The sequence below is a fragment of the Mastigoproctus giganteus genome, chromosome 5 (genome assembly GCF_048544385.1).
Source record: "Mastigoproctus giganteus isolate SK-2022 chromosome 5, ASM4854438v1, whole genome shotgun sequence".
Classification (NCBI taxonomy): domain Eukaryota; kingdom Metazoa; phylum Arthropoda; class Arachnida; order Uropygi; family Thelyphonidae; genus Mastigoproctus; species Mastigoproctus giganteus.
This window is the reverse complement of record NC_143579.1, coordinates 178,222,854-178,496,582: the sequence shown is the minus strand read 5'-3', so window position 1 is coordinate 178,496,582 and position 273,729 is coordinate 178,222,854. Positions and strand designations below refer to the sequence as shown.

General features: G+C 38.2%; 1 protein-coding gene across 1 annotated transcript; it reads right to left on the bottom strand.

Moving 5' to 3' along the window:
* Window positions 1-74,824: 74,824 nt before the first annotated feature.
* On the bottom strand, window positions 74,825-243,375 carry LOC150085872 (kinesin-like protein KIF12). The gene is made up of 19 exons (XM_090373549.1): window positions 243,366-243,375; window positions 229,558-229,622; window positions 201,683-201,772; window positions 189,681-189,759; window positions 176,833-176,960; window positions 169,640-169,709; window positions 155,043-155,186; window positions 151,502-151,634; window positions 148,978-149,220; window positions 144,846-144,964; window positions 138,228-138,332; window positions 134,928-135,008; window positions 134,752-134,815; window positions 129,105-129,168; window positions 126,008-126,115; window positions 122,913-123,045; window positions 120,011-120,117; window positions 115,177-115,478; window positions 74,825-75,154 (listed from the first exon to the last, which is right to left on the bottom strand). The coding sequence occupies exons 3-19, from the start codon at window positions 201,739-201,741 to the stop codon at window positions 75,054-75,056; spliced, it is 2,040 nt and encodes a 679-aa protein (XP_090229675.1). The 5' UTR covers window positions 201,742-201,772; window positions 229,558-229,622; window positions 243,366-243,375; the 3' UTR covers window positions 74,825-75,053.
* Between the last annotated feature and the right edge of the window lie 30,354 nt (window positions 243,376-273,729).

Here is a 273,729-nt window from a genome sequence, read left to right as displayed (position 1 = left end):
AGAAAGGTAAGGCAATAAATCAAGCAGTAATCCAAGGAATTTTGTGGTAGTTACAAAAGGGTAACTACCTTTTAAATAGTAAGTTTTTTAAATTCTTTAAATAGTAAGTAAAAAAAATATTAAGTTTCTTAAGCATTGACCAATCAGAAAGTTGCTGAAGAACAGAATTTGAATTTTCTTCTAATGAATGGCGAGAATTTACATAAAAAAAAAAAAAAACTAAATCATCCATGTATGCAACTGATGAATAATTTGGAAAAACCTTTAACAACCATTGGTTGAGAACAAAATTACAAAACAAGGATCAAGAATAGACCCTTGCAGATATCCACATAAGACTTTCTAAGAAACTGTGAAATTTTGATGTAACCTTAACAGATCTATCTGAAAAATAAATCCTAGTAAGATTGTATAGGTTGGCAGGGCAGTTCAGAGTTCTAAGACATTCAAGATGACTCTCCCACCAGAGTCAAAAACACCCTTGAAGTTGATAAAAATTGCCAAGAAATATTTAGAAGATTCATTAATGAAATTCAGAAGAGTAATAAGGGAGTCTTCAACACCAACTCCAGAATGGAAATTATATTAATTACTAGAATAAATGTGTGTCCTGAAGCAAAGCCAGTATTCTATATGAGATCAAACATTCTAGGATCTTATCAAAATTAGATAACAAGGCAATAGGTGAGACTGGGGAGGATTAGGAGACTTGGCAGGGAATCTGCCATCTTAAGAATTCAACAGAATTCTTAATATGGCAGATTTCCATGAATTTTGGAAAACAGACCATTGTAGACATATATTATATAAATTTAGGACAGTAAAGAGTGAAGTTTTATCAAAAACTCCCCTTTGATAATGTCTTTGCCAGGACACCAATTAGGTTTAACCCTGGTGATGGCAGAAGATAATTCAACAGGGATAAAAGGAACAGCAACTGAGGAAGTAAAAATAATTAAGACTAAATGATCAAATATCTTTATGACAGGACAAATCTAAAAGGGGATTATCGTCGAGACAGCATCCAGAATTGAATTTACAGTATCTGCCCAAGAAAGAGATTGTGTTATTACTAATAACACTATTAGAGATAATAGGAGTACGTAGCTTTTTTCTAACAATTTTGTAAACAATGTTCCAAGGAGTTTGATTACCAGCATGATGAACAAATTTCTTTCAGCTGTCGAGTGTGACATATTGATGTTTTTTTACTAAGATTGATTGTATGGAGTTGGTTAACATCATCATCAGTGGTAACATGTATTTTAGATTTCCTGTTAGTAGAGTGAGTAATAGCTTTGAGGAGTGTTATAAACAAAAGTAGCACAGTCAGCTGGAGGCATATTTTCAGAAACTTCAGAAAAATAAGAAAATTCAGAAAACAAAACGTTACAGTATTTTTGTCAATTAGCATTTCGCAAGGAAAAACACGAGGAGATGGACTAGGAAGAATGGGTTGAATCTGAAAGAAAATTGCACAATGATCAGAAGTCCAATCAATACAAATTGTCCAACAATAGATTTTGTTTAAAATAGTGGAAGAACAGAGCAATAAATCAATATTGGACTGACCAATAGAAAAAGTACAAGGTAGATCGGGTTCGTTAACAATATTACGTCAGTGCTGCAGGATAAAATTTTCAAGAAAACAACCATGAGGGTTGGAAGAACAGGACCACTTGGCATTAAAATCACTAGCTACAGTAAAATTTGCAGGGCACAAGATTCTGAAAGCATGGTCAAGAAAATAAAGAAAGAAATCCATCCAATTCATCTTGAGGAGGACAATAAACTGAAAAGAAATAGATACTTCCAAAGAGACCAGAGGTATATCCACAAGTTACAAATTGGGAACTTACACAGCCAATCAAAGTAACATCCAAAAGCACAGTAGCAGAACGAGGATGCTGATATGGAGCATATAAGACTCTTTTGGTTGTAGAAAAACTAGTAATCATTCTACACAAATAATAGGGCTCCTGAATTAACAAAATATCAATAGATTTCTCTAAAGAGACTTGCCAAAGTTTATCTATAACAGTTTTTGATTTTTGACCATTAAACTGAAGAATTTTAACAGAAGAATTGTGTTAGAACTATAATTATGATTTGAATTTAAGGATGTATTATTCATATTGAGTATGATTCCTTACATTTTCCAAAGCTCGTATATATTCACTACCAATAATATTGGACTGAATGTTTATGATCCTTCTTTTTACACTTACAGTTGCAGCAACAAGGGGACTGATCTTTATTGGGACAGTCCTTGAAGACGTGTCCAGTATGGGCACAGTGACTGCAAGATGGAACATCCTAAGAACAGAAAGCAGTAGTGTGTCCATAAGCAAGACATGAAAAACACCTGGTAACCACTGTGGAAGGCCTGTCTATGAAAAGACCAACCAATATATAAGCATTCTAAGGAGACAGCAAGTTTATAAATTCCTGGAGAAAAGCCTTGAATCCAATTCACAGTTTGTCTAGATTTTGAGGAAGTACTAAAACAAAAGGTAACTTCCTTAGTGAAGTCGCCAAAAGAAAAACCTTGTTCGCTAAAGTTTTTATAAAAAAGATCCTCAAGTATTTCTTCCTTGGAGGAATTTCTGTCTACATCATAAATTAAAATGACTGCTTTTAAAATTTAAGGGGTCCCATCTTACTCATATCAGTCAGTAACATTAAAGTTATCTTACAAATATCTTTTGAGGTGGCTGTCTCTACAGCAATAGCGTTGTTCTTTATCATCTTTATAGATTTTATTTTAGCCTTTTTTAACAACTGTTGGAAGGTCTTGGCTACGTTATCAATATCTTTACTAGTAGAACAAGTAGTAGAATCTGTAGCTTTGCATAAGAGTATGTTGGGCTTAGGCTTTGATTGAGTTGAATCTGTAGAAATAGCAATATTCAGGTTTTGTGCTGGTAATGGTTGGACAGTTTGGTACTTGTATACAGGCCACACAGCACTGTCCTTGAATTCTTTAAGGCATCCACATAAGATGTGGTATGTAAAGCTGATTTCAAAAGATTATGAATAGTTTTTTTTGCAATTCCTCATTTCTAACTAAGTTTTTCATTGTCTATAAATAGGCTGTTAAGAGTAAATTCTAAGTCACCAAGTTTTTCATAAAGAAAATTAGTAGTTGCTTTAGTTAGTTAGTTATTTGGTTTTTAGGAGCATTAGCAACTAAGGCCATATTGCTCCAGGATATGCGGTGGTCATTCCCTGACCTTTCCACATCCTCCGTATTTGGTGGTGACGGGCTCGAACCCCGGTCTAATCAAGAAACATGTGCTACGCATTGCTGCTCCTTCCTACCTGGCTACGGAGGCACCCTTGTTGCTTTAGTAATATTGCTTTCATTAGTAAAAAGTTCAGCAACAATTTCTTTATGTATTTTATGAGCCTGAGCGCTAGCATCAACAAGAGAATCAACTATTGAAATAACAGTATTTGTTTGCTGACAGTCTTCATTTTGAGAATTATCATTAGGAGAATAATCTATTCTGAAAAGACTTGCCATAGAGGATGCATCTGGTTGATTTGATGTTATGTCCTGTGTAGGTCCCAAAGAAAGAAAATCCTCATTTGAAATGCTAGTATCAGTGACAACATTTTGTCATTCATGTTAAATTTATTAATTAATATTTTAATTAAAATTCAGTCATTAGCCTTACTTCCTTAACTGTCACTACACATGCTGTTATTCAACGGAATGCAAGAGTGAGAGATAGGAGGATAACAGAATGGCTTAGGAGCTTGCTAATGCTGGGTCAGTATCATGTTGCTATCAGACACATTGAACTCGAAAGACACTGAATGAAGGCAGGCTGAAGTGCACGTAAGAAGGAGCAGCAATGAGCATGAAGAAATTCATCCAAAACTTATCTTTTGTCTGCTCTCATTATTGATGTGAGCAAATGTTTGCTCACATCAATGAGGCCTAGATAAAAGAGGAAATTTTTATGGGTCCTCATATCAAACTGCTATTCCAAGGTGAGGAATTTGCTAAAAAATTAAATGCTACAGAAATATGAGCCTGGAAGGCATCCAAAAATATCTACCAGAACTTTTTAGGCAATGAGAAATAAGAAAATTACAGTGAAATTATGGATGACTTAATTTTAGAGTACAGCGAATTGGGATGTAACTTGTTGTTAAACCTTCATTTCCTACATTCCCATTTGGACTTTTTCCTAAAAACTTGGGAGCCGTCTCCCATGAACACGGTGAAAGGTTTCACCAAGATATTTCTCAAATGGAAAAAAGATACCAGGGAAAATGGAATGTTTGAATCTCATACTAGAGAAACCAATGGATGATTATAAAAGGCAATAAGTTTGTTATTGGATAAGCATTTTTGTAAATAGAATACGGTTAATAACCCCATTGTTCAATATTTAGTACTGTATGTAACAGTTTCTTAAAATATATGAAATCTTTTTTACTATAAACTTAATTTTTGATGTTAATCCCTTTTCCATTAAAATTGGTGAGTGTCACAGCAGTATAGTTGCCATATTTGAATTCAGCAATGTCAAATCTACAAGAATCGCCCTGAATTTTAAGTCAGAAAAAAAAAATAATTTTGCCAAATAATAAGAGGTCTCTCTCTCTCACACACACCTGAGGCGCCTCCGTAGCCAGGTGGGAAGGAGCAGCAGTGCGTAGCACACGCTTCTTGATTAGACCGGGGTTCGAGCCTGTCACCACCAAATACGGAGGATGCAGAAAGGTCAGGGAATGACCACCGCATATCCCGGAGCAATATGGCCTTAGTTGCTAATACTCCTACAAACCAAATAACAACAACACACACACCTGATAAATTGTTTGTTTCATTAGTGGCCCAATTCCATGTGCCTTGCTTTAGCAGTGGCATCTTGCTAACAGTTCTCATTGCTGTGCCATCTTTACAAACACAAAAAAATAAAATAAAATAATGCATCTACTCTCTGTTCACCTGGCTTATTAATTAAGAAAATGAACTGAAGACAGTTGCATGAGCAGGAAATATTGACATGAAACATTGGCTTATCTGCCTTTTGAATGGTTACAAAAAAAATCCCACTCCATAAGTTATTCTTCTTGGTTATCCATGCTAAAGCAAAGTATAGAGTGACTCTAGTCATGTTGTGTAATGAAAAAAGTAATTTGATGTATAGCATTAACAATCACATTACACAATAATGTGTTGACAATGACATAATTTCTTATGATGTTTGTAGGTGAAGATGCACACTGTTAATTTACCTACAGGACTTAAATCTATTTACATATGTTGCTGCACGAGCACTAACAAATTTTAATGTTTATTGCTCTCTCACTTGGAGGTGGCTATAAGCTCACTCCCATGACATCTATTAATGGCATACTTGAAAACCCAGTGGCAATTTAAGTTACAAGGTGAATATAACCAAAATACGGGAATATCCAAGTTTTGAAATAAGGACTTTTTCCTAATTCACTGTTCCAGTAAGTAAATTGGAGGAAGTGCATCAGTTTGCAAAGATAATGGGAAATGCTAGGTGGAAGAAGTTCATTAAGAAAATGACACATGCTTTAATACTGTATGTGAAAAATTCTTTGAAATATTCTATGCGTACCATCATTTGAAATGAGTCCTGGAAAAAAAAAAAGTTTTTATATGTAAAACTAATAAGTAAAACATGTTTTTCCCAGGGATACACATAAGCCGAGAGAGAGAGAGAGAAGAGAGTGTGAGCATGTCTAGTTATTATTTGTACTACAATACCATTGTATGCTTAGTATATACAGTACTTCCACCTATATTAAATGACTGATATCTTTCAGCCACGGAGAATCAACCATTCACTTCATTTGTAGTGCTACTATTAGTACAATATATATAAGAATTTTCTTTCTCCTAGGCAACTGACTATGTTAGGAGTTTGTGCCAGAATTTGATGTAATAAACAGATTTTAATAATAATATATGGATTCTGTAAAAAAGTTAATGGAAGTACCCAGTTTTCAGAATGAAAAACTGGATACTTCCACAACTGGGTCTGCTCTTTGAGTGCTTAGACAGTAGTTCGGAAAAGCAAACAAAGACCAGATGAAAACCCAGACACTCGGGGATTGAACAGCCACCATTTTTAATAAAAGAAGTATGAGAATATTTTTTAATGCTATTAGGGCAGCAATAACTATTTCAGGAAACTGCTAACTGGGGAGAGATATAGAGAACAAAAATTTTATTATGGCTCTAAAAGCATAGGTAAATTTTCTTGTACTACCTCAAACCATTCTATTTTGACATAAAATAATTTGCAAAGTAGTAAATGAAGTACTGTATAGGGTTTTCTTGGGATACTATTAACACTGACTCTGAGTGCAGTATAATGGCTGTGGAAAAGTAGTTGAGGAACTACCAAACAGTTATACAAGAGTGCTAGAACTAATGCATATTCACTTTGGAAAATTATTCACATAAATTAAGCAATTATTGGGATATGTTGGGGTTACAACAGATGTGAAAAGCGAGAGATACATGTTTGCATACTAATTGATATAGTCTATAAATTTTGAGTGCCTGTTAAATTGGCTAATGCAAATATAATAGAAATATGTGAAAACATGGTGTCATTCTAATTTACTGGATGCAGAATTTTTAATATGGTAGCTTCAGTATGATGGAAAGGAAGCAGTGCTTTTAATTGCAAAGCATATGGATTTAAGAAGAGCATATGTCAAGAATCAAGAAGAGTCAGTTTGATGTGCCAAATAAAGCAAAAAAAAAAAAAAGCAATTGAGGATGTTCTAAAGATCAAATGCTTGTGGGCAAGCAGATTGAATGTATTATCATGGGTGACTTCTGTTTTTCAGACCCTGTGTGTAGGGCATTATCACAGCAGTAGCAAGCATATTTCTTTACTGATTAGATTATATCATGTTAGAGATGCCATGTGGAAGAACAATACATTCTTTACCTCATTTTTGCCAAGGATTCATCTGATACTGAGGCTGTTCAGTGGGAACAGTCTCATAACCTAATGAGTACAAATGCTAACTGGGAACTGTTCAGAAAAGTAATTCTAGAAACTGCCCATCCTTTTATACCTATAAAGCATTATTGTCCCCTGCCAAAATTGATGACTACTGAGCTGTGGCAATCCAAAAGATAAGTTTCATGGTTTGAATATAAAAGTGAGTGTGTTAATATAAAAGCAATCACCTACCTGGTGGCTAAAGGCAAACAAACATCTATTCTACAACTGTCCTTCCTCAATTTGAATTGACACTGGACACTGTCAAGTATAAATTAATTACTCAAGGTAATGCTAGAAATGCTAAAGCAGACTTAAAAAGGGGATTGACAAAGAGCAAAAAGGGCATTAATAAAGAATTGTTTGCATATATGTACATTAAGAAAGGACTGAATCATATTGGTACACTACAGAGAATAGCTGTGGTAGCAAGGCTGATGACCTTAAATTGATAGTTGATGGGCTAAAAAAATATTTGCATCAATATTTACAAGTGTGCATTGTTTTAAGCTAATTCAAGTATTAGAGGAATATTGGAATATCCGAGTCAACAGTACCAAGAACATTTAGGTACTGTTGGTTCTGATAACAGTTCTCATGAACTGGTCTGTTATGTATTCACTGAAAATTGTATTAATTAGTATTAGCAGAATGATGCAAGGAAACAAACTTAGCATTAGTTGAAGCATATGATGCCGACCGGGCTAGCCAGGTGGGTAAAGTGCCTGCCTTGCAACCGAAACTTCGCGGGTTCGAATCCCGCCTCGGGCTTGGATCAGAGTAAAAATGCAAAAAAACTTTGGGAGGTGCATTATGGCCACAGAGGCCAATGTGCCAACAACTAACAAAAAAAAAAAAAAAAGAGGCATATGATGCAAGAAAGCAAGCAAGCTTACATAGAATCATCCAAAACAAAACCTTCCCATTTCACCCATCTGGTCACTCCAAATGTTTGTCTAGTTCAGCTTTAAATTTATTTAGGCTATCAACTTCCAAAACAACAGATGGAAGTCTGTTCCGGCAATCAACTACCCGGTGCTAAAGGCAAACTTCCACACATCTATTCTACAACTGTCCTTCCTCAATTTGAATCTATGCCTTTTCAGGTTCTAAATCTGAGCAAACGGAAGGATCCCATCAAAATTGGGCTTGCTCAAACCATTCAAGGCCTTGTACACCTCAATCAGATCACCTCGCAGGTGCCTAGTCTCCAGATGCTGCAATTTGCAGAACTGAAGCCTCTGTTTGTAAGAGTACCCCTTTGTTCCTCTCGCCAATCTTGTTGCCCTTCTCTGTACTTGTTCTAGCAACTCTACATCCTTCCTAAAATGAGGCCTCCACACCAGTACTCAAGGTGTTGCCTGACCATTGCCTTATACAGGGGATAATCACCTCCTTGTCTCTGCTAGCAAAATTCCAAGATATCACTGAGAAAACTCCATGACCTGCTCTGGCAGCCCGTCTGCACTGCTCAGAGAACTTCATATCTGACTTCACAATTATCCCCAGGCAGTGCTTTTTTTGTAAAAAAAATAGGTGCCGGTACTCATTCTTTGCTATCAGGAAAAATTGATAATTAAAAGGACATGAGAAGTACAGTACTATAAAAAATTATTTCCTGATATTGTTACTTAGTAGTAATGTTTTTGGAATCAGAACAACAAATTAAGTATATTAACACAGTTTATTAAGCATAAATTTATTATTCAAGTATATAAGTAAAAATAATTTGATAATAGAATTTTTATAGAATATTTCGAATTTTTATTGAGTTCTCATCCAACACACTATGCCGACTTCTTACTGTTTGTGTCGTGTTGCTGAATGAAGTTTCCGAAGCAGCCACAAATCAACATATTTTGCTGGATCAAAGCGGGTCAGCGGTGGACCACAATTTTGAGAAACAGTAGTGAAGAAACTTTCTGTCATCAACGAAGCTCTGGTTGGGCTGACGATCAGATTCATTTGTGAAAATTCACATTCACTCAATGAAATTGTTATCATACTCAGCGCGTTCATCAAATGCTCTTCAATTTTTCCAAAAACCGTCTTTTCGATTAGGTAATCCCGAAATGGACAAATTGTATCTTTTTCATTTAACTTAAACCTAATTGACAATTTTCTAAATTCATTCTCGCCAAATTCCAACATTTCATGTTTAGAAGGTTTAATACCTTCGTTGTCCTCATTTTCCTTCCCTCGTCATCAATATTGTCACCAGTTCTTAAATTTGAATTTTTCTTTTTCGTTTTTTTTTTTTTTTTTTGAAACTGTCCAAAATGTTGGTGTCATTTGGATATTCAGCTACTGTGACCATGTAAACATAGACGGAAAATTAACAGAAAAATGTGGATAATGCACTTCCGCGAAACAACAGATGATTATTTGTCGGGGTAAAAGAAAATCACTCTCTCCTAATTCTAGAACGGGGCATTTACAGTTGATTCCCATCAGTGTCCAACCTACGGCCTGTGCAGAAAGTGAATTAAAACAGCATTTTAAATTTTGCAAATTATCAAAAAATTCTCATTTAAAGGCAAAAGTAAGGTGTTTTTGTGAAAAACAAAAGAAAGTCATGTTTTTATAATTTTAATAAAATCTAAAAAATAAATTAGTGACATTGATTTTTTACACATAAAAGTATTGGGAATTTGCATTTTTTATATATAGCCTGAAAATAAAAAAAAACGGTAACACGAAAAGAGAAACTTCTTTTTACATGTAACAAGATGAGGAAAAAAATGTAACACTAATTTTTCTTGAATCACTCAGTGCAGCCCCGAAAGAATTCTAACTTTGAATATGCCCCTTGTACCAGAAATGGTTGGACACCACTGCAGTAGAAGGTGAACCAGAGCTCATTGGGAATACTCCTTGATCTGCTTACTGTTGACCAGCGCGACTTCTCCGTATATGGGACAGGTGGTCGGATAGGTTTTACTAAGTTACCAGGTACCACTAAGTTGTAGAATGGTAATCTCTTTAGCTCTCTCAATTCTTGCTTAGCAGCAGCACTAATTTCCTAAATTGCCCGAAGGCCAAAAGTGCAAACAGTGCGTATGCAGTTAAGTCTCTCCTAAGTCGTTCGTTATATGAAAATTTTCTTAGCTCAACTGAAACTATTTTAAAAGTAATTTCGAAGGGGATTAAAAAAAAAATCGCTCTAAAAGGCATTCGTTAAACAGAGATCCGATTGAGTAATTTAGAATTCTAAAAATGGTTATAAAGTTTTATATAGTAGATATCTTAACAATAGACTGAGATGCAAAATTTAGTTAAATAACTTTAAGCTTATTTGAAAAGTAGATAAACATGCGAAAAAATTTACGGAATATTACAAATTTCGAAATGTACTGCATCCAAATGTCACTGTTAATAAAGGTGTCGGTACGCCGTACCGTTGCGTGCCGTCTCAAAAAAAAGCACTGCCCCCAGGTCTTTTTCATTCTCCACCTTCCTCAGTGTAGTACCACACAGTTGGTACGTTTCTCTTGGGTTACTGCTGCCCATATACAGTACTTTGCATTTGTCAATGTTAAACTTTAGTTGCCACTTCTCAGCCCATCTGCCTAGATCCTGTTGCAGTAGCATACTGTCATTAACAACCCTGCCAACCTTTGTGTCATCTGCAAACTTGGACATTAAGCCTGATATACCTTCATCGATATCACTGATAAATACACAAAACAACAATGGGCCCAGCACCGAACCGTAGGTGAACCCACTAATAACATTAGTCCATGTAGAGCAATGTCCATTTATTACCACTCTCTTCAATCTCCCACTTAACCATCCCTTTATCCATTGCGGCAACTTGTCCTTAATGCCATACCACTCCAATTTGTACAGCAGTCTTCCATGTGCAACAGTATCAAATGCTTTCCTGAAATTCAAGTATATGATATCAAAATAATTTTTTGCATCCAGTTCCTTTGTGACCACATTGTAGTATCCAATCAAATTGGTCAGACAAGATTTCCCCTTAAGTCCATTCTGTGTCTGAATTATTACTGCTGTCTTGTCTAGGTGATCTTGCATCACTTCTTTAACCAGTGACTCCATTATTTTCCCCGGAACAGAAGTTAAACTAACGGGTCCATAATTATTTGTGTCACCCTTTGAACCCCGCTTTGTGAATTGGGGATACATTTGCACATCTACAGTCCATGGGGACCTCTCCTAAATCTAAGGATGCTCTCATAATTATGGCTACTTTATGTTTAACTTCAACAATTTCTCCTCCACTTTTCTCTCCGTTATTACTTAAGTAGCATTCGCCAAAAAATGAGCATAACAGATGTTGCTTTCCCTCATTTCATTTAGCTATTTCTTTCAACTGATGTATAACTTAGAATTTTGACACTTATGACGAAATATCAAAAATGTTCCTTTGTTTTCATAAAAATAATTATTATTAATTATTATTCATGAGACATTTTTATTAAAAGGAGGTTTTTTGTAATAACTGATTTAGCGGTAGTAAAGACATATTATGCAAGAAAGCAAGTTTATATAGCATCAGCCAAAAAAAAAAAAAAAACCCTTCCTATTTCACCCATCCATTCACTCCAAAAGTTTGCCCAGTTCTTCCTTGAATTTATTTAAGCTATCAACTTCCACAATGACAGATGGAAGTTAAAATTAAAATTTTAATTTTCTGTTTATTACTCCAGATGACCACACAGTCAGAGGAGTTCACAAGATCGAAAGAATACAAGAAATGGCATCAAATGTAGCAGTCATGGGCTTGAACACCAGTCACTCAAAGCATGTATACTTATGTACCCTTGTGCACTTGGCTACAGCTTGTTCCAGCAATCAATCACCCGTTGGCTAAAGGCAAATTTCCATACATCTATTCTACGACTATCTTTCCTCAATTTGAATTTGTCCCCTCAGTGTGAAACCTCAGCAAAAGGAAGAGTCCCATTGGCAATGAGCTTGCTCAAACCATTCAAGACATTATATACCTGAATCATATCACCTCTCAGGTGCCTAGTCTCTAGATGCTGCAATTTGCAAAACTAAAGCCTTTTTAAGAGCACCCCGTTGTTTCCCCTCACCAATCTCATTGCTCTTTCTCTGTACTCGTTCCAGCAGCTCTGCATCCTTCCTAAAAGAGGCTTCCAGATCTGTATGCAGTACTCAAGGTGTGGCCTGACCACTGCCTTATACAAAGGGATAATCACCTCCTTATTCCTGCTAGCAAAATTCCTATATATCATTTGACAAGACCTCATGAGCTGCTCTAGCAGCCCATCTACACTGCTCAGAAAACTTCATATTGGATTGCACAATTACCCCCAGGTCTTTTTCATTCTGCAATACCCTGAGTACTGCAAAGTTGGTACATTACTCTGGGGTTACTGCTACCCATATGTAGTACTTTGCATTTGTCAATGTTAAACTTCAGTTGCTACCCCTCCACCCATCTGCCCAATTTTTCTAGATCTGTTGCAGTAGCATTGCATTAATATTATGATAGTTATCATTATTAAGTTAAAAATTATAAAAATATCACGAAATAATCAAAGAAATTCTAATTATAATAAATTAAGTACTTCCAAAAATATCTTAAATAATAGTTTTTAATACAGAATTGCACACCAATTAAAACCAATATACACTATCAATTTTTACCACTGTTTATTGCCCTTTTAATGGCTGTAATATTAAACTCGTTTTTAAATTCCCAAAAAGGATATCCTAATGAAGATGGTATCCAAATCTTTAATATGGTTCAATTCTCCATTCAAAGTTAGATAATAACAATAGTTATTTTTAAAACAAATTATAAATCCACTTATTATAAATGTTTACGCATATTTAATGAATCAGTGCCTGTGTTGCCAGCACCTTATTCGATATTCCCTAGTCTTCCAGGTTTTATGCAACCCATCTTGGGAAAAAAAAAAAAAAAACTTTCTCTTGACAGTATTTAAATAGGTTCTACACTCTGATCACTGGTTGTCAGTGGTTCCTTTATTTGATTTTTAATATTTGACAAATCCTTACTGATAACCAGATGAAAAATTGTAACTCATCACAGCCATATTGTTTATAACATATCCCTGCTCATTTTTGTTTTCCTCACTGCTTATATCACCACTACAGACTGGCTTTAAACACACTGCTTGGACACTTTATGAGGTAGTGTGTTGGACAACCATCATCCCAAATTAGTGCAATAACATGAAAAGGCATTACGTTAACGAGGTGTTGAAAAAGTGACAAGGAATACTGGAACATTTATCTAATAAAGCTGTTCTCAATTCCTGGAGTTTGTGAACAGAGAACTGCTGATAAACATTCATTTCTGGTTCATCCTATAACCAAAGAATTACAATGTGATGATCAAATAAAAGAATTTGCAGTGCAAAAATGCAGAAGAGTTACTCTTTAATTAAATGTCTTTAATGTATTAAAAATACTTATGTTATATAACTCCTAGAATGTTTTATTTATTTTATTTTTAAGAATAAGTATTATTTTTGTTTTTTTCTTAGTCTTTATCCTTGACTTGAGAATTTGTTGTTTCGTTTTTTTGTTTGTTACTAAAAGTAATATCTAATACATTTTATTTTTTATTTATGTTTGATGTTTGTTATGTATACAAAACCTTTTTTTATTAAAACTGTATATAAAAGTTTCTATATCCAAGTGCATCAAATAAAATAAAAAAGTTCTTCAATGTCTGTTGCATATAATTTTTCCTATTTAAAAAAGGGTAAAAAAAGAGTTTTTCGACAAAATGGCGAATGAGTCGCCACAACTAACCCAAATTTGGGTTAACTGGATAGGCCCCCAAAGTTAACGGTCCACCTCTGCTTATAGACTATTGACATGAATTCTGTGTGATAGTGTGAGATGCTAAAATAAACTGTAATTGACCTTGCAGTTAATCACTGTGTGTTCCTTTGTAAACAAGATAATCTTATTGGACAATTTATGTAGTTACTTGTGACTATACTGTTATTTGTCTTCATCTCATGTTGCCTTCGTAAGATCAGTGGCTTCTTGTGTCACGTTTGGTTTTATTCATATATGGCCAGTGCCATCGTGGTATGGTAGGCATTCAGGCAAATGCCCAGGGCGCCATTTGGGTAGGAGCACTTCGCTGTCGTGCGGATTATTTAATTTTTTTGGGTAATCCGCATTCCCTAGGCGAATACTTGATTTGCCTAGGGCGCAAAAATATCTCACAACGGCACTGCATATGACTCATTTTGACATGTGCTTGTCCTGAGGTTCTTTGTGCCACAATTTATATTTCTGACTAATTGTATATGTCATATGATTTATTCTCTGGATATGTTATTATTATTATTATTATTAGCTATATGGTGCAAGGAAGCCTGAGGCTAATGCTGCACCAGCCAAAAAAAAAAAAAAAAAATTCCTGAGTTACCCTAAGAGAGAGAGAGAGAGAGAGAAGAAGGAAATCACCAAGAAAGAGAAGAATGATGATATCCAGCTCAGGACCCTGGGTGTGCCAAGCCCATACTCACCAGATGTGAGCCCTTGGGGTTAAATGTTGATTGAGACTGATTAACTGAATTCTCCCAGTTCACTTTATTACATTGCAATTCATGACTTTGAATCTATATATCATATGAATGTGTACCAGATTTGCCAGTTTCTGGCTAGGGGCTACTTGTTATAAAAATGTAAAATGTAAAAGTTATATGCAGGTGTCTAATGTGTTAATGGTAGAGCAGTGCAGACGCCTTGTTTCATAGCCTTAATTACCTGGGTGCGAAAAGAAAAATAGGCAACTACATTGTGTTGAGAAGTCTGGGTTTGAATCTCTTCAGACACTGGAAGAAATCTTTTAGCCCTCTTCATTCGCGGCAGCAATTAGCCAAGCTTAGTCGGAGGGACAAGAGTTCCCTCATTTATTTCAAGTTTTTTTTTTATGTATTACTTTTTCAACATAGTCACCAAACAAAATGACACATGTTTATTACACTCCTCTTAACACACACTTCCACAGACCAGTTTTGTAGAAGTCTTCTAACTGTCCTTCGAACCACGACTCGGCAGCAGAAATCGCCTCATCATCGGCAGCTAAGTGCTTTCCATGAAGAAAAGACTTCAAGGCAAAGAAAAAGTAACAAATCCGAGGGTGCCTGGTCGGGAGAATAGGCATGATACGGCAATATTTTAAACATACATTCATGGGCACATCTCACTGCATCATACAAAGAATGCCCAAAGGAATTATCATGGAGTGGGCACACACACACACACCTTTTGATAACTTTTCCTGTCTTTTTTCTTTTATAGCAGAACGTAGCTTTATGAGGAGGTTGAAATAACACTTTGCCATTTGTACAGCCCTTTGGAAGGTAATCTATTGTATTAATATAAAACCATGCTGATCCCAACTGACACCATAACCTTGCCAGCACTTAGTTGCACCTTTCCCTTTTTGGGATATGGTGATTCTGCATACTTCCATTGTTTTAACACTTGTTTAGTTCCGGGATCATATTAATGTACAAGTTTCATCCACGCCATGGAAAAAAAAAAAAAACTTCTAGCTTTTCCTGGCGCATTGACAACATTTCGTGTGCACATTGTGCCCTTTCTTTTTTCCAGTAAGGAGTCAGAAGTCTAGGAAACCATTTATCAGACACTTTACTCCTATGCATGCGCGCGTAGCACAGTGGTATCGTCACCTTCCTCTCCACATCGGGTGGAAAAGGCCCAGATTCGAATCCCGTCGATGACGCGAGGAACTTTAGTGGGCCTTTTTTCACTCCGTGGCTGAGTTAGTCGGTCTCAGGCGTAGATAGCAAGTTTTTTTTACCCCAGAAACCTGGGTTTGCTAGAATAGGCAAATCGACCAGATAACACACGCAATTTACACGCACAAAACGGGTTTATGTATTAAATTATGGGGAACCCTAATATAATAATATAATGATTTACTCATATGCAATTGTTGATGGATGATGTTCTCCACAGATGCCACACTACTTTCGAGCTCTTCAGATAGTTCTTTGGTGGTAATACGGCGATCTTCCAGGATTAATGCCTCAATTTTTGCAACACTCTCTTCTGTTACAGCAGTTGCTGGTCGTCCTGGGATTTCTTCATCATGCACTGAGGTTCCTCCACATTTGAATTGTTTATACCAATGTGCAGTAACACTGTAATGTTGGCAGTCTTCTCCATAAATAGTGACCATTTCTTTGTGGATTGTTTTGGGTATTTTCCTTTCAAAAAAGAGAAACCGAATCACTGATCTGTATTCCACTTTATCCATTGTGACACTTCACTTCATTCAGCGCTGCAAAGAAAAATAAAAACGGATTTTCGAATTGAAACCAAAATTTGTGTGATTGCTAGAGAGATTTCAAAGTATCAAACAAACAAAAAATTATCTTTCATCTTACTATCATAACTACTGGGTGAATACAAAATCATTTCTGAATTTCCTCGTAGATTTTCTGCAACCCCTGTGTTTTAACACCCTAAACTAAGGGCTGGAGATATAAGAATAAAATTGTGTTAATCACACTGAAAACGAAAGGTGGTTAATTTTTTTAACTAAAAATATGAACTAGAAAGAATTTGTTATAAATTCTTTCTAGTTCATATTTAGAACGCAACAATGGAAAACGGTTAACACGAATTATTGTAAGTCGCTTGTCATTTGGTTCTTAAAGTACTACAATATGAACAATGGGTTCAAAATGTTACTAGCTTCAATAATGTCTTAAACAATATAATTCCAATTAACCTTAACAACAGTTTTGATATGTTCAATGTGAGAGGACAGTCACCTCGCTCAGAAGGCGTCAAAAAACTTCCACACCATACACCACTAATGCCTTCACTTGTTTGCTTAATTGGGAGTATTAGTGTGTAAAATGGTTCCAATGTAAATGGAATTTATGACGATCTCTGAAGTCTTGAGGAAAACTGTAAAAAATATGAGTATACCGAATGAAAAAATTATTGTGGAAAGCCAGTTTATAAAGGTATGTTTGAGAACGCACTACAAAGAAATAATGTGGCAGTAAACACTATTCGTTGCCACATCGGCAACGTTCCGTGATATTAGGAGCAAAATCAAAATCTAAACAATATAAAACATCAGCAAGTACAGATTTAGCTTTTTTATCTGACACTTATGCGCAGATTTAGCACATACTTTAGCCAATTTCCCTTAGTCCTAACCTAACTGTACACAAGTGCTATTGTATCATGGTATGCTACCGAAATTTGCATAAGGAGAAGCCCACAATTCAGAAATTCACCGTACCATGCCACAAACGATTCCGCAGCGAGGTTTGCAGTGGCCACACATAGAATGCATCAACAGTGAGAATGCATTACAGACTGGCGCGGCGCAGTTTGTTTTTCCTCTTCTTGTACGTAACCGATGTCTGCGCGGGTAGCACAGTGGTATCGTCACCGTCCTCCCCACACCGGGTGGAAAAGGCCTGGGTTCGAATCTCGTCGATGACGCGAGGAACTTTAATGGGCTTTTTTCACTCCGTGGCTGAGTTAGTCGGTCTCCGGCGTAGATAGCAAGGTTTTTTTCCCCAGTAACTGGGGTTTTTTCGTCCAGCAAAACAGGCAAATCGACCATAGAACATACGCAATTTACAGACACAAATACGGGTTAAAGTATTTAATTATGGGCAACCCTAAAATAATAATTTTTTTGTACGTATTCGATCTTTCACTCCCATCACATCAATCGGCCAACTGTTCCAAAAAATTTTGAAAAAATCCCCTTCTTTCGAAAATACACGAGGCAATTTTTTTCGTATTCGCAAAATATCACCGTCGCTTAAGCACACCAAAAAAATTACCATTCCGCCAAATTTTCAAGCGAGACGCTGCAAACATTTTGTGGAATTTGACTATCTGTACTTACTAATCTGTGGGTTGCAGTAGTTATAATCACTAACCGTGCCGGCGCCTCCGTAGCCAGGTGGGAAGGAGCAGCAGTGCGTAGCACACGCTTCTTGATTAGACCGGGGTTCGAGCCCGTCACCACCAAATACGGAAAATGCGGAAAGGTCAAGGAATGACCACCGCATATCCCGCAGCAATATGGCCTTAGTTGCTAATGCTCCTAAAAACCAAATAACAACGACATCACTAACCGCCACACACCCAGTGGAAAAGGCCGGGGTTCGAATCCGGTCAATGACGCGACGAACTGTTATGAGCTTTTTCAAGCTGGTTTAGTTGGCTGGTGTGAGGCGTGGCAATTTATGAACAGACGAGTTGGCCTAATATGGCATGATTTTTTTTTTTTTTTTATCTTCCGTGGCTTTGAGTCCTCACGGTATCAATGGCTATAATCACTTACTCTCACACCATACGAAAAAGGGCTTGGTTCAAATCCAATGAATGACACGAGTAACTTTACTGGTTTTTCTTCACACTGTAGCCGAGTTAGTATGCCCCGGAGAGGGTATAATTTTCTACCGAAATTCGGCAAAACAGACAAACCGACCAGAGAATACACTCGATTTGCATACATTCACTTGGTAATCCCTAACACGGCTAAAGACCTAACTTTTCACTGTAGCAGTTTAGTTGGCATGATACATCGCCCCTTGTCACTCGTTTGGAGAGGTCCGGGTTCGATTTCCGTCAACTGGAACAATTTCTAAAAGTCTTCTTTAAGCGAGATTGTATTTGACAAATTTTAGGTGGATAGAGTATAGTTTTTCAGCGCGAGTTCCAATTCATTTTTTTTGGCTTTCACAACATCCCTTAGAAGAAGAACACATGCATGAATTGTATATATGAGATCAAGCTCTTACAGTAGCACATTTGTTACACTCGCTATACTCCCATACCGTATGGAAAAGCTTGGGTTTGCTTTCTTCAAAAACAGGAAGTATTTTTGCGGGCTTTTTCACATCGGGGCCGAATTAGTGATTTCGGCAAGAATAGTAGGATTTTCCTTGGGTTTTAACTTGGGTGTTTCGTCCAGCAAACTGACGACCAATGAACGCATGCCTACTTGTTTATACTCTTCAAAAAGCTGTTGCTCTTGTAGGATTTTAGGAGCATCAGCGATAAGGCCATATTGCTCCATGTATATTGTCTGTAAATTGCAAATATGCTGAGGTCAATTTTCTGTTTGCTGGACGAAAAATCAGAGTTTCCGGGAGGAAAAACCACATGATACCCTCACCTGAGACCGACTAACTCAGCCACGTTGTGAAAAAGGACAATAAAAATTCCGTCATCGATAAGACTTTACCACCCAGTGTGGGGAGAACGGCGATCCTACCAACTGTGCTACCCACGAGGGCCTTTCAAAAGCATATTCGTATATGATACTGCATTAACTAGACAGTGCCATTTTATTTAGAAGTTTTATAAAAATTTTGTAACCCACGCACTTTTCGGCAAGTTTTTAAGAAGTATTTCAATTTTTTTAAAAGCATTTAAAGAAAACATATGTATAATTTTCTTGTGTTCCTCTGTCCGTGACGCTCTAAAATTGAATAACTCGAAGACTAAACAAGCTTTTGATATGATTTATTTTGCAATAGGTTTTATTTATTTGTGTAGTGGAGAATGGAAGACCTGGGGGTAATTGTGCAGTCAGATATGAAGTTCTCAGCAGTGCAGAAAGTCTGCAAGAGTAGCTCATGGTGTCTTGTCAATGATATACAGTACAGGGATTTTTATAGCAAGGTTAAGGAGATGATTATCCGTTTGTATAACGTCCCCACCTTGAGTACTGTATACAGGTGTGGAAGCCTCATCTTAGGAAGGATGTAGAGCTGCTGGAACGAGTACAGAGAAGGGCAACGAGTTTGGTAAATGGAACAAAGGGTTGCCCTTACGAAGAAAGGCTTAAATTATGCAAATTGCAGTGTCTGGAGACTAGGCACCTGCGATGTGATCTGACTGAGGTGTATAAGGACTTGAATGGTTTCAGCAAGCTGAATGCTGACGGGATTCTTCCTCTTATTCAGATTACTCACCTGAGGGAACATAAATTCAAATTGAGGAAAGACAGTTGTAGAATAGATGTGCGGAAATTTGCCTTTAGTCAGCGGGTGGTTGATTGCTGTAAAAAACTTCCATCTGTCGTTGTGGAAGTTGACAACTTATATAAATTCAAGGTAGAACTAGACAAACATTTGGAATGAATGGATGGGTGAAATGAGAAGGGATTTATTTTTTTATTTTTTTATTTTTTTTGGCTGATGCTGCTAAGCTTGCTTTCTTGCATTATATGCCTCTACAAATGCCAGTGCGATTAACCTTTAGGAGTAAAATTGAAATAAAAAAAAAATATCCAAAAGATAAATTATAAAAATTTTTCTGGCCGATTATGAAATCCTGAGGATTGATTTAGTTCCCAGAGAAACTAACTTGCCATTTACTTTGGAGAGAAGACATTGTTTTAGCTTTCGTCATCACAATCAACAAATCTCAGGGTCAGACTTTCAAGGAAGTTGGCGTTTTTGCTCGTGCAACCTTACGTAGCAGTTTCCAGGTCCTGATAATTCTGGAGAAATGTAATTTTTTTTTAAAAGACGATTTAGTTAGCTTTTCCCACACCGGGTGGAAAAGGCCCGGGTTCGAATCCCGTTGATGATGCGAGCAACTTTAATGGGCTTTTTTTCACTCCGTAACTGAATTAGTCGGTCTCAGGCATAGATAGCAAGGTTTTCTCCCCCAGAAACTGGGGTTTTTCGTTAAGCAAACAGACAAATCGACCATAAAACACACGTCCAATTAACAGACATAAGACACAGTATGGCAGATGAATTTAATTATTCGGGTGGCCTAAATATAATAGTTAACCTAAACATCGTTGCTGATTAGGTACACCCTTTCATGGCAACGGTCTTCCCCTCTAGCAGTGCCGTCTTTCAACAGGATAATGCACCATGCAGGATAATGCGCCAGCAGGATAATGCCCAAGACTGGTTTGCGGAATATGAAGAAGACTTCCAGTATTGCCCTGGCCTCCCAATTCTCCAGACATCAATCCCATCGAGAATCTGTGGTTTGCGTTGGAACAGCAACTCCAATTTGTGGCATCTCAACCACAGACCTTACAGGAGTTAAAGGATCTGCTGGTTACGTGTTGGTACCAGATACCACAAGACACATTTAGAAATCTTGTAGCGTCCATGCCTCGCCGGATACGAGCTGTTTTGGCTGTACGTGGAGGACCAACATCATAAGGTCATAATGTTTTGGCTCATCGGTGTACGTTTAATATTTTAAATATTTTTCCAAAGAAATTCCGTACGGATAGAATCTGGCAGGAAACAAATCATGCCACATAAGCACCATTACATCCCACTGTAATGCCAACCATGAAATTACAACTTTTTTTATATACGGCGCAAACTTGAGAATAACCACAAACTTAAAAGTGGCCCCTGGACAACGAATGGTTAGGCAACACTTGGGACAGTAACAGTGAATAAAGAGACAGGTGCTTTTTTATTTTGTTTGGAATGATTTTGGATTAGATAAACATAGGGATGATCGGCTGGTTGGTTGTTTAGTTGTTTTCGGCGGATCGGCAACTTAGGCCGTATGGCGCTGTACATATTGTCTGTAAATTGGGTGTGTTCTGTGGTCGTTTGCTGGATGAAGAACCGGAGTTTCTGGGATGAGAAACCATGCTACCCTCGCATGAGACTGGTTAATTCAGTCACGTTGTGGAAGTTAAAAGTTTCTATTAAAATTGTTTTTATTATTACTTTATTTTTCAAGTCAAAAAACAAAATATATTTGACTTAGTTTAAATTTTTATCAAGGAATTATTATTCACAATATAAATATAAAAACCTATAGTGGTGGACAAAAGCACTGCATCACATCACCTTAAAAAAGTAAAATTTGTAGTAAAACATATAAGATATTGTTTGATTACAATCATTTTGTTTTCCGCAAAGCAAAGGTATTGTGTCAGATAAAGTTTCTATTGCATCAGACAGTAATTGCAATGTATTGCATTAGACGTTTATATAAGTACGGCGTTGGAAGGGTGTGCACGCTCATTAGTATCCTGTTTTGCGGAGGTGTAAACATGGCTCCATATGTTCAGCTGACACCAAGAAAAAAAAGTGTAGCTGTTGCTCTGTCCCAAGAAGGCCTTTCTACACGTGCTATCGCTGATAAAATAGGCTGCCACCAGTCAAGAGTATCCCGGGTGCTGAGATTAAAGCGTGAAACCGGTGATTGTGAAAGAAGGCTTGGATCAGGCTGTAAGAGAGTGACTACACCTTCCCAAGATCGATATTTGAAACGGCTATGCCTTCGTAATCGCCATGCTAGTGCTCCTGATCTAAAACTGGACTTTGAGATGGCCTCTGGTGTTGAAACAAGTGCACGAACTATCCAAAGACCGCCTTCTGAATGTGGTCTGCATGCCTATCGGCCCAAAAAGAAGCCTTTGTTGACCCAACAAATAAGGAAGAAGCGACTTACTTGGGCTAAAACGCATGTGTCATGGACAAAAGGGCAATGGGACACCGTCATCTTCTCTGAAGAATCGAAATTCAACCTGCATGGCTCGGATGGGAAGCGATATGTCAGAAGACGAAAATCGGAGACATACCATCCTGACTGCATAACACTGACTGTACAGTTCCCCGCCGGTCAGATAGTATGGGGATGCATAACAACCAAAGGGGTGGGGCGCATTAAGTTTATTAAGGAACGGTGAATGCACACACCTGCACTTCTATCTTGGAGGAGTGTCTGAAACTCATTATTAAGGTTCATCACACAGAGGTTCAAAACTGCATTTTTCAACAGGACTCAGCACGTTGCCACATAGCAAAATTGGTAAGTTTTATGCTATTTAGATTTAATGATGAGTTTGTCTTCTTATCTCACAAGGCTTAAAACATACACTAATATTTTCCCTCGTTTCTCTCCCTTAAGGTGCGGTCATACCTCAGAAATGCTGGTATTACAGGGCTGGCCTGGACCGGCAACAGTCTTGAACCCTATTGAAAATTGCTGGTACATAATGTCGTCTAAAATTGCTTGGAAGAAGCCAACAAGGAAGATTCAGCTGCAGGAGAGCATTGTAAGGGGGTGGTACCACGAAAATTTGAAAGCAAGGCAATGGGGATTTCCAGGACTGCTGGGAGTCATAGTGAAAAAAGTAAATATATGGGCTGTGTTAAGGTAACTAAGAGTAGAAAGAGGTGCATGTACACTAATGCTAGGAGTATAGTTAGTAAATTCGATGAGCTTGAAGTGCTAGTCAAGACATCAAAGGCAGATATTTTTGGGATATCAGAGACGTGGTGTCACAGACATAAGCAGTGTAGAATTGGAATTTGAGGAGTACAATGTGTACAAAAAGGACAGACAGGACAGGAAGGGAGGGGGGTTACGCTGTTCGTTAAAAAACACATAAAATCTAAGGAAGTGCATCCAATTGATGTTGGTGGACAATGCAACGTTGAGTCTGGTGTGACATAGGCACTGGGAAAGGAAAAATGAGAGTAGGTGTATGTTATAGGCCTAATGAATCTGATGAGTATAATGAGCAATTGTGCAAAGAAATAGAGTGGGCCAGTAAATCAGAGTGTCTTATAATGGGGGATTTTAATTTTCAAGAGATTGATTGGAATTTGTGAGTTGGTCACTCACACACTAGCAAGGCTTTTGTGGATTTATTGGATGATTGTTTTCTACAGCAGCATGTTCAGGAGGCAACTAGAGGGAGTAATACTCTTGATCTCATTATCAGTAGTGATTCTATATGCATTAAGAATCTGCAGATAAAGGAACCACTAGGTGGCAGTGATCACAAAGTACTCAAGTGGGATTTACTCAAAGAGGTAACAGGAAGGGTTTTTGCTTTCGTAAAGGTGACTACGGTGGTGTGAGACAGTATTTAAATTCTATACCGTGGGACCAACTGACGGTGTTACAAACAGCAAATTCAAAATGGGAAGCATTCAAAGAATCAATCTTGGAAGCTACTAGGCTTTTCATACAACTAAGAAATATTGTTCAAGATTTAGGCCTAAATGGATATCACATGAATTAATTAGAAATGTGTCAGAGAAGAAAAATGCATGGGATACATATAAATTAACATGTGACACAGAAGCCTATGATAGATATAAGCTGGTCTGTAACCAAGTTACAAAGGAGGTTAGGCAGGTGAAGGAAGATTACGAGAAAACTTTGGCAAAGAATGCAAAGAAAAACAGCAAAGAGTTCTTTACTTATGTAAACTCTAAAAGGAAGAGGATGAATCAGATTAGTAAATTTAATATTCATGGTTCAACTGTTGATGATCCTGCTCAGGTAGCTAACAAACGAAATGAATATTTTGCCTCAACATTCACACATTAGGAGTTATTCATGGACGGGAATGCCAGAGGTGTATTAAACTCTGATAATCTAGAAAAGCTAGATAATCTTGAAATAACTGAGAGTAAAGTGGAGGAGAAATTGTTGAAGATAAACATAAGAAAGGGGCATATGGAGTGGATGGATTCTATCCAGTTATATTAAAGTAGGCGACAAAGGAAGTAAGCAAACCCTTAGCCATAATTATGAGAGCTTCCCTGGACTCAGGGGAAGTACCCATGGACTGGAGATGTGCAAATGTGACCCCAATCCACAAAGGAGGATCAAAGGGAGACAGGTAATTACAGACCTGTGAGTTTAACTTCTGTTCCAGGAAAATTAATGGAGGCACTGGTTAAAGAAGAATTGCAGGATTATCTAGACAAGACTTCAGTTATAGCTCGGACACAGCATGGGTTTGTTGAGGGGAGGTCTTGTCTGACCAATTTGATTGGATATTATGATGTAGTCACAAAGGAACTGGATGCAAAGAATAACTTTGATATAATATGTTTGGATATTAGAAAGGCCTTTGATACTGTTGCACATGGAAGACTGCTGCACAAATTGGAGCAGTGTGGCATTGGAGGCAAATTGCTGCTATGGATAAAAGGATGGTTGAGTGTAAAAAGACTGAGAGTAGTAATCAATGGACACTGCTCTTCGTGGACTAATGTTATTAGTGGAGTCCCTCAGGGTTAAGTGTTGGATCCATTGTTGTTTTCTGTATTTATAAATGATATTGATGATGGTGTTTCAGGCTTATTGTCCAAGTTTGCAGACGATACGAAGGTTGGTAGGGTTGTCAATGACACTAATGATAGTACGCTGCTGCAACAGGATCTAGAAAATTTGAGCAGATGGGCTGAGAGGTGGTAAATGAAGTTTAGTACTTTACATTGACAAATGTAAAGTACTACATATGGGAAGCAGTAACCCCAGAGTAACGTATGAACTCTGTGGTACTACACTGACAGTGGTAGAGAACGAAAAGAACCTGGGGGTAATTGTGCAGTCAGATATGAAGTTTTCTGAGCAGTGCAGACAAGCTGCCAGAGCAAGTCAAGGAGGTGATTATCCCCTTGTATAAGGCAGTGGTCAAGCCACACCTTGAGTACTGTATACAGGTCTGGAGGCCTCATTTTAAGAAGGATGTAGAGCTGTTGGAAAAATACGGAGAAGGGCAACAAGATTAGTGAATGGAACAAAGGGTTTCTCTTACGAAGAAAGGCTTAAGTTTTGCAAATTACAGTATCTGGAGCATAGGCACCTGCGAGGTGATCTGATTGAGGTGTATAAAGCCTTGAATAGTTTGAGTATGCTCAATGCTGATGGGATTCTTCCTCTTGCTCAGAATAATCGCCTGAGAGAGCATAAATTCAAATTGAGGAAAGACGGTTGTAGGAGAGATGTGCGGAAGTTTGCCTTTAGCCAGCCGTATATCCAGAAGTTGATTAACTCTATGCCAGATCGTTGCAAGGTTGTAATTGCAGCTCGAGGAGAAATAACAAAATACTGAGGACTTATTTTGCTGATTTACAATACATATTACTATTACGTTAACTTGTCATTTCAGTTTGTACACGAAATGCAATAAAATGTACGTTTGGTTGTCATGATTGCTATTTGTATGATTTCTCATATTTTCGTTAATTACGCATTTTACCCTTTGGGAAGATATTTATGGCTTGGATTTATTTCACAGAGATATATATTGCATCTAACAAATGCATTTTGAACATTTCTGCAACCCAAAATGCAGCGCAAAACACATTACAATATTTGTAAAATTCACAAGTGGTGCAGTTTTTTGTCCGCCACTATATGTAGTATTTGTATTTATAAAGGGCCTCAAATTTAAATATGGCCGGAGCCCTCTTCCATCCTTAACCCGGCGCTGGACGCGAGGAATTCTTATGTCGGATTGTTAATAGGATTATTAATGTGTTTATTAACTTGATTCAAACTCAGTTCTTTTCCACTCAGTGTGGGGAGGACAAGGATTATACCAACTCTGCTACCGCGAAGGCCATATAAATGAAACAGATACATGTACAATATTCATTGTTTAACAGTGGAATAAGCAGAAACGAAAAACAAGGTAAAGAAAAGATGTGGCCTAATCACTATATAATATTAGTCACATTATCATATTTGTCACATTAACATAAGGTTATATAATTATATTTTATATGTTTGGATACCAAACATATACTTCTGGGGTTATGAGAGATATTAATGTTCTGAATCTGAATTACGCCTGTATATATGTATATATGTATATTGATGATTTTTGAGGTTATGATGAATGTTGTGGCGAGATCCAATATTCCTTACATTTCGAGGGTACAGCTCTAAAACGGTGTTCGCAGGCCGGCCGCTAGATAGTACACCGGACCAAACCTATTGGTAACTCTCTAGGAGGCTTCCGGATCAGCTAGTGTATAATCTTGCTACCTCTACTCTGCCAGATAGTGACTGGAGGGAGTCCGAGTAGTGTGTATGCGGGGAGCATTGTCGAGGCCACGTTATGTCAAGGATCTGGGTATATTCTTACCATGAGTACGCCATATCCAAAAATTTCATTACTTCATACAGCATGTCCCACCCACTTTTTCTTACTATTGAATACACCATGAATTGTCAAACTAATAGAGCAAGCTTATCTGCGAAAAGATCTAAACCTCCCAAGCACTTCCTAATTCATTTCACAAATATACATGGGATCTATTCTAATCTCAACGATGTCATTTCCACTTGCAGTCTGCCAAATTCCATGTACTTTTTTCTGACAGAATTTCAGTTATCGGTTGATTCAACTACTGCTTATCTCAGATGTCCAAATTATTTGCTGTATGATTCCTTTCGCCTCAGAGGTGGTACTTGTGCATATGTCCGTTCTGATATTCCCTGTCAGAGACTTGGCAATTTGGAATCTCCTCTCTTTGATCTTCTCTGGCTTAAAATCTCTCTACCTCATTGTGTCAAATTCATCTGTTGTCTCTATCGTTCTCCCAACTCCACTAATCACCTGGAGCTCTTTGACTTCCTCTCTTTGCAACTTGACTTTCTCCAGTCCAACTTTCCTAACAGTGAGGTAATTTTCCTTGGTGATTTTAACGTTCACAACTCCAGCTGGCTCCCATTTTCTAGTCACACCGACCCAGCAGGTCGAGATGCTGAGGCTTTTGCAATTACTAATGACCTAGCACAGATTGTTCATTTACCTACAAGAATACCGGACAATCCTAATCATACAGCCAATACGCTTGATCTTTTTCTCACAAACAACCCTTCTAAGTACAAGGTCGAAGTGAGATGTCCTTTAGACACTTCAGATCACAACTTGGTGATTGTCTCTTCTCCAATGGAACCTTTATCTCATGGCTATTCCCAACCTCGTATTGTTTGGCATTACAAGAATGCAAAATGGGATGACCTGCGAGACTTCTTTTCTTCTTTTCCTTGGTCTGATTACTGTTTCAAAACTTCTGATGTCAACGTTTGCTCAGATCGTGTCAGTGAAATTATTCTTGCAGGAATGGAATCCTTTATCCCACACTCCACTTTAAAATCTCGTCCTTTATCTAAACCTTGGTTTTCCAATAAATGTGCTAAGGCTGTCCAAGAGAAGAATGTTGCATATCGTAATTGGCTTGTTTCTAATTCTTCAGTTTCATTTTCTGCCTACACCAAAGCTCGCAACAATTGTAAAGCAGTTATTAATCAGTCCAAAATAAAGTTCGAACAGGCTAAGAGTAGAAAACTTGCTTCTTGCCCTAATGGTAGCCGAGCATTCTGGTCTCTTGCCAAAGCTATTGGCCGCAACTTTTGCCCATCTCTGCTCCCACCTCTGTCCAAACCAGATGGTTCTGTTGTCACTTCAGCCAAGGATAAAGCTGACCTGCTAGCATCCCATTTTTCTTCCAGCTCATGTATTAATGATCTTGGTAAAACACCTCCCACCATTCCTAACATGCTCCATTCAATGCCTCCTGTGGTCTTCCGTCAAAAGGATATCAGAAGGATTTTGATGAATCTTGATGCTAAGAAAGCTCGAGGTCCTGATGGTATTTCTCCACTTGTTCTCAAAACCTGTGCTCCTGAACTTACTCCTATTCTTTGCCGCCTTTTTTCACTTTCTTATTCCAAAGGTGTTTTTCCTTCTGCTTGGAAATTTGCTCATATCCAGCCAATTCCTAAAAAGGGTGACAAATCCCTCCCATCCAATTATCGTCCCATTGCAATTACTTCTACTCTTTCTAAAGTAATGGAGAAATCAATTAACCGCCAACTCTTAAACTACCTAGAAACCTTCCGTCTGATCAACGATCGCCAGTATGGATTCCGTCAGTGTCGATCCACTGGTGATGTTCTGGCTTATGTTACCCATTTATGGACTAATTCAATGGAAAGGTTCGGTGAAACACAAGTAGTTGCTCTTGACATCTCAAAGGCTTTTGATCGGGTTTGGCATAAAGGTCTTCTAAACAAGCTTCCATCTTATGGTTTGCCAACTGTTTTTAGTAATTGGTTATCCAGTTTTCTCTCTGATCGCTCACTGAGGGTGATGGTAGATGGCTGTCTGTCTTCTAACTTCTCCACTAATGCCGGTGTCCCCCAAGGTTCAGTTCTTTCCTCCACTCTTTTCCTCTTGTATATCAATGACCTTCTTCCATTGACTGGAAATCCTATCCATAGTTTTGCCGATGATAGCACATTGCATTCAACTTTCCATTTTGAGAAACCTTGTCCTGCTCAATCAGCTTCAAGTTCTCGAAAATCTGCTGCCAATTCCTTAAATGCCGATCTTCAGGTAATTCTCCAGTGGGGCAAAAACAACTTAGTTGATTTCAACCCTTCTAAAACTCAGTCTTGTCTTATATCTCGCAAAAAGGATTCTTCTGCTCCTATGCTTATCTTTAGTGACACTCCGATTTCTAGGCAAAACGATATATCTCTTTTGGGGATTACCCTGACTTCTAAACTCTCTTGGCACAAGCACATTACAAATATTGCTTCCTCTGCATCTAAAAAACTTGGTTTTCTCTTTCGCTCTCGGCGTTACTTTTCTTCCAAACAGCTGCTCACTCTGTATAAATCGCAAATCCGCCCTGCCATGGAATATTGTTCCCACATCTGGGGTGGTGCCCCCAAAACCTCTCTCAGGCTTCTTGATTCCATTCAGAAGAGGGCAGTTAGGTTAATTAATGATTCATCTCTAACAGAGTCTCTCCACTCGCTTTCTCATAGACGTACTGTTTCTGCTGCATGCCTCTTCTACAGATACTTCCATGGGCACTGTTCTTCTGAATTGGCTTCTATAATTCCTGCTCTCTCTTTCAAAACAGTCCGAACACGTGCCGCCACCAGCCAACATCCATTTATTGTCCAACTTCAAACCCACAGAACCAACTTTTCATCTTCCTCATTTATTCATTCAACTGCCGTTTTCTGGAACAACCTTCCTTCGTACGTATTTCCTGAAAATTACAGTCTACAGAAGTTCAAGTCCAATGCCAACAAATATCTTCTTTCGTCTTCTCAACCTCCAACCCAAGCACGGTACTAAGTACTATAGGTTCTAATACCTCTCGTGTTTGGGGTTCTCATAAAAAAAAATATATATATATAATGTATACTGTTTATCTTATAATTATAATATACTCTTTCTAGCTTGTCGGCTGTGTCGGTATTCCATTGTTTGAAATAAACTGGTGTTTATTATTATTTATTTATTTTAACCTATACTATACACAACAGGCATGCGCTCAGTTAGTGTATAACACAGCAGCAAAAAGATAGCAGAACAAAGATTGTACAAAACATATACAAATACATGTAAATAGTAGATTGTGTTATTCACTTTGTACAATGAAAGTTCATTCAAACGGGAAAAGTCCAGTTCTAGGAAATAAAAGAGGTATTCATGACATCAAGTCCAGTGCCATGAATAAAATCGCAGGGAGCAGGTAGCTGCAGGAGACACACACACGCGCGAATTAATGATGACATCTTTAACCGAGAACACATCCGTCAGCCAGTCAACCTAGGCAAATAATTCTGTGAAACTTTTTCCTGTTCACAGCCATATCCATATCAAACTTGTTCATGAGTGCCAATGTTCTTTTGAAGAAGGAGTTCCTGGATATCTCTAATCTAGAGTTACCGATGTAGAATGTAGTCTTCTGTCTAGTAGCCACCGCTGGAACGTGACGATCAATATGGCATAGAAGACCTGGAAGGTAGGTTGAACCAGTGAAGATATAGCACAACAGTTTAGACCGAGAACAGTTCGCCGAGTTTCCAAAGATTGAAGCTTGAAGTAGGAACAGAGATTCGGATAGAAAATTCTGTGGTAAAACATGGGATAATGTCTGGAAAGATATTGGATGAATTTCATCTGCAGCGATTCTATTTGCTGTATCAAGTATGCACAGTGTTGGTTCCATATAGGAGAAACAAACTCCAGGATAGGGAGTACAGTTGTTTTGAATAGGAGCACAGAGAATTGAGGATCTTGAAATCTGTACGTCTGTCGTTTAATGAAGCCAATTTGTTTTTTCGCTTGTTTTAATATATTTCTACCATATTTATCAAACCCACATCCAAAAGTAGCTCCCAAATTTTTAACTTTGCAACCCTGGAAATTGGCATCTCCTTGATGCCGATTTCCATTGATTAACTAAAATCTTTTTTCCTCAAAACTGCAAAGGAAATAGAGCTGCATTTCCTAGGATTAACCTCCAGACCATTCAAAGCCAATTAGCGAAAGTTGAGAGCAGCCTGAAGGTTAGCTGCATCAACTTGACTGTTGATACGTGAATATAGTTTCACATCGTCGGCAAACATTAAGATCTTAATACCACCCCTCTCAACAAATTGCAGTAGATCATTGACAAAAATCGTGAATAAAAGAGGTCCGAGAGATGATCCCTGTGGTACTCCTCTAGATGGAAAAAATTCCCTTGAGATTTCCTTCCGACGATCACCCTATGTTTTCTATATGAAATATAACTCATCAACCAGGATAGTAGAGGGTCAAGTATTCCATAGTGGCTTAGTTTTTTTAGGAAGTTGATTGTGTGGGACACTGTGAGAAGCCTTAGTAAGGTCTGTGTAGATCACATCAACCTGTCCTTCACGTTCGACGGTGTCTAGAACCTGCTGCCAGATAGTGAGAAGATTATTTATTGTAATAAATCAGTATCCCCGGAATCAGCGGCTTATAGGTGGGGAATCATTGCTTTTCTCTTTTCTTTTTTTTTTATTTTTTTTTTTGTATTATAAGTTGAAATTATTTGCAGTCGTTACTAACAATCTTTTCCCAGACAACAAACGTTTTTGCTAAACTAGAATAATTGAAAAAGTAACGAAATTTTCTTTAATGTGCATTGCATGCTTGTGATGAGTCTGATGACAGACGTTAGTTTTAACTGTGGAAATTTTATGTATGACATGACAGTGTAAATGTTTAATATTTTCGTTTAACAATTTTAGGTTTCCAAATGTGGGCGCTCTCTCTATGATGTTAATCTAGGTAAGCAGACTTGTTACAATATTACCAAGTTACAACAATAAACAGACTTTTAAATAAAGTTACAAATGCAGACTACTATATTAATTTACAACTTCAACACTAATTGGTTATGGACAACTAATAATTGGAACAAATGCGTTAAAAATTAAAACAACTTCTATACAGTGCAGGCTGGATATTTCGCGGGGACCGAGTGCAAACATTGAACGCGGGGCCTCTTCTCCTTATTATTATTATCTTTCCTTCCTGCGGCACGACAGCTAGTGGTGGGCCTCTTGAAGCGCTCAGCAGTCGCTGCTTTTCTGTACAGAAGAGCAGGACTCTCTCAACCAACACGAGGAAGTAAAATGTCTAGTGCTACGTGTATCTAATTACTATAACAGTAATACGAAATTATTTCGTATTACATATTACAATAAAAAATATTTTAGTTAATTTTTTAAAATTCGGGGTGTCTCAAAAATATTGGTACGTTTAGGGGAGATAGGTAACATCTAAAGGAATGTGAATCGCATAGGAACCCATAACCGGAAACGTCACGGGAAAGTAGTAGCAGAGGCACAAGAAGCAGAAATGACACAAGACAGTAATTAGTGGCGAACATTTATTTGACATAATATTAACAATGGAGTACGAGATGGATGCATTTCATGATGTTACAACAGATGCTCGAAGGTTCCACCATGAGACGCGATGCATGCGTGACACCGACGCAGCATGGATTGGCGGACACGGTCGAACACACCTGGAGTTTCTTTGACAGTAACAGCAGGGCAGACGAGTCTCGCCACGAGATCCATTTCCGTCTCCACAGGCAATTCATACACGATAGATTTGAGCCCCCCCCCCACAGAAAGAAATCAAGGTTCGATAAATCAGGTGAACGTAGTGGCCAGGAAACGGGTCCACCACGGCCAATCCATCGACGCCCAAAACGCCTGTTCAAATGGTCACGAACATACCTTCCACAATGGGCAGGCGCCCCATCATGTTGAAACCAAATGTTGCATCTCATATTTCCTGGAACATCGTCAAGTAACCCTGGTAGAACTTGTTCAAGAAAGATCCGATATTTAGCGGAGTTCATGCGGGATGGTAACAGGTATGGGCCGACAAGCAGTCACCGACCATACCTGCCCACACATTTATTGAGAAGCGATGTTGTGCCGCATGGGGGCGCACACCGTGTGGGCCCTCTGCTAATCCATACACTAGGTGCATGTCTGCCAGCTCACAGTTCGTATATCGATGCATGCACTTCGTGCGGCGACTACTGCTTGAATGAGTAAACCAGAAATTTTCCCTCTCGCGAACTGATGAACACCCCCGTGTACCGACTTACGGTGACGTTTCCGGTTATGGGTTCCTATGCGATTCACATTCCTTTAGATGTTACCTACCTCCCCTAAACGTTTGTACCAATATTTTTGAGGCACCCTGTATATGTGTATATATATATTTTTATATATATATATATATATATATTTTTTTTTTTTTTTTTTTTTTGTGTGCGCCTGTCCAAGCACGGGCTGAGTGCGGTCACACCCGCTTCAAGCCGGCCCTGTTTCTAAAGATGAGGTAATGGTATTACCCAGTTGGCTTTGCATTAGCAACACCTGCCTAATACTTCGTGAGGCCATCTTTTGCCCTTAACACAGCGCGTACACATCTTAGCATGAACCCCACAAGGGTGTCTGGGATAGTGCTACCCATGGGTCGCATTATGTGTCCAGTAATGCCCCAACATTGTCAGGTGGATGAACGTAGAATCGAATACCCATTTCCAGTAGGTCCCAAACATGCTCAATTGAGTTGAGATCGGCGAGTTGGGCAGCCATGGGAGGAGGGAGAGTTCATTGTCACGTTCTTGAAACCAGTTAGCTGGGTTTTGAAACTTTGTCATATTCCTGAAATCTGCTGGGCTTTGAGTCATGGCACGCTGTCTTGTTGATCTGTCATCCTGAAAGGGTGTACTCAGTCAGCGACGACAGAAAAGTAGGCATTCCCATCGAGCCTACTTAACGGTGATCAGAGGACCCAGGCCAGGCCATGAGAAGTCCCAAGAATATGACACCACCGCCTCCATCTTGTAGAACACGAACAGTGCATTCAGGGCCTCATGTTGCTTTATCCAAATGTGGATACGCCCTTCAGCATGATAGAGTTGGAGATGGGATTCATCAGATCAGGCGACAGGTGGTCCAGTTGGTGCTGATGTGCCTATGCAAGGCGCAGTTTCTTGTCTTGGAAAGTGAACATGGGTATCCGTGACAGCCGTCGAATAGCATAGTCTATACGAGCTAATATCTGGTGCATAGTTCATATGGATATTATTCTTGCTATTTCTAAGTTGTAATGGGTGGTTAGCTTGGCTACTGTGCTGAGTCGCTGCTGTGTTACAAGACAAACAACGCTCACCAAGGGGGACGACGACATGTGGCTGTCCCACGTTTGACGTTTGGCTGGTTCTTCGGCACCGCTGAGCCAGTAATAGAGAGTTTAACCATGTTGGCTGGTGCTGAGATACTGGCGCCTGCACATATTACTCCTACAATCATTCCACCTTCGAAGTCGGAAAGATTTCAACACCAAACCATTCTTTCTTGCAGATATTCAAAAACTGATCGTCACGTGTGCGCATATCAATCTTATATCAGCCCTTCCCGACTTTGAGCTTTACCGGAATGACAGACAATTGTATTGCTTTAAAAGTTATAGAATTGCACTGGACCCTATCGGGGCCCAATGAGGGGGGGGGGGAATAATTTCAACGCCCATTGCAACTTTAAGCCATGGCTGCAATGGGAGGGGAGAATTTACTTATACATTACCAAAAAAAATTTAAAAAAAATAGAAATAAATAAAATAAAAATACTTAAACAGAAAATAAAACAGGGTGGCCATATTTTGAAAATTGGTAAGCGGGACAACTTGAAACGAAATGTGTAGTATAGCATTTTTCCTTCAAAAAGTAAAAGAAAAATATGAAATTACAATTAAAATACATTTTTATATCAATCATAGTATTTATTTGTTATATGAATGTTGTTAATATGTATTTGTCTTATATAAACTATAATATTATTTATAACAGTTATTTTAAAAACAGCGAGGAAGACTACTTTTACTTTATATATTTTTCTTTAGATTTCGCTAGTTTTAAAAGTTCTTCTCCTTCCGATGATTTTAAAAAATTTTTCCATTCTGAACAGGACATGTTATAGTTTTCTTTCACGTAAGTTTTCTAATAAAGGACGGTTTCTCTCTTTCCGCCAAGCAGTTTTCATTAAGCTGAAAACTTTTTCTGATGAAGCATTTGAATGTGGAATGCTTAATATGGAGCTTACAATTTGAGACAAATTATTTGCCTCCGGAAATTTTGAGAAAAATTGCACCCATTTTTTTATCAACACGCATTTTCTTTTCTTCACTACTCAGTGACGATATAATTTAAAACAACAAATACGAAAAAGATTTCTCAATTCTCGTTTTTCTCTTGTTATTAGAATTAATTTTTAACACATCCGTTAGACTCCAATAAGAATTAATTAAAAATACGTAAAATCAATAAATTAACAGTTTTTCCCTCTCTTATTGGGACAAATTATGGTATTATCGGGAAGCGGGACTTAAAGTTCTAAATCGGGACAATCCCGGCCATATTGGGATGGTTGGCCACCGTAAAATAAAACTATACAATAAAATTTGTTCGCATACAGTATTATGATTACCTTCTGCCGTATCCAGTATTATATTTACTCAGTGTTTGATAAAGTCCATAATTAAAATGATTCCAAATAATCTAGGGCCAAAATCCTGACCAGTCGGGTCCGAGAGTGCTTAAACGGGCTCTGGAGTCAGTTGTCAATATAAAAGTTGAAAATAACGTTGATCTTAAAGACATAGAATGAACCTGATTGTAACGTCCATCTAGTTTGTGATCTTCGGCTGGGAATAGTAGTGGAAATTTCGAATTTAATAAGAGCAATTTAACGGTTATAAATTATACTACATGCTATATTTCTCTGAATTTGCCACTGTGGCAAATTCAGAGAAACTCTGAATTTGCACCATTATCACCATTTTCCTGTATACACTTTACAGAAAAATGGTGACAACGGGGTATAAAACTTGTTAGTAAATATATAGTTCTTAAGAATATATAATAAGATGTTCATATAAACTTATTTTCATTAACTATCTTTAAGTTATTTTGATGACACTATAAATCTCCTTTTTCAGGTCTGACCGATCACTACGTAATCCACATGACACTCCACCCAAGCTGCAAAATGTGTAAAATGCTGCCTTCCAGGAGGACAAAAAATTTCGCTTGTCTCTATCTGGATTTTCTCCCTCGAAGCAAATTGGTTATTAATTCGAAAAAGAAGAAGAAGAAACGCGCTCTTCATTTGAAAAAGCGAGTATGGCCACGCGGAAGAAAGCAGCACTTCAAGTTGGCAAAATCAGTAAGGGATGAAGTGTGGGAAAAGTGGCGGGAACTTCTAGCCATTCACCAGAGGTCCAGCAGCGATACTGGTCTTGAGGTTTTCCTCATTGTTCACAGTCCATCGTATAGTATTCGCGATGACCCTGGATTAAATCCTGAAGACGACGTTCGGACACCTCCTTCACAAGATAAAATAGGTACAACCCAGAATCATGATGCGATTTCTCAAGAAGAACGCCCAGCTACTGAAAAATACACAAGTGTCAAAGAGAGCCCTTCTCCAGTTAACGATTTTAAGGATTCTGATGGGAAGTTGGAAAGCTCAAAAGTAGAATCCTCAGAAGATGTAGATACATCTCTTCCTCGGGATTCCTTTAATGAAATTCCTAAGGATCAAGAAGAGAAAGTGGTAGAGATTATCCAACCTGCAGTGTCTGCACAAGCTACAAGAAATTTAATAACTCACGCTACGAATTATCACCAGAAAGAAATATCACTCTCAGGAAAGAAAAATCCGATAGCGAAAATTGACATCTGTCCAGATCCTTTACTGGAAATGAGAGGTACTTTGGCTTTTAATCGCCAGCCAGAGTATGTGTACCATGCTCGTAAGTACAATTCGCAGTGGCTACTACCAAAGAGTGACATGAGAGCGAGTCCATCGATAAGTAAAGAGTTCCCAGGAGATACAGAAAGAGGAATCCTTGTATCCAACGTATCCTATGAGAACTTCAAGCTTCCAGGGCTCAAAGGAGAGAGAAAAGTTTGCCCTCTAGCCGACACTCCGAAATTCAATCCATTTGAACACAAGCACCCAGAAAAGCAGGATTCTTTGCCTGTTCCCGTGAGCGCGACCAATTTATCTTTAGATGCTTATTGTGTTCAGCCTATACCCATTTGGTTGCACAACATATTTGGTCATGGTGAAATGGGAAATTTCACACCTCAAACATTAGGAATTGAAACAACGATGTACGACTACAAATTGGCTTTGATGAGGTTCGTATATCTGGTTCAAAATTTATAGATTTCATTATTTATTTCTCAGTATTGCATTTATATTTCTCAGTTTTGTCTTTAATGAAACAAAATATTTTAAAACAGTAGCAAAACAAATGCAAAACCAAGTTTGCATCCATTGAAAATGTTTAAAAAATGGGACTACAGTTGCACTGATAAATAAACAAAGGAACTAATAGATACCAGTTCATTTGTTCGGCACCTAACCATTTTTCGCCTATTTTCTTAAAAGTGGACGAATTTAGCAACTCACCAGACTCATTTAGACACAACCGTCACATTTAGTTCTCCAGTTGGTCACTCGCTGAAGCGGCGAGCTGGAGCTTCCTTTTGATTAGTACTAATATTTACACGTTAAAGTTACATGTTAAAGAAACAAGACTTCGATGAAGCAATACAGTGTTGTCAAACTTCACGTTGGATCATCAACTGCGTATGACATGATAATAGCAATGATTAAATCCTGTACATAATGATAAAATGAAAGGAATGACAAATCATACTACATATTAGTTTTATTTTTATGTAAAATGCACACAGTACACAGTACTCTATAGTGCTATGTACAATAAATTAGTGATTAGAAATGCAGCATTTTGATTTTTTAAACTTATGTATGACTATAAGATGACCACACAAAATCAGGCATATTCTAATATCTGACATATTTGAGGTCCCAGTGATATTCGCTCTCGTGGGTAGCACAGTTATTGTTATCACCGTTCCTCCTCATATCGGATAGAAAAAAGCTGAGTTCGAATCCTATCAATGATGCCAGGAATTTTCATGGGTCTTTTTCACAACGTGGCTGAGTTAATCGGTTGCAGTCGTGAGTAGCATGCTTTTTTCTCCCTGAAATTCGGGTGGTTCATTCAGCAAACAGAAAATCGACCACAGAACACGCAATTTACAGACATAATATATACGGTGCAATATGGCCTGAGTTGCTGATACGCCTAAAATCCCTACAACAACAATGTTATCCAATTTCCAAGGTTCGACTGTATAAATGAGATAAATTTACCGGCATAAATACAAGTATGTCAGTTAAAATTGTAAATGACATCAGATACTTGTATGTCACTGCAAGCATCACACAGTAGTGCAGGGTTCTAGATACAGAACAAAATGAAAATACATAAAGCCCGATAAACATTCTATATGGGAACTTCAAACACTAAAGGTTATTATAACTATAGAATCTAATACCACGCATGAGCAGAAAATTGAGAAGACAGAGGCCATTTCTTGAAGCTGGACTTGAATTTCTGTACCTTTCTATAATTTTAAGGAAATACATAAAAATTCGTGGTGGTGGTGGTGGTGGTGGTGGTGGAGGGAGGGTGTATTAAGAGCAAAGCAATTAAGGATATGAGGCGTTATCGTACTTGCTTCTGTAACAGCATGTATTCTTCGATCGGTATGGGTGATTGCGGGACAGATAACCCAGGTATGCTGGAGATAAAACCATGCAACCCTCGTCCGAGACAGACTAACGTGGGGAAGTGAAAAACGGCAATTAAAAGTTCCTCCCGTCGAGAGGAGATTCGAGCTCAGGCTTTATACGCACAATACGGATAATGGTAATCGTTACCGCTGTGCTGAGATTATTTGTGAGGGCGTGAGAAGAAAGGCTGTTCTAAATGAATAAATGAAAAAGAAAAGTTAGTTTGATGAATTTTGAAATTAATCTATGAATAGATGTTGATTAGTTGATGCACGTGTTCGGACTATTTTTGAAAAAGGCAGAATTACAGATGCTAATTCAGAATACCAGTGCCCACAAGAATATTCTCCTAAAGACCTGCGACCAATATCCATCAGTTGTTCTTTACTCAAAATTTTTGAAAAAGTAATTCAGCCAACAATTGCCCAGCATTGCTTTGCACACAGGCCCGAGTACCTGCATACCGTTCTACAAAGGAGATCGACAACTACCAATCTTCTTGATACCCTCTTCAGAATTCAGCGCACCCTTAACAACAAATCACAGATTGATATCATATTCCTCGACATAAAATCGGCTTATGACAGAATACACCTCCCAGCTCTTTTTACCATTCTGAAACACTACTTCGGCCTGGCAGATCCCTTACTTCAAATTTTGAAGTCTATTTTACTTCCTAGACATCTGTCTGTGACCCACAATGACTTTCAAGTAACTATTGACGTCTCAAGAGGCATCCCACAAGGAAGTGTACTGTCAGCTATCCTGTTTGCAGCAGTTTTGGAACCTTTCCTTGCTCAGAATCCGAACTTTGTCTCTTATGCCGACGATCTGAAGTTCTACGTGAGCTCAGATCATAGTCATCAGATTCAACATATCAACGAACAAGCTTCTAGGCAGATATTAAGCTTGGAAAGTTATCTTGCCACAATTGGGCTGCATCTGAGCCCTTCCAAATCAGCGCAACTGACGATAACCAAGAAGAAAGTCAAAAATGATATCCAAATCTTTGTTAGTGGGGAACCGGTGCAAAAGGTGACCTCTCATACTGATCTTGGCCTCACCTGGGATGTTGGTCTCACTTTTCAGCCTCACTTTGCCAGGATGAGGCAGAAGACGTACGCTGCTCTTTGGGCAGTGCGTCAAGAACTCGTTGGTGTGCATCAGCCAGCGCTGCTTGTTCGGCACATCCTGAGGTGTATTTCGCCGATTCCTCTCTATGCTTCAGAAATTTGGTCATCTGCCCCTGCCTCATGCCTTCAAAAGTATCTCAGTTTAGAGTACTGGTTGCTTAGATGGATGAACAGGGTGGTAGGCCACCCCCTAACTATCTCCAGATCTATCCTACAAGCAAATCTGGGCACCACTCCCTGGAGACATATCATCATGACAAAAAATGTCTTCACGCTCGCACGGCTTCTAACGAGGCGAATTGATGCTCCATCGGTATCCACATTAATCTCTGGCCCGAGGAGAGCAAGGGGGGAGCACCCCGACTCCTGTCTTCCTCTACGTCTTACGCTGTCAAACATTGATTCCCTGAGGAACATGTTTCCAGCCAATTGTCTTCGGATCTTCAATAAATTTAGGATCCACCCTGATAGGTTCTGTGAAGACAAGCCCTACAGGAAGGAAATCCTGAAGAACTGCTACCAGATTATGAAATTATAATACTCACCTGCTCCTGGATATGACAGACTGTTGGTTTTTTTTTTTTTTTTTTATTTTTATTTTATTTTTTTTTTATATTACTGTATATCTTGTATATTATTGTATATTTAATCCTGTAAATGTCTCGGGTCGAGCACGCATGTACTCTTGTTTATTGTGCATGTGTTCCTCGCACCTTAGTCTGTAAATATTTACACATTTCTGGCACAGAGCCGTCCCAGGGTGACCCAAGGTTTTTTGGGAAATAAACTGATTTAATAAATAAATATTTATACGAAAAAAAAAAAAAAAAAAAAAAAGGAGTGTGAGTGAAACTAAACATCGGTGTGACGGAATGGAATGGTTGGCTGTTGTACACTGGGCCCTTCGCTCACCACGAACATCCACCTTTCGTAATCCTTCACAGTTCTGTCGGCGGAGGTGGTTTGACCAGTTCAACACCATTCATGGTGAGGGGCATTTTCTACAAGTATCTGGTATGTGGAGACGAATCTTGTTCTACTCCTTCCGTGGGTCCAAGGCTAATTCTTTGTTTAAAGCCACCATAAGCAGGCTCCTCCCAATACTGACGACAAGCAGTGGGCCGTGAACAACTGACAAGACGTGCAATTTCCGATATGGAATCACCCGACGCACGAGCCCCCACAATCAAGCCCTTTCGAAACTCAGTGATATCTTTACTACGTCTCATAACTGTTACTTTATCACGCTGATTTTCACGACCAGATGCAAATTACTACTGCTCTTAGGAGTACGAAACTTTTCGGCTTTTTATACTGCGAGCTATGCGGCATAGCCCATTACAGATTGGGGGAGTCACAATTCAGTATTCACTGAGTGTATATATGTGTGATCATCCGTGACAGTACAGTGGTTTTGTCATTTATCACTCGTTTGGAGAGGTTTGGGTTCAAATCCCGTCGGAGACTGGAAAAATTCCTAAAGGCTTTGTTAGTCGGGGCCGTACTTCGCTGCTCTGAGGTGTATTTCTCCCGGGAACTATTCCCAGTTTTTTTCAGTCCACATGACATTCAAATCGATCCTTCAGACATAACACACTGGCACAATTTGGCTTGAGACGCTGTTAAAACCAATGGCAACACTATAAATATAACCTCCAAGAATAATTGAGACACCAAATGAAAAAAATATATATATATCGTGTATGAGTTCCATTGGCTCTAATAACATCCATAACCTCTCTTAGGGGAGGGGCATTTTCTACAAGTATCTAGTATTATTATTATTATTATTATTATCAGTTTATTTAACAAACACCCCTGTATAGAAATTTCCTAGGAGGGTGGCGCATACATACATCACCATCACTTATTACAGTGTAACATAGGATTAAATATCAGGAAATACATAAGATATATACACATAGAGGAAGAATTACATACAGACATCATGCATTCACAGGAAAATTACAAAACAATATATGTACATAGAAAAATGACATCGTCATTTACACTATGAATTGGTCCTCATTTTTTATTCTCTGAACAAAAGGAATACCTTCAGTCCTATAAGAATCTTTTGGAATATAATATATCGTTCATTTAAGATTTTTATCAGTTCGAGGGCACTTGAAGTCTCTCTTCAATTACGTTCTTCATCATATCTGTAGTTTCGTATACAGATCCGCTGCAATGAGCTTCCTGTAAGTTTTCTCGTGGCAGTACCTGTCCGGGTCTATTTTGAGGTCTCTAACCAGCTCCAGAGTATTGGCAGGAAACATCCGCTTTAATCCGTCCGTGTGGTGGAGAGCGCTTCGGAGACTATGAGGGTTGTGGAGGCGGGCTCCAGGGCGGGGCCTAACTACAAGATTTTCAATTTGAGGGGCATCTAAACTCCCAGTGAGAAGTTGTGCTAGAGTGCAGATGTTTCGTATTGTGATCATCTGAATCCACGGAGCTGTGTTCAAGTTTGCGTACAGTATGGATTTCGAAATTGTGAAGGGCTTCCCGGCGATACTATTTAACCACCGGAGCAACCAGTATTCCAGGCTGAGAAATTTCCTGATATAAGTATTTGGAGCAGAGGACCAAATTGTCGAAGCATATAAGGATACAGGAACGATACATCTTTGGATATATTGGGTCACTAGCTGCTGGTTTCGAATCCCAGTTATTTCCTGTCTTACAGCCCATATGGCAGCGAGAGTTTTTGTTCTCGTGTTCTGAAAGTGCCTTTGGAAGGTAAGGCCCTCGTCCCACGTCACTCCTAGGTCGGTGTATGAGTTGACTTTCTTAATCTGTACTCCATTAATAGATAATTTGATTTCATTTTTTATCTTCTTATTAGTTATTGTCAGTTGTGCTGGCTTGTCTGAGTTTAGCCACAAACCGATTTTGAGTAGGTTTGTCTCCAGTTCATACAGCTTAGCGTTGGCATTGAAATTGACGTCGGACACCTGAGATCCTTCGTTAGAAACAACAAAATACTTAATATCATCGGCGTAGGAAATAAAATTCTGATTTCGCGCCAGAAAAGGCTCTAGGGCGGCAGCAAACAGCAAAGCTGATAAAACTCCTCCCTGAGGGATGCCCCAAGTGAGGGTGTATTCTGCACGGAATTCTTGGTGTTCTACAATGAGGTGCCTTGGCTTCAAAATGGTCTTGATGATCTGCAATAGTTTGCCCTCAATGCGGAAATATACTTTCAATATGTTTTCAAGTGCAGGTAGTGACACATTATCGAAAGCTGCCTTTATGTCAAGGAATATGATGTCAATTTGGGCTTTTTCATTTAATGCGTGCTGCATTCTGAAGAGAGTCTCCAACAGATTAGTAGTAGTGGATCGTCTCGGTACTACGGTATGGAGGTGGGGTGGCCTGTGCGCGAAACACTGTTGGGTTAAAGCAGGAAGGATGACTTTCTAAAAGCTTTAAAAGAGAACAACTGATGGATATAGGCCGAAAGTCTGAAGAAGCCTTAGGATTCTTCTTTTTTGGCACCGGTCGCACAAAGTAGTGATTCCATCTCTCGGGGAGGATTCCATCTCTCAAGATGTTTTGGAAAATGTGCAACAGCACATCAACAATATAGGCACTGCATATTTTTAAAATAAAGATAGGAAACCTGTCGGGGCCAATCGTAGATTTGGTAGGCAAGGAATTGATGGCATTGATGAGATCTTCTCTAGAAATCGTGACTGTGGATAAAGCATTCTCACAAACGCCTCCTCTCACTAAAATATGTTGTGCCATATTCTCCAGCTAATATCCTTGGATATTTTTTGCTTTACCTTCAACTGGCATCCTTTCAAAGCACCCCTTAGCCCAGTGTCCGAATGTGGTTTCATCCATTTCAAATTTAGCGGCCTTTTTGCTCACGATTCTTTTCGAATGTCGAAGCTTTCTAATAACCTCTTCGTAGCGTGAATGTCGTTTCTTTTTCAAGAAAATGGCTCTTTTATTCTTGTAGTCCGTGAAGTCTTCATTCAATCCTGATTTTTTCCATTTCCTATAAGCCTTTTGCTTGGCCACAAACGCCTGTTTTAAATATTCGTTGAACCACGGTTTAGTTTTGTCAGTGACCCTTACCTCTTTTGAGGCACCGAGGTCAGCAATAAATAGGAGCTCTTTCTCTATCAAGTTGGCAGCTTCTTCCACCGGTTTATTGTATAAAGCATTCCAGTTGTAGGTCTTAAGATGTTTTAAAATAATCTCAGGTCTAATGAACTTAAGAGAGTAAATCTTCTTGGTTTGACGAGTTTGCTCATCGATGCGCTGCTCACCTGCACTATTGGATAGGGGAATTTCACAACATATTGGGTTGTGATCTGACTGGAATTTAGTTTGAGGGGTGACATTTTTGATGTTTATCATATTATGATATAATAAATCCAAATGCTGCTCTCCCCTAGTCGGAAGCGTATCAAGTAGGGTCAGTCCTAAGGTCTGGAGGGTTGCATCAGTATGTGGAGACGAATCTTGTTCTACTTCTTCCGTAGGTCCAAGGCTAATTCTTTGTTTAAGGCCACCATAAGCAGGCTCCTTCCTATACTGACAACAAGCAGTGGACCAAGTGCAAACATAAAACAGATCCATACTATCACAATCGAACTTCATTATTAATGAAATATAAAGTGTGTGAAACTATCATTTGGGCATACGCTACACCCAGATAAATGGGTCTGATATCTGGACCGTTTTGAGCGATTGTTGTAATATGCTTGTATTGCTTGAGCGACAAATTCGGCTTAGGGACAACTACACGACCATGGCCTAACCCATTTTATAAGATGTTTTTCTGATGGCGTCGCTCTTACACTTATCTCGGTTCTGCAACTGTATGGCGTATCTCGTATGGTACATTACAGATCTTCAGCAGTTAAATATTACACAAGAATATTTTCAAAAAGAAAAATTTAATTCTATTTGCTTTTCAACTATTTAAGGAATATGTGAACAAATTCTTAATACTAATTCCAGGTTTAACAAACTATATTATCTTTTCTCATTAGAAAAATCATGTTTAGAATACGAGTAATAATACTTTACAGTTCTAATCGAAATTTTGTACAAACAATGAACATTGCTAATTTACGGTAAAAAATTCCTTAATGATTCGATCCTTCTGGTATAATAAACTGTCCTTCATTTTCAGACCCCGACAGCCAAAATTACTATCGTTTTATCCTTCAACCACCCAAGTTACAGAAGAACTTAAACTTATCCTTGAGAAAATACCTTCAAGTAAGAGTTCTTTTAATGTGATTCGAAGCTAGTTATCCGCCCACTTCAAGTGGAGAGTAACTTGTTCATTAAGTGAAGTAGAACTTTTCACTTGAAGTGAAAAGTAAAGTTAGCTTCTAGCTGATAAGTCATATTTTATTTTAGGAATAATTTATTTTCAGATATGTGTACAAATATTGAAAGCAATTTTTTTTTTGTGATCCTTAATGGGTAAACAATTCGTCTAATTGAGTATATTTTTATACACATAATACAAAATTTAAATACAAAATACAAATGAAATAATATACATATTATTCATATTATATATTTTTTGTGCTTTCATATCCATTTAATTAAAAAGATACACTTTAAATCACAAAATAGATACTCAATTTAAATTCTTTCCTATGATGTAGTGCAAATATTATTATTATTATTATTATTATTATTATTATTATTATTATTAGCCATGTAGTGCAAAAGCCTGAGGCTTATGCTGCACCAGCTAAAAAAAAATTCCAAGTTACCCTGAGAGAGAGAGATAGAGAGAGAGAGAAAGTCGGAAGTAGAAGGGAATCACCAAGAAAGAGAAGAATGATGATATCCAGCTCAGGACCCTGAGTGTGCCCAGCCCATACTCACCAGATATGAGCCCCTGGGGTTAATATATGTCAAAACAGTATTTCATTGTAAATATCGTAAATCCTTCCTTGTAAATAGTAAATATTTTCTTGAAGATATTGTAATTTTTCTGTTTACTGTCATTCTCCACTTAATTATATTTTTGAATTTACTTTCATCCTTTAAAAGCTTTTAACTTTTTAACTTAATAAAAAAACATAAATAAAATCATTCAGTTTTCGTTTGTTAACTGAATGATTTTATTTATTTGTTTTATTTTTATTTACTTAATAAATGAATGAATGAATTTATTTATTTGTGATTTTATTATTTATTTATTTTTATTATTTTTTCTAAATTTATTTTATTATTATTTGTTTTAATTTATTTTTATTTATTATTATTATATATATATATATTTTTTTGTTTTGTTTTGTTTGTTTTTTTATACACAGTAAATGTTCCCTGTCATGTATACTTCTGTTCAAATAATTTTTTTGGTTAATTTGGCTATAAAATCATTAATAGCAAAACCGCAATGTAACTATTTCATTTTCAATGGATATTACTGACAATGATAAGAAGTACTCTTGTGACATCGATCTTAAATAATTTGTAATTTTTAAGTTTCGTAGGCTAGTTAACGATAGCAGGACTGGTCAACAAATACTTTAAAAGCTATAATTGCATTTGGATAGAACTCCTATATATTATTATTACAAATAAACGTTACAGCTTCTAATCGTCATTTTAATATCACATGTTGCGCGACGGACGGTTTCCAAAATTACCTGCTATATACTATAATTGAATAATTCGTTTTCTACGCATTAGAGTCCTAGCATTCTATACAAGGATAACAATATAAACATAAAAATTCAACTGTACCCTAGCACTGAAAATATCAGTCCTTTTGATTATATATAAAGTGAAATTCCGTTACTGTGAATACCGTTTTAACGAAAATTTCCCTATCATGAAAATATTTCTAGATCTTGGCCTACTTCCCTTATTAGCACTTTGTCAGTCTCGTTTGAACGAGATAGTTTGAAAGAAAAATTCAGTGCAACGAAAATCCATCTACGCCTAAAATGTGTCCGCGTGTAGCAGTGATTATAATCCCCACAGCAAGCAAAAAAGTCCCGGGTTCGAATCCTTCCAGCGACATGAGGAACTTTTATGGGCATTTTTCACTTCGTGGCTCAGTTAGTAGGTCTCAGGCGTGGATAACAAAGTTTTTCTACCGAAAGCTCGGGTTTTTCTTCCAGCAAAACAGGCAGCCCGACCAGAGTATTCACGGAATTTATGGACATATATACACTAATATGACACTTTTTTTTAAGTCTAAATTTATTGGGTGGAAAAGGCCTAAGTTCGATTTCCGTCAACGGCACGAAGAATTTTTATGGACTTTTTTTCACAATGTGGCTGAATTAGTCGGTTTCAAGAGATGGTTGTATGAGTTTTGCCCCCAGGAGATCCGGTTTTTAGTTCTGCAAACAGCAAACAGACCGAAGAATGGCAATTACGGGCACAACATACTGACGCATATTTACCTTACATGTCTACCTAACCTTAATACACACACTTAACCATCACGTTTACTTATTTAGCCAACTACTCATTACTATTGATTTACTGTTTAAAATCTTTTACAATTTAATTATTTCATTTGGAACTGCAGGGAAAACTCCAAGTAGAGATTTTTCTCAAACACGCATCTCTGCTCGATCTTCAAGGAGCAACGATTACCCACGACGAGCAGGTGATTCGATGGAAGTCAAACCATCTGCTCTGTTTGCTGAAGACCAGGAACCTCACATGGAGTTAGGAAATGACGAAAGCAGCAGTTGCATACAAGAGCCAAGAGTCTCACAAGGTGGTTCATTAGAAACTGACAGTATACTGCGTCACTGTTGCCCTCAGAGTCTGGCGAAAGAAATTACCCTCATTGATCGAGAGTTGTTTTTAGCTGTGGAAGCTGCCGAATTGGTTCGTCTTCTACTGAAACCTGAAACTGTCACGGTAGTAAGTATGGCAAATTTGCATAATCTACTTGCCTGCACATAATGTATGGGGTAAATATAGCTTTCTGCTTTTTATTTAACTCAAAAATATTAAAAACGAAACTGATGATTTCTATTTTCTGCTATTGAGAAATCCAAATATGCAAATACTTCATCATTTTTGTTTTCGATCATTAAAGAATAACCAATTCAAATATTAAAGAGATAACGAACGTTCGCTTAAATCCTTCTTAAATCAATGTAACGAATATGTACAATCGTAAATTAAAAGGACTGTCAGATTTGTCAACTGCAGAATGGAACGATCAGTCTCCATGGGCCATGACATCGAGAAGCACCTCCTTTAATGAACCCCTAATGTCGATGAAGGCTTTACACTGCCTGTCCATACTTAGAACAATGTTGTTGATAAGTTCTTGGGGTAACATCGTCCATTCCTCTGTTAGCGCCATCTTCAGCTGGTGAACATTTTCCGGTGGGTGTGGACGTGCCGCTAGGCGTCTCCCCCAGAGCGTCCTATATGTGTTCTATGGGATTTAGATCGGTGGAGAATGGGCAGGCCAATTCATATGAAAAATGTCCTCACTTTCCAAAAGCATATCAACAGCTGCAGTGCGAGGGGTGCGTTATCATCCATAAACACGAACTCGGGGCCAATGGCACCTCGAAACATACGCACATGGGGAAGGATTACCTCAGTACAGTAGCGTGCACCGGTTACAGTACCGCCTTCCAGTATCTGGAGTTGTGTACGTCCATCCACAATAACGCCTCCACAGACGAGAACACCTCGACCGCCATATCGATCCCTTTCAGTGATGTTTGCGGGGTAATACCGTGTGCCAACCTCTCACCAGATTAGCTGACGTCCAAAATCGCTGCTGAGACTGAATCTACTCTCATCATTAAAGAGTACCTTAAGTAAAGATTTTGTGGTTGTAACCTTTAGAAATAGTGTTGGTCCTTAAGTTTTGCACACCAGTGTATGTCTGTAAATTGCGTGTGTTCTGCGGTCGGTTTGCTGATTGAGGAATATAAAGCTCTGAGAGGAGATAGTTGTTATGTTATTTTGGTTTTTAGGAGCATTAGCAACTAAGGCCATATTGCTCCGGGGATATGCGGTGGTCATTTCCTGACCTTTCCGCATTCTCCGTATATGGTGGTCACGGGCTCGAACCCCGGTCTAATCAAGAAGCGTGTGCTACGCACTGCTGCTCCTGCCCGCCTGTCTACGGAGGCTCCGAGAGGAGATAGTAAACTGAACGAGGGCGACATTTACAGTTATAAATGCTTCCAGAACTAGAGGCCATTAAATTCAAATGTAAGCTCAAGAACAGGGGTTCTCAACCAGGGGGGAAATTCTCTCCTAGGGGGTTTAGGGTTTCAGGGAGAAATTGGGACCACAGATTGACAGACTCAAACTGTTGGAATATTATCTTTCTACAAACTACAGTTCTACAGATTGTACATAATCTACACGACATCACACTTTATTGGATGTCACATATTAAATTAAAAATAAAGATACTATTTCACTATTTTATCTTTTTGGAATGCACATTTTCAGTCAGACAATCTTGGAAAGGAGGGAAATGACATTAATATTGGAAAGGGGGAATGACATTCTGATAGATGGTGAAAAGGGTGAATGGGACAAAAATGGTTGAGAACACTGCTCTAGAAGGAAGAGAATGAATCAGATCGGTCCACTCGATATCGATGGTTCAATTGTTGAGGATTCTGCTCAGGTAGCTGACAAACTGAATGAATATTTTGCATCTGCATTGGGCGCCTCTGTAGCCAGGTGGACAGGAGCAGTAGTGCTTAGCACACACTTCTTGAGTAGACTGGGGTACGAGCCCGTGACCACCAAATACGGAGGATGCGGAAAGGTCAGAGAATGACCACCGCATATCCCCGGAGCAATATGTCCTAAAAACCAAATAACACACACACAAACAAGCATCTGCATTCACACATGAAGAATTCTGTAGGGAAGTGGAAGCCAGTAGCTTATTAAACTCTAACAGGGAGTTAAACAATTTTGTAATAACTGAGAGCAAAGTGGAAGAGAAATTGCTGGAAGTTAAACATAAGAATGGCACCTGGGGCGGATGGGATTTATAAAGTTAAATTAAAGGAAGCCGCAAAGGAAGTAAGCAGGCCCTTAGCCATGATTATGCGGGCATCCTTGAACTCAGGGGTGGACTCCGCGGACTGGAGATGTGGAAATTGATCTCTAATTCACAAAGGGAGGATCGAAAGGTGACACGGATAATTATAGACCTGTTAGTTTAACTTCTGTTCAGGTAAAAATAATGGAGTCACTGATTAAAGAAGCACTGCAGGATCATCTAAACAAGATTGCAGTTATACTTCAAACAGAGAACGGGTTTGTTTGTTAAGGGGAAGTCTTGTCTGACCAATTTGATTGGATACTATGATGAGGCCACAAAGAAACTGGATGCAAAAATTAAATTTTGACATCATATACTTGGATTTTAGGAAAGCTTTTGATACTGTTGCACATGACTATTATATAAGTTGGAGCAGTATGGCATTAATGAGAAGTTCCTACAATGGATAAACAGATGGTTAAGTGGGAGAAGGCAGAGAGTGGTAATCAATGGACATTGCTCTTCATGGACAAATGTTATTAGTGGAGTTCCCCAATGGTCCGTGTTGGGCCCGTTGTTGTTTTCTGTATTTATCAATGATACTGATGAAGATGTATCAGGCTTAATGTTCAAGTTTGCAGACGATACGAAGGTTGGTAGGGTTGTTAATAACAGTAAGGACGGTACGCTACTGCAACAGGATCTAGAAAAGTTAAGCAGATGGGCCGAGAAGTGGCAACTGAAGTTTAACCTTGACAAATGCAAAGTACAGCATATGGGTAGCAGTAAGCCCAGAGTAACATACCAATTGTGCGGTTCTACACTCAGAGTAGTGGAGAATGAAAAACACCTGGGGGTAATTTTGCAGTCAGATATGAAGTTTTCTGACAGTGCAGACTGGCTGCTAGCTCATGGGGCCTTCTCAATGATATATAGGAATTTTGCCAGCAGGGATAAGGACGTGATTATCCCCTTGTATAAGGCAATGGTTAAGCCACACCTTGTGCACTGCATGCAGGTCTGGAGGCCTCATTTTAGGAAAGATGTTGAGCTACTTGAACGAGTACAGAGAAGGGCAACGAGATTAGTGACTTGAACAAAGGCTTGCTGTTACGAATGTATGCTTAAGTTCTGCAAAAAAAAAAAAGCGGCTGGAGACTAGGCACCTGCGAGATGATCTGATTGAAGTGTATAAGGCTTTGAATGGTTTGAGCAAGCTCAATGCTGATGGGATTCCTCCTCTTGCTCAGATTACAAACCTGAGGGGGCACAGATTCATATTGGGGAAAGACAGTTGTAGAATAGATGTGCGGAAAGTTGCCTTTGGCCAGCGGGTGGTTGATTGCGGGAACAAACTTCCATCTGTCGTTGTGGAAGTTGATAGCTTAAATAAATTCAAGGCTGATCTAAACAAACTTTTGGAGTGAATGGATTGGTGAAACGGGAAGGTTTTTATTTTTTATTATTATTTTTTTTTTGGCTGATGCTATATAAGCTTGCTTTCTTGCATCATATGCCTTTACTAATGCTATTGCTAATGCTAATTACGGGAATAGAGTTTTAGAGTTGATTTTCTTTTAGTCAGCAAGTTGTTGATTGCTGGAAAAGCTACTTCCACAAATACTGACGATGACAATTTGAGGCCGACTGGGCTAGCCGGGTGGGTAAAGTGCTTGCCTCGTAACCCAAAGGTCGCGGGTTCGAATCCCGCCTCGGGATTGGATTAAAGTACTGCAAAAACTTTGGGAGGTGTAGTATGGCCACAGAAGCCGATGCGCCAACAACTACCAAAAAAAAAAAAAAAAAAAAACCAATTTGAAGAAATTCAAAGGTCAACGGAACAGTTACTTACGTGAGGACGGAATTACATAATTAGTCTATTTTCTTATCTATATATATATATAATCCTTTATAGTTTTATTATTGTCAGTTATTATTATTCTTTTTATTTCATTATTATCATTTATTTATTTTCTTTGGCCAGTGCAGTGCCAAAACCCTTTGGCTTACTTGCATTATAAGGCTAATATTAATACTATAAATATCTGATTATTAAATTAGGAATCCGGTACCAGTATAAAATGACCACTGTCTAATGTCAAAAAATATTATCTATACCCATAAATTTATTGTTTCTTAAATATAACTCTATGTATTTACTCATGTTCCCTGTTATAAATTTTGAATACAAGATTTTCTTAAAATATACATGAAAAATAATTTAGGGACAAGTATACATACACATATTTTAAATACGTTGTTCATAATTAAGGTTTTGTTCATAGTGAATAATCATGGTTGCCTCCACTGGGTTCAAGTTCCTAATAACCTTTACACTCAGAATCTAAAGGAATATATAAGGCCATACCTTTTTATATCCTGCGAGAGTAGACAAACTTACTTCCGTTGAAAGCTGTGTAAACATGTATCGCTGAAGCGATATCACAACATGGAACAGGTACCGCAAAGTGTAGGCGACCGATAATCCTTGTGCGATATGCGATGAGTAGAATAAATCATCTTCTAATGTTCTTGAAAATATCACTTGCTAAAGCAATTCTTCCATGGAATTAATTTTGCACTAGTCATTCCCAGAAAACAGCAAACGCGGCTGCTGCACATACGTATTTTGTTATTTTGTCATAGTAGCAAATAGCACATAATCGTGCTCACTAGTGAACTTCGTTTTATCGCCTGCGCAAGTGACAAGCATTTCTGTAGATAAAATGCAAAAACCAACATTCAGTTACTAACTCAATATCGAAATAAACTGCTTAGTATTTATTATGGGATTTACCAAATCAGTCTAGAATAATATCTCGGACTTCTATCTCCAGACAGGCGCTTTTTATAAAGCCAAAATGATATTTCTTTCAGTGGCATATAACAAAATTGCTAAATCAGCGCTACCTAACCGACATCGTAAGTCTACTTTTCTGCCTTGCTGTCCAAGATCGTCTGCTCCTTTTCAAAGGCTTTGACTGGATATTTAGTAAAATTCTTAAAAGCTTGTCAATAAATAGCGATATTTAATGATACGCTTTCAAGAATTTTTTTTTACCACTTTAGTAACAAATTTATTAACTCACCAGAAATTACAGCAGATATGTAAATATCATTATAACTATAGCATGTACGTCTCAAAATTCTATGTTAAAAAATTCGTAAAGTAAAAAAAGATAAAAGTGCAAATCTTTTTAATATGATTTCATTTAATATGATCGTTGGGCTATTTAAAATTGTATCTTTATTTAATATTAGCCATATATGGTAAGGAAGCCACAAACTTTCGATGCACCAGCAAAAAAACAAAAAGTAATAAATAAAAGAAAATATATATCGATCGGTCTGTCAATTTGAAAGGTGAAAACCGGAGTTTCATTAAAGTAAAAACATGCAAATCCTGCCCTAACCAACTGGCTTAGCTACACGGCATAAAACAAACAAACAAAAAAAAAAAAAAAAAAAGGCAAAAAACTCACAGACGTGAATTTTGGTTATCGTGTTATGATGGAACAATTTCATACAATTTGCAAATACAGTCCTACACAAAACAATAAATATTTTGAATGGGACTATAAATTATTTCATCAATGAACCATGTACACATAGCACTTATGAGCTTCCTGAGTAAATTTCAAAAATTTTTAGTATACAGTATACACAAAATTGTATTGTTTCATGTGTAGTTGAATCAGCAGTCATTAATTACTATAAAAAAGAAAAAACTCACGTTTTATTTTCTTTTGCTACATTAAAAATTGTTATTTATTAAACCCCTAGGATACCTCTCCGAATTTGTGGAGCTTTTTAGCCTTTTACCAGAGAACGTCAAACCTCGTAATCACAGAAATTTTGGAAGGCGAGACGCCATGCTTGAGAGCACGAAATATGGCAATGTTTACGGAGGTTAGTAACAGCAAGACTTTTTTTTTTTTTTATTTCTAGAACCATAAATGAAATACTGTATAGTATTTTATGATCAATTGGTAAACAAAGAGAAAAAAAAACCCAAAGACATAATTTTATTTTATTTATTTATTTAAATAATAATAATAATTTAAATTAATCATTTATATTATATCATTAATAATAATTAATATCATTGTATAGCTTTTTTATCCAGTAAGTGAAACCATTGGTTCAGAAGCACCTGCATAGCTAGAATTTTTGGGAACCCCTCTCTCTATTTTTATTAACATGGAACGCCAATGCCTTTCTTGTAGAAATATTATTTATAATGTTTAAATAATATATACTAGGGGGCTTCACCCCCTGCTCTCTTTGCTCGCCCACCTTCTACATAAAATGTAGTAAAACATTTTATGTAGAAGGTAATACATTTCCTGATTAGATATCGATACGTACTGATCGATATCTAATCAGGAAATGACCTATGTAATTATATACCTGTGCATTTGTAGTGCCTGGCATTCTCAAAGTCGAATAAATATCACTATGTAATTATTTACCTGCGTTTACATAATTAACTTAGGAAAAGGCTTTTGCTTTGGGCTCCATAATGCATGAGGAATATTATTGCATCCGAAAGAGCAGGACTAGAATATATAATTGTAATATTTACAAACTATACAAATATTTCAAATATTTAAAAAAATACTAAACTATTTAACTATTTACTTCCCTGTCTAACATTTTATGTTAGACAGGGAAGCACGTGCAAGAGGTTGGTGAACGTTATGGAGGCAGTTGTCAATGATTAATTGCATTTGTAGTGACATAATTGCCTCTCCCTCTTCTACCATTGGCTCGGATAAATATCACTAGGAGGAAAACCTTTTTAATGTATAGAGAGATTTATAAATTATAATATAATTTACAAATATTTATAGATTATTTTTACATTTTAAGTAATATTCAACAAATCTAAACAAATAAAAAACTGTTAATGTTTTAATAAACAAAATAATTATATTACTTATTTTGTTACCTCAAAATAAGTAATATAATTATCTAAAATGTTATAATTTGGTTATTTTATAAATTTGGCTCATATTTAAATATTCATCTTCCCTGCCTTTATGTTTGCAAACTAAATAATTAGCTCTTTAAGGTCCATTTTGGTGACTTATTTTGTGATCTGTAACTGGTATAAGTGAAGTGTAAAGTGTTTTTGGGTCAGACGGCACCAGGGGTTTCCCCCATCTCCGCGTAGTATACATTGTCGCGTGATACAGTACACTGTAAAGGCCAGAGATTTAAAAGTGTGTGGATCTTGTATATGTGTAATGTTTTATACCATTGTTCATCTGGCCTTTTAGCCGTTGGGCCCCTAATGGGACCCACCGTTGCCCACACTTGACCATACAAAGATATACCCGATATAGTTATATTTACTCTGGCAGGCCCTGCCACCTAATTTCCTGAGATTTCAGGGTCTAGGACATTAAAAAAAAAAAAAAAAGTTACTATATTTTATGCTGAAAGGGGGTAGGCCGAATGGTAATAGGGTTGTTGCACGGTTGACTTAATTTTTTGAGTGTGGGTTTGGAAAACTTTGGTTTCATTAGACACAGTCGCAAAATTAGAGAGGGGGAGTAAGACAGAGGTGGGTTCAATAGAGAAGGCGATCCCAGATGGTCAGTGAGGCATGCCCATGCCCCACCAGATGGAAGAAAATGGGGTGGCGAGGAGGGGAGGAAACAATTTACTTCCCCCCAGAAAGTAGGAAGAAAGTACCATGCAAGAGTGCACTGGTATGGGGAGGCCAATGGCCTTAGCAGCAAGCTGCAGCAATAGTCATGTCCGGTGAGTTTGTTTCAGAGGTCACAGCCGCTGGTGTCAAGTTCAGGAGATATGTAGAGTCAAGTCTGGCTTGGTCATCACTGGTGTCTTCCGTCGCAGAGGGATCTCGAGACAGGTGAGCAGTGGACTGCGTCAGTTTCGTGTCCGGACCAGGTTCTGTTGCAAAAAGTCCTTAGTGTGGTTAGCTCAATCTTTCCGTTTGAATGTTTCTGTTCAATTAGGTTGAGTTTTTTCATCCAGTTACTGGCTTTAGTTGTGATGAATAGCAATAAGTGTCCTCCGCCTAGAAAACACCTCTTGCGCAAGCCTCGTGAAGGCCAGGAACTCCTCCCTCGAGTCTCGAAGGTGATGCTCCAGTCCTGCTGTTAGATATGTGAGTTACATCATAAGTCGACAACGGAGGTCCTCATAATGGTCGCAGCTGTACATAATGTGGGACCATGTTTCTGTCTCTCCACATGTGTGGAGAGGAGGAGTCTTCTGTTATTCGAAATTAAGTTAACTTGGAGTTGAAGGCACCATGGCCCGTCAGGAGAAACGTTGTAAATAGATCTGGGTGGAACCAACAGGGAACTCTAGTATACACGCGTCTGACTGTAGGCAGGAACTTCCTGGTAATTTCCCCTTTTGTTGAAGCAGACCACCTTTCCTGCCATGCCTACTGCACATGATTCTCAAGTGTAGTCCTTTCTTCTCTTCTATTCCCTGCTACGTTGATGGTGTATTCCCCCAGAGTGTAGGTTAATCCTTTGGTCAGGTGGTATGTCATTCCGCAGCGTATAATTTCTAGGTCGAGGGGCAGGACCCCTGCCAGGACTTGGAGGGCATGTGTAATAACAGTATGCAGGCACGGGCGATGACAAGGAGAACAGAGCGTTGTATAATGTCCAAAATCTTTTTGTTAACCACCTTTATGGCTCTATGGAACCACACGGAGGAAGCATATGTAATCGCCGGAGTGAAGAAGGCTTTATAGTACAGTGTTAGTGCGTTTTTTGAGTCCCCAGTCCTTTCTTGTTATTCTGGCTATTAATCCGGCATATCTTCTTATTTTTTCTCTCAAGTATTTGAGATGAGGGTGGAAGGACAGGTTGGTGTCTAGAATGATACCTAGATACTTCAGTTCGGCGACTAGTTTGATTGTCTGGCTATGGATTTTTTTTTTTTTTTTTGGGGGGGGGGGTCTTATTAAGTTTAGGCTGCCTTTCAACAGTATAGATTTAGTTTTTGTAGTTGATATTTTTAAGACGTTGACAGTGGCCCAGTCTTGAAGGAGTTTAAGAGCTTGGTTTTCTTGGACTTCCATTTGTGCTCGGCTTTCAGCAGCGACTGTCAGTATTAGATCGTCTGCGAAGGCAGAGTATCTGGTATAGTGAGATCATTTAATTTGATTTGCCCAATTGAATTTCTTTTGTAGTCTTATTTTTAATTTACTAAGCTTTCAACGCCAGCCACCCTTAGCGTAAGAAACCGTTAAAGTATAGTGGCTCTCTACTATTATATATAATACTATTATTTGATATAATTTTATTTCAATAATATTTATTTTTTATCGGGACATCCCCTTGCCTCCCCCTTGTATTCATAGGTCCTTACGCTTTGCTAATTCTTGCACCATGGTCGTAACGTTCGGAAAGTCTCATGTATGTTAATACCAGTGATTGAAAGCTTCTTCTTATGTGTGATTTATAATAGATAGTGCTGAGTTCTATGGTCAACTGGTTTGCTTCCATGTAAAATCAAGTTTAACGGTTAAAAACCTGTTTCTATTGAACTCCACTACTCAGATTCATTTGAAAAGGCTTGGGTAAACGTTTTCCCACTGCAGTACGGATTGAATGCCGACCTTTCAAATGGGTAACGTGAAAAATTCTCTATGCCACAAAAATGAGAACCACTTCTGAGGGTGAACTAAAAAAATACTCAATAAATATCTAGAACTTTCGTAGTAAGGCCGATATATTGCTTAATCCCCCAAAAGATGTAAGTTCAAATCCCACAGCTGAAAGGAAATTTTCTTGGGTTTCATTCTGGTGAAACCGAGCTAGTCAGTGAGACGGACTGCATGATTTCTTCTGCCCTTAGAAACCTCTGCCCATATGGAGCGTGATGGAAATAAATTTAACATGCAGTGAATCCTATTCCATCTGCTATGATAAAAGAATGCCGCGTCCGACGTTACACAATTTTACCTACACTATAATTAAATTAAGATAAGCTTTTCAACAGTTATTTATCTTTATAAATTTAATCTACAGGTAGCAGCACGCTGTGTCAGAATGAAGAACTACCATTCCACTCGAGCGATACTGACAGGGGTTATCAGTCCACCAATTATACGGCTCCATAGAACGTGGTCTAGATTTTCTGACATATATCCGGACCACTATAGGTAATTGGGTTCTACTTCTTTTTTTTTTTTTTTTTTCGTGATTTTATCTTGTAACTATTTAGAAAAGGAACGGTGTCCACTCCTTTTAGATTTATAATGAAAAGAATTCATACCTCTCACTAAGTCTGCCTTTTACTAGACAGTTAGTCAATGAAAAGCCAAATAAACCTTACGGTTAGAACAACTTGCTTTTATTTACTAAGGGTGTTATATTCTTGTAGATTCTTCTTCACACAGGAAAACAAGAATAATATTGCTATTGTTTTCTTTTCTTTCTTTTTTTTCCCCATTTTGCTATTTTTATTATTTTTTTTTAAATTTTAATGAATTAATTTATTTATTTGTTTTAATAAATATAATTTATTATTTACTTATTTTTATAATGAAGATGTAAAATCAGAGATACGTAAATAAGAATATACACACACGAGACAGCAATCTGATGCAAGCTGAAGAAGGGATAACATAAATTCCAAAAAAAAAACTTTTTGTTAAATTTTATATAATTATTGTTGGCGATTCTATTCAAGTTTTAAATCTCATTCGCGATTATTAAAGAATGGGTATATTCAGCTATGTAGACTATATGGTTCTTACTACCTAAACAGTGGCTATTTATTTCTTACTTCCTAAATAGTGGCTATCTTAACCATTTTGACTCATTTTCCTCAGAAAAGGAATTCTTTTGTTTGGCCCACAGAATCCTACTTCAGCATTTGGGTCTCCACCTGGTTTACTTGGAAGATCTGCCACAGCTGACCAATATGACCTCACACATTTGCTCTTTGTAAGTTTATCTGTCTAATACCTACCCTTTTTTAGTTTCCTCCTACTTTAGAACTCCTATATTCTGGCTCGCCTTGGGGATGCCTCTTCTAATATCTTTTTTTTTTTTTTTCGCCTTCACCTTTTCTTCAAATTCTTCTTCTAGTCTGTATCTTCATCTTGATATGGGCTTCCTGCACACTCTCCTCTGAAAGAGCTTAGGGGTGCTCACCAGAGTCCATATCTACTAATCCTGGCCTGGCTCCCATTGCCATGAACGGACGCTGGAAGGCTGCCTTCTTGGTGATCTCGCCTCCCAGTAACTAAGAGACCAGTCAAACAACACTACTCGCATAATCCACACTACTCACACCGACTAGTTTTGTAGAGTTTTTTTTTAACATCGCAAGAGTACTCTTTGCAGATTTGTGGGAACCACTGGATCCATAGGTGGTAGATGACTTTCATCAACCGGTGAAATGCCACCACTTTGCTTATTGGAGGCTTGAAGTGGTGAAACCCATGTTTAGTCTCTAGAGCAAAGTTTCCGGTATCCCCCCCATACTTCTCCTTCAACCCATGCACGGTACTAAGTACTATAGGTTTTGATACCTTTCGTGTTTGGGGTTTTCATAAAAAAAAAAAAAAAAAAAAAACTGCATTACAGATGAGCATGTCCATATCCACATTGTCCTAAATAGTGGATGGAAGCTGGTCCATGGGCTTCACAGTAGTTTCGCTTCACCCCAGAAGTGCCGTGTTAGATCCATCAACTAAAAGCTCAAGAAGCAGGAATCGGCCATTATCACGCTACTGGAACTACTCGGTGGAACAGACCTGATGGTATGACTATTGTAAGTGGCTATTGTTGTGATGGGGTTGAGGGAGAAAGCCTCCATTATAGACTGCACTTTCCCTTCTCTGCAAAGATATAGAATCTGTTGTCCAGGTGTTGGAGTACTAATCTGTTAGTACTGTATTTTCCAACGAATTCTGTCCCACACCCTAACAGTGATTTGCATCGTCTACACGTAGCGTGACGAGACCACAGATTTGCGGTTTGCTATATTTGTATTGCTATCTCCACTATGCTATCAGAACAAGGATTGATTGTACTAGACCCGTCTTCATATCTTCTACATTCAGTTCTAGTGATTTTTAGTTTACTGGAGGCATTTTTTTCTGTTTCGTTGCATCACTTCTCTGTTATATCACTCTGATTTCATAAACAGTCACATTGTTGGTTGGTTTTTTTTTTTTTTTTTTTTTAGGTGCATCAGCAACGTAGGCCATATTGCGCCGTAGATAGTATGTCTATAAATTGCGTATTCTGTGGTCGATTTGCTGTTTGCTGGACGAAAAACCAGTTTCCGGGAGAAAAATTCATGTTACCCTCTTGAGACCGACTAACTCAGAGTCAAGTTGTGAAAAAGACCTATAAAAATTCTTCTCGTCATTTACTGATTCGAACTCAGGTCTTTTCCACGCGATGTAGAAAGGACGGTGATTATACTAACTGTGCTACCCACGAGGGCACCTGCTCCGTTATATGACGCTGGCATGCATGTACAAGCAATGCTCATGCATGTTACAAATGCCACTGTTGCTATAACAATTGCACCTGTTTTCCAGACATAATTCCAATTTTAAAATATGTTGGATTATGTGGTTTGTCCATATGCTACCGGAATTGCCTGTCCGAAATGTTGCTGGCAGTTGCATACAGAGTAATAGTTTAAAAAACCCCAGAGCCCCAGTGCAAATTTAGATTTTGGGTCCCAGGATTTGAATTCTTTCGACATAATTTCAGGAGAACCTGAGGGCCCATTTGGCTAGTGATCCTCTTTGCTTCATGTATAACATGGTTATACAACCGTAGACACACCGCCATGTTATGTACTTTTGTTTTCTTGTGGACAGTGGCGTGCCTAATTAGTTATCCACTGAGTATAGTTTTTTAATTTCGAATAATTTTGACCTGAACATTAGTTAATTAGCAAAATATCTGTTTTTTTTGCAGCGTCCTTGAAGAACTTCAGAATGAATGTTTATTGGTGAGTTCTCCTAATGATGATCCATCCTTTATATTCTTTGGAAACCTCGTAAAGAATCTCCGTGTTCGCATCACAGGAAGTAAGTACTTGCATGCTGCCTGTGATTGGTAAATATAATATAACTGTTTGTTTATTTTTTTCTACAGATATCAATTCTTTCCTCTTTTCAATGGTTCTGTGTTGAGTTTATTGAATTCTATAATTTAAGCCCATAATCTGCTAAATACAGTGCTATTTTTTGTATTCTGTCTGTATTTTGAAATCCTCTGACGTGTGGTCGTCCCGGAGCATAAACAGAGAATTTATTTATTTATTTTAAATCGTTAAAGGAGTATATCACGAGCTAAGATAGTTGAAAATTTGGCAAACGCTCGAATAACTGTGATTGTTATTGTAAAGGTGAAAGAATTGTTCAATAACCACTCTTCCAAACTCTCCCCTTCTACCAATCGCTATGCAGTATGCCAGCAAGGGCACATACGACGAGAGGGCTGAGGGAGTTTGCGTGGCTTCATTGATAACGACTTCGCCTGTTCATTTGAAATTTCTAAATTGAATCAAGTAAATGATGGAGAGAAATATTTGTAAGGTTTTCATTGATTGTTTAATTGGCAGGAAGAGGTTGGAAATACTAGTTCCTCTTCCTGCTCCTCTCTAGAATGACTCGCACAATTTACAGAAACAATACACTGATCCTTTACGGCTTGTGTTAGCTTCGCACTAATTTAAGCACGCATCTTATTACAGTTACCTTCGCTTTTGCTGGCACAGCGCGTGGTAAAGGCCGGGGTTCGAATCCCGTCAGTGATGGGAGGAATTTTTATGGGCGTTTTTCGCCGCGGTCGAGGTAGTCGGCCTCAGGCGAAGGTCGCATGGCTTTTCTCGAAGAAACTCAGATTTTTCGACCTGCAAACAAGCAAATCGACCACAAAAACTCTCCAAAACCCTACAATTTATTCTATTTACTAATGTATAATTACTGCGCACAGCGTGCCGGCTGTGTGCATTGATTTTACGCTACTAGATATGCAGTTGCCCTACAGCTGATGAAAAACAAAAATATTTTGTTACTTTTATTGATATTATATGTACTGAACATTATAAAAAAAAAAAAAAACTGTAGCTATTATCAACCCACTGCGGGATGGAAGCCTCCTCAACAATTCACGTTGAGGGAAATGGACCATAATCTGCCACGCTGATCCAGTGGGGGTTGACAGATCGACCGTATTTAGTAGTCAGAGGCTTGAACCCCGGTCTACTCAAGGAGCGTGTGCTACTTCACTCCCGCTCCTGACCACTCGGGAGCAGGAGTGAAGCGGGAAGATTGCTTATAATGTTCAGGCTACGGAGGGCCTGAACATTATAAGCAATCCTAAATATTATGCACAACCGTTAGTTTCTAGACGCGTCTTAAGCGCCAAAACAATTGTGGCTATGAGACGTCAGTATAGTGTCGATAAATGCATATAGCCTTCGGTCGATTGGCTAGACGAAAAATCCTTGTTTCTGGGAGACAATATCATGCAACTAAAAAATGTCAAAGAAATTTCCTTGCGTCACTGGCTAGATTCGAACTCAGGCATTTCCCACCTTATGTGTGGGGGGACGGTAATTATAACCACTGTGCTATCCCCATGGGACGTATTATGCACATCATAAAAATTACAAAAATTAATGTTTCTGCCAAAAATATATGGCGATTATCCTCTTAATTAATTAAGAAAAAATATATAAAGGCAGAAGAAAGGAACATAAAATGGCTAATACTCTCTGTATCCTTACAGAGCAGACTAGAGTCTGCGCGGTAGCACAGACTCTAGTCTGCACCGGGTGGAAAAGGCCCGGGTTCGAATCCCGTCGATGACGCGAGGAACTTTAATGGGCTTTTTTCACCCCGTGGCTGAGTTAGTCGGTCTCAGGCGTAGGTAGCAAGGTTTTTTCCCGGGGTTTTTCGTCCAGCAAACAGACAAATCGATCATAGAACACACGCAATTAACAGACATAAGACACAGCACGACAGATGAATTTAATTATTCGGGTGGCCTAAATATAATAATTAGATCAGACTCTAGAGCACTCCTGGAAATCTATGTAAACCATGCTCTGGCAAAATTGTAGGATTGGGCCTCTCACAACCAGCTAAATATCTCACCTGCCAAGACCTGTTCTGTGCTGCTGAAAGGCACGTTCAAAGAAAGGAGACCTGAAATATCTAGGAGTAGTCGTAGATAAAAATCTATCCTTCCTATCACGTTTGAACCATATTCATAAGATTACCAACTACACTGCCCTTGTGGCCAGAGTGACCCGGCTGGACTGCGATCTTAAGAAGCGTACCATGGCGCTCTTCTATAAGACAGTCTTCATCCCCGTCGTCACCTATGCCTCCGGGGTATGGTTCTCCAAAACAGTCTGTGTGGGTAGTACAGTGGTATCGTCACCGTCCTCCCCACACCAGGTGGAAAATGTCCCAGTTCGAATCCCGTCGATGACGCGAGGATGACATCGATTTCTTAATATTAATGGGCTTTATTCACTCCATGGCTGAGTTAGTCGGTCTTAGGCATAGATAGCAAGGTTTTTCCCGCTCGGCAACTCGGGTTTTACGTTCAGCAAATCGACCAGAGAGCACACGCAATTTACTAACATAACACACAGTGCACGGCAGATGAATTTAATTATTCGGGTGGCCTAAAAATAATAGTTTTTTTTTTTTTTTTTGGTTCTCCAAGACAGTCTGCGTGCGTAGCACAGTGGTATTATCACCGTCCTCCCCACGCCGGGTGGAAAAGGTCCTGGTTCGAATCCCGTCGATGACGCGACGAACTTTAATGGGCTTTTTTCACTCCGTGACTGAGTTAATCGGTCTCAGGTGTAGATAGCAAAGTTTTCCCCTCAGAAACTGGAGGTTTTTAGTCCAGCAAAACAGGCAAATCGACCAAAGAACACACGCAATTTACAGACACAAATACGGGTTTATGTAATTAATTACGGGTTTATGTAATTAATTACGGGTAACCCTAATATAATAATTTGAATTATTTATTTATTTTTTTTTTTTTTAGTTCTCCAAAACGCAGACGGTTGTTAATAGACTTAAAATTGAAACCATACAGCGCTCTATCCTTCTAATGATAGCCAGAGCATGCCGTATAGTCTCAACTCATGCCCTGCAGGTCCTGGCCGGCTTCCATTAGACTTCGAAATTGTACTTGCTGGCCTTCTCCACCAACTCTCCAATGGGAAAACGGACATATAGATGGGTTGATTCCACGAAGGGCGCCATAGCACGCAAATATATCCCGGATGTCCAAACAGTGTATCCTAAATGCCCAACCTGGTTCTCTCTGGACCTTCAAACTACGTTTCTCCTGACGGAATATGGCTCCATTATAGCAAAACTGGCTGCCTTTCACATAACGGATAACACACTCTGCAATTGTGGATCTCAAGAAACATGGGATCATTTGATGTACGAGTGCCCACACTATGAGAGCCTTAGACGCATCTTAATTACCCAGATCCATTATCTCCAGCAAAGGACAAGAAAGACACCTATTGGAGAATGAAGGGCATTACTGTGCCTTTTCCACTTTCGCCCAGGAACTCTTCACCAGGCAAAGAACCCTTCCTCGACCATAGAAACTACGAGTGGCAACCCCATCCTCGACCCTTCCTCGACCATAGCCCTACGAGTGGCAACCCCATCAACATGAACAGACAGCACAGGAGATCCAAGCAATCTTAGAATATGTTGACCATAATTTAAACTGGATAACATGGCCAAACTCCGAAGCCCGTGCAACTACTAAACTGAAAGCCTGAAAATTCCTTTTGAACCCAGCAGTGGCATCTGACGACACCGTTGCAACTGGACTTCTCCCTAGGACGGAATCTGCATCTCTTGCGTGTCTGTGTCATCGAGCTTGAAGCCATTAAATTGAACCTGGATGGGATCCCACTTAATACTGCACCATTGATCTTGACACTATCCATTAGATTGAGTAAGCATACCTTGGACGGGATCCTGTCCCATGTATGGAAATTTTGGACCTGATCTGACCAATTGGAAAATACTCATTTCTGTGACTGAGACCTGGAGCTCCTCAGCGTCCTGCTGTGTTTTTGCTGACCTCTTCTCTGGACCTGATGTCTTCTGGGTCTGGACTGCGACCACAGGATTTGTCAATTTGCAGCTCTGCTGCCTAACGCCTTTTTGGCGATCTAAATCGGGTGCCCTACCCCGATCCATCTCTTCTTCCCCTTCTCCTCTGGTAGGGGGAGGGAACGACTTCTTTCCCCTCCCCTGCTTCCCTTCTTTCTTCTGGTGGGGCCTGTCCTCACTAATCTTTTGGGGTCGCCTTCCTTATCGTCCCCATACTTCTGTCTATTCCCCCAGTCTTCCCTCTCTCCCCTAGCCTAACTTGAACGACAGTGTAATACCCTAGTTAAAATGTAAATTCCAAAACGCAAAATTCTCTGACTTATTTACCGCGATCTAAATCTTGGTTACAACGTCTCCATGACCTCTTTTTACTTTTTTAGGCCCTTGCCACTGAAATCTTTGGAAATTAGGTAGCAGGGCCTACCTGAGTACTATAAAAATTATATTGAGTGCCTGACCTGCCTCCTCGTGGCAAAGTGTGGGCAACGGTGGGTCCCACTAGGGGTCCAACGACTAAATGGTCAGAGGTACAACGGTACAAAACACTACTCGGCATTCCATTCCCCATGCACTTTTAAATCTCTGGCCTCCACAGAGTTCTGTGTCACAAAACAAAGTACGTATACAACGCGGAGATGGGGAAATCTCTAGTGCCGTCAGAAAACTAACACACTTTACTGAGCAGAACATTTGTACTTGTAGTTATTCCTTACTGGTCTTTCTTGAGGTTTTCTGACGTTTTATCATGAATCTATTATTATTCAAATAGTCGCCGTACCTTTTTGGGTAATAATGCCATGAACAGGGATATGTCCAGTTTCAGAATCGATAGTTCTTTGCTGTTGATGAGTACTGGTGTTATAGACAAATCTTGAGAACCTTTTCATAACAGTGGGCTGGCTGCCAGCATATTAGGCGAGCGAATATGGCGGGTATTGGTGATTTAAGGAAAATTATGTATTTTAATTGTGTATTTTTATCCGTTTATTTTTTATCACTTTCATGTAACATATCTAAAGTTTTATTTATTTTATTATTATTATTTTATTTTATTTTTTTTTTTTTGGCCTTGCAGTTTTCATTTCACACTCAATTTATTTTAATGCTACTGTATTTATTATTATTTTGATCTGACCCGAGGTTTCCAACCCCCCCCCCCCCCCCGGACGAGATGCTGAATGGCATCCCTAGAATTGATTTTTTTTTTTTTTTTTTTTTTTTAATTTGTGAAAGCAGGGCATTTACCGGCAGGATATTGCTTTTTAAATTTTCACAATTTGCAAAAAATGTTAAAGTTTTACAAAAATATATTTGGTACTATTGATTTGAGCGTTTTAGGCTTTTAATTCCATATATATCTTTGGAAATAAAGAAAAAATATCTGCATTGAAAAAAAGTCATTGGTGAACCGAAAACTGAAAATAGTGGCACTTGTATGAAATACGTCCTTTCGATAACAGTGTCCCAGGCGTTTGTCTAAGCTGCTTGCACCTTAAGCTTGTTTGGGGGAGGAAAGCTTTCTGTCTTAGTTTTAAATTATAACTTTCTTAGAAATTAAGTTATAAATTAAAATTTAAAAAAAAAACCCGAATTACCATCAATTTCCGATAGTAGAGAAGTTGTCATAGCTGTCAGCAACGAATTTTCACAATTTCCTTTGCAATTATAAAAGTAAGCAACAGTACCCTTAGATTACTGCCTGTGCAAAAGTGATGTGAAAAATAATTTTTCATAAAGAATGTCGCTGACATTTTTGGTATGTAATGATGGTTATTTTTTAGACCAGTGGGTTTCAACCTTTTTTTAATAACGTCCCCCTAAGTAATTTATTTTATTTTCAATTTTCTGCCTGTTAGATCCGATTCTCTCTCTGTATATATATATATAAAATATTAAATATATATATATATATATGTTATATGATATTTATTACAATAATATAATTATACAAATTACATTTCATAATACAAATTATATATATACAGTACATAATAATTTTATTCTTTATATAGAGGTACTAAGTAAACATCAAGTATAGATCACCACAAAATTAAAAAGATACTGTACACCTTTTTATAATGAAATAAACATATAAATTTTAAAAAAATAGTAAGTTTTGTAACTTAAACCCAAATTACGTGGCACCTCTGGAATGTTGTTGCGGCAGCCTAAGATGCCGCGGTACCCCATTGAAAACCAATTCTTTACAACCACGAATCTTTGCGACTGGAAGTGATCAGCGCGTCTAGCTCCGCCAACTGCTTCGCTATGATTGGCTGCTAATCACTGCGACTTTGCCATTGAGTGAATGGCATTCTCCAAGCGCGTAGAACCGGCAAGAACACAGAGTAGTAAGATAATACAAAGTACAGTACAATGGGCAATGGGCAAGAATACGCTGGACAGGCCTCGAAAGCTGACCTTCGTTTTTAGTAGAAGTTTTTTTTAATATATTTTCATTTCGACTAATGTTGGTTTACGCTACCAGCTAGGTATGGATTCATGCGAAAAACCAGTGTCCGCAATCTTCAGTGTATGGTATTAGTTAAAAACTGTTAGATTAGTTTACGCATTGAGTACTGCGTACGGGTGTGGAGGCAGTGCCGGATTTGCTAAACAAGCTACAGCATAGGGCCTCACGTTCCAAGGGGCCTCGCTCCATCTTAAAAAAATCATTAAGATTTACTATTGTTACAGGTGAACAGTAAGGGAGAAGGGCCTCATACATGTTATAGCTTAGGGCCACAACAAGTTTAAATCCGGCCATGTCTGGAGGCCTCATTTTAGGAAGGATGTCGAGTTGCTTGAGCGTGTACAGAGAAGTGCAAGTTGGTGAGGGGAACGAAGGAGTCCTCTTACCAAGGACGGCTAAGTTCTGCAAATTGCAGCGGCTGGAGACTAGGCACCTGCGAGGTGATATGATTGAGGTGTATAAGGCTTTGAATGAGTTGAGCACCTGAATTCTGATGGGATTCTTCAGCTTGCTCAGATTACGAACCTGAGGGGGCTTAAATGCAAATTGAGGAAAGACTGTTGTAGAATAGATGTGCGAAAATTTGCCTTTAGCCAGCCGGTGGTTGATTGCCGGAACAAACTTCCATTTATCGTTGTAGAAGTTGATAGCTTAAATAAATTCAAGGAGGAACTAGACAAACTTTTAGAGGGAATGGATGTGTGAAATTGGTTTTTTTTTTTTTTTTTTTTTTGGCTGATGCACATAAGCTCATACGCTTGCTTTCTTGCATCACATGCCTCCATTACTACTACTACTACCTACTATTACGCACCAATTTCGGACCGATCCAAGCGAAAAACGACAATGTTCGTAGATTATCGACACTGTTTATCGCCTGAATCCGTCTCGAATTGGTGGAGTAAACTAACGTAACCTTTTTTCACTAGTCGAAATGAAAGTCTACTGAAAAAAACTGTACGGTACTAGTGAAAAAAGGTTAGTTATGCTACCAATTCGGGACGGTGTCGAGAGAAAAACCGTATCCGTAATCTTGAGTATACGGTACTGCAAACTGAAGATTACGGATACCGTTAATTATGTGAATTCGTCCCGAATTAGTGGCGTGACATAACATAACCTTTTCCCAATAGTCGAAAATGAAAGTCTATCACACAGTACATCGTATTTCTGCCAATCATAGGGGAAGCAGTAGGCGAAATTAGATGTGCAGATCACTTCTAGTCGCAAAGATCCATGGGTAAGCCCCATATTCGAAATTAACCGTAATGATTTTTAATTAATAGAAAAAGTAAATTGTGTAATTAATCTATGTTTATTTTGATTTCATATTTTCTCTAAACTGCCATTTCTAAATCATTTTTACAAGCTTGTGATTAACTTCCTTTCTGTATCACAAAAATTTCCTAACCTACGCTGACGATATAAAGTTCTTTGCACACACCAATCAAATTAATCAATTTCAAAAATTACGTAATTGCATTGGCCTTGAAATTAATCCCAGAAAATCAGTCCGATTAACGTTTACTAAAAAGAAAATTAAGTCGAACCATGAATAGTGATACCGAAGTCACTCAATGCCTAAATCACCAGTGCTCAAATTTTTTTATCCATCTTATGCCATTTTACTAGCGCTACGCTGTCAATGTATCAAACACCAAATTTTCCTGCTTATAAAATATATCCATAAAAATTCATAACATGAATCAAAATTTTAAAGGAAAAGCATCGCCATTTCCAAATATTTGTTGTATAAAACGCAGCATGTATTAATAAAACCGTTATTATTTTGACACTTTGTGCAGTAATTAATTAATGTCACAATTTTTATTATATTTTTACTTCGTTTGGTTGTCATTCTCTTGAAAAATATTTTCAATAATACTGTATTTAAAAAGTTGAAAGTCGCTTGCTTTTTCTTCATTTCACTGGTAATACATCGGTGTAGGTTGGATAAAATGTAAAGGCTAAATCCTTTGTTAGTACAGTATTTTGTTTTAATAGACTATTTAAATTGACGGCAAATTTGTAACTCACTGTATAACTAGGGAAATTTTTTTTTTTTTTTTTGGCTGGTGCAGCATAAGTTTCAGGCTTCCTTGCACTATAATATAGCTAATAATAATAATGTAATAATAATAATAATATATATTTATTTATTTATTATTTTTTTGTGCATTTCATTAGGCGGCGTGCTTGGTATAAAATATCTTTAATTTAAAAGAATCCGCATTGTTGGAAAAAAAAAATTTTTTTCAGTCTAAGACTTGAGAATTGAATAATATTAAGTTCAGTATGTTTCTGTGAATAGTATTAAGTTTAGTATTATCTCCATGATACCCACAAACCGTGTTTTCGCACATGTAGCTGCGCCATTCCTGGCGCAATCAAATTTATACTCCATATACTTGCTACCATGTTTTTGCTATCTTTAAGAAGATATCATGTCCACAGTTATCAAAAGTTCTGTCCAACTTCAGTAAATTATATATATTTTTATTATAATTATTATTATTATTTTATTTTTCATTTTTAGCTGGTACCACTGATCTAAAAATATATATTTTTAGGCCATTCTATTTTGTTGGTATGGCCTGGTGCGGTATGATTTTTATTTATTGCTATAATAATAATAATAATTTTTATATATGTATTTTATCTGTTTATTTTTTATTTTATTATTATTAATTATTTATTATTTTATTTTATTTTTTAATATTAATTAATTTAATTGTTATTTATTTTTATTTAATTATTTATTTATTTATTTTTGCTGGCACTTGAGTCTAGGCAGCCCAAATGCGGGATGCTTGGCACCCACATGTATTGCACTACCTCAGGTGTGCTGGATTAGTATTTTCACATACACAGTTAGCTGAATTAAGGCCCGCCTTCTCGTGGCCAGGGGCAGGCACCAGGCAGCAGTTGGCCATTGCTGACTGCTCCCTGGTGGCTATGGGGTCTGAACCAACACACAATTTGCTACATAGACATAACAAAACATATATTCAGGCCTTTTACATAGTTTGTAAATAAGACAGTATCACAGGTGGAGATGGATGTTAGTCTAGGACCCACCCAACCGCAATTATACGTATACATATACAACTCCAATAAGATCAGAACAAGTGAGTGACAGCCACAGTGCTAACAATTTTTCAAAATTTGTTCTATCATTTCTTAGACTCCAACATTTTTATATAAAATAAATTGTATTCGTTAAGACAATTTGACTTAACCTAGTAATTAAGTATTCTTGATTTACATTGTATTCTGGCGTACCTTGAAGTCTATGTTTGATGATTCATCTCGATTAATATTTCCTATTTAATCTCTTTCATTTTTAGGTGGGCGTAGAGAACAAGACAATGAAATGACACTCTCTAATGTGTCAGCGACCTGTCGATCTTCGAATAGCGGGGAGGATAAAACAGTTAGAGACGTTGTTGCTGTGAATGATAAACACAAATTATCTTGGTATAGCAATGTAATTCATCGACTCTTCAGATCTGTTAAAGACAAGACAACATACCTACTCCAGAAGGAAGAGCAAACGTTATCATTTGAAAGGCAAAAAATTTTAGAGAAAACAGAGAATAAAAATGTTAAAATTTGTTCTAAATCTCTAACTTCTTCACCTGTTTCTAAAGTACGCATATCGCACCATCTGGAAGAGGAAATTCCACTAGAAGAAACAGTGTCCAAGGTACTGCGCACGGCCCAATCAGCAACACTAGGATACAGATTCGTATCCCACTGGATGGCTCGTTTTTACTTTACTACTGCTCCATACAAGATTGCATGTACTAACTTCTCCCGTTCTCGTAAAATAGAAACACCGTAAGTGTGTTAGACGTGCTAGCGATTCGGAATTTCTGTGTCGACACTCATCGCATATATGAATTCATTAAATTATGCTAATAAAGAACGGTGTGGTTCTTCTGTAGTATCTTTTTGTTCATGAACTGAGCACACTTTGAATAGAACAGAATTTCCTTATTCCGCTTACAATAGTACAATAGGATATATTCAGTCTACCATTTGTTTTTTCAGAAATTCAAACTGTATTTTATTATAAGCATGCAAATTACGTGTTCGCTGGATGTGAATCATTACAGTTCTAAAGAAGGTACAATGACAATGGTACTGAATTTATGTTTGAATTTCTAATATTTTTATTTATTTAATAGGCCTGACGTAGCCGAGTGGTCAGGAGCGAGAGTGCATAGCACGCGTTCCTTGAGTAGACCGGGGTTCAAACCCGGGACCACTAAATACGATAAATATTTGTATTGACGATTTATTGTAAACTCTACTGGCTTGGTTGTCGTGCCGGAGTATAAACAGAAAATTTATTCACTATACTTTAGTATAGTACGACATATTCAAGTCATCACTAGTATGTAGTTTTTGGTTTTAAAGATACATAAAGCGATTCTTCCCCGGCATGTTGGCTGTTGCTAATGGTGATCACATGTCTTGTCGACTGTTTGTGATGATCCAGGTTCGATGAATTGGTTGTGAAGTAGTTTTAGGCGGGATATTGATATTTATTACATAAAGCGGCCCCAGCCAACCAATGGCAACCCCGCTGTCAGTTTCACATAATTTAGCAGTACTCTTATATACTCCCTCTCCTCCTGTTTGCCCAAGTACAAGGAGGGAAAAAACCTGCCATGACCAAAAAAGATTGATATGAACAAATTGAAAAATAATCAAATTACATAAAAAATAAAATATACATATAATTAAATTTCAGACAAAGTCCAAACTTCATTGGAAAGATCTGCATCTGTTCACAGTCTGTTGGAAAGCTAGGAGCTGCCGAGAAGAGAAATACCAGCTCCAGGAGCTGCCGAGAGCAGAAATTCCAGCACAAGAAGCTGCGGAGAACAGAAATGTCAGCACAAGGAACTGGAATTGAAGTGGTTTGTTTGTTTGTTATTTGGTTTTTTAGGAGCATTAGCAACTAAGGCCATATTGCTCCGGGATATGCGGTGGTCATTCCCTGACCTTTCCGCATCTTCCGTATTTGGTGGTGACGGGCTCGAACCCCGGTCTAATCAAGAAGCGTGTGCTACGCACTGCTGCTCCTTCCCACCTGGCTACGGAGGCAATTGAAGTGGATATAGCAGACTCAAGCCTCCATGATTTCACAGAATTCTAGGTAATTCGGCATACACCATACCGCATTACAAATCCAAGGCTTCCAGATGCAGAAGAGTCTTCCTCCTAAGAAATATTGCAGTTGCAAAGGCTTGGAAAGCCAAGAAGTTCTCCTGTTTATCAACTAGAATTGTCTCGCAGCCTTCTGCCATAAGATTGAGATTACTAACCCGAGATACCAATTCAATTCGTAGATCGCAGTACTCCTCACAATTGCACACAATATGTTCCCATGATTCTCTTTCGCCACAATGGCAACTAGATCTTTCATTAATTCCTAAATCATGCAACTTTGCATTAATTTAACCATGGCCAGTTAATAAGAACATAGCTTGTAAGTTTGGGGCAAACTATTTGAATTTTATTGAGGCGGAAAAGATAAAAATCGCAATTTATTGTTCTAATTATGTTTAAAAACAAAGTAAAGAAAGGTCGATTGTGATTTTGTATAAAACTCCTTGCGCGGTCTAATAAATAAAAAAATAATGTAAATTAAGACAAAGCAACACCGATAGTAACGCTCCTAACTCAGAAATGGATAAATTCAGAATTAGAAAAAATAAATTTACACTTTAAGCTTGAATTATGGTTGATTCGTCAAGTGGTATGAAACAAGAAAGAAAGTAAGTATAAATATATTATAATCTGGAAACATAATTATTTCTGATGTACATCTGTCAATCATCCATAGCCACAAGTAGTGTCTCCTGGTAGTTACAACCTCATAAATGGAATATTTTTCGAAAGTAAATTATCGCTTGTATTTTTAAGACAATGTACTGAATACTGGAGTTTGTCCGTTTTGTTTAGTGCTAATTACTTATGAAAGTTAATAGTCCAATAAAATTTATTTATTGGGAAAATGGGAAAATTTCCCATCCAGATTTTCTGGATTGGAAAAACAGTTTCAAATTTTGAAAATGATGATGAATATCAAAGAAACTGAAGATTATGTAAAATTAATTTCAGTTCACTTCATATGGATAAGAAAATAATAATAATAAATATGTATTTATTATTATATACACTTTATATAAATTAAAAGAAAAGTTTTTATAAATTTGATTATATAGAGAAGACAGGTTTACTATCGTTTTATCTAGAGAGAAAAAAAAAAAAAAAAAAAAAAACAGAACATTTTTTTTTTATTTATATATACATGTATACACATATGCACACACTGGCCAAAACCTTAGAAACCTCTATCACAGTGAATTGCATCATGGTGTTCAGAATAGTAGCTATTTGCGATGTCACATGAGGCCAATACAAACACTGCTAGGTAAAGAGTAACCAATTAGCTGCAGGTCTACACATTTCAAAAATCATTGTGTTATAGCTAATCATATTGATGAATAATCAACCAGACCGGCAGGGCGTGGTTAATCTTTGGTTTGTGACTATTTGATAATTTTGCGAATCATGACAGTTACTGGAATGTCCTAGATCATCTTAAAGGTATATAATGTCTATAAAACCAAAGAAGGCACATACAAGCGGAGCTCATGGTACGGCTAAGACTGGCTGATTATTTTACCTGGCAGAAAAAGTGTGGGAATTACTTGTATTGCGAAAGATAATGTGTATTCCACCACATACACTTTTTTTTTTTTTTTTTTTTTTTTTACGGACAACGATGGATACCTTCAAGAAGACAGCTTCATTACTCATCGTTTATTCCTTACCGTAATAGCGAGATATGATATTCCACACCATAATAATGAGGAGATGTGGCATATTTTCAATGGCTTCCTAGTCACCGAATTTCAACTTTATAGAAAATTTATGTTATTTCATATATTATCATATCTCGAAATCTCTAATTACTTTCGACCACAGCAGAACTGTAAACAGTAGTATAACATCTGCCTGCCGTCTTCCAGAAGCCATTGGAACTTATGCCACGAGTGTATTAGATATCATTAGCACAGAAAATCGATGGGACATACTGAAGCAAGGTTTCTAAAATTTGGGTCAGTATGATATCATATGTGACTATTATATTCTTTAACAACTATAAGGCAGAAAGTATGAAAATTCGATGACTGAAGGAAAATGAAACATTTGGTTTGGTCTTTAGTGATTATATCCGTATTGTAAATTAATATTTTTTGAAGCTTAGATCAGTCCAGGATCCCAGTCATTTCAACAACAATACACAAACTTCCATAACCTTCACAGACTGCAGATATGTTGGCTGGCTGTCAATTAATAAACATCCGGGAGATCATGTCTGTGGATAAATACGTTCTCCTTATCTTATCACCCTAAAATTGCACTAATGTGGGCCGACTCGAAGTCATATCATCAGCTGTTTTCTTTAAGATCGATGTCATTTCCGCTATCTTGTCGGTTGTTCAGAAACTTGGCTCTCTCCTCTGATGGCTCGTTGAACTTGCTCCAGGTCCCTAGCTAGACTCTCTGTGTCCTCATCCATCGCTTCTGGAAATAAATTGGAGGCCTCTTAAATCATGCTCCAACCTAGGTAATAATGGTAAGATGTTCAACGTCCATCACCGCTTATATTACAAAGTGCTTTTTTTTCTGGAAATTTCTAGAATAAAATGATAAAGAAATATGAAGTAAATGGTACTTTTAAACACAGGAATTATACAACTCGTAATAAGTACGACGGAAATCAGCTGGGGAAGTACAGTTAATGGACTTGTTTGCTTCTCATTTTCCAGTAACAAAATCACATTAAAAAATTGTGTTAAAAGAAAAAAAATCTGTCTAATCAATAATGTATATATATATATACATACTCAACAACATACATACAGCGTAATATCTAACAACACTAGAAAAAGATAGAAATAGAAATACATACTCATATACTATCATACCAAAAGTCAGGGACATTGTAGTTTGATGAGCTAACTTGATGCAGTTAGCATCAAGTTAGCTCATCTTTGACTTTAATAACTGCTTTAATGGGTCGTTGAAGATTTGTGCCAATTTCTGTTGGAAAACTAGCGCTATTGCATTTCACTTGTTTAAAGTACTAGTGATCACCAGTAATGAAGAGGAGTATCTTAGCCTGATTCTGCCTTCCATTTCATCCTAGAGATGTTCACGCAAGTTAAGGTCGAGGTCTGGGCTGACCACTCCAATTTTTCAATTTGTTCTCTTCGGACCAGGCATCCACAATCCTTAATTTCTGGCATGGAGCGTTGTCGTGTTGAAAGGTAGAGGTGCTGCTTCCATAACATTGCCACAATATAAGGAATAGAACTGTCCAGGACATCAGTGTAGGATGCAACATTTATGATTTATGGACTGCAACCAGTATACCTAATTCAAAAATACTCACAGGCCATAATACCTCCTCCCAACTTCATAGCTGAAACAATACTTAAGTAGTAAACTTCTTCAGGGACAGCCTCCACACTCAATCACTTCCAGCAGACTGGAAGAGCGTGTAGCGCCACTTGTCACTACACAGGACCAATTTTCATTAATCCACAGTAGAGGATTAATGAAAATTTGGCGTACCTCGCACCATGCCAATCGATGGTGTGCATTTGTCATCAAAGGCTTCTGGGATGCAACTCTTCCTTGAAAATTCATGGTATGCAGCTTTCTCTATTTCGCGAACACACTTACAGGTTTGCGAGTGGTTGCTCGTAGCTCCAAACTCAGACTTTCTAGGCTCTGATGGCTAATTGACATAACCAGTTGTCTCAAGGCGCGCTAGCTCCTGTAAAATCAGTATCTTTCGCCTATGTAATGGTTTCTTGGACTCAGCGTTACCTCCGGACTTCCATTGCTTTAGCATGTTGCGAATTGTCGACTTGCGAATATTCACTTCCTGAGCAGTAGCATGTATAGACAAGTTTAATTGGCTTTTAATTATTATTCTTCCTGTGAAATACTGTTAGCATTTTTCGTGTGCTCATCGTTCATCGATCGTTATACACGTTTGAAATGAATTCCCACCTAACCAATGATCATCTTTCCAAGGCCACTTAGGTTTGCGATATTTGCATATTTCGTAGTCACGCGATTTCTTTCAATTAGAGGGACATCCTATGATTTTTGTAGACAGTGTATTTACTTAATTTTGATAAAAATACTGGTGCGTATGGGCTTGGCACACCCAGGGTCTTGAGCTGGATATCATCATTCTTCTCTTTCTTGGTGATTCCCTTCTACTTTTGACACACTCTCTCTTTCTCTCTCTCTCTCTCTTTCTCTCTCAGGGTAACTCGGGAATTTTTTTTTTTTTTTTTTTTTGCTGGTGCGGCATAAGCTTCAGGCTTCCTTCACCATATAGCTAATAATAATAATAATAATAATAATTAAACAACCAGATGAAATGACTAACTCGGTCTCACGTGACAGCTTATCTATTTTAGTCGATGTAAGTTCTTAAGTAGACCGCTATCTGTGTTAGTTTTTTTTTGGGGGGGGAGGTTGTTATTTATAAGGTGTTCGATATATTTTTTGATATATTAAAATCATCATTCTATTGGTCATCTTATTTTTTTTTATTTAATGATCCCTTATTTATTTATTGTATTTATTTATTTTACTGTATTTGTTTAACCAACTACCTGACACTTGTAATTTTACTTCAATTATTTATAATGTATGTGGCGCCTCTACTTGAAAATTTTCAGTTTAAGTCGGTGTGGATTATCGTCGTCTGCTTCATAATGCTAATTTTAGTTAAAAGATGCATAACGTTCAGAATGTGCTTTCTGTTGATCTTTTGCCTGCAAAATATCGATTCTGGCTTAAATTTAACATTAGATATACAATGTAAGTGAATATTTGCTGCTATACAGGTTCTATATAATCTTATCATATCATTTTTATAATGATCAAAGAAATGTTTGTAGCAGAAAAGAGATATGCTGTGCTGCCTTCCGTTCAATAGCAATTCAGTTCTTTACTCCCTTCAGGTAGTGACATATTCTATTTTCTCTCTGGAATTTTCGCAGTTTCTACAGAAAAATAAGGGAGTTACGCGCTCAGCAGAAAGGTAGGTAGATATCTTTTTTAGCCACTTTTCATAATTTATAAACAGCGTCATGCTTTACAAAATTTAATGGCCTTCGTATTAAGAGAATTAAAAAAAAAAAAAAAAAAATGGCCTGTCTGTTCAAAAGAAAGGCATATATTACGAGGAAATATTTTATGGTACTACAATTGTAAAACTAATATTACAATTTAAATGTAGGTTAAATAAAACACTGTTAAAATCCGGGAATATTATTCCGTATTCATAAGTTATCGTTACTGTAAAGTAATGATAATATTGCCAAGCAGTGTGCACGAGTTTTGAAAGCAACGTTTACGGCTTGAACCAAAACAGAGATCGTTAGTGCAATATTCCATGGTTTGGCACCCTTTGTTCATCCGCATGCCAGCGGAATAAAATTTATATTAATTTCCGTTAGCCTTAGTTATATACATTACTATAGTCCCATTTTTTATATTAATTTTACATAGATTTTAGTATAAAATCAAAATATAACGTTATTACTAAAACTTTTCTTAGGAATGGCATAATAGAAACATTATCAACAGAAATGGAATTAAAATACAACAAATCATGTTATGCGGAATTAGTCCCTAATAATACAAGAAGACAACATTTTAATGTGATTTTTTGACTTGAAAATTTTTCACGGGAGTGTCAATGTTTGGCGAAATTCTGGTTGCGGCTGTTCGCTGTTGTTTTGAGGGTTATGGTCTGTCAGCTTCGAGTTTTTTTATTTTATTTTTATTTTAAATAATTCAATTTGGGAAAACAGCTGCTTACGTGTATAGGAACTTTCACATAGCTACATTTTAGAAATGGTTGATCGAGAGGATTACATGAGAAGATAATCAAATCAAAAAATTCAGGGAAATGACAATCAACAAAAAAAAAAAAAAAAACCAGACATCACTTTAGTCACGATGGACGGAATTGGAGTGTGTGTGTGTGTGTTTGTTAAGCGGTTCCTTTGGTTCCCCACAAATGCGCGTTGAGAACTCTGTGATGCATGCACAACATTGCAAGGCCAGTCAGTGTGGGTTATGTGTGAGTAGTGTGTTGTTTGACTGGCCTCTTAGTTACTGGGAGGCTCGATCACCATGGAAGGAGCCTTTCAGCATCCATCCACTGGCACGAGGAGCCGGGCCAGGAAGCTAGAAGGAACGCCTGGCGGGCTCTCTCCCCACTTGCGAAGCAAGGGAGGAGGGAGGCCATGTTAGAGGAACGGAGCGAGTTGGATAGGAAAGATAAGAAAAGGGGAAGGAAGCAAGGATAGGCAGAGCGGGAGGCTACCCCCAGCAGAAGGCCAAACGGTAAGGTGATCCCATGCCTGTCAGTTGACCAGCGTCAGCAGAACCCCTTCGATGAGGACTCATTGAGGATGGTTAAAATCCTGCCAGGGGAGTCACCTAGGCCAGCAAAAGAGCCCGAAAGTATCTAATCCCACGCCAAGAGAGGCGGCGTCAGCAAAGGAATTTCAAGGAGAAGTGAGGGCAGGAATCCCCTTGGTTTATTTCCTGCAGAGAGAAGTGTCGGCGTTGGCAAGAATCTCTGGTGGAAGCTTAGTCAAGAGAAGTTGAAAATCACCCGGTGAAGTCTTCTAGGAGCAGCAGAGAACATGTTGGAGCATTGCAGGAGAAGATGAAGTTACTGTGGATGGACACGGAAAAATTAGAGGCGGCTCTCGAGTGGCCACATAATAGAGACTTGGTGATGTGATTGCAATGGTGCATCCTGTGGAGCACAGAATCATTACTGGGATTGGTATACCCCTTATGGCTGACAAGTTATTTAATTTCTGGCGTGACTGGCAGTGGGGAAGCTAGTCGACAGAATGGGCTGTGGTATATATAAGTGTGCCAGTTGGCGGTTGTGAGTGATAGCGGCATCTGTTGAAGACCGCGGTGCCATAGGTCGAGAATACTTTGTAGGCTTCTTCTGATTCCAATACCCTAGCCTCTGGATGGATTTTTGGTGCATTGAGGGCCAGAAGAAGCTGGTTGTGAAGGTCAAGATAGATCGGATAGGAGTGCATCACGTGGGTCCGGTCCTCTGGCTCTCCACAGATGCAAAAAGCATCGTCAGCTAGACCAAAGTCGAGAGGACACCTTTTAAATGATCCATGGCCAGTCAAAAGAAAGGACGTGTAGACATTAAGATAGAACCAGTTGTAACGTTGTTTTTTGAGGAAGGTGACATCCAAAATGGTTAAAGAAGCACTGCAGGATCATCTAGACAAGAATTCAGTTATAGCTCAGACGCAGCATGGTTTTGTTAAGGGCAGGTCTTGCCTGACCAATTTGATTGGATACTATGATGTAGTCACAAAAGAACTGGATGCAGGGAATAACTTTGATATTATATATTTGGATCTTAGAGCAGTGTGGCATTGGAGGCAAATTGCTGCTATGGATAAGGGGATGGTTGAGTGGCAGAAGACAGAGAGTGGTAATCAATAGACACTGCTCAACGTGGACTAATGTTATTAGTGGAGTTCCTCAGGGTTCAGTGTTGGGTCCGTTGTTGTTTTCGGTGTTTATGAATGATATTGATGATGGTATATCAAGTTTAATGTCCAAGTTTGCAGATGATACAAAGGTTGGCAGGGTTGTTAAGGACACTACTGACGCTGTGCTGCTGCAACAGGATCTGGAAAGGTTGAACAGATGGGCTAAGAGGTGGCAAATGAAGTTTAACATTGACAAATGTAAAGTATTACATATGGGAAACACCAACCCCAGAGCAACGTATCAACTCTGCAGTACTACACTGACAGTGGTGGAGTATGAAAAGGACCTGGGGGTAATTGTGCAGGCAGATATGAAGTTCTCTGAGCAGTGCAGACGAGCTGCAAGAGTAGCTCATGGTGTCTTGTCAATGATATACAGGAATTTTTCTAGCAGGGATAAGGAGGTGATTATTCCCTTGTATAAGGCAATGGTTAGGCCACATCTTGAGTACTGTATACAGGTCTGGAAGCCTCATTTCAAGAAGGATGTAGAGCTGCTGGAACGGGTACAGAGAAGGGCAATAAGATTAGTGAATGGAACAAAGAGTTGCTCTTACGAAGAAAGGCTTAAGTTTTGCAAATTACAGAGTCTGGAGACTAGGCACCGGCGAGGTGATCTGATAGAGGTGTATAAGGCTTTGAATGGTTTGAGTATGCTCAATGCCAATGGGATTCTTCCTCTTGCTCAGAATAATCACCTCAGAGGGCATAAATTCAAATTGAGGAAGGACGGATGTCGGATAAATGTGCGGAAATTTGCCTTTGGCCAGCGGGTGGTTGGTTGGTGGAACCGACTTCCATCACTTGTTGTTGAAGTTGATAGCCTATACAAATTTAAGGCTCAACTGGACAGGTATTTCGAGCGAACGGAGGGGTGAAATGGGAGTGGTGTGTTTTTTTTTTTGGTTGATGCTGAATAAGCTTGCTTTCTTGCATCATATGCCTCTACTAATGCTAATGCTAAAATAAAGAGTTTATTTAGCAGAACTTCACCGGATAATTTCACCTGTTGATGGGCTATTCCATCGTGTCTGTCATAGGTAAACAGTTCAGTCCACACACGGGTCATCTCATTTTTGATGTTAGTGTCTGTACGCGTTTTAATGGCGAGTATTTCAACCTCTTTATTCTTCTTAATGGCATGAGAGAGGCCGAAGTATATGACATGGAGATCTAGAGGTAGGCATCCAGTAAGAACTTGCAGTGCAGCGGTTGATGTGGTCCAACACGCACGAGTCATTTGCAGCATCATAAGCCGCTGGACCTGAAGGATCAGGCATTGCATTCTTACTAGCGGCATCCTGTTATACCACACTGCGGCGTCATGTGTGACAATGGGAATAAATACAGTTGTGTAAAGATGTAAAAGCCCGGCTTTTGAGGCCTCAGTCTTTGCGGGTTAAGCGTGCCAGCATGGTAATATACGCTTTAATTTTCTCTTTGATGAAACATAGGTGGGGAATGAAAGTTCCTCGGTCATCCAGTGTAATACCGGATTTGACAGGGCATTGCTTTTTGAGTGATTGCCCTTTATAACGGATGGTGGGAGGCCTCCTCACATCCAACTTTCCTTTCAGTAGAAGGATTTTGCTCTTTTCAGTAGAGACTGAAAGTTTGGTTTTCGCAGCCCACTCGGAAAGGGCAGACATTACTGCACTGGCTCTAGTTTCTATTGTAGCTCTTGTAGGTCCTTCAACGACGATGACAAGGTCGTCGACATAACGAAGTTTGTGTGCGTTGGGATATATCCCCAGAAGCCATTCATCCATGATCATATTCCACACTGCTGGAAGAAGGATGGAGCCTTGCGGACAGCCTCTGGTAAGTTGTCGGGTGATGGAATGGAACTGTGTTTTGGTGGTGAGACGTCGTTTAGAGAAGTAGCTCTTGAGGCAGTTGAACAGATTCTGAGAGCAATTAGTGGCCTTTACCCTCTGTAGGATGGCCAGCCACCAAACAATGTCAAAGGCGCCATTAAAATCAATAAAAATTGTAAAGACATAGTTGGCCTCAGAATCTTTTGCAAGTTTCAGAGAATCGTGGTCAGAGCATCAATTGTTCAACAACTCGGCTTGAACCCGAACTGGAGGGGAGCTGCAAGGCCTTTAGCTTCGTATGCAGGCTGGAGGCGAAATACCAGGAGTCTCTCAAACACTTTACCCAGTATTGATAAAGGTGCTATAGGACGATAAGCTGATGTCCTGCCATTGGGATCCTTTGGTAGAAGTCTCAGATTTTCAAGCTTCCAGAGTGATGGAAATATGCCATCTTTCAGGCAGGTGTAGGAAAAGCTGAATGAGGATAGCAGGAGAGACAGTCCAAAGACGTTTGACAGATTCACCCTCGATGAGGTCCAGAACAGGAGCCTTGCCATTCTTCATCTTGTTGATAGCCATGGCCACTTCCTCTTCAGTAAAAGGATCTTCAATAACGGTAGGTTGGAAGTTTTGGTTGTCGGTAGTGCAGTAGCGTAGCTACCCTTTCTCGGGCCCGGAGGCAAAGAACATGTTCGGGGCCACTACTTAATGAAAATTCCAAAAACAGGAGACGGCCAAAGATGCCGGCCTCCAGAGGAAATTGTCCTGCCTGCCTACATGGTAGCTACGCCACTGCAATAGTGGCTTGATTATGGAAGTCTGTGTTTAGGACAGCATCATCTTGGTAAATCAATTCATCCAGAATTTTGTTCATTGAGTCCAGCCAATTTGTTGTCTTACGAGAGGCATTATTGCGTTTTTTTTTTTTTTTTTGATTTGGTAGTTGTTGGCGCATCGGCTTCTGTGGCCATATTGCACCTCCCAAGGTTTTTGCAGTACTTTGATCCAAGCCCGAGGCGGGAATCGAACCCGCGACCTTTGGGTTACCGGGCAGGTACTTTACCCACTCGGCTAGCCCGGTCGGCATTATTATTGCATATGGAATTGATGATGTCTGTAGACATGATTTTGTTCCTGACAAGTTTATGCACCAGGCTCCAAGAGTTACTCTTCTCTTCTGCCTCTACCAGTGTGTGCCATGAGTTTTGTTTGGCCTGGTAAATCCTATTGCAATATTCTCTGCGAAGGGCTCTGAACCTTTTTTTTGTATTGATCAGCAATGTGGGGAGGCTCAGTTCTGCTTTTACGCTGGTATGCTCTACGTGCATGCTTGAGATCATTTCGTAGGTTAGTAAGATCCTGTGCCCACCAGGGGACGGACCTTGGACTTTTAGAACATTTCTTCATCGATGTTTGTGGGGCTTTCAGGAGCAACGAGTGAACAAAATCTGTTTTCTGGGTACTGCTCATGGAGCGATACCTATTGAGGGCAGAGGGGCTGCAGGTGGGTTCCCAGATGGTCTCATCAAAGCTCTTCCAAGAGCTCTTCCTTCTGGAGTGAGACGTCAGCATCGAAGATGATAATGCTCGGCCCTCTAAGTTTCAGGGTTATAAAGGTGAGGCTCAAGTTTTCAGCTTTTCCACATGTTTGTAATTGCTCCAGATCTGATTTGGAGGCTACGTCCAGGATTATACCCCTGTTGCGGATCGTTCGGACACTTTTGATTTTTATGTTTTCCAACTTTGATTTTAAGATTTTCAAGACTTTGTCTTTTACGCCATCGCTGTCCACGATATCAACCCTCTGCTGCCTTGATAATGAGCATTTGCTTCTGTTCTGGGGCAGTAATCTTGGGCATCCTGACGATGGCTGCATATGACAAAGTCTGAGGGATCCCTTCAAAAGGGCCTGGGCCCGCGTGGTAGAGGCAGTGGTGTTGAAGGCCTCAGAAGCCGGGTTAGTTATAGTCATCATGAGGGCCGTATTCGTGTGTTGCAACTGCTCGTTCGTTGATTTCAGTTGCTTGTTTTCAATTATCACTTCATACAACATCTTTTCTAATGAGCCCCAGCAGTGTGTAATATGCAAACAAGCAGCACTGAAAACTCCACTATTATCGCTGTAAAGACAGCTCCCCATTTTACCCCACAGGGTCTGAATAATTCTTAGGTTTGGAATTTCCTTGCTTAATAAGCTAGGTGGATCCTCTCCATCATTATCCTCCCTCAGCTTAGAAGGGGGAGCAGAGGTTTCTGACTTCTTTAACCCCCTTTTCTTGACAAGTGCTTTCTTTCTGGATGTGGACGGGAGGCACCGCTCTCCATTTCCCTTGCAGTCGTCATCATCTTGGCCTGGAGAGTTATTAATCGCGATGGCATCCTGGTCGTTTTGTGTGAGTGTAGACTGTCTAGTTGTCCAAAGTCTGTTTCTGATCATGGGGACAGAAGGGGGGAACCCCTCTGAGTCTTTGTCACCTGTTAACTGGCAAATCTGTTTATGTGAAAGAAGCATAACCTTCTGGTTAATGATATCCTCTTCAGCCATTGGTTAAAGTAGCAATAGCACTATATTGATGTTGGGGCAAAAGAGGTCGACTGAAAGTTTTCAATCCAGATAAATATATGGTCCAAAAATCTGCTCTTTGAGACAAGCAAAATCACAAAAATACATCCAGCAGAATCCGAGAACTGGACATAGCACTATGGGGGAAGCAGTGGGAAATAGCCCGGATATAAAACAGTTTTCTGCTGAGTAAAATCCTTTTTGAAGGTTACAGAAGGGTGTTAAAGAGGATGGTGACTTTATTTCTGACTAAACATCAGCCAAAAGAAGTGTGTAGGGAAACGGGATTAAGTAAAATATTTTAGAGCCCTCTCACATTCCGTTTTCACATTTGCTCCTAATTGCAACTACTGTATCTGCAATTAGGCCGCTTCTTTCAAAAGCTCATGGTTAGTCTCTGGGGATATAGTCTGTTTTCGATCAACAAACTACGTTAATTCCCACGTGGAGGGAGGACCTGGGAACAGCAACTAAACAAAGCTTACGTTGACCTTGGCCGCCAGACATTGTTCGCATTCACAGCTATGCTGCATTGTAAATTATGAAAAAGAAATATATATATATATTTACTGGATAACAAGATAAGCATGCATTTGGTATCAGTCAATAGCAATCATCTTAAGGAATCTTCTGATATCACATAGTCATTATTATTAACTTTGTAATCACTGATTAAATGCTTATAATCCGGGAACACAATTATACACACCCGCATGCTACCATATATCTATCGGCTCTCGGTTAAAATTGGAGTTTAATCGGTGGGCAGGTAGGCATTGTGAAGACTTGAGTTTACTGTGACGAGATATATCCACATATGTGAGACGTGAGGTGATGCACTAAGTGAAGTAGACAGAGTTAAGTCTAGGACAAAAGCCTCAACTATGAAAGCTATATGGAGTCGATACCTGGGTCTGGATAGTAGTAATGGCAAATGATGCAAGAAAGCAAGCTTATATAACATCAGCAAAAAAAAAAAGAAATAAAATAAATAAATAATAAATAATTAAAAAACCCAGTTCACCCACAAGAAAGCAAGCTTATATTATATCAGCAAAAAAAAACTAAAACAAAAACAGTTTACCCATCTGTACCCTTCAAGAATTTGTCTAATTCTCCCTTGAATTTATTCAACCCATCCACTTCCACAACAACAGATGGAAGCCTGTTCCAACAATCAACCACTAGCTGGCTGAAGGCAACTTCCGCAAATCTATTCTGCAACCATCCTTCCTCTGCTTTAATTTATATCCTCTCATGTGTGTAGTCTCATCAAGTGGAAGAATACCATTAACATTCAGCTTACTCAATCCATTCAAGGCTTTAAACACCACAATCAGATCTCCTTGCAGGTGCCTAGTCTCAAGACGCTGCAATTTGCAGAACTGAAACCTTCCTAGGTAAGAGCATCCTTTTGTTCCCTTCACCTGTCCAGCAGATCTACATCCTTCTTAAAATGAGGCCTCCAAACCTGTATACAGTACATATACTAGATAGTGGCATACACTTTAGATAAAAAACAATATACTTCTCCATTGGAGCAATGCCTTTTATTTATAATAGTGCAATATGAAGCTAACTCGTGGTAAAGTGCCTACACAATATGAGACCAATACACTAAGTAGCAAACCTAGTTTGCCCATAGTTATGTATGGAAAGTGGCTGTCTGACATGTACAGTGACTTATTATCATTAAACTTGAATAGAGTTTTGGGACGCTGCCGAACTGCAAGTTTTTTTCTCTTATACCTATGCTGAAGAATGAAGTGTCTCTGAAAATCACCTACTCAGCCATCCAATCAGTTTGGTGCCAATTTTTCCGTTGCCGAAAGATGTATGGCAGAGGACATGGCTTAGCAGCAGTGTGAAGTGGACAAATTTCGACTGTCCCCCACCTCTCAAGACATCTTGCCCGATTTCATCCTGCCTGGAGACAGGCACTAGGCGCCAGCTGCCCAGGTGTTTGCTGCTCCCTGGTGGCGAAGTGGCCTAGAGTTTCTACACCAACACAGAGAACAAAGGTGGAGATGGGCTACTGCCTTGGAGCCACCATGATACACACACACACACACACCCCTCAAGACACGGGCATTGTCGAATTAGGAGTTGCAATGCAGAGGCTTGTTGAAATAAAAATGAGTATTTGGATATTATCATATCTTATTTATTCTCCAACATTTGCAGATTTGCATTAATGGAAGCTTATCTGACTGATTATGCATGTTTTTTTTTTTTTTTTTTAACAGATATTTAGTTGCAACTAGATTTTGGCGAACTTATTGAACAGTCATTGTGAACAAAAGTTCAAAGAGGAATATGTGACATGCTACTTTCTGTTATTTTAATAAATATAAAAAAATGCTTTTTTGAAATATAAATTGCTAGTATTTGTGTTGACAAATTAATCTATCATTATACCCTATCCTAATAGACTACGGTATTTCCTACGGAACATGGGCCTCTCCTAGTTTGGTTTACAGACTGGACTCTATTTCTTAGATCTGCTACTGCCCAGCAGCTATTTGTTTCATCTTTTGGTACCAGCCATACAACATGCAAATCGGTCCGTGAATACATACTTGTACAGGCATAATACACAATGGTGCAATGTGACTTAAGTCGCTGATGGCCTAAAATCCCACAGCAAACCATCTCCCTCTCCCCTCCCTTTTTTTGGAAGAATATAATTTTCCATTACCACACTGACACACCATCATTATACTTATCATTATACCAAAATGTCGCTTTACTACTAAATGCACAAACACTGAACGAACTACTTGATAACCTTAGTGGACTTCCCAGGGCAGCAATGGCAAACCTTTTCTGTCAATGTACTAAATATTAGCCAGAACAAAAAAATAACAATTTCAATTTTCACTTGCCAGAATTAGTAAATACAGTATAGTAGACTTTCAGAATAACAGCACCTTTGGGGAATCAAGGTGCAGTTATTTCGATTTTTCCATTATCTAGAAAGTTTTATTTTTAATATATTTAATGCAGAAATAATGAGGCTAAATAAGAAATAGAGAGATTAAGAATGCAATTTTATTAACTGCACATAAAAAACAAACACATTAACGATCCAATGTTATATTCTGCCATTATTTATTATAGAGTGACCAGATCCTTAGTATTCCAATGTGGGATATCTGGGGTAGGGGGGAATTTTACAACTCCCCTATAAACAATATACACATATTTTTTTTATTTTATTTTTTTTATTTATAAAAAATTCACATAGAAAATATCAATTTAACACATATACTTCTTTGAACTAAACTTATAAAATAAAATATCACACATCTTAAAAAAAACAAATATAGCATTTATAATGTAAGGTAGTATATATGATGTGTGTGTAATACTTCTTAAAAAAAAAACCAAATATAGCCTATATAATTTTTTTTTTTCATAGAAAGTTTTTTGGCTAAAGCCTAAGAGTATGAAGTTGTTTACTTAAGCATGGGTTAATGCACACACATCATTTATACTACCAAAGTAGTTTTAATGCATCATTTTAATTATATCTCATATTGTGAATACTTTCACAATGAGTTGCCACAATATTGCACTACGTCAAATAAGAAGACTATTGTTACTTATTCTCGGTGGATACCACCACCCAGGCCTGCACCATTTTAAGGCTTTTTGGCCTCTGTTCGGTGGGTGTGTAGGTACTCTGGTATTGCAATGGTGACAACCCAGTTAGGAAGTATAATTCCACAATATTAGAGATGCCTGATGGTGTGAAATGGTTTAGTCTAAAATTCATTTGTTGGCTAAAGCCTCAGGGTATGAAGGAGTTTACTTAAGCATGGGTTAATGCACACACGTAATTTATACTACCAAGGTAGTATAAATCTTCGATAAAACTTTGAGGTAGTGCAATACCATGGCAACTTGTTGTGAAGATATTCATAATATGAGATATAATTAAAACAATGCATTAAAACTACCTTGGTAGTATAAATGACAGGGGCGAGCAATCCCGAGGGTGCACTGCACCTGGGCGGCAGTGTTCAAAGGGCACCTGAGAACCTGAAACTTATATACACATATGAAGAAAATTTTAAAGCAGTGCCAAATTGTGATTGGCATCTGGGTGCCACATACCTTAGGGACACCCTGATAAATTATGTGTGTGCGTTATTTAACCCATGCTTAAGTAAACTCCTTCATACTGAGAGGCTTTAGCCAACAAATATGTTTTAGACTAAACCATTGCACACCATCAGGTAGTCTCTTATACTGTGGAGTTATACTTCATAATTGGGTTGTCACTATTGCAACACCAGGGTACCCACCCACACACTGAAGAGAGGCCAGAAAATCTGGAAACGGTACCTGTCTGGAGTTTCCGAGAATAGGTAACGATAGTCTTCCCAACTGGGGAAACGTTGCATATTCAAGGAGTTATGAGTTTATGAGTGGTGCAAGTTGAAGGAGTTACTGCCCCTTTCATTCTCCTACACTGTTTCTTTTCTTCTTCTTCCTCTCCTACTGTTACTTTACTCTACTTTTTGCTTTCTAAGTCTAATAGGGACAAGTGAATAATAGAGCTATTTTATCCCACACAAATACAAAAAACCCTTGAAACAGTGCCATCTGCATCATGGTATCCACCAAGAATAAGTAACAATAGTCTTCTCCATAGGTGAAGCATTACTTATTCAAGGTAGTGCATACCATGGAAACTCACTGTGAAGGTATTCACAATATGAGATATAATTAAAACTATGCATCAAAACTACCTTGGTAGTATATATGATGTGTGTGCATTAACTCATGCTTAAGTAAACTCCTTCATACTTTGAGGCTTTAGCTAACAAGTGTCTTTTAGACTAAACCAGGCATCTCTCATATTGTGGAGTTATACTTCATAACTGGGTTGTCGCTATTGCAACATCAGGGTACCTACCCACCCACTGAAGAGGAGTCAGTAAGCTCCGAAACGGTAACCAGGGGAGCCTTATGCTGCCCAGAGTTTTCCAAGAACAGGTAACAACAGTTCTTCCCTACCGGGGAAGCGTTGCCTATTCGAGGAGTTACTGTCCCTTTCATTCTTCTACACCGTTTCTTTTCGTTTTCCTCTCCTGCTATTACTTCCCTCTACTTTTTTGCTTTCTAAGTCTAATAGGGACAAGTGGATAATAGAGCTATTATCCCACACAAATATATAAAAAGCCTTGAAACGGTGCCATCTGGTGGTGGTGGTAGTATCCACTGAGAATAAGTAACTTCTCCATAGGTGAGGCGTTACTTATTCGAGGTAGTGCAATACCATGGCAGCTCAATATGAAGGTATTCACAATATTAGATATAATTAAAATGATGCATTAAAACTACCTTGGTGGCATAAATGATGTGTGTGCCCATGCTTAAGTAAACTCCTTCAAGTTGGTTAATATATGCAATGCATTACATTTCGGGTGCATTCAATTTTTTTCCTTAAATTAATATTTGTTTTCTTTTTCTGTGATTAATAAAAGTAAATATAATTATCTCCTTATCAATTAATTACTTAGATTATAACTTTGTAGAACGATTAATAAAGCTCAATAATTTTATATTCTCTAAACTTGGCCATTCAATTTAATTGCAACTGTATAATTCTACTCTTCTCCCATATACTTTGAAGTCTCATTGATATCAGTGTAACAACATAGAACATGGTGTTTAAGATCAAGTGGTGCTGGTGGTTTCCACAATTTTGCAATCAACTCTTTTGTGTTGTAAAGACCGGATAGTGTGAGTGATATGTGGTTTGTGTAGCATTAGCATTAGTAGAGGCATTTGATGCAAGAAAGCAAGCTTATGCAGCATCAGCCAAAAAAAAAAAAAAAAAAAAACCCCACTTCCACTTCACCCCTCTGTTCGTTCAAAATACCTGTCCAGCTGAGCCTTAAACTTATTTAGGCTATCAACCTCCACTACAAGGGATGGAAGTCTGTTCCACCAACCAACCAACCACCCGCTGGCTAAAGGCAAATTTCTGCACGTCTATCCTACATCTGTCTTTCCTCAATTTGAATTTATGCCCTCTCAGGTGATTTTTCTGAGCTAGAGGAAGAATCCCATCAGCATTGAGCATGCTTAAACCATTCAAGGCTTTATACACCTTTATCAGATCACCTCGCTGGTGCCTAGTCTCCAGACACTGTAATTTGCAAAACTTAAGCCTTTCTTCATAAGAGCACCCCTTTGTTCCATTCACTAATCTTGTTGCCCTTCTCTGTACTCGTTACAGCACCTCTACATCCTTCTTGAAATGAGGCCTCCAGACCTGTATACAGTACTCCAGGTGTGGCCACACCATTGCCTTATACAAGGGAATAATCACCTCCTTATCCCTGCTGGAAAAATTCCTGTATATCATTGACAATACTCCATGAGCTACTCTTGCAGCCCGTCTGCACTGCTCAGAGAACTTCATATCTGCCTGCACAACCACCCCCAAGTCCCTTTCATTCTCTACCACTGTCAGTGTAGTACCACAGAGTTGATACGTTGCTCTGGGGTTACTGTTTCCCATGTGTAGTACTTTACATTTGTCAATGTTAAACTTCATTTGCCACCTCTCAGCCCATCTGCTCAACCTTTCCAGATCCTGTTGCAGCAGCATAGTGTCAGTAGTGTCCTTGACAACCCTGCCAACCTTTGTATCGTCTGCAAACTTGGACATTAAGCTTGATATACCATCATCAATATCATTTATAAATACAGAAAACAATAATGGACCCAACACTGAGCCCTGAGGGACTCCACTAATAACATTAGTCCACGATGAGCAGTGTCCATTGATTACATTGTAGTGTAGTGTAGGGTGTGTTATTCATCTGGCTTCTTAGCTTAGGGGCCATGGAACACCACTGACCCCTAGTTATTATACCAGCTGTGGGGAGCTAGGCCAGGTGGTAGGGATTAAGTTCTCTGGCTTGGTGAACCCTATTTTCGCCTGAACTTACTAGGGTGGGATCCCCCCCCCCCAAAGAAAAAAAGTTTTTATTTGAAAGGGAGCATTGGGGAGGCGGTTGGAGTTGTGAAAAATACATGAAGGCAAAGAGAGTGGATGGTAGGAAGACTTCCACCAGGACTTCAAAATTAAAAGGACAGGCTCTTCTGTAGAGACAACTTTTCCTCCATGGGAGGGCAGCTGTTAAGAGCAATAGAAAGTATTTAGGGTGCCAGAAAATTTTGGGGTAGGGAAGTGGGAGGGATGGGCATTGCACTCAGGATAGGAGGGGATTAAAGTCTTAGGGCCAGAGTGCTCTAAGTGGGGTGTTCTAGTCACCAACTTGGGCTCTCAGTCAGGTGTGAGATCCCATATTGGACAGACCAGCTGAAACCAATATTAACATCCCATGCCACACTGCCAGAAAAGAAGCAACAGATGCAGGCAAGACAGTGGGGACAGTGTCCAATGTTGCCTCCTCGCTGTAGTCCTAATTGGGGATGAGGTGATCTGTTTACCACAACAACACATCATATCCACTCCATCTTTTCATAACTACAGACAAAACACTTTTTTTATTATTATTAAAGACACATTCCAGTGCACAATATTTAAAAACAAAACACATGGTCATTCACCCATTACTATAATTTTTATAAAACTTTCTTTCTTTTTTTTTTTAAGTATCACATTGTGTTCACCTGGCCACTACAAAGTTTAAGCATGTATCCAACTTACTCATTCTGAAGATACAAATCTTATCCTGCAGTTGGAATTATTTTATTTATTTTTTGTGAAAGGGCATGTACTCAAAGAGCACATATAATTTAAACATTTAGTTGGACATTCAATTTCATTAATTCAATATTCACTTACACTCATGACAGAACTCCAAATATGACTTTGCAAAACTTTTTTTTTTTTTTTTTTTTTGTGCAGGCTAAGGGTAATAAGTTACAGCCGTACATGGAGGTTTTCTTGGGGTGAGGCCATCCAAACATATACAAGATATCCACAAAAGGCTGGGAATCATCCCAAGATACTAGTCTTAGAATATTACCCCCCCTATTTTATCCTGGCAACTATCAACTCCTGGCAACTATCCAGGGATGATTCCCAGTCCTATAACACATTTCTGTTAGGGTATTTATATTTGTAATTCATGTGTATTATGTGTGTTGTGTGTGCGTTGTGTGTGTGCGTTGTGTGTGTGTGTGTGTGTGTGCTGTAAAAATAAAATAAATAAAATAACAAGTAGATAAGAAAATACAACCTCCTCACATAGGTAACTGTTTAGTTGACTTTTGAATTTATTCAAACTGTCAGCCTCAACTACCTGTGAAAGCAATCTCTTCCAGCAATGATGACACTCTGTCTAAAAGAAAACTTCCTACAATCTAGTCTAAACCTCTATAACAGTGAAAATTTTGTCTTCACTCATTTTACTAACTCCTCTCAGAACCTTATAAACCTCAATCAGGTCACCTCTGAGGTGCCTGGTTGCCAAGCTCTGTAGCACACATATTTGAAGTCTTTCCTCATATGGTCAACCTTTTGCCTATCTGAACACGAGAGTTGGCTGTCTTTTGATCCTTTCAAGAAGCTCAACATCCTTTCAGATGAAGTCTCTATATTTGGACACAGTATTCCAAATGTGGTCTTACAATTGCGTTATACAGTGACCTCCATATCTCTAGAAGATAATGCTCAATAAATCATTAATAGGATACTGTGGGCTTTTGTGGCTGCTTGTTTACACTGCTCAGAAACCTTATATCTGCCTGTATTATAATTGCCAGATCTCTTTCCTCCTCTACTATTTTTAATTCAACTCCACCAAGTGTATAATTTATTTTGGGGGTTACTATTCCCCAAGTTTAAGACCTTCCATTTTGCTGCATTAAAACATAGTTGCCACTTTTGTGACCATTCTTGTGCAGCCTGTTCAGGTCATCCTGAAGGAGCATTGCTTGATACTGATCATTAACTACACTACCAATCTTTATGTTATCTGCAAATTTTGACATCAAGCCTTCTATCCCGATATTGATGTTCTTTATGAAAATCAGAAACAACAGTAGTCCAAGAACCGATCCTTGGGGGACTCCACTATTGACTTTAGATCAATCAGAAGAATATCCATTAATCACAACCCCCCTGCCATCTGCCCAGCAGCCACTCAGCAGTCCATCTTAGAATTTTTCCAGTAATCCCAGCAAGTAACCCCAGAGGCTCACATCTGGTGAGTATGGACTTGACACACCCAGAGTCCTGAGCTGGATATCATCATTCTTCTCTTTCTTGGCGATTCCCTTCTACTTTTCTCTCTCTCTCTCTCTCTCTCTCTGGGTGACTCGGGATTTTTTTTTTTTTTTTTCTTTTGGCTGGTGCAGCATAAGCCTCGGGCTTCCTTGTACCATGTAGCTAATAATAATGTTCCAGCTTATCAAATAGCCTCTTATGGGGGGACTGAGTCAAATCCTTTCTAAAATCCAAATAAACTATGTCAAAATTGTTTCCTAGATCCAGTACATGAATAACTGTGTCAAAATAGCTTACTAAGTTAGTTAAACATGATTTTCCCTTAAAAAAACCAGAATGCCATATCTATCTAAATGTTCCTGGATTGCAGGCTTAATCATTGCTTCTAAGATTTTCCCTACCACTGAAGTCAGACTAGTCTGTAGTTACCAACTCTTATGACTTCCTTTATGTGTTGGTGATATGTTGAGACTTCTCCAATTCAAAGTAATCTCTCCTGAGTCTAAAAATGTCCTCATAATTAACTTAAATGGTTCAATACACTCCTTGTGGGCCTCCCTCATCAAAATTACTGGTATATGCCATCAACTCCAGGAGCCTTACTTGTCTTTATGTTCGAAAGTTTTTCTAATAAAGAGTCATCTGCAATTTCAAAATCACTAATTTCATATGACTTAGCCCCACTTGCAAATCCTCTCCTCAACATGAAAGATCTTTCTTCAGTAAAGACAGATTCAAAGTACCTATTCAATTCATCCACAACATCAGCTGGATTATCTAAAACTTTCCCCCACCCAGTGTACAAGGATCCAATCTGACATACATGAAAAATTCCCTGTCTCTGTTCTTTACACTCTTAGCCAGTGCTTTCTCATATTCAGCCTTGGCCTCTCTAACGTTATCTGTGGTACTATTACAAATAAACTTGTAGCCATTATGTTTCAGTATTTTCATCGCCCTACAACTGTCCAGTGCTTTCTTTTTCTGTTTTACGTGACTGACCAGCTTTGCATTAATCCATTTCAGCATCCTCCTGCAATATTCTCCTAATGGTATGTATGCATTTGTGGCTTCTGTGATTTTTGCTTTAAAGGTATTCCATAATTCAAGTGTATTTGCCTTCACTCTGCAGTCTGCCTAATTAATAGATGCCACATAGCATCTCAAACTGTCCAAGTCCCCTCTTCTGAAATTAACCTGCACCTTTACCTTTAACTACTGCAACATCTTTCTTCATCCTCCAACTCACCATTGCACGATCACTGCCTGCTAATGGTTTTCGTATTTTAAGCCCTCTGATGTCATCTAATTCATGAGTAATGAGGTCAAGAATATTCTCACTCCTAGTATTATGTCTAACATGCTGGTACAAATAATAATCATCTAGTTTATTTAGAAAAAAATTTCCCCGGGGTGAGTTCCTTCCCACTTATTCCAGTCAATCTGGGACAGATCGAAGTCACCCATAATAAGACATTCGTGCTTGCTTGCCCATTCCATCTGCATGTAAAGACCCTTGTCATCTTCTTTAAAACCTTCTGGTCTGTAGGTTACTTCCACTCTTATTATACCATTTCTTTCAATTAACTCACACCATACAGATTCTACGCTGACAGACATAACTTCAGACTCGGCAAAAGCTGTTTTCATGTTCAGGCTGCTTTTGATAAGAAGCATGACACCACCATCCCTCCTGTCTTTCCTAAATACATTATACATACCGTATTGGAACCCGTCATCTCCAATTTCTGGGTGGCACCACGTTTCTATTAGCCCATTTATATTGCATTAGTTGTCCTAACCAGAAGTTCAAATTCAGCCATTTTATTGACAATACTACTGTAGACATAGTTAAGACTAAATATTCCTCCATATTTTTTACTGCCCTGACACACCTCATGAAATTATTTAGGCTTGTTTCCCTATTTCATCCCACTCGTTTGTTTCCCTATTTCATCCCACTCAGAAAATCTTGCCAACATCTGCTGTTGTATCAACAAACAAGAATTTTTTAGGTGAATGCAAGTATTGCACTTTGACCTGTATCATCAGATAAATGCAGATTTATATTACCCTTCTCCCTTCTAACTAGCAGTTTCCCTGAACCCTTAAGGCATCAATGATACTAGAAAAGATCTTTGCATCACCTTTGTTCAAATGAATATTATCTCTACAAAATAGATTCTTTCTATCTGTAAGTGTGGGTCATGCTGATAAAAAAAAAAATTCTCCCCTAGGGTCTTGCAGGTTCCCTCAAGTCTCAAGTTAATCCACAAGGCTTTGAGCATATAATCCCTCTTATCATGTCTGCGCAGAATTGCAGATACATACACATTCTAAACTATCTCATGGAATTATTTTAGCATGGGCCTATATTTATCCACAAATGATCAGGTTGTGTTTGTTTAATATCATTAGGTCCTATATGAATAATAATAAATATGATCTTTATCGTAAGGTGCACAGGTACACGCAAGTACCACGACTTTACAATACCCTTCACAGCACCATGCCAGGGTTTGCTCTCATTAACCTCTTAAAATCTGACAATCTGTTGGTAATATCATCAATTGTTGCTCCCGGCAAACACACCCTGGTTCTGGCCCACCTATCTTTACAAAAAATATTACCAGTTTCCCTGACAATAGTCCCTCAATAAAACTAGATCACTTTCAACCAGATTGGTATGCACTTGACTGTTCTTATCGTGGACTCGAATCTTGGATGCATCACTTGACAGGGCACGAGATACTTGCATCCCTGATGAGCTCCCAGTAGGGCAAGTACTCGTTTCTTCCATGACTCAAATTCTTCTCATAATGCACCAAGTTCTAATTTGAGATCTGTCTACTCCTTACATTGAGTGCAAAGAAAAGAATTGTTGGTTGAGCTAGGTTTATTAACTAGACTATCATTAGAATACATGCTGCAGGCTATACAAATGACAAACTCATGGCTCATACTGGAAATGCCCACAGTCATTTCTGTCTGGGTCGCAATATCCTTGGACTTTGCATTGTAAGTGGATCTTGTAGCATTCATTATTACAGTAAAATTTGAACTTTAGAAAGATTACAAAATATAAATTTACAATATATTACAGAATTTAAATTACCAAAATATTACAGAAGTTAAATTACTGAAATATGACAGAAATGAAATTGTTGACAAAACTTTAACCACTAGAGAAGTTAAATTTAAGTTACCGAACGAAAGTTACCAAGTTCCCGTCAAAATATCGATAACAAATGCCTTCTGAATTTAGTATTTAGATATTTGTATTTAGTTAAGTATTTATAGAGGTGTAGCTCTATAAATACTTAACTAAATACAAAAAGAAACTAACTTACATAACTATATGGATTCAAACTATATATATTAACTACAGTTTAGTATATTAAATAAAAATAACCCACAAAATTATTCCAAAAACTAACCTGCTATGGAGTTCTGATATGCACAGCCACCATATACAATCAAGTGCAGCAATGTGCTATACGTGTGCACTGATTAACGTTCAACCAACAAAGATAGCCCTTTCAACAGGATTGTTTTGGTTTTTTTCTGGGGAGATCTTGAAGTTGTGGAGTAGTGTCCATTGTTGAAGTTTTTGCAAGGTGAGATTTGACTGGGGTCCTAGGTCTGCTCGAGTGTCTGCCCTCACAGTGTCAACAAGATTATCTGCAAAGGCTAAAGCATCTGCAGGGGGTAACATCAATGTTTAGGATGCCGTCTAGTATTATGGTCCAAAAGAATGGACCTAGCACTCAGATGCATCCCTAGGGTTTTTGGCACCCCTAGGCAGAAATTTATTTGACACCCTTGAGATACTTTTATTAAATATTATTATTAGCATTAGCATTAGTAGAGGCATATGATGCAAGAAAGCAAGCTTATTCAGCATCAGCCAAAAAAAAAAAAAAAAAAACACACACACCACTCCCATTTCACCCCTCCGTTCATTCGAAATACCTGTCCAGTTGAGCTTTAAATTTGTTTAGGCTATCAACTTCAACAACAAGTGATGGAAGTCGGTTCCACCAACCAACCACCCGCTGGCCAAAGGCAAATTTCTGCACATCTATCCGACATCCGTCCTTCCTTAATTTGAATTTATGCCCTCTGAGGTGATTATTCTGAGCAAATGAAGAATCCCATTGGCATTGAGCATGCTCAAACCATTCAAAGCCTTATACACCTCTATCAGATCACCTCGCCGGTGCCTAGTCTCCAGACTCTGTAATTTGCAAAACTTAAGCCTTTCTTCATAAGAGCAACCCTTTGTTCCATTCACTAATCTTGTTGCCCTTCTCTGTACCCGTTCCAGCAGCTCTACATCCTTCTTGAAATGAGGCCTCCAGACTTGTATACAGTACTCAAGATGTGGCCTAACCATTGCCTTATACAAGGGAATAATCACCTCCTTATCCCTGCTAGAAAAATTCCTGTATATCATTGACAAGACACCATGAGCTACTCTTGCAGCTCGTCTGCACTGCTCAGAGAACTTCATATCTGCCTGCACAATTACCCCCAGGTCCTTTTCATTCTCCACCACTGTCAGTGTAGTACCGCAGAGTTGATACGTTGCTCTGGGGTTACTGTTTCCCATATGTAGTACTTTACATTTGTCAATGTTAAACTTCATTTGCCACCTCTCAGCCCATCTGTTCAACCTTTCCAGATCCTGTTGCAGCAGCACAGCGTCAGTAGTGTCCTTAACAACCCTGCCAACCTTTGTATCATCTGCAAACTTGGACATTAAACTTGATATCCCATCATCAATATCATTCATAAACACCGAAAACAACAACGGACCCAACACTGAACCCTGAGGAACTCCACTAATAACATTAGTCCACGTTGAGCAGTGTCCATTGATTACCACTCTCTGTCTTCTGCCACTCAACCATCCCCTTATCCATAGCAGCAATTTTCCTCCAATGCCACACTGCTCCAATTTGTGCAGCAGTCTTCCATGTGCAACAGTATCAAAAGCCTTTCTAAGATCCAAATATATAATATCAAAGTTATTCCCTGCATCCAGTTCTTTTGTGACTACATCATAGTATCCAATCAAATTGGTCAGGCAAGACCTGCCCTTAACAAAACCATGCTGCGTCTGAGCTATAACTGAATTCTTGTCTAGATGATCCTGCAGTGCTTCTTTAACCAGTGCCTCCATTAATTTACCTGGAACAGAAGTTAAACTAACAGGTCTATAATTACTTGTGTCAGCCTTTGATCCTCCTTTGTGAATTGGGGTTACATTTGCACATCTCCAGTCTATGGGTACCTCCCCTGAGTCCAAAGAAGCTCTCATAATTATGGCTAGGGGTTTGCTTACTTCCTTTGCTGCCTCCTTTAATATAACTGGATAGATCCCATCCACCCCAGGTGCCTTTTTTATGTTTATCCTCAACAATCTCTCCTCCACTTTCCTCTTAGTTATTACAAAATCATCCAGCTCACTGCCAATGTTTACTTTACTTACATCATTCTCCTTCCTGAATAACTCCTCATGCGTGAATGTAGATGCAAAATACTCGTTTAGATTGTCAGCCACCTGAGCAGGATCCTCAACTGTTGAACCATCAATATCCAGTGGACCAATCTGATTCATCTTTTTCCTTCTTGAGTTTAATATATATATAATATTATAATAAACATTTTTAATTTCGGTGCCCAAATGCTCTGCTTATCAGGCTTTCTGTGTTCCACTTGCCCTGCCAGCACTGACCCTTGTGGGTATCCTTTCTTTACTGTTCTGTTTCTTTCTTGGAATCTGGTTTGGGTTATCATTTTTCTGTTTCCAGGCAGCTATGGATGATTAGGTTCTGGGGCATATTGGCCAAGCATACTTCTGAGAATACTGGACCTCCACAGGGTGTCAAAGACACCAGCAAGGTCAATAGAGATGGCTAGCATATATATTTCTGTTCTGTATTAGCTGCATTTAGCATTTGTTGCATACCATCTTCAGTGCAGTTATTATTATTATTATTATTATTATTATTATGGTACAATTAGCTATATGGTACAAGGAAGCCTGAGGCTTATGCTGCACCAGCCAAAAAAAAAAATTCCTGAGTTAACCTAAGAGAGAGAGGGGGGGAATCACCAAGAAAGAGAAAAATGATGATATCCAGCTCAGGACCCTGGGTGTGCCAAGCCCATACTCACCGGATGTGAGCTCCTGGGGTTGTGGCCTGGCTTAATCCAAACTGTTTACCTGATTATAGAACTGCTATCTGGTAATGGTCTAATAGCCAGCTTAGTAATAGCCCCTCCAAAAGCTTACCCAGCACAGGAAGCAGTGCTGCGCACCAGTAAGATCTGGGCTCGGTGGGTAGCTTTTCAGGATTTTTTAAGATAAGCCTCAGAAGTGCCTGCTTCCTATGGGAAGAAGAATACCCCTTGGGGACGGCAGTGGTTCAATAGCTGCAATAGATTGTCTGGGTAGACTGTAGTAAATTTTTTTTAACAGCCTCCACTTCTAAGTCAAGTCCTGGGCACTTGTTCTTTTTTGCATGATCTAATGCAGCCATTAATTCATACTGGAAGAAGGGGAATTCTATCTCAGTGGAGTGATTGGCCTGATTATTATTGACTGTTTTTAGTTGATCTGGGTCAGGGCTATGTTGTCTCGAGGGAATAGTGCATTTGAGATGTTATTAATGGTGTCCTTTGAAGTTAGGACAGGGGGTACAAGCTGTAGTAGTGGTGGTATTTACCACTACACCTGAAGGGAGCTTGTTAGTGACAATAAGGTGAATGACTCCCAAGGGTCAGCATTCCCCATTATCCTTAACATCTGTTGCCAGGATTCCCTTTTCTTGTGCCTTATAAGGGATGTATAGTTATTCCTGAGGATCCAGGTATCTTGAAGGGTATTTACCTCATTTTCGGGACAGGTTAGCTCTTGCTCTTTGAATATTTTTTTACCATCCTGTGGATCCTTCGCTGAAGGGATTCCAGCTTGTAGGACTAAGAGGGTCTGCATTTCTATTTAGTTTCTTTTTGTGAATAGATGCACTGCTTGATTTTAACATAACCTGGGTAATTTTTTCAGAATGATCCGGGGTAAAAAAAAAAAGGTGAACTGCAGGCATTATCAACCCACTGCAGGATGGAAGCCTCCTCAACAATTCATGTTGAGGGAAATGGACTATAATCTGCCATGCTGGTCCAGTGCGGGTTGGCAGATCGACCGTATTTAGCAGACAGGAGCTTGAACCCCCAGTCTATTCAAGGAGTGTGTGCTACTGCACTCCTGCCCCTGACCATTCGGCTACGGAGGCAGGGGATGGGAGATTAAATGGTTAAATGAATCTTTGGGGAGAATTCTCTGCATTAATTCTCTTATTGTATCTATATTAGCCAGAGAGTCCCCTGGTTTTGTTTGAAGAAATATCTCCTGCTTTGCTGAAAAATGTCCTTAACTCAATTCTTACACCACTGAAGTATATTTACAATCTCTCCTTTCAATCTGGTAAACTCCCTACTCAATTCAAAAAAGCAGTCCTTGCTTCTATTCCAAAGGGAAAACACTGCAACTCTATTAACAACTTGTAAAATAGCTCTACACAGTTTTTGCAAAATTATTTAAAAAAATTCTTCATAGCAGACTCGTGTGGCTTCCTGGAAGTCAATCAGTGTATTCATCAACTTGTAGGACTAAGAGGGTCCTACAAGTTGATGAATATGCTTTTGAACAGCTTATGTTTTTGAACAGTATGCCTATTGTTCAAAAGGTTTGATCCACTGACCTGGCAATCGTTGAATTCTGCTCTAAATTCTACTCATTAGTAGTATCATGTGTTGGAAGAAAGCAAACTTATACAGCATCAGCCAGAAAAAAAGGGGGGGGGGAAGACCCACGTTCCATTCACCTCTCCATCTGCTCCAAAAGTTTGTCCAGTCCTTCCTTGAATTTATTTGAGCTATTAGCTTCCACAATGTTAGGGGTGGCTGAGGGGGAGAAGACAGAGAGTGGTAATCAATGGACACTGCTCGTCGTGGACTAATGTTATTAGTGGAGTCCCTCAGGGCTCAGTGTTGGGTCCATTATTGTTTTCTGTATTTATAAATGATATTGATGATGGTATATCAAGCTTAATGTCGAAGTTTGCAGACAATACAAAGGTAGGCAGGGTTGTCAAGGACACTACTGACACTATGCTGCTGCAACAGGATCTGGAAAGGTTGAGCAGATGGGCTGAGAGGTGGCAAATGAAGTTTAACATTGACAAATGTAAAGTACTACACATGGGAAACAGCAACCCCAGAGCAACGTATCAACTCTGTGGTACTACACTGACAGTGGTAGAGAATGAAAGGGACCTGGGGGTGGTTGTGCAGGCAGATATGAAGTTCTCTGAGCAGTGCAGATGGGCTGCAAGAGTAGCTCATGGTGTATTGTCAATGATATATAGGAATTTTTCTAGCAGGGATGAGGAGGTGATTATTCCCTTGTATAAGGCAATGGTCAGGCCACACCTAGAGTATTGTATACAGGTCTGGAGGCCTCATTTCAAGAAGGATGTAGAGGTGCTGTAACGAGTACAGAGAAGGGCAACAAGATTAGTGAATGGAACAAAGGGGTGCTCTTATGAAGAAAGGCTTAAGTTTTGCAAATTACAGTATCTGGAGACTAGGCACCAGTGAGGTGATCTGATAGAGGTGTATAAAGCCTTGAATGGTTTGAGCATGCTTAATGCTGATGGGATTCTTCCTCTCTCTCAGAATAATCACCTGAGAGGGCATAAATTCAAATTGAGGAAAGACAGATGCGGAAATTTGCCTTTAGCCAGAGGGTGGTTGGTTGGTGGAACAGACTTCCATCCCTTGTCGTGGAAGTTGATAGCCTAAATAAGTTTAAGGCTCAGCTGGACAGGTATTTTGAATGAACAGAGTGGTGAAGTGGAAGTGGTTTTTTTTTTTTTTTTTTTTTTTTTGGCCAATGCTGCATAAGCTTGCTTTCTTGCATCCAATGCCTCTACTAATGCTAATGCTAATGACAGATCAAAGATTGTTTCAGCAATCAATCACCCGCTGGCTAAAGGCAAATTTCCACACATCTATATCTATTCTGCAACTGCCTTTCCTCAATTTGAATCTATGCCCCTTCAAGTTCTTAATCTGAGCAAGAGGAAGAATCCCATCAGCATTGAGCTTGCTGAAACCATTTAAAGCTTTAAACACCTCATTCGGATCACCTCGCAGGTGCCTAGTCTCTAGACGCTGCAATTTGCAGAACTTAAGCCTTTCTTGGTAAGAGCACCCCCTTTGTTCCCCTCACCACTCTCATTGTCCTTCTCTGTACCTGTCCCAGCAGCTCTATGTCAATCCTAAAATGAGCTGCCCAGACTTGTATATAGTACTCAATGTGTGCCCTGACCATTGCCTTATACAAAGGGATAATCACCTCCTTATCCCTGATAGCAAAGTTCCCTCTGTAATTACTCATGTCACCCTTTGATCCTCTTTGTGAATTGGAGATACATTTGCACTTGTCCAGTCCATGGGGACCTTCCCTGATTACCTTACTGATCGGCATTTGTTGTATCAACAAATCAGTCTTATTCGGACATTTGTTATTTCTCCAAGGGAGTACCTCAAGGCTCACTTCTCGGACCTATCCTATTTGTTCTTTACATCAATGAATTTCTGTCTCTTCTTTCATCTTCCCACCTAGTAAAGTGTAAAGTATTTGATGTCTAATGGCCCCAGGGGCTTCCCCGATTTCCACATTGTGTACTCTGTTCGTGAAACACAAACTCTGTTTAGGCCATAGGCTTTTCAAAAAGTGTAAGGGGAATGGTTATGTCGTGTAATGTCATTATATTGTTCCTCTGACCTTTTAGCTGTTGGGCTCCTAGTGGGACCCACCATTACCCACACTTTGCCCCAAGAAGGCAGGTCAGGCAATAGAGGGTTCAATCACATTTTACTCTGGCAGGCCCTGCGACCTAGTTTCTTAAGATTTCATTGGCTAGGGCCTATAAAAAAAAAAAAAAAAAAAAAAAAAAATCCGATTTAGCATTAGGGTTAAATTAGGCCGAATTAGTTTATGTTAAGGTGTGGAGTTAAGAAATTTGGATGCTAGTAAAGTTAGGTTATGTTTAGGTTATGGGCATACATGGTAGGTTTGGTAAGTCAGAGTAGGGGAAAGGCTGGGGGGAAAAGATAGAAATATGGGGGCGATAGCAAAGGCAACCCCCAGAATATCAGTGAGGACAGACCCAACTAGAGGAAAGAGGGAGGGGAAGGGAGGAGACAGAAGCCTGTCTCTTTCCCCTCCCTACCTTGGGGTGGGGATTTAAAGTGTACCCGATGAGGGTACCCAGTACAGATGGCCAATGGTGCAGTCAAGTCAGGTTAGTTATCCAATTTGCATGTTGTCTCTATATTGGTGCATCAATGTCCAGTTTGAGGTCAAGTCCAGTGTTGTCATGTTTGTGGAGTGTGGATCTGTTCAGTAGGGGTAGCCCTGCTCAGGTTGAAGTTCCAGGATACAGGGTTTTAGTTCAAGTAATCCTTGGCTCTTGATATTTCCTCATCCCTTCTTGTCATGATGTTTAGTGATTGACTTGGGCATTGTTCCCTTGCATTTGTCTGCCTTTGTTGTGTGGGAATGATCTTGTGAAGAGTTCAGTTATGAAGAGTGACAGAGCTTCATATTCCTCCTTGCTATCTAAAAGGTGGGATTCTTGCCCTTTTGGTAGGTATGCTATTGTAATGATGAGTCTATTGCATAGGTCGTGCATGATGTGGCCCCAGGATTTCAGGTCACCAAAGGCACACATGTGATCATCGATGATGCCGAGTGAGGTTAGCTTCCCATTTATTGGTCCGTGATCAGTGAGAAGGTAGGTAAGCGAGAGTCCAGGGGAGAACCATGGGGGGGGAGGTTTGGGGAAGATCCTGTCGATGCTAGGCAGGAATCTTTGCAGTTCCTTTTGAGGAGTGGTATAGGAGGCTGCACCTGACAACCTCAAGGTCCAGTGGCACTGCTCCAACTAGAATCTGTAAGAGGTGCATACTGGTCGTGCAGTTTGTTCGGGTGATGGTTAGCAAGACTGTTTTTTGTATGGCTTCAAAGAGTCTTCTTCCCGTAACTATGGTGGCCTTTGAGTACCACACCCCGGCAGTGTAGGCAATAATTGGAAGGAAGACTGCCTTGAAGAACAGGGATAAAGTGTGCCTATTAAGGCCCCAGTCCCATTTTGAGAGCCTAGCAATAAGAGAGCAGTGTATCTTCGGATTTTACCTTTGATATATTTTAGGTGTAGCTGAAAGTTCAGTTTGTTGTCCAGAATTAATCCTAGATATTTGAGTTCCTGTGAAAACTTTGTCCTGTCGATTTTACTCTGTGGCGGTCTAGCCGCATTACAGGTTTCCCTAAGCAGGATGGAGTCTGTTTTTGTTTGTGAGATTTGAAGGAAGTGGTGATTTGACCACTTTAGGAGCTTGTATAGGGCACTGTTTTCCAAGGTCTCAAGGCGTGCCCAAGAGTCCCCAGCCACTGTGATGATCAGGTCGTCCACGAACGCCTGTGATGGGGGCCTCCCCCAGGTTGGTGGAGAGGAAGTCATCCAAGATGAGGGTCCAGAAGAAGGGACCCAGGACAGAGTCCCATGGGTAACCCCTGTAGACCTGTCTTGTTATACTTTGGTAGGGAACATTTACTGTTATGAACCTGTTGGAGGGATAACTTTAATGACCTTGTAGAAGTTTGCAGGTAGCTTGGTTCTATGGAGCCTATTGTGTTGGCCTCTCCACTCTCCAGATCTTATTCCAGTAAAAAAAAAAAGTGTAAAGTGTATTCGTGTCTAGCGGAACCGGGGGTTTCCCCCAACTCCGCATTGCTTTCATTGTAGATGTAACAGTTCACTGTAAAGGCCAGAGATTTAAAAGTGTATGGATTTTGTAAGTGTAGTGTTGTGTATCGTTGTTCTTCTGGCCATTTAGCCGCTAGACCCCTGCTGGGGGCCAACGTTGTCCACACTTAGCCTTGTGGAGGCAGACGGTACCCAGTAGTTGATATTTTACTCTGGCAGGCACTGCCACATAGTTTTCTGAGATTTCAGTGGCTAGGGCCTAAAAAAAATAGATATATATTACAAAAAAATAAATAAATAAAAAAATAATAAAATAAAATAATCACTGAAAAAGGTTTAAGCCGAAAGAGTTTTGCGTGCGCGGTTTGAATTTGGACATATTTTAATTTTTAACGTTGTGTGGGACATGCGCTGGTGTATAGACAGAGTAGGAGAGAGAGAGAGAGGCTAAATACTGGGGGGGAAAGCCAGAAGTATGGGGACAATAGAGTAGGTGTCCCCAAAAGCAGTGGGGCAGGCCTGTGCCCCACCAGGAGTAGAGAAGCGGGGAGTGGCAGGGGAGGGAACAGGAAACCGTTTCCTCTTGCCTGGGGATTGATAATTAAAGGTGAATAGGACTAGGGAGTCCTATTCAGACCGCCATATGGTGTACTGCAAGTAGTTTCTGCATTTATTTCCAGTCCGGGTTTTTTGTCACTTGGTTTGTTTGCATGTACTCATCTTCGTCAGATAGTTCCTGTGGCTGTGTCTGACCAGATTCCTTGTCACTTTGTTATTTTCTTGATCTTTGTAGAGTTCTGTGGGGTCCTTTGATCCGTTTGTGGCCTCACTTTGGTCGGGGTTGTCTTCTTCCATGCTCATTTTGATTTCCTCTTGCTCTTTGCAGTCTTGTGGGGTGGTCAATTTTCTTCGAGTATGTAATTTACTTTCATTCATTGTGGATGGCAATTTCCGTTCTTCTTCGGTCGAAGACTTCTTGTGCAAATTGGCTGAAAGCCGTGTAGTCATCTTCTGTGTCCAAGAGATGGTGTTCTTTGTTTTTTGGTATGTACTGTATTTTAGTTATTAGCACGCTTCTGTGTTCCTCATAGCACTCACAGTCGTTCATTATATGATGCCATGTTTCAGGCTCACCACAGGTGCAAGTTAGCTCCTCCATTATACCCAGCATGTTCAATTTTGCCTTGAATGGGCCATGGCCCATTAGTAAGTAGGTTGCAATTAACCCCGGGTTAAACCATGGGGGGGGGGTCTTTTGGATACGTCTTGGCAACCAGTGGTATGAATCTCTTCGTCACGTTGCCTTTGTTTGATGCTGTCCATCAGTCCTGCCATAGCTGTATCAGGTGAGCCACGATTCTATGCTTTTCTGCTTTGCGGTTGTTGTTTGGTTCTAGGGTAAGTCCATAGATTGTAGTGAGTGTTCTCTTAGGCAGGTGGTACATCAGCCTGCAGTGAGTCACCTCCAGGTCCAGTGGGAGGACTCCTATCAAGACCTGGACGGCATGCGTGCTTACTGTTCTGCATGCATGAGATGTGATAAGCATAATGCTACGCTGGATTGTGTCCAGGTGTCTTTTATTTACTGCTGTTCCTGCTTTATTGTACCATATCGGGGATCCGTAGGTAATGGCTGGGATGAAAATTGCTTAGTAGTACAGGGACAGTGTTTTTCTGTTTAATCCCCAGTCCCTGTGTGAGACTCTTGCTATTAATGCTGCGTAGTTCCTTAGTTTTTCTTTCAGGTGGATGATATGAGGTGTGAAAGATAAATTACTGTCGATTGTAATTCCTAAGTATCGTATTTGTTTTGCAAGTTTGATGGTTGCTCCTGCTGTCTTTATTTGTGGTGGTCTGTGGATGTCGAGCACTCCTTTCAATAGAACAGAGTTCGTCTTCGTGGGTGATATCTTCAACATGTGTAGCTTTGCTCAATCCTGTAACACCTGTATTGCCTGGTTTCATGAGTCTCCAGGCCCGATCTGGAGTCCACCTCAACCATCAGGACCAAATTGTCAGCAAAGGCCTGGCAGCTCACTTCGCCCAAGTCCTGAGCCAGGAAGGCGTCAAAGACAATGTTCCACATGAGCGGCCCCAGGACCGAGCCCTGGGGCAGCTCCTGCAGATCCATCGAGCCACTTTTCGAAAAGGTTTTACCATCCCAATTCTTCGGTCAGTTAGGTAATCCTTTATACACTTGTTGAGGTTTGTTGGGAGTGCTGCCTCCCGGATGCTGTGCCACCAAAGGGTGTCGAACGTCCCGGCGAAGCCCACTGTGATGACTAGGAAGTACTTCCTGTCGCATTGGGTTGCTTTGAATATAAGGTTTTGGACTGCTTCTATGGTTGATAATCCCAGTTTGAATCCATATTGTTTTGGTGATTCTAGGTTTGCAGCTTTGTAGTGGCTCATAATTTTTTTATGCAACAGCCTTTCGTATAGTTTACTCAGGGTAGTCAGTAAAGCTATCGGTCGGTAGGAATCCGGTTGTTCTGGTGGCTTGTTAGGGTTCTTCAGGATGAGTTTCAGATTTGCGGTTTTCCAGGAGGTCGGAAATTTCCCTGCTTGCAGGCAGCAGTTTAGAAGTTTGAGCAGGAGGTCAGGTATGTGTTCCGCGGCCTTTTTTGATCAGCTCCGGCTCTAGGAGGTCCGGTCCCGGGCATTTCCTATTTCGCATCTGTGCCGCAGCATTTTGTAGCTCCTCCATGGTGAAGGGCGGCTCCATTTGTTGCGATGTGTATGCCTCTTTTGCTTGGGCGATTTCTTCTTGCTTGTCACTGAGGTTGTCTGGGGGGTTCTAGAATGATTGTATTTAGAATGTTATTAATTGAATCATCCCATGTTTTAGTGAGGGATCCTTGAGGCGTTTTTGTTACCATCGTTATTTCTCCCCTGGGGAGCTTATTTGTGGTTATTTTGTATATAACCCCCTCCGCAGAGGACCTCATTTCCTGTAGCAGAGACTAGTTGCTCCCATGAGGCTTTCTTATTTTTCTTTATTTTTTCGGTGTAGGCATTGCGTAGCTGTTGGTATTGATGTCTTAGATAGGCTACCTCTGTTGGTGGCTAGGTTCTCCGCACCTTCTGGTATTCTTTTCTCTTTATTTGAACTTGCTTTCGTAATCTTTGTAACTCTGGGGTCCACCATGGCATGGCTCCTACGGAGGGTGTCTTCCTTTTCATCGCCATTTCCGCTGCAGTGGTTATAATGTGGGTGACTTTCTCCTGCATCCTGTCTACGTTTTCCATCCTGTCACTCTCCCATCCGGTCACTTCCTCTTGTGCTTTGCGGATCAGTTGTTCTCGAAAGAGCTCCCAGTTTGCCTTTTTTATGGCGAACCTGCTCGCCATGTATTTGCCATTTGTTGGTCTTGGCATCGTTCTCTTGATATTGAAGATGATTGTGTGGTGATCCGATGTGGTCCAGGCGTTTTGCACAGTCCAATGGCGCCTCCGTAGCCAGGTGGGAAGGAGCAACAGTGCATAGCACACGCTTCTTGATTAGACCGGGGTTCGAGCCCGTCACCACCAAATACGGAGGATGTGGAAAGGTCAGGGAATGACCACTGCATATTACCGGAGCAATATGGCCTTAGTTGCTAATGCTCCTAAAAACCAAACAACAAACAAACACAGTCCAATCGGTCACATGAGCTTCTATGTTTCTTGTGGTTAGCGTGATGTCTATGGTTGATTCCCATAGGGTGTTGCAGTATGTCGGTAGATTGAATGGTTGATTCTTTACAGTGAAGATAGAATTTGCTAGGAACTCTCAAGCCTCTGTCCATTCCTGGTACCTCGTCGGTCCGGCATAGTGCTGTGCCAAACAGGGGAGCGGCAGTTTACATCGGCGCCGATTACGACTCATTGTCCTGTTGGGTTTCTTGCGCCGTTTGTAGATAAGTGATAGCGAAATCTATTTCTATTCCGGGTCTGCAGTACAGCGAGATCATATACAGGCTGCCAACAGAGCTAATAATATGGGCACATGATGCCCATGGCGTGCAGAGTCGTGGTATTTTTGTCTTGGTTATCTCCGGGTTCCGTACTACCACCGCTGCCCTCGGAGTGTCTTCGTTGCATTGTACAATTTTATATCGGAGCGGATAGCCCCTGACCCTGACTTGCCCTTTGTGAGTGTAGGGCTCCTGTATCAGGATAACATGTGCGTTAGCCTCATCAGCGCTTTGCCGTACTTGGTCGCCACTGCTCTGGCCCGCTGCGTGTTTATTTGGTGCACCGCAAAGATTCCATTATTAAATTTCTTATGGTGTATCCCCATAATTGATTCGTGACTGGTATGAACTCTTAGCTTTCTGGTAGGTTGGGCAGTTCGTGTGTGGAATGGGCATGATCTAACCACAGGGATTTGCAGTTGGTGCAGATGGGATCTTTTTCTTTCTTTGGGCAGCTGCTGTAATTGTGGCCCATTTCAGAGCAGTGGCCACATGTTGCTTCTTTTTGGGCACAGGTGTGTGTGTTGTGTGGCCGTACTTTCAGCATCGGAAGCACCTTGGTACATCCACACGTTCTTTAATCTATGACTGCCACTCTATGTATATGGTGTTTTGCATTCGTAGGATCTGCCATGCTTCGGGGGCCAGCTCTACCACCCAGTTGCAGTTTACCAGTATTGTTCTGTACTTGGGTATAATCAGCTGTTTTTCATCCTTGTCAGGTAATTGGATTTGGAGGTTTTTCCTGTATATCTCTTCCCTTACACTTCCAGATGTCATATCCTGGTCAATATCAAAAATGATTACAGATGGCCCTTTTCTTTTGGGGGCCTCTGCGGTAAGGCCTAGGGTGAAGATCTTGGGGTTTGTTATTATCTGCTGTGCTTCTTCTTTGGTTGCTGTTTCAATAACTATTCCGGGGTTCCTGGTTTTTCGGATAGCTTTGATTCTAGTAGCGCCGAAGTCCTCTTTCAAGTTCTCTGTGACTTTCTTCTTTATTTCCTCACTGGTGGATTTTTCTAGTAGCGCCGAAGTCCTCTTTCAAGTTCTCTGTGACTTTCTTCTTTATTTCCTCACTGGTGGATTTTTCTAGTAGCGCCGAAGTCCTCTTTCAAGTTCTCTGTGACTTTCTTCTTTATTTCCTCACTGGTGGATTTTTCATTCCCTACTGGTCGTACTACCACTATGTTGGGTGTGGGCCGAAGGGTTTTTCTTTTGACCGATTGACTTTTGGTCTGTACATTTGTAGGTTTCCTCAGCGTTTCTGCGTAAGTGGGTGCCCGGTGTGGCATTTGTTTTTCCCCACATTCCATGTGTAGGCCTCCAGTTTGGCCTTATTTGTTATTGCTTCTACGTGGACCTTCTGTAGAACTGTTTCCAGCTTGGTGCAGATGGTCACAATTTCTCCTCTGAAGGCAGTGGTTATTCTGCCAGAGGATTCCTTCAACTTGTTTTCGAGCTGCACACGGAGGACCAGCATCTGGTCCAGAACAGATGCTGGTCCTCCGTGTTTTCCGGGGATTCCGCATTTTTTGGTGCGTCATTGGCGTCCCGTTTGTCCTCTGTAATTGTCATTCTGTGTGGCAGCTACTTCATTTGTCTCCTTTTGCTCGGATTGCGAGCATGTTTTCCTTTCTGATTTCGGAGCAGTCATTTTCCAATTTTTTTCCTTTGGTCGGGGGGCTCCTGAGCGGGGGTTCTCCGTCTCTTCTTGGTTTTCTATCAATATCGAGTCATTATTTTGATCTTGTTCTGCAGCGACGGTAGTTCTGTCCGATTTTCTCTCCATTTTGTTGATATTCCGGATTTAAGAGGTTTTCCGGATTATCGGGTTTTGGGCGTGCTAGTTGAAAGTAGGGCTCCAAGAGCTGTCGATGGATCCTAACCACAAGTCCGTAGGTTTATTACGTGTCTTACAACTGTTAATCGCAAATTTAAGTTCTCCCCTTGGTCACGTGGTGGGGGAGGGAACAGCAAAGTGCACCCAGAGCGATGGGATTAGTTCCCTGTGGTATTTTCGGGGACCGCCGAAGACGATGGTGACATCACGATTTAAATGTGTCGCACGAGTAAGAAGTTCATGCGTCACCATGAAAGTTTATGGGAGGGGGGGGGGAAGCACAAAGGTAATGATTTTCTCTATAATTGCTTTAAACATAGTCCAGAAATATTGGAACGTTGTTTCTGTACAAGTTAATGCAGGAGGCAATCACTATGAGGACAACACCCCCAGTCAACGGCCAGATACCAGCGTGCCAGCCACGTTATATTGGTCGGCTCTCTATTTCCCTGCCGTTAGCCACATGGTGATCAGTGCGGTCTGGCAACAAAGGAAACAGATAAATTACGCTGGGATCTAACTTAATATCCGGTAGAGTGCAAAACGTTTCTCACCAAGGGACTCCTGTACTGTATATCTTCTTGAGAGAACACACTATAGAACATAAACTGTAGTTTAAACACATTTTTTACATAAAAATCACGGAGCGATATATCGTATGTCCGAACACAACGGCGGCCATATTGACGTCCCTATCTTATTCCAGTAACACCTTTCTTCTTCTTCTTCTTTGGTCCTTAGCTGGCAGCTGGGGGAGGCGGTTGGCCACGCAACCAGTATGCTGCTGTAGGTGCCGCAGGGTTTCGGACTTGCTCTGTGATGTTCTTCCATACCTTATGATCCATGGCTTCAGTCCTGGCCTGGTTAAGGTCGAGACGTCGGCTCTTCAAGTCATCTTCCACTTGCTTGGCCCACGTTTTCCTAGGCGCGGTCCGTTGGATGCTCCATTGGGTGGGTCGTTGTCTCCAAAGGAGTGTGGATGGTATTCTGTTCGTGCCCATTCTACATACGTGGCCAAACCATCTGAGCCTTCGCTTCTGGATTTGGTCGGCAATGGTTGGTTGCTGTTGGCATCTGGCGCGGATGGTATCATTAGTGATGCGGTCGCGAAGAGAGATGCCCAAGATCTGCCGCAGGCATCGCATTTGGAATACCTCAAGTTTGTTCAAATCTAACTTGAGACAAATCCATGTTTCTGATCCGTAAAGAAGAACGGGCAGGATCAAAGTCCGGAAGAGTCGGATTTTAGTCTTTGTGGAAATGTTGGTCCTCTTCCACAGACACCATTTGAGCGAGGCGAACGCAGTGGCCGCCTGTCCAATTCTGCTGTGGATTTCCATGGTGGATGCAACTTTCTTCTCCTGGACCAGCGACCGAAGGTATTTAAAGTCCTGCACTTGCTCGATCTGGACGCCTTCGAGATAGATGGTGGCTTGCGACCCATCTGTTGTCAGGGCCTTTGTCTTACCAGCATTGATCTTCAAACCGTATGGCCGGGCAATGCGGGCAATGTCGTAGAGGATGTCCGTGGCTTCAGCGTCGTTACCGGCAAGGATAGCACTATCATCAGCAAACATCAGGTCAGTCACATAGTGATCCTTGTCATATTGTATGCCCTGTCTGTTTCTGAATGCTTGCCTCATAATGGCGTCGACCACGATGTTGAAAAGCAACGGGGAGGCTACATCCCCTTGGCGGACTCCAGTTTGGATGGTAAATTCCTTTAGGATGAGGAAGTATGAGATCTTCTAAGTAGAGATCCATAGCCATCCGGTTTGCAATGACAATTGAGCCATGTACCGCCTCCCTGTAGTTGCAAAGGTGGTGGGTTTAACTATAACCTTTGAAACCACATCGACTGCACGCTGTTCATCTTGTATCTTATTTCGGTCGAGCACTTTTTCCATCAAGAATCATGAATGTTGTTTTATTACTTTGCCAAACTTAGGCTACCTTTTGAAATGATAACTTTAAAATTTCTAGTTGGAACTTTGACGGCCATGGAACTCTTCTGCAGCCTTCTGATTACTTAGTGGTAGTTGCCCAATCATTAGGTGTTCAGCTTGTTATTGTTGGAATGATTTATGGGGGAAAAAAGTATAAATGAGATTTTTAGGCAAATTGTTTTTTAATTTTCGCATATTCAACTAATTTTTGTAGCACACTGTTTTCTAATGCGTTTGAAAAATACGTGCATTTCAAAACATTGAAACACCAAATCTCGAATGAATATCTACTTGAACTTTACATGGCCTGAAGGTTTAACTAATTAATAAAGAATTTTTTTGTCGTCTTTTCTGGAAATATTTTAGTTCATTTGTTTTAATTATTAATTTGACTGTCATATAAGTTAGTACAGTAGCATTATTTCAATACATAGTAAACCAACCTAAGTTGTGCAGTAGCATCATTACATAAACATCTCATATGAATTATTTCACAATGAGAGTTGCCCATCTCATTACACCTTGAATAAATAACGCTTCCCCAGTAGTGAAGACTATTGTTACTTATTCTCAGTGGATACTACCACCACTACCCAAACGGCAGTTTTGGGGCTATTTAGCCCCCTCGTAGATGAGTGGGTCGGTACCCCAATAACAGCTGACAACCCAGTGGTGAATTAATTTCACAATTCTATTGTGAAATTAATTCACAACTGGGGTGCCAAGTGGGGTGTAGTTTGATGCATATAGGATTTAGGGCTAAAACGCCTCAGACTGCGAGGAGACTTTACTGTCAGCATCATTTCTATACACAGTAACCCAACCGAAATCGTACAGTGGCATCATTACCCATGTCATATTGTGAATTCCTTCACAACGAGTTGTCTATCTCATTATATCTCGAATAAGAACGCTTCCCCAGCTATTGTTACTTATTTGCAGTGGGTACTACCACCACCCAGACAGCTGTTATACCAACGAGGTACTTATTCACTCACCGATGCGGGGCAAAATTGCCTTGAAACTGCTGTCTAAGTGGTGGTACCCATGAGAATAAGTAACAATAGTTTCTATACCGGATAAGCATTACTTATTCGAGGTATAATGAGATAGGCTACTCGTTGTAAAGGAATTTACAATATTACGTGCTATGTAATAATGCCACTGCATAACTTTGGTTGGTTTACTATGTATAGAAATGATGTTATTGCACTAACTTGTGTCAGTAAACCCTCCTCGTAATCTGACGCTTTTTAGCCCTAAATTTTATATTTTTTAATTTGGTTAACTGTGCCCATATCACATTTATCTTATCTTTGGTGAAAGGGCATGTTCTCCAGTCAAAACAGCACCAATTTCTTATATAATACAATCATATTTGTAATAAATACAGATTTGATCTCAAATAGCCTTACATTTCAATTTCTGACACTACTAAAAGTGGAATAAAGCACAGCTTTCTTGAGTTGCGAGAGATTAATTTTTCTTTTTCATTTTATTTTGTTAATATTTTTATATGAATTTTATATCTTGAAGAGATGGTGATTTTTATTTCGAAGGAGATGATCTTTTAATAATGTTAACTGACAGGCTAAAGAGAATCAGGTTAAACATCTTAAGAAAGTAAAACAGAACATTTATTTCTTAAAGTTGTTTTATACACCTGACGAAATATTTTTGAATTTTAAATCGCTTACAGGATTTTTATACAGTTTATAAATTGCAAAGAAATGTATTTACTTTCTCAGCATCTATCAGTATCAGAATTCCAGCATTTACTCACCTTTCGCTATTTTGGATTTTCCAGAACCTTTTCTAGTTTGTTTCCTTGGCATCAGCATGGACATCAGTGGAGGTAGTTTTTGAGGGGGAGTACGCAGTGGCTGACCGTTTGGAGTTCCATTGGTAGACGATTCTTCATTAGACGACGGTGATGGTAAAGGCAACGGAACGTTGTTGGGAGGAGATTTTTGACCTCTTTGCATTCTGTCAACACGGAGAGGAATTCCGCTACCCCACGAATTTCTTCTCTGAAGTTTTTCTCTTCTAGGAGCTTCTTCTTTCTTCTCCGAAATATCTGTCATGCTGGAAATAAAAGATGTTATTGAACGGGTGAAATAAAAGTTTTTACTTATTGTTATCGGTACCATTAGGAATGTGATGGTTAACTGAGAGATAACATGAGACAATGTTGGATAGATTCATAGCTCTATTTTGTTATTCTCTCAGTGCTGTCAACAAATGAAACCAGACTTTCTGAAACTTGAATGGTATCATGAATATTTTCTGCTCGTTCTATTTCTTTTCAGTTTCAACCAGAAGTTTGCTAATTTTCGTATTGTGAAACTGTAAACGGATGATAGCACACTCTCAGAACAAGAATTTCTAATGAATAGTTAGACAAAACACCATTTTAATTTATGATATTTATTTTATTTATTTGGGAGTTTCAGGATCCACTGAGTAACACATTACGTTATAGGATTCTGGATATAAAGAACAATAAAAATATATTATGCCAGGCCAATGTGTGCATAAACAAATATGGGGGAAAATTCAAAGTTTATAAAAAATAGCACTAATATTGGCTTTAAATTCAGTTTTAGAGGTAAAATGTCAGTGCCGTGTATGTTAATCAGTTGTATGAATCGAAGTAGGAGTGGAGGCAGAGTTCGGATGGCAAACATGGGAGGAAAACCAAATTATACAGGGTCATCGAAAAAGGTGTCCGTGATTTCCCTTTTAATTATCTTCGGAAATATTTGATCGATTGCTGTGATCGTAGCAGCAAACAGTGTGGTAACTCACTAAGTTTTATTTGACACCTCAACAATGATCTTGGCTGCGTCATTAGTGTGCGCAGAATAACTCCTACGCGCACTGCAAAAGTCAGTGTCAGTAGTAGTAGAAGTGGCATGTGATGCAAGAAAGCAAGTGTGTGAGCTTATGCAGCATCAGCTAAAAAAACCAAACACACCATTCCCTCCCAATGCCTGTCCAGTTCCTCCTTAAATTTATTTAACCTATCAACTTCCACAACGACAGATGGAAGTTTGTTCCAGCAATTAACCACCCGCTGGCTAAAGGCAAATTTCCGCACATCTATTCTACATCTGTCTTTTCTTAATTTGAATTTATGCCCCCTTAGGTTCGTAATCCGAACAAGTGGAAGCATCCCATCAGAATTCAGCGTGCTCAATCCATTCAAGGCCTTATACACCTCAATCAGATCACCGCGCAGGTGTCTAGTCTCCAGCCACTGCAATTTGCATAACTTAAGCCTCTTTTGGTAAGACGATCCCTTCATTCCCCTCACCAATCTTGTTGCCCTTCTCTGTAGACGCTCAACCATATCTACATCCTTCTTAAAATGAGGCCTCCAGACCTGTACGCAGTACTTAAGGCGTGGCCTGACCATTGCCTTATACAGGGGGACAATCACCTCCTTTTCCCTGCTAGCAATATTCCTATATATTATTGACAAAACCCCATGACCTGCCCTGGCAGCCTGTCTGCATTGCTCAGAAAACTTCATATCTGAATGCACAATTACTCCCAGGTCTATTTCATTTTCTACCACCTTAAGTGTAGTACCACACAGTTAGTACATTTCTCTGTGGTTACTTCTACCCATATGCAGTACTTTGCATTTGTCAAGGTTAAACTTCAGTTGCAACTTCTTAGCCCACTGCCCAAATTATCTAGATCCTGTTGCAGTAGCACACTGCCATTACTGTCATTAACAACCCTGCCAACCTTTGTATCATCTTCAAACTTCGACACTAAGCCTGATATACCTTCATCAATATCATTGATAAATATACAAAACGACACAGGCACATTATAGCCTTAGCAGCTTATGTGCCAGTAAACCTCCATAACAACAACAACAAAACGACAGAGGACCCAACACCGAACCCTGTGGGACTCCACTAATAACATTAGTCCACGAAGAGCAGCACCCATTAATTACCACCCTCTGTCTTCTCCCACTCAACCATCCTTTTATCCATTGTAGCAACTTACCCTTAATACCATTCTGGTCCAATTTGTACAATGTACAATTTGTCTTCCATGCGCAACAGTGTCAAAAGCTTTCCTGAAATCCAAGTATATGATATCAAAATTATTTTTTGCATCCAGTTCCTTTGTAACCACATCATAATATCCTGTCAGATTTGTCAGACAAGACTTTCCCTTAACAAACCCATGCTGTGTCTGAATTATTGCTGCAGTCTTGTCTAGATGATCCTGCAATGCATCTTTAACCAGTGACTCCATTATTTTACCCGGAACAGAAGTTAAACTAACTGGTCTGTAATTACTTGTGTCACCCTTCGATCCCCCTTTGTGAATTGGGGATACATTTGCACACCTCCAGTCCGTGGGGACCTCCCCTGAGTCCAAGGATGCTCTCATAATTATGGCTAAGGTTTTGCTTAGTTGCTTTGCCGCCTCCTTTAATATAACTGGATAGATCCCATCCACACCAGGTGCCTTTCTCATGTTCAACTTCAACAATTTCTCCTCCACTTTGCTCTCAGTTATTACAAAACATTAAGTATCCTGCTACAATTTGATAACCTTCTGCCATTTTCAAACCTTAATAATTCCTCATGTGTGAATATAGATGCAAAATACTCATTCAGTTTGTTTGCTATCTGAGCAGGATCATCAACAGTCGAACCATCGATATCAAATGGACCAAGCTGATTCATCCCCTTCCTTTTAGAGTTTATATAAGTAAAGAAATCCTTGCTGTTTTTCTTAGCATCTTTTGCCAAAGATTTCTCGTAATCTGCCTTTGCCTGCCTAACCTCCTTTGTGACCTGATTACAGACTAGCTTATATCTGCCATAGACTTATGAGTCGCTTGATAATTTATATGCATCGCATGCACTTTTCTTGTCTGTCACGAGTCTCATTAGTTCATTTGATAACCATTTAGGCCTAAACCTTAAACAATATTTCTTAATAGGTATGAAACTTTTAGTAGCATCCATGACTAATTCCTTGAATGCTTCCCACTTACAATTTACTGAATTTCAGTAAATTGTAAGTGGGAAGCATTTCAGTAAATTCAGTAAATTTACTGAAATTTCGGTACGCTGAATTTCAATACCGACGTTGCACTGTTATGACAGATTTAAATTCAGCGTATGACAACACACACACTGTGCTTTCTGTTGCACGGCCGTGTTACTGATATTGACTGAGGCAGTGCGCATAGGAGTCATTCTGCGCACACTCATGACGCAGCCAAGGGTATCGTTGAGGTGTCAAATAAAACTTAGTGAGTTACCACACCGTTTACTGCTACGATCACAGCAATCGGTCAAATATTTCCGAAGATAATTAAAAGGGAAATCACGGACACCTTTTACGATGACCCTGTATTACAGTATTCAACTATTCTAAGAATTGTTAATTTTTATGAAGTAAAAAGAGAGATGGAGCGCTTGGTAAGTCCCAGCAGTCTGAAAACCAAGGAAATATTGATGGCTGAGTAAAAAATCAAAGAAATCTGTGTCATGATTTCTTTCATTTTTCGTAAGTACCAAAGTTCCTAAATTGGTCATTGGCTTCATTCCAATTGAGACCAACAATAATGTTAAATAAAACAAATGATTTGCAATCTCTGATAAATGAAATCTGCATTTAAGTGCATTTGCAGTGATTCGGTGAAATTATTATTATTTTATTTATTTATTATTTTTTTTATTTTATTTTTATTTATTTATTTTTTTTTTTTTTGCAGCCAAGACCACACGTGGTCCTGACAAGAGTGAAGAGCAACTGCACGAGAAACAGTCACCTTAATAAAAAACAACAACAACAAAAAAAAAACCCCAGTAATGACGTTTTGATAAATCCTGTTTACCTTATTTTTCCTAATGGGTAGCAGTAGGTATTACTGGATTTGACATTCTTATTCTCTTCCTAATTGTGACACCTTCAGTGGTACGCTGATCTTCCATTTGGAAAGGGCTGGGTTCGATTTCTTTCTCCAGCTGAGCTTTATTTTGCTAGGGATGACAGCAACTTTTGATTAACTATTAAAGTTTTGGCAAAGTTAGTTTGTCTAGGCCTCTAGGGTGAACAATGGAGGCCTAGGGTTTGTCTAGGCCTCTAGGGTGAACAATATCTTCTAGCAAGAACCCAATAGCACAGTGGTTAAAATCACTGTTTTTCATACAGTGTAAAAAAGGCCTCGATTTGAATTCCATGAAGACAGGAGAAATTGTTATGGGCTTTGTTTCCACGGTGACCGAGTTTGTCACGATCGAGGGTTTCACAGTTTATTCTCAGACACCTGAGTCTTTCATGCAGCGAAATAGGCATACTAGCATTGAATGAATACATATTGGAGATACAATATACCTAACTCTCATGGGGTTAGATATATTTATTTATTTGTTTATTTTAGGTTAGATATATTTATTTTATTTATTCAAAATAATCTGACCTAACTGAATTAGACGATGATATCCGCATGTAGTGTACCTGCTTAGCATGAATTATTATATCTTCCAAAAGAATTTAACAAGCAGTGCTAAATTCTTTTAGGATTTCATTTCAGCCCTTTCACATATACTAATAATGAACTGACAGCTTACCTCTTACCCACTTTTATCTTGGATGTGTACATATTTTGTTGGCGGGACGGTTTACGGGTACCAGAAGGCATAGTAGTTTTATGAAACTCTGTTGGTCTGCTTTCAAGCTGAAAAGACAAATTATAAGAAATTAGAAAATTCTTTTTTTGCAGCCTTGGGTATACGACATACTTTTGAGAGGTAGCTTTGGCTACTGATTTTACATCATGTTAACGTTATTTTCATAAAAGGAAACTTGCTTAATAACATATAGCTTGAATTCATAAAGTATTTTGTAATATTAATCAGGCATACGATAAAATAAGATAATAAGGCACAAAATACTGAGACTTATATGAACAAGTTCTTGAAAAACGATCTTCACTCTTGTATCAGAATCAAGGCTGAGGTTCCTTCAGTCCGGATTTCTGTCTATTTTCTGTCTATGTCATATCTAAGCCCACTCGAGTCATCTCTTTCACATTTTCCATTTAATAACGATCTAACCAAATTCAGCCTCCTCTATAGCAAACTTTGTGAATATCGATTTCTTTCTTTAATCCTCTCGGTACAGTTTTATCCAAACAACTTTGTGATATTGTTCCATGTCCCACTGATATACTGCAAGACTACAAAGTGTTTCTCCTGTTTATTATTGTATTCTTTTACTTAATCTTTTTTTTTTTTTACTTTTCAGTTTCCAAGTTTTTTATTTATTAAACATTAAATTACTTTTTATTAACCATCTAACAATATTTCCAGTTATAGCCCTACTGCCCCCAAAGGGGCTAGATGAGTTCCCAATTTTATCGTAACCTTTTTCCTTTTCTTTTTTTTTTTGTAAATGATGAACCTGCAGAAGTTAACAATAGGCTTACATTTTTGTGGCATAGATAGCGGTTCCCAAACTACGAGCCACGGTTATTTTAAAATTTCGAAGGAAACACAGCGATACTCGACATCTGTCGGACACTGCGCGAACTACTAACTCGAGGTAGTTCACAGTGTCAACTTATCGCAATTTCAACTTTTACTACTTAATAAACGGAACTGTTGAGTATTTCTTTTGGCGTAAGGGCGCCGTGAAAAAATTACTGAGACACTAGGGACGCCGTAAACCGAGAAAGTTTGGGAACCTCTGGCATAGATCTTTCAATGTACGTAACGCTATCAGTGAACATTATCCAAAACCCCACAGCCTAAATGTTATTATCGTTAACAATCTCTAAATTTTATCACCCTAACTAACTAAATTAATTAAAGTTTATCACTTTTAAACCGTAAACTATTATTGGGAGTACTGTAGTGTATGCTGCTCCAATGAAAATTTATTTTGTAATCATTTCACAGTGCTCAAACTGATGTTGTATTTGTGATACAAAATATATATTGCTGATACAGTATCATATTGTCTGCTGGGCGAAAGAATTCTGATGATCATAGGCAAAGTGATTTTTTAAATATATGTAATTGATAAAGAAATAATTAATGTATTGATATTATTTTCTTTTTTGAAGATGTACTTTTGAAAACTCCTGTGTTTATATTAGTGATCCTCTTCTTTGGGCATGTTTCAACTGCAAGATTTCCAGGTCTACCGGATATGTATGGAAATATGGCAAAAGGCAGCCGTAAATTACTGCCTGTCGGGAGCTCACGCACTTTGATATAACTGGTTACCTCAGCTCATCATCAGACTCTAGAGAATGAGTTTGGATATGCGAGCAGTCACAGGCATATCTGTAAGTGTTACCACGACATGCGGATGAGAGCTGCATACCATGAAGTTTCACGGAAAAGCCGCAGCCACAAGCCTTTGATAGCAAACACAAATGCACACCGTCGATTGACATAAAGCAAGGCATACAGAACCTGGACTGTGAATCAATGCAGAACGGTCCCTTGGAGGGACGAATCGCACTACACGCTTTTCCAGTGTTATGTACATGTTTGGAAAGGGAAGATGCCTGAAATGGGTTTACTTCCTGAGTGTGTTGTCTCTGCTGTGAAATTAAGAGAAAGAAGTGTCACTCATGGTGGGGGAGTGTTTCTGTGATACAGACTAAATCTATTGGTCACAGTGCATGGAACCTTGCATGTTGCGTTCCACATTGATATTCTTACGACCTTTCCATAACGCTCTATGTCATGGAGGTTTGAAGAGAATATCTAAGTATTGCAGTTTGAAGAGAATGTCCAAATATTACACTGTATTGTTTAGGCCATGAAGTCACCGGCAGAATTAAGGTAAATCGAAGACTTTTCTCCTTATTAGCAGAGATCACGAATGCTTTAGGGTTTTAAAAGGAGCACAGTATTACTTACTAGTGCCAGAAACAGCTCATTGAAGCAGTCATTTAGGCCAAAGGTGGGCCAACACGCTTTTTTTTCATAACTACAAGTATCCCATGACTTTTGGTAAGATACTATTTACAACCTTTTTAAGGGTTGTTGTTATTTGTTTTTTTTAGCAGCATTAGCAACTAAGGCCATATTGTTCAGGGGATATGCAGTGGTCATTATCTGACCTTTCCGAATCGTCCGTATTTGGTGGTCACGGGCTCGAACCCCGGTCTAATCAAGAAGCGTGTGCTACGCACTGCTGCTCCTGCCCACCTGGCTACGGAGGCGCCCCTTTTTAGGGGTTTCATTGTGTAATCATAAAACCTGTTAACAGATATTTTACATAATACAATACGACATTAAGAAGTGAAAATCCTATTCTCCAAAATAAGTTTGCATCTCTTCGCTATATTGACTCAGTCTGCTAATTTTTGGCTGAGGTACATAAATGCGGAATTTATTTAAAACTTTTTTGGTCGGTTTGTATATTTCTATATTTGAGTGTTCCACGTACGAATAATGTAATTAATGAACACTTTTCTTTTAGTAGTACTGACTAAAGGTGTGGAGTTTCACTCACCTCCTTTTCTGCATCCATCAGGGATTTCCAGGACCCCGAAGTCCAAGCAGTAGTCGTATCCATTAAAGAGTCAGAGGAACCAAGTAGAGATCGCAGAGCTGGGGAATCTCCTCTCCTAACTGGATAGCCCATCCTAAAGGACACATAGAGGTTTAGGAAAGCAGGAGTTAGAAAAAGAGTTAAAAATAGAGGTAGGAAAGAAATTTTAAATACAAAGAAAATTAAATTTCTGTTATCAAATTTTAAAATATTAATTAAAAGGGGAAAGAAAACAGATTGCTATAATTTAAGAGGAATAAAATAGCTTTATTGCTGTAATAATAATAATAATAACTAGTGGGCTATGCCCCCTGCTCGCTTTGCTCGCCCACCCATGCGTACGCTTTTCTACGTAAAATGTAGAGGTATACAGAGTAAGTCAAAGTCAAATATTTTCTACGTAAAAGACACATCTGTTGAAATGCACTGGTCGATATCTAATCAGGAAATGACATGTAATTATTGACTTGTGCATTTTTAGTGCGCGGCGTTCTCAAGTTAGAATAAATATCACGGTAAACTCCAGAACGGTGTACACCCTCCAACATGGCAGCAGGCAAAAGAGTGGGAAAGCAGTGATCGACAAGTTGTGATTCCCATATTTCGACAAACGGACAGGAACAAAGCAGTGATTGGCAGATGCCACTGCTTTCCCTGCCAACTGTCCTCTGTATTTGGTGGACAGTGGGCAGGTTGATATGCCCAGTGTGTTTTTCTCCACATTTGCCGCTGTTTTTAAATCGGGAACCCTTTTTCCCATTTTTAAACAGCGGGATGGAGGGATAGACACCCTACCTAAGCACAACCCCCCCTCTCCTTGACGACACAAAACAATCAGAAAAGGGAGGTGCCTTCACCTGTCAATTATTGCCGTCTTCCTCGCTTTCATCGAAGTACCTTCCTGATGTATACTATACTGGACATCAGCTAATATCACTATGTAATTATTTACCTGCGTTTATATAGGTCACTTAGGAAAAGGCCTTTTGCTTCGGGTACCATACTACATGAGGAATATTGTTGCATCTGAAAGAGCAGGACTAAAATATTTAACTGAAATATTTATAACCTATACAAATCTTTAAAATATTTACAAAATACTAAACTACAATATTTACAAATTACAATATTCATTAATATACAAAAAACGTTACAATGGAACATCAAATATTAGACAGTGAACACGTGCAGGAGGTTGATGAACGTTATGGAGGCAGTTGTCAATAATTCATTTGTAGTGACGTATTGCCTCGCCCTCTTCTCCCATTGGCCCGAATAAATATCACTAGGAGGATAACTTTTTTAATGTATAGATAGATAATAAAAATACAGCGGAGAAAAATACACTTGTTTCTTGGAGAATCAATCAATCAGAATACTTAGTTAAAAGATGCTCCTAAAGCATAATAGTCGTTCTTTTTTATAGTATCTGACATAATGATAATTCAATATTAGTTTTGAAGCTGACTTGAATATCTCCAATTGTTTATAAGCAAATCAGCGATTGTTTACATTCATAATTTGTGTTACACTCACAAGAAAAGGCGCCTCCGTAGCAAGGTGGGTAGGAGCATACGCTGCTTGATTATACCGGGGTTCGATCCCGTGACCACCAAATACGGAGGATGCGGAAAGGTCAGGGAATGACCACCACATATCCCCGGAGCAATATGGCCTTAGTTGCTAATGCTCCAAATAACAACAAATACAACATCACAAGAAAAAGCAAGTGTTCCTAATTAACTATTTATTAAACTTCCGCTTAGCATGCTTTCAAATGTTGTTCTCAGTGCACCAATAGTGTTTTTAGACCTTATTTAATTTCACTTGTCGACAATTGAAATCGAAGATTTAGTTTATTCTTGTAGTGATTTCTTCCATTTAGAATTAATTGTAGACACAATTTGCCTTCTGGTTTACAAAATTATTCGCACAGGAACTGAGTTGTCTTCCCAAAATGGTGGGAAAAAATAAATAACTCTCCAACAGGTTTATTCTGCGAAATTTCATATTTCTTTTGCAAAGTTTTTGTATTGGAACCACTAGCGTAGCTACCCTTTTTCGGGCCCGGAGGCAAAGAACATGCTTGGCCCCTACTTAATTAATGAAAATTGCAAAAACAGGAGACAGCCAAAAACGCCGGGCCCTTAAAGGGCACGGACCCGGAGGAAGTTTCCTTGCCTGCGTACATGGTAGTTACGCCACTGATTGGAACATAAGTTAAGTCAAAGGAGTTTCTTAGCGAAATAAATAAATACTGTATTTTCTCGAATGCCCCGCGCAATTTTTTTCTAAAAAAAAATTAATCAATAATTTAGGTATGCAGCTTTTAGGTATCGCGAATCTAATCTGAAACTTCAGCTTTCTTCTAAGCATTATATCTCCAGACGAGCGAATTTTTATTAATTATGGTCTGTCTGACCGTAGCCTGAAATAAATATTTCTGTTTATTACTGATATTTATTAAAATGAGACCTGGAATGTTACGTTGCATAAAAGTTTGATTTTCTCTTTCGAAAATGAACGTTCTTGTTTGTTAGCATCTCGCAAGATATAGTCAAATATCTTGATGGAACTGAAACAGATAACTGCGATATCGTTTACCGTTCCATGGGAATGAAAGATAGTGGGCAATATAGCTCCTTCATTTGTCATCTTCCATTGCCCACGAGAGAAATTTCCAGCCCACTTCGTACAGCTCGAGTTTATTTCGAAGTTTGGAGCATTTTACTAGTGAACATAATCTGTAAGGATAGTGTGTAAGTTCTGCTAAACATATCCGGTTACGATTTTTGAGGGTTTGTGAAAAACAGATAATTCAAGAGGCAGAAAAAAAAAATCAGATATCGTGTTGCTGCTATAAAATAAATTCAGATGATTTTTTTTTTTTTTTTTTCCATGTTTTAAAAAGGTAGTGCGTGGCTTGTCATGGTATTCGGGATAATACGGTAAATAATACAAGAGTTGCTATTACGGAACGCTTCAGTAGGAAAATAAGTGGAAGTTTCGTTGAGAAAAAATATGCGAAACTATCATTTTTCCGAAGAAAAACCTACCTTTCCAATTCTCCCAATTTACGAAGAAGTCGTTCATTATCTCTGCAGACAAGTTCGTGGTCTCGAGTTAGAATTTCCCTCATTTCATGCAGTTGAGCATTTTCTGCTCTATGGAAAGAAAGAAGATGAAACATTTCGGTAGTTATGTTAAGGCTAATACTTTGATTATTTTTATATTAATTTAATTTATGAATAAAATATATTACAATGAAGGCGTACAAGTTAGTGCAATTGCATCATTTCTGTACGTAGCCAACTACTTAAGTAGTTATAAATTGGCATCATTAAGTATATCTCATATTGTGAATACCTTCACAACGAGTTGCATGATATTGCACTACTTCGAATAAGCAACGCTTCACCATATGAAAAGACTATTGTTACTTATTCTGAGCGGATACCATCACCCATACGGCACCGTTTGAAATATGGTATGGGATAAAGATCTGTGTTATCCTCATACTATCCCTATTAGACTTAGGAATGCAAAAAAGATGTAGGAAGGTGATAGGAGGAGAGGAAGAAAGGAACAGTTACTCCAACTCTCAAAACTCAAAAATGCATAAATTCATCGAATAGGCAACGATTCTCCAGTAGAGAAGATTATTACCTATTCTCGGAAACTCCGTGGCCATCACCCCTCCCCAAACGGCACCGTTTCGGAGCTTATTGGCTCCTCGTCAGTGGGTGGGAAGGTACCCTGGTGTTGCAATGATGACAACCCAGTTGCGATTTATAACTCCACAATATGAAAGATGCTTGATGGTGCGGAGTAATTTTAGAGTATAGATTAGTTTAGGACTAAAGCCTCAGGTTACGTTGAGAGTTAACTGATGAGGAGCCGGTAAACTCCAAAACGGTGCCGTATGGGTGATAGGCGCCTCCGTAGCCAGGTGGGAAGGAGCAGCAGTGCGTAGCACACACGCTTCTTGATTAGACCGAGGTTCGAGCCCGTCACCACCAAATATGGAGGATGCAGAAAGGTCAGGGAATGACCACCCCATATCCCCGGAGCAATATGGCCTTAGTTGCTAATGCTCCTAAAAACCAAAAATAACAAAAAATAACAATGTATGGGTGATGGTATCCACTGAGAATAAGAAACAATAGTCTTCTCCTACGATGAAGCGTTGCTTATTCGAGGTAGTGCAATACCATGAAAATTAGTTGTGAAGGTATTCACAATATGAGATATACTTAATGATGCCAATTTATAACTACTTAAGTAGTTGGCTACGTACAAAAATGATGAAATTGCATTAACTTGTAAGTCAGTTAACTTCCTACGTAACCTGAGGCTTTAGCCCTAAAGTAATCTGTAATTTCAGGGAAGGATATAATTCAACAAAGTTAACATAATGATGAGAAGAACAGTGCGTTTATTATTTTAAATATGCAAACAATTATTAGCAGGAGCTTAAAGTTTCGAAGTTGTAACATTCCTATAGGCTTAATTTCTGTCGAAACTTATCTCCCATAACGTGAAAAATCATTAGTGGAGAAATTAGAATATAAGATTATTAAAACTTAACATACTTTAAAATGATATATATATTTTTTTCTTTAATTCGTCGATGTTTGAAATAAAAACATAGGCTAGTTTGATATTTGGGGGAATTGGTTTAAAATGCAATCTTATATGCCAGCTAAGTATATCTGTGAAAGGGAGGATGACACCCTGCTTATTTTAATAATGATAAAGCTATTGTGACTATGAAATTAAATTAGTAATTGTAAACCGAGGACTATTTTATCCCTCTGTTTTGTGGCCAGCAGGATTTCAGTTGCCGTTAAGTATATGCTGTGATCTTAATACTGACAGAACAAACTTACTTTGCCACGAGTTGGCTAGAGAAGTACTTTTAAACAGAAAACATCACAAAAACTATCCTATTATTTGTTTAAAATATAAGGTCCATTTTGACAGCCTGTTTTAGACTAACTGGTCTCTCATCCTCTGGTCTCAATTAGCGAATCTTTGATGACTTATGAAGGATGAATAGTTCTATCTGATTTGCCAAGCTGCATAAAGAAACTCAGATTTCTATTGTTTAAATATAGGAAAAGCTATGTGGCCCATGATTGAACTGATTCATTATTCACAAGTTGTTAAAGCTTCGCTAATCCAAGTTATCTGTTGAGAGACCAGTAATCTTCAAACAGGCAGTCAAAGTAGTGTGTCTTATTTTAACCAAATAACGGATTACCTTCTGGCGATGTTTACTTAAAATAGTGCTTCTCGAGGCAACCTGGTTTAAGGAATTTTCTCTGTCTTGAACTCTAAAATAATAGAGTGTACTTATGATAGTTGAAATCCTGCTGGTCACAATACACAGGAGGACAATAAAGTACTTTCACAATAACTGGTGGCTTATAAATCATCAGTTGTGAAATTTGGCGTGGAAATATACATTGTTTTGATGCAAAAGTTATGGTGTGTGAACTTAAGAGTAAACAATTCTATTTCTTAAATGCGCAAATTAGCTCGTGCATTTCTGAAAATAAAACAACTTCTTCCAGCAGAAGAGGTTGTAGACAATAAAAGAGAATATGATTATCCTTGATATCCAGAGTGGCAAATGGGCCTCATGTTCTTAATGAGAGTGTCTAAGAGTGGTTTCATCGAGCACGCTCTTCCAGGAGAGCAGTTTGAATTCATGTAAGATTCTGGGGGATAGCTGAGGATTCGAAATTTCTTTTCAGAGAAACCCATATATGCTCGATGGGATTCAAGTCTAGAGATTTCGAGGTCACACCATTCATGAAATATATTCTCCACAAAGTTCCCTCTCTGTGGGGTGAGAGGAGTATTATCAACGAGTATAAGGAACGGGTGGCCTACTGCACTCCCAAAACGTCTGACTTGGGGTTCATGAATTTTGTCATAATTGACTGTAGACACGATTTCTTGCTGTAAAATGTGGAACTCATTTGGACGTGATGACTGCCAAGACCGCGAAACCACTCCTCTTCTGTATTCACCCCCCCCGTGTTCATGCTGATGCTTAAATTTTATGACAGTGCAAATTTATTACAAATGAAATACAGCGGTACGCTGTATATTAAAAGAGAAGTATTATTCGGATTGAATTCATACCTGATAGCTTCGTTTTCTTGCATATATTGGTGAAGCATAGCCTTCACGTCGTCTTCATTCATATCTGCTCGAAAGACGAAAAGAAAGAAAAGTATTTGTAGCTTGATAATGTGAAATATCCGAAAATGCATGTAACATTAATTATCCATTAAACTCTAAAACATTTACTGGAAGACAGCAGGAATACTAGCAACTTCCAAATATGGGAAAGTGTGCTGTGACTGAATGAGTGGGAATATCATTTCTGTACAACAAACTTAATTATTGCAGAATCGGTTTGTTAAGGATCCCAACGAAAAATCGCATCCTATCGACTGACTTGAATGACAAACAAATATGTTGATAACCGTTTATTGTTAAAATTAGAAAATTTTAATTATATTTTACATTCATCAGAATGTTTGGTTACAAGAAAGATGATTTTTTTCTTATTATTGACTATTGACTGGTTATGATTTCGCTGTACATATTTTTATCAATCGACAATATTTAAACGTTAGCGATTATAGCAATTACAGTTAACAAAAATATGTTTTTGTTTAGCTGTTTCTTTCGTGTGTTTTTTCTGTATTGAATCCTAGGTTTAATTGTTTTCTCTAGTGTCAATATTTTGGCGGGATGCAAGGTTTTATGTTTTTGCTGTTTACATTGTACTGCATAAGTGCCTACAAAATTTGTGATATACACTGTGCTGCCACTTTATTAGATACACCTACCTAGTAGCGTGTTGAGCCTCCTTTAGCCTTCAAAACAGCCTGAATTCGTCTAGGCATGGATTGAACAAGATGTTGAAACGTTGTGCAGGAATGGAGTACCATGCAGACACGAACGTCACGCAGTTCCTTGAGATTCGACGGAGGTGTAGGCCTGCAGCGAACAGCCCTTTCCAGCTCATCCCAAAGATGTTCAATAGGATTGACATCCGCGGACTGAGCGGGCCACTGCAGCAAAGAAAAGTCATTGTCATGTTCCTGGAACCATTCCATAGTGATTCGCGCTTTGTGCACCGGCGAATTATCCTGCTGAACGTAACCATCTGACAGAGGATAAACTGTCAACATGAACGGATGCGCTTGGTCAGCAACGATGTGGCATTCAGACGTGAATCTATGTGTATCAGTGGACCCAACGTGTGCCAAGAAAACATTGCCCCCCCCACCTTGCACAGTAGTCGTCAGACATGACGGGTCCATAGATTCATGTTGTTTTCGCCAAATTCTGAGCTTTCCATCAACATGATGCACCAGGAACTTCGACTCGTCAGACCAAGCAACTGTTTTCCAAACCTCGATAGTCCAGTGCTGGTGTTGCTGTGCCCCCAGGAGGCGTGCTCTCTTGTTCTTCATTGATAACAAAGGTACGCGTTGTGGCCGTCGGCTGTTGTAGCCCATTCGCGACAAAGTGCGACTAGTGGTCCGTTGCGATATTTTCTTCTGCGCACCAAGGTTGTATTCTGACGTGATGTGCGACATTGTGGCCGTCTGTTTGCTTGCACAGTTCTAGCCATCTTCCTCTGACCTCTCTCATCAACAAGCGATTTTCTTCCATAGGAGTGCCGTTGAGAGGATATTTTCTGTTCGTTGCACCATTCTCGATAAACCCTTGAAATTGTGGTGCGTGAAAAGTTCAGGAGAACTGCAGTTTCAGAGATGCTTTGTCCAGCACGTCTTACACCTACTACCATGCCACGTTCGAAGTCCGTTATATTACTCCTTTTCGCAATTCTTGCTACGGTTTGTACGCTTAATTGATACTAGAAAGGTTGTTCTGCTGCATTTATATCTACAACTGTCGTCATGTGACTTGCAGTGTTGTGGGACAAACCATTTGTGTGCACAGCAGGGGTGTACCTAATAAAGTGACAGCACAATGTATAAGAACAGTATTATCATATATCTTATTTTTCTTCTTTGGTTACCAAATGAAGGCGATTTTGCGCATTATTGCACTAGATGTCAATGCGCCATAAAACAACAAATAACGACAACAACTAAATTAAAGTGTAAGTTTATCTCCAGGCTCTTTCTGCTATGTTTGTGGGGATTATAGGTCTGAAGCAGATAAACATAACATCGTTGGTGCCCAAGTTTTGCGGTTCATATGAAGCGTATTTTTGAATGCGTATGACGTATCTACGATCGAAACGAATCGTAGATACTTCGAGTCTACTGGTACTGTATGTGTCTTTTGCTATACTTCACACGTGGAGAAAGCCCAGAAACCATTATTATGACGATATATCAAAGTTCAATAAGCTTGCTGATCGAAAAGCTGTAATGTAACCCAATATACCATTCTCTGTTGCTTTGGTTCCACATAAGGAAGTTTTTCCAATTCCCACTACACCTTCCAGAGAAGAGTCCTTCAGGATTAGATGTAATATCTGCTGGATAACTGGGTAAGTGAATAAATAGGTGAATAGAATAATTGGGATTACAACTCAGAAGCCTGTAAAAGTAAAGCACCCTAATATTTCCCTAATCAACAAGCACCCATTTCCCTAATCGTTAAGAATTAAATGACTTAATGAGGGACTTGGGCTAAACTGGATGCAGGGTTCCTGACGTCGCGTTTAAAAGAGTGTAATCTATTGGATCTCAGCTGCAATACTACGTATTTAAAATTACTTGTCACTTATGGACGTTTTTACACTGTTTCAGAATGTCTGTTAGTTGTAGGGTATTAGGAGGCCTCCGTAGCCGAGTGGGCAAGAGCGGGAGTGCAGTAGCACACGCTCTTTGAGTAGACCAGGGTTCAAGCCCCTGACTGCTGAATACGGTCAATCTGCCAACCCGCACTGGACCAGCGTGGCAGATTATGGTCCATTTCCCTCAGCATGAATTGTTGAGGAGGCTTCCATCCTGCAGTGGGTTGATAATGGCTGCACTTTACTTTACTTTTTACTTTAGGAGCATCAGCAATATGCCATATTGCACCGGGTAAATTGCGTATGCTCTGTGGTCGATTTTCCTGTTTGCTGGACGAAAAACCCCAGTTTCCGGGAGGGAAAAAACCATGATACTCTCTCCTGAGACTGAAGCTCAGCCACATTGTGAAAAATCCCCATAAAAATTCCTCGCGTCATTGACGGAATTCAAACTCGGATGTTTTCCACCCTGTGTGGGGAGGATGGTGATTCCACCACTGTGCTACCTACGAACGCATAATTTCTGTGTTACTGTTTTGATTTAATTGGTGTTTATGAAGAAATTGGCATTAGATACAAGCTATTCATAGACATTTAAAGTAAAACTTCGGAGGCTATGTTGCTTCACAATGGAAATGCACATCAATCGATTCCTTCTGCATACTCTGTTCATATTTGAAGAAGTGAAAATGTGAAGCATGTGTTAGAAAAGATCAAGTGTTACCGGTATAAATGGGATGTCTGTGGAGACTTCAAAACACTGGGTCTCCTTCTGCATTTGAAAGGTGGTTTTAGTAAGTTCCCTTGTTCTCTCTGACACTGGGGCAGCGGAATAGTGAATGAACTACATGAGAAGATAAGTCTGCAGAAAATTTAATTGCAGTAAACGATCCCTTGGTTCCAAGAAACAGTTTCAAAATTGAGGATCCAGTGCTTTAACAATTTGTTAAAGCATTAGAGCAAATGGGCCTTTTTCAAAACTAACTTTGAGGAAATCATCTCCAAGAAAGAATGCTTAAACTACTGTACAATTGAAGTTGAAATTTTAAAGTCAAATTTATCTGTGTTCAGTAAACTGTATAATTCAAGAGCCAACTGTCCTAATGTTTGGGAAGTAATTAGGTGGCAAATTCCCTGCAGATCGCGTAAATTGAAGCCTCACATGATTCCTCTACTCAAGATACTTCATCCAATTCATGTCCACTTTCCACTCTGCCTAATTTCAAGCATTAATTCCTTAAACATCGATCCCATCCTTCTCGCTTCTTATCACAGTTATTTTAATCTGACGTGTAAAGAATTGCCATAATGTATTATTGTGTAAGGTAGTCTTAATATATAGAATCATTTACGCTATCTCTTTGTCGACGAAAACTGTTAGATAGACTATTGCAGTATATTTTGTTCTATTTGACACTGACTCTTTCACTATACAGTTTTTTTTGTGACAACACTCACTGTTTGTCATTATAGTGTTATTAGTTTTATACTACTATATATATATATATTTTTTTTTTTTTTTCTTTTTTTGTCGTTAATGTGTATCCTCGTTATTTTTATTTTATTTTTTGTTAATTTTAATAATGTATGCCATGTAATCAGGCCGCCGTGGTCAGGCGCGCGGGTGCATAAGTACACGTGCCTTGAGTGACCGTGGTTCAAGCCCGTGACTACTGAATACGGTGCTGTTTCTTGTATTCTATCTATCTTGTGAACTCCTCTGACCGTTTGGTCGTCCCGGAGTATAAACAGAAAATTTATTTATTATTATGTATGCCCTTCTGCTCTCTCGGCTGTTTTTGGGAGTGCCATTTGTTAACCGGTTATGGTACCCATCCAATTGTACTTGTGACTTGTTCCAGCACTGTTAGTTGTGCGTGCGTGCGTGTCACCGTACTTGTGTTCTGAGTCTTTACAATAAATTGATATTGATACAAGAGATAAATTGACAAACAGAATCTTTCTGAAAATTTTATGTAGAGAGTTATCCAATTAAAATGCAACCCAGTTTGCAATACCTCCTTCCTGATGATATGGTGGTTTCACCACTTCTCACTCCTTTGGAGAGGTCTGGGTTCGATTCCTGTCATATACTAGAGGAATTTCTAAAAGTCTCTTCAATCGGGAATATAGTTAGCCATCTCGTGTAGAGTTTACCTCACATGCTATTCCTGGTTTTTTTAGCCGCACAAAATGCAAATTGGCCCTTGACACATGATGGCACAATATGTTGTTGTTTGTTATTTGGTTTTTAGGAGCATTAGCAACTAAGGCCATATTGCTCCGGGATATGCGGTGGTCATTCCCTGACCTTTCCGCATCCTCCGTATTTGGTGGTGACGGGCTCGAACCCCGGGCTAATCAAGAGGCGTGTGCTACGCAACGCTGCTCCTTCCCACCTGGCTACGGAGGCGCCGGCACAATATGGTCTACGTTGCTGATGTGCTTAAAACATAACAGCTCAAAGGGTGAAAGCCAAAACTTCGTTCTCGTGGTTTTGACAACTGCAGGCTTCCATTTAGTATGTTGTGGTTATGCAGGAGTATTATACATGTGTAATGATTATGCTAGGAGATGTGAATCATTTACCGCCTAGTATTAAAAGAATTTTTACTTAAATACATTTTCTTTTATAGTTTTATGAAGCTGCAATAGATCATTTGTTTTGATGAAGCTGTATTAGATCAGCGTTGACATAGATTCTAAGTAATTTAATTCAGTTGGAATTAAATACATTATTCTTGAATTTCCGCAAGAAAGTTTAAAATTAAAAACGTTACAAGGATGCGAGGCTGTTTCTTCAGTTAGCTTAACCGGTACTTTAATGTTTTGTTGTTGTGGCTTCTGGAGCACTGTAAAATTAGTATATGTTAGTTGATTTTTTTATACACCAAAGATAGTGATATATTCTTATTTTTCTAAAGGTTTGATTTACATTCAATGCGAATAACTAGAAACAGTTTTCGTTTAAATGCTTTCGTATATCTTCTCAAGGCTTACCTTCCAAAGAAATACTTCCTCTTGTGTGGGGATTGCTGATGGTAATACCATTATTCATATTTAGCTGTGGACAGAAAATATACTGTATAATACTCGATTAAATGTTATGAATAAAAACTTAACTAACTCAGACAATAAGAAATTGAAATAGTTTTTAATCGATTGTCACTGTATACCTGAGTCCTGAGAAAGTTGTTTTCCATACGTAAAAGCCTGACCTCCCTCTTAAGGCTAATGATCAACTGTTCACGAGGATCCTGTATGACAAAAAAAAAAATAACTTCTAATAAATGAATTTTGTATTCAGTGTAAGCTTTTTTACTGTAAAATAGTTAACGTTGGCTAATTTTTGTACATAGAAGGATGCGATCTACTAAACTGTTTTCCTTTGTTCAGAGGGTTTTTTACTACAGTTGCCATTTCACGAAATAAATTTGTAACATGACAACAGTAGCAAAAAAGCTTGTTCAGTTATTTCGGGTTTTCCAGCCCACACAACATGAAAATCAGGCTGTGGACACACACCTCTACAGACAAGTAGGTATTATGCGGGTATAAGCGACAAGCAATTGTCATTAATAATGCATTTGTAGGCCAACCACTTGATTATTCATGCCTAATGATAGACGTGCAACCAGTATGATGTTGTTTTGCAGATAAATTTTTTAAAAAAAAATTAAAATTTACTTTGTTTCATCGGTAGTTAACTTAACTTGTGTATCGTTTACTTAACTTGTGTATTTTGTTACCTAAGTATTGTACTGTACGTTGAAAGTCTTTTAGTTATTGTGCGACTATAACAGCCATCATCACGTGGTTAACTTTATGGGCTGCAGTGTGCCTATTTGGTTCTATTTCCAAGGATGCTGTTCTGTCTAAAGTCTGTTGAGTTGGCTTGTTCTGAGTTGATATGTTATTATGCTTGAATATTTTCAGTTTCCATTACCTTTATATTCCACTTAGTATCACTTAACGTTTCATTTGTATTTTTGCTTTCAGGTGGTTTGTACACATTGATCCTGAGGCCATTTTCTATTTTTATTGCTCTAACTGGGAACATTCGTTCTGACTTTTTGAGTATATTAGAATTACTTATGTTTGTAATTTTGTAGCTCCTTTTGTAATATGGAAACTATTCCTTTTCTGGTATTGAAATAAAGTCTAATATTTTCGAAGTATCTATTTGCTTGGCTATTATATTGTTATCTAGAGTGGGTAAGGTACTGCTATAAACCATTTATTCCTAAGACTATCTTAAAGTTAGTGTGGAGTAGTGCTTCTGAGATTGTGTATGACTTGGGTATTTGTTTATCCATCTTATCAGTCGATTTTCTGTTTACATTTATTTTTATTGGATTGTTGCCTTAGCTATCCGAACTGCTATATTTTTTCATCCTAAATTTGTACATTTGACTTCTTTAGTAGCGTGATACAATCTGAATCTTTTTTTCGAGAGCATGATGCATCATAGCGTACATTCAGTTTCTGAATGTATGGGAAGGTGTATTCACTGTTCAGATATCTGTCTTTACGGAATTATGTATTCAGTAAAGAAAACAACGGAAGAAAACCATTTCCTCCAAGCAACTCTTCTAAGCCGTTCTAATAGAAGAAGAAAAAATAAACAGTTCGTTAATTTAAATTTTATTAACAAGGTATTTTTATGAACCTAGTCGTCCCTCTGTGGTGACCCCGAGATCGCTTTCTTGGGGCAGTTTAGTACGTTTCTGTAATTTTTTTAACATATACAATCTCACGCTTTATCACTTTGAGTCAATGTTTGAGTGCCAGTGAGGGACTGTCCTATAAGGAAAGCTTATACCTCTCCTAAAAGCAAATTTAATTTTGAAACAAGTTTCTTGCCTTAAGACAGACAAATTTGTGTCTGTTCTTGTTTATACGAATGTGTGCTACTGCACTCTTGCTAATGACCACCCAGCTACGTGGCACTTTGATGACTAGACAACGATAAGTAGTAATATTAGAGAGGATATCGAAGTATTCGAAGTCCCTTGATCACAGCGAACTGATGAACTACGGGTGAATCTAGCAGAGCACACAGCAGGTTGAAGTTGTTCTTATGAAGCAGTTCGATTAATTGCTTTAATTCTTTATAAGTGTAATAGCATACACTCTCGCAATATTATGTCCGCAAATTCTGTTTGGGATAGAAATCTTGACAATCTAGTCATATTGACCTGTTTATGTAGAAAATGAAATATGATGCTGTAGTTACTTAGCTATATTAATGCAGTTTCTTCAGTTTAACCTTATTAATGGTAATACATTAAGACCACCGTAGCCGAGTGGTCATGCACGCGGTGCATAAGTACACGTGCCTTGAGTGACCGGGGTTCATGCTGCTGAATACAGTGTTATTTCTTGTGATCTCCTGTCCGGAGTATAAACAGAAAATTTATTTTATTTATATATTTACATTAGAGGTTGCAGTGCACAAGCTATTCCTAATAAACACGCCTGTATTTAATAGGTGATAATTTTAGAAAGTTTGAATAAAATAGGCAACTTACAAGCTATTGGCTTAATTGTGTTTCTAAGGCAAGTATAATCTTCTTACTTGAAGGTAGCACTTAGGTATTTACTCATCTAGTCCCACAGTAAACGTCGCTTCCTGATCAAAAGCATCAAACGATAGGCCATCATAGCGCGAAGGTACAAAAGTACACGCGTTTTAAGTGACCGTGGTTCAAGCCCACATGACTAAGAAATATGGTAATGGTCTTGTATATTTCTATCTTGTGAACTTCTATGACATTATATGGTCGCCCTGTAGTATCACAGAATTTTTTTTTATTTATTAATTTGCGAGCGAACAAGGCTAAACCAACTTAGTTCTTCATAAAACTAATGGAAAGCTCCAAACTTACAGTGCCGGTAAGTTTGGAGCTTTTCATTGAACAACGAATAGACGCCGGCTGACTTCAGTACTCAGTTAAACTCTGACTTGAACTATCTAATGAATTGTATCTTTTTAGTTTATTTTTGAACCTTTTCACAATATCAAGTTCGTCATTAATGTACAACTGCTGTGTTTTCCCTTATCTTATTCCAAATCCGCTTCACATAATAGTGTTTAGCGCAGTAACAAAATCTCCGTTTAATGGGGTGCACAACTATTGTTTCATTTAACAGATACCGTTCAATATGAACGAACTTCTAAAAGAATGCATAAATAGATGTAAAATTATTAATAATTAATATTCCAATGGCTTTTATTTTTTTGCATGAAATTGTATTCAAATATTTGCACGCTGTTTTCATTTAATATTTATTTACAATCACATGGATCATGTTGGAGAGATTTATACCTTTCATGATTTATTGATCAAAGAAAAAAAAAAAACCAGAATGCTGTTGATCGCAATAAAATTAAATACTGTGCAGCGATTATATAACAATAATCGCTGCACATTATTACATAATCGTGTAAAGTCAAGCCTTGACAATTTACTTACCATTCTCACTATTGGTTTTGTTCGGATTCGCTTTGCTCTTGAGGCGTACCTAAGTGTATTTAATGTTTCTGCAGTATTACCTCTACTTGGTGATACACAGGCAATCTGGAAAAAAAGAAGAAGAGAAAAAAATAATACTTATTCTTTGCTGTTTATGCATTATAAAACTTTAACAAATTAACTTTTAACACGATTAATTTCAAAAAGATTAACGCAGTCAGAAAAATAAACTTTTTTTGTTTTTTAATGTACAGATGGTACATTTAGAAATAGTAATTACAGTATTGAAGTTTCATTTTCACAACCTTGGTACCAAAAAATTCCAAGTCTGGCCGTATAAAAAAATCAGGCCGCATAAATAAGTATCTTGAAAGGTACTTAAAACTAATGGTGCGCTTCCCTTCTCACCCTTCGCCAGTGCAATGTTGACAACGTCACTGGAGGTGGTTGAAACAACTTTGGAAGCAATTTTGAGGAATATTGTTCATATAGTCAATGGCGATGGCTTTTCATGATTCTTTTGAGCTGTGGCAACAGAAAGAAGTCCGGTGATCACAAATCCGATGAACACGGTAGACGAGGTAAGACAGTGACGTCTTTTCTAGACAAAAACTGTTGGATATAGAGTACTTACGTTATCACGCAAGAGGAACCAATTTCCCAATTCCCACATATCTGGGATGCGGCGAAAAATAATTATGAGTAAGCTCAGTGGAGTGAAACCCTTGATTAAGAGTTACATTGCTGTTGTTGTTTGTTTGTTTATAGGAGCATTAGCAACTAAGGCCATATTGCTCCAGGATATGCTGTGGTCATTCCCTGACCTTTCCGCATCCTCCGTATTTGGTGGTGACGGGCTCGAACCCCGGTCTAATCAAGAAGCGTGTGCCTACGGAGGCGCCTTTACGAGTTGCACTTGAAGGGACAAACACATTACGTATAATCCCTTTTGCATAAAAAAACCAATCAAAGGGGATTTCGCTTTATATTTCTGAGCACGAGCTTTTTTTTTTTTTTTGCTTTTTTTTTTATTGAAGGAAGTAATAGGGCTCCCCGCTTTTGACTGTGTCGTTCCTTTGAGTTGGAAACGCCAATTTTCATCTCTAGTGACAATGGGCGTAATGAAAGAAGGTCGGCACAAATCGAAGACCAGGTTTCTTTGTATGTCTGGCTGTGCGGAACCAGCCTTGCACACAGTTCTCTTTCCCCCAAAGCCTCACTCAAAATTCCGTGACAACAATTACTGTTTTTGCATGTGTTCTAGTAAAACTCGTCTACTAGACTGGAAAAAAAAAAAGAAAAAAAAAGCAAATGTTCCTAATGTTCATATGTTGCTAAAGGTGGTAATTGCTAAATCTTTACTTTCTAATCGTTATATTTCAGGTCGCAATGAACAGAAATAACTAATCAATAAGTTGATTAATTGGTAATTGTAGTGTAATAAAATTAGGGCTGAAAAGATCGCCGAAGATGACAAAGTTAAAATGTAATCATCATTTTTTTTAAAAAAACAGTGGAAAAAAGAAATCGAAGAGAAGAGCACGATTTCTACTTCATTAAAATTGCTTCAAGTCAGATCAGTAGTTGAATTAATACGCCTCATACTTTGTCTGTTTTGACAAGTATGACTGGTATAGTAGCATTTAATAAAACTGCATCGGCTCTAATAAACTAATTTCTGCTGTGGGTGTGTATCAAGATCCAAAGCAACAAGAAGATATTATATTGCATCTGTAAACTGCGTGTATATTGTGCTCGATTTTCTGTTTTCTGGACGAAAAATCCGAGTTTCCGGGAGAAAAACCATAAAACCCTCGCCCTGAGATAGACTCACTTAGCCACACTGTGGAAAAAAAAAAAAAAAAAAACTCATAAAATTCCTCCCGTCATTGATGGGATTCGCGCTCGAGCCTTTATCACCTGATTTGGGCTGGACGGTGATTATATCCGCTGTGCGACCGGCGAGGGCTAGGTTTCTGCTGCTACATTTCATCATGCAATAAAATTACGCTTTTAGTTGTAATACATACATCAGACATTTCTCACACGTGTATTGATGCATATGATGCCGTTTCATTAGTTATTGCAATAACTGCCGACCGGGTTAGCCAGGTGGGTAAAGTGCCTGCCTGGCAACCCAAAAGTCGCGAGTTCGAATCCCGCCTCGGGCTTGGATCAGTGTAAAATGCAAAAACTTTGGGAGATGCATTATGGTCACAGAAGCCAATGCGCGAACAACTAACAAAAAAAAAAAAAAAAAAAAAAAATTGCAATAACTGATGCAAGGGCAGCTATAGGAAGGGGTAATTGGGGTTATTATCTCCCTAGATTATCTGTAAGCTTTGTTTTGCTTCTGCGTTGTAGTAGTAATGGCAAATGATGCAAGAAAACAAGCTTATATACATCAGCAAAAAAAAAAAAAAAAAAAAAGTTAACCCATTCATACCCTCCAAGAAGTTGTCTAGTTCTACCTTGAATTTATTCAACCCATCCACTTCCACGACAACAGATGGAAGCCTATTCTAACAATCAACCAACCGCTGGCTGAAGGCAAACTTTCGCAAATCTATCCTGAAACCATCCTTCCTCAACTTGAATTTATGCCCTCTGATGTGTGTAGTCTCAGCAAGTGGAAGAATACTATTTAATATTCAGCTTACTCGATCCATTGAAGGCTTTAAACAGCTCAATAAGATCTCTCCGCAGGTTCCTGGTCTCGAGACGCTGCAATTTGCAGAACTGAAGCCTTTTTAAGTAAGATCACCATTTTGTTCCCTTCACCAATCTAGTTATCCTTCTGAGCACCTGTTCCAGCAGATCTACATCCTTCCTGAAGTGAGGCTTGCAGGCCTGTATACAGAACTGAAGATGCGGCCCAACCATGGCCTTAAACAAAGGGATAATTACCTCCTTATCCCTATTAGCAAAGTTTCTGTATATTATTGACAAATCTCGTGAGCAGTCTTGGCAGCATGTTTGCACTGCTCAGAGAATTTCATGTCTGACTGCACAATTACCCCCAGGTCTTTTTCATTCTCCACTACCCTGAATGTAGTACCACATACTTGATACTTACTTTGGTGTTACTGCTACTCATGTGCAGTACCTTGCATCTGTCAATGTTAAACTTCAGCTGCAATTTCTCACCCCATCGAATCGTTTGTCTTCGGACAGAAATATTTTATTGTGCTGTCCTCCCCCATAGCATGAGTGCGATCCGCCCTTTCCCTGCATTGGGAAGGTATTTTCAGTTAACACACCACTCATAAAGTCTGGTTTTTGGTAAAAGAAAAAGAAAAAAAATGAATTTTCTTCGTGTGAACTAGCTTTTCGTGTGCACTGTAATCAATCTTTAATAACCTTTCCAAAACAGATTTTGCTGACAGGAGTAAAGGAAGTATACGTAGCTACAGCATCCAAAGACAAAGCATTAAAGCGTTTGTGCTTCAGAAGAAACCCGACTGAAGGGCTTCTATAAGTCTAAAAACAACATCGAAAGATCATACTGCAGTAACGACAAGTTCAATGAGTGTTAGAAGACTATTATTCCAAAGAAAATTGTAGGTTGTCGTCTTTGAAAAAAAAAAAAAGAAAAAAAAAGCCAATCTTGACTAACAGAATGAGAAATCAACCTTTAAACTGGGTTAAAGGCCATGCAAAATAGCCTTCAGAACGGTGGACGTCTGTTATTTTCTCTGACTAGAGAAAAATTCTTATATAACTGATTAGTAGCATTTTGTAAGGAGGAGAAAGGTGAAGAAATTTATGCAGACTATCTAGCGTCCAAAGTGTAGTTTTGCACATGTCAGATGATGTTGGCTGTATTTCGAACAAAGGTAGTGATCGCCTACGATGACTTTGCCCCTTGCCTAATAATTTTTATGGTTTGTTTATGTTTTCGTTATATTTTCTCCCCAATAGGTACAATGTTGGTTGTTGAAAGTATAAGTTCCTGATCTTAACTCAATCGAAAAATTTGTGCCGTAAGATAATGCTGTTGCAGAAAAACTCCAGAAACTCTTTGACCATTCAGAAAGTTTTGATTTGTGTAACAAAAATCATGAAATGTCAAGAGATTAAGTAACCAGAATTTTATTTTATCAATGGCATGTAGTTGTACTTCAGTATTCAAGGAAAGATGGGGGTGTGGAAAAAATACACGAGTATTAATGAACTATGATAATCATAATTATCTTACATTAGTAAAACATGGCTTAAATTGTCTTTACTTAATAATACTATGTGATTTATTTCACACTCTTGTAATAATTTGCCTTTTATTGTTTTTTTGTATTCCGGAAAAAAGTTTACTTACTAAAATAAACGAGAAAAAGAATATTTAAATATATGGCTTTATATACTACTCTGAAAAGTATCCGGACGCAGGTTGGTTTCATATTGACGTCATTTCCACTCATTCAATAGCATATCGTTTCCTTTGGCTGCTATGACACACTTCATACTCCCGTATAGACATTCCCACCGACGATCGATAGACTGCAGTTGGTATATTCCTCCCTCAGAACAGTGACTAGTTGAGCTACCGATGTGGAACTTGTTGGTCTGGCCTTCACTCGACGTACCAGTTTCATAGGAATTCACATCAAAACTCGATGCTGTTCATTCAGCTTTTGTACATCGATATCTGTGAATCATTCTCGGACAGTACCGTCGGGATGGCATAGACATTGTTCTCTTGAAAAAAACATGGTTCTGTATCAAATAACTGCCACATCGTAGGGAGCACGGAATTGTCCAAAATGTTAAGATAGGCACCGTTCATGGTTACCTGTCCACTTACTAAAAGTCCTGGACCATACAATGAGAAACATTCCTACACCATAATCCGCCCTTCTCCTCTGAACTTCATTATTGGCGCAATGCACTGTGGCAGTAGAATTTTCCAAGCATCTTTTATACCTGCTCATCTGATCGGAAGAGGGATGTAGCGAGGTTCCTTATTCCATAGAACCGATTTCTGCTTCTCTATGGATCATTCTTGCAAGGTGAGAACTGCTGATTTCGTTTGGTAAGGTTTGGCTTATTCCCTACAGCTCTTCCTTAAAAACCGAGGTTTTGGAGCTCAGTATGTAGTGTTTGCACCGACCTCAATGCCTGTCGATGTTTTGTGAAGATATATGACATAATTTTCATGTAACTCTTCTGAGTTCCTTCTAGACACGTGGAGTGAGTTGCCATGGTTTTGTGCGTTGTTGAACGAGAGTGGTACCGCCATGATTCCACTTCTTGATAACATCACTGACAATCGACTTTAAATGATGTCGGCTATAAACAATTGCACGAATCAACAAGTCAGCAATATGATATCCAACAAGAATTTCTAGAATACCCTCCTTCTCGAAATCAATGAGCTCGGCTCTATGTGCTATGATGAGAACAACTAACTTGTGTGGCTCATACACTTTCCTTATATACCTGTCTGGGTCATTGATTATTAGGAAAGGCCCAATGGACTATGAGCCATTGTGGGTAGCACAGTTGGTAGGATCGCCGTTCTCCCCACAACGGGTGGAAACGACCTGAATTCGAATCCCGTCGATGACGGGAGGAATTTTTATGGGTCTTTTTTCACAACGTGGCTGAGTTAGTCGATCTCAGGCGAGGGTAGCATGGTTTTTCTTTCCGGAAACTCAGATTTTTCGTCCATAAAACAGAAAATCGACCTCAGAACACATGCAATTTACAGACAATATACATGGAGCAACATGGCCTTAGTCGCCGATGCTCCTAAAACCCAACAACAACCAACGGACTGTGAAAACAGATGCATCTGGATACCTTTTTGGATGGTAGTGTAATACTTTGTATTTTCTAAATACTTTGTGTTTAGCATAATAACATAATAATTATTAATACCAATTTTAGTTAAGAAAATAGCTTAAAATATCAAACACATTAAAAAATCTGGTTGATGATTTCATTGAACGCTATACATGTTATTGTATTGTTTTTTGATTCTACTCAAGACGGTTACGGAATTAAATTTTACATTAGTGAACAAAACGAAATAAGTACGTACTTTTAGAACTTACTTATTTCGCAAATAACCTTAAATATGATTTGTTGTATTTTATCATGAAATACAATTGTGTTTCTTAATGAAATGGTTTGTTTGACTGTGAATTTAAATTTATTTTTGACGATACTTGTCATTTGATTCAAATTGCAATATACAGCAATCAAAATACAAGAAGCCATCGTGATGTTTGTCCTACCTAACCATTGGTAAATTCACATTTTGTGAACGTTGGCAGCTCTTAAATACTTTCTTCAGGAGTGGAAGGGAATGGACCATAACTAGCCAGTAGTTTTCTTCGTAGATCTACAAACTACACTTTAAAAAAAAAACTGCCAAAACATTTAAATTATGAAACAAACTACTGAAAAGAAAAAAGACACAGTCCCTTTAAAGAAATCTACAGTTCAGTGGATTATAAAGATGGCTTTGTAGAATGTGCTTTTTATGTACTTTTTATGTACATTCTACGTATTTATGTGTAATGTGCATAATTAATTGCAAAACCAATGTATTGTGGTTGCACTACTACAAGTTTATATACGAATTAGAGTATATCTGTTATATGACGAAGATCTTACCATTAAGGCCATACCACCACCTCCTAGGCTGTCTGCTAATAGCTTGGTCAGAGTACTATCTCTGAATGGAATGTGCCCATTTCTCTTCCTGGGATCAGCCAATGCTGAAATACAGTTTCCTGAAAGGAGAAACAGTCTTATTACACAAAATGATCTGAATTATGAAATGGAAACTGTATACCATTGTTCAACTGTAGTGTGCACTCATTATTATCAAATCTAGAATTCCAATGGAAAAGCTTTAGGATTGATCATATCATTAGATAGACCTTGAAATGACGAAAACATGGCGCATCTGGATTTGACCAGGGAGTTTAAGATTTCAGGAAAATCCAATCAGCATGATTATTTCTATCAAGTGAATTAACTTTTTAGCAAGCAGGAGGAAAGAAGTGACAGAAAAACGAAGCGATAGGAAGGAGTATTTACATAGGAAAGAGAGATTGCTTTGAAGTACAGTATAATAGTAAGTTTAGTGCATACAAATAGCTGTGAAGTCGCATTAATATCAGAACACCAGTATTGCTTAATGTTGATATTCTCATCTTATTTTATTAATTTATTTATATCAGTTTAAATGAGTGATGATGCCACCCATAAATATCCACTTCTATGTTTATGGCATTTCAATCCAAGGCTCATGCAAAATAATTTGCCCTGATTGCCTAATTTTAGTTTCCAGTAAACAGATTGCAATTCAGAATTAAATTTTTTGTGATGCTTAAGAAAGATAGCTGACTTTCATTTACCCTCAAAGTTTTTGAGATGAAAAAATAAATAAATAAAAATAAAAAAATATAAAAGAAGGTGATAAAGGTACGCCAAGGTTGAATCTGCAATTTTAGAATGGCAATATTAATAAGTGCTTATTGTACAGGGTGTCCCAAAAAAAGAAAAGAAAAGAAAAGATGGATAATTTCATGAATTCATTACAAAAAGAAAAATAAGTTAAAAAAAAAAAAACAGTTTGCAGATATCGATAGAACAACTCAAAAGTTTTCTACTGTATTACAGTTTATTGTAGGTGAAGCTTGTGTCACACGAGAATAATATAAGTGAAAACGGTGTCTCGTCAACAGAAGGTTCAATGTGTGGCATGGCTCATAGAGACGAAATTTGGCGTTCAAAGTCAAAGAAGAAATTATTGAACAAAGTACAGATAACAACCAGCATCTTGTGCCAGCACTCGTGAGTGGCATCGAGAGTTTATGGAAATAGGAAATGTCGATCACAAAAAAGGGCATGAGCGTCCTAACACAAGTCCCGATGATGTAAAACGAGTGCGGGGAACGTTTGCCAGGAACCCTTACAAATTAATCAGAACTGCCGCTAGGGAGCTTCAGGTATCCAGATTACACGTACACAGAGTTCTGCACAAACGTTTAAAACTCTGTGTGTACAAAGTGGAGCTGGTGGAGGCGTTAAACATGATAAACCGAAGCGTTTTGAATTTGCATTGAATATACTTCACTGTATGGATGTCGACGAAAATTTCCATAAGCAGGCTGTACACATTCCACATTTCCGGAACGGTGAATAGGCATAACCTTCGAATCGAGGACTCGGAAAACCCGGTCGTTTTATGGGAATTGGAACGGAGGATTGAAAAGGCGAATGGTGTGGGCTTCTTCATGATCGCGTAACTGGCCCTTTCTTTTCCATGTGTGACTGTGAATGCGAACACTTACTTGGATATGCTTGAGATTTACGCCTTCCCACAGCTGGAAGAATTTCATACATAACGTCTTTTTCCAACAAGATGGCGTGCCTCCACGTTGTGCCTTGATGGTGCGCAGTTCACTTGATACGCATTTTCCAAGCCGTTGGATTGGTCGCGATAGTCCCATACCATAGCCAGTCTGAACACCACCTTCCTCCTGACGGGCCATGGGCCCTTTAACGCAAAACTGAATGCACTCGGACTGACCGAGGACCCAACTTGCACCTGTGGCAATATGGAGACGTGGCAACATATCATGCACAAATGTGAATGCTATGAGGAACAAAGATCAGTACTCATCATCAGTATAAAGTTCGTACCAAAAGACAACGAGCATCGTCTCCTGGATTCGGAAGACGAGTACACCGCGTTCAGCCACTACGCCCAGGACATCTTTAACAGACGGAGAACGGAAATCGCTATCCGTAACAATACGGAAACATCTGAATAGAAGAACTCCATTGAAACTAACCAAGGAGGAGACATTCAAGATTACAGCATGGACATATCGCATGACTACAACCGATCAGTGGAAATTACCAACAAAGAAAAGGACAAGACTGATGCTCTCAACGAATATGACTACCTGAATTGACATTAAAGCAGTACTACAAACTGACCAGAGTCATCAGTCCTCTTCCTGACCCCATAAGACGAACAGGAGACTAGTGAGACACTGAACCTACCTGAAGTGACACTGAACTGGACATCCAAAAACTATGACTGTGACCGCAGTAACCCACCTGAAGTGATTCTGAACTGGCAATCAAAAACCACGACTGTGACCGCAGCTACGCTGTCGCCTCGCCTTTTGGCGATCTGGGTTGGATACCTAGTCTGGCCCACTTTCTCTCCCTATCCTGGCAGGGGGAGGGGACGATCCCGTCCCCTCCCCTCCCCGCCGTCCCCCCGTTTACTTCTCCTGGTGCGGCATGGGCATGCCGCACTGATATTTGGGATCGTCTTCCCTATTGGCCCCATACTTCTGTCTTTCCCCTCCAGTCTTCAGTCTTTCCCTCCACTCTCTCTATACATCAGTGTACGTCCCACACGACAAAAACTTAAATAAACTTCCAAATTATAACAGCCAAATCGCGCATCAATTCCGACATTTAACCTCATTAGCGAACCACCCCTTAAAATCGCGTTATTATTATTATTTTTTTAATTTTTTTTTAGGCCCTAGCCCCTACAATCTCAGGAAATTAGGTGGCAGGCCTACCAGAGTAAATAACTATAATACTGGTGTACCTGGTCTGCCTCCACGGGGCTGAGTGTGGGCAACGTTGGGCCCCAGCAGGGGTCTAGCGGCTAAATGGCCAGAGGAACAACGATACACAACACAATACTTCCAAATCCCATACATTTTTAAATCCTTAACAGTGATCTGTTACACCCACAAAGAAAACCATGCGGAGATGGGGGAAACCCCTGGTGCCGTTTGACACGAACACACTTTACACTTATACATTTACCAGTACGTTCATCGAATATTAGCCCACCAGACTTTATGAAAGATATGATGTACAGAACAAAGGTACATAACGTTGTGGAACTTCCAACGAGAATGGAACCACTATAGTGACTATTGATCCCAGCATGCTGGCACGTACTCGGATGGAGATCGAGTATCAGCTAGACATTGTTCTGCTACAAAGGGGTCTAATATGGAAATTTCTGAATATGGTAAAAAAATAATTTTTTTGAGTTGGTCTGTCGATGGCTATATATTTTTTAAAAAATAAACTTGTTTTTCTTTTTGTAATGAATTTATAAAGTTGTCCAGGTCTTTTTGGGACACCCTGTATGTGATCACATTTGATTTCTTGGGATGATGGAATATATGCTGTTCATTTATGGATAGTGATATTAAATTGTTTTCATTAGAATACCACGTTTTGACTCAGCCATTCAACTCGAAAGAGCTCCTTGCATGTCCAAGCAATCCAAATTATCCTTGATGGTTTTGAAAAGTTTTATCATCAGCATAGGACAGAAATCCCACACTAAAATTTCTATTATAGTGATATCTGAGTGATAATAGCATCCAGTGCTGACCTTCGAGGCTCTCCGGAGGTAGTGTGAAGCTGAGTAATGAAGACTGGGGTTATTATTGCTTTTAAATTTTTATATGTGAGAAAACTAGTAGACCATTTTAATTATGAAATTGGTTCTTCTTCTTCCAGTCACATAGTTCCCTGAGGAGCTGTTGTGGTCACCAACAAAATCCTCCAACTGCATCGATTATATGCTATACGAGCGGCATCGCAAAATGTCACGCCCAAAAGTTCACTGATCCCATCCTTCCACCTAGTTGCAGGTGGAAGGATAGTTGCAAAATAAAGGAAAAATGATAAAACTTTCTTTCGTGGTTTTATTGTGACTATTACGAATCATCAAATACTTTCTTACCTAACACTAGAAGAGACTTATTAATATTGTTGGCTTCTTTAAGCGTTTCCCCTCGGCTGTTGGTTTTCTTGGTTTTCTCAGATCCTGCAAGATCAACTAAAAATAACTTTCCATAGCGACGGATGAAATTTGTTGGATCTTCAGAGTCACGAGATTCAGAAGTTAACGTTAAGATTAAGATCGTGTGGCTCCGACTTGAATGCTCGTTCATATTATGTGCTCGAACCTGTCGATTTTTGCGTCCTGAAAAAAAGAAAGGTCTTGAATAACACCTCATTAATGAATTATGAACTTAATGCACTTTTAAAGCAAAATTAGGCAAAACAACAAAATATTTACTTATACTTTACAACAAAATTGTCTTCGCAATTCAATTAATGTAAATCGGACAAAAATGTACAACTCTTGCATTAGCATAGTGGTTGTGATCGCTGTCTTTCCACCCGTGAGGAAAAGGCCTAGGTTCGAATCTTGTCTAGTAGGAAGGAATTTTATGAGTTTAACACCATGATAATTATTCGGGCTGGGGAAAGGGATTCTCCGCCCCTTCCCCCAATATTCGAGTTTTTATCCAGTAAAACGGCAGACCAGGTCAACTGTAGAATTTTCAGTTTTCTCGTATAAACCTAATACACTGATTCTTTAATGTTACTTTGTGAAAAAAAAAAAAAACAACAACAAAAACATGAATTGCTGGCTAAATACAGCATAAATGTTCATCTTCTTTGCCGTTTATAATGAATTTAATTATAGTGCAATAAAGTCATCGACAGTCCCTCTTTTCTCAAACGTCCAAATATCATAAAGTTGATAATCATTGTGTTCATGATTAACAAATTTATAATAGCGGGCTGTATTCTGCTTGTTTGACTATACTGTATTTACAAAATGCACAGAAAATATGTATAACGTTTTCGATCTGCTTCTTTTTGTTAAATACCTTAAGAATGAAAGACACTCAAAAACTTAAAATTGGAATTCTGGCTAGAGCTTGATATATCCAACTAGTCTATTATAGGTTTATAATACTGGAACTACGGTAACCGGATTTGGATTGATTCTTCGTAATGTCCACCGTTGCCAGAGAGGCAGTGCGGATTATAGGTTTCTTAAAATTTTGTAGATCGAGGCTACTGCTTTTGGCCTTGTATTTTTCTGAATGGTGATATGATGCTGTTCCATTCTTTATGGTTTTGTGTTTTGGTTGAAATGGCAATACTGGACAAGAAGACCTTGTCTACTACGGCGTCTCACCGAAGCAGCTGTACGGGAAAGCATAAAACGCGTAAAATGAGTTTAAATCTTTCGGCTGTACGAGAGCGAGCGAGGACCCATAGAAAGCGCATTTTGTGATATTCAGAGGTCGTCTAAACTTCTGTACTGTATAGTATCCTATTCAGAGAAGTGCTGTGGTATCCTTAACTGTTATCCTTTGATCTTTCTCATTGAGAATCTTGTAAATGATATGGATAGTGTTACTGCTTTCTTCCACCGTGTAGAGAATACGAGTTCATTCCGGTCTCTAGCAGAAGCTGACAGCATTTCATTCGCGATGGGAGAAAAAATTGTGTGCTTTATTCACACCGTGGCAGAGTTAGTCGGTTTTTCAGGTGAGGATTGCATGCATCCTCAAAATAGGCATATCGATCATGTCGATATTGTTTCGAAGGTCTTAATTGCTTCTGCGATGACATCGACTTCTTGCTGGTTGCTAAATGTCATTGGGGCTATCGGCATGGCAGTTTCCTTCTTTAAAGCATTTAACCCGCATTCCTACAAATGTATTGCTAGAATCGAAGCAGGTGCCTTACTCTTGGCATTATTCACCCGTGAATGTCTGCCGCTGAAATACCTTCCTTCACAAGAAAATCAGTAAATGCGCGTTGGCGATAGCAGAACTGCCCTGAGACATACGTTTTCTCACGATACTGCATGTGCAACGCTAGTGTTCGTATTTGTGAGGATAGATGGAGCCAGCAGTCTAGCAACTCTTTTGCCAATGCCTTTGGTAGCATGCATGAAATCGTAAGATAAATAATTTTCGTTTATTCTCGAAATGGTGAGGCCACGAGAATTTACAGCTTCATCGTAACTGGATGCGCATTGAATTAAGGGCAGCCATTTTTTTTTTTTTTTTTTTTTTTGGCGCCGCAGTTCTCAATAGTCCGTATACGTTTTTCGCGGCAGCGTACAGACTCGAATCAGCAACTGCCCTACTTGCGATATTGCACACTAACTACAGGCTCGCAGCCGTAAATTTCGTAGCTACAAAGCAGTGTTCATTTGAAGACAACGTAGATTCGGATCGTGTGGGTTTTGAGCTGAACGACCAGGTGGAGAACTTGAGCGTTGCAATATTTCTAAGCACTCCGGATTACAATAGTATTTATGTATTCGCATAAAAGCGTCTAGAAATTGATATTATAATAAAATAGCATTTTAGCATTAAATGGATATTTTGTAATAAAAGTACCAAAGATTTCGAAAACAACCAAGTGATAAAATTAATTTCAGCAATGCCTACCTTCGTCCAGAACTCCCTCCAGATCCCCGGCATCTTCGCATTCAACGACAAATAAGTTTTCTGCATAGAATCCCTTATCCTTAGACCACCGAACAGCGAGACTTTTGGTTGAAGGATTAAGTAAGTCGAGAACCTGCAAGAGAAACAGTATACAGCATAAGAGTAATTGCTTGTTTCTCTGATTCCATATTCAGGATTTTGGAAGTTAAATTGTTATAACATGGTTTATAGGTATCGTCATATATCGAATTCCCTTGATCGACTCGGCGTGAATATCTTTTCCACAGGTCTTGAATAACATGTATTCTACGTCAGGTTACTCGTGACACTTCAAACAGGTGACGACTATTTAATCTTGATTGCGCAGTAGCTTTCCTGGGATTCCTTAATATATGCGGAGATAAAAAGAAAAGCACCTGCAATAGAACTCCTAAGTAATGGCTCTGCACAAAACACGTAGTTTAAATCACCTGCTAGCATGATTTATAGCTTTCTGGGAGACTAGCCAGGTGTTTTCGCTAGTGACATTCAGAAACTGAATATTACTTTCAATAATGATGAATATCTCAAATGGTTAGTAGCCATGGCATAAACCTTGAAAGTTAGCAAAAATATAACAGTTTGTGATTGGTTTTTTTTTTTTTTTTTTGTTAGTTGTTGGCGCATCGTCTTCTGTGGCCATAATGCACCTCCCAAAGTGTTTGAATTTTACTCTGACCCAAGCCCGAGGCGATGGTTTTGTAAAACATAACAAGGAGAACCCCCCATCCTTGTGTGCATCTTAGACACAAAATACATAATAGTTGCAAGGAAAGTGGTGTAATAGAAAAATATGTGAATACTAGTGTAGTAGTAAGCCATTAAACGTAGTACTTAAAATTTAAGAATAAATTAAACAAAGATGAAATCAATGTTCAATGTTCAATGCTAAAAAAGCAAGTAAAAAATGTGCGTAATTAAAATATTGTGTGGATCCCTCACGCGGACTCGGCTAGTATATTGATTTGATTCGGGTACATGTACTAGTTATCTCTACAAGAAATGTAAAACTGCAAAAGACTGCTTTTCGCAGTGACTTATCCTCGTAGTTAGCACAGTAGATCATCGCCCTTCTAGCTCGTGGGGGAAAAGATAAGGTGCAGATTCCGTCTCGACGGGACGAATCTTTATAGGCTTTTTTCATAACGTGGCCGAGCTGTTGGGTGATGTTTACATGGTTCTCCCAGAAACTCGGATTTTTCGTCCTGCAGACAGACAAACCCACTAAAGGATACACGCAGGTACACATAGAATATGCTGAAACTTTATAGCCTTAGTTTTTTCGGTGCTTCACTCACGCTAAAAACTAAGGTTTTTGCAAGATCTTTCAGATATTTCCTCTTTTTTTTTTTATTAATTAAAACCCCAAACACGAGAGGTATTAGAACCTATAGTATTTAGTAACGTGCTTGGGTTGGAGGTTGAGAAGACGAAAAAAGATATTTGTTGACATTAGACTTGAACTTCTGTACAGTACACTGTAATTTTCAGGAAATACGTATGAAGGAAGGTTGTTTCAGAAAACGGCAGTTGAATGAATAAACGAGGAAGATGAAAAGTTGGTTCTGTGAGTTTGAAGTTGGACAGTAAATGGATGGTGGCGGCACGTGTTCGGACTGTTTTGAAAGAGAGAGCGGGAATTATAGAAGCCAATTCAGAAGAACAGTGCCCATGGAAGTATCTGTAGAAAAGGCATGCAGCAGAAACAGTACGTCTATGAGTCAGAGAGTGGAGAGACTCTGTTAGAGATGAGCCATTAATTAACTTAACTGCTCTCTTCTGAATGAAATCTAGAAGCCTGAGAGAGGTTTTGGGGGCCGCCCGCCCCAGTTTTGTGGGAACAATATTCCATGGTAAGGTGGATTCAAGTTCAGTTTAAGTTATTTCGGTAATAATCAAGGAATAATTAATTAAGCATTCCTTCACGTGGAAAGGTTTAAGAATAGCTTCTTAGACAGCTTGACTTATAAATCAATTCATTCAAATTATTAGAAACTGAATCAAGATAATTAATAGGACCCAATGAATTACTGCTTGAATTTGAGGCGTGGGCTCAGCTACAGCTGAAAGGTATCGTATGTAAGTTTAAGCTATTACTAAAGCAATAGCTTAAAATCACATGAGATTACCTTTCGGCTATTTCCTTGTCAGTGATGGTGGTAGCCGACAGTATAGCATCCCATATACCACTTTGTAATGTGTCCCGCAGATTTTCATTGAGGCTTCAGATCCAGAGACTGTGGAATTTGATTGAATTCATCATGATGTTCCCCGAACTACTCAGAAACAGTTCTGGCTGTAGCGATGGTGGCATTATTATGTTGAAAGTGGCCATCTATTTCAAGATTAAAATTAAGCATTTGCAGGTATTTCATTAAAATTCAGTGATAAATTTCTTGAATATTGGCAGTCTTTGATCGTTCTTTCCTCTGGCCATGCCACGAGAAAAGCATTCCTCACAATTATTGTACCTCCTAAAGCTTGTACAGAGGGGCGATACATGATGGATCCATCGAATCGTGCTGGTGCCTCCATACTCTAGCCCTGTAGTCTTTACAAAACAATGTAAATCGAGATTCATTCATGCCAAAAATAAGTAAAGGTCAGTCTTTACTTATTTTTGGCTGAAACGAAACAAGTGGTTACTGATAGGGTTATTGATGCCAAACCAGCAATAATCCTATCCCAGTATAGGAGAAATCTGGTTTTTCCTGAACCTTATTTTATGATGATTCCATGGAGAGGAAACCATATTTATATCAACTTGACAACGATCCGTGTCACAAAGCATGATCAGTACAATAGTAGTTTGAGGAGAATAATGTTGACTCGCCACTTGCATCCCAGAGAACAAATATGAATGCAACTGAATACCTTTGGGATGATTTGAAGCTACAGTTGCCAAAATAAGACATTCTAATTCAAGCAGAGAGATAATTGCAGCCTTACGAGAGCAGTGGAACAAGCTTCCATTCTCCACACACAGAAAACTTGTAGCAGGTGCTTTTCACAGGCAGATTGATATTATTAAAGCCTATTTGGTCATAGTCAATTTTTTTTTTAACCATATGAGATAATTTTTGGTATAGTCACTTGCCAGTTAATAGAATCGAGCAAACGTGTACCTTGGACTTAATTGCAAAGAACATGTATATATTTAAACCTTCTGACATGTGATCGACATACAAAAGTTACGAAAAGATAGAATTCCTTCTCTGATTATCATCAGAGAAGGAATTCGAAACTTTTTTTTTTTCAACGGTGTGACCTTAAAATATAATGCGTGTAGTTTCTTACTATTAGAAAAATTTCAAAGTTTTCTGCGTAGGAATAATTTAATTTTAATTCGAAATTTTAAAGGTACTGGATTATAATATAGAACGACTAGAACACTAACCGAAATAGACACCACTGTCTCTTATGTACCATAACATTTATTCTTTAGATAGATATTCTTATATTATTAAGAACACACATCAGATTTAAAAAGAAGTGAAATTACTTGTTCTTTGTAAACCTCTAGGTAGGATGCTTGTACTATATATTCTTGGTTTGATCTTTGCTGAATCTGGTTGAAGAGATAGGCAAATGCTAAATGTATAATACCTGGAGCTTGCTTGTCTCCGGGAGCAGAACAGTCATCTCCCTGCGGAAAAAAACAAATTTTCAGAATTTTTTTTTTGCAATAATTTGATCATTGAATGATATGCAGATACTATTTATTTATAGAAACGAATCGTTATTATTGTCCTAAAGTTAAGTAAAAAATCGATTTTCATTCACAACTCTATAATAAGCAGGAATAAATTTTGTGCAGATTGATATTGCGAATTCATATAACCAATATAGAATGAAAGTGATTTCCAGGAACGGAGACAATCGTAACCTATATGATTGTGGAACAGCTATTTCCGTCCTGGCAGTGGCTTGTGGCTACAACCAGTGATTTGTCATATCGTACTGAAAAAAATTTACATTCATTTCTCCCATTCGAGATGAAAGTGATATTATTGTATTTATTTATTTATTTTTTTTTTTTACAAGTTTCACTAATTATCGATCTTGAGAGAGGAATGCACGGTTTATTAAAAGAAGGATTTGAAGTGAAGTACTTTTAACTTATATGAGATATAAATATCTGTTTCCAGTTGGAAATTATATACGGATTAAAATCAGATGTTTCGTGGTATGTTCTTAGAACTCCAGTGATTGCTGTCGTTTTCTACTCCGTTACAAGGACAGTAATCACTGATGAGGTTTAGGGACATGCCACAAATCTTCTGATTTCTATTTGTAATTTCCAACCGGAAATAAGAAAATATTTAGATCTCATGTAGGTTAAAAATACTTCATCCTCTTTATATCTCCATTATCTACGTGCCACACCGCTCAAACAGTATTAAAATGCATTGTTTTTCATCCGAGAAACTAGTTTTTCAACTGGAAAAAGACAACCGGAATTTAGAAAATCAAACAGTATATTTTGTTTTTAAATATGCGATTTCTCACGAGATTAGCACACTGTGCTTATTCTAAATAACCAACCAATTATAAATAGGATTGTTTGCATGGAGTGTTATATCACAAACCGTTCGTCGAGATTCAATTACATAAACTGCACTGGTCAAAACACTTAGGGATCACAGCATGTGAAAATGATATTTGTATAAATATGATAACAACATATGTGTCTCATAATGTAGTTGAAATTAAGTTCTGATTAGTGTATGCCGAAAACGTTCCAAGCAACTTCAGAGCGAACAGTAATTGCGGATTTATTGGAACATAACAACAGACTCAAAGTAGGCTCCTATCAGCTTATAGGAACAGTTTGTTACCATTGTGGAAAGCATGTAGCACGGACAACGACTTTAGTGTGGTTATTTCTTTATTAACAAAACAACAAGCGGCCCCTAGCCAGAAACTGGCAAATCCACTATATACATACACCAATGAGCCAAAATATTATGACCAGCGAGTCGTTATGCAAATCGAAGCAACTGCAGGTGAACTACGGTGCGAGCGCAGGTCGGGATAGGGTATATAAAACACCTGATACTGAGCTCCATTAATCAGTGTTACTCTTGTTCTTCAGATGGGAAAGGCAGAGGACTTAAGCGAGTTTGACAAAGGCCAAATTGTAATGGCCAGACGACTGGGTCAGAGCATATCCGAAACGGCACGGCTGGTGGGATGCTCACAGTCAGCCGTGGTTAGTACCTACCGAAAGTGGTCCGAAGAGGGGAAACCCACAAACCGCCAGCGAAATGTTGGACCACGGCTCATCGATGCTCGAGGTGAGCGAAGGCTCTCCCGGATGGTACGTGGCAACAGAAGGGTGACTGTGACGAAAGTAGCCGGTAATTGAAATGCTGGTGACGGGAGTAATGTGTCACAACGCACAGTACATCGAACCCTGCTGAAAATGGGGCTGCGTAGCCGCAGGCCGCTCCGAGTGCCCATGCTAACCACGATCCACTGGCGACAGCGCCTACAATGGGCACGCGAGCATCGAAGCTGCACCTCGAGTGATTGTAAGAAGGTCGTCTGATCCGATGAATCACGTTTCCTGTTGCACCACGTGGACGGCCGGTTACGTGTGCGTTATTTACCTAGGGAAGTGATGGTGTCTGGCACCGTGGAACGAAAACAAGCAGGTGGTGACGGTGTCATGCTTGGGCGATGTTCTGCTGGGATCCCTGGGTCCATTGGCATAGCTAAGTTTTTTGGGCCCTTAGGCAAGAAATCATTTTGGGCCTCTTATTTTTATTAAAAGAAATTTTAATTAGGTTTAATATAAAAAAAATGTTGAATCATTTTAATAACATAAATATGTATTTTATATACGATTTCTTTATAATTTTACAAACATCAAAAACATGAAAATTAATATTACAATATGATACTACTTATTAAATACAATTTGATAAACATAAAAAATTATACTACAACTAATAAATTTACGAAAAAATTTAAAATTTTACTTTTAGCGCTTTTACATTTACGAAATCATTAATAAAATCCATTTTATTGGCATATTTATGCTCAATAGCCAGAATTGCACAGTCTACTTTGACCAATAGCATTTCTTTTATAATCTTTTATTATTCGTAATTTACTAAATGAACCTTTTTCGGCAGAGGCAGCTGGCAGGTTAAAAAATAACATAAATAAAGTAAAAATTTCTGAAAAGTCAAATAAAAAATAGTCTGATAGACACGTCTGCTGATAAATTTTGTTAAACAAGTGTGATTAAATTACAATATTGAATCGGCAGTTGGGGAGAGAGTACAGATGAGTACTTTTTTTATGAGATTTTCACACTCACTATATCAGCATTTGGCATATTATTTTTTTCGGTTCTAGTATTGCAAAATAATTTTATACTAACTTCATACGTTTGAAACGATTTTTAATTTGTATTATAATTTTGTTCAAACAGTAAAAAACATTGATTTAAAAAAAAAACTGATCTCTTTTGTCAAACAAAAAATCTGAAGCTAATTCATCTTACTGTCTTTTAGTTCTACGTTGTCGTTTGTCTTCAAATTTGGGATCAACCCCGAACTCCTTGGCAATTTGCTCAGATTCGTATTGAATTTGTTCGTATGAAGGTCGAATGTTTTTTAAATTTTTACTGACTCGATCCAATTCAGAAGTACATTCATCAAGGTCCTCCTAGAGTTTTTGAAGCATAATTAATTTCTCACATCACGTTCTTCAAAAATATACAAATGAAAATAAAATCAAATGCCATCATTTGCTTCATTATTCTAGTCTCGGTCTCCTTTTTTTAGTTGATTTAAGATTCATTTCTGTCAAAGCTTTTATAATATCCACAAAACGAACTTTCACAGCTGTTATAGACTGTAATCCACCAGACCAGCGAGTAGGGTTCAGTTTTTTTAATGTAACTTCAGATTCTCCAGTAAATTTAGAAAGAAGATCCCATCCCATCTTTTTGTACCATTTCCAAAAAAATTATACAAAATTTGAAGAATGTCGAAAAATGATGAAACGTTATTACAACAATTTACGCTATCATTAATAACTAAATTTAAATTGTGACTGTAATCTACCAGACCAGCGAGTAGGGTTCGATTTTTTTAATGTAACTTCAGATTCCGCAGTAAATTTAGAAAGAAGATCCCATCTTTTTGTACCATTTCCAAAAAAATTATACAAAATTTGAAGAATGTCGAAAAATGATGAAACGTTATTACACAATTTATGCTATCATTAATAACTAAATTTAAATTGTGACTTGCAGAATGAATGTACTCTGCATTTGGTTGGATCCTTTTAATATGTGACTGCACACCATTATAAACCCCACTCATGGCATTAGCCCCATCATATCCCTGACCATTTTTCAATGGGAATATTTAGTTTGTGTAATATTTTCATTATATTATCCGTCATCATTTTTGCCGAATGATCATTCATGTCAGAGAATCCTAAAAACGTTTCACTAATTTCAAAATCTTTGGATTTTTCATTTTCTTCGCGAATTATGTGAACATGTCGTACAATAACAGTTAATTGATCTTTTTTGTGAGATCTTGAGTAGTATCCCAAATTAGTGAATAGAATGGAGCTGAATTAATTTTGAGTGTAACACTTTTCTTTTGTTAATTTGATACCTAAACATTCTATTAACTCATTTTGGATAAAGTGTAAAGTGTGTTTGGTGTCAAGCGGCACCAGGGGTTTCCCCCATCCCCGCGTTTCTTGCGTTGTGATGAGTATGCCAATTTACTGAAAATGCGAGAGATTTAAAAGTGTATGGATATTGTACATGTGTAGTGTCGTGTACCGTTGTTCATCTGGTCAGTTAGCCGCTGGATCCCTACTGAGGCCCAACGTTGCCCCACTTTCGCCCCGTGGAGGCAGACCAGGAAACACCAGTAGACTAAGATTTACTCTGGCAGGTCCTGCCACTTAATTTCCTGAGATTTCAGTGGCTAGGACCTTAAAAAAAAAAAAAAAGATATATACAGGGTGTCTCAAAAATATTGGTACAAACGTTTAGGGGAGGTAGGTAACATCTAAAGGAATGTGAATCGCATAGGAACCCATAACCGGAAACGTCACCGTAAGTCGGTACACGGCGCTGTTCATCAGTTCGCGAGAGGGAAAATTTCTAGTTTACTCATTCAAGCAGTAGTCGCCGCACGAAGAGCATGCATCGATATACGAACTGTGAGCTGGCAGACATGCACCTAGTGTATGGATTAGCAGAGGGCAATGGACGAGCCGCTCAACGAATTAATGGAGAACGCTTCCCAGACAGACATGTACCGGACCACCCCTTGTTTGCGCGTGTGCATCAAAATTTGTGCGATTATGGGTCATTTAGAGGTAACAGGAGTAGTGCGGGCAGACCACGTTCAACGTGAACTTCCGCCTTGGAAGAAAGTGTGTTGAATGCCGTCCAGAATAATCCTACTACCAGCACACGTGCCGTTGCCTCTGCCTTAGGAGTGTCTCGTTGCAGTGTACAGCGTGTCTGGCACGACGATTCCTTACACCCCTTTCATCTCCAAAGGGTTCAGTTACTGCTCCCCCAAGATCATCCTGCACGTGCGGCTTTTGCGCAGTGTTTCTCCAAGAAAGTGTTCAAGACTTGAATTTTCCAGCCTATGTTTTGTTCACGGATGAGGCTTATTTCACTCGGGAAGGCTTATTCAATCAGCACAATGCTCATGTGTGGCTCACGACAACCTACACGGTGTGCGCCCCCATGCGGCACAACATCGCTTCGCAATAAATGTGTGGGCAGGTATCGTCGGTGACTGCTTAGTCAGCCCATACCTGTTACCATCCCGCATGAACTCCGCTAAAAATCGGATCTTTCTTGAACAAGTTCTACCAGGATTACTTGACGATGTTCTAGCAAATGTGAGACGCAACATTTGGTTTCAACATGACGGGGCGCCTGTCCATTATGGAAGGTGTGTTCGTGACCATTTGAACAGGAGTTTTGGGCATCGATGGATTGGTCGTGGTGGACCCGTTGTCTGGCCTCACGCTCACCTGATTTATCGAGCCTTGATTTCTTTCTGGCGGGACCCCTCAGATCTATTGTGTATGAATCGCCTGTGGAGACGGAAATGGATCTCGTGGCGAGACTCGTCTGCGCTGCTGCTACTGTCAAAGAAACTCCAGGTGTGCTCGACCGTGTCCGCCAATCCATGCTGCGTCGGTGTCACGCATGCATCGCGTCTCATGGTGGAACCTTCGAGCATCTGTTGTAACATCATGAAATGCATCCATGTCGTACTCCATTGTTAATATTATGTCAAATAAATGTTTGCCACTAATTACTGTCTTTTGTCATTTCTGCTTCTTGTGCCCCTGCTAGTACTTTCCCGTGACGTTTCCGGTTATGGGTTCCTATGAGATTCGCGTTCCTTTAGATGTTACCTACCTCCCCTAAATGTTTGCACCAATATTTTTGAGACACCCTGTATAATGATATACATAGAATCATGTTAATTACAATGTCATAAGTGAAACGAACATGTAACATGTCCACACAGCAAATCACATCACGCAGCTAATCAAAAGTATAAATTATAAATTGTGGCACCAGGAACCACAAGACAGCAGCCTTTTTCTGTCCTAGGAAGAACGAAAAACCGCACCCACTGGAGTTAGTGCTATACCAGTGGGTGCTAGCTAATCCCGTACCCACAGCTGCCCAAACTGGGGTACCAACTAAAAAAAAAAAAAAAGTAGATGGCAGGTGATATCAGTTTTTAGAGTTATCAATAGTCATTGCAGGTGTTGGGTTGGTTCCTTGTTGTTGAGATGATGATAGACTCGAGAAGAGTTGCTTTCTTTTGGTGAAAACAGCAGAGCAGAATTTTTGTAAAGCTGAGAACGATTGGGAATTTTCAGTCAGTGCCACTTCATTTCCTTCAGAAAAGTTGCTGACAGCAGTTTGCAGTGTAGATCTGTCGTCGTGGTACAGGTTGCAGCGATACAGAATGTGCGTCCAGGTTACCTCAGCACACATAAGCATAGATTGGTGTCAGACAAGCCAAATTGAAATAATTTGGAGTTGATGGAGCCGTGCCCAGTAAGTATATATGATGTTGTTAAGCTGTGAGAAAACCATTGGCGGACGTTTTTGTTGAGGGGGAAGGTAACTGCAGGAACAAACGAGCGGGTGACTGGGCAGTAGTACTGGAATCCTATTGTAATTGCCACACATTGATAAGTTCATTCCAAATTCTCCGTTTCTCGTCTTTGATGTTAGCAGTTAGGTTGCATGAGATGCTGAGAATCTCGCCAGGAACTCTGTGCTTTAGACGATAGCATAATCCTTTGAAGATGACATGCAGGTCTAGTGGTAAGACTCCAGCAACAAGGACCTGCAGAGCAGCAGAGCACACTGTCCTGCAGGCCCGGAGCATGCCAAGCAGCATAATCCGTTGAATGGAGATGAGTTTGGAACGGAGTTTAACATTAATGGCTCTATGGAACCAGACTCCCGAATCATATGTTGTTATTGGTACGAATACTGCTGTATAATATAGTAATGGAGTCTTCCTATTTAGTCCCCAGTCCGATCTGGAAATGCGGATAACTGCTGCAGTGAACTTCTTAATCTTCGAGGCGATGTTATTAATATGAGAGGAGAAGGTTAACCTGTCATCTAAAATTACGCCAAGATGTTTTAATTCAGGTACAAAAGGGATTTGCTTATCGTCTACCTTTGTATTAGGAGGTCTTCTGTAATTTGCCCTTAAAACCATCAGTTTTGTTTTTGTGGCAGATATTCGCAGTTTATTTAGTATTAGTATTAGTATTAGTAACGGCCGCTTGGTGCAAGAAAGCCTATGGCTTATGCTGCACCAGCCAAAAAAAAAAAAAAAAAAAAATCCGAACAAAACAATGATAAAAACTAAAAAAAAAAAAAAATAAATAAATAAATAACTAAATAATAATAATTAATAAATAAAAAAAAATAAAATAAAAAATAAATAAAAAGGAAATTAAACCTATCACCCTATGTGCTTCCCTTACCCGAAAGTACTATCCAGATGCCCTTTGAATTTCCCCAAACTGTCGGCCTCTACCACTCATGAAGGCAACTTATTCCAGTAATTTATAACTCGCTGGCTAAAATAGAACTTCCTGCAATCCAATCTAAACATTTCCCCCCGTAACTTGAATTTATGTCCCCTAGTTCTAGCATCATGTATAATCTTGAAAATTTTGTCCTCATTCATTTTACTGATGCCTCTCAGAGCCTTAAACACCTCAATCAAATCTCCTCTAAGGTGTCTAGTTTCCAAACTCTGCAACCCACATATTCGAAGTCTTTCTTCATAAGGCCGCCCTTTTGCCGATCTCACCAGGCGAGTTACCCTTCTTTGCACCCTTTCAAGAAGCTCGATGTCTTTCTTCAGGTGCGGTCTCCATACTTGAACACAGTATTCCAAGTGTGGTCTAACATAAGCCTTATATAATGGGATTATCACGTCCCTATCTCTACTTGCAAAAGTTCGATAGATCATCGATAGGACACCATGGGCCTTCCTTGCAACCTGTTTACAATGCTCAGAGAATTTCATGTCTGACCGTATCGTAACACCCAAGTCCCTTTCCTCCAGTACTGGCTTTAGTTGAACTCCACCAAGTGAATAAGTTTTTTTGGGATTACTGTTTCCCAGGTGTAATACCTTACACTTTGTTGGATTAAAGCACAGCTGCCATTTTTCTGACCATTCCTGAAGTCTATCTAGGTCTCTCTGAAGAAGCCCAGCTTGACAGTGATCATTAACTACTCTCCCAATTTTAACATCATCTGCAAATTTAGACATCACGCCCTCTATCCCTTCATCAATGTCGTTTATGAAAATTAAAAACAACAGTGGTCCTAATACTGATCCTTGGGGAACCCCACTTCTTACATCAACCCAATCTGAGGAATAGCCATTTATCACAACCCTCTGCCTCCTGCCCTGAAGCCATCCTTCTATCCATCTAAGGATTTTCCCAGTGATTCCAACCTGTTCCAGCTTATAAAGCAACCGCTCATGTGGGACTGAGTCAAAAGCTTTGCTGAAATCTAAATAAACAATGTCGAAATTATTCCCTAAATCCAGCTCGTGAGTGACCCTTTCGAAATAGCGAACCAGATTTGTTAAACATGATTTTCCCTTTACGAAACCATGCTGAGTATCCTTGAGAATTTCAATTCGATCCAAATGATCCTGAATTCCACCCTTGATCATTGCCTCCATGATTTTCCCTACTACTGAAGTCAGACTGACAGGTCGATAATTTCCAACTTCACTTTTAGAGCCACCCTTATGTATGGGAGATACATTTGCACTTTTCCAATCCAAGGGAATCTCCCCAGAGTCTAATGATGCTCGCATAATTAGCCTCAATGGTTCAATGCACTCGCTTGCCGCCTCTCTTAAGATTATAGGGTATATTCCATCAACTCCAGGAGCCTTACTGGTCTGTAGGCTCGAAAGTTTTTTCATTAAATAATCTTGCGAAATTTCAATATCATTAATTACATATTTTTTAACTTCGCTCCCACAATTTCCCTTTGCCACAAAAGGCTTTTCATTTGTAAATATCGATGCAAAATAACTGTTGAGTTCATCTGCAACGGCAGCTGGTGTATTTATTACTATCCCCTTTCCCTTACATAAAGGTCCGATCTGGTTTGTCCTGCTCTTCTTGGCATTTATATATGTGAAGAATTCTTTATCCCCCCTCTTTGCTCTGTTTGCTAGTGATTTCTCATAAACTGCCTTTGCCTGTCGAACCTTTTCTGTGGCTCTATTACACATCACCTTGTAGCTGTTATAGGCTTCAGTACTTTTTATTGTTCTGTAACCTTTCCATGCCACCTTTTTCTGCTCAAGTAATGCGGTAACTTCACTAGTCATCCAACTTGGAACCCTCCTCGTGGAGTATTTTTTTAATGGTATATACGCATTCAAGGCATCTGTGATTAATGTTTTAAAAGCGTACCACAGTTCAATTGTATTCATTCTCGGCGCGATATCTACCCAGTTAATAGAGGCCATGTAGTACCTTAAGGCATCGTAATTTCCTTTTCTGAAATTAAAACCCATTCCTTTGCCTTTTACTTCTGCTACCTCTCTCGTCATCATCCACCGTAGAACTCCGTGATCACTTCCTGCTACTGGTTCCTCTACTGTCAGCCCTGTTATGTCATCTGATTCATGTGTGATGATGAGGTCTAGGATATTCTTTTCTCTAGTATTTTCCCTGACATGTTGATACAAATAACAGTCATCTAGTTGATTTAAAAATTTTGTTCCCCATGTCGAGTTTCCTTCCCATTTACTCCAATCAATTAGAGGCAGATTGAAATCACCCATAATAAGGCATTGACGCTTACTTGCCCATTCCATTTGCATGTAGAGGCTTTTGTCATAATCTTCACAATCACCTGGTCTGTAGATTACTCCTACTCGCATTATACCTTTGTTTCCAACTATCTCACACCATACAGACTCTATACTAGCATGTGAAACGTCTGAATCCGGGAAAGCTATCGTCGCACTCAGGCTGCTTCTGATAAGAAGCATTACCCCACCACCCCTTCTGTCTAACCTATCCTTCCTAAATACATTATACAAGCCGTACTGAAACTCATCATCCCCAATTTCCGGGTGGCACCACGTCTCTGTAAGCCCTATTATGTCCGCGTTACTTGTTTTAACCAGCAGTTCGAATTCGCTCATTTTATTGACGACACTTCTAACGTTACTGTATAAACAATTAAGATTTACTGTTCTTGTATATTTAACAACCCTAACACAACCCTTGAAGTTTTTTAGGCTCTCTTCCCTGGCATTAGCTACCCGCCCACGTGAAACGTTTGTGCCCCCAGAACATCTAGATAATACGTCCAGTTGGGGTAACAGATAAGAACTCTTGAGGTATGTGCAAGAGTTACTTTGACCAATATTATCAGATAAACGCGTGTCAGTATTACCCACATCCCCCCTAACTAGCAGTTTCCCTGAACCTTTAAGGTATCCTCAATAATACTGGCAAAAACTTTTGCGCCACCTTTGTTTAAGTGTATCCCGTCTCTACAAAACAAATTCCTTCTACCTACAAGTGTGGGCCATGCTGATAGAAATTTCCCCCCTAAAGCCTTGCAGATTCCTTCAAGTCTTGAGTTAATCCACAAGGCTCTTAACATATAATCCCTCCTATCGTGTCTGGGCAGAATTGCAGACACATAGACATTATGGCCTAGCTCGCGACATTTCCTCAGCATGGTCCTGTATTTTTCCAACAAATCGTCAGATCGTGTACGTTTAATATCGTTTGTCCCCACATGAATTATAATATTTTCTTTACCCCCTTTAAAATCTGACAGTCTGTTGGTGACATCATCAATAGTTGCTCCCGGCAGACATACCCTGGTTCTCCTCCACCTATCTTTATTACAAAAAATATTCCCCGTTTCCCTGAATTTGTACTAGACCACTTGATTAGCTCAGAAAGAGTTATATTGACTGATTGTTTTAGTTGAAGACGCAATCGACCTGGAATCAGAAGAACCAAATCATCGGCGTAGGCGAAGGCAGAGAGATATTGTCAGGTTTTTGCATGAGCCAACTGTCCAAAACTATGTTCCAGAAGAGGGGTCCTAGAACTGATCCCTGGGGACATCCTCTTGAGATGGTCCTTGAGAGAGACTGCTGTTTCGAGATTACTTGTATGAGTCTATTTTGGAAGTAGCTTCTAATAACTTGGAATATTTGCTGAGAGCACCTGCACCTGGCTTTGGTAAGACAATTGAGAACGTTCTCCCACCAGAGGGAATCGAAAGCTCCCTCGAAGTCAATGAATATGGCCAGTTCATATTTAACCCTGGAAGCTGATATGTGGTTAACTAAAGAGACCAAGGCGTCTTCACAGGATTTTCCTTTCTTGAAGCCAACTTGGACTGGAGACATTAAGTTTTGACCCTCAGTTAAATCTGCTACTATGGGTGCTAACAATCTTTCAAATAGTTTGCCAAGGTTGGCCAAAAGAGAGAGGGGTCTGTATGCTTTGGGATCAGATTTATTTTTGTCAGGCTTGTGAATAATTTTGATCAAAGCTACCTTCCAGAGATTAGGAAAATTCCCCTCAGTAAAACAAATGTTGTACGGGCCGACCGGGCTAGCCGGGTGGGCAAAGTGCCTGCTTTGCAACCCAAAAGTTGCGGGTTCGAATCTCGCCTCGGGCTTGGATCAGAGTAGAAAATGCAAAAACTTTGGGAGGTGCAATATGGCCACAGAAGCCGATGCGCCAACAACTAACAAAAAAAAAAAAAAAAAAAAAAAAAATCTGTTGTACATAGAAGTATTTCTGGAAAGATTTCAGCAAATTTGAGAATTACATCATTTTCCACAATCTCTAACCCTGGATATTTGTGGATTTTTATTTTGCTTAGGGCCAACTTTAGCTCGGGAAGAGTGAAGAGATCCGTTTCATATGAGGAGTGGTAGGTTGAGTTGCTATTCCTAATATATATTTGTTCTGGAGTTTCTGTGGTGAGATCGTCTAGGGGAAGCAAGCGATCCAGGATGGCATTAACCGAGTCATTCCAGTTAGTGGTTTCTGTATCGTTGTTCACTGCAGTGTTGTACACTTCATGAGAATGAAACTTGTTTTTGCTAATTTTATATAATAGACCCCAGGGATCAGAATTTCCTGTGGAGTGAACTAAGTATAGCCAGGAGGCAAGTTTTTGTTTTGCAATTGTATTTACATATCCTTTCTGTTGGCCTTTATAAATATTTTTTAGTCTGGTGACTTCTGGTTCAGGCCAGGACCTTCTCCGTTGAAAGTGTCTGCATGGTTTGTGTACTTTTTTGCGCAGAGTGGAAAATTCAGCTGTCGACCATGGAACTGTAGTATGCTTGCTAATTTTCTTCTTAGCGGAGTGTTCTGTATCACGAAGTAAAGCAGCCTGTACATAGAATGAATATTCTGAGGCATTGAACTGGTTCAAAAAGCGGCGAGTGTCAACGGTAAAATTGAAGACATAAATAAAGGCCATTTGATGGTTTGGACAGAAAATCTTTAGTGTGGTTATGGCCTCCCAGCACCCTCTAGACATGTTTCGTACTGCGGTACATCGATAAAATAAAGTTATCGTTATGTAGCTGGGGAATCAGTCCCCACTCTTGCGTAAGTGCACAAACAGCACTTATACTTTCGTGTAACTGCTGTTTTTACATGATTAAGTGTCTCTGGACAGTCTGGACCAGCTGGAGTACATTTTCTTCGGTAGTCCCAAACGCGCTTGTTGGGATTCAGGATGGACACCGGTAGAACGATCCGAACAGACGATGCCTCCATTTTACAACATATTGAAACTATTCGCGTACGGAACCTGCATATGGAAAGATCATAGCGCGCAAGATTTTACCTCAACTGACTCTTCATATATGTGCACTCGTTTGTTTTTGGTTTTTAATTACGCCACACTTGGACCCGACCGGAATCCAACTGCATATTGTACTTGGACTCATATATGAAGAGTGCATGGCGTTTTTTCTTATCAGCCCAATTGCGATGTTCGAGTGCCCACATTCCTCTGGCCCTACGATGTCAGGCACTCGGTGAAATACGCACACCAGGCATAAAGGCAATTTCTGTGCAGACGATTTCGGATGGTTTGGGTTGACACCCATGTCCATGTCACTACTGCGAGTAAGTGGGCTGGCGTTTTAAGCGTCGTTTTGGAGGTGGAGAGAGAGAGAGAGAGAGAGAGAGAGAGAGAGAGAGAGAGAGAGAGAGAGAGAGACCTTGCATCGGTGTTGTTGACGGTCTACGACTGTGACCTGCTTTACCTACTGATGATGCTTTGTGACACACCAAGGCATGCTATAACTTAGCCTTAGCGTTGTAGTAGTCTGAGAGAGAGAGAGAGAGAGAGAGAGAGAGAGAGAGAGAGAGAGAGAGATAATCTGTATTGCCCTTCACTGCCATAAAGCCAGAGGTTTACAGCCTCCTGATACTTCCGGGATAATCGAACAATTATTTACAAAAAAAGGTAATTTGTATATTTAACGAAAACATATTTTAATACAAAGGACAGAACTCCTCACGAGAGTTAGGTCTGATCGAGCTGGCTTAACATCGAGATAAGAGCACCAGCTCAATCAGACAGGAACAGATGCAAGGTACACATCATTCACTGCTGATTAGTCCTGCTAGTCATAATTTTTTTTCCGGTAAGTCCGGTCAACAGCGAATTTGTTCAGGTCGGTGTCAAGTGCCTGGGTTTGCTTGAGCATTTGCTGAGGAAGGAACCTGTCCTAGAAATCGCTTTCAGCATTTCCCTTCTCGATGACTGTCCAAGAGGTAGACTCGGACAAATCTTCCTGAGATATCGGATTTGTTCGAGTAGTGAAGCAACTGATTTTCAGATGCTTCTATACGATAATCGACAGATCAATTCTGTTTATCAGTGACTGTTGTTGCTTGCATCAAAAGAAGAAATGTTGACACTTTTCTGATGATGATGCAGTGATGACGAAGATTGTGGTACTGCAAAAGGAGGTTTAACTGATTCCGAACATGCTGAAGATACTGTCGGATACTGGGGATTTGGATTAGTCATCCAGGATCCATGACCCAAACTATGTCTAGAACCTGGGCCCACTGTTGATAATATCTGTGAAAATGATGGAGGATATAAGCCAGGAACAGCCACAGGAATGGCATGTTTCGACAGATGTGTTATCTTTTACAGATATAGTTCACGAATGAGATGTGTCTGTGAAACGGTCGGGTATACGACCGTATAACGAAATGATGTTACGCCGCCTGAATGCCACCTGAATGTGAATGTTCTCGTGTTCTCCTGTATCTATTGAATAATTTGATAAGTTACATCTGCACTTAACTCCGTGAACGTTTGCTGTCATTGCGAACACAATGGATATCGATACACTGGGCAGTGATCCCATAATTGTTTTGGTCAATGTATTTGGTTTACAAGTCACTACTGAGACTGTTATTTAGATCGTGCAGTGGACTGATTATCATAATTAATTTAAACCAATTAATCAGATTATGTCTAACCTGTAAACCTGTTAGTGTGAAGGTTTTTCCTGCTCCTGTCTGTCCGTAAGCAAACACTGTACAGGCAAACCTGGGGGAGAAAAATAGATCTATTAAATTGCATAAATATTTGTTGAAGTAGTTGCATGCGTTCATCATATTATCATAACGATCATCGGCTAAACACACAGTATATCTTTTTTATCTCCAACATGGATCATTTATTTTATAATTGCGAATATGTGGAGACTTATTTGAATATCGCCATATTAGAGGAGTTCGTTTTATAGGAGAGAGGGGAGGTATAGATTAACGATCATTATAATAAATTTAATAAATGCAAATCTACAGTCACACGATGGTTACAGTATATTACCATACAGTAAGTGGGCTAATTATACACTTAGTGAATATTATTGCTATTTTCACACTTTCCACTTTCTTTTGTAAACTGCTGTCTCTCCCCATACCTATACAGGGTTAGCCCAATAAAGTTCAACCTAGTTTGTAAACAATAAATTTTTATAGAAAGTTTGTTGTATACAATAACACCCATAACATGCCAGGGGTTTAACAAACCAAAACCATTTAATTAATCTAATGTCAGAAACAAGAGCTTCTAGCTGCATGGGGAATGTGCGGACACACGCTTTATAACCTCTACATATATAGCAAAGGCGCAATTTGAAATAACCGAACAGAACATTGACTTCTTACATTAAAATTACACAATGAGAAATCACATTACTTAGATGACGACGAGATATACAAAACTCCATTTAAGTGTGTTACTTATTCCATATAACAAACAGATAAGTTGTGATCAGAAGACACTTTACCATAATATTTCTATATTCAATTTTCTGAGGATTTCTCGGTGATAATTCTTGTCATTTGAAAACCTTAGGAAATCTGCAGCTGCATATAAGATGATCTCAGCTGCATATAACATTTGAGAAAACATCATTGCTTGAACATATTTTCGGGGTGCAGCTATATCTCTGACGTTCTGCTTCGTTATCCATCTTGACTTACAGATTTTGATTTGCATATTTGGAACCTTAACTTTGAATCAAACAGCACCGCTAAATCAGTATGTTTTCCAGAAAGAGGGATGGAAATACTTTGAAGCATTTGTTGAATACGCGTAGGTGAATTTTTCAGGGAAAAGATCATTTAGATGGATTTAGTGGGATATCTCCTGGGGCTAAACTGTCTGATGTATTGTGCTATTTAGTGGAGGGTTATATTGATTTGGTTTTGTGACAGACACAGTGGCGCGTTATACCTTCAAGGGGCACAAGGCAAAATGGAATTTGGGGGCCCCTCTAAAGAAAAAACTAATAAAGAACATTTTCAATTTCATTTTATTTTGACAACAAAAATTATATGACATAAGAACTAAATATAAAATTACATCAAAATCGGTGAAACAATTTTTGGAAAAAACTAATTTTCCAATTAATCTTCAAGTAAGTAAAATTCATTGACCTTGGCAGGTAGAAAGTTCAACTTCCGATAAAAATTACTTAAAAATATTAGTAAAAACAGCAGTGAGTTTTTGAAACATTAATTTTGAGGCCCTCCTCTGATTGGGGCCCTAGGCAGATGTCTTTTTTTCCCTATAGGATAACGCGCCACTGGACAGACAGAGCATTGTCTCTAATGAGCTGTTTTGGAGTAAGGATTTTCAGATCATCGGCATAAGCTAGTATGTCATTCCTGTTCCTAGTGAATGGGTGTTAGAGCTCGGTGAAGTTCTATTTTCCAAGAGAGCCTTCAAGAATTGAAGTACATCTCCTTTGATGCAATAGAATTGACTACATACATCCAAGAGTGCACTAACATTAATGGTGTCAAACGCTGTTTGGAGATCGACATACATTATGGCTAATTCAGTGTTGGTTACAAAAAGAATATCCAGTGTTGTGGCAAGGAGACTGGTCATAGTGAATCTGTTCCGCATAGAGTAGTGGATTTCCGGCGGCGATTTTGTGAGATCCATCTAAATGATCTTTTCAATATTGGTGGAATGGCATTCTCCTTCGCTTTAAGTAGGCATGAGGCTCTTGCGATGGGTTGGCAGTTCTTCGAGTCTGTTGGGGTGGGATTTTTGACAATGGGTTGAAAAGATAGCTCTTTCACTCAGGTGAAAGGAATTGTTGACTCAAAACAGAGTTGTAAATGAAGTAGAGGATCCAGTATATAGGGGCTGAGATATTTTGTAATAAATTGAGGGACATCATCGGCTCCTCTAGTATTCGTTGGTGGACGAGCGTTAGTAGCCCTAATGAGCCAAGTTTTTACCTTGATATATTCATATTGCTCATTATTATTAAATTATAGTTGCTCAGAGCGAAACGGATACAAAAATATAGATTGTGACAAGTTTAATAATAGGAAATAATAACTTGTGACAATCTATATTTTTTTTATCCGTTTCGCTCTGAGCAACTGTAATTTAATAATAATAATGAATCCAGAGCGCACAGGCCTCTTTAATCATATTCATATTGCTCATTTAGAACGCGTTCACTCATTTTAGTTTGTTTCATGAGCTCTACTTATACTTTCATTAATATCCTGAGTGCATTTCTCAATACCTCGATACCTTTAGTCTTATTTGGTTGAGGCCTTTGGACATTCAGAAATAATTCAATAATATGAATGTAAAGTAATGCTTAAAAATAAACACACGTTATTGGTAGAAAAATGTCGTTTTTCTCACTGCGTTAGTAAATGCTGTATACTGCTCCTCAAATACCACTGCTATCACAGTGAAACTGGCTTTTTGTGACTTCCCTAAAAATATAACTCACTCTATAAAAAATTACATCATGTGCTCTGTTCCCATAGTTACCTCGATACACAAATTTTACCATTGGGTTCGATAATTGGATAATCCTGCACGTCTAGAGAGACGTTTAAGTAGGGAAAAGTCATTTATTTCAGCTACTATAGAATTAAAGCGAAACATCACATATACATACAGTATAATAAAACGAAAAAAAATAAAAATTAAAATATATTAATTTATTTAAAATGGGGCTCCCAAATCGAGCTTTGTACCCGGGCTCCCAGATACCTTGCATGACCCTGGGTGCTGATCTTCTACTTTAGTAGGAGTGCCATGAGTGACTCTGTAAATAGTGTTAATACCTCCCTATAAATAGCGCGAATTCCTACTTGTTTGTTCTCTTGACTAGTCTGTTCAGTTATATTATAATTTTTATTCTTGGGATGCTTGTACCATAAATGGCTTCATTTGAATGTGTATTTTGATAGAAAAAAATTGATGCGGCCTTGTTGTACACCTAATAGAGCGAATTCAGACTGTGCGTAAATTTGACCCGACAGTGAAAGGTTTGTCCTATCATAAAGAGGTGGATGAATAAAGAAGCAAAAGAGAAGATAACCGATCATAATCAGATTTTGTAACTTTCAATGTGGTTTTCGAAAGAGAAAGAACAGCTGAAACTGTCCATCTATAGGGATGTGCTGCATACTGGACGTGGATTGCACAAAAAGATTTGCGCATGAACATGAACGATGTCTCCTCAATCCAAAAAGAAAATCATTGTCCCAGACAAACGTTATAGACGCTACGACGTTATCATAATTTTTGGTTCATTCTTTGGGAATAAATACTTCTATTCTATTATATTGAATTATAATGAATCATTTATAAATTCCTTCTTTGGTCGTTTGGGAATAAATACAGTTTTCTGATACGTTATTTTAAATTCAGAGTTGTAAATACGTAGAGTTGATCACATTAAGTTTTATTATTAGTAGATATTTCTCGTAAGGAACACTAAATATATGAAATAATTTGCATGAATCAATTTATGGATAATGGTATTAATAATACGTGGATTTTAATATTAATAGGGTAGACCAACGAGAATCGATAACTTTTTTTTTTTCAAAGAGCAATATTAATTTCAAAATGAACGAAAACAAAATTGTAACTACAGATATATTAAGGTTATTCTTTTAAGTAAGCGATTATATATGAAATTCTAAAATTATTATTAATTCAAAAATAGCAGAATTACTGATTGTAAGTTATTCTATTCGCCTGAAGCCACAGGTCGAAGAGGATCAAAATTGAGGAGAATTGGATATCTAATTAAACGAGGTATTTTCCTCACGTATTGCCATGAGAATTAACACATATTTCATGATATCGGGTTCTGCACTATAGACATTGAATCTAATCTCCAATTTTCAGGCATTTTATTTTGGATGAGTGTAGTTTAATTTATAAATCCCCAGTAATTTGACTGTTTTTTCTCAGAATCAATCTCCTCAGCATCTGTGATATTCATGGATTTATCGAGAAGAAGTTTTAATCTTGTTTTCTTTTAATTAAAGCAATTTTTAGGAGATTTATCTGTAACATTTATAATGCAGTTTCCTTTTTTCTTGATAGTTATTGCTTAAAAGAATCTAGAACTCATTCCACGACTTTCTAAGTATAGGACTATCTTCTTCATAGATTTTATTAACTTGAGATTTACTAGTCGTCCTCAAAGTGTAATTTGAACTAGGTTACTTGTCAAGGCCACCACTTCGTTATTTTGATTTAGCTCCAAGCTTTCGAACTGCACTATGATTCAGTGAATTTATGAACATCTCTCATTTTTCGAAATCTTTGATACATTTTTGCCAACTGCCACAGTTTTTCGACCTCCAAATACGAGTTTTTCCATATTTCTATGTGCATTAGAACGTTTTCAAGAAGTTTCGTGTTGGATAAAGTAGTATTTCATGATCTGCGTCTACAAGAAAGTCAACAATTTAACAACCATTGAAAGAAGAGCGTTATTAGATCTGAAGAAAGATAAAACCATCCACAAATCGAAAGCAGATAAAGGAAAAGCCAGTCATTATGGACATGAAGGACTACATCGATAAAGTTCAAGACCTACTGAAAGACTATAGACCTTAACACTTACAAAGGAATGAAAACAGACCCCACTAACTAGATAGAAAAGAAAGTAAAACAGAAACTAAAATTGATGCTTGACCTTAAGTATATAGATGAAAATCTTCATAAAAAAAACTGAATTCCAACTACTCAGAAGCACCATACCTCTTTACAAGCATAAACATCCACAAACCAGGTTTTCCAGTTAAGCCTATTATTAGCGACAAACTTCACTCTGGGCAGAAGATCTCAAAGTAACTAGTACAACACCTCTCACAAATCATACCAAAAAAAACTACAGTACCTTAAAAAACAACCAGGATCTAATTACCGGATTGAAAGGCGTGAAAACAAAGAAAACGACATTTTCGTATCATTTGACGTAGACTTTTTTATCATTTGTATGTTTCGTATCATTTGACGTTCACCGCAATACCTAGAAGAAACAAAAGCAAGGCTTCTAGAAAACCTGGATAGCCACATCTTTCTCGAATACCCAAGACTGTTACCAGTCTCAGCATTAATAGAACTCATCGACCTATAAATAGGCAAACCATACTCCTTCAGCAGTTCGTTCTACATTCAACTCAGAGGCCTAAGCATGGGAAATTCCATGCTTAGGCCTGTGTGAATCAGCACTTTCCTCAAGGATTCGGCCTCCATAAAACAGATTCTAAAACATCAGTTCAACAGCCCCAGCAAATCCTAGAGGCCCTATTTATCAAATAGACTGTGATTGTGGGTGGAGGCGCCTGACGTAGCCGAGTGGTCAGGGGCGCGAGTGCAGTAGTACACGCTCTTTGAGTGGACTGGGGTTCAAGCCCGTGACTGCTAAATACGATTAACATTTGTATTAATTGATTTATTGTAAACTCCACTGACCTGGTCGTCGTGCCGGACTATAAACAAGAACATTTAATAAAACATACATAGTAGAGTCTTAAAGAAGACTCAATTCTAGAATTCAGGAACACAAAAAGACAAAAAAGATGTATAGTACAGAAGAATATAAAATCTGATATGACACCTTCCTGCATGCGTTCCAATGTGGCAATTCAACAATACTAGAAGACTCAATTCCAGAATTAAGGAACTCAAAAAAGATGTACAATACAGAAGAATATAAAATCTGACATGACGCCTTCCTGCATGCGTTCCAATGTGGGGATATATGGCAATTCAACAATACTAGAAGACTCAATTCGAGAATTAAGGAACTCAAAAAGGATGTACAGTACAGAAGAATATAAAATCTGACATGACGCCTTTCTGCATGCGTTCCAATGTGGGGATATATGGCAATTCAACAATAACAGAGTTCTTTCCACCGACCAACAATACAACAGGAGAAAACTCAGGGAAGCAGTCTACATAAAATTATACGAAGGCACATCGGTTAACAGAAAACAAGGAATTGAATTTACCCACAATACTTCAACTTATTTAAAAAAGACAGTAGAATATGACCTTAAAAACAGGAAAGAAATCTTCAAAAATCAGAAGAACAACCAATTACCAATTCCCTCCGGAAACTAGCCAACCAAACAACCTCCAAAGATCTGAGAACGAAGTTAGGCCATCCACCTCCAGGCTATAATCCAACAAGAATCACTGGATCCAGAATGACCTACCTAGCACTCTAATATTGGACGATTGATTGAAATCATCCCGTATGAATAACCTGTTGCATAGAAGGGGCCGAGACATTCGGCAAGCACAGGGCTGACAACAGATAAGACTACATGTTATAATTCTGTTTAACCTTAATTACATTGTAACTTTAATTTTAAAAAAAAATTAACCTGGTACTTTTTACTTCCCATTTGTATAGATAATTCTTATTAATTTTTAAATTAATAGTAATGTATGATATAAACTATAATGAGTAACAGTTATATGTGAAGTTTTTAATTTCGACCGCAAATATGTCATGTCAATTTTTCCCCTGTTTAACAGCCAATATAAGGGCTGATGATGGGTACTGGTGGGGTTTCCGAAAAGTCACCGTAATGTATAGGAATTTAGTTATTAACTGAATAAACCTGAACTATCTTAATAATCACGTGGTATAAGAGTTGTCTTTACTAAAAGTATAAATCTATGGAAAATCACCACGTTACGTCCTTCCCTTCGATCATTGTGATAACTCCATCGCACGAGTAAAAAAAAAATTACAATTTTATTTTGTGCTTTTCTAAAAAAATATTTATTTTGGTCCGATTAGAGTAATTAAATTTATGGATTTTAATAATATGTATGGAACAGACATATAATTGTATACCCATCAAGAGCCATGTCAATAAGTCGCTTGATTCCACAGTATTCAAACACATCTTCCTGGGTAGCTTCCGGCTCGAATACAACGTTAAAGGTGAATATTCTTGATTGTGTTGTAGCATTATCTTCCACCTGGAAAGAAAGAAAGAAGATAATGTACCAATGATAAATTTTAAGAAGATGTGATGTACTCTATCCTACCAAAATTTAAGGGACACCAGATGGTTTTAGGAAATTATTTGTGACAACGAAATATACAAATATTTTGCCCTATTAAGGTTATTAGGGGTTAAACATGAACAAAAGGAAAGCAAACACTGTACAGGCAAACCTGGGGGAGAAAAATAGATCTATTAAATTGCATAAATATTTGTTGAAGTAGTTGCATGCGTTCATCATATTATCATAACGATCATCGGCTAAACACACAGTATATCTTTTTTTATCTCCAACATGGATCATTTATTTTATAATTGCGAATATGTGGAGACTTATTTGAATATCGCCATTAGAGCTAAGAGAGTTTCAGAGGGAAATGACACTGGATGTCCTGAAGAAAATTTTAGTGTTTGCTACTACTCAGGAATTAAATTTCCAAGTCGATAATTAGAAAAAAAATTCTGAAGAAGTGTAAGTCCAGAGGTGACATTGAGCCAAAGAACTAGGTAGGCGTAAAATACTGACTAACAGGTACCAGCGCAGCTTCAGACGACCGATTACTTCATTTTGCCATCAGGCCCCAATGAATCGGAAATTACAGCTACGAGCTCCCCCACCCAAACCTGAAAGTGTATCAGAGACGTAGAGAGCAACATGACATGTATTTTAACAGAATATCTGCAGCTCTTCTGTGAAGCCCACAAGCCTTTGATAAAAACAAATGCGCATTATCGATTGACATAGTGCAGTGCATACTGAACCTGGACTGTTAATCTATAGAAATCAGTCCTAGAGCGACAAATCATGCTACACGCTCTCCTAGTCTTATGGATGCGGTTGGCTGTGGAGTATGCCTGGAAAACGTTTACTACTTATGTGTTGTCCCAGTTGTACAGTTGAGATGAAGAGATATTATGGTCTAGGGATGTTTCTCGTGGTATGGATAGGTCTGTTAGTTGTAGTGCATGGAACAATGAAAGCTGCGTCCTGCCTTGGTGTTAGGGACAATTGTTTGTGTGTGTCCTACTTGTGGCTGTTTTGTCGAAGCAGCGCTTACTTTCCAAGACAAAAACGCTCTGTGTCACAAAGAAAATATTGAGACGCGTGGTTTTTGAAGAAAATAACATCTACACATTGCGGTAGCAATGTGCCAATGTTATTCCTGGTTTACACATTTCGGCATATTCTCTTCAAAAACCAAATAACCCTTGAGATGAAACCAATTTAACATTTTAGTGTGAAATGGAGTGAAGAATGAGTGCAAGGTCAAGATGACTCTCTTCGTTACTAAAGCCAACGAATGCTTTAAAGGAGGAGTGGAGCACGATACTACCATCTTTCTATTAGAAATTAGAAAGGCTTCTGTGATTCATTGAAGAGTTATTGCGAAAGATGGGTCAAATGGAATCAATTTCTTTGAATAAATGCGTGTTTTATAATTACAGGAGCCCCATGACTTTTAGTTTTTTGCCAACTATTTTTTTGTAATTGGTTATCTAGTTTTCTCTCTGATCACTCACTGAGGGTGATGGTAGATGGCTGTCTTCTAACTTCTCCACTAATGTTGGTGTCCCCCACGGTTCAGTTCTTTTCCCCACTCTTTTCCTCTTGTATATCAATGACCTTCTTTCATTGACTGGAAATCATATCCATAGTTTTGCCGATGATAGCGCATTGCATTCCACTTTCCATTTTGAGAAACCTTGCCCTGCTCAATCACCTTCAACTTCTCGAATATCCGCTACCAATTCTTTAAATGCCGATCTCCAGGTAATTCTCCAGTGGGTCAAAGACAACTTAGTTCATTTCAATCCTTCTAAAACTCAGTCTTGTCTTATATCTCGCAAAAAGAATATCTCTCTCGGCACAAACACATCACAAATATTGCTTCCTCTGCATCTAAAAAACTTGGTTTTCTCTTTCGCTCTCGGCGTTACTTTTCTTCCAAACAGCTGTTCACTCTGCAAATCGCATATCCGCCCTACCATGGAATATTGTTCCCACATCTGGGGCGGTGCCCCCAAAACCTCTCTCAGGCTTCTTGATTCCATTCAGAAGAGGACAGTTAGGTTAATTAATGATTCATCTCTAACAGAGTCTCTCCGCTCTCTGGCTCATAGACGTACTGTTTCTGCTGCATGCCTTTTCTACAAATACTTCCATGGGCACTGTTCTTCTGAATTGGCTTCTATAATTCCCGCTCTCTCTTTCAAAATAGTCCGAACATGTGCCGCCACCAGCCAACATCAATTTACTATCCATCTTCAAACTCACAGAATCAACTTTTCATCTTCCTCGTTTATTCATTCAGCTGCCGTTTTTTGGAATAACCTTCCTTCATACGTATTTCCTGAAAATTAGTCTACAGAAGTTCAAATCTAATGTCAACAAATATCTTCTTTCGTCTTCTCAACCTCCAACCCAAATATAGGTTCTAATACCTCTCGTGTTTGGGGTTTTCATAAAAAATAAATAAATAAAAAAAACACGTACGGCAAATAATAATAGTATCCAATCCAGCTGTTTCTTACGGCACACTACCATCGCCATTCTTACCACAACGTAGTACTCCTGCAGTGGTCGGTGTGCACATATCTATGAGGATCCGTCACAAGCTGGCGTGCACATTTTTAGAGCTGATAAACTTTACCGAGTCCTGCTAACTACAACACCTGCAGTTAATTTTTGTGTTTTTCAATGCAAAGTAAAATGTGCTTTTACATTTGAACACTTCTATTATTTTGCAAAGTTGTGTAAGATACAACACAAAACACTATCATAAACAAACAAAATTTGTACGTATCAATCAGGCTATCGGTAGAATTATCTGATTTAAGAAAAGATAAAACATACAGGGTAATTTAAAAACATGATAAAAAGAAAAATGGAGGCTGTCAATTAGCTTCTCATGTTCAAGGGGATGTTAGCGTTCTCGGTATCGTAAGGAGTGTTCAGATAATACCAGGAAATCTGTAATTGATCCTACAAGTAAGCGTGTATGAAGACACATCACGCAGTCTAAATAAAGGAAGCCTCTTTTGTTTGTATAGTGACCTAGATACGAAGACATAATAATTAAAAGATCGCACACGTAGTTATGAAGATAAAAATAATTTCTTCGTGTTTGTTATCACGAGATAACAATGAGGCAAAGAAATGTGAACTCAAAATTTTTCTGTAATAAATAAGTTCACATTTAAGGTTGGTATGTTTCCATATTTATATGTGAAAGCGGAAAAAAATTGTATAAAACAGAATAAGAAAAGTAATGATTTTGATATAAAAATGCCATAGCCTTTGTTGAAGAGGGCACTAAACCATTCAAGTGTCCTTCTCAAGCATATTTAATAAGATCATCAGAAATGTTATTTATAGGCAGAAGAAGAGTGTTTTGCTTGTTAGAATCCCACACGATCTGAAAATATTGTCAAAAAATGAGCATCATTCCTGAGAGTTGTAAACTTTTCTGGTGCAATTAGGTTGACCTAGAATATAAACAGTTGTCACCTATGTTGATTGGTTGCTTGAATTTTTATTATTCCTCTATTTCCGTCATATAGAGGGGGAAGTGGAATTATGAGAACTGCTGTTAGCATACCAAAGTAATAGAACGTTATTTCACTGAGAAAAATGTGAGTAGATGTCACTAGATAAACAACCCTCTTCTGGTAATATCCGCTTCATGCACCGCTTCACCTGTGATGTATAATGTTTTGATGAACAAATTCATTAATTACCAGTAAAAAAAAAAAAAAAAAAACAACAACAACGACACATGCAAACCAAACATCATAGCATATTATTCTGCACAGTATCAACTTGCCTGATGCCCAGCCATTGTAATTTGTCGCGGGAATTTGGAATGCTACTCGTATATTATACAGGGTGTTTCAAAAATGATGGTCAATAATTTTAAGGTGAAAAGTACAAACTAAAATAAGCAAAAAAAGTCCCAGTGTGAACATCGGGCCGCAAATTAACTATTTTCGAGATAATGCACATTTTCTGTTAAGATCCGCCACTGACTATGGAAGCACTAATTTATCAAAAACCTGTGAATCCTTTGCTAAGAGTGGTTTTGTTAAACATAAGATAGTACATTTTTAATTTTTGGTTTCAACACCACAGGATTTTACACATGTTACAGGATGTTACAAAAGGTGTTCAAAATGCTGTCCGTGCATCCGTACGCAGCTTTATAGTGTTCTCTGCATTGAGTTGCGAATCCTCTCAGGCATTCCTGAGTCATTTCTGATTTGCTGACAACCCGACGCTGCAATTCCTCGACTGTGTTAATGTCAGAAGTGTACACCGAGCTTTTTACATGACCCCAGATACAAAAATCCATAGGATTTAAGTCTGGTGATCTGGGAGGCCACATTACAGGTCCACCTCTACTTATCCACCGTTGACCATACCTTCTAGTTAGATACCGAGTCACAACTCGAGCAAAATGTGCCGGTGCACCATCATGCATAAACCACATGTTCTGGCGTTGCTGAAGTGGAACATTGTCATTATCAAGGAGGTCTGGAAGAGCTTTCTGCAGGAACTGAAGGTACAACTCTCCTGTTAACCTGTTTGGCAGAAAGTGTGGTCCAATTAGACGGTCTCCTAGAAGTCCTGCGCAGACATTCAACGAGAAACGTTAGCATTAGCATTAGCATTAGTAGAGGCATATGATGCAAGAAAGCAAGCTTATGCAGCATCAGCCAAAAAAAAAAAAAAAACCCTTTCACTTCACCCCTCCGTTCGTTGAAATACCTGTCCAGCTGAGCCTTAAATTTATTTAGGCTATCAACTTCCACAACAAGGGATGGAAGTCTGTTCCACCAACCAACTATCCGCTGGCTAAAGGCAAATTTCCGCACATCTATCCTACATCTGTCTTTCTTCAATTTGAATTTATGCCCTGTGAGGTGATTATTCTGAGCAAGAGGCAGTATCCCATCAGCATTGAGTATGCTCAAACCATTCAAGGCTTTGTACACCTCTATCAGATCACCTCGCCGGTACCTAGTCTCCAGACACTGTAATTTGCAAAACGTAAGCCGTTCTTCGTAAGAGCAATCCTTCGTTCCGTTCACTAACCTTGTTGCCCTTCTCTGTACTCGTTCCAGCAGCTCTACATCGTTCTTGAAATGAGGCCTCCAAACCTGTATACAGTACTCAAGGTGCGGCATTTTGCCTTATACAAGGGAATAATCACCTCCCGATCCCTGCTAGAAAAATTCCTGTATATCATTGATAAGACACCATGAGCTACTCTTGCAGCCCGTCTGGAATGTCAGAGAACTTCATATCTGCCTGGACAATTACCCCCAGGTCCTTTTCATTCTCTACCACTGTCAGTGTAGGACCACAGAGTTGATACGTTGCTCTGGGGTTGCTGTTTCCCATATGTAGTACTTTACATTTGTCAATGTTAAACTTGATTTTCCACCTCTCAGCCCATCTGCTCAACCTTTCCAGATCCTGTTGCAGCGGCATAGCGTCAGTAGCGTCCTTAATGCCAACCTTTGTATCGTCTGCAAACATGGACATTAAGTTTGATATACCATCATCAATATTATTTATAAATACAGAAAACAACAATGGACCCAACACTGAACCCTGAGGGACTCCACTAATAACATTAGTCCACGATGAGCTGTCCATTAATTACCACTCTCTGTCTTCTGCCACTCAACCATCCCTTTATCCATAGCAACGATTTGCCACCAATGCCACACTGCTCCAATTTGTGCAGCAGTCTTCCATGTGCAACAGTATCAAAAAGCCTTTCTAAGATCCAAATATATAATATCAAAGTTATTTCCTGCATCCAGTTCTTTTGTGACTACATCATAGTATCCAATCAAATTGGTCAGGCAAGACTTCCCCTTAACAAAACTATGCTGTGTCTGAGCTATAACTGAATTCTTGTCAAGATGATCCTGCAGTGCTTCTTTAACCAGTGCTTCCATTAATTTTCCTGGAAAAGAAGTTAAACTCATAGGTCTATAATTACTTGTGTCAGCCTTTGATCCTCCTTTGTGAATTGGGGTTACATTTGCAAATCTCCAATCTGTGGGTACCTCTCCTGAGTCCAAGGAAGCTCTCATAATTATGGCTAACGGATTGCTTACTTCCTTTGCTGCTTCCTTTAATATAACTGGATAGATCCTTCCACCCCAGGTGCCTTTCTTGTATTTTTCTTCAACGATTTCTCCTCCACTTTACTCTCAATTATTACAAGATCATCTAGCTCACTGCCAGTGTTTACTTCATCTATGGCATTTCCCTTCCTGAATAACTCCTCACGTGTGAATGTAGATGCAAAATATTGGTTTAGTTTGTTATCTATCTGAGCAGGATCACGAACAGTTGAATCATCGATATCAAGTGGACCAATCTGATTCATCCTCCTCCTTCTAGCGTTCACATAAGTAAAGAACTCCTTGCTGCTCTTCTTTGCATCCCTTGCCAAAGACTTCTCGTAATCTGCCTTCGCCTGCCTAACCTCCTTTGTGACTTGGTTACAGATCAACTTATATCTATCATAGGCTTCTGTGTCACGTGTTAATTTATACGTATCCCATGCATTTTTCTTCTCTCCCATATGTCTCATTAGTTCATCTGACATCCATTTAGGCCTGAACCTTGAACAATATTTCTTAGTTGGTATGTAAAGCCTAGTAGCTTCCAAGATAAGTTCTTTGAATGCTTCCCATTTTGAGTTTGCTGTTGGAACATCATCAGTTGGTCCCACTGTATAGAATTTAAATACTGTAGTAGCAATAACCCTTCCCTTTACCCCTGATGGTAGTTACCTCCTTGAGTAAATCCTACTTCAGCACACTGCGATCACTGCCACCTAGTGGTTCCTGTATCTGCAGATTCTTAATGCATGAAGAATCACTACTGATAATCAAATCAAGACTATTGCTCCCTCTAGTTGCTAGTTGCTTCCCGAACATGCTGATTTTGAAAACAGTCATCCAATAAATCCACAAAAGCCTTGCTAGTGTGTGAGTGACCAACTCACAAATTCCAGTAGTCAGTATCTGGGAAATTAAAATCCCCCATTATAAGACTCTCTGACTTACTGGCCCACTCTATTTCCCTGTACAGTTTCTTATTATACTCATCAGAGTCATTAGGCCTATAGCACACTCCTACTCTCAATTTTGATCTCCCAATGCTTATGTCACACCAAACTGACTCGACGCTGCACTGTCCAGCGATGTCGATTGGCTTCACTTCCTTGGATTTTATGTGTTTCTTAACTAATAGCATAACCCCTCCTCCCTTCCTATCCTGTCTATACTTTCTGTAGACGTTGTACTCCCCAAATTCCAGTTCTGCATTACTTATATCTGTGTGACACCACGTCTCTGATATCTCAACAATATCCACCTTTGATGCTTTGAGCAATACCTCAAATTCATCAAATCTATTTACCAAACTCCTAGCATTGGTGTACACGCAAGTATACATGCACCTGTTCTTTTTCTTAGTTACCCTAACACAACCCATGTGTTTACTTGTACCCCAATGACTCCCAGCAGTCTCTGAAATATCCTGCATCTTATTTTCCAAGCTGCTGCTGCTGCTCATTCCAATAGAAGCAGTGCAAGAATCACTTTCACCTCTGCCAGTGGCTACTGTTAATGTATTAGTCCTTGTATCCCCCCAATATAGCAGTTTTCCGACACACCTAACACTGCCTCGATAGCATCAGCAAACATTCTTGCACCTGAAAAAAATTCTATCCCTTGAGCCTTGCACAATCTTTCCAGGGCCGAATTGATCGACAGGGCTCTCATCATATACTCCCTCCTATCGTGTCTGGGCAGAATTGCAGACACTTTCAAATTTAACTCTAATTCACGGCTTTTTTTTTCAACGTTGCTGATGTCGTGACTCGTGAATTGCATTAGGATTTTCGTTGGACCAAATGTGACAATTATGAAAATTAAAAATACCATCACGAGTAAACCCAACTTCGTCCGTGAACAAAATGTTGTTTAAAAATTGGGGGTTCAGGACACACTGTCGTTGCATCCACTGGCAGAAGTTCACTCTGGGAGGGTAGTCTGTATTGCCGAGACCTTGTACACGCTGGATATGGTAGGGGTACAGTAATTGGCGATGTAAAATTTTCCCCACACACTGCTATGACTCAGTACACGCTCTTGCAGAGCAACTCTCCTTGTCGAAATTCCTGGATTTTATTCTATTCTTTCTAACACCCTTTCCTCAACATCGGGTGTTGTGCTTCTGGGCCTACCTGCTCGTATTCCATGTGCAAAGCTCCCATCTTCTCGTACAGTACAGGCACTGGTGCATCAAATGTTGCCAGCTCTCGCGTCTATTCTTTCTAACACCCTTTCCTTAACATCGGGTGTTGTGCTTTTGGGCCTACCTGCTCGTATTCCATGTGCGAAGCTCCCATGTTCTCTAAGGCGTTGTGTACCCTGATGAATGTGCGCCTGTTGGGTTGCCTTCGGCGGGGAAATGCTTCTCGGTACAAACGTGTAGCCTCGAGTGCACTGCCGTTGGCTTTACCATACGTGAAGTGCATGTTCGCATACTCTTCGTTGCTGTAACTATTTTATATGTTGCCTATCCTTTTCCAAGTGCTAGTATGCCTGCTACGTCTCAGAGCATTGAGAGAGGGAAAAGGGAGAGAATGAGCTTAACTTAACCTAAACAAACAAGTCAGTGGTGGATCCCAACTCTGTACAGTTCACCTTGTCAGTGGTGGATCCCAACTAGAAATGTGCAATATCTCGAAAACGATTCACTTAAGGACCCATGTTTACTAGGCTTTTTTTTTTGCATATTATAGTCTGTACAGTTCACCTTTAAATTATTGACCATCACTTTAGAAACACCCTATACAGTGACGAATTTACGCAGTTTTTCGATCTGATGATCGCGTTCTGGTAGTTGCCCGGAAAACGCTGTTTACCATAGTGTCGTCCCATCTGTGAAGTTTGGCGGAGATTATTATTATTATCAGATTATTCATCAAACACCCCTGTAAAGAAAATATCTAGGGGGGTGGCTCATGCATACATCCAACAAAATAAATTAGATAGTGACATAGAATAAAATATCAGAAAATATAAAAGTAAATAACAAGAAAATATTACACAGATACAGTCATTAGCAGAGTGAATTGAGTCTCATAGTAATTCTGTTGAACGGTATTCCTCAGTCCTTTTAGAATCTTTTTAAGACACTATTTAGTGTTCTATACAGATTATTGAGAGTTCATGAGCGCTCAAAGTCTCTTGTTATGATAACTCTTCATTCCTGAATGTCTTCATTAAATTTGTAGTTTGGTATACATTTCCGCTGCAGTGAGCTTCCTGTACGTTTTGCCATGGCGGAACCTGTTCGTGTCGATTTTGAAGTCCCTAAAGAGTTGTCACGGAGTATTAGCGGGAAATAGCTGACTTAATCTGTCCATGTTATGGAGGACGCTACGAAGACTATGAGGGTAGTCGAGCCTAGCACCAGGGCGAGGCCTGACCACAAGGTTTTCAATTTGAGGAACATCCAAAGTCAGAATTTGTGCCAGAGTGGAGATATTAAATAAGGTGACCATCTGAATCCACGGAGTTACGCCCAAGTTTGCATATAGTATGACTTTAGGTATGGTAACGGGCTTCCCGGCAATCCTATTCAACCACCGGAGCACCTAGTGTTCCAAGCTAAGAAACTTCCTAATATTTGGGGCAGAGGACCAAATAATTGAGGCATAGAGGGAAACAGGAACGATACATCTTTGGATGTACTGGGTCACTAGTTGCTGGTTTCGAATCCCCGTTATCTCTTGATAACTGGGATTCGAAGACTTGATAACTGGGAAAAAAGACTCTAGTTGCCCAAATGACAGCTAGAGTCTTTATTCTGGTGGTCTGAAAGTGCCTTTGAAAGGTGAGAGACCCCCGTCATTCTGTCACCGTCTGAGGTTTTTTCATGGTTTTGTTGTGGTTAATTGTTCCTGGAACAGTGAAGTGAATGCCATGGTACATCGACATTTTGGACAGTTTCTATACTTTGGCAGCAATATGGGAAGGGCTATATTCTGTTTTAGTCCATATCATATTTCACAGCCTGCAATGCTGCGGTTTGAGGATGCTGGTGTTAAATCAACATTGCCCAGCTCCGATCTCGGACTCTATTAGGATGAAGTGGATCGAACTAAACGCTTTTAGGGTGCTGGACCAAACTATTGCCTTCCTTCTATCAATAATTGACTCAGAAGTCTATTGAATCAAATGCTTTGAATTTATGTACAGTATTACTGGCATTGCTATATAAACAAATTAAGTTTTCTGTTTTTTTTTTTTTTTTTTTTTTTTGTTTTTTTACATCTCTGATGCATCCCTTATAGTTGTTTCAGCACGTTTTGTCCGATGGTGTTTAACTCCTCTGACACCGTAGGGAAGTCCGGAGTATAAACAGAAAATTTATTTATTTTTGTTATTATTGACAGTTACTGTTAAAGTTACTGTTATCAACAGATTAGGCCATATTGCGCCGTATATCAGTTGCTTGTTCTGTGGTCGATTTGCCGTTTTCTGGAAGAAAAACCATAATTTCCGTGAGAAAACACCATGCCATCCTCGTCTGAGACCAACTAACTTAGCCACATTGTGAAACAAGTCCATAGCACTTCATCTCATCGTTGATTGGATTCGAACTCGGGTCTTTTCCACCCGGTGTGGGGAGTACTGTGGTTATACCAACTGTGCAACTGTGGCTTTTGTATCTAGCTTCTATAAACAGAAAATTTATTTATTTTTGTTATTATTGACAGTTACTGTTAAAGGGTTTTAGACGTATATATCAATAGATTAGGCCATATTACGCAGTATATCAGTTGCCTGTTCTGTGGTCGATTTGTCGTTTTCTGGAAGAAAAACCATAATTTCCGCGAGAAAACACCATGCCATCCTCGTCTGAGACCAACTAACTTAGCCACGTGTAAAAAAAGTCCATAACACTTCATCTCATCGTTAATTGGATTCGAACTCTGGTCTTTTCCACCCGGTGTGGGGAGTACTGTGGTTATACCAACTGTAGCTTTGGTATCTAGCTTCTTTCCAATCTAAATAGATTACAGATCGAACATAATTATTCACAGCGAGGGTACAAATGTGATTTTGGCCTCTGTCACTAACTTGTGTCAATCCAGTGACACACTGTTGTTATTGTTATTTGGTTTTTAAGAGCATTAGCAACTAAGGCCATATTGCTCCGGAATATGCGGTGGTCATTCCCTGACCTTTCCGCATTCTCCGTATTTGGTGGTGACGGGCTCGAACCCCGGTCTAATCAAGAAGCGTGTGCTACGCACTGCTGCTCCTTCCCACCTGGCTACGGAGGAGTGACACACTGAATCAGCAGTGTGTTACTGCTGATTCAATAACCACTTGAATCAGCAGTTTCCCTAAACCCTCAAGGCGTTCTCAATGACACTAGAAAAAATTCTTGGACCTCCTTTGTATAATGAATTCCATCTTTAAACAACAAATTTATTCTATTAACTACGGCAGGCCACACTGAGAAAATTTTTTTTCCCTGACGTTTAGTCTTGTATCTAGGGTTTCCCCCATTCGCTGAAGTCTAGTGTTAATTCACAAGGCTTTCATCATATATTTCCTCCGATCATATCTGGGCACAACTTCTGAAACAAGAATGTTTAGTCCTTTCTCGTGACATTTTTTCTGGCATGTTCTTGTATTTTTCTGGTTTTCCTGCCCATATTTAATAATATGTCTATAAATTGCTTGTGTTCTCTGGTCGATTTGCCTGTTTTGTCGGACTAAAAGCTCGACTTTCCGTGGGGGGGGGGGGGGAGGAAAGAAACCTTGCTGTCCACGCTTCCGACCGACTAACTCAGCCATAGAATGAAAATGGCCGATAAAAATTCCTCTCGTCATTGACGAGATTCGAACCCGGGGCTTTTCCATCTGATGTGCGGAGGATGATTATAACCACTGTGCTACTCGCACGAACAGCCTGCAGGAGACCAACCTGTCATATTAGGCCCACCTGAGAACTAACACATCTGCACATGTGTTAACAATAAATAATTACGTGTATTCTCTGGTTGATTTGGCTGTTTTTTGGTGGACGAAAAACCCGAATTTCCGGGAAGGGGTCCGTCCTTGCTATCCACGCCTCAGCCACGGAGTGAAAGTAGCTGATAAAAATTCCTTGCGTCATTGACAGATTCGAACCCAGGTATTTTCCACCCAATGTGAAAAGGAGAGTGATTATATCTACTACGCTCTCTACAAGGGCATTTTTCTGATGTTTTTTGCAGATGTTTTAAACGTGAATTGCAAGATGGTAGTTTTAAAAACGAAGCAAATGTGATCTGCCAGCGAGTGTAAACATAAAACCTTATTTCGTTGTAGTGTGATGAATTGAGAAAAAGGTGCTCTGAATTATTAAATGTACACAGAAATTGAAATTCTGTGTTAAATTTTCTCAAGGATCTCAGATATCAAATTTCATCAAAATCATCCAGCCAAAAGAGCACTCTCAATGTGTACAGATAGACGGACGAAGCCAAGCGAGTAGACGTTCTCTCATTATTACGATATTCATATAAAATGTACTACTGCGGGCCTAAAAGTTTTTGATTGAAGATATTTTAATAGTAAACAGATGTTTAGATTTACTTACCAAAATCTGTCCGTCAGCTGGGAATTGAGTAGCTTGGTTGTCTTTTCTGTGCTGTTCTTGGTTGGTTAGTGGCCGAACTCTGTGAAAATTGAAGAAATCATAATGCATATTCAGTTTAAAAGATTTTGAACAAATAAACTCCATAAAAAGTACATTTCAGCAGATATATTCATTCTCTTTATTAATTTTAATATTTACTGTAAACCCTCGAAAGACAGTAATAATTAAGGGTGGTGTGAAATGGATGTGTGAAGGATGATCAGGAGCCATTACAGTGCCTTTATTTTTAGGGCACGATGTGCATCTGTAATGTACTTTCCGAAAAGTATTTCGACAGCCTCTATTGAACTTTATACGCTCTAAATCCTTGTGATGCCTTTTTTTTATGATGGGCTGGTATTGCATGTGTAACATACACTGAGTGATCACTGAATTATGACCACCTACCTAATACTTCGTAGGTCCTCCTTTTGCCCTCAGTACAGCAACTATCTGTCGTGGCATTGATTCAACAAGATATCGGAAGCGTTCGGGAGGTGTGGCCAACCAAACTGTGTAATGCGGTCAGCAATGCAGGTATGGAGATGATTGGTGTATCCAGACGCCTGATATGCCTTTCCATAGTGTCCCGCAAGTGCTGTATGGGATTGATATCGGAGGATTTCGGAAGCCAATCGATATGCTGGAAGTCAGAACTGTGTTCCTCAAACCATTCCTGCACAACAAGTGCCCGATGGCTCGGCGCATTGTCATCTTGGAGGAAGACACCATCGCCATTCGGGAAAAAGTGTACGTAGCGGGGTGTACACAGTTAGCAAGCAGTTGACGATAGTGGAGCCCACTGATACGCTGTTCCACATGCACCAGGGGTCCACGTTCTTGCCAGTGAAACATGCCCCACACCATACAACCGCCTCCACCGGCCTGCACTTTTGATACCATGCATGATGGATCAAGAGCCTCATGTTGTTGACGCCAAATTCGTACACGACCATCCACGGTGTGGAGTAAATAACGTGACTCATCCGACCAGCACACCTTCTTCCAGTCTTCCAATGTCCAGCTTGCATGCTCTTTGCACCAGGCCAGTCTTTTACGCAGATGAACCGTGGTTAGGAGAGAATGCCGTAGGGGTCGTCTGCTGTATAGCCCATGCGTGCAACGCATGGTTATGCCAGATATTATTCCGGGTTGGCCTATGTTGTATTGGGTAGTCAACTCTTCAACAGTGGTGCGCCTGTACGATTCGTCGGACCCGGCGCTCACCTCTAACACCAACCTTTTGCTGACGTTTGCAGTTTTGCCGTCGGGTCGTGGTTTGACCATTTTGACGCCAGTCCTGGTACACTTTAATCAGTGGGGTGGGATGTTCGAGAGCCGCCGTAAGTATACGGCGGCTCTCGAACATCCCACAAGTTCAGTCGTTTGGGAAATCGAAGCACCAGCTCGTCGAGCACCCACAATCTGTCCTTTACCAAAGTCCGATAAATTCTTCGTTTTACCCATCGCGCTCGGAATTTTACTACCTACTGAACCACTGACACCTTATCTATGCTACGTAGATCGACTAACTGCGCACTCTCGTACCTCACGTGGTCAACGGGTAGCATTCAGTTTTCATAACGGTTGTCATAATTCAGTGATCACTCAGTATATATCGTAAACATACAGGAAGCGTGATCTAAATTTTAGTGCTCTGTTGTATTGGAAATAATTTCTGATTGGAGAAAAGCATGAGAAATCAGCGACTGTCATCCTTCATTTCCATGACATGCTTTTTAGGTACAATTTAGTCAATTAAAAGGCCATTTTGATAATCTAACGCGTCGCCAAGGTTTTTTAAATTTAGCGAATGGTACTAATGCTTCTACTTAATGTATGCGCGAGGAGTGATGCGCAACAGCAGAAACAGTGTAGTATTCACAGTGACGGGTTTGTTGAAGCTAGAACAACGAAGTTTTGTTATTCAGTAACTTACAGCGAAAGGCGTCTCTCCCCAACAGAAATTCTCTGGCATATGGAAAAGTGCACATCGATAACTGTCTGTCACACTCACTAGTGCAAATGTGCAAATCACTACCGTGAAGGAAGAAAACTCTGGTTGATGAGCCTTAACCAGAAGAAGGTTCATACTATTCTCGCATAAAAAGTTCTGACGATACACAGTATCATCAGAGCAGATCCGTATACGACACTCAATAATTGGGCCAGGGAGCTGGATATCCGTCACGGGTGTGAAGGCTTATTTTAGTACAAAAGAAGTATTTCTTCTTTTGTACTAAAATAAGTACAAAAGAAGTATTTCTTCTTTTGTACTTATTTTATTATTATTTAACCATATAATTATCCTTTCTAATACCCCTATATTTTGAAACCCAAACTGGTAGTTGTTTTAATTTTCAAAAGGTGAATAACTACACTGGTGTGCAAAACTTAAAGACCAGTCCGGTTTTCATGGCTACTCCTGTAGCTTCTCATAGGAGTGACCTGGATATGGGAAAAGCATACCAAAGGAACCTGGTGAGGTGCAGAAATGATGAAGGAAACAACACCGACGAAACAACTGAAACGAAACGGTACAGAGGGACTTTATTCAAAAATGGCAACATAGCACTGGCTGCCATGATACAGATGCATCACTGCCAAAGTTGGAACAAAGGGAAGAGGTGGTCTTCTCCTACTGAAGAAGGGAAGAGGTGGTCTTCAGTAGGAGATATGGCCACCTCTAATGTCGATGCAGGCTTTGCACCGCATGTCCATACCGAGAACAATGTTGTTGATAAGTTCTTGCGGTAACATCGTCCATTCCTCTGTCAGCGCCCTCTTCAGCTGGTGAACATTTTCTGGTGGGTGTGGACGTGCCGCTAGGCGTCTTCGCAGAGCTTCCCATGTGTGTCCGATGGGATTTAGATCGACGGAACGGGCAGACCAATCCATATGAACAATGACCTCGCTTTTCAAAAGCTGCAGTGCGATGGCGTGTGGCGTTATCATCCATAAACATGAACTCGGGGCCAATGGCACCTCGAAACAGACATGGGGAAGGATTACCTCAGTACAGTAGCGTGCACCGGTTATAGTACCGCTTTCCAGTATCTGGAGTTGTGTACGTCCATCCAAGATAACGGCTCCCCAAACGAGAACACCTCGACCGCCATATCGATCCCTTTCAGTGATGTTTGCGGGGTGATACCTGTGCCAACCACACTCCAGAACAGCTGACGTCCAGAATCGCTGCTGAGACTGAATCTGCTCTCGTCAGTAAAGAGTACCTTACCCCATTGCGCTGCTGTCCAGTCTTTGTGTTCGATGCACCACTATAAACGGTGTCTCCGATGGGCGGGTGTTAAAGGGACACAGCGTACTGGCCGTCGGGCAAACAGTCCACCTTTGTGGAGTCGCCTGGCCACAGTAAACCGCGATATCCTGCGTCCTGTGCAGCTGGTTTGCAATGGATTCCGCTGCCTGGTGTCGGTCCCTCTTGGCTTGTAGGAGTATATAGCGGTCATCATTGAGTGTTGTTTTTCGTGGACGACCACCGCTGGTCCTTCTAACAGCTGTACCTGTCATTCTGAAGGCCGACCACGCACGTGAGATAATGCTATGGGCGATACCGAACTCTGCAGCTACACTCCTCGCACTTCGACCTTCCAATTCTCTCAATTATTCGACCGCCGGGTAAAGTCATCCAGATGTTGTCTACTGGCCATTACGTTGTCTGTAGCACTGTATGAAACCAATCGAACGTCTGTAACAATCGTGCTCACCTTTCGGTAATTTGCACGTAACTGCTGCTTTTATTTGTTTATGTGAGCCCTCTCATCAGGATTCAAATTTTTGCATGTGCGTCAGATTTCTACTGAACGACCACAGTTATGCAAATCGCCACAGCTGTTTCGTTTGATTTTGGGGTTGTAATGTTTATAAATAGTGTTGGTCCTTAAGTTTTGCACACCAGTGTAGTATCTCAATCTTCCAAAGCCCATAAGCTATCTGACTGCGCAACAATTTTATTTTATTTAGCTTTTCTTGTCTCAGAAGATTCTCGAATATAAGGTTTTCTTTTATTTTCCTCACCCAGGATAAGCTCAGTGGTTTTTTATATGGCTGTGTATTTCTCATGAATAAAGAGAACCATAACAGCGATTTTTTTTAATACCAAAATTTACACACATAGGATTACAACACTTTTAAATGATATGTACAAATGTATTTACCACTTTCCTTTACAAAACATGTATGCATAAATCGCTACTTCAAGTAAAAAGGTTATGGCTCCTGTATCAAATATCTCTTCAATTCTTCAACACACATTTGATAATTAATATACATAACCGTTGTTGCTTTACCGGCCTTCTCAGGCTAACTGCCAACTCTTTGGCTGCTATTTCCTTAGCCAAAGAACCAATTATCTTTCTCTTGCTCAGCAATACAAAATTTAATCAGCACTTATGATGTATATTCTCTTTATACATTCTTTCAGACCTCAGCGTACTATCCTCATGTACTCTGACGTCTCTCCTTAAACAATGAACAATACAATATTAATTAAGCATGCACATATATTTGCATAACTTTGACCCCATCAATACTAGCTAGAATATAAATCGTACTCTTTACCAAAGATTCCTTTCTGTAAACATAGAATTACAAAACCTTCGTTCTAACAATGTTTTTGAATCATAGAAGGATTACTCTCTCTCTCTCTCTCTCTCTCTCTCTCTCTCTCTCTCTCTCTTCCCTATTAATTAACAAGGTTTCCCCACTTTTATTTCTATTAGTTATTTCTACAATACTACCTAATTCAATACAATCCCTAGATGCAGTAAAGTCCGACGGTCCTTTTCATACTTTAATTTCTAAACAATAAATACTAGGGGACTTACTTCCACTGCCTTTCTCCTTATTTTTCTTCCCACTGCCTTGTTAAGGTTCCTGGCTCCCGATTTCTGTCTTCCTTTGTCTGGCTTACTGGTCCACTAGGCGTACATCTCTGGAGTCGCTCGTGGACTACATTCCTTGCTGGTTCTCTCCATAAAACAAGGCTCTTGCTTCTGGAACACTCCTCTGGCCATCCATTTAGATTTTCTAGCAACTATCTTCGCTTCTCCATACTTTACACCGAAGTTTTCAACCGCACTTGCACTTCTCACAACATTTTCTTTCTTAACCTTTTCCATCACTTTACTTCTATTACCCAGTGAACTGCGCCGACCCTGATCTCACGCCCCTTTCAAAATCTGTCTCCATCCTCCAAAAATCTCTCACACACCTCTTCCCTCTCCATGTTTCTCCCTTTTGTTCCTCCCTCTCCCTCCTTTCCTTGACTACTCACCATTAATTTTTCTTTTTCTGCATCTTTATTCTTATTCGCTAGGGCCTCTCTTCTTTATCTTGGAAACTTTCTGTATGGACACGCCATCCTTCCCAGAAGTTCACGTGTTGTTTTTGGAGCTGCCTCCATCGGCTACTTTACTTAATTGCCACTCTCTTTTAATCCCTTAATCCTTTTTTCTACGCTCTTCGCCAGCCCTAGCCGCCCTTCAGTTTTCAACAGCGTCACAAAGTCAGTTTTCAACCGCATCACTTTGTATCTACCGAAACTTAAGGTGTCTTTCATTACAGGATTCTCGGCTCATTTTCTCCCCTGAAGTATAGACCGTTTCTGGCAGGGCTTTTTTCCTCTGCGGTCAATTCTTAAACTATCCATCCTTTTATCTGTGCGTACCACAATTTATTCTAAGACTTGTTTGCCTAACTTCGGTTCCGGGAAAATTAATGGAGTCACTGCTTAAAGATGTAATGTAGGACCATCTAGACAAGAGTGTAGTTATACTTCAATCACAGCATGGGTTTGTTAATTGGATACTGTGATGCAGTGACAAAGGAACTGGATGCAAAAATAGTTTTGGTATTATATATTGAGATTCCAGGAAAGCTTTGATGCTGTTGCACATAAGAGACTACTGTTGGAGCAGTGTGGCATTAAGGGAAAGTTGCTGCTCTGGATAAAGGGATGGTTTAGTGGGAGAAGACAGAGTGGTTATCAATTGACACTGGTCTTCGTGGACTAATATTGTTAGTGGAGTCCACAGGGTTCATTTCTAGGCCCATTGTTGTTTTCTGTATTTATTAATGATAGTGATGAGGGTATATCGTGCTAAATGTCTAAGTTTTCAAAGGTTGGCAAGGTAGTTACCGATTGTAATGAAGGTATGCTGCTGCTGCAGCAACAAGATCTAGAAAAATTAGGCAAACGGGCTGAGAAATGGCAATTGAACTTTAACATTGACAAATGCAAGGTACTGCATATGTGTAGCAGTAATCGCAGAATAACGTATTAACTGTGTGGTACTACATTCAAGGTAGTGGAAAATGAAGAAGTCCCCGAGGTAATTGTGCAGTCAGATATGAAGTTCTCTGAGGAATGCTCACATACTGCCAGGACAGCTCATGGGCGTTGTCGATAATATACATGAATTTTGTTAGCAGGGATTAGAAAAAAAGGGTGCTCTTAAAGAAAGGCTTCAGTTCTGCAAATTGCAGTGTTTGGAGACTAGGCACCTGCGAGGTGATCTTATTGAGGTGTTTGTTTAAAGTTTTGAATGGCTTGAGCAAACTAAGTGCTAATGGAATTCTTCCTCTTTCTCAGAATATGCACATAAGGGGGGCGTTAATTCAAATTGAGGAAGGATGGTTGCAGAATAGGCGTGCCACAGTTTGTCTTAAAAAAAAATCAAATTATTATATTAGGGTTACCCGTAAACGATTACACATTGACCCGTATTCGTGTCTGTAAATTGCGTGTGTTCTCTGGTCGATTTGCCTGTTTTACTGGACGAAAAAACCCCAGTTTCTGGGGGGGGAAACCTTGCTATCTACGCCTGAGACCGACTAATTCAGCCGAGGAGTGAAAAAAGCCCATTCAAGTTCCTCGCGTCATCGACGGGAATCGAACCCGGGCCTTTTCTACCCGGTGTGGGGAGGACGGTGATGATACCACTGTGTTACCCACGCAGACTGGAAGTTTGTCTTCTGCCAACGGTTGGTTGATTGTTAGGAGAAGCTTCTATCCCTGTTTGTGGAAGTGTGTAGTTTGAATTTAAAAAAATCCCATGTCGCCGATCCGTCCCCTCCTCCAACAGTTTGTTTAGTTCTTCCTTGAACTGGAAAACTATTGGAAGGGATAGGTCACATGGGATTTTTTTTTTTTTGACTGATCCTGTATAAGCTTACTTTCTTGCATCATTTGCTGCTATTAAGACTAATACTAAAATTCTTATGAGCAAAAAAATAAAAAATAAATAAATTATCATATTAGGCCACCCGAATACTTTTATTCATCTGCATTGCATTGTGTATTATGTCCGTAAATTGCGTGTGTTTTATGGTCGATTTGTCTATTTTGCTGGACGATAAACCCGAGTTGCCGGGGGAAAATACCTTTCTATCTACGCTGGAGCCCGACTAACTCAGCCACCGAGTGAAAAAATCCTATAAAAGTAGTTCCTCGCGTCAGTGACGGGATTCGAACCCGGACCTTTTCCACCCAGTGTGGGGAGAACGAAAGACTTATGAGCAGGTTAAAAATTCTGATGTGCACACAGGATAGCTGCCTAAACTGCGAGTGGTCATGGATAGCATGGTGCTTAAAACCGCTGTCAACCAAAATGCTGTGGAAAAGCAGAGTTTAAATCCCATTAGTGACGTAACGAATTTTTATGGGCTTTTTGTGCAGTGTGGCGAGGGTTGCATGTTTTTTTTTTTTTTTTTTTCTCTTCTTCCCGGAAACAGGTGTTCCATCCAGAAAACCACGAAACTACCAAAGAATATATGCAATTACAAATATACTGTCGCCTCATAGCCTTAGTTGGCTATTTACATACATCTAACCTAGCCTAAACTATGGTGGAGTTGTTTTTAAATAAAATACCAGTTGTTGGTAAAATAATTCTCGATTTCATATGACTCGCCCTCGTATTTGTGCCACTATACTTCATTGAAACTGCAAATTTGTGATGCTAATTTGTTTCGATTAGGAAGTATGGTATCATTTTCTATGGAATGAAAAAGGCGTGATTTCCAATATCAATATGTGTGAGAGAATTATATCAATAAATCAGTCTCCATCAGAAGTAATAAGTTTAACTGCTATATGGCATGTCCTTGGCTTATTAATGTATTTAATTACGGGCAACCCTAAAATAATAATTTTAATTTTTTAATGTCCTTGGCTTAGTAAATTTATACTATTGATATGCTGTACGATATCTGCTTTCAAATATGGTCTATATTTATTTTCATCGTTATTGTATACATGCTCCTTCAAATAACTACATAACCAAAAGTTATTGAAATTTAGTTAGGTAAATGAAGTGGCCAAGGTTTGTGAAATTTTTGAAATGGGTAATAAGTGGTAAATATCTCCTTGAAGAGTTCAAAGTGTTGATCGATATGGCACTATGATGTGGTTCACCACATGAATGAAGGAAGTGTTCCCTAATCTATTACAATTATATACTGTATTTTTAACACTCTTAACCATTGCATTTTATTTGATTTTATATCACATATGCTTTTAATTATAGTTATCATTTTAACTTTTATATTTTGTCATAATACATTTTCTTCTGAATCGGTTTGCTGCTTGAAAGAAAGTATTTATGTACCCAATTCCGAACCTCAGAGGGTTCTTCACGCATGCTCCCTGGCCATTTATGCTATTACAGTGAAGGTTTTACTTGGTTGTAGAGAAGATCTAATTTTAAGGGTCATTGTAATTCAAGAATCAGGCAGCCCGAATTAATTTAGTATATGTGAACTTAAGGTGAACTTTAACCTATACGTGGAAATTTAATATAAAATTTAAGTTAAAAATAAACACTTTTTTCCACATACTAGTCAAAATTCTTGATTTATTAGTTCTAAGTAATAATTAAAGAAGTCTAAATAATCCTATAAAATTGTAACACAGCTTCGAAACCGCTTTGGTATTAGGTTTTTTTTTTTTTTTTTTTTTTTTTTCCAAGCCTAAGAGAAAAGAAGAGAAAGTATTCTAAACAGATTATATAAAGTAATACAAAAATTATTTTAGCGATAATTTTGAAATAAGTTTTACTGGTTACTAATAAGAATATAAAGTACTGTATTACATTTTGAGAAGATAACACTACCGTGAATTAGTTTTTCTGTCTTTAATGTCTGGGCTCGACTGGTGTAGAAACGCAGCTGTTTCTAAAGCACCTAAGTCCGGGCTCAGCCAGTGTCACAGAGGAAATGTTATGTTCCACTCCGTGACAGTGACAGAACTTGGACTTAGCTCTTTAACAATGACTGCGTTTATCCACCAGACCACCTAAAAGTAACTAACATCGTTTTTAATCGGATAACGTCATCTAGTAGGCGAACTCGTTATTCATTAAACACTCGAAGGTATTTTTGTGACCGTGAAGTATAACACTCTAGTATGAAGAGAAAATTCCTACCCTACCCAGAAAGTGGAGTAGTGTAAGGAAGATGTTTCCTGAATTTTCTAGGTGGGGATGATTTATTTAGTCATTTATTTATTGTACAGTACTTTATATTTTTATTAGCAACTAGCGAAAACTTAGCAACGATTGTTACTCACTCGACCGCTGGGAATAAAGCACTTCGCCTTCCGCGCGGCTTTATTCTTCCTAATCAACTAGAGACGAGTCAGTTTGTAAAATTTATTACTTAAAAATGTTCCCACACCAACCGACTTGATTTGTTAAAAGTAAATCTACGGTAATTTGGAAAACGATTGATGGATTGATTCTGGTTAAACAGGGCTAGATGTGGCACAAAAAATTCGTGTAGAGCCAGTGTCATCAATAAACTGGTGGCGATTTTTTTGAAAAATAAAGTTCTAGTATTAATAAAAAAACATAATTTTCGTTTTCACTTAAGTTTCCGTCAGGAGTCAAATTTTTACTGCTCTTCGGCTTTTCCCCCACCGACCAGTGGTTTTGCATCACATTGAATGAATATGACTCTAGGATTCACTGGGCTAGAACATCGTGATCGATCTAGTGACCAGCGAGTGGACTAATGTTTTCATCAGTTTCAGCGGCCGTACTCATTTCTATATGTCACCAAGAATCAGTCAGTTGGATATTGATTCATTTTCTTCGATAATAATTCATACACTCGTAAGGTAGGACTTACAGGACACGCCTTGATTCCCTTCTTATCGGGATTACAAGCCGAATGAGAAGGATATCGAGCGCATGCATCGGCCACCTTGCCCCCATGAATTAAACTCGATTGAATGTGCATAGGACACACAGAAGACAGAACAGGATTATCCAAACACGGCACCACCTCTGTTACTCTAGTAACTGGAAAATGTCATTAATGGCGGACGGTAAAGAATCTTCGCATCTTTTGGATAATGTGGTTGATTCGGTACCACAGATGCGCACACCTGTCTTACAGTTGTATGAGGTCATGCTCATACTGGAGATTGATGTTTATGAAAGCACGTTTTTATCCGGCGAAATATCAAACCGATCATGTAATACATGACATTTATAGAGACGTTACACCAACTCTTTATGGCGTCTGCGAAAATTCTAAACAAACCTACCTTTTATTTTCTTAGGTCTCTTATTCAGATCTTATCTTCATCCCACCTGTCACGTCGATCGTATAATAGTTCACACTTCCAAACTTCACAGTTTAATTAAGCATTTTTCCTCAACTTTTCATAGTGACAAAGTTATAATTATTTTCTATAAGCAGCTTATACTTCTGGTAGTAGTAGTAGTAGTAGTGATAGGGTTTTAGGAGCATCAGTGACCAAGTTCATATTGCTCCATGTATATTGTCAGTAAATTGCATGTGTTCTGCGGTCGAGTTTCTGTTTTCTGGATGAAAAACCCGTTATACTTCCGGTTTTGACTATTATGATATCAATTGGTTCCGGAAAAAAAAAAAAGACTACAGTTATTTAAATTCAAATTCAAATTCTTATGCTTTCGAAATCATATTTCCACCAGCGAAACTATGGATCACTTTGCTTTGTAGAATCGTTCCTCACTACTCTAGATGTAAACTCCATGGGTTTCATTTCTGTTCATAAACTATTATTGATTCTCCAACCCTTCTTTAGCCAATACTTTTCAATATATTCCCGTCAGAATTCTCGTTATGAGAATTGAAACGTGTGGGTCTAATCCTTATTCAAACTGATTATGCGCTTAACCCATCTTGTGTATATGAAATTACTCTGTTTTATTAAGCCTGCAGAACTTTTATAAATCTTAATAATTCTCAATGTAATTTAATTTAAGACCTGCTTACTTTGGTGTTGAGATATATATAAATAAATAAATCCCCGTGTAAGTTACTACGATTTCACAATTTCTCTTCTCCACTTTCTTCATTCGCTATTAATATGCTTTGATTTTCATCACTGGAGTGTTGAAAAAACCCAGAGAAAGTTGCTGCCTCTTTTACCTTCAGTAAACTGAAAATTTGACTCATTTAATGTTTGAGAATTAAAATATTAATTATATTTAAGATCAATAACTCCATAATATCTTCTCCTTCACGGGTAGAGTAGTGAATAGTATTCGATACTCTCCAATCGGTTCAATTCCTGTTGCCTGCCGAGGCTCAAAAATACTTCCTTCCACACATGAAGAACTTTTAGGATTCTAATATTTCATCACCATTTCAAGTAATTTTTATATTCCAAAGGAGATAGCTTTGCCTTTTTTAGTTTTATTTATTTTTCTTAACTAAAAGAACTGATTCCTCCGATTTTCTATATGAAAATGTAGGAGTTTTAAAACTGATACTATTTGTTTAAAATGAAAGATTAAAGGAAGTTATTAACAGTTTGAAAAACTCTATATTCCGATAGTTTCTTAATCCTTTTTATGTTTTATAAGTGCCGTTCAGGATATTCAGTTAAATGAACTCGCCTTTTAAATGTTATCTATATCGTTAATGTCAGGTTTGAACTTGACACTTACCTGACGACTACATTGATGTTGTCATAATTACTGTAGGAGTCCTCAGGACCGAAAGACATCACCGAGTCCTCCGAAGCTGCAGAGCTGGGCCTAGCAAAACAAAATAAACTAACTTTATAAACTGCCAAATTTCCGTCAATGATGTGAAGATAGAGAAAGATTGTCAGATTGAGCAGATAAAAAAAAAAAAGATAGGCTAGAAAACTCGATGGTTGCCAAGACCATTTAGAACCTCGTTCTTCAAGGAAATCCTCCCATTCGCTGGTTTCCCTTGAAACTGAAAGCGTTACTTATTCTCGATAAGGACCATTTGCGTCGTCGCACGCCACACGTGTATTTTAGAGGTCGTTTCGATGTTTGTCACTAGCTTGATAGTCGCTCTGCACACAGAAATGGGAAAAATGCAGGTGTAGGCGAACAGCAGTGAAACGGTGGCAGTGTGGGTCTGCTATAAACATGATTGCCTTTTCTTAGTAATTCAATCTAAATATCTTAATATAATTGAAATTTAAAAATGAAACACCAATTTTTAATTAAAACCACTATATTTCTTGAATTAAATGTAATAATAAATATATAAAGGGTGTTACAGTCTTTTTAAAAATTGCACAGAATAAATGTACGAGCATATTCTACAGCTAAAAATAAGAAAAAAGTTCGTATAAACATATGTCTCAAAGATCTTTATTTCAGAGATATTAAACACATTAACCACAAAACATAAGAAGAAGAAGCTGAAAGAAAGCTCTAAAAGGAAAACATCTAAAAAGTGTTCAAAGTGACTTCCATTTTGTTCAATACAGCATTCAGCACAATAAATCCACGATTCCATGGTGTGTACGGTGAAATGGACACTGTTGCTATTCCTATATTGTCCGCCATATAGGATATTTCATATCCTATATGGCGTATGAAATATTTACACGACCTGGTACTTGTGGTAGAAGACATTGGGACAGCACGAAATATTTGCTCTGTAACATTTTCAGTTCATCGAAATCTCTCTGTCTCTCTACCAGCGTTCACAAGTAAAGGTTTCAATGTACATGTTTTTTTAAGTCATCTCTCCACAGCAGTAAATGTTTTACGATTTGGTACTAGTCGAGTGGGGTATTTTTCGGTGTACTGTATCTGAAAACAGCAGTTACAGAATTCTTATGGACCTTGCCATCAATTCAAATCAGTTAACACGACAAAAGGAAACAGATTTGCAGATTCTCCCATAATATCACTTTAACAATGTCATACTGAAAATAACTGGATAGCTTTGGAACCTGAAACTCAAGTAATAGACACGTTGACACTGCTAGTGTGTACTGTGTTACACTGTTACTCGTAACTAAGTAATCGGTATGATTCATGTTGGTGCTGATAGCATGTTATGTACTGTTAAAAGTCGTTTTACACTATCATATTTTTATCACATAAATTTGAACATAATGTTTTGCTGTTTTTCACGGTTTTGTAATTCATGATTAATGTGTAATATTCCAGAAATAGACTTTTTATTCGTATCTGTATAGGAATTATTTTCTTGTTTTTACCTCTAGAATATGCTCCTACATTTGTTACGGGCAAATTTGAAACACAGAAATGACGCAGAAAATCTCCAAATATAGCAGCACACTAGAGTTGCTTTTTTCAAAGTCCTGAATGTGGAATTTTGGAAGGAGATTTGATAAGAGCTAGATAACCACCTAGATCTTATCAAAGCACGGTGAAAAAAAATATATATGAAATGGAATACAGTACGAAGCAAGCAGCTGGTAGATACGGTTGCTACTTTCATAACGAAGCATAGCAACACTATTTGTTTACCATGTACTCCTTACTATATGGGGTGGAGCTATGCGGATGTGTTGTCCCACGATTCTCAATTGCCTCTTTGAAGCGGAATTTTGGTTGTGACAGTTTGTCTTGAAATGAGGAATGATTGAGGAATCTATCAATTCCTTAATCATGAGACCTCTTCCATGGGAGAATCCTACACTGTTACCCGAGAATTGATTTGATCCCCCACCCGTGTCATAACAGATATCAGGCGACTTCGTAGCAAGGTGGGAAGGAGCAGCAGTGCGTAGCACACGCTTCTTGATCAGACCGGGGTTCGAGCCCGTCACCACCAAATACGGAGGATGCGGAGAGGTCAGGGAATGACCACCGCATATCCCGGAGCAATATGGCCTTAGTTGCTAATGCTCCTAAAAGTCAAAAAAAATAACAGATATCGGCTTCATCGCACAGCCGTGTTCATTCCAAGTTAGTTACTGAACCTGGGCTAACAGCTTCACGTTGATCTTTTTTAATTTGGCAAAAGCGTCCTTGATCAACTGAATCTAAAAAAACAGTCTTGAACTTCTGTCCATCAGTCTAATTGTGCTCATACATAGCCATTGTTCAGCACAATGAAACTGTACATATTTTTAATTGTGTACTTTTTTATAAATAGTTTTATATATACTGTATATGCGTATAAGATGTACGTATTCGTTTGTGAGGAAGTCAGAGTTGTTTCCACTGACGGCTAGTGATTTTAAAATCGGCAAAACCGACAAAGACATTGATAATCCGCTTAAAAGTACTATAATATATAGGAATGTGTTTATAATAACTAATAAATAACTAAATAACTAACCTAATATTACACTCCCATGTGACTCATTCACTTTTGGATTATGTGACTCATTCCCTCTTTGTTTGTGATGAAAACTTATCACTACATAGAGAGATAAACATTGTTATTATTATTATGTTCAGTTTTTTTTTTTTTTTTTTTTTTTTTTTCACATTTCGAAGAAGGAAAATGTAATGGAATCTCCAAAACAGTGCAGTTTACAATATTTTTACAACTCTGAAGCAGTTTTATGCATTCAAATATCTTGAATCTAAGAATAAATAATATTATATAAACTGGCCTTATCATAAAACAACAGACATTGAATATGTATGCAAGGGACGAGAAAATAAACATTTTTGGCTTTTGTCTTTACCAGGTCACTCTCAAAATTATACATTTTTATATTTTTTTCCATTTTTTTGAAAAGCTCTCTCATGCTTCTTTCCATTAGCATTGTCGTCTAGCACTTTTGGCGTAGCCGGTCCTTTGTCCACTCAGCCTATCGTGTATTTTATCCTTTGGGTGTTGCCCTTTCGGCACAGACCCGGTTACGATCAAACTCTGAAAGAGGCTGCTCGATTCCAAGAAGACAGAATTTTTATGGTTTTTTTTTACACTGTGGCCAAGGCCAAGTTAGTCATTCTCGGGCGAAGTTTTTACGGTCCCATCCCCGAAAAGAGCGAACCATCGGTTGTTTGTATCCAGTAAAACAGGGGGTGTGGTGGTGTTGATTGTTAAGGCCATGAGACGTTAGTAATTTGTGCTTGAAATAAGGAGTATTCTTCGATTGATCAGTTTGTTGGACGAAAAACTGAACTTTTTTTGGGAGATAAGATCATGTAACCCTTCTCCGATACAACAGCGCTTTGTAAAAAAAGTCAATTAAAGTTTCTCTTTTCTGAATGGGATTCGAATCCAGACCTTTTCCATATTGTATGGAAGAGTCAATAACCAGTGTACTGCATGTGAGACACCGATACATGGTGCGTCGTAGCCTTTAGTTGTTCTGGCAAAACGAAATATATGCAACCATGCATAATTACACACTTCCTCGCGGATACCAACTGTCTGATGATCATTCTGTTTCACAGTAATCGTTTGTTAGATACGTTACACTAAGCATTATCCCTTCTTGATCCATTATGTATTTTTTATTTATTAAATGCATATACATTTTTCAAATACTCTCTGTATATCGGATATTCTTGATTATCCAATAATTTTTATTCCGCAGGAAACGTGTGTAATATACCTCATTCATACGATATAAGGATATCTGAATTTTTTTTTGCCATTTCTGAAATGTACGTAATTTAAAGCTCTGTATTTTCAAATCATTTTAAGGTTGCTTGCAGAGCTTTCAATTCGCAAATGTTTGTGTTTTTCTGTCCTGAAATAGATTTGTAATTTTAACCAGTTATTAATTTATCCTAGCGCAATAGTGTTAATGCATTTTATGTTTTTTAAGTTGGAAATGAATAGCAGATATTTAATTTTAGTACGAATTTACTGCCGCCAACTAAATCCATTTAGTTTAGAGTATCAGAACATGCATCGCTACTTTCGTCCCCTTTGCTATAGGATAGGCACGTCGTGGCCGTGAAACAACTCATTGGACCATGAACTGTATATCTTGCGGAGAATGGTTGATTATCATAATGGATGATATCTCCACCTCTTTCATCTGTATAGGCATCGACCTGACCAGAACGTTAATTGGAATCAGACATGACGAGAATGAGAAAAATCTACTTGAGAGAATTCTCTCGATATTTCCACCAGGGGAAGAGAATCTCAGGAACGCAGAACGATTACATTTCAGTAATTAGAATTTTTCATGATACTGTGTTTTCTTTGTGAGTATCCTGGCTAATGGTATGGTAATTTTAACAAGTATGACTCATCCATTATCTAGGGATAATGTCATTGTTCCAGGGTTTCCTAAATGAGTGATACGTGAAACCATATACTCGGAACATTGTCAACAGCCGCTTGTGATATAAAAGCCACAGCCTTAGAAAGTGATTATGCAACCCGTAAATTCCAAAAATGAGTGAAAATGTAAGAAATATCTTTTGCGAAGAAACAAATTATAATTTGTAAGTAAATTGCCCTCGCATCATTAATAGATTTAATCAGTGACAATTTCAAGAAATACACTAGTTTCGAATGGTTGAAACTACTGCTGTTGTGTTGTGGTGTGGTGTGGACAGTGGCGGCTCGTGACTCTGATGTATGGTAGTGCTGCTTCTTACAAGTTATATTAAATTGCCTTTGTTATCAGTGCCGGATTAAGGCACGGGCTAGCAGCACCCTTGCCCGGAGCGCCATTCTTTAAGGGGCGCCAAACACAGAAGAAGAATGAGGCAAGAAATATATATATATATATCCTTAGTAAGAGGGCGCCGAAATGCCATTCTGCCCGGGGCGCGGAAATACCTTGGTCCGGCTCTGTTGGTTACACGACATAAGCAAGTTAAAAATACTACAAAACATTAACTGGACACTTACCAATAACAGACTTGGTAATCTTGAAATTTTATTTAAAAATAAAATCCATTCTTCTGTTTTTATTTGTTGAAAATAGATTAATAACTTTTTCATTCAAGTTCACTGTTGGCCAAGCTTTTCTCTATTGAACGCATTGCTTGAGAATTTAGCTTTTCCTGATTCATAGTGCTCCTTAGAAATATTTTAATTCTTTTTAATGTCGAATGGCAGCGTTCGGGCTTTGAAGTAGTCATCGGAATGGTCAAAAAAACTTTTATGAGTTTTATAAGTTCACCAAAAACTTCAGCTAGATTATTTTCTGAGAAAAATTTCAGCAGGTCAGTTAATTTGCAATAATTTGTGTAGTTCATGTTTTCTATAGAAAACTTGTAATTCCGTCAGAAGTGTTTCTCTTTCAATCATGGGACATGCCTCAGTAGTGTCTCTTACTCCTTCCATGGGCATTTTCGCACGAAAAATAACAATTCTCCTTATTAAACAATTTAGCAGCAATTAATTGCTTTATAAAAGAATATCTTTCACCTATGTCAACATTTACATAGTCGCATTCTTCCTTCGCTTCAGTCATGGGCGTTTTTGATCAAATCGGTACTGCTCGCTCCACAGTTCCTTTGACTTGTTTTGTCACCTCTAAAAATGCGTACTGGTAACCCACAGGCCAGGCATTGACTCAACCATTAAGAGCTAAATGTGGAACTGCCTACCCCACAGTACTAGTAATAGTAAAATAGTGTTCAGTAATAGTAAAATTTTCTATTACTGAACAACTCCATCATGGAATACGAGTAATACTACTTTATTTATAAAGTGGCCTTGCTGCTGTTATACAACGAACTGATAAAATACGAGAATTCGTAGAAGTCCACACTGCAATTAAACTAATGGTGGATGGATGGGTAAGTGGAGCTGGAGCCCAAACATTGCGGTGGACTTTTTCTAATGTGCTCTTAGAAACCTAAAAAAAAATCAGAAAATGTACATTTAATATTTTATCCAAAAGAAAAAAAAAAACTTCGGTTAAGTTATATATATATATATATATATATATATATAATAATTAATACTGTTGTCTGCACGTTAAATGCTTGGATTATTGAACAGGAACAGGCCCGTGGTGTTAGTTTCAATCCATTATCTAAACAATATTTATGAGATATGATGAGCATCGGTGAAATGCTAAAAGTAGTCATCCATATCCCCGTGATTTCATCATAGCGGATAGTGCGTACTTCCTTGCATAGCTCACCTGAGTGCAGGAAAGCAACTTTGCGATTTACATTTTAGAATGATTGAGTTTTAAGCAGTGTAGAGGAGCTGTCATCGAAGAAGAGATTTCTGGAGCATTTGCTGTTTTGGACTGATTATAATCAGTCCAAAACAACGAATTCGTTTTTATTAACAACTAGAAGTTTGTTAGAGTTTTCAATCTGTCTATCGGTCAGATTTTATATAAGACTACTGTAGTAGATGATTTACTTAATACTGTCGATTTTTTTTTTTGTCCTCGCCTTTTCCCATTATTATTATATGGGGTCAGCGTTTTTTAATGTTTTGGCATGCAATTTTTACGGTCGGATGCCCTTCCTGACGCCAACCCTCACCCTTTATCCGGGCTGGGAATATGCGGTGGTCATTCCCTGACCTACCACATCCTCCGTATTTGGTGGGTACGGGCTCGAACCCCGGTCTAATCAAGAAGCGTGTGCTATGCACTACTGCTCCTGCCCATAGGCGCCTCCGTAGCCAGGTGGGAAGGAGCAGCAGTGCGTAGTACACTCTTCTTGATTAGACCGGGGTTCGAGCCCGTCACCACCAAATACGGAGGATGCGGAAATGTCAGGGAATGACCACAGCATATCCTGGAGCAATATGGCCTTAGTTGCTAATGCTCCTAAAAAAAAAAAACGAAATAACAAGCTCCTGCCCACCTGGCTACGGAGGCGCCATCTACTTAATACTGTCGATTACTTTTATTAATTTGGTTAAAAAATCTCTACCTAGAAAATTTATATATTATAATTAGGTATTAAATAACTTTATATATTATAACTGCATATTAAATAAAGCGCTTTTATTATTCATTAATCGATCATATTTTAAATTAGTTTTATTGACAACTAGAAGTTTGTTAGAGTTTTCGATATGTTTATCGGTCAGATTTTTGTCTACTGGCTGCCCAGTTTAGGAACTACAATTCACTGGAATATACAGATTTATTATATACTTTACGATCCCCCTAACCAAAGGATGACTCCATATAGTCAAATAGGGCGAATATATATTTAGTTTTCGGGCCTATAGGAAAGTAAGACGTTGATGGCATCAACTTCAAGCGTTGATTCTAAACTTTATGGCATATGCCTATTTTAGGGGAGCAGTGAGAGAGTTGGACTCGAGAAAGGGATTCTTTAATGTCTTAGTGTAATACTTCAGTCTTAGTGTATCACCTTTATGCCAATGCATAAAGGTGATACTAAGACTGAAGTGGGTAACTACAGGCTGGCCAGTCTGACTTTAGTGGTATTCTTGTAGTAGGGTTTTTTAGGAGCAACAGCGACTAAGGCCATATTGCTCCGTATATACTTACTATCTGTAAAAATTGCGCTTCTTCTGTGGTCGATTTTCTGTTTGCTGGACGAAAAATCCGAGTTTCTTTCCGGGAGAAAAAAACCTTTTTCTACATGCTACCCTCTCCTGAGACCAACTAACTCAGCCACGTTGTGAAAAAGCTCATAAAAATTCCTAACGTCATCGACGGGACTCGAACTCAGATCTTTTCCACCCGATGTGGGGAGGACGGATTCTGCCAACACTGTGCTATCCACTAGGGCTACTTCGGTGGTATGGAGACAATCATAGAATAAATTATTATTATTATTATTATTGCAGCTCTAATATTATTTCTCCCTGATTGGGGATTCCACCTCGTGACGGGTATTGCTACCAAGTACACAGGGTGCTTGTTGTTATGTCTGATGTTACTGTTGGTCGAGGAACTCTCTGACAATCCTACAGGTGTTCAGGATTGCGACTTTCTGGAGTTCCTTGTAGGTATTCGCTGGGAGACCTATTGCTGCTAGGCTGTTATGTAGGGTCTTTGGCACCATACCTGTGGTTGACATGATGATCGGGATGGTCGTTACTTGTTGCATATGTTACATCTCTTTGATCTCCTGTCGTAGGTCCGTGTACTTCCTGATTTTTCCCCATGTGTTTTCTGCAGGTTGCCAGTGTTGGATACCGCTATGTCAATCAGATATGTAGCCTTTTCCTTCTTGTCCACGAGGGTTATGTCCGTCTGTTGTGCGGGATTGTCCTATCCGTTATTATGGCGCGGTCCCAGTACAGCTTGTGGGTTGGGGTCTCTAGTACTGCCTGGGGTTCGTACTTGTAGTACGGTACACTTTCTTCGATCAACTGGTATTTCCTTGCTAGCTTCTGATGTATTATCCTGGCTACCTGGTCGTGTCTATGAGTGTACTCAGTCTGGGTGATAACCTTGCATCCCGCGGTGATGTGTTGGATCGTTTCTGAGGCCAGGTGGCATCGTCGACATGTGTCATCTAACACTCCGGGCTCCTTGGCGATGTATTTTCTATAGTTCCTGGTGTTGATTACCTGGTCTTGGATGGCGAGCATGAATCCTTCAGTCTCGGGGAAGAGCGTCCCGCTCTTGAGCCATGCATTGGAAGCAATTTTATCTATGTGACCCTGATGGAGATCATTGTAGTGTCTGCTTTGTCCATCTTTCTAGCTTCGTTTGTACCTCCTGGTTGGGGGGGGGGGACTCCTCGCTTAGGTTGAGTGGGGTATACCGCTTGTCTGTCTTCCTTATAGCCTGGTGGAGTGCTGCTGTGTGTTTCTGGAAGCAATCCTTCCAGTTAACTATCGCTGTCTTCTGTAGCTCAATGAAGTCTATCAGGCCCCTTCCTCCTCCTTCCCGGGCAATTGTCAGTCTCTCCATGGCAGCTCTCGGGTGGTGTTGGCGGCTCTTGGTCATCATTGTCCTTTTCTTTCTCATGATATCCTCCAGCTCGGTGTTAATACAATCTATAACCCCGAAGGAGTATGTTAGCACTGGGACTGCATAGGTGTTTATGGCTTTAACTGTGTTCCCTCCGTTCAGCTTTGATTTCAGCAGGCTTCTGAGTCTCTGATAGTATTTTTCGGTCAGGCAGGCCTTAATTTCCTTGTGCTGTAACTGCTGAGCCTGTATCATCCCCAAGTATTTGTAGGCCTCTCCCTCTGCCATGGCTTCGATCTCTTTACAACTCTGCAGCTGGTAGTTTCGGTTGACTAATTTTCCCTGACGCAATCCGTGGGTCTTGCATTTGTCTAAACCAAATTCCATCCTAATATCCTTGCCTATTATTATTATTATTATTATTATTATTATTAGCCATATAATGCAAGGAAGCCTGAGGCTTATACTGCACCAGCTAAAAAAAAATTCCGAATTACCCGGGGGGGGGGAGAGAGAGAGAGAAGGGAATCACCAAGAAAGAGAAGAATGATGATATCCAGCTCAGGACCCTGGGTGTTCTAAGCCCATACTCACCAGATGTGGGCTCCCGGAGTATAGAAATGAGATGTCATTAGATAGAACTTAAATTCAAGTGGAGTTTAAATAGAATAATTCTGAAGGATACACAACACGGTTTTGTTAAAGGAAAAGGAAAATCATGTTTAACTAACCTTCCTAGCTATTGTGACACAATTACTAGGAAATAATTTTGTCATTGTTTATCTGGATTTTAGCAAGGCATTTGACTCAGTCCCTCCTGAGAGGTTACTGTTTGATCTGCAACATGGGATTATGGATAAGATTCTAAGTTGGATCAGTGGGTAGCTCCAAGGCAGAAGATACAAGGTTGTGATTAATTAACTCTTCGGTTTAAGCTAATGTAAGAAATGGGGTGATTTCCCCCAAGGTTGCTGATTTTATTAAACAACATCGACGATAGATTGACGTCGTTACGTCAAAAATTGTAGATTTGTAGATAATGATTAGCTCCAAATATAGTTATAACGATAAGCTCTAATTACAATTTTTTAACTGATTAGCTCCAAGCAACGCTCCCTCAGGATGACTTCCATAGGCTTAAAGTCAGAAAAATCAAGGAGTCAATGAAAAGATCTTACTCTTGGGAATAACAACCCCAAAATAGCTTATACTCTTGGTTGGGTTTAATCAAAAACAGTAGAGGAAGAAAGAGGTTTGAGAGTTACTATACGAGCCGACATGAACTTTTACGAGCAATGTAGCCAGGGCAAGGAAATCTCATTATCTCCTATCAATGATTTATAGAACATGCGCTTGTAGAATTTATCGAGTATGTGCTTACATCACGAATAGACATTCTAATAGAATAAACTTATCGGCAAAACATGTAAACTTCCCAAACACTTCCTCATTTATTTCACTCGTATACGTGGCCTCCATTCCAGTCTCAATGATGTTCATTTTCACTTACAGTCTGTCTGTCAAGCCTCACTTTCTTTTTCTGACAGAATTCTAGTTATCGGTTGTTTTACCCACTGCTCATCTTAGTGTCTTAATTATTCGTGCGCGATTCCTTTCGCTTCAAAGGTGGTACTTGTGCATATGTCCGCTCTGATATTGCCGGTCAGAGATATTAAACCAGAGAAGACCGTAAACAAGAGATTCCAAATTACTAAGTCTCTGACCGGGAATATCGGAGTCTAACCCATTCTGTCAAACTAATCTGTTGCTTCTATCCATCTCTGCTGCTGTCTTTCTGGCCACCACCATATCAGAACAGATTCTTCCTAAATGCAGCATATTTACTGCAGAGCTGCACGCTATAGAGTTAGCCTTGGATCACATTAATAAATGTCAGTAGCAACGGTTCATTCTATATTGTGATTCTTTGGGTGTCGTTCAGGCTTAATTGTCGGTGAGATACAACCCTCACCCAATTCTGTCTCAAATTCAGCAGAAGATCTATTCTCTCCAGGCGCCTCCATAGCCAGGTGGGCAGGAGCAGCTGTGCGTAGCACACGCTTCTTGATTAGACTGGAGTTCGAGCCCGTAACCACCAAATATGGAGGATGCGGAAAGGTCAGGGCATGACTACCGCATATCCCCGGAGCAATATGGCCTTAGTTGCTAATGCTCTTAAAAACCAAATAACAAACAAAAAATAACAATAACACACTATTCTCTCCATGAACGTGAATATGACATCCGCTTTTGCTGGATTCCCAGCCACATTGGGATTAGAGGAAATGGGCTGACACTGTAGCCAAATCAACAATTTTCAGTAATAATTGTTGCCTGTCAGTCCGCTGTACAGACTACAGGCAAATAATACACGAAAAGATTCACTCCTCGTGGCAGGATTCATGGAATAGACAAACTACAAACAAACAGACTGCCAATTGAACCGTGGCAGTCTAGTCTGCGCAGGAATCGAAAAGAGAAAGTTGTTCTTCCCCGGATCCATATAGGACACAGACATATTTGTATTTGCTGAGGGCTGATGACCCTCCTATGTGTGAGTCCTGTGACACAGTTTTATCCGTAAAACATATATTAATAGAATACCCAGATTTTAATGATACGCTTGTTATCGCTTTTAGCCATCTACGTGTCAGATATTTTTAATGATTACGTGTGAGATATTTTTAAATTTTTACAAACTATTAATATTTACCGATATATATATATAGTATTAAGCATTTATTTTTAGTCACTGTGTTTTACTCGATTTTATGTATACACCGTTTTTGAGTTGTAACCTTTCTGTAAGGTTACAGTATACAGTATCTTTTATTCATTTGTATTTTATGGCGTAGTCGTGGCGCACCATAGCCTTAGCCACTTTTGAGCCAATAAAATCGAAATCCAACCAGCTTCTATCCATCTCCATATAACTTCGAATTCTTTGAACTCTTTTCTTTAAAACTGGGCTTTCTCCAATCCAACATTCCTAACAACAAGGTAATTTTCATTGGCGCTTTTAATGATCACAACCCCAGCTGGCTTGAGTTTTCTACTCTTTTTTTTTTTTTTTACTTGGTTGGATTACTATTTCAAATCTTCTGATTTCAATGTTTGCTCAGATCGATCCACTGATATATTTCCTCATGTCTCTCATCTATGGACAAAATTCAATGGAAAAGTTTGGTGAAACCAAAGCAGTTGCTCTTGACATTTCAAAGGCATTGATCAATGTCTTTGGACTAAAGGTTTTCTGAATAATCTTCCATCTTATAGATTGTTGAATATTTTTTAATTGAGTATCCAGTTAGTTTTCTTTCTGACCGCTCACTGCGAGGGATGGCTCTCTGTCTTCTAAATTCTACACTAATTCTGGTGTTCCCTAGGTTCAGTTCTTTCTCATACTCATTTCCTCTTGTATATTAATGGCCTTCTTCCATTAACTGGAAATCCTGCCCACAGTTTTGCTGTTGATAGTACATTGCATTTTACCTTCCAGTTTGAGAAACCTTGTCCTGCACAAACAGCCTCAACTTCTCGAATATTCGCTACCAATTCCATATATGCTGAAATCTAGATAATTCTCTAGTGGGGCAAAGATAACCTAGTTGATTTCAATCCTTGTAAAACTCAGTATTATCTTATGTCTCTCAAAAATGTTTCTTCTACTGCTATGCATATCGTCGATGACACTCAGATTTCTTTTGAAGATCACATAAAGCTGTTAGGGATTGCCCTGACTTCTAATCTGTCTTAGCATGCACATCACACATATTGTTTCCTCTGCATCTAAAAAACTGGGTTTTCTCTCGCTTTCGACATTACTTTTCTTCTAAACAACTACTCATTCTGTACAAATCTCAAATCCGACCTACCATATAATACCGTTCCCACATCCAAGAGCTGTCTCTATAGCCTCTCTCAGGCTTCTAGACTTCATTCAAAAGAGGACACTTAGGTTAATTAATGACCCATCTCTTACAAAGTCTCTCCTCTCATATACCTTCTGTTTCTGCTGCACGCGTTTTCTATGGATTTCCGTTGGCACTGTTCTTCTGAATTGGCTTCTGTAATTCCAACTCTTCCAAACCAGTCCGAACACGTGCCGCAACCAGTCAACATCCTTTTATTGTCAACTTAATACCTACTGAACCAACTTTTCTTCTTTCTCATTTATTCCTTCATTTTTCGTTTTCTGGAACAATGTCTCTTCACGCTTATTTCCTGAACATTGCAATCTACAGAAATTCAAGTCCAATGTCAATAAGTATCAAATTTCAACCCAACCTTCAATCTACGCACGATATCAAGTACTGTAGGTTCTAATACTTTTCGTGTTTGGGATTTTCATAAAAAAAAGAGATTGGGGTGATAATCTCACTGTATAAGGCAATTGTAAGATTGCACTTGGAATACTGTATACAAGTATGAAGACCACACCTAAAAAAAAGACATTGAACTTCTTGAAAGGGTCTAAAAAGGTACAACCGCTTACTGAGATGTGCAAAAGAATGATCGTATATACTGCAACGCTTGGCATCTAGGCACTCTAGAGGGGACATGATTGAGTCTGTAAGGTACTGAATGGGTGTTACTGTTATTATTGTAGGGTTTTAGGAGCATCAGCGACTAAGACCATGTTGCTCCATATTGTATATTGTCTGTAAATTTATTGTGTTCTGAGGTTGATTTTCTGTTTGCGGGACGAAAAACCCGAGTTTCCGAGAGAAAAAAAAAAACATGCTACCATTGCCTGAGACCGACTAACTCAGCTACGTTGTGAAAACGGCCCATAAAAATTCCTCACTTCATCGACGGGACTCGAGCTCAGTTCTTTTCCATCCGGTGTGGGGAGAATGGCGATCATACGAACTGTGCTACCCACGAGAGCCTGAGAGGGAGTAAAATGATGATGATATGAATAAAGAGATGGGATAAATTGAATGAAAACGAAAATTTCACTGTTATAAATGATTCTAGAACTAGTGGTCATATATCCAAATTAGTGGGGAAAGAAATTTAGACTGGACTGTTAGAAGTTTTCTTTTTAGTCAGTGAGCTGTTACTGAAATAATAAATAAATTACGGTACTTTCATATGGTAGTTGAGACTGACAGCTTTGACTAACTGGATAGTTGACTAGGTGAGGAGGGAATCACATAGATTGTTTATTTTCCTTTTTGTGTATTTATGTATTTTTTTTTATTTTTTTTATTTATTTATTCGGTTGTAAAGCAAAAGCGTGTGGCTTCCTTGCCTATGTGGTTAATACCTAATACTGTTGATAAAGGTGATTAGTGTTACTTTTGGTTCTTTTACGCAAATTAGTTCTTCTTTATTGTGGTCATAATCAACTTTATTCTGCTATCTTGAATACTTTTGTAAAATTTATAACGCGAGTCAAATATAATTAACTCAAGTTGCAAATCACCCAGATGTGATCAACTCCCGCTTCTACTATAAATTTACAGCAACCAGCTTGAAATATCTACATAGTATTTATTTATATATTAAACATAATAGTTAGATAAGATCCTCTGTACGTATTTATTATTGTTTTGTAAAATATCTTTGCTTATCATTATGAAATCGCTGATTTTTAAATATATTGACCAGCTTCAGCTCTTCATCATATTTTGTCTGCATGAAGTGAAATTTCTTCTCACTGTTGTAACCACTAGTATTGTTTCGCTTTACTAGCTTACCGAGAAAAGATTAAAAATTAATATTAATATAATGAATTACGTGTATTGCGTTTAGTATACTTTTGTATCTGTCATGCACGAGGACTTTTTGAAACGAAAAGTCTGTTTACTGTAATTAACTTTTTCGGAAGTCTGTGCGACCCTTACTATATCACCTCCGGTGTCATATAAATATGTGTTATTTTATAGGAAGGTCTGCCATTATGGACTGTTCCAAATGACAATGAGAGTATAACAAGTATTATGTTATGTTATTCATCTTCATGTCCATTATATTAATTAGCAAAGAGGCTGTTTTAAAATAATGTCCTCATTCACCATGCATTCAAACGACCCATGCCCTATATCAGACTGCATAACTCATAACTTTTTTTTTCTCAGTTTTGCTAAAAGATAAACGTTGGTTCATTTTCCGCTCTGGTAGACGCTCGAAATTCCATTTTTATCAGTTGTACTTGCCATTTCGCGTTTCATATAGCTGATTTGTTTTCCTAGTTTAAGTAAAAGCAACACACACAGCTTGGGCTGAGATCAATACTTCCTGACCTGTCAATACTCGTTGGCTAGTATACCTACGTTAGTTCGATGTCATTACCTATTGCATTCTCTAAACGGTTGCTACGAAATACATAATGGGGAGAACGTACTGGCATTTACGTCATAGTGACGTCAACTTTGAATGCGCAAGTCAAGTCTTTGTTTTTGTAAGAAGTCCAAAATCTGTTTACTATAATTAACACTAAAATACTAAGTTGTTTCTAAGAAACAATTTATTGTACTCAGTAATGATACAAAAAGTAATCAATTGTACAGTACAGTAGAAATGAAAAATACAATAAATTATAAGTATTTCTCCTTATAAAATATATCGCATAAAGTTCATGAAATAACGCAAAAAAGAAGTTTCATACAGTCCCTTCATGGTAGTTCCATAGATAATTGCTGGATTTGCGGTTCGCTAATCCTTTATTACCACATGCCCTTGCTTATTGGTCTGGTCTATTTCAGCACGGTTTCGGTGTCTATCGGTTGGTCCTCTGTATATTTGGGTTGAGAACCAGGCCACTTGCCTTTCTTAGACGGCATGTTTAAGGGTAGTTGCAGGCTAAATATGCAGTGACTTCTCGAACTGCGAACTTCCACTACAAATCTCCGTAAGATATTTTAGCGTCAGCTAAAACCGTACACATTTCTCCAAGAACTAGAGCTTGGTGGACCAAAGATCTAGCGTGCAGTTTCCACAATAAACAGTATCTTCACAGGCAGTGGAAAATCTCTGGCACAACCCAAGATCGAATCCTATACTCCAGAGCAAGAGCTATGTTCAACAGACTCAAGGCATCAGCATTAAAGAGATACACTGATGCTACCTTGTCTAAAGGAAAAGCGCCATATTCATCAAGACACAGTCGCATTAATTCAAATCTTGATCTAGATAACTGGATGGACTACATTTCAAGATTCAATACCAATTCCGCCTCTGCTGAAATTCCTCTCCCAAACTTCCAATTTGCACCTACTGATGACCTTTCCATAATTTCCATCACAAGACAGCAACTGATATATGCTATTAACTCCCTGCGACCATCTAGTACCGCAGGCCGTGATAAGATACCTCATTTCATAATTAAATGCCTTAGCCCCTATATTCTAGATGCATTACTCTCAATCTACAACTCTATTCTTTCCACACGAGTTTTCCCTGCTCAGTGGAATGAATACTCTGTGAGGCCACTGCCTAAGGTTAAAGCACCAACAAGCCTAAAAGATTTCAGACCAATCTCAACTTCTTCCACCCTCCTCAAACTTCTAGAAAAGGTACTCCTTCCGGCATTAAACAAACAGTTGATGCCACAGAAGCCGAAACAATTCCATTTCGCAGTTGAAAATAGATACACCATAACAAACCTCATGGCCGCACAGACATCAATTCTTCAAGCCTTTGAAACTAAATCTGAATTAGCTATAGTGTACGCTGACATTGAAGCTGCTTTTGACAGCCTAGACGTCACAGCCCTTCTCAGACTCCTGCAATTCTTCTTCAGGATTAATGGAGACCTACTAGCTTTCCTCACCGCCTTATTGAAAAATAGAAGTGTCCACCTCACTTTGAAGAAAACCCACTTTACAAGAAAAATTAATGCAGGAGTCCCTCAAGGTGGTGTCCTGTCTGGCCTTCTCTTCTCAGCGATTCTGATTCCTTTCATGAGTCATCGTGATGATGTTCTAATATATGCCGACGATATAAAGTTTCTTACCTTAATCCCACCGTCTGCAAACCCAATGGAAATTACGTCTTCCATCACAGAGAACTTGACCACTCTTTCAACTTACTTGAAGATGTTTGGATTAAACCTTAACCCGTCAAAATCTGCAATAATGACTTACTCATTGAAACAGCAACCAACAATAATTCAACCTTCAGTTTTAGGTACTCTAATTCCAGTGGTTACCTGCCATAAAGATCTCGGGGTATATTTTGATCCGAAGCTGAAATTTAATGATCACACAGAATACCTCCGGAAGCGTTTTAACACCCTACGCTGGAGCGCGAAACAACACTTACTTCATTCCAACGATGCCGCAACCACTACCAGATATCTTCAAGCCACTGTTTATCCGGCTATTTTATATGCTGCTGAAATTTGGGCATCTGCGTCGCCTTCACTTCAAAAACCGGTGTTCTCGTGTGAATACTGGACCCTGAAATGGGCCACAAATAAGCATCGCCGACCCCCTCAATTGAGAACAACTGACATGGCTGAGCAGCTAAATGTACCCAGGATCCCGAGGTTAATTGACAGCAGGCGTTTAATGACTTCAGTAAAAATGTACACAGGAGTAATAAACGCCCCAAACATCTGGGATTTCTGTCAGTGGCACAATCCTACGCCATCCTTGAGGTCAGAGCCCACACTAATCCTCAAATACAACCGGTTGAAACTGTGTAGTCGGTTCCTACCTGCCTAGGCACTCCCCAAAATTCAGGCACTACTCCGTCTTGGAGTCGACCTTCAGAAATTAGCTACCGACTACAAATACCGTCACATGCTCCTCGAGTGGATTCCATCTGTGGAACTGGGATAATTTCCTCCATATGACGTTTAGTCCTCATTTTTCATTATTACAATTTACATGTTTGTAACTCATAATTTACTAACTCATAATTTACATGTTTGTAACTCATAATTTACTAACTCATAATTTACATGTTTGTAACTCTTAATTTCCATGTAACGGTAATTTTTTTCCTTTTTGCCAATTAATTTCATTTATAATTTCATTTATAATGTAAAACTCCTGGCCATGTCGCCGTGTTGAGTATTATTGTCTCTAGTACATGTCCTGTACTTATTAGCAATAAACAATAAACAAACAATTTATTTTATTACAGAATATCCTTGAAATAACGCACAATGAAGTGTCTTTGAATGCTCTCTCTTTTCTGATTAAATAATGTATGGAGGCGAACGTCTGACCTTATAGAAGGTGCCAGGGTTAATGAACTACAAATACTGGATGGAACACTAATGGCTATACAGATTATTCACTGTCCTGTAAAAGTGATTCCATTATTCGTATCACGTGTGACGAGATATGCTACACTGCATACTTCGCTGCACTAGCAATCTCAAGTTCCCTTGTCAAATAAAAGGTGATAAATTATAATTGCTGGATTGGAAATATTTGAGAGCTTTTTAGACAAAAATTACAAGTAAACATATACGATCAAGCGAATGAAGTAGGAAGAATACTGAATGTTTTAAAGAAACAGCACTAAGCCGAAAATGTACGATAATATATATGTGATATCCTACCAAAACGTATTCGGACAGTATCACTTTTGGAAAAACACAAATGAATAAACTAATAAAGCGACCTTTGGCCCTAGTGATAATATTAATCCGCCGTGGAACACATTTTCAACCAGTTTCTTTGTAGCAGGAATTTGTGTCCATTTCTCATTCAGTGCAATTTCTAGTTTATCTGTAGAAGAGGGACTTGGTGGAAATGCCCTGATCTGGCGTTCCAGTTCATCTCATAGGTGTTCGAGCGGATTTATGTTTAGACTCTGGGTCTACCAGGTGATATGTACTCCATTTTCCTGAAACGAAGTTTTCACACAGCGCCCTGTACTATATAAGATTAAGAATTATCGTGGTGGAACACAGAGGGATCATTTCCAAAGAACTGCCAGCGTTTGCACATCACAGGTTGTACAAGATCAGTGTACCACTCGGCTTTGATATTTTTGGAACTCAAACGAAAGATTCGAGTCCGAACCATCAGAAGCAGGCCAAAACTATGAACCTGTCTCCTCCGGACTACGTTGTGAGCACACTGCGTTAGATGACACAGATAAAAACCTGACTTTAAAATGTAATAAATAATATAAATAGTACATTAAGGATAAATATTTAAAAACTTTTGCGAGATATTCGTTAAAATTATGATATTAAAAAAAAAAAACCATAACAGTTGCAGTTAATTAGACAACCTTACTACTTTATTGGAGAAGTAATGATATAAATATTAGATTTAACTGTTATGTAATTTGATAAATCAATTTTCCTGTTAATTTCTTAGGTGAGTTACATTACCTAATTGCAGTAAAGCTCTTTTGTAAAATCGAGAATTAATGCTAGTTTAAAGGGAAGAAGTTAAATGGATTCAAAATGCACTAGGAAAACGAATACTGTCATTTCAAATAACTGAAGAATTGAATCGTTGTTAGAGGAATAATGATAATATACACCTTCTCTTTATGTATTTTGTTTGGATGGCTTATTTTTTTATAATCCTAGCCAATCGATTGATGTGTAACTCATGATTGTGTAAGAAGAAAAAGTTGAATACCTGTTTAAATACATAAATTCTTTCAGAAATTCGAAGTACAAATTTTGTTACTGTACATGGAGGGACTTGTAAATGTATTTTATCCGAGACAGGGCGTCAACTGTTCCTGGTAAAAATTACCAGTATTAGTCACGCTAAGATTGCAGGCATAGTAGCCTGCTTAAACCGTGGTATTAGAATAACTAATAATGGCTTGCTTACCATCTTAAGTTCTGCGCATACGCGCTTGTGCACTTCTATTAATTTTGTCTTAACATCTTTTCCTGCGCTAAAGTGGTATGTTTTCGCATTTCTGTGAATCGGAAGCAAATAAAAATCCTGGCAGGAAATTATGGAATTCCGAAGCAGATCAAACTTCTTCCTAATGTTGCCATTGTGTGACATAACCTCCTGGATTTTGTAAATATTGCCCACAGTTAATAATAATGTATTAGAAAATTAGATGGTTTCGTATTTTATTGAAAAAAATCCAAGATTTCGTGCAGTGTTTTAAGCGTAATGAACAGTTTAGCTTAGCGTGCAGCAAGGATACCACAGCGCACGTTATATAAGTATTTGCGATGAGTTCCATTGCAGCAGATATTGCTAGAGTAGCAGTTCTGTGGTTTGTGTGTGTGTGTGTGTGTGTGTGTGTGTGTGTGTGTGTGTGTGTGTGTGTGTGTGTTCACGACATCTTTCAGACGTCCCAATGACAAGAATGTATAGTATTAGTGACCTTTCTCCATAGCTTTGCCATTTTTATAGACAAAATAATCGGGTGATTCTTTTTTGTGAATGAAAATATAATTCCTTCAAAATTAAGTTTAAACTTTTTACTTTCCGTTTTATGAAGTCTTCATCTGACGAAGGAACTGTTAAAGGTAATAAAAGGTGTTGTGGAGGTGGATAGTTTGAATAAATTCGAGGAAGAACTAGATAAACTGTTAGCGGGGATCGACAGGTTTTGAAATGGGAAGCGTTAGCTTTTTTTTTTTTTTTTTTTTTTTTTTTTTTTTTGCTGATACTATTTAAGATTGCTTTTTTTTGGCATCACTTGCTGCTGCTACTAATAATAACAATACTGTTTTCTGCAGTATTAAAACAGTCCATAAAAATTTCAAGCTTTAAATAGGTTCTGAAGCTGTGTATATTAGTAGACAAAATTCAGGTAACAATTACAGAAACCAAAATATTCCTTTTCATTCTGACAGGTGCATAAATGAAAGCCTCTACCAAGAGGCAGCTTGCCATCGCCAATAGTAGTGAAGTAGATAGCTTTGTTTTCTCGCAATATGCATATAACCTAAGTTCGGTTTCCCTTCGCCGCCCGAAGTTGAAGTATATATATTTATTTTTTTATTTTTTTTTTACCCTCGAAAGTTGTTTTTAACTCCAGAAACAGGCAGATTAACCACTGAATACATACTGATAGACAAAAATGCATTTTGGAGATTGCACACTAAGCCCAGTTGTGTCCTGAGTGTTAGTGTTCCCTTGCGGGATACTTCTTAGTCCCACACCCAATCTGCGCTGTAGCACAATGGTTATAAACATTGCCCTTTATGGGTTTTTATGGGCTTCTTTTTTCACAGTGGTTGAGTTAATCCGTCTCAAGCGAAGGTTGCATGGTTTTCCCCTCTAGGAAAACTGTTTTTCATCCAGCAAACAAGCAAATCCACCAGAAACCACACGCAGGTTATGGACATAATGAACCTGGGTAGATGGGAGCGTTCTTGGGTGGTCCTAATATGATAGGTTGTATCGTATTAGGACCATAAAGATAAAACTACTTCTATTCTTCAATTCTATACAGCTTTTCAGTCTTTCTGATTAGGTCTAATCAGGAAAGATTTAAATTAATCCATGACAGGATTCAACGTGGAATCCAGAAACGCCGCCAATTATTAAGCTGTTCTGTTTTGTGTGCGAGTTCAAGTTACTTATAATATTTTTTACACAATAAAATTCACTTAATAACAATTCGCGTGGTTTAATTTCACATTTGATAGTGCAATAGCTTTAAGTTTTGTTATATCTTTTAAAACTGTGAGAATTTGCTTTCTGTGGAAACAATTTCTCATAGCTTTGAGAAATTGCTTCCATAGAAATACTTTATAATATAGCTTTTCTATTATAAATAATATAATGCTTGTGTAATATTCAATTCCAAGATGGTTGTAGCAAAAATAAATTGTTTATATGTTTCTTTGCTTATGCGTGTAAAATATGGTAGATTAAGTTTTAATGGCTTATTCGTATAAACGAATTAAGCGCGCGTGCGCGAATGAAACCATTTTTTGTCTACTAGAAGTTCTAATTGAAATTTTAAATTTTTTTGCATGTAAACCTACAGTAAGTATATATATCTTTAGCTATTAGATGTTTAAAATCCAAAGCTAATGATTACTTAAATTCCGCAACCCTTCCCTTCAAATGTAAAGAAAACAATAACTTTAGTCTCCCCCAAATTCCCCTGTGTAGGTAAATGTATTAGCAGTTGGCTGGAATGTAGTATATACCCTTTCGAATGTGTTACAACAGTGTAATAGCAGTCTTGCTATCGAAGCCGAATGACTGAACTCCGACATATTAATTTCTTCATCAAAAATTGTTACATTCTAATTAAGATCAGAGGACCTGGGGGACACCCACGGTTGATTCGCTTCAATCAGAGAACGTTCTCGAACACTGCGGCTGACAGGGATTTTCAATAGATGAAATCCATTTACAATCCAAGAACACAGCAGTGTTACGAAAGACAAGAAACCATTCTAATCAGTCTGAAGACTAGTTATCCAATTTTGGTCCCACTGAATGTGTGGATTTTATAAGTGATTCTCAGCGAATATCAAGCTTTTGAACTAGCATTACCATAATATGATACCCAATTTCTCCGAGCTGTGTTTTATTCATATTGATATAAATAAATTACAGCTGATTGACGCAGTCAACTCAATCGGGGCAACATGGTGCCACACTTTATACTGAAATGTCTCAGCTCTTTTTTTATCAGTTGTTTCATATTTGTAACGCAATTCTTTTTAATTACATTAAAGCAGTGATCTATCATAGGCAAATGATCAGCGTGAAAGTAGATTGATCTGTGAGATGCCACAAAATGCTATAACCTTCTTGCTCCACACGCCCACTGCGATTCTCCACAATTCTGCTGTTTTTTTCTTTAATTCGGATATTCGTAATACATATGACGATGAGGGTATTGCGCTCTCTCTCTCTCTCTCTCTCTCTCTCTCTCTCTCTCTCTCCAGAAAGGTTCTGCTACTCTACTCGGTGAGTGACCAATCCACAAGTTGGAATCTGGATTTAATGGGACATCCTTATTTGTCGTACAGTTGTTCATTATACACATCACAGTCATTTGGTCTATAACATACTCTTGCTTTCATTTTTGTTTTTCCAGAGCTTATATCACTCTTGCATGTAACACAGTGGATATAATCACCATCCTCCCCACACTGGGTGAAAAGTACTAAATTAAATCTTTATTTTTCTTACCAAATATAAAATATAGGTATACATTCGTAAGTGACAAATTCCCTTCACGGCAGAAAATGCCAGGGGATTACCATAAAAGAATGGCTAAAATATACAAGAAAGGTTAAATATACACGAAAAGATGAAATATAAACTGCATTACACATCACTGTATTTCTGAGTAGAGTCCTGGCAATTGTAATTCAAAAGTTCATCTTAACATCACATCCACTGAATCAACTTGTGAAATATACACTATTGAATTGCGTACGCACAGTTCTTGACAGAAATTCACACAACTATTAGGCAACAGTAGCCTCAGCGAACCACACTGCGGTTTGTTTCCTATATTTCGGATCTTCTATGAGCCTTAGTAGGTCAATTCCGATATGTGTGAGGCACTGAATTGATTCTAACCCACTGGCGGGTATAAACCTGTCGGCCATCTTCAGTCTGTTGGTCTTCATTCTCAAGGATTTGGTGCCTCTTAATGCAGATGGCGGGATGTGCCACTCACAAAGCTGCCAGAAGCATGGTGATGATATTGTGCCAGTCATCATTTTGATTGTGGTTATTAATCGTTTCCAGGCAATGATGCCTGATAAACGCCGCAGTTTAAGCTGTTCAGAAAGCTGCGTGGTCCTTATCGGAGTTCGAATCAAGTCAGTGAAAAGAGCAATTCGTATGGGCTTCTTTCACTGCGTTGCTGACTTACCATTAGGTGACATGGTTTATTCTCCCGGAAACTCTGGTTTACAGCAAACAGGCAAATCGACCACAGAATACCGCAATTTACAGATACGACATGCTGTCGCTTCACGGCCTTAGTTGATTTGGCGCTTAACACACACTCATTCAGGTTATATCATACCAAATTAACTGCACATTACTGCCACCAACGTCAACCAGATGCACTCCTTTATATTTAGTGTTTCTTGTGTAACATTCTCAGCAAAGTCCAAATAATCATAATCCACTCCTCTTTTGAAAGGCTAATTACATTTTCCTGCTAGAACGATAATATGTGCAATTGTAATTCTCATCATTTTACATATCTTAATTTACATTAAAGTAAACATTTCAATGTACATTGAAATTTTTGAATTTAATTTATTATTATTCTATATTTATACTGTTGTATTCTTATCCTATTTTATCTTGTTTTGTTCAGTTTTTAACCTTTAAGAACCATTCTATTTCATGGAAGTTAAATTCTTAGCTCCTCATTTTGTTTTAGGTAATGATATAACCTTATCTTGTAGACTGTAGTAGGAGGTGTCGGATTTAGGCATAAGACATGGCTTGTGGCCTCGCTGTCCTAGAATGTCTTACCGTTTCATTTTGTTAAGATAAAAATCTACAGGGTGTTTCAGTTAAACGTTTCAGAACTTCTATGAGGGGTAGTGTACATCCTGACAACTCGAAATCATATAGCAATGTGGGGTCGGAAATGCTTTCCTGAAGCGGTGTTGTACACAGAAGCACCATAAAGAAAAGAGACCGTAAGTGAGAAATCGTTTTAATAATACATGAAAAGAAGCAAAAGGTACATGGATTAAAGTAAGTGTTCGAAGTTTCTTCCACGGGCTACAATGCACGCCTCACATCTCCGACGCATGGACATCCGAACATTCTGGAATACTCCAGGCGAATTTCGAATTTCTTGAACAAGAACGCCAAGTTAGTAGGATGGATGATTACACGAACGCAGAGTTAGCCGATATGCATTTGGCGTACGGGGCTGCAAATTGTAGTGGGCCAGCCGCACAGCGTTTGTACGCGGAACGATATCCGACGAGGCGTATTCCCAGTCATAATTTCTTTGCAAGACTGCACCAGAGGTTAGCTGAGAGAGAGGTTCATTTGAAAGAGCTGACAGGGACAGGGTAAGAACAGCACGGACTCCAGCCGTCGAACAGAATGTGCTGCAGCATGTACAGGGGAATCCAAGAACGAGTACACGAAGTCTAGCAAACGCAGTCGGGGTTTCCCATTGCAGCGTCTGGAGGATTCGCCGAGAACAAGACATGCATCTGTTTCACGTGCAGCGTGTCCAGACACAGCAACCGGAGGATTATGCACCTCGTATTGCTTTCGCACAGTGGTACCTTGGAAAATGTGCTACAAATCCCCTTTTTCCTGCTGAAGTGTTGTTTTCCGATGAGGCATCCTTCACAAGGGAAGGAATTTCAACACGCATAACGACCATATCTGGGCGGTCGAGAACCCGCATGCAATACGATCGTGCAGCACAGATTCGAATTTCGGTCAATGTATGGGCCGGTATTATGGGAGATCACCTCATCGGACCTTACCTGTTACCGTGTCGTCTAACCGGACCTATCTACTTGATCTTTCTGCAGCAAGTATTGCCACAACTTTTGAGAGATGAACAGATTTCTGAATCGACGCAACAGACAATGTGGTTCCAACACGATGGAGCCCCTGCCCATTATAGCGGAGATGTTCGTAACTACCTGGATGTCACATTTGGTCAACAGTGGATCGGACGTGGTGGTCCCGTGCGTTGGTCTGCTCGGTCACCCGACCTATCATGTCTTGATTTTTATTTCTGGGGTCATATGAAATCGCTAGTTTATGACACCCCTGTTGACAATGCTGAGGAGCTGGTTGAAAGAATCGCAGTAGCTGCCGAAGAAATTCGAAATTCGCCTGGAGTATTCCAGAATGTTCGGATGTCCATGCGTCGGAGATGTGAGGCGTGCATTGTAGCCCGTGGAAGAAACTTCGAACACTTACTTTAATCCATGTACCTTTTGCTTCTTTTCATGTATTATTAAAACGATTTCTCACTTACGGTCTCTTTTCTTTATGGTGCTTCTGTGTACAACACCGCTTCAGGAAAGCATTTCCGACCCCACATTGCTATATGATTTCGAGTTGTCAGGATGTACCCTACCCCTCTTAGAAGTTCTGAAACGTTTAACTGAAACACCCTGTATAATTATATATTTTGGAGATTCTTCACTTGCTTTGGTTAAGGCCTCATCATGTCTAAATCTGTCGTTGGTGGTGGGTTCCATTGCCCTGCTATATTCTTATAAGTCAAAAGAGATTTCTCCTTTTAATGCCAAAGTTCAATTAATAAATACGCATTTTGTTATATCACATCTCTAATTTTTTTTGAACTATCACCGTTTTCACAAAATAGGAGGGAACTTAATAACACCCTGTATTTCACAATAAACAAGCCTAAAAAGTTTTAAACCTAGAAAACCTTTAAAAACATTAAATGACCTTTAGCCATTCTTACATTAATAAATTAATATTATCAGTTGTTTTTAGTAAAAATAAATGTAACTAGTTATAATGAACTTTTGTAATTGAAATACTGTATGTGGATTTTAAAATTACTTATAGGCCTGCATTGGTTTTGATTTCTTTATTTCACTATTGGCAAAGTTGAAATTGCTGAATTTTTAATTTCTGCTTTGAAATGGTTGACTCGCATTTATTTTAAAATTAATGTTAGGAACCGGATCATATCAATGTTCAGTTGTTAGAGTGGAGCATAATTTTTGACTATTCGCAACTTGTTAAAGTTAGAACTGACAGACAATCCAATTGATCAAAATTGTTTACCTCTCTGGAGGTCGTTTTCTTCTATGGTGGCGTATTCTACTACAGATACATTACTTATATAACTGAAGCCATGGTTATCAACGCCATTGGAAAGTCATGCAGTCTTATATTAGCTCATGCTCTAGGTTGATTAACATCGTTGTTTCGTGTCACGCACGGTGGCGCTTCGTTCTGCTAAAGTGAAACGGTTAGCAATATTGATAACCTGTACATCAGGTTAAACCGTACAAAAGCTTTTTTTAAGTTACGAGTTCTTACGCTTTATTCATGTCTACTTATCACGCAATACTTCTTAAACACACTCTTCTTAAGTAGACTGTAACATCATTCATCACTCCATGCAGGGATCCCAGAAGTTATGATTTTAGTGGCACCACTGTATGACGGATTATATGTACTGATCACTTCGTTATGAAGTGTCTATTTTTAGCTTTACCGAGACATACTCAATAAATTTTAGCAGTCGTATTAGAAAACAACACGAACCACGAAACTGACTGTATGGTAGATAACAACAATCGTTTTTTATTCTTGAGTGATAACTTTATTTTAGAAAACTCGACCTTAACCATGCAATGTAATAGTGTTTAATAGCCTGCATAATTAAGTGAAATACAGAATATGGCGAACTTTTTCAGTAACTGTCATTCGAATGGTTATGCGAACGAATGGTTATGTGTATGATTTAGATGGTTATGACTATTGAGTTGCACAGTAATCTAAGATGGACGTGTAATCTATCTAATCCTGTGCTGTGTAGTCCAGTTATGTGGTGTTAATCTTGTGCAAGCATTATTTTCCCAAAGAGCACTGTCACAGTTGTCCTGATACTTTCTAAGATCACAAATAAAAAAAAATATATTATAATAATAATAAAAATAAAATAAATAAATAAAATAAATAATAAATAAATAAAATTAATAAATTAATAAATGAATAAAAATAATAATAAATAAATAAATGAATAAAAATAAGAATAAATAAAATAAAATAAATAAATGAATAAAAATAAGAATAAATAAAATAAAATAAATAAATGAATAAAAATAAGAAGAAATAAAATAAATAAATGAATAAAATAATAAGAAGAAAATTAATACAAATAAAACGTAATCATGATTGGCAAAAGATTGTACAGAAATACCTGTTTATATCGAATTCTTCCACAGGCTGTTTGGGAAGGCAATATAACAAATCTCCAAGGCTTTCCTTAAGAAAAATTTAAAACATAACTAATATAACAGATTTAGTTCCATAGCATGACCATATGTGAGAGGCAAGATATATAATATGTTATGCAAACAAATAAGAAAACAAAAAGCCGAAGCTTTGGATCCATTCTTCAGTCATCATCGAATGTCACAGATTTATTAGTATTTACAACCTAGAACGCGAATACAGCTCTTTAGCTTACTGCTGTACACAGAATATAACAGTTCCTTAGTTTTAAGAGTTATTTTTATTTATATTTTTTATTTTTTTTTTTATTTCCGTCGGTTCTTTGAAATTTCTTCATTAGGCTATGTACACGAGAATTGCATATGCAACTGTATAACTACCTTCATTTACGATATGGGCTTAAGAAACCAAGTATACGAGCATATCATACCTTGCCTAATATGGAGTGGAAAAATGAGCCACGAATAAAAGGCCCAGCGACACCAATGTAATGGTTGAGGGACAACGACCGCCAGTGGTTAGTCGTTGTCATTATCTGTCCAATAGAATCGAAGCACAGAATGACATTACAGATACAGAAGATTTTAAATTATAAAAAGGCGTTTGATCGATTAAAAAAAACTTATCCTATTTATGATGAGGAAAAAATCTCTGATGATTATCCCTTTCTGATTAAAATTATATTATATATTAAGCTTTTTTTTTAAATTGATCTTACGTCAAAACCGACGTGGCACAGACCGTCTTAAAGCGGGGATGGCTATAATCCACCAGCAGCAAATACTCAGATGCCCAGAAGATTGATGCAAACACCTTGCAATTGAAGGAGAATCAGTTTTGCTTTCGTTGGGATGGGAAGTTATGATGGTGTTTCTATATCTTAAACTCTTTCCCCTCCAGTTGGAAGTAATAGATTGCTGTCTCATCTGTTATCACAAATCTAACTATGCCATAAAATCCTTTGGATCTATCTCAAAATGCCGAAGGTGCAAAATGCCACCGAGAGCTTGTGTCGCGACCGTTTTTGATAAGTTGTTCGAAGTGTGGGGAACTAATGCACACGGGTGAAGAAACTTTTTTCATTCCTAGAACACTACTGATAACGTATAGGACATTTCAATTAAAAGGCACGGGATGTGTCTCATTTATTTTTAGGTTTCAGCTGTTAAAATGTGGAAACAGTAGAATTTTTTAGTCAAGTTAGTTAGTTAGTTATTTGGTTTTTAGGAGCATTAGCAACTAAGGCCATATTGCTCCGGGGATATGCGGTGGTCATTCCCTGACCTTTCCGCATCCTCCGTATTTGGTGGTGACGGGCTCGAACCCCGGTCTAATCAAGAAGCGGGTGCTACGCACTGCTGCTCCTTAACACCTGGCTACGGAGGCACCTTTTTTTTAGTCAAATAGAGACGTAAAAAAGTGTGATGAGTACTGTAATAGGTAAGTTAAGATGGGAGAAATTAGAATAAAAATAAATAATAAATAAGTAAATTACTTCTTGATTTGAATTATAAATTAAGAAGTAATACAAAACTGATGTCACTATTGGTTCGGCTTTATTCTGATACAGTAGAGAACAACTTCCCCCTCCCCCAGGATGTTTCAAGCTCAAGGTCTTGCTGTACTGTTTTTTTTTTTATTTACTTATATTCATTTTTCCTCAATAAGAGTTCAGTTGAATAATCAGCAATAGGTCTCAACATTCTTAGTACTTCACTACTTACACTCAGTTTTACGTATACTGTACTGTTTATCATTTCAAATTATAGCTGTTAAGTGCTCTTAGCCTGTCTGTAGATAATAGTACTTCTATTTCAGTAATAGTACTCACGTTCATTTTAATTGAAAAAGCAAACTGAAAGGCAGGTCTTTTCAAAAATGCTGTTATAAAGTTATATATGCATGTACAATAAGTAGATAAAATATAAGATCAGTAAATCCGCGGATATAAAGTCGATTAATTGGCGTTCTTACACTCTCTTTCTGTATTTTTAATTTTGTCATTGTGTAATGAAGTCTGTACCTGTACAGAAATGTTAGGAAAAAAATATCACGATCAGAATAGTTTCAGTACTTCAGATTATTCCTAGGAAAAAGGTTTGCAATAGAAGGAAAATTTTTTTCGTATTTTAATTATATCTAGAGTTATTCTCTCTCTCTCTCTCTCTCTCTCTCTCTCTCTCTCTCTCTCTCACACACACACACACACACAAACCGTACCATTTTGTTTTTAAAATCTCAGCGTATTATGATAACGTCATACGTACCTGTTAGAGGTAAGCGATTATGCCAGAACTTGCTGTACAAATTTCGACATATCAAGGATCCACCATTTGATGAACCAAATGTTTTATGCTTCATATTTAGCTACCCACAGTGGTTATATATATTTTACTCCTCGTCAAATACTAATGAATATTGAAAGATGTCTTCAGTTATTTTTTCCGTCTTTTTATGCTAGAGCTTTAGATAGACACTAAGGCAGGAGTACTCACCCCTGTTCTACTGAAGAAAGTCAACTGGCATCTTAAGCTCTTAGATATACGTAGGTCTGGTAGGAATGCGGTTAGTCTAGCGAGCTCTATAAGAAGGCGCCCGTTTCTACATAACTCTAGCTTTGCACTAGCAGAACCTTGTAAGTACTTCTCTAAAGGTCGTATTAATCTATCACTTTCCGCATCTATGCTACCTTCTACCTGCTTTCGGAATTATCTTCCCTCGAGTATCAGCCCTAAAGTTATAATGGCGCGTGCGCATCTGCAAAACCTAGTGCCAGTTTTCAGGTTCCTCAATTTTTCTGTAATTACTTTATGTCCTGGTTTCATTCGCTTTACAAGTCTCTAGAGAGAGGTGCTAATGGAATGAGGATTCTCTCTCTGGCCTTCCCATTAGTGTATTAAGTTTTCCAAGTACGGTATCCACCCTGGTCCACTTGGTGACTGCGGTGTATCGTGTGATTAACAAAGACACACTGGAATTTTCATAGAAAACTGTTGTCTAGGTATTTTACAGAGAACTCTCTCTGCAGGGATGTGCTGCTGTCAACACGATCAGGTAATGAAGGCAAATGAACTTTTTAATACGTGGAACACATAGAAATCGTAATTGGCAAGTAGTTTTGATCGAGATGTATTCTGTATAAAAGTGACAAGTAATATGCTGATGTTAAGATATTTCACTTTGGTTCAATGAACTGGCAAATCTGTATTAGTGGAGAGGAGATACTACAGGAGCATATTGGGCCAGAGTTGAGAGGATTTTCATTTAATAATATTATTGAAAAGATAACGTCCTCGTGTGAAGATGTTTTGCAAAATGTGCTGGTCATGTGAATCGATGGATTTAATTTCAGACTTAAAGCAGGACTTGGTTGATGAAGAGTACCCTCTATATCCGCGTTGTTTGTCCCGGTTAGGAGTCAGCAACAAGGTTGGTATGCTTGTTGTTCCACCATGTTGATATGCCGAGCCGAATTTTCACAAGCCGACTGGCCAGGCCTGATGCTCTTGGTTTTATTTTGGTGTTTCCTTCACGTCAGTGCAAACGGTTATCCTATTTAGTAGTCACTGGCTTGAACACCGGTCCACTTAAAGAGCGCATGCCAGTGCACTCTCTTTCTCCTGACCACTCGGCTACGTCGTAGCCTTCATAAAGAGTACTTAATATGATTTTGCAAATTCTTTTACGTTGTTAAGAAGCACAAAATAAATAAATTTTCTGTTTATTCTCAAGGATGGTCACATTGATGGACGTTTACAAAACAGTCACAAAAATATTACCGTATTTTGTGGTATCATGTTGATTCTAAAATGCGTGATTTTCACTAACTATTTTCTGTATTTTCACTAACTATTCAGCTGTAGTCATAGAAAGTGCATCCAGGCTTTACATAAATTAGACAGACTAAAGAAAGTTTCGATCTCTCACCTGAGCAGTTAACTAATTTAGATGATAGCGAAGACCACTGCTACATCCAGACATACTAGTGATATAAAACTACATTTTTTTTTTTTAAATATCTGTTTGACTTGACCTAGTTCTTCATTTTCGTGAATCCAATTCTCTCATCTTATTGTGTGTCATTATCGTCTCTTTTATCTTGAAGGTAAATATTATTGAATATTAAACCATTCCCGGTACCAGAAGTCAAATCATCTTTAGTCTGATAACCTACATACTCAAATAGCAAATGTCTCCTAGAATACTAAACGTGGGGCCATTAAATCCCAGATTAAGAGATGGGAGGTTAATGATGATGACAGTTCCCCCCCCCCTCTTATCCATCATTTAAATAATATCGGTGCATTGATAAAACTCAGATGAACGTAACAAATTATTATTTATTCATTGTATACATGTAAAGGCATAGATACTGCAATTCACGCGTATTGTAAAGACAGATCATACATGCTTAGTTTTAACATACATATTTGTTAAAATTAAATAGATGTTAGTGAATTATTTTCAGTTTCTTAAATGCAGAAAATATAGCAAAGAAATTGAAAGTATTCTTGGAATTAAATGTACAAATGTGCTTCGTGTATTTAAAGAAACGGCTCGGGATATTATGAGAATTAATATAATTTGAGTAGGTCTAACTGTACTACTATTATTTTTTTTTTTTTAGTTGCCTGTCTTGCGATTTGAATACGGATTTCTTCTTCACTGTTATATTTAACTTACTAAGAATTTAAGTAATAACTTTTTATCCGATCGAGTTCTTATTCATGCTCCACTTAGAGGAGACGACAGGACAAGATATAATATTAATCTTCCTAATCTGTTTTGATAATCAGTCAAAGGCCTTTGTCCGATATACGGACAAAGCACACGGAAAAAGTTATCTTCTATATATCATTTCACAAGGGTCACGCGAAGTCGCTTTGCAAAAAAATTGGTGAAGGTCATTGCCACTGCACCACGTTTCAAAAAACTATTATTGAACGGATATCCGCTGAGAGAAGAACAGAGGTTTGAGGTTCCGCAGGAAATAACATTACCTGGTGTAGGAGGACGTGGCGGTCAGATGAAGACAAACGACAGGAGAAAGTCCCCATATCGCCTAGTTTCCTGGAATATGACATTATTACAAGAAATACGATTACGCAATTTTTGGCTGTCCAGTACTTCTACGAATCATTCCTAATAAATACACATTGCGTGATAGACTAAATAAAATTATCTTCACCTTCGTTAATGCATCAGAATGGAAGAAACTAGTTTCTTTTCTTTTTGTTTTCTATTTCTCTCCGCTTTCTTTTTATTTTCGGCTGTCAAGTTAGGGTTCGATTTGAAATTCTTGAACATAATTAGAGGCCGCGATTCCTTTAATAAATCCAAAAATTAAAACCTTCAGTTAATGATAAAACGTCCCATTAAAATAACAACTACAAAAAAAAAAATGTTTTATGGAAAACCTAAAGCGTACTCCACACAGTTTTAGGCGTGTTGCGCATATATATATATATACAGGCAACTCTCGGTTTACGAACGAGTTCCGTTCCAAGACGTTGTTCGTTATGTGTATCTTGCATTCCTGAGCTTTTACCATACATACAAATATTGTATATGTTAGCAGTCATTTTAAAGCATTAAAACCATGAACTAAACATCGAATGGTCTATACAATACGTTTTATTATAATTTGATAATAGAGAGCTATTAAGTGCTCGATAGTTCCTATATTCTATTATATTATGAAACAACAGGGATTACCTTTATTTTAGATATAGGAGGCTTCTTTTCCAACCAACTCTCCTAGTCCAACGCGCTAACAATTCTTTGGGAAGGCGATATCAATTTTACAAAACATGTGGGACATCTTCCCCCCTGTCAGAACTGTAGTGTTCAGACCTCTCGGTCTCAACATTGAGCGCTCAAGACTTCTGTCTTCAAACACCATACCTCTGGCAGCAATGAAATCATTACGTGGATTGACATAAAATTAAATTAAATTTTAATTCAAAAGTTTAATTTAGTCTAATTTAGACCTTCAAAAATTTAATTTTATGTCAATCCACGTAATGGTTTCCTTGCTGCCAGAGGTATGGTGTTTGAAGACAGAAATCTTGAGCGCTCAATGTTGAGACCGAGGGGTTTGAACACTACGGTTCTGACAGCGGGGAAGATGTCCCACATGTTTTGTAAAAATTGATATCGCCTTCCCAAAGAATTATTAGTGCGTTGGATTAGGAGAGTTGGTTGGAAAAGAAGCCTCCTATATCTAAAATAAAGGTAATCCCTGTTGTTTCATAATAGTTTTATTATAATGTATGTATGCGTTATGGTTTATCATATACGATACGTAACTTAAAATAAGAAAAGAATAAAAAAACAAGATATCGTAGTTGTTAATTTTAATTAAAAACATAGAGTTATAAAATAGAAATAAATAAAACGAGTACAGTACTAACATAATATATGTATTGTACATATGTATTCAACTTTTACTCGTTAATATCTTCATCAGAGTTCAACATTCTGCGCAGCATGGCATGTAAACCAACGTATTTTTACTGGCTAGATTAGTTTTATTAACCAAGAACAGTTCAGTATAATTATCGTATAATTAATTTTATGAAAATTATTGTAATAAATACATATTTTTAAGTTTATTTATATAAATCTTACAATTATGTTCACTATACGTTTGGCATTTCGTTTTATAAGGAACGGATATGCGGTGGTCATTCCCTGATCTTTCTGCATCCTCCGTATTTGGTGGTGACGGGCTCGAACCCCGGTTTAATCAAGAAGCATGTGCTACGCACTGCTGCTCCTTCCCACCTGGCTACGGAGGTGCCTGATATATAAGGAACGCTAACTATTGGCAACTTTAAGAAATTTTGAATTAATTGTGACGTATAGCGATTGTTCGTAAATCGAACGTTCGTAAACTGAGAATTGTCTGTAATATATTGCATATGCATAAGAGCCTGTTGTCGTCACTATGTCCGTCCGCCCACCCACATGCAACAACTGGACTCCCAGTGGACAGATTTTCATGAAATTTTTGATTTAATTCTTTTAGAAACAATTGGAGCCATTCCAAATTTCATTAAAATCGGGCAACTAGAAATCCAGCAATTATTATTATTTATTTATTTTCTTTTTTCAATTTGTAGGGAAAAAGAAATTCATAGATTAAATGTTCTTTTAATTCAGTATTTTTATGTGAGACTCATGAACGTGGTGTCGATCGTGAAGAGATATCTGTAGGGAGATAAAAGAGCCGTAATTAAATTAAACGGTTAAATTTAGAGAACGTACAACTTTGAGTTTTATTAAGTGTGCTATATAAAGTTACAATCTTAATAATTAATTGATAAGGTGATAAGCTATATTTCCTTTTCATGTCTATTAATTAAAAATAAAAATATATCAAGTAATTTAAGAAATATGTTAAAAAAATTCTGTACCAGGTATGTAATGTATCCTGCCGCTAGCATATTTAACTTGTTTTACATTTAAGAGTCATCGGCAGGCGTTAAAAACGTTTTAATTTTCATTTATTAATAAAATTCATGGATAATAATATAGCAATATTTTTATTTTATTAATAATAATTACATATCGGTTACTGAAAGTATTGGTCTGTGATGACTAAAGTAGGATATATAATTTTGACATTGAAGGGATTTTAGTTCACTATTAAACAGGGCCGTTTTAAGAACCCTCGGGCCCCCCGGCGAATTTCCAAATGTGGCCCCTATTCAGTTTAAATTTTGTTTTAATTTTTTTCTGGGTCTTTCTTAGTCACATTCCTAACATTATAATACATAATTATATATATATATATATATATATTAATAATTTATAATCATAAACTAGAATTAAATTTGTTAATTATTTTTCTAAATATTAATATTTTCAGCATTTTAAACTATTTAAAGAAAGCCAAAAACATTATTCGTATATCATTATATTCCGTGTTTGCGGTGCTTTCGATCGCAACGTAACATATGGGACAGACAGTCTTTTTTTTTTCTTTTTCTTTTTTAATTATTTAAGACCCCGAGTAGGCCGAGGCCTCTGGCGTCCGCCGGGTGCACCCATGCGTTAAAACGACCCAGCGACTAAATACACAATCTGTAGTTGTTCCATTACGTGTAGTATTTATCGAAAGATCTGATGACATGTCCAAGTTGAAGAATGTTTTGATAAATGTGCAGAACTCTTTTCCAGCCTCAGAATGTAAAGAAAAAAATTTATATTCAATCCGAAAACGCATCTGGTTTCAAGTCACTAGGTGACTTGAAACCAGATGCGTTTTCGAATTAATGTATTTCCCAGTTTCCGAAAGCTTTTTGTATCTTAAAACCTTAATATTTCTGTTTCTAAATTCCTTAGCTTTCCAACGATAAGCTATACGTCCACGTCATTTATTATTCCGTTTATTACGTGAAAAAATTTCCTTGATCACATATTCATATTTTTCACTATCCTGGAAAAACTACTGCAATTTTCAGAGGTTTGAAAGTTCTTCCTCTAGTATAGAGCTAAAATAAAGCTCCGTGAAAAATTTCATTAAATTTGGTCAAGTAGAAGATAAATTATCGTTGCCATCATACAAGGATGATTGCAACAATACAAGTTACAATAATTTGCTTCTGGCGGCAGCTGAAGATGACGTCACTTCCGTAACGCTTCTCCCATGACGGTTTTTCGTTACAAAATTTTTGGAATAACGCCAGTAAAAACGTTTTTAACGTCAAAAAAAAAAAAAAAAAAGAAAAGAAAACGAATACTCCTGAAATGTAAAGCACTGCCTACATTAACTTTTTACGTTATATGAACAGATGTACTGTCCTACCAAAAGTATCTTGAAATTATATATTTGGATATTTTAACTCCTTTATAATTTTCTTTGAATGTCTTATTTTTCCTTTTTCACTCATCTAGTATTCTGATTTTGGTAAAGATGCTCATACCACGCGAATTAGCTTGTCTGTTATGTGCTTAAGAAACTACAGAATATTTATGTAAGACTTACTGAGGCCATAAAAGCAAAAATAGTTGCAAGGAATTAGTCATTGTGGCCGTAATTTCTGTCCTTTATTTTTCCTTTTATATAAGATGTTTCTGGAAAGTAAGATACTAATGTATGTGGCAAGAAATGGTTGCTCAGGATCAGTGGCGCGTAGCTACCATGTAGGCAGGCAAGGCAATTGCCTCAGGACCCGGCGTCTTTGGCTGCCTCCTGTTTTGCAATTTTTATTAATTAAGTAGGGGCCCGAACATGTTCTTTGCCTCCGGGCCCAAAAAAGGGTAGCTACGCTAGTGCGCAGGATCAATTCGATGAAAGCAACCAGGACTGCTGAGGAATTGTGTTCTCCTACTTGGGCCATGGTAACCTACCATGTGCTTTTGCTCCATGATACATCACCAGCATAACCATGCATACCCAGCAGTGATTAGAGTTGTATGGGTGAGCAATTTTTGTACCATCCACAACATAATACAAAGTTAGTCGTCTCTTTGGGCTACTGAAATTAAAGTGGTCTCTTCGCAGTCTGAACAAAAATAATGTTATGATTATGATTACACTTATGTTCGCTATTTTATCTCTGTCAATAATGAATCAACATAGCCTTATACTCCTTATTTTCTGGATACTACTCATAATTTTTTAAATTCTTATTAAGCAAGTCGTTTTCCTTTCTTTTCCCTGATTTCTCTTATTTAATTATTTTATTAACTTAATTATACTTCGTTCAAGTTTAAAATATGCCTTACGTCAGAGTCTAGCTTTTGAAATTTTAGTTATTTGCCGGTCTCGTTACTTTTATCATATGTTACCTATTTTTAGGCTTCTAAAAGTTGTAGAGCATGGTTTCCACGTCTCTCTCCGGTCTTCTGTGATTTATGATCATCTAAACTACATATAATGATTTCTTGATTATTCTTGAATTCATCTATTATTTAACTAGATACCGGCTTCAGCATGTAGGTTTAGCTGTGTGTTTCACTCCATTTATCTTTATTTCGATACCATTTTCATTGGAATACAGGTAAAACTAATTTTAAATAGCAGCTTGCTCTTATTTTTTAATCCCATCCAACTTAAACTGCCCTTGTGGCATATGCAGTTTCGGAACGCAAAACGCTGATTCCTTATAAGCTGAATAGCCTTAGTTTAATTTACCTGTGCTTATATCCTATGGATTCCAAAAAAATAATAAATAAATAAATAAAATAATAAAATAATAATAATTAATATTAATAATAAATAAATAATTTATAAAAAGAACAGTTATATGCCGATATCTTTAATTAACTTATTTATGTTTTACAAAGCAGAATTCCGGTCATTAATATTTATGAGCTCCATCCAACTGTCTATTCAGAACAAACCGCTGTATTTTGGTAGGCATTATTAATAATAAGGATTAAGCAAATGGCTTAAGTATATCGTGCGATAATCCCAGCTTATTTAATTAGAAGCGTGCTAACTCATTATGAGCTGTTAGTTCTGCAATTTCTAATAAAAGCAAAGATACGCATAGGACAACTAAAAGCGGTGGTGTTTCGAGTACGGCAAATGTACCCTCACTCTAAAGTAGCGGTTCCCAACCTTTTTTGTTTCGCGAACCTCTTTCTACATCAACTTTATATCGGAAACACCCTAGGCGGATTAATATTCTCTAAAGTAGTTTTAGAATTATACTATTAAACGCTTAAAATATATTAGACTGGGTTTCGAGCCCGTCACCACCAAATACGGAGGATGCGGAAAGGTCAGGGAATGACCACAGCATATTCCCGGAGCAATATGGCCTTAGTTGCTAATGCTCCTAAAAACCAAAATAACAACAACAACAACTTAAAATAACTAAGGTTTCTTTCCGAAAAATTGCTTCTGTTTTATTGCTAAAATCCAGAACATTAATATCTAATAATAAAATATTGATTACCAATACGTAACAGTGGGTCTTTTGTAATAATTAAAAATAAACATATGGAAAAAAATATTTATTTCGCAAATTTATAATATTACATATAAACTATAATCTATATACACTATAATGAAAGAAGCTACAATAATTGTGAAGAATGCATAACATAATATTAATAGCTAAAAATCAAATAAATAATGAACTTAATAACGCTTCTGGGATTTGTAAATTGAACAAAGTGTAAGGATATTTGGTTCAACAGAAAATAAACAAAGTCTTAAATCTTGTTCTGCATCAAGTTTGTTATGGTATTTCGATTTTAAGAAGGTATGAGTTGTAAACGCTCTCTCGCACATGGATAACGTGGAAAATGGCAAGAGGATTTTACAAGTTTTTGGTCGTTAAGTGCTGGATATTCATTTTTTATCCAAGCCAAAAATTGATAAGATTTTTATTCCTGAATAATGTTGCATTTCAAAATCGGAAATATCAATAAGATTTTGTTTTCCTTCCATAGTGAAGTCGTCATCCAACTACTTGTGCTCATGGAATGGATTACGAACCCAGTTTAATTTATTAGAAATTTGAGAAAAATATTCCCTAAAAGTTACTTCTAAAATTTTGAAATGATTATTGATATATTTCTTGACAATTTAGTCCAAAGTTAGTGCATTTTCTCTCAAAAAATTATACTCGTTATACACGATTATACTCGTGTAATGTGCTGAAGCACTTGCTATTTATCTCAATTGTATTGTTCTAAAATTTTAATTTCTTTATTATACTTTCAAACCTGTCTCCAACATTGAAAATGGTTGATTTGAACCTTCTAATGATAGATTTAGTTCGTTTATTTTTTAAAAGATATCTGATAAATATGCTAATCTTCGTAGCCACGTGTTATCTGTTGTACACCCATTAAGGTGAAAAGGATGATCGGTGAAGGAAACTACTAATTCTTCTCTCAACTCGGATAAACCAATAATTACTTTGCCACCTTTTATTACTTTACTTTATCTGTGTGTGTGTGTGTTAAAAGCATAATGTGCTCGCTGCCCATTTCTTTACATAAAGTAGTAAATAGTGAAGAGTTAGTTGGTCTTGATTTTATGAAATTAACTATTTTGACAGCATTATCTGACACGCTTTTCGGTTGTTGAAGCATTCATCTCGATGCCTAAGAATCCCTATGTTGGTGCAATGTCTCCATAATATATTTGCAGTGCTATTTTTTATGCGAGTAACTAAGCCTACAAATTTTCCAAACAAAAGAACCAATTTATTTGTTTTTCTTCAAAATACGAATTAATTAGATTAAAAATATCTCCACCAGTGGTACATTCTGTTAAGGGGCGAATGCAGTTCGATCCGATTTTTGAATCGGACGTATTCACCATCATGCATTACATTATGGTCTTTAACAACATTGACTAATTGGTCATCTGGATTCACATGGAGTATACATTTTTTCAACTATTTTGTTAAATAAAAAATGTTCTATAAAAATTGAAGGTGACATCATAGATGTTTAGCGCGAGTCCCATGGATCATCGTCGCGAACCACCAAATGGGAATGACTGCATAGTATAAAGGATCCCGAAATCTAACTGTCAAATAGTCAGTTTTCCAAACAGGCAGATTTGGGGTGGAAACTCGACAACTCTTCCTAAAATCGACTAAAGAAATTATCCGAGTCCAACTAGATTTCATGTCTGTACAGATTTAATATTTAGTGTCGGAAGAATAGTGAATGTATGGTGAGTACATGGTGAAAGAGTTACGCAGCAAGTCACTGTCCTGTTTGTAAAGATAACGTTTTGATACTCATCATGCTTTTGAAGAGACCTAGATTTTAGATTTTTGCACGGTTCAAAATCTCTGAGGGAATAAAGAAGGCAGTTCAGTTCTGAGTATTCCGAAAGTATATTCCTTGCATCACAGAAGTTAGGGATCGCTATCTAATCTCCAGTTGTGTGATTTAAAAAAAAAAGCCCGATTTATATAATATAATCATTTAATAAGTTCATCGAAGATGACATTTAAAATAACTGGTATCTTTTAGTTGATATTTACTATCTCCGTGGCCGATAGAATTTATCAATTGTTACCCTTTGGGAAAAGGTGAGGTTCAAATCCCGTTCACGAACTTATGGAGATTTTTTTTTTTTAAGTTGCCAGCTAGTTCTTCCTAGTTTTTGCATATTGTAAATAGACAGTTCGGCTTAGACCACTTATCTTTACAGGAGTACGAAGTCCAGGCCGGACCTATGGCAACCTTCAAAATGCCATGAAATAAAGAGGGGGGGGGGGAGTGAACGTCAATTTTGGCCTGCAGTTAATATTTCTTATACTGGATGGTAATAAACCGGTAAATGGGAGGTACGATTCAGTAGAGAAATCGATAAACGAAACAAATCATTCGTTTGGTTCACTGAAAACAAAACAATTCACCAAAGGATGTGTATCTAATTAATTATAATATGTTTACCAGTGTGAATGCCTATGGGTGCTTTTTTTACAGCCGAACTTTGGCATAAAATCAGTCATTTTATCAAAATGTAAACAACTTTTTTTGTCATAAAAACGGAGAAAAATACAAAACGAAAAGTGGAGTATCACTCATTAATTTGATTCCAATTGCCTGTTGCTTAAACAATTACAAGATTAGTAAACTTTTGGCAAACCAAATAGTGTTCGTTTAGTATATTATCACTCTGGAACGCGCGGCGAGACAAGCTGATTTCTAACGAACAACCAACACAGTAGCTCCCATGGCAACGCGGTTGAAGTGCACGTGGAAAACAGCAGTTTAACTCACAAAAGTGTAAATGGATTTTAATCCATGGAAATTGTATAAACACACAAGAGACATACTTACAGACTGCCGATCATCATAGTTGCTCGTGGGAGACTATGTTTTCATTGTATTTAAGTGGGTATTCATAACAGCTTATTCCCCTCGCACTGATCGCAAAAGCATGTTGTGATCTACCGCCCTCTTGCGGGTAGAATGTCACGCAGGAATTTTTAAAAATTCTGAAACAATCAATGATTTCTTCAGGAGCTGTTTTGTTTATGCGGGTGATAACTTTTTTGTTGGTAAACAGACCACCTCATATGATTATATCAAATGTATCAGAAATAGTTCAGTCAGTGTTATGTTGAGTTCAGTAACCTTGTGTTACTTTAGTCTGTCTTCCCAATTAGTCGTCGAAGTTAGACAGGTCGCCGCAATTAGCGTTCTTCCTTGTCGTGTGGAAGCGGTTTAGATTTCATTTTTCATCGGGCTGGAGAGAACTTTTATGGACTTCTTTTCACACCGTTGAAATGTTAGTCGGTCATGTGCGACCCAATGCGGTTTTTCATCCCTGAAACAAACAACCCAGCGTAGAATACGCAATTTATAGACACTCATATATTGACATCTCGTGGTCTTAAGTCCTCCGAGTGGCAGCTTAGTCGACATGATACATCGCTAGCTCCCACTCTTTTGAATAGGTCGGAGTTCGATTTACGTCCATGACTAGAGGAATTTCTGAAGTTCTTTTCAATTCAATCTTCAGTTAGCTGATTTCAGGTGGAGGGAGCACGGTTTCTCCCAGTGAGTTAGGCCGTTTTTTTTTTGTTTTTTTTTTATTCCGCACAACATACAATACATGATGGAGGATAATGTGTACACATTATCCTCCATCATGTATCGAACACCTCACAACTGGGAAGTAATGGCGACATCATATGTATTAGTATTGTGGTGGCTAAATTACGCAAGGAAGCGGACTTCTGCATCTGCCAAAAAATAATAAAAACAGGAAAACATAGTGTAAATAGTAGATTTTTCAAATTGAAATAGAAATACAGTATTTCTTTTGCTAAAATAAATCCAGGAAGGGCGATGGAAAGTGAGAATTAGCATTAATGCCCGAGTATTAAGTTAAAGATAGTAAGTATTAAGATTGGATATTTAGTTTTAATGTAAATAAGGTTAAATTTGGAAGAACACTGGATTTAGTGATGGACAGTTTTAGGCGTGTGAATTAAAATAGCAGTTAAAGGTAAACAAGTAATTTAAATAATACAAGAGAACAAACAGAGACAGCACAATGACTAGAGAATGGGGGGCCATTTTGTGAGCAGGCGAGAAAAGGGTTGCTGAGAGCAAGAACAATAGTACTGTGAAACGGGATTACGAAGCGTCTCTTTTGATCTAAGCCACCGTTAAGAAGTAAACAGGAAATTAGTGGACGTCCAGTGTTCGCATCAAAAGAAAATGGCGTCAGGGTGAGTGAATTTTGGATAAGTTGTCTATATTTAGCAGAGGTGTGAACACGAAAATGAGTGTTTTGGAGGTTACAGGCAAACATGAAAAGTCATACTGTCGTGCGAAAAAAAATAAGAAATTTCTAGAGAAGGGTTGGTTTGTGCACTCGGCAGACAGCTGGGGTGAGTTGTTTTGGCAAATAGGAAGGAATGAAAAAATTAAACAGTATGGGAATTGGTTGGAGTCCTTGGGGGAGGTTCCAAACTTGAGGGAAAGACTAAAGTTCGGGGTGAGTATTTTGAGCAAGTGTCCACTCTGTATCTGTCTTCTCTGTGGTCAAGGGGAGCAAGATCGTGAGTTGCCGGTTGAAGTGGTGGTAGACCTTTTGGTGGTCGGAGTTCACATCTCGTGGTAGCAAGATGAAGAAGAAGAAAAAAAAAAAAAAAACGTGAGAAAAAGAAAGCCTTGTTCGGCATCGGAAGGCAGTGATAATGACCAGTTGTGTAGATAAGTGAGCCAAGAAGAGAAAGAAAGCCTGGTCCGGCATCAGAAGGCAGTGATAATGGCCAGTTGTTCAGATATGTGAGCCAAGGAAACAATGAAAGCCTGTCTGCCACTAAGGAGAGCAGAGTGCCCAAGAAATGGAAGAAAGCCTGTCCGCCACTAAGGAAAGCAGAGTGCCCAAGAAATGGAAGAAAGCCTGTCTGCCACGAAAGAAGCCTGAGCGCAAGGGAATTGGAAATAGCGGTCATTTCGGAACGTAAGTCTGTTCCTGTTTTTTTATTGAACCCTGAACTCAAGGACTCATAATCTAGCTCTGTAAAGAATTGAGTGATAGTCCTTTTACAAAAGGAACATTCGCGTTGTATGAGGCAAGTTAGTTACTAAGGTTGGGATAATTTGTTATGAATGTTAATTATTATGAAATAACGTAAGGGTGGTACAGGGGTAATAAAAAGAAAGTAATGGTATAAAGGAATGAGTAAAGAAATTATATTTATAGGGGTAGTATTGTAAGGATGTGTTAACCTATATCATTAATTTAGGCCAGGCCAACACAAAATAACATACCAGTTGAGGTGTAAAGAGAAAGAAATTTTATTAATAGAGAAACCTCATAAAGTAAAGAGGGATGACTAAGATGGTAACTAAGGTAGGATGAGTGATTTATCCTGAACATTATTGAGGTAAGAGAATGCCAGTTGTAATAACCTTCGTGTGTTAAAGGCTAGAAACAAATACTGTATATAGAAAGAGTAATAATAGTTGAAATGAGTTTTACTGATGTACGTGATAAAAATTGGTAATGTAAGAGAATGATTGAGTAATCATCGAGGATTCATATTTAGTAAGATACAACTGAAAGAAACTGATGTTAATAATTCGTAAATTGAGAATAGTTGATGAGAGAGAGAGATAGTGTAGCTTACTGTAGTATGGTTCAAATATATGGAAATTGATATGCCTGTATGTAATTATTTTTTTTTATGTAAATACTGTATATAATGTTCATTAAGGGTTGTACATTTTTTGTAAATAAATGTGTCTTTAATGTTCTGCTAACACCCGCTTTACACACGCTAGAATCTAGAATTTTCTGTGAATTGGTCAGATTTGCGAAATGTGGGGTGGGTTAAGACCTCAGTAGGGTTCAAATTCAAATAAATTAAATTTAAAAAATCAAACAAAGTTAAAACAAAATAAACTCAACAAAAACAAGACAAGTAAATAACATTTATATTTCCCGCCTTACAATATCAATCATTCATACTCTCCCTGCTGCCATTAAGTGGCTATCCATTTCCGCTCTGAGCTTTGCCTAACTGTCTGCCTTAACCACCGTTAATTGCCTGCCTTAAAAAGAAGGGGATCGGACTGGGGTTAAGTTGATTCGAGAAACAGTTGATAGACCTGAAATAAGTGTGGGATCACGACCATCAGAAAATAACTTTAGAAATTGGGTCTCCATAGTTGCGGTGTGCGTCGCCCCCAATCCTGATGCAGAGACCAGAAACATTGGACATATACAGCAGTGGCAGAACAAGCAACATGGAATTATGAATTACGTTACAAGGTCCAGGCATCAAGATGGATGCACGTGGATATAGCCTATGTCCAAAGAACGGTTTCACTCAGGATGTGTCGCACCAAGAATGAAGTTGGGGTAGTGATAGTGTGATAATATGGCCCTGTTTTATGTGGTCCACTGGTGGTCATCGATGGAACCATGAACATGTAGACATAGAGAAACATACTTCCCGATTGACTTCTTTCGCGCTTCATTTCTCGCTTGGTCACCGTTAGCGAGAATTTTACGTGTGTTTTGACTAGCTGAACAATTCTGCTTTACCTGCATTTTGGCAATTTTTTCGAGGGGGACTGTATTTGTTATCAGCATGATTGCTCTATATCACGAAGCAACAGTTATTTAAGCAGAATAAGTGGTGAATCTACATTTTCAAAATCAGCTGTAGACGGTTACTCATATCTCCATATAAATTTTTTTTTTTTCTAACATAGTCTTTTTTTTTTTTTTTTTTTTTTTTCATTTTGTATCTTAATACATGTTGGAGGATAGTACATATAGGTACTTCACGTTTATAGTTTTTCTTGTCCCATGTTAAGCATAAGATTAACTACCAAACTATGATATCGTTGGCTGATACTTTGACGGTCCATATGCTAATTTATCGTGTGATAACCACACCTAGTCAATGAATATTTCATGCTTCCTCTTTGCTATTTTACCTTGTGTCGTGACTTGCACCTCAGACAACATTATACTACGAATGTGTAATTTCATTTCATGGAGATAAATATCAAAGGTTTTCATATTTTATAACTAAAAATATCTTTGATAGCAGTAATTCAAATCCTTTTTGTAATTGGCATAAACTCTGCATAGGGAAACGGTTTCTGCTTCCTGTTATAAATTGAATTTTCAACGCCGTTCTGTATTTAAGCAGCATTTTAATTAATGACAGCTTATTTTCATTATTGCGTCTGTAGACACCCCTGTGACGTTATTAATAGTGAAATATACCTTAAGGTCAGCATTAATTTTTAGTTTCTTGCGTGATTTTATTTTAACTAAATGCTATTAGATGAATAGAAGATAAATTCGTAAACATAACATAGTGTCTTTATATGCTATTCAAGTTCACCTCACGCCTTCGTAGCCAGGTGGGCAGGGGCAGCAGTGTGTAGCATACGCTTCTTGATTAAAACCGGCGTTCGAGTCCGTGACCACCAAATATTGAGGATGCGGAAAGGTTAGGGAATGACTACTGCATATCCCCGGAGCAATATGGCCTTAGTTGCTAATGCTACAAATAACAACCCCCCCCCTTTTTTTTTTTACTTTTAAAAAAGTAGAATATGAGGGTTAAAAATGCAGTTTTGTTATGTGGAGGAGAAGGTGAAACAAATATTGCCGACTAGGTTCTCGGTGATAACAGTGACACAGTATTTACGAATCTATTTTTAAATTGCGTCCTATACATGAACTTTTTTTCTCTCGAGATTAGGGGTTGATTAGTAGTGTAATAAATTAAACTTGAATTTTTTTAACATTCGTTGTTTGAATGTTAAGTGCAAGTCTATACTGCACGTGTTTTATAATTTTTCCTGGAGATAAGGGTATAGTGGATAGAGCTGCAATAAAATCCATAGAAAATGTATTTCCATCTCCAGCTGAAATCGAAAAATACTTCCTGTCAGTACAGGGTGGAACGTTTATTGGTTCTTTTGACATCGTGGCCGAATTAGTCTTGGACTGAGGTTGTATAGCTCTATTCTAGTTGTATAGTTATATTTTTATGAACTTATTAAACAATGTTTGGGACACAAAGATCATTTATTCTCCACCTTTGGTTGGAGGACCGCTGTGTCTGTGAACTGTTTTCAGTACAGTAAGCTATAATGATTTATGGATTACCCGTGCATTATTTTCAATTTGTTTCAATTTCTGTTGACGACATTTGGAGTTTTGATGGTGAAAAATGGGAAAAGGAGTTATTACTTAATAAAATTAGTTTTATGAGCAAACGGAATTGGGGTGGGGGAAGTGAGGGATCCTAGAGGAGAAGATACAGTAATTATGAAAGAGAGTTCTTTGTTATGAGCAGGTTGGGAGCTACTGCTCTAGACCAGTGGTTCTCAAGTGCGGCCACCAGACAGTTTTCATAAATATCAAAATGTTTTATTTATTAAATTCCAACATTAAAAAAATTAATTTATATACAATAAAATATCATATGGACTTTTATAAAAGCGATATTCAACGGTATGAGACATGATTGTTCATCCAGAGTACCAGACTGCTAGATTTATTACGTTTTATGCGGCTACTAGCTAAATCTCGTGGCCATTTTTGCGGCCACCAGAAAACAACTCTTAACTAATGCTCTAGACTGACGTAGAACAGGAGTGCCAAACAGTGGCACTGGCATGTGCGCAATCCAATCCAAGTGTTATTAAATCTTACAGTTTTATGATGCTATACCTACACTGCTTGTCACTGAAACTTCCCACCTAAAAGGGGGCCTGATCTGAGCTCAAATAACTGGGTGACATAGATCAATGAAAACATAAATGAGTATCAGTTCACAGTGTTTACTTACGAAACTGCGATACAGATCAATGTGAAGTATGACCATGAGCAGCGATACAACTGGCCGAACGTTGATGCCGGGAGTCAGAAAGGTGTTGAATGTTTTTTGAACAATGAGCTATGCTTCTTTCACTGTGACTGTGAGTTGGGCAACAGTGGTAGGAGGCTCAGATGTGGAGGTTAGGGAATATTACATCATATCCCAAATGTGTTTAATGGGCGAAAGATCTGCCAAATGTGCAGGCCAAGGAGGTACGTCCACATTACAATCGCATTGTCGGGATATGAGAGCGGTACGTGAGTGGTCATTGTCCTGGTGAGAAATAGCATTTAGGATGGAGCGTAGAAGAGGAAAAACACTGGTCTTAGCAATGGTTTCAGCATGTTATAAATAACGACCAGATGTAACTGATTCTGGGGGTTGGCTCGACATGGCGCTCTGTAATGCAGGCCGGATTACCTTTGTACCTGGTGTGTATCTTCAGATGCGCATATGATCGTAAACACAAAAAATATATATATAAATAAAATAGAAATATGTATGTTTGTATTCCAGCGTGACAACAAATATCTCAGGAATTTACAACTAGCCATTTTACAAGAATATATTATCATTAACAGTATTTTGTGGTCACACGGATTAGAACCACTTTCAACTGAAATCCATGGTTCTATACCAGTGCTTCTCAAAGTGGGCGATATCGCCCCCTGGGGGCGTTCGAATTATCCATGGGGGCGTTAGGCATGAAAGGGGGCGACAGGGGGCGGATGGAGCACCATCAATGATTGGTCATTACAAGGGTTTTATAGCTTATTTAAAAAAATGCTATGTCAAATATTATTACTGTTCATTTTGTCATTCACCGTCACCGAAAAACTTGGTGATCATCTGCACAATTCTCTACAAACTGTTATTACTGCTATAAACAAAATTAAAGCACATTCTTTGATTAATCTTATATTTCGAAAGCTTTGTGATCAAAACAGTGAAGATTTTGAACGATTGCTACTTCACTCCGAGGTTCGGTGGCTGTCAAAAGGCAACTGTCTCAACAGATTTCATGAACTCTTTGATACTGTTGTCGAGTTTTTTGAAGATAGGAACAACGACCTTAGTAATGACCTCAAGAAAATGAAAACTGATATTGCTTATCTTGCAGATTTATTTACTAGATTCAACTCAATGAACTTACATTTACAAGGACAAGATGTAACTCTTATTAAGGCGAAAACTCAAATTTCAGCATTTATTTCAAAATTAAACCTTTTTTATGCGCAACGTAGGACGACGTGAATTGTATCAATTTCCAAATCTGTTGGAAATAGAGAGAAAAGAAAAAATTGCTGATGAAACTCTACTAACTTTTTGTAATCGTCTAGAAATATTGCACAGAGATATGCAGGAAAGGTTCGAAGATCTCCTTAATTTGAAAATTCCAGATTGGGTTATAAATCCTTTTTTAAATAATGACGATGGTGAGCGTTTTGTAGAAGAAGAATTGATTAAGTTACAAAATGAAGTTGAACTGAAGCCAAAATTTCAAAATTCATATCAGGAATTTTGGTTACAAAAGAAAATCCCTGACCATTATCCTGCATTGTGGGGAATTGTAAAAAAATTACTTATTTCTTTCCATCATCATATCTAGTCGAAACCGATTTCAGTGCTGTATCTCAATTGCTGACAAAACAAAGAAATTGTCTGGATGTTGTTAAACGTGGCGATTTACTTCTACTTACAGATATTAAACCTAATATTGATAAGCTAATAAATCTCCACCAAGCTGATCCATCGCATTAAATATTAAAATATAATTAACTATTTCCATTAATATCATGACTTATTTATGTAATTAACTTTAATTTTTACGACTTACCGTAATTTAAGTGACTAAAACTGACTTTATTTATGTAGTTGTAATTTTTTACGAAGAAGGAATAAAGTGCAGTAAACAGTTTTCTTTATAATTCACACATATCATGCAGGGCTGCATTTACGTTTTTGAAGGCAAACAGACAAATATTCCTTTCAGTTATTTAGCTTCACTTTATATTGGTGGGCTAAAAAAAAGGCCCTGGCGAAGGCTTTTTTTTAGGGGGGGCGGTGATCCAAAAAGGTTTGAGAAGCCCTGTTCTATACTATTGTACTTCTGCGTTCAGTACTTGGCTAGGTTAAATATAAACAACCAAATTTATAAAATTCTAATAAAAATAGCATTCAGTTCTGGCATAGTTTTTTTTATGAGCATAGATGTGTTAAAGGACAGTCTTGTCTAACCACTCTGATAGGTTACTATAATGCAGTGACCAAGGAACTGGATGCAAAAAATTATTTTTATATCATATACAATACAGTACTTGATTTCAGGAGGGCTTTTGATACTGTTGCACATAAAACACTGCTGTCCCAGAGTAAATTATCAGCTGTGTGGTTTCCACTCAAGGCGGTGTAAAATAAATAAAGACCTGAGGTTAATTGTGCAGTCAAATATGAAATTCTCTGAATAGTGTAGACATGCTGCCAGGACAGCTCTCGGGATGTTTTCAATGATATACAGAAACTTTGCCAGCAGAGATAAGGAAGTGATTATCCTTTTGTACAAGGCCATCGTTTGGCTGCATCTTGAGTGTTGTATACAAGTCTGGAGGCCTCATTTTAGGAAGGATGTAGATCTGCTGGAACGCGTGCAGAGAAGGGCAACCAGATTGATGAAGAGGTGTTCTTTGGCCGCGAAGGGATCTCTCTCTTACCTAGAAAGGCTCCAGTTCTGCAAATTGCAGCTTCTGGAGACTAGGCACCTGCGGGGTGACCTGATTGAGGCGTTTAAGGCATTGAATGGATTGAGTAAGCTGAATGTAAATGGCATTCTTTCTCTTGTTGAGATTATACACATGAGGGGGGGATAAATTTAAGTTGAAGAATTATTGCTGGATAGATGTGTGGAAGTCAGCCAGCGGGTGATTGATTGATTGTTGGGAACAGACTTCCACCTGCTGTTGTGGAAGTGGATGGTTTGAATAAATTCAAGGAAGAACTAGAAAATTCTTGAAGGGTATGGATGGGTGAAGTGTGTATTTTTTTTTTTTTTTTTTGGTTGATGCTATATAAACTTGCTTTTTTCCATCACTTGCCACTACTGCTTCTACTACCATCATTTCTACTACAATCTCACAAGATGGCGCCACAATATAAAGTCTGTATACTTTCTGGAAAGATTTTTGAAAATGTTTATTGTTATCATTTATATAGTTTCATCGCATGAAGCAAAATAAATTGTAGCTGTTAATCTAGTACAACCAGCTTGTAAGAAACATTGATTATATTACTACAATAATTTTAACAAAATCAAACCAATATAACAACTGATTGCTTAAAAAAGTTAATATGTGTATTGTTTAGTTCGTGTCCTTTAATAAATATAAATGATCTCATAGTTTGTTAATTTTTATATGAAGATTATCATTTATTTATTTATTGTTTTTAGACTTAACTGTAAATCTTACCTTTCGAGTCTTTCTGCATTAATTTCTTCTAACAATTAATTTTAAAGGTTGATTAGCTAGTTCTATAGCTACTTACAATAATTACTAATACTTCATAAAAGGTGGTGGTATTCACTGAGAATAAGTAATTATAGTCTTCTCAATTGGGGAAGCGTTCCTTTAGTTGAAGTGTAACCGAATAGGCATCTCGTTGTGAAGGCATTCAATTCACAATATAAGATGTAATGAAACGATGCCACTATAATAACTTCAGTTAATTTACTGCGTATTTGTACTTATATATAATTATTAATTTATTAATAATTATATTAGTTATTAATAATTATTAATTTTTATATCAATAATTGTTAATTTATATATCAATAAGTACAATAAGTCAATAATTATTAATCTATAATGTTGGGATTTTTAAGTCTTTTCAGCTAATCATTAAAGCTTTTTAATAGACTTGAAAGTCCAGAAGACTAAATAGCATATCGTAAGGATTGTCAGAAATTACAATCAGTCTTTTGCGAGATCTTTTAATTTGTTTAGAACTGGATAATTGTTAACACCTTATTATAATTGCCTCGTTTGAAAGATTATAATGTATTCTAGCAAAATTAAAATTTTTACTTGTAAGTGATTGCGAGTAGTAAATATAAGAATCAGTCAGAGAAATAAATAATGATTAAACTCTTTTAATGACGCAGAGATACACATGGAATCGCAGAAATCTAATTTCTCCCAGTAGTTTATTTGTTTTCTTTTTCTTTCTTTTTTTTTTTTTTTTTTGTTTTCGTTTTTTTAAGAGGTGTTCGTTGAATTCCCGTCAGAGTGGAAGAATTCTTTGAGGCCTTTTCAGTCGAGGTTGTAGTTAGCTCATATTAGACGGAGGATGGGGAGGAAGGAAGTATCTTTTCCTCCTTGAGTTGTTTCTGATTTTTCAGCCCTTAAAATGTAAATTGGCCTGTTTAAAACACATCTGTATAAACATAATAAAACCATTAAGCGGGTTCATCATGTGTACTGGAGGTTGAGTTTAACGTAAACTATGTGAAAGCAAAGTACACTATCAAAAGCAAAATAAATAAATAATAATTATTAATAAATAAATAAAGTAATATAATATAATTAAAGTAAACGACCAATCAATCAACTGTAAAAGGGTGAGATATTAGGAAGTGTTCAAAGGATTACATATCAAGCTTAATTTACCGCATATAGTTAACAAGGCAGAAGTTTAACCACTGGCCACAGGTTCGAAGAAATCATTCTGAAACTATGATAGGTGGTGACTAGTAGAGACCTTCACAGGAACAAATAGGAAAGTTGATTCAAAACTCACTGTTTCTCAAGAGGTTTAACAGATGATAATGTTATCACACCTCTTCGAACCCCACGAACACTGGACAAATTGCCAAGAAGAAATTAATATACAGCCACTTTGAAATATTTCAATTTATTACAGAATAAATTTGCAATGTTTTTGCACTATTTGATCGCTTCTGTGCTGCCATCTATTGACATTAACAGAAACTAAACTTTGTAATTACTGCGGTATTATAGGGGTAAACAAATATAAAGATGAGCTGACATAAGGATAAGAAAACTACAGATCACTATGATTTTTTTTTTCTCTTGCCCATTAAGTAAGTAATAATTTTAATTATGTGCTTACTTTTCAAAGCCTATTAAATAGATCGTTTAAAGTCTCCTATTTCAAGACTCACTCAGTGTATTATGAATCGCGGTGTGATTACTTTCATCTGAGGCCTCTGTGCACTAGAAGAGTTATTGCTGACATCAACCTTCTAGCCAAAGTAATCACTGGAACTTATGAAGCATCTGATATCCTCACTAAAATCAACTTCAATGCTCCTTGTAGACAAGTCAGGAACCTTACACCCAGTGGCGTAGCTACCTTGTAGGCAGGCAAGGCAATTGCCTCCGGGCCCGGGCCCTTTAGGAGCCCGGCGTCTTTGGCTGTCTCCTGGTTTTACAATTTTCATTAATTAAGTAGGGGCCCGAACATGTTCTTTGCCTCCAGGCGCGAAAAAGGGTAGGTACGCTAGTGCTTACCGTTCCGCCTTGACTCTGCCACCACTGACTTTATGAAATTCAGTCCACTGAACAGAATCAGCAAATGACTCTCTCGTTGACTTCTTTGACAACTCCCAATCACTGATGAACTCCATCCACAAGTTTGCCTCTTCTCTTAAACTGCAACGTGACTAGCTCTGTTCTAATTATTGTAGTTTATTATTATGTGTTTTATTATTTTTCTGTTCTCTAGCTGATTAATTATTACTTGTTTTACCGGTAATTTAATGCAATCCTCTTTTGTCCATATGATTTTAATGTTTGAATCTATATCAATGTTTAACTTCCTGTTGGATTTCATATTATTGTTATTATGTTTATTGTTCTGATCTCAGATACTGTTAATGGTTACCTGTTGTGTATCTTATTATTAATAAAAAAAATAAAAAAAATAAATTTTAAATAAGATCAGGAGAACTAGTGAAGTTATGGTGGGGGGGAGCGAATTTCCGTTTTTACTTCGACATAACAAGAACTCGGCATAACGGATCATACAGGAAAGCCATTTTGTTTCGTCAGTACGCATTGGTAATGTCATGCACATACTCGATCACTAAAAATAAGATATTTTATTAAAAAGCGCCTTGTTTCGTAGATTTTTCTGTTACCCTGGCAACAACCGTATAGTCAGAGTTTACAACTATCATTTTGATAAGAATACAATCGTTAACCGTATTTAGAAGTAACGTCAGTTCAAACCACGACCAACTGAAGAGTGTGCTCCTGCGCTTTAACTTGACCACTTGGCTACTAGATAAGCGCCTGCAGCATATTTAGTGACCGATACGAAAGTGACCAATAGTATGGTCACTCGATTTTCTTCAAATAACAAGTTTGAAGCAAATCGAGAGTGAAATTCGCTTATGAACATGGACTTCATTAGTTATTTGCATAATGCAGTGGAAGACTGTGTTCTAAAAATGTCCCATGCTCAGTTTTGAATTAATAGTCAATCGTTAATTGTGTATTAATTCAAAACTTTAGAAGTTTTAATTCGCAGTAAGTGTAATCGCTACTGCTTGTATGTTCGCTGCATGTAATTAAATAGCACGTGCAGTCTATCGAAGTAAATGGGAAAAGCACTTTCGGATTGGCTCATCCATTTCGAATCATCACGCTACCAGTTTCGGATAATATTATTATCGTGGACACGCTGTCACTTTTTACTCAATTATGTGTTACCGAAACGCTCTGTATGAAACCTTAGTGTCGGTTAATCTGAGAAGACACGTTTATTACTTCTCATGTTTGAAATTCAAAATCTATAAAAATGCTAGTATTTGTAAATCGCACGTTAATACTGGGAATTTTTGGGTAAATATAGCAATTCGCCTTTATATCTCGTCCTCATCACTAGTTTTCTTGATAAATGTTATCGAAAATGTTTCTACTTGCCTTTGAGGCTAGTCCTGTTTAGAAGTTTTAGTTAATTGGTGAAAATTTTGACACTTCGTGCGCCTTTTCTATTTTGCATCTGAATTACTGAACCAATTTTAATTTTATTACTATTTAATTTTATTTATTCGACCATACTCTGCATCACATCGGATCATGTATATCTTGATCAGTTGACGCTCTTAAATTAATTTTAATTTTATTTGACACACTATTTTTTTTTCTGTGCCAATTTTTTAAATTTCTTCAAAATTTTAATCTGTTACTTTTTGTAAGAGGTGCCCTGTAATAATAATAGAAAAGATATACGCTTTTCACAACCGAATGCAATCTGAAATATAACATGTGTACATTGTACATTTTTTTTTAGTGGATACTAGTGCTTTTTAAAACATGCCTAATTTTTTTTATAAAATTTTCGTAAAATACGCAGAACTGGAATAATTGACCCTGCATGCTGAATATTTTGAGTAAATATTGTATTAAAATGATAACTGTCGAAAGATGAGTAAATATCGTATTAAAATGATAACAAATTACAAAACCAAAAATTTTTTAATATTTATTTAGAACGTCACAGAAATGTACTTTAGGCCATACGAACACCTTTCTGTCGTGACCAGTGTTAACAATAAGAAAAAAAAAAAAAATAAATAAATAAAATAATAATAAATAATAATGCCAGTAAACGTAAGGTTATTGCATAAGTGTCTGTAGGTCTTTTACAAAATAGCATTTCGTTGCTCCACCCCGATCTTTAATTAAAGTCTTGCACCTGTCTGGCATGGAGTGTGTCAAATTCTTGATGTAATCGTTGCCTAGTTTATGGTACCAGACATGAATGATGGTTTCTTGCAGTGTTATCTTATTAATGGCTTCTTGGCAGCAGTTTTCAATGCAGTCAAGAAATAACATGCCAGCAGTTTTCTATGGGATTTGAATCTGAGCTACTTTCCCGCAATGATAAGCATTTATGGAAGCCTTCTTTGAAAAATTTCACCTAAAGATAAAACAGTACAGCCTTTGATACAAATTAATCATTAACCAGTGGAAACTGCATGAAATTATTGTGTGATGTACTTACATTGCCTCAGTGTGGCAGGAGGCAGTGTCATGCTGAAAAATAGTTTTACAGTTTAAGATATGCTCAATGAGTCTGATTTTTTGCACGACGCCCTTCCTTTTCTTATCAATGTTTAATCCAGACATATTCATCTAGAGCGTGTGTAGACTTCCAGGATGGATTTATATACTTGAGGAGAGTTTTCCTAATGTGTAGATGTTTATGTTAATTAACGAGTTTTGTTAATTAATTTCTCAATTTCTCAATGGATGGAGAGAGATTTCTCCGAGGGGGAGTATTTTGCCATAGTTATGTTCTCCTTCGATACGGCAGTGGTTCTAATAACTGAACAATCAATAAAAGTTAATCATAGATAGAATCCTCTATGATCAAAATCCTTCATGGAATACACATGCAACTACCTTGCATGTGTATTTCAGTCAAAAAAATATTAAACTTATAGCACAAACTACATTCACGTTAAATAAATGAATAAATTTCCTATTTATACTTCGGGAGACGGTCTCATAGGATCAGAAATACGGTGGACTTTCTAAAAATATTTTATCATAAAATTTAAGATATCGGTAATTATTATTGATCAGTAAAAGAAAATGAAGAGTTAATTTTTTATGTTAATATCAACACCTTTCAGTAGAATTTTTGAATCTGAACTTGTTTTTAACCATCAGCAACAGTTTTTCGCAGGAGTGTATTACTTTATAAAATTTTGTGGTGCACAGTATTTTCTGTGTAGACTTTACCATTTTTTGAAGTTAAAAAAATGCAACATCAAGTTGATTGAGCAAGCAGCAGGTTGCGGGTAGATACAGTCCAACTTTATTGAATGACTGATCCTTTAATTTGCTTATCGTCCTTTCAAATGCTTTACGATTTAGGCTTATTTAGGTAGCTCAACGTATGGATTGGCTTCACTCTCACATAGAATGGAAATAACCTGAGTTCGATACTCGTAACTTACAAAGGTTGAGACATACTTCCCTTAGTAACAGGAAGAGCTTCGGTTATTTTAATATCTTGTCCGAGATGTTTGGTCTCGGTCATGGTTCCCCCCACTCCCTCCCGAAACTCAGGTTTATTTCCAGGGCTGTGCAAATGGGGGGGGGGGTGCATTGGATGCTGAGTTTAACGAAGTTCATTGTATTGTTGCCTAAGCAAGGTACACTGAATACACAGGTAATAGAAAGACTATTACTCATCACATCCAGGAGTATTACAATTTGATGAATAATTAATGATGCGCATATAACTAAAGAAGTAAAACACAAATGTAACAGTATTTTCATAGTTATACAATATAACCGGAGATATATAGCAATAAAGTTGGGTGGATCCAACATTTAAGACGTTAGACAATAACAGGAATATTGATCCGAGCGTAATCAGATATACAATTGATGTCCCACTTAATTACCCACATGACTCATATATGCATTATTATAGGGTGCTGTGGATGGCTGATTTATTCACTGGTAATATGGCACTGTTCTCACCTTGAAATTTAGCATGAGTTATTCTAGCTTTTCTGTTGTGACCAGCTCGAAGACCAAATGACAGTACTTTATTTACCCATTTGTCCCTCGCGTGCTGTTTCAGGGATTGAAGTAATTAAATAAGGTAACATAATTAACAAAAGTAATTTTGTTAATCATTCTTTTGTGAGTTACGGATTCAAGATAAATAAATAAATAATGTATATATATATATATATATATATATATTTTTTTTTTTTTTTTTTTTTTTGCAAATTCCCTGTTCGTTTTTTTGAAGTTTATTGATCGTAATTACTCATATCTCTAATTTTTTAATAAAATATTTTTGAATAGATGACTGTATTTAAAGATATTTACGAGGTTCTGGCAAATGTTTAGAGCGTATCATGTAATAACTCCTAAATCACAGAACCGGCGTATGGCGTACCTGTTTGATTCTGTGGTCCAATTCTAATACAGACTTCTTAGCTTTCTGCCTGAGAGAGAGAGAGAGAGAGAGAGAGAGAGAGAGAGAGAGAGAGAAATTGTTTAAATAGTTTATTTATATTTGCCGTATCAAAAATTAAAGGTCGCATTTTACATTTATATCGCTTCCTTTGTTTTTTTTTTTTTTTTGTCAAAATAATACAAATAGGGATTTAAAAAAAGATCGCCGAATGCCGAAACTTGGACTTAATGACGTATAGTAGAAAACAAGTGGACTGCATGAAATTCATTTATCTTGTCTGTCATACTTTTTTTTTTTTTCTGACCTACTTTATAAGCAATAATACTTTATTGTGGGTTTCTGCCACGCCACCATAGCGAGCGGTCGAATTTCACAACGGGATGACAAGAGCAATTATTCAAATTACGTAGTCTCGTCAAAATGTTAATCTGCTTAATTGTGGTTAATATCATACATTTGATTCTCAGGCATTCGAATGAGATATAGTATGTGTTTGTAGATGCAGAACTCGATGGTTAGATCGTGGACAAATCAAAATCTTGGTAAATTATGGCTATGCAGGCCACGATTTACCAAGATTTTGATGATGTGCCAAGATATGATAATATGCGAAATTATCAATATTTTGATAATGTGCATGAGGGGTGATCAAAAAAGATTGAGACAAATTAAATTAAAAATATAAAACGATTTATTGACCTTCTGAAAGTTATTCCTTTTCGACATAATTCCCATCTCTCTCTCTCTCTCTCTCTCTCTCTCTCTCTCTCTCTCTCTCTCTCACATCCATTTTCTAAATGCTTCAGAGAGGCGGTTGCTTCAGTGACATATATGAGATGAGTGTCTGATTAAAAATGGCAACCTTTTGAATTCAGCCTTCAGCCTAAGAAATAGAAAAAAAAAAATACAATAAGCAAGATCCCAATTATAGGGAGGGTGCGGAACAGTGGCGCGTTATACCTTTATGGAGCCCAAAGCAAAATGGAATTTGGGGGGCTGCATCTAAAGAAAAAGGGGGCCCCGTCAACATTAAATATTGAGCGAACAGAACATGGAGAGCTGAATTTAGTTCAGCTCTCCGTGTTCTTCTATCACTTAATGTTTAATGTTCTTACATTCGTTTTTTATATTTCTTACACTCATTAAAATCAAAAACTGCCGAATTATTCCTTTGCATCTCAGTTCTGTTTGGATATGACTGGTTGATAAGATCGTGGCTACTTTCTCCCTGCTACTGTACTGCGTAAGGGCACCAGTTACGTCGGTTACATGCAAGGCAATCTTTATTTATTTATTTATTTTTCAATTAACTCAACTATTTAAGGAAGAACTAAAAATAAAATTTCATCAAAATCGGTAAAACCATTTAAAAAAAAAAAACACGTAATTTTCAAATTAATCTTCAGGTAAAGTTCATTGACATTGGCAGGTGGAAAGTTCAGTTTCCAATAAAAATCACTTAAAAATATTAGTAAAAATCAGCAATGAGTTTTTGAAACAGTGATTTTGGGGCCCACCTCGATCGGAGCCTTAGGCAGATCTCTTTTTTGCCTATAGGATAACGCGCCACTGATGTGGAACTGTTTTGATGATAAATTCATGGAATATTTCCTTTTGCATTGATGCATCAGCCATCAGGACGTCTTCATATGAGAACGTAATTTTGTCCCACTTTCTGATTTTTTTTATAATATTACTTTAATATGTTTTGTAATTTTGTCAGACACTGAACAACATATTTCCAAGTATGAACATAAATAATGTCTCTCATATCGAAAATGATGAGGATCATATGCTTGAGGGTCAAATACTTGCTAGATGATTACGCGAATTGTGCCTTCTTTGGAGGTGGACTTTAACTCGTCAATAACTGACATTGATTTTTGGCGCGGCATCTGCTGTGCCAAAAACCAATGTCAGTTATTGATGTTGATGTGGGTGCCTTGAGGTAGGGTCATGTTTTGTGCTGATTCTTATATCTTTGAACCACTTATGCTTGTTGAATATGGTGTATCTGAGTACAGCAGGTTTCCCTATAAGTTTTTTGCAAATGTCCTAATATTTTTATGATATTTTGTTCAGTAGGACACAGAATTTCGTATTGGCCTGCTGTTCGTTTTGTTTTGCCTTGCGTTTCTTTTGTTCGAGTTTGATTCTGGTTTTCGTAAATTGTTGTAGACGGCAGATAAAAAAAAGTGTGTGTGTATATATATATATATATATATACAAATATGCGCGCGCGCGCGCGCACGCACATACACACATACACAGAGTCTTCCCTCTTGTTACCTTGTTGCAACTTGTCTATCACGTACACACCATAATAACTCAGACCGGGTTATATTGCTGTCAAATCAGTTTGTTTTGTGTATTTATTGAAATTTCTCAAACTTTTTTTATAATTTTCATTGGAACTTTAATGATACTTTCAGTAATTTTCAAGAATAATAATAAAAAAATAAAAATATCTTTAGTGTTTTAATACATTTATTATTATTGTTAATGGAATTAATATGTTTTCTAATGAAATTGATAAATACGAAAACGATATCCTTTTAATTTTGACATCTAAACAACAACTGATAATCTTGTGCTGGAAAACAAAATGCTAAAACCATGACTCAGTGAGCAAAAGTTGAACATTATTCGCAGATTTGAAGTCAGTTCGGCAGCATATAGTTACTATCTTCCATGATGGTTAATTCATGAGCACATTGTCCGTATATGAAGTGCTACCCAAAAGTAATGCAAGTTTTGTGAATGATCAGTAGTGCTTATTGTTTAGGGTATTTACTTTCGCGGTAGTTTCTTGTCATACGTCATTCTGTGTTGCGTTAGTCACATTTGTGAAAGCGTGCACCAATACCGTGCAATTTTTTGAGCGATTCAAAAGAACAAAATTTTGTGCCAACTTTAATTTCAATTTTGGCGAGACATGTTTGATAATACCCTTTGGAGAAAATGCTTTGTCAAAAGCACAAATATCGGGTTGTTTTCAAGAATCAAAGGCAATCTGACAGTTTCTGGCCAAGATTGAAATTCCTCTAGTTCTCCTTTTCTCCTCTTCCAACGCCTTGAGATTTTTTTTTTTTTACTAAAGCTGAATTTGAAGTTTTGGTAACAAGAACTGGAGCACTTTACTCTGCGTACAATCAAAATCTGCCTTCATTTCTTGCTAGAAATAATTACAGATACTGCTCATCTGTAATTGTTTCTAGCAAAAAATAAAATTTGACTCTATGCAGAGTAGAGTGTTTCAGTAGTTTACATCTAACTTCAGGCTGTCTTTGCTGATTTCGTAGGTAAGTCTCGCGAACCTCCGTTTCGTCACCTATGCCCTAGCTATTATTGTTTTCGCTTTTGCAATCTTTCCCTCGCATCTCTGTGTGCTTGGAATCCACTTTTTTTCTATTTTTTACTGAGTTTTTCACCTTCGCCCAATACCGACTAACTCGGCCAATATGTGAGGGGGAAGAGCCAATAAAAGTTCGCTTCCGTTTAGATGGGACTCGAACCGTGTTGAATTTTCTAAACCGCGTGGAAAGCGCGATCTCATTCATTCATACTTTGGGCTATGTACTTGATTCGGATAATACGAAGCCGTTTTTGTAAGTGTGGTCTACTCTAAATTTTTCCAGGCATGTTCTTTTTTTTTTGTGGTATCGCTGATGATTCTACATTTGCGTTATTACAATATGTGATTCCGTCCGCAATGCCTCAGGTTTTAAATTGAGCAGATGCGTAGTGCAGTGTTTCTCAACCTTTTCGTTGCAGCGGCACACTTTTAAAGACATTAAAATATTGCAGCACACTTTTAAAGACACTAATATTTTGCGGCACACTCTATCACTACTATATTCATATATTCACAAATAGGAAGTTATTTCTGTTAGGTATATTTAATAATACACTTATTATTTGTATAGTATAGGTGAACAAATCTACTACACACTAGGAATCAAAACGTGGTGTCACATTGACTGCCGGAAAGCGTAGCAAAAATAAAAGAATTTTTTGTTTGAATTAATTTTTATTATAAAACTTGGATTTATTAATTTTTTTATTATTTACATTTTCCGCAGCACACAGGTGTACCGGGACAACTTTCATAGATTCATTTAGTGCTGCATGCTGTCTAGTGCATAATAGATGTTTTTCTTTTAAGATTATGTTAAAGAGGTATATAAGTGTGAATCGACTGGAGCGTGTCAAGAACTCAGTTTCCTCTGTGATACCATCACGGCTGGAAATGGGGCGTGGCACCTTCCCCCCTAGTTCTAGAGCTGTGTTGCCCGCCGATACTGATGTTACTGGAAGTTTTGTCTGTCTTCGTAGACCAGGGGTCGGCAACCTGCGGCTCTTTAACTTTTAGCCCACATGAAATCAAAGTTTGAAATGTAGCTAGACAACTTAAAAATCAAGGACATGTGGAGTGCAAGACTAAAATTCCTTAAAACTGAAATTGAAGATTTGGAGAGGTAAAAGGCTGCCCTTGCATTCTACACAAATGGACGGCGATAGATGAGTTGAAAAAGCAAGTCCAAATTGTATTCGATGCGTGGAGTAACTCGGACACGTATATAAATTTGAAAATATTTGCGTTTGGACTTCTCTCAGTTTTTGGTTCGACGAATTTCTGGGGGAAATATTTTCGAACATGAACTATATTAAAAATAAATCAAGAAAATGTCTGAACAATGCGAGTCTCTCAGCGTGTTTAAAGATGAAAATTACGGCATACTTCCCTGATGTTGAGAGACTCGCTCAAGAAGTTCAGCAGAAAAAGTCACATTAATTAGAAATATTATTAATAAATAATATTTAAAAATATATATATTTTTAATAAAACACCTTCTCACTCTATTCCATTTCTTAAAAAACTCTCCCACCCAGCTTGAGCCGAAGTGCGGCTCTTCGGATTCTCTCTCTCTTTTTTTAATTAGATCAAAAATGGCTCTTCACTCAAAAAGGTTGCCGATCCCTGTCGTAGACTATATAATAAAGTCCCACCTAGTTCTGAAAAGTTATTTCCACCACATATGGTGGATAAATTAAATATCCTACGCTCGAATCCTCCCATAGTTCCTGTTAACAATAGCAATTTCCTGCCATTTAAAAGTTCTTCCAATCGTCCACATTATGGCCCGGTAATCCATCTGCAGTAGTAGTAGTAGTAGTAGTAATAGACGAAATTATTCATTATAGAATTTGCTTTGTGGATTAACCTTTATCTGTAAGTAAGCTTGACACTGTTAAAGTAAGACTTACTATCTTGAGCAGATGATACTTCATATAAGTCACCAGAACATAGGTGTGAATGTCAAGTGCAAAGAATCTGTGGCGTGTAACTTTGTATTATGTTCTGTGGAGTTGCTGTAATGAACTACAGTACTATCAACAACCTTTATTCAAGAAATAGGACAGGAAAGTATCACAGTATGTACATTTTGCTGCTATGTCATTTGTTAAACTTTGTTCACTACAACAGTAATCCTACCACATCAATCTATTTACATTACATTCAATTTATTGCTTCTTACAGGCTGCAGCTTAGTTGACACGAAAGTGGAAATCTTTCTAGTCTCCCGTCTTCCGCACAACTAACTACCGCTGGCCACAGGAACAAAGTGCAACAGTTCATTTAATATCTATTCACTAAATATACAAAAATACACACAACAAGTAATTAGAGGTCCATTTAAACTGTACATTGCAACCAGTTTCTTCTAGGCTACAGACAGATAGACACATTTGAACAGATAACAGGAATGTTGTAACGTGGGAGGCGATAATACTAAAACCGTCGTTTGATATGTGTTGGCCAGGGTTAAGCGTGTTAAAGAAATGATTTCTTGTGTGTGTACAGAAGCAGTTTGGTTACCAGTACCTTAAAAAGAAATTCTTCCATGTCATCCTCAAGTCAGCTCTTAAAAATGAGATTTAAGTGATTTTCTTTTTAGACCACCGTAATGTTTGTTGAGGGCATGTTTCTATATATTTCCAAGTGTTGCTTTTAAGTTGATATTTGGATTCAACAGTTTCATTGAAATACCTTCGAGATAGATACTTATCTGTATTCCAGTATGGAAAACTAAATCGAAATAATAAAAAAAAATGCTCTTCCGGTTGAGCATATCTCTCCCAAACTAAAAAGTCTTGTCGAGAAGGATAGGTGTGTGCAATCATAACATTACAAAGCACTTTTTACTAGTTGTTGTTGTTATTTGGTTTTTAGGAGCATTTGCAACTAAGGCCATATTGCTCCGGGGATATGCGGTGGTCATTCCTTGACCTTTCCACATCCTCCGTATTTGGTGGGCACGGGCTCGAACCCCGGTCTAATCAAGAAGCGTGTGCTATTCACTGCTGCTCCTGCCCACCTGGCTACGGAGGCGCCTTCTTTTTACGAGAGAGAGAGAGAGAGAGAGAGAGAGAGAGAGAGAGAGAGAGAGTTTGCGTACATGACTGAAGCCTTGAATTTTATCCAAAATATTTACACCTTTATTCAGCACATATTCTCTTCTACAACTGTGCTAATAAAGGACACTAATTTTACATAAATGTAGTGCATGCATTATAATAGTGTAATTCAACATCTTAATTATATTTATGTAATACAGGAAGGTTATATTTATCTTGGCAGGTTCCTCTTTGCTGATACCAGTAAAGAAATTTTAAATTCAAAATTTTTTGCAAGTATCGAAGCTCATATTTTTCACCTTTTTCAATTTTGATTAATATAATTTTGTATCAGAGACGAAGTGTTCGTGAGAGCGTCACTGCAAGGAGAAGGAAGTTCCACGCAGTGCATTTTGCTAATAAATTTATTACTGTGTTTTGAGAGATGAGTAGTATTGGATGCATTTCTTGCCTACGGGAGCCAAGTGTATTTGCAAGTGCATATTAATATTCTGAGTGAAAATTAAAAACTCAAGGATCGCGTGCAAGAAGTTCTCTCTTTCCAAAAGGAGGCAATCTCAACGCCACTTACCGTCATCTCGAAAGGTCTTATTTCGATTGCCTTTCTAACTGGGGTGATTTATTCCAGTTAGTCACGGAAAGAATTTCCAAGGGCGGGCTTTTCAATGGCAGGGGTTAGTTGGTCTACAACGCAAATGTAGTCTTACCTTCTGACAACTGCTTTGATTTTCAGCCCTCAAATCAAACAAAACGACCATAAAAAGCAGTTTATAAACACGGTATACTGTTTCTTCATAAGCAGAGGCGAAACTAAAATTTTGGATCCTCCTTCCCAGTTTATCGAACGAATCTTCCATGCTCTTTAATTAATTAACCCGATTCGCGTCCACCATAGCATAGCGTTAACCATAGCAAGCCAACTGCCAGGCCTCCTGGGAAACGTGTTATCGTTGCTCGGTTGAGCTCCATATTTTTCAGAAAAGACACAGGAAACATTTGCGGACTGGTCTTGGTGGTAAATTAATTTTTACTAAATTGTAAAACTTGTCGATAACATTTTTTCTAGTATTAATGTTCTGTTTTTGCTGTGGCATGGTCAGAGGAGTTTAGACTAATAATTTTAATATTGAATACAATCTTTAAACGTATTTAACAGATGCCTGGACTTAAACTTCATAAAACCCACTGGGATTTATGAATAAATCCCAGTGGGTTTTTTTTTTTTTTTTTGTTTTTTCCTGGTCAAATACGGATAAGTGAAAATTGCTACACAGAGTGTGTTATGTTAGCCTTATGTACTTTTTACTTAAATAAAAAATCTCGAGATTCAGAAACTTCTGAGTCCTATATTTATACTTATAAAAGAACTTACTGTTGCAGATCTCATGCTTGCTCTACATACTAAATCCCATGTAATAAATTACTTAGATCAGCGCGCGCGCATATACAATACCTGTACGCATGTCTTAATTTTGAAACAGGTTTGCTTGTCGAACTAAATGATATAGTCTAATAATGACAAACTATTGCCAATCACCAAACTTAGCACTTAAAGGCCTCTTCAACTAGGGTTGTAGTTAGCCAATCTTAGGCAGGGAGCTTAGTGTTTTATGATGATTTTATTATTTCTCCAAATCGGAAAAAAAAATAATAATAAAATAATAATAAATATATACCTACAATACCAGGTTTTTCAAATACACGTGTATGATTGAGAATTTTTTGAGACATTTTTATTGGCACTGAATATTAATGATAATACAAATTGCTTTCAATAGGTATTTTGACATTTTTACCTCCTAATAAATAACTCCTTAATGGTCCAAACAACTGATAACTAGAAGGTGCTAAATTTGATTGTAGGCGGAGGGTATCCATATCCATTGTCTGTGCTATAGCTTTGTCTAAATTGAAACACTCTTTTTTGGACTATTGGCCTGTACGTTTTGACAGCTTTACCTTTTTTTCTTCAATAGTCGTTGCGGTAGCACAGTGGCTGTAATCACTATCCTTCCCGGCTCGGTGAAGAAGTTCCGCGTTCAAATCTCGTCAATGACTCGAGGAACTTTTATGTAATTTTTTTTTTATTTTTCTCTCCGTGACGAAGTTAGTCGGGCGGGCTGAAGCGGGGACAGGAAGTTTTTCACCCCCGAAAACTCGAGTTTTTGTCCAGCAAATCGACCTGTGAACATACGCAATTTATGAACATAGTATACATGGATGAATGGGTTTGTTTTCTGGTGACTGTAATTTTTAATGTGATAATTTTTTGTCATAATTAGTCTTCCACTCTTAAAAAAAAATCAGTAACGATGACATCTTTTGTACTTCCGAAAATATTAACCTTTACGTTTCCGATGCTTATCATAATACTGAACAAAAGTTTAGCGTGGTTTTATATTTTCGTTCTAAAACTTTATAACAGTGAGCTGCATAACATGTGAACTTAACACTTTCCTTTCGGACAGGATGCTGAGCATTTACTAGTCTTGTTATTACTACGACATCTAAATTGTTACCTTTCCATCTAGAAATGTCACCATAGTTACTTTGCATCCCCATATTCCTTAATTAGCCGGAATCTCGTTCATGTTTTAATCACTTCTATATTATCGAATCAGGTGCAAGTAACCGTTTTGGAAATTAAATGAATGCAATTAAAAAATGAATTAAATGGTCGCTTGAAAAACGATCACAAGTCAAGAGCTCAAGAATCGTTCAATAATGTTCGCTTTTCTGTTCCGGTATTATAATTCTGGTTGTTCTTTTGTAAATTATTGTTGAGTTTTCATCTTTTAGTTTAAAATCGAGAAAGTCTGGGGTTTTCAAGGACTCAAGACCTGGCGTAGCCGAGTGGTCAGGAGCGCGAGTCCGAAGCACACGCTCTTTTGAGTGCACCGGGGTTCGAGTCTGTGACTGCTAAATACGATTAACAATTTGTATTGATTGATTTATTGTAAACTCTACTGACCTGGTGTCGTGCCGGAGTATAAACAAGAACATAATTTCCCAGTGGTTTACTGAAGCTCAAAAAATCCTAGGTTCACACAAGGCCTTACCACTGACTGGTTTCATAAACATTTGTTTGAACCCCTCCCCCCCCCTTTCCTCTTATAGCTTGAAAACGCTTCTTCTCATCCAAATATAGAAGTGTCGTGTGATAGGAATAACAAAATTAGATGCATTACTTGACTTCCCAATACTTCTGTAAATCAACCATGGATCACGCTATCGTTATTTTGGTCTCTTTGACTAATATTTATTTTATTTATTTATCATTGGTGGTGGAAGTGACTGGAGATGAGGTTGAACACACGTGAAGGAAGAGTACATTGCAAAAATTAATGTCCGGCCATTCTTGAAAATGGCCGGAATGGATATCAACAATTCAAGAGGTTGATGTATGGTAATACAGATTAAGGGATACTAACTGAGGAAGGAATGGTAGAAAATGTTATTACCTCTGCTACTTTAAGAAAGAAGAGGGTTATAAGTAAAATGAGATCTAAGAAAAACATGAACGTTTATCGGTCAAAGGATCTTCAGGCACAGTGATTAGATTCGTTGATGCAATTTCTGATCATGATACGCAGCTTTATGATGACCACTTGAGAACTCTGATGGAAACTGCTATACGCAGAAACGCAAAGAAAAGCTATGCTTAAAATTGATACTACTTCAAGGTGAACATCGGTAGAAAGCATCATTTCACAAACAGTATTCCCCCAGTTTCCCCCGTAATGAAAAGCATCATCCCCAGAACCATTACTGCAAATACTTGAATCTAACTGCGAATAACTGGTACTTGGCAATACGTCACAACCATAGTGCAAAGAACGGAAGCATTGGACATTACATCAGTGGCGGAAAAAGATTTGGAGTGATGAATTACACTACGCAGTCCAGGCATCAGTTTAACGCACCTGAATGTGGTGTATGAATGTATTTCACGTTGAGTTGACTGTATTGAACCAACAGTGAATGTAGGTGGTGGTAATTTGATAGTGTGGATTTGTTTTTCGTAGTTTGGACTTGGTACATTGGTTTCTTCTTCGATGAATCCATAAATGCAGCTGCCTATCAGGACATTCTGAACAATTCTGCCTTATCTGCATTTTGGTAATTCTTTGGAGAGGAGATGTTATGAGCACAAGTTGCTGAGTCAAAGCATCACCACAGTGATTTCAGTAGAATAATGTTGTGACTTGCCATTTTCATTTTCTGTCCACAGCTCAGATCTAAATAAATCTGCTTGAACACCTTTTGGATATTTTGGGACAATAATGAGAGCAAAACATGGCATCCTCCTTCAAGCAGAGAACTAACCACAACTTTGCGAGAAGAGTGGAGACTTTTGGTGTGTGGAAACTTGGAAATCTCCACATACCAAAAACCAGTAGCGACTCGTGGTATAAGAAAGTGACAGTTGCACTTGCATTTTTTATTTTTAAAACGTTCTAGTTTCAAAAATTATTATTTATAATTGTCATTATGGGTAATGTTTTTAAATTTAAAACGAACTATGTTCATAATCCTGAACTTTTTTCGTCCATGACAAAACAGCAAAACGCGACTTATCTGTTATAGCGTTCACTGGGTTGCAAACGTTTTGCAACCAAATAAGTTATATAGATCTGATGATATCGTGTGCTTGGACTCCTGAGCGCGCATGATTGAACTGAAATCCCCAACATTGATGCTGGCTAAATGTAAACCTGCAATGGGTACTAGCCATCATTGCCAAAAATACTCGTATGTTGAAAGCGTTTTCCAGAAATTAGTGTCGTGATTAAAGCTCATGGAAATCGTACTCGATGTTAAAATTTTCTTTTGTTTAACCAGATTTTTTCCCCCATTTAGTGGCCCAGTGCACAGCATTGATGTTGTAGATCCATCTGCGTTGTTAATACGTGTACGAAGTTCGTTCACACTTTAAACTTTAGTGCAATATACTGGTTCCTTAACGCAGCCCAAATGGAAAAAAATTCAGAAGTGCTACATCGAGGAGAGACGGGACCAAGAAATCGCTTATCCTATTCCAATCCATCGGGCTAGAAAGCGTTATCTAGGAATTCTTTAACTTCCTTGCTTCAGTGTCGAGGAGCTCCAGCTCGCTTAATATAACATCTGATTGCATGTATTCATTGTCAGGAAAGCAAAAGCTGAATAATATCCAGATGAGATGCGTGAGAAGACGACACAGCAATGCTAACTGTTTCTCACGAAAGGAGAAAGGGCCGTTCACTGTCTCTTTCAAATTCTCTCGAACAACACATGAATTTCCAGTTTCTGAAGTTCTGCCTATTTACATAAAATTTTCACTCTTCACTAAAAATAACACATTCAAGTAGCTATTTCAGTATTTAAATCCGCCGAGCGTGTCTACAGCTCTAAGACCTTTGGATATGGTTGATTGTCCAGTTTCGGTGCTTGAATAATCTGAATTTTGTATATGCATAAAGCTTTAAACGAGTGTGTTGATACTCAATTCTGTTTATTGGGCCAAATGCAGTATTTCGCTGGTGTGACCAGATGACTTCCCTAAGCTGCGCTTAAAGCCTTCCTGAACCTTTTCCGCTGCCCCAGTCTATTCTTTTCTTGTGCAGAACACTACCTATTTCTTAACATTTCTACCACCGCTGGATAAACTGTCTTCAGATGCTTTCTTTCCATTTTTCAACTGGCAAAGAATTTTCACTTTTTTTTCCCTTTTTTTTTTTGCACATATTTGCAAACTACCACAATAATGCCATTTTGAGATTTACCTTATTCAGCCCTTCCACCAGCGGTTATCATACTGAATGTAGTTCTATGAACCTTTTTGAGTTGGTCTTGTTTTGTAATGTTGTGAATAATATATGCATACCCAGTATGCAGTATAGATTATAATAAACATAATAAATAGCTTACGCAGCGAAGACTTTCTTCGAATCTGATATAAAACTCGTGCTAATGAAGACTTTTGTTGTATGATGAGCTTAAAGTAAAATTCAAAGCAGGGGCATTTGCTAAATTTTTGGGTTTCCTAGAAAAATATCCCAATCTGCAATTTTTGCAAGTTTCGGAAGTATGTGTATCTGCAAAAAGATTTTTCATAAGTGAAATTGAAGAAATCAGAGCACCGGAACCGACTTATAGATGGAAATCTGAATTTGAATTCAGCCGTGAGATTAACGAAAACGTTTCCAACCCGAAATTAAGCATTTAGTTTTCCTTAAGACCAAATTATATTATTTGATGTGTCTACAAGTATATAACACGAATAAAAATTCAGTTAGTATAATTGATAATCTGTCAAACTTATTTCGTTCTGAGGTCTTCAACTGAAATGCAAAATGATTATGTGACCCTTTAAAAGATTTTATTTTATTGCTTTACATTTTATTAAATTTAGAAATTAATTGCATAGCTGTATCGTGAACACTTCACTAATTTATGTGGAAGACTTTTCAGAATATGCTCGCATTAATAATATTTGTCAGTAGCGAAACTACCATACCGCTAGGTGCGTTATGGCCCTAGGAGTCAGGGGGCTCCGACGGCTGATTTGGTATCATTGTTAAAGATCATGTGGGCCGTTTGGCAATCTGATGGGGGCCAGAATTCTTAGTTCCGCCCCTGGATATTGTACAGGTAATGCTATAATCTCAGTATTTTTACGAAAATGAGACTATAGTTATACTGAGTGTGAGCTACGTACAATACTGAAGTTGTCCTATCTGTACAATGTTTTATAGCTCTTGTGCGCCTGGAGCTTTTGCTCTAAATTTATTTGAATATTGAGAGATGTGAAATGGCTAATCCTCGGAGAAACGTGTTTTTATTTCTCTCTTGGCGGTATGCAAAGGACAGAGATCAAGAAAGAAAAACAGTGATTATAGCATATGAGATTTTAAAATTGAGTAAAGAATAATTCTAGAAAAGTTTTCTTTTTTTTCTGGTAATTCATAATAATCTTTAACTCTGCAATTGTTTGTCAAATGAAGATGTGATTGTGAACAAGGTCCGGATTCGTCATTCGCTTTTTTTTTTTTTTTGCTTCTCAAAGGAAAAACTTGAAACAAATCACGAGGAGATTGAGTGTAGTATATGGAGAGAATTTTCTTTCCTGTAGTGCGGCACGACAGATCAAGTAGAGACTTGTGAGAGCCCATGGTGCAGAAATTTCAGGGCACTTAGTAACTACTGACACTGAGAGGAATGTGAATAAATCGAAGGAATTAGGATGGAAGATTGACGTATGATAATTCGCAGATTGCTTCATCAGATCAGTCTGAGTTGACTCTGTGGTAAACATCATACAAAACTACTTGCACGTACATTTTTCTACTTAATGGTAGAAAAATGTACGTGCAAGTAGTTTTGTATGATGACAATAGTTAAGATCCTTTGACTATTGTCACCCTTCCAGAATTATGTAACTTTGGCTATGTGCAACAATGACCAGAATGACTTCTTTTCCTGATTGTGAGTGAGGCATGGATTCACCATTTTTATTCAAAACTAAAGAACATTGCATACAGTTGCAACATTCTCAATGACTACTCCTGAAGAAGACAACGTGGACTGGCGTCTGCTGGAAAAGTGATACTCTCGGTCTTCTGAGACTAACGTGGTGTGATCCTCAGTGATTCTCTTTAAAAGGTCATTCTATAACATATTCACAATACACATTCTTCCACGTGGAAGGCAAGCCAGTGTGGCTTTGAAAGTCTGCTGCATCCACCATATTCTCCTGACCTTCAGAACGTTTCCAGTTTCTATCCCCGAAGTACACTTTGTATTCCAAGCATTTTTCTGATGATGACGTAGGGATTTCTGGAACTGCGTCATTGTTTCAAGAGAAATTAGTGGTAGGTATAAGTGTATCCTGCTTTCGATATTCTGTTTTAGGTAATTATCAACAACGAATTTAATTTAGGACAATAAATTAGTAATTTTGTCTT

Coding starts and splice junctions, on each gene's coding strand:
- LOC150085872 (XM_090373549.1), bottom strand. CDS start 201,741: ATGTCTTTCGGTCCTGAGGACTCCTACAGTAATTATGACAACATCAAT. Junction 176,961..189,680: donor CAGCTGACGGACAGATTTTG/GTAAGTAAATCT, acceptor CTTTCTTTCCAG/GTGGAAGATAATGCTACAAC. Junction 149,221..151,501: donor GGAGGGAGTTCTGGACGAAG/GTAGGCATTGCT, acceptor TCTTTTTTTCAG/GACGCAAAAATCGACAGGTT.